This window comes from Ahaetulla prasina, chromosome 6 (genome assembly GCF_028640845.1).
Source record: "Ahaetulla prasina isolate Xishuangbanna chromosome 6, ASM2864084v1, whole genome shotgun sequence".
Taxonomy (NCBI): Eukaryota; Metazoa; Chordata; class Lepidosauria; order Squamata; family Colubridae; genus Ahaetulla; species Ahaetulla prasina.
Window position 1 is genome coordinate 63990208 of NC_080544.1, and position 284014 is coordinate 64274221.

The following is a 284014-nucleotide window of genomic DNA, read 5'->3' on the forward strand; positions in this document are numbered from 1 at the left end:
GAGCGACTCTGATATGCCTTGAAGCTGTTGTGCTGTGATCCAGTTTCTTCTTTCCCTGAGTTTTCCATCCACACAAGTTCTCTTTGGCCTAATGGAACAATGATATTTTCAACATGACCCAGAATTGAGGTTGCCTTTCAAGTCCAGCAGCAGCTACTAGAGAGAGAACATACCCAACTGAATTCAAAGAGCTCACAAGACTTTGGACTGTCACAAACTATGTTCCTTCTATTTGGCTGTCCAAGGATCCAAACTTATTGGGACTTTTCCTATTGTGGTCCAGAACAAGTCTATGATTTGCAACTTCCTACCCCCTAAAAAAATCCATCCCATATTTCATTTTTCTATACTGCTCTTGGAGTGACCAGCTAGACAGTTCCTTACTCCTTTCTCTCCCACCATTCCCCCTAGTCTCTATGGCGGGGGGGAAGGAAAGTTTGAGATGGAGCACTTCTTGGCTCTTGACATTGCTGGGGCAGACAAGAACATTTCATCTATTGGAAAGGCTCTTTTGACACTGATTGCTCCTAGGAACTGATGACTAATGTGATACATCCTGTACAATCACTTCCAGGCATGATTCTTCAAATTCCCAGGTCCCCCAAACACACGAGGTGGCTATCCATAATATCCGACTTCCAAAGAGAAAAATCTGAAGCACCTGAGTGATATTGTGCTAATTCTATAGCACAGACTTAGGGAATGGTTTTGTTTGTTTGTTCCTTTGTTTGCTTACCATATTTGTAACGGCCCTATTTCAAAAGAACTTATGATGATATATACTTAAAATGACAAGCACAGTAACGATTAACAACAGACCAATATACAACTAAATCTATAGATCTATACATTCAATGTCAAACAGTAAGCTAAATTAATATGAATTCACAGACAACACACACACACATATATACATACATACATACATACATACATACATACATACATACATATAAATACACCTAAATAGAGCACTAATGAACATATGCCAAACCTTAAATGTCTTTTTTCAAGCTCTTTCCAAAGGTCAGGAGCAAAGGACCAACAATGAAAAGCTGTTCCATGATGAATGTTGTCGCCCTTGCCCCCAAAAGACATTTCTCTCTTGCTTTCACTCATATCACTCATGGAAAAGGGAACATGCAGCATCTCCCCTTGAACTGAATTTACAATTTGGTACTGATCAAGTTCCACCCCTTTTGAAATAAGTTGTTGTACAATCCAGATATCAACCTGTTCAATACCAGCATTTTAATTGTACACAGAAACCTACTGGAGAGCAATACAACACCCTCAACACAGGTATTATATGCAAATAGTGGTTCTGATCCAATACAACACAGGATCTGCAGCTCCCACTTGGGAGAAGTTGCCCGGCTTAGACACCCAGGTGAACAGGAAACCATCAAGGTATCTCTTGGATATTTTTCTGCCCTTACTCCAGAGACATTAGTTTATGTGGCAAAGGAATTGGGATTGGTCTTGTAAATACAGAGTTAGTTACAAGAGACCAGAGGGGAAACCTGACTAGTTGATGAGGTGCCGATAGACCGTAGAGAGTGATGGTGTTAGGTCCGTGGGAAAGGAGAAACTGAAGACAATGCGTTTTCTACTATTGTGGGAAAGAATGCAGAAACACTGTAGCCTTCTAAGAGGAGGATGGAAGTTGAGAACAGGAAAAGCAGATTTGAATTGGCTAGAGAGTTGTGCAAGAAAAGGGTTAGAGTAGTTTGAATCAATATATATATATATATATATATATATATATATATATATATATATATATATATATATATATTAAGAGTGCTTCTCTGTCAATCAGTGCTGTTCAGTTGTCTTACTTAGCCATTAATCTGCTTGCAATAAAGATTAGCCATGACTTGATTCCTTGAGAAAGCAGCCACAACTGAATTCCTGAACCAGAAGGTCTGACAGCAAAGAACCTGGCTTCTTCCAGGTTAAGAACAAAACAGTGACTATAGTAGCTGAGAGAGGAGATTACCACATCAGCCTAGGGGATGGCCATGATGTTCAGGTAATGCAGAAGTACAGGATGATAAGTCTTTGGAACAGTATTAGACATGTACATAAATCTCTAGAGCCCCCACACACAAATGCACAATTCTAGACACAGAATTGGCACAACTGGTAGGAACATCTAGCCACTAATCATGTTCAGACCTGATTGATTGCTGAATAGGAGAAATCTTCCAGAAAATTCCAGAGCCATGTATTAAGTTCAGAAGTTGGCAAATATTCAAAATAAAGCAATGACAAAATACTTCTATATTGTTACCAGGAAAATAGCATGCATTGCATGTGTCCAAATGCTGTAGTCATCAGGAGCTTATTGTCACTTAAATTTGGTCTTCCTGTTTATATACCAAATATTTCTTCCAGCATTTCAGCAGACATTTCATTCCAGCCATTGAACTGGAAATCATAAGGTTTCTAGTGGTGAGTTGTATTAATTGCCTCATTTTGTACAACACTATCCCCACTTTCTAGCTTTTGAGTCTCATAGCTTACACCAACTTGGTGCCATCTAGAGGTGTTGGATTATATCACAGGTCACCCCCCAAACAAAGAGCAAATAAAACAGATATAGTCTAAATCTCTTCCTATTGGCAATTTCTTTCTCCACGCCCTGCTTACTGAAGTAGATTAGAGCAACCCCAATAATTCTTTTAATTTAATTAAACATTGGTTAGGAGCTATTTGAATATTGTAAATAAGATGGTTTTGTTGTTGTTCCTGTTTCATGTTTTTTAATACTCAAGATCTGATTTCATGCTTTATAAAAGGGTGTCTTTAAATCCTCGACACAATCACATCTACAGAATGAGTGTGGAAAATCCCATAATTTTATAACATCAGCTGGTTTATAAACATATCAAAATTATTGCTGACAGTGCTGCCCTCATGCTCTGCAAGCCAGCACTACACAGACTTTGGAATTCCAGGAGTAAGACTCAGGTTGATCTCTTGTTTCTCAGAAACGAAGCTCTGCCTAATGAAAGGGAGGGAGGATTTTCTTCAGGTCAACCTACCAAGCAAACCCCCACCCACAAAGTAGATTTCCCTTCTGCAACTTTTTTCATGCAGATTTTCTATTTAATTCCTAAATTAAAGCAATTGATGGTCAGTCAAATGCTAAGATACTTTACACTGCTTAGTTGTTGAAAGAAAAATTACAACAATACAGCTAAAAAGCCCTGTAACAGGCCATTACAATGGCCAAATACTACAAATGCAATTCAGCACACACACACAAACACACACACAAATACACACACACAAACTGCAAACATAAAATCTCTGAGGATCTTGGTAACTTAATGCCTGCCTTTGCAAGACAGTGAATTCACCTGATTTGAAGCTATTTGTTATTAGTAATATAATTAATTCTGTGTTTGTTCAGAAATATATGCAACAAGAGACGACTTCCGGTGTCCAGTGGCAACGGACGTCTGGAAGGCTTCTCCTGCCTCCAGCGCCCGAATCCGGCCGCCGCCGAGGCCCTCAGGGGCCAGGTGTTCCGAAAAGGACACCTGCCGCACGGACGGCTCGCCAGGGGTCTCCCAGCCGACATACAGGACTGTGGGGACCGATGCTGGCGCGTCCTAGGCTTGGCGGGGTTCGGAGGCCACAGGCCGCGGCCATTATTTTGGTCGTCGCCTGGGCCGCTGTGCCCGGTGACACCGGGGCATTGGATTTATAACTGCAGCAGCCTGGTGGTGAGCAGGGAACGGAGAAGAATTGAGGAGGAGAAGGGAAGGGAATATCGGTAAACGTGAGTGGAGTGCTCCGGAGTGCGGGGGGGTTTTTTCTCCCCTGCGGTTGGAAGGAGCACGAGTTATTCTGGAGAGGAGAACTTAAAATAAGAAGATTACGGTTTTGTGGAGCTCTGGAGAAGAGGTGATGGAGAAATTTAGGAGGGAAGGTTTGAGGCCCCTCCTTCTGGGGAACAGTGGTGGCGTCCAGCTTCCGCCTTCACTATGAGAATTTTGATGACATCACTTCCCTTGACTTCCTGGTTGACTAACTGTACTCTGGACTCGTTGCTCCTGTGAGTGCCCCTGGTGGATCCGGAGGAAATTACAAGGATACTGTGCCTGCCTGAGGATTTTGTATTTTTTTTCCTTAATGGCAAAGGTCAGAGACCAACTGCTGGAGAGATGGAGAATTTTGGAAAAGTTATCTAATATGGACAAGAAATTGGATGAAATAAGAGCAGAAATTGTGACTATCCAAAAGGATTTAAAGGATACTCAACAAGTTTCAGCAGAAAACAAGCAGAAAGTGGAAGGTTTGGAGGGTGAGATGTGGGCAGTGCAGAAAAGAGAGGAGACGACAGGCAATGCTGTGCTTGGACTACAGATGGATAAAATGTCTTATTTCCTTAGGTTTCAAAATTTGGAAGAAGTGGACCAAGAAGACTTGAGAGATGTTGTGACTAAATTGTTGGGAGAATTTCTTGGGAGGTGTTGATTTCATGAATTGGGATGTGGATCGAGTTTATAGAGTTAATTCAATATGCACGCACGCATGCAGTTCCCAGAGAGGTTCATGTCAAATTTGTGAGAAGAGGCGAGATGAAATTCTTAGAAAACATAGGAGTGGGGCACTGATTTACAGGGGCAGGAGATAGCCATTCTGAGGCAGATTCCCAGACAGGTACGTGAAAAAGAAAGAAATATTATTTTTGTCAAGCAAATTGTACCAGAAGGAGTGGGCTTCAGATGGCTGATGCCAGAGGGATTGATGATTTTCCGGGAGGGCATTACGAAAAAATCAGTACAATTATGGAGGCTACGGCCTATGTGGAGGAACACAAAGCCCTCCTGGAATCAGATGATCCAGGAATTGAAGAAGGGGAGGTTATAGATCATGGGGCGGAAGCGGCTGCCGCTGTTGCGGCCCTGGAGTTGGCTCAGGCTGAACCCAGAGTTCTGAGATCCAAAACTAGGAAGTGATAAAGATATTTGGGATTGTGTTGGTTTTCCTTATTCTCTTTTGTACGATATTCTGTTTATTCTTGACTCTTCTTTATTACGTTTTTAAAATTTGTAAATTTAGCTACTTCGTGTCACCTGCTTGCCATATGGCTGTTGTATGTGTTAAAAAATTTGAGTAAAATTCTTATTTTAGATAAGAAAACTGAAAATTTACCATACCTGATATGTATTTGTATAAACCTTTTTTGACTAATAAAAACTTTTTGAATAAAAAAAAAAGAAATATATGCAACTGATACTTTTCACACATAAGAAACTTATATATTAATCTAATACATTACTTATGCAATCGCTCTCTACTCTGTAACTATTTTCTATTGTTCCTTTTAATTTCTTTTTTTAATCGATCTATATTAAAATAAACTCATTTGAGAACTTCTACATATTTAATGACGTTTGCCATACTCTTTATGTAAGAGAGACTATAGTATGCCAGGGTAAACCACTGTTTTCCCCTAAGAGCTGTTCTGGTTGTTGCTCAAGAGCTGAACATTGTGTGTATACGCATTACAGTACTACATATCCATTTACAGTACTCTCTGTTCCTTTTATCCTCTCTCATTCATTTCCTTCACTTTCAGCACTATTAGCAAAAAGAAAAGAATTGCTGGGAAACACTCGGCAACTGCACCATTCCAAGGCCACCAAGTGCTGTGCAAAGTGGTTATTAATTTATGGGAAGAATGGGAAGAAAAGGCTACAGATTGGACCACCATGGCTATGAAGAGGCACTTGCACTTTTACACAGGCAGCAGGCAATCAACAGTTTTGTGTTATTTCTACTTGTCTGCAGTAAAGACCCTGCTGAACAGTGTCTGTGAGACTTTTGTTGAGTCCTAACCTAGAAACTCAGCTCTGCGTTTATTGCTGGTTCCTGGTCAGGATCACTGGTTCCTGCTAAAATTACCTGCAAGAAAGCAATGACCTGTGGGGGCAATGCTGTGGCTTTCCCTTTTCTCCAACTCAGAACATTTTAAACTTTGGCCTCTGTTTCTTTTTAAATTGTAACACTTGTTTTAGGGGCCATTATGCTCTGAGGAAAATTTCCCTTTAACGTTTTTTGCTTTTGCTTCTGCTTTTAACGTTTTTGCTTTTGCTTACAATCCCGTTCATAATATCTATGTACCTTTTGGGCCTTGGAAAAGCATGCTGGGGAACCAAACATTGTTAGTAATAGCCCCCAAAAAATGATATCTCTTTTTTATTTCATTTATATTTGATTACAATTAAATGGAACTAATCATTGGAGGTTGAAGATTGAAGAGAGTTAAACTATCTTCCCAAAATTATGTTCTCTAACTTGAAGATGTTCCATTAACTGATTCTAAGTTCCAAGAAAATATTTTGGTATGCAAAAAAACCTTATCGTGAATGAAAAGGAAGTTTTAGCACATCGTGCCTCAGATTTCACATTGAAGCAACCAAATGAAAAAGAACCATTGCTAAAAGTCGTTTTCAATAAAGTTTACAGAGAATATGAGTTTTAGGTGAAAAAGCATCAAAACTCCTATCTTTTCCTTCAGCATATCTTAAAATAGTGGAACCAATACCAAATATAAAAATAGGCTCAATTTAACCAATTTTATACTTCAGAGATGGATTAAATATGATAACAAGTACAAACTCATCTATCTTATTAAGATTTATAATAAGTGTGCAATGTAAATGGATTGTCCTTACCACAGCCAAAAGACTGATATTGCACTATTGGAACAATGAATGTATGGCCCAATTTATTCTGTGGATTCATTTGCCACTTGAGAGCAGGTTGCCGACAGATGTAGACTTTGTATGAACAAATAAGATAAAACATGGGACTCACTTATACAAAATACAGTAGGTTAAAATATGTTGTATAAATGTATTAGAAATATAAATGTGCTTGGATAATAATTGCATTAAATAACTATAATAGACTTGTAACTATTTACAGCTAAAATGATACATTATATCTTTTTATTTTTTGTTGCATTTTTTCCACTCTTAAAAGCACATATTCGTGTTTTTTAATTTTCTTTGACAATGCATACATTTATATCTTTGTGGTTTTTTTCCCATTTCTGTCATTTCTTTAAAAGCAATAAAACATTAAATAAAAATATAATGCAGTAAGTGTATAAAATGTAAGGACAAAGAAAGAATACTACATGTTTTCAATGTTTCTTTTATAAAATGAACTGTCACACCGTGTACCACATTTATATATAGCTTGGTGCCAGAGTTTTGAAAAATGTAACAAATCCTACTTTAAGAACGATATTTGCAACTTTCAGGACTCTCCTATTGTACAGCTTTGTTCTAGAAGGATAAATATACTGTGAGGCTTCTCTGAGACTTTTTCCTCATATCCATATAGTCTATCCTTACAGCTGTTCCAAGCCTAAATAAAATAACATCTCCAGAAGATTTATTGCCTTTTCTATGCACTGGCCATAACTTTTCTTTGCTGATTATTGTCAACAGAACACCATGTATTTTGACAACAACTTTCCAAATCAAACCAAAAGCTCTGAGCATTTAATATACTGATGCCTTCTATAGCTTCAGATGAATCAAATCAATGTGTAAAGTGAATCAGAAGCAGAGGTGGATTTCAGCAGGTTCTGACTAGTTCTGGAGAACTGGTAGTAAAAATTCTGACTGGCCCCGCCCCCATCTATTCTCTGCCTCTCAATTCCCAGCTGATTGGGAGGAAATGGGGATTTTGCAGTAACCTTCCCCTGGAGTGGGGTGGGAATGGAGATTTTACAGTATCCTTCCCCTGCCATGCCCACCAAGCCACACCCACCAAGCCATGACACACCCACCAAGCCATGCCCACAGAACCGGTAGTAAAAAAAATTGGGACCAATCACTGATCAGAAGGTAAATCGGCTCTGCGCATGCGCGAGAATGGTAGCGACCTAGAGGAGCCCGAATCGGCGATGGCGGCTTTTCCTTGAAATGGAGGCTTTGGGCTGACTTACCAGGCTGCTCCGGTCCCTCGGCGTGTGGTTCGATCGGTTTGGCTGCCGCTGGAGAGGTTTGTGGCCTCTCGGTCATGCGACAGCCGAGAACGGGCCGAGGGACGGAGTGGCGGTCCGGAAGGGGGCGGCCATTTTGGAGGAAGCGGAGATGCGAGGGAGGCGAGGGAGGCCTGCTGTTTGTTGCAGGCTCCGGCCTCGGCCTCGGTTCTGGCCCTGCCTTGCCCAGCGGAGCGGCCCTGCCTCGTTTTACGGAGCCCTGCCCAGCGGAGCGGAGCCCTGCCCAGCGGCGAGCCCTGCTTAGCGGAGATCTGCCCAGCGGCCCAGTGGCGAGCCCTGCTCAGCGGAGCCCTGTCCAGCGGCCCAGCGGCGAGTCCTGCCCAGCGGAGCCCTGCCCAGCGGTCCAGCGGTCCAGCGGCGAGCCCGGCCTAGCGGAGCCCTTTCCAGCGGCGACCCCGGCGATCTTGGCCGAATTTCAGCGGCGTGAGATCGTCGGTGATTCCGGCCTGGCTCCGACGGCTTCGGGGTGTGGATTCGGCCTGGTTTCGGCTGGCGCGAATCCCGGCCCGTTTTTGCCTGTCGGTGGGCTTGCCGGCTCCTTCGGCGCCAGTTCCATCGGCGCCAGTTCCATCGGTGCTGGTTGGGCCCGGCGGGGCTGTGTGGACCGCGGGGTGCCTGTCCAACGGCGCCCTGTATTAGGCAGCCCCACCGAGGATGGGTGTGGTAATGCCTCGGTGGGAGAGGAGGCCGGAACCATGGCTGAGGTTTGTCCCCTCTTGTGGCCTGTTTGGTCGCAGCTTTCCATCATGTGTCATCGAATGGCCCTTGGTGGCCTGCTTGCTCCATCGTATTTTCCTTTGTGGCCTTATGGCCTGGCTTGCTCCATTTTATTTCCGCTCCCCTCTATCCCTATCCCGGACCATGGGTCATCTAAACTGGGCGGTCATGCATTTCCATCAGCGGGATGGAGTGGATTGGACTGGATTGGACTAGCTTGGACTGGTCTCGGGACTTGGGCTGACCGCTAGCCACGTCTACCTGATTAAGATCTGTAGAACTGCTTCCCATAGGCATGCTATGGAGACTGTCGGCCTGTCTGTTCCTGTTCTGTTATCGCTATCCGGTTCCTGCTCCATCTGTCCTTTGACCAACTGGACTCCGCTAGAAGACTCACCATTTCTATTACTTTGGGATTTTACCACCTTAGCATCCCTCGCCGATTCGCACTTTCCTATGCGCTACACTGCACGTGAACTCTTGCGCCTGCAGGTGCCCCGCCTCGCAGGAATGGCCCGTATCGCTACCAAGGGCCGGCCTCAATGACGGGTCTTGGGACCCACAGAGGTGGCATGCTAGAAGAAAGAGCCTTTGGGGGTTTTTAGACAGGGCATTTTTAAGGGGTGGGAGGGGTAGGGCGGGTGATGGGGGTAGCCCGTCGGGAGGAAACCAGTTCCAGCGCATGCTCGTGGCGATTATCAAATGGGTTCGGAGGTTATGGGGGAGGTGTTCCTTTGTGTGAGGGTGAGTCTATTGGCACGGTAAGTGGGAGGGGCAGATATGGCGGAAGGGGATCGATCGATATAGGGGTCACGCGTTCGATGTATGCAGGCGATCGCGTGCCCGATCTAACTTTACCCGTTCCCCGGATGGTCAGGACCCTCAGGACCTGGGCCTCCGTCTGATGTTATGCAACGCACGGTCCGTGGCCAATAAGGCCCCCCTAATACATGACCTGGTTGGGCAATGAAGGGGGTGTACCCCTGGTTGAGATGTGCCCACCGGGTTTCCGTGCATTCCATCAGCCGAGGGCCCAGGGTAGGGGTGGAGGGGTGGCGGTTGTGATTAAAGAGAGTTTAGAGCCGAGGGAGACCACTGTACCTCAGATATCCGGGTGTGAATCCCTCTTTGTGAGGTGGGGTCATAGATGTCAGATGGGCTTGCTGGTCGCGTACCTGGCTCCTTGCTGCGTGACAGCGGCCCTGCCCGAGCTCCTAGAGGTGCTTGCCGGGGTGGCGGTGGAGACCCCCAGACTTTTAGTCATGGGGGACTTTAACCTGCCATCTGCCGGCTCGTCATCGACGGTAGCTCGGGAGTTCTTGGCCTCCATGACGGCCTTGGACCTGACTCAAGTAGTGGATGGCCCCACTCACATCGGGGGTGGCACACTGGACCTGATTTTTGTCTCTGGTCAGTGGTCGAGATCTGGACTTAAAGGAAATAGTCATTGAACCTTTGTCATGGTCAGATCACTCTCTCCTTCGCCTGGACTTTCTGACCGCTACCCAACACCGCAGGGAGACGGAACCATTACGTTGGTACCGTCCCAGGCGCCTGATGGACCCAGAGAGGTTCGGACGGAGCTTGGGCCACTTCCTGAGGATCTGGCTCACGGCACGGCAGAGGAACTGGCTGCAGCCTGGGAACGGGCTGCGGCCGGGCTTTAGACCGTGTCGTGCCTTTGCGACCTCTGACCCGGCGTAGGTCCCAACCGGCTCCTTGGTTCTCCGAGGAGCTGAGGGGGATGAAACGCCGGAGAAGACGCCTAGAGAGTTCCTGGAGGTCCAGCCGTTCAGAGGCTGATCGGACACTAGTTAGATCCTATACTAGGACCTACCTAGTGGCACTGGGGGGATGCGAGGCGTTGCTCGCCTCCTCCCTCATTGCGCCGGCAGATAACCGCCCAGCTGCCCTGTTCGGTGACCCGCTCCCTCCTTCACCAGGGGGCGGGATGACCCGATACAGGGGCGTGCTGAGAGTTTAACGGTTATCTATACGATAAAATCGTTCAGCTGAAGGACGGTCTGGACCGAGATTGCAGCGATTCGGCCGAGACGTCTGAGGGCGGTCTTGGTGATGTTGTTTGGGATGAGTTTGACCCTGTGACTCCCGAGGACATGGACAGGTTGCTGGGTAGATTGAATGCCACCACATGTTTACTGGACCCGTGCCCCTCCTGGCTGGTGCTGGCCACTCAGGAGGTGACACGAGGCTGGCTCAGGGATTACGAGTGCTTCCTTGTTGGAGGAGTCTTTCCGGCCGCCTTGAAAGAGGCGGTGGTGAGGCCCTCCTCAAGAAGCCTTCCTGGACCCGGCTGTTTTAGGTAATTATCGTCCAGTCTCCAACCTTCGCTTCGCGAAGGTTGTAGAGAGTATGGTGGCATATCAGTTCCCCCTTCACCTGGAGGAAACTGTCTATCTGGACCCGTTCCAGTCCGGCTTCCGGCCCGGTTACAGCACTGAGACGGCTTTGGTCGCGTTGGTGGATGATCTCTGGAGGGCCAGGGATAGGGGTTACTCCTCTGCCCTGGTCCTATTAGACCTCTCAGCGGCTTTTGATACCATCGACCATGGTATCCTGCTGCGCCGGTTGGGGGGAGTGGGAGTGGGAGGCACCGTTTATCGGTGGTTCTCCTCCTATCTCTCCGACCGGTCGCAGACGGTGTTGACGGGGGGGCAGAGGTCGACCCCGCGGCGCCTCACTTGTGGGGTGCCGCAGGGGTCGATTCTCTCGCCCCTTCTGTTCAACATCTATATGAAGCCGCTGGGTGAGATCATCAGTGGCTTCGGTGTGAGGTACCAGCTGTACGCTGATGACACCCAGCTGTACTTTTCCACACCGGGCCACCCCAATGAAGCCGTCGAAGTGCTGTCCCGGTGTCTGGAGGCCGTACGGGTCTGGATGGGGAGGAACAGGCTCAAGCTCAATCCCTCCAAGACGGAGTGGCTGTGGATGCCGGCATCCCGGTACAGCCAGCTGAGTCCGCGGCTGACTGTCGGGAGCGAGTCATTGGCCCCCATGGAGAGGGTGCGCAATTTGGGCGTCCTCCTGGATGAACGGCTGTCTTTTGAAGACCATTTGACGGCCGCCTCCAGGAGAGCTTTCCACCAGGTTCGCCTGGTGCGCCAATTGCGCCCCTTTCTAGACCGGGATGCCTTGTGCACAGTCACTCACGCCCTTGTGACGTCTCGTCTGGACTACTGCAATGCTCTCTACATGGGGCTCCCCTTGAGGGGCATCCGGAGGCTACAGTTAGTCCAGAATGCAGCGGCGCGGGTGATTGAGGGAGCCCCTCGTGGCTCCCGAGTGACACCTATCCTGCGCCGGCTGCACTGGCTACCTGTGGCCTTCCGGGTGCGCTTCAAGGTGTTGGTGAATGTCTTTAAAGCGCTCCATGGCATAGGGCCGGGATACTTACGGGACCGCCTGCTGCTACCGAATACCTCTCACCGACCCGTGCGCTCTCACAGAGAGGGGCTCCTCAGGGTGCCATCGGCGCGACAGTGTCGTCTGGCGACACCCAGGGGAAGGGCCTTCTCTGTGGGGCTCCGCCTCTGGAACGAACTCCCCAGGACTTCGTCAACTTCCGGACCTCCGAACCTTTCGCATGAGCTTAAAACCTATTTATTCATCTGCGCTGGACTGGGGTAGTGTTTTAATGTGTTTTAATGTGTTTTAATGGGTTTTTAGTTCCAAATTTTAATTCTGGCCAATTTTAATAAGTTTTTTAATTGTATTTTTTAATCTGTATTTATAGTATTGTATTTTTATTTGGCTGTGAACTGCCCTGAGTCCTTCGGGAGAAGGGCGGTATACAAATGTAAATAATAAATAAATAAATAAATAAATAAATAAATAAATAAATGTATTAAACAGTATTTGTCAACAAATTTAGTAATAATCATGCAGATGATTGGTTAGGAATGTGAGAGACTAAGAAGGAGATTCAAATATAATTCATTTATTCCAGCCACCTACTTAAATCCTCCAGCTACGGGTTTCATCCAGATTAAGTTTAAGTTCACAGGTGGCTCAGCTTCTTGCTAATAACTACAAAGCTTTCGTCTTGAATGATTTGCAGCACTTATATGTTTCCTAGTAATTTATCCTTATTTTATTGGGTAGCTTAAATGAATGGCTCCAAGGATGAACTGTGTGAAGCCTCATGCCCCAGAGTCCAAGTTCAACACAATTACCATGTTCAACTGTTCATCTCCTATGTTCCAGACACACAATATCTTTCCACTTTATCCTTATAATACCAATACTACCATTACCTAAGTCCAAATGTGTTTGTTGTCTGCTGTAATGGAAGAAATAGTAGCCGAACATCTTCCTGTAATGGAAGAAATAGTAGTCTAACATTTACACCTTACTACATTGAGAAACTGTTGAGAAGAGATAACTGGCTGATACATAAATAATAACAGATACATCTCAAACCAGCTAATGGAAACAAACCAGAAGACAAAGCAGCATATATAGTATAGAATATCTTATAAAGATAGAATTAGACGGAGAGTTGGACCAGAAGAATTCAGGTAGATAGCCAGACAGCAGCCATTCTTAGCCCTTAAAGAGCCATTGCATTTAGTTTCATGAATGGGCCTGATTTTTGGGATTGGTGAGAGCTCATGAGGCTATTATGAACGGCTGCTATGCTATTTATCCAAAAGATCCTTTGCAATACTCAATGGACTGGCACCCCTTTGGGTCATATTAAATTCTCATAAAAATGAAGCAGAAGAATGTAGGAATGCTGAAGGCCCAAGAAGAAATTCTTATTTATTTCTCCCAATTTTATTTTTCTCCCACCACAAGAAATTTTGTCAAAAAAGCTTTTTATACTTTTGGGGTCTCACCAAGAAAAAATCCATCTCATCTAAACATTAGCCATCTATTCTAATCTTTGCCTATTCCTACAGTTTATAGGACTCTTATAACAATGTTCAAGTCTTCCAGCATTATTTTTTTTTTGAACTTTAGGACAACATTAAATACCTCATTAAAGAACAAACTCTGTTTCAAATGAGGGTTAAAACAATGAAAAGTGTATCTTTTTAATGCATAGTCCTAGACCTTAAATTGCCCTCAATATAATGATCAGATCCTAACAATTAATATAATCCTGTTTAACAGCAAATTGGTATCAAAGCATTGCTTCAGACTAGTTACCCGTATTTTTCAGAGTATAAGATGCACCTTTTTTCCCCAAAAGAGGGTGAAAATCTGGGTGCGTCTTATATTCCGAATGTAGCTCTGGAACGGAGGTTTCAGAGGCTGAAAAAAGCATCAGAAATGGAATTTAGGAAAAAAGCCCCAAACAGAGCTTCAGGGAGCTTAGGAAAAAAGCCCCAAACAGAGGCTTTTTTTCTGAAGTTCTGTTTTGGAGGCTTTCAGCGGCAGAAAAAAGTTTTTTCTGAAACAGAGTTTCAGAGGCAGGGAAAAAAAGCCAAAAAAAGCAAGGCACAAAGCTCACAACCAAGGAACCTGTTGCTAAAATTCACCTCTGGGAACAGCTGATTGGGGATATTCTGGGAGGCCAATCCACCTGCCAATCAGCTTTTTTCTTATTTTCCTCCCCAAAAACTAAGGTGCGTCTTATACTCCAGTGCATCTTATACTCCGAAAAACATGGTACTCAAGTAATCTTGCTGAGATAACAAAGAGTTATCTAGTTTTAACACTGGACCATATCAAGGATGATATTCTTGTAATGAATTCAAAGAAGATTATGATTTTTAATATTTATTACAAGGCAAATATTATCACCAATGTTAGTAGATGAAAGGCCTTAGGATAGAATAACATGTAATACAGATTGAAATCCTAGATCAAAAAGCTGGTCTAAGAAATGTGAAGAGATCAAAAAAATGAGCAAAAACTACTGATATCAAATGATCCCTGACTACTGTTGGAAAAGACTTTGGGGTGCCATTTAACTTTTGAAGAGGACAAGCTAAACTTCTGTTTAAGTAGATAGACTGGGCCAATTTAGATGGAACATTTGTAGAATTGTCTTTATGTGCATGTGATCCTTATACTGAATACTAAAGACCTTGATAGTGTATAACTATTATAAGATCCAGAAAAAAAATGAAAGTAGATGTTCATAATATGACAAATGTGGAAATTCTCCCAGAGAAGTTTCTAGCATTCTGTATTTTCCAGGTGGGCCTTCTCTCTCTCTTTTTTCAGTGCAACATTATTCTGCATTTGATGTCATTGGATTACTGATGCAATTTTGTTCATTCATTTTGGGAATATGGTATCTTTACTTTATCACTGATCTAATACTAGATGTCACAGATCCTTTTACAGCGGACTGCAATAGACTTCAATTGTGCTAGTTGTGAGGAAGCAAACGTCATTATGTAGAATCAAGAATTTGAGATGGGGAACAATATAAAACTGATTATGAATATATAATCAATTAATAAATAAGCCATTAATTAGCTATTGTAATGCATTTTTCCTTGCACTGCAAAAATCCTTAATGCAGTAATACAAGACTTACAACAAATTGTATTGATACATTTTTATTCCACATAACCAACCAGTTCTTTTTGGTTCCTTCATCCTTTTGATTAGTCATGAATATATTGCAAATAAACCACTTTCATATTGGTTTCATGCTTCTTATTTGTTGCTAACTCATTCTATAGTAAATACCCTTTCTTACAATTAACACTCAGTGGGTTATTCTACCAGTTATGTACTTTTACAACCAAAGGCAAAACATCAATACCACAAGCTCCTTTGTGGCTCTTTATAGTCTCACATTTATTTCAACCGCTTACATAAAATAGTGCATAAATGCCAGCACTTCCCAAATAAAGATATTAACTTCCAAACTTAAATAAAGCTTCACATCTCCACTGTTTCTTCTTTCATTATGAAGATAGAATTGCTCTCAAATATGGTACACAAAATGGGGATAAAACCCACTGTGTTTGTTTAAGAAAATGACATTAAATATGACGTTGTGTGATTCTTTGGGTGAAAGATTTTTGTTTGCTGATTTGAGAAGAGATGAGTTGCATAATTCACCATGCCTCTACACAAGCACCTTTCCTGGGCCAAGAGTGTCACTTGGCCTTTGAAGAAATATGTGGACTTACAACAAATCAATGTCAGTTTCATTAGCTTCAGTCAATATGATTCTATCTCATTTTACTAGCATTTGTTCTGCCATCATATTAAACACTACAATCTAGCAACAGGTTACAGAGGTTTGGGAACGTGTACCCAAGTCTTGGAGTGGGATGGGAGAGACATGTAGCCCTGGAGTTTCAGCTCATTCAATCCTGCTTTATATTTAATGATTAGGAAATCTGAATAGGAAGCCTACCAGTTGCCTATGTACTAACAGAAAGGATTTATTTTTGACATTGTTATTGTATTTTCCTTCAAGCCATTATATAAACAGAAAGCAATTTTTAGCCAGGGGAGGGGAGGAAAGAGAGAGGGAGACCAAGCTTTGGCAGATAGATAAGTACTGTAGGTAAATTTTTATTACAGTTTTTGACCGACATGTAAACTCTGACTCTCTTTTCTGCCCGATTGTTACATTGAGCTTTTATCCCTATTTTTGTCAAGGAGACTCTAATATAAGCGACTGTGGGAAGTTCATACATGAGGGGGAGGAGTGCAGGCATGACATTTTCCGCCTCCCCTGCCTGTATCCGATATACACTTGCCAAAATGTGTTGAAACCAAGTATTTTTATATGATAGAATGCTACAGATGATGCCATCTATAAAACCACGATAGGAAAATAATATTAAAAACATTTGGCTGTTTCCAGTGTTGGTAATAGGCATAAAAATGGTTTGGCCTCCATGGATCTTTTCATCTTAGAATGTTCCTAAACCTGCTGCATGAGAATTCCCAGCATTCCTAGCCAAGATGGCTTTCTCTGGGAAGGATGACAAATGCCATTCATTCTGTATGACAGTTTGGAGGGCTTCCCAGTGGCATTACAGGATACAAAACTATTGGGGGGAATCTCATCCATTTTCCAGGACTGCACACCAATTCCAAACTTCGCAGCAACCATCTTGTAGAAGGAAGCTTGTTAAAAAAATAGAGAACTTGCTGAAATCTCCAAACAGGCCTTTCTTCTCCAGCCTTTAACAGCAATAATACAAAAAACTATTTTTATACAAAGTAGTCTACAAACCCGTGCACTGAGGGGCCACATGCACTGACATTCACATGCATGTTAACATCCCCTTCCCCCCCTTCCCCCCCCTTCAATGATGTGTAGCATATTAAGAGAAGTATCATATATTCCACTCAACAGTTCCTGGTGAAAATATGGCAATTTCCTTATTTATATTCTGAGGTAGTCTTTTGATCAGGAGCTTCATGCTTCTTGGGGGGTGGGGGATTAGAATAACTACATTTAGAGTTCTGCTTTCTTACATTTTCCACCATAGCTATCAATTGTGAAAATTGATAATAGATTTTGAGTTCATCTCTCAAAATTGGTAATATGTTTTGAATTCATCTCTCTTTCTTTCTTTCGCTCTTTCTCTCTAATGTACTCATATTTTTCATTGCCAAGTTCATCACATTAAACTTTCGAAAAATCTTGCACCAATATAATTTCCTGTAGGAATTTAGCACCCACCCCCCTCCTAGAAGAATGAAATATTTTAGAAAATATTTAAAAAGGCAGAATATATTTCCCTGGATGAGAAATGGAGAAACATGTTTTAAAGACAAAGCAGCTCCCTGCAACTTCCTGCCACTCCCCACCTTTGTCAATGGGCCATCATCTGCATCATAATAGAACCCATCTAGCAATTGAAACTCACCACATGGCACCTGGGAAGATTACATCAGCCAGCAAGGCTAGCTAAGACCCCCACCCCCTGGGAGTCTGACAGCCAATCAGGGTACTCTTCTTGTGCCCCAGAAAGTTCAAAGCTCAGAAAAAGCATAAAGCCAGGAAGCACACAGGAACTCAGCCCTTTTTCTGTTCAGGAACTCAAGCCATGTGATCCTGGCCACCATTAAACCATCTTTCCAAGCAGCCTCCATGTTTCCAGTGTCTTTGTCCCCACTTGGAACTGAACCCAGATGGATATTTCTTCCAACATTCCCTTTGATGAAGCTGGATGATTAGGTTTCCCTGCTAGCAATTTTAGTTTTCTTCATACTTTATTTTGCTATGAGATTCTAGTTTTTCCACATTTTTATTATTTATTTATTTATTTATTTATTTAAGTTATACGGCCGCTCATCTTGCAAAACATAGCTCTGGGCACATTCCCTGTTTATTTTTCATTCTCATAATCCTGCCTTTGTGACATCAGAAGAGCAACTCTTTGTGACATCACAATGAAGAGATTACTGTGATTGATGGGATGAGGCAGAGACTTGGGAGACAAAGGGAGAGGAAAATTGTTTCTCCTAACATTCTTTTTCTGCTTTTACTTTCCTTAAAGACATTCCTACAGCAATTAAAATATTCATCCTTTAACTAAGCTGAAGGCAGTATTACAAGATTTTTTTAATGATAAATGCCAAAAGTGGCCCTACTATTAATTGGAATGAGGAAGTTGACTAAGTGATAATGGCTGAAAAGGCAGCAAGCCACTGAAGAAGAAAAATGGATACCCCAGTAGCCCTCTAAGGAAAAGTCTGCTGCTCTAAAAGCAAATCCTGAATACTCCTCAGGGTAATTTACAGCTTTTGCATGCAGTTTGAAAAAGGTTTCATCTCACATAAAATAATTTTGGACTAAACATTCTAGTTTGAATCTTCAAAACAATTCAATATGGATCTGATTAAGCAATCAACTGCATCTCTATTGCAAAGTAAACTCAATGAATGTGATAGGATTCTGCCCAAAGGGTAATTGAGCTCTGAATTTTCTCATTTGATCATTCATTTTGATGAGATCTGCAAAAGACCATTTGTTAAGTATGTGAAAGATCTCTGGATCGAATCATGCCATTCATAAGCACAGAAATAAAAATGCTGATTATAATTATTAGGGGAAAGTGCCTTTGTGGAGCATTCCCAAACAGCCTTCAAGAGAAACTTTTTCAGAATCCCTAACGGTACTAAAACATCATTGGTTAGTTGTCTTGTTCAAGATAATATTCTTAATTTTAAAGTAAAACTGAATATCTAAATGTTGCATTTAAAAAAAAAATTAGGAACTAAAGGTTTTGTATTGCGTTATTGTAGTTCGGATTGTCAACCAATTCCCAAAGAATGGCATATAAATTTTTGAATAAAGATGACTGCGGTAATTGACTTTCAGGTCAGTTTTGATTCATCGCTCAATTTAATGCCAGGGCAGGGCATGCCGGGCATACCAAGGTAGCACCTGTTGAAGAATCGCGCAATTGTTCAAAAGCTCTTGAGGAGGAGGACAACCCGAGAAGATAATACTGTACAACCTGGACCCCGGGGTGCGTCTTCCTTTAATTAGAAAAAAGAGCAAAATAGATTTCGCGACTGTAGAACAGGCGGTCCTTCCTTTCTCCTCGATCGGGAGCGGAGGGGGCGAAGAGAGCTCTGAAATCAAGGGATATCATTGCTCTTGAACGTGAAGATGCGCTTCCCCATTGGTAGGCTTTGGTTATGTAAAAGAGGAAGTGGAGAAGTCCCCAAAACATCGCAGCAGCAGCAGCAGCAGCAGCGCGCGCACACTCAAAATTTCTACGGGCGGGCGCTTGCAACTTCGGAGCCTCCAGAATTGCTGTCTTTGCGGCGTGCCTGTGTTTGCTGCTGCCGCCGCCGCCGCCGCGACTGCTCTCCCTTCTCCAGTGCGCGCTTGGAGCAGCTAGAGAAGTGAGTGGAGGCGGCGCTGTGCATGCTGGGCTCAGATCATGGTGGGGCTTGGCAATAGGAAGCCAGGCAGGAAGGACTCGAACTAGCGTGCGGCGGCGAGCGAGCTAGCGCTTAGACAGAAGACTTGCGGATCGTGCGAGCCGATCGCCTGGCTAGATCGGAGCTGGAGTGAAAGGGGAAGCAAAGTCCCGTAGGCAGAGGCGGGACGGGGCTGCGAGGGAGGCGGAACCGGGGGAGGGGGTCATTTGGAACCGCGCTGTACGCCCCCCTCTCCCCCGTTTTCGCCTCCCCCTTTTGCCGATCTGACTGAAGGAGAAGAGAGAGGGGGGGGAAAGGAGAGGGGCAGGGAATCCCCGCTTCTTGCAAAGGGAGGCGCCGGTTTGGTTGTCGGTACTGGTGCGTGAAGCAAAGCCGAGACAAGAGGAGCGTATTTCGGCGCCGCCAACCCCTCTAGGAACAGCCGCCGCCGCCGCCGCCTCCCCATTGCCGGGAGATGGTGGCATATGAAGCGCGCTGGAAGGACCATGGTTGAAAGGAACAGCAAGTTCCTGCTGATCGTGGCGGGATCGGTGTGTTTCATGCTCATCCTGTACCAATATGTAGGGCCGGGGCTGAGTCTGGGCTCGCCGAGCGGCCGCTCGTACCAGGATGAGCTGGACCTCTTCCCCACTCCGGACCCGCACTACGTCAAGAAGTACTACTTCCCCGTGCGGGAGTTGGAGCGCCAGCTGGCCTTCGACATGAAGGGGGACGACGTGATCGTCTTCCTGCACATCCAGAAGACTGGCGGCACCACCTTCGGCCGCCACCTGGTGCAAAATGTGCGTCTCGAGGTCCCCTGCGACTGCCGACCCGGGCAGAAGAAATGCACCTGCTACCGGCCCAACCGCCGAGAGACCTGGCTCTTCTCGCGCTTCTCCACGGGCTGGAGCTGCGGGCTGCACGCCGACTGGACCGAACTCACCAACTGCGTGCCCGGCGTCTTGGACAAGCGAGAGAGCGCCGCGGTCAAACCTCCCAGGTGAGACGGGAGGGAGAGGCTCCTTCGCGCAGTGATCTCTTTTTTTCTCTCTCCACCTTCCTCTTCCGATATTTTATTTATAGTTCTCCTCACCGTCGGACCTCTATGTTTCCTCGTTGCAACCTTGTTAGGTAGGCTGGAGGGAACGGTAAAGCCCAAGGTCAGCCAATGAGCTTCAGGCTTCTCTAAACCTGGCTGTTGTGTTTGTATACCTGGAGTTCTCTTTGCTAATCTGACACTCTGACCACTACCTGTACTTCACAAGTCACCCAATGCCAGGAGCTTATTGTTGAATCTCTCCAAGCTTGGCAGTTTCCATAGCTGACTTATGCCAACTACTTTGCTCAGCAGGCTGATGGCTGAGGGAAAGAGACAGTTCTCCATGGCCCAGCTGGCCCCTGACTCTTCAGCCAAAGCCTTAGCCTTGCAATTTGATTCACATTTACTGCACTGTTGTGACTCACTCTCACTGCTGGCTGCTTTTGTCATCAAGCTCAGAATCAATTGTTGAACTGTTTTGCTACTTACCTAGCTCCCCATTCCATTCCATTCCATTCCATTCCATTCATTCATTCATACTCATTCATTCTCATTCTCTCTCCCTCTCTCTCTCTCTCTCTCTCTCTCCTTCCCTCCCTCCCTCTCTCTCTCTCCCCCTCCCTTTCTCTCCCCCTGTTCTCAGTATGCAACTTAGTCCTGAGACTTGGTGTTCAATGCAGTTGGCGCCTGTTTCCTCTCTTCTTGCCCATTTGTGTGTGTGTGACACAATTTAGACAGGCCCCCCCATTCCACTTCATGTGCTTGTGGAAGAAAAGAAAGAGAGGGAGGGAGAGAGAAAAGGAGACAGAGAGAGAGAGAGAGAGAGGTTGCACCTATGGAATTTTCTGTGTCTCATGCAGCTGCTAAGCCTTTGAAAGGAATGAAGGCAGAAAGAATGGTATCAATCCCATATCCGTGGCCTGCCTGTCTATATTGTGCTCATTGACCCCATAGCCGACTTTCTTTTCCACTGCCTTCTGCTGGAACTCTTTTTTCCTGTTTTATATATGTGGAACTTGCTTTCCTCTTATACTTTGTAGGATTTCCCTGAGATTTTAACTCTATTTTCATTCAGAGCTGTAGTGTGTACCTCATCAATCTTACTATAGCAGCAGCGAGGGCTCCTGAGAATGTGTGGAATGTATGTCCATTACAGTCAGTCTCCAATCACCGAGAATGAGGGGCAGAAGTTCAGGGTCCCATTTAAAAGCTTTCAGAGAAATGGGTGTCTGGAGGTTTTTTTTTACTTTAGATGTCTATCTCATTTCACACATTTTAACAAATTCCCTTCATTTGATTTGGGGTTTCAGGCATATGTATATGCCTTCTCTAAACCTGGGTCTTTGTCAACAATAAATCTTTCCATTGTTAACCATTGGCAGTGTTAACACTTCTCATTCTGAGCTATCCTTATTTTTCTGCATTATAGCGCATATGAAGAAACACTAAGAATGGTCTCTTGCGAGATTCCTTTATATCTTTTATAGACTTTCGTTTTACTTTTTTTTTTTTGGTAATATTTACTGCTGTCTTTGTACATGTTTGCTGATTGTAATAACCCTTTTCTATTATTATCTACTCCTGTCGAGTTAATGAATGCCATGCCTAATTCATAGAAATGCACAGAATTCTTGTTTGTACATAGTTATTTTATACGTGTGCTTTTTAGCCAAGTAACTTTTCTCTTAGGTTGTCCTGTTGATTGTTCATGCATTTACCCTACATGCCTGCTGGATTTTCCCCATGTCTCTATCCCCCACCCCATTTTCCTTTTAATCTTCTTAAGCATCCTTTATTCCTAGAGACATATATCTTTTTCTCATGCCCACATTAATTCCTAAATCACCTTTCATCTTCTCATTATGGTTTCCTTTTACCTGGTTTGCCAAGGTTTTTGAGTATAGATTTAAAAAAGCCAGCTAAAATCAATCTTTTGAAAGCATTCCACCCTGATATATTCTAGTCATCCACAATTCATGCACAAATTGCTTCCATCTACAGTCACCTAACTTAAATGATGTATCTATATATGTATGTATCTATGTATGTAGTATCTTTTGGCCTGCCTTGTGAGATAGTTCAATTTTTCTCTTCCATGCTGGGTTTTATTTTTTAAATCATCTGAAGTGCTTCTATTTCCTTACTTTCCTTACTATCTTAGAGTCGTGTTTAAAGATTGATTGTTTTCTTGCCATCCTACTGTAAGTCATTAATTCCTGGTACTTTTTAGAGCCTGGGTCTCAAACATAGCTCCTCTAGTGCCATACAGTTTTTATGTTCATGTGTGCTGTTCATATATATTGGTCATACCCACTGTAATCCTTCCAATGAGTAGGCAGTCTTGGGAGGCCAGAACAAAGCATATTTGTCTTATCTCTGCTGCACAGCTCATTTATCCCCCCCACCCTTTCTCCATTTGTTAGACTTGTTCAGCATGGGATGCTGCCTGGAGTTATTAATTATATGTATTGATTCTTCAGTTGTTGCTATCTTTTCAATGCACCTTGGTCAAATTTTGATTAATTGTTCTAATTGCCCTATAATCTGCTTTTATGTAAGCTGACTCAGGAATATCATATCAAGAAACTTATCCAAAAGGGTTCCCTTTCTGCAAAGACAAATATATGTGAATACTGGCATACAATGGTCCTCTCCCAATTCTCTGTATACATTGCTACTTGATGAAGCATTGTAAATGAATAATTGTTTCATGTTCTTAGAACTTTTATGTTAACCTTCTCCCCCCCCACCCCCGCCTCAAAAAAACCCTAAACAAACAATTTTAGTTTGGAAATCAACAGTAAAGAAAGTAGATTTATGGGCAGATATTGTTGGCATGCTTCCCTTATTTAAATCCTGTTCTTACGTGGCTTTCCTTTCTTGGAACAATGCAATGCTTGGATAGCAAAAAGCCAAGTTGCAGGTTTTGCTTTGGGTTTGGTGATAATAGTGCTCACAAATTGTTTGCTTTGCCTGTGTAGACTTAAGGACTTTGGAGGCATCTTGTATCTACAATGAAGTTTACAATATAACTAATTAAATATCTTGTTTTTATAATGACTCAGTTTTTCTTTTCTCTGGGATCTAATGCTATTTACTAAGATCATTTTCTAGGGGTTTAATAATAAGTAAGTAAGTATGCATAAGATTGTAGTCCTAATTTAAAGTATTGCCAGATTTATGATTTCCCATGTACACGTTCAGATACTGAGTTTGGCTTATCCTTTTAACCTTTCTCATGATGTCCTACTTTGATTGAAAAAAGTACTGTATTGAAGCATCAATGGCATTATGGAGGAGTAATCTTATTGCTCCAAGCCATCCTCAATGAATAAGCATTCTCCTTGCCATTCATTAACTCTGAACTGGATAGTGTTTTGTATATTAAGAATAAACAAAAATTGTTGACTGACTTTGTAATATTGCTGCGTCACATAGGCCTATTGTACAGTAGTTCATTTTAGCTTGTCCACAAAAAGATAACATTTCTACTGCATGTAATGAAACCTGGCTTCATAAGCAAGAGCTGTTTATGTAAAACCACTGATGAAATAGATTTCCTTTGTAGGGGATTCATTCTTGCATTATTTCCACTACAGTGGTGGCTGTATCACTTCATTTTGCCGCTTTGAATAATGTATCTAGTCTAGGGTAATGGAACAACCTATGTTTTCATGTCTGGCACACATTATAGAGCCTGCTGGGAGCAGGAAAATTCATTGGGTGATAATCTTTTATTGAAACAGCTTCTGCCATTGAAGTATGTGCAGTATTTTGGGATTCCTGGAGCTTTCATCTGGTCAACAGAATTCTGTTGCTGTTGACAATTTTATTTCAAAGAACAGCAGAAATATTGGTCTGGATGCATTTCACTTAAATAACTCTTTGCTTGCAGTCCTTAACAAATGTATTGGAAAGAAAGGATAGGATGTGGATGGCTTAGTAGGACAAGATCCCATATATGACTGCTTAAAGGGACATCAATACTTGGGTCTCCTCAAATACAGCTGCTGGTGCTACTTTTTTGAATTGAGATATCAGTCTCTTTTGTTTCTTAATTTGTTATTCAGTAATGTGGAAAAGCTGTATTTCTGAAAAGAAAGGACTTGTGTTTTTTTAATGCATCTTCTCAGTGTCTTACAGGTATTCTTGAATGTCATTCACTAGTGCTCATAAATGCATACAAACCATCAGCTAAAAGATTATTAAACCTGGAAGTAGTAGCATTTTAGCATTGCTAAGTGCATCCTTATTCTACATTCTGTGAGTTTCTGTGCACTTTCTGCATCCAGAATGCAACGGCTTTTATAGTTTTCCTTCTCCAGGTTGGTCTTGATAATAGCAGTACCTTTTTCATAGAGACACTTGAATTGATTCTCCTCTTTGTTGGTGCCTGCTATAGTGGTATCACACTAACCTAATGGTTTATTTTTAAGTATTGTTTTGTTTTGGAGAGGAGGAATATTGTTAGACAATTGCAGTTGTTACAGTATGCTAAGAATTATCATTTCTTTACTCTGCAGATTTTTTTTAAAGAATAACACTGACTTGCTGGAGTGAGATTATTTAAAGCACATTTGGTGGTGTTGTACTCTCACAAAGTAGCTGCAGTAATGAGCATGACAAGTCACAGAATGCTCATTTATTAGAAATGCAAACTAACCCCCGCCTCCCATATTGCCTATCATTGCAGATTGGTATGTGTGTGGGAAGGATTACTTGCCTTTTTTTCTGGCTGCAGAGCGTAGAGCATGCTGGGCTGGAACCATCCATCATGTTGAATTTCTATGGGCACAATATGGGGTCCAGAGACATTCTTCTAAATAACGAAGATGCTGAAATCTGGTACTCTGCTTTAAGAATGCTGGTATCCTACCTTTGTTTTGCATTAAAATGATCTTTAGCATCGAGGTGCATTCCATTGGCACATTAATCTCTATTTGATATGGAATATAGGTATGGAAGTTACATAGGACACTAGATTTTCCCAGAAATGTCATGCCAACAACCAACATCCATCTAGCATTAGGCTTGAAAAGTTCAAAGCAATATGTCCTTTAAGCCGTGAAAAAGGTGGTGGGAAAAGTGAGTATGAGAAGGGATTGCATTCTTATATTGAGAGAAAGGAAACAACTCCTTCAAAGTGACTTCCTCCTTGTATGCATTGAAGATTCTCACCTTGCCATACCATATTTCAATAGTTTCTGCTAATAATAGAGCCAGAGCCAGAAAGTACCTTATGCCTGCATGAGAACATGCTTCTAGGGGTTCTTCAAGGTCATCTCCTTTCTGCTGTGCTCTGCCCTAAGCAGACAAGAATTCCAAATTCCAGCTTTCTGTTTTACCATACTTCAGGCACAATTGAAAATGGGGCTCAGGCACATTTGGTAGCCTTGCTTCCTCCTTTCGGGCAGTGGAGAAATTCAGCTGGTTCTATCTGGCTCGGGCGAACCAGTAGTGCCGGCGGCAAGAGGCTCCGCCCACCACCCAGATGTCATCACATCCTGTTTTTGACCCTCTGTGCATGCGTGGAAGAGGCGCACGTGCTCACATTTGCAAACTGGTAGTGAAGGTAAGTAGATTTGACCCCTGCTTTCAAAGGTTATAATTTTCCTTCTCAGAAGAAAAGGCAGGGAAGTATGAACCTTTTAAGACCCATGCCATCCTTAAAGAACTTAAATAAGCCTCCTAGACCTCAAATATAGCTCACTTTTTTTCAGACAGGTGTGTAGCTGATGCCCCAATAACTGTAGCTAAAGGTAAAGGTAAAGGTTCCCCTCGCACATATGTGCTAGTCGTTGCCGACTCTAGGGGGCAGTGCTCATCTCCGTTTCAAAGCCGAAGAGCCAGCGCTGTCCGAAGATGTCTCCGTGATCATGTGGCTTGTATAACTAAACACCAAAGGCGCACGGAACGCTGTTACCTTCCCACCAAGGTGGTCCCTATTTTTTCTACTTGCATTTTTAGGTGCTTTCAAAACTGCTAGGTTGGCAGAAGCTGAGACAAGTAATGGGAGCTCACCCCATTACACGGCAGCACTAGGGATTCAAACCGCTGAGCTGCCGACCTTTCGATCGACAAGCTCAACGTCCTAGCCCCTGAGCCACCGTGTCCCCTGTAGCTAGAAGGTATCTAACATAACTGTAGCTAGAAGGTATAAAGCATAAAGATAAATGGGGTATGTAGCATAAAGATAAATGGGGAGAGGAGATATGGATTTTCTAGCTCTTTGGGTACCATTTGGGTACCATTTGCAAGTGGGTTATTGTGTCAGAATTCACTGAAGCTCATATACACTAAATTACCTAGTTCTAGATTTGATTTGGTCCTTTTTTTCACATAAGAGAGTAAGTTATTGAGGTCCAAACCAGACATTGTGTACAATATTCACAATTAGGTTTTCTCTTTGTATTGCTGATTTGCAGCATAGTGTGTTTATTGTAGTGATTATGGTAGTAGTACTCTTGGGAAACATGATATTAAAATCCTCCCCCCCTCCCTGTAGCTATTTTTCTGCATGGAGGGAGACATGAAGAGCATCCATTTTGGTTGGAAAAGATTGACTGAGCATGCACCTTCTTAAACTCCTTGGAGCAGCCAGTTGATAGGGATTGCCACATTTTGCTGCTGAAAACAGAATATCTCAGTTTCTCCTTCTGTGCTTCCCCTCCCACTTCCTCAGTTTCTTAGCTTCCGTCTCCCTACATTTACCTTTTTTAATTCATGAGTTTCTGCCACCGCTTTACTTAATCTTGGTTTTGTGCTCTCATTAACAAGAATCTGTCACAGAAATCTACATGCTGAGACTTTCACGCAAGTTCTTATTGCTGGCAAAACCAGTGGGAACATCTCTCCTATGTGCACAATAATATCAAATAATAACATTAATACTACTAATAAAAATAAATCTGTCAAATGACTGAGTTGTCTGAGAGAATTGCCCCCAAGGATCTAAGTAGAAATAATTTCCTCTGGCTAAAAGCTTAAATATTGGTAAATGAATGTTATCAAGTTTTTCTGGCAAACAGTGAAGGAACAAAAGAGTTCTAGATTGTGGCACATTTTGTTTGAATGTTGTATGTGTATTTTCACAGCTTGTTATCATTTTCTCCTTCCTTGCTGCAAATTTATTTTCTGTCCATTTAGAAGCTCCAGATGGATCACGTCAAGAACTAGGCTTTTTTGGAAAAATCTTACATATACAGCTCATATATACAAATCTAGGCTCATCCTCTGCTTAGATATAAAGCATTCTGAGCAACAAATATTTATACTATATGGAGAAACAGCAAGTTGCAACTCCAAACTCCTTTTCTTGCAGTAATCTTCAAAGTAATCTTCACAAATCTTGGATATAGAATGAAAATTGCATGTTTACTATGCACCAGTTGTTATTAATGTTGTAATCAGGACAGGCCACAAGCTTTAATATTAAGTAGGGGTAGTGGCCTTTGGACCACATGTAACCCTAGCATTCCATTTGCCTCTGCAACACCCTAAGATTACATTTCTGAAAGTCTATGGCAAACTGACCAAATTTCGGTCAAAGTTTAGACCCATTTGGGGTTGGTGTAAGGATGGGAATGATCTGACATTTTTAATCCCACTTCTAGTAACGTTACAGTGTTAACAGGTGATTTCTGTGGACTTTAAGAAGGTTTGGAGGCTGATTTTTAGCCCTTAATTACTCAAACTTTTTCTTTCTGGATTTACAGGCACTGTGATTCATTTACATGCCTCAGACCATTTTAAGTATTGTTCTTATTTTTGAATATGAAGCCTCAAAGCTAGAATAATCTTTCAAAACAAATTGGTTTCATCAATGAATAAAATCCAGTCTTTCAATTCACATTTTTAATTATTTTTAAAAAATTATGACTTCCCTTAGTTAGACTGAATTTCAAGTTATGTGTTGAAAAAGCACTCCATAAATGACCTCAAGTTCCTAGGATTGCACAGAACAGAAGCAGAAATAAACATTCCTGTATTCTATTACCATCTGTACACATCAATCTCCAAGTAACACTCAGTGAAACTTATAGGGGCTTAAAAACCATTAAAACCTTTGCTTCTTCCAGTTCTAGGTTTTTTTTAGCATTGTGTAAGTATGCATTCATAAAGTATGCATTGAAAAATAATTTTGTTTCCTCTGTAGGCTTCCTTAATCTTGGGCTTTGTATGCATACGTACACAATTCTGTCACATAATTCAGCTGCTGACCTTTCTTTGGAATTTCTCACTTTCTGTAAGAGTGAAAGAAACATTTGATTCTCTTAAAAATAAGAAGACTACTACAACTACTATTACTGCTACTAATATAACTATATATAACTATTAGTATTAATACAGCTGTCAAGTGTATTTAGAGTCTTCAGAAAGAATATTTTTCATAAAGTAAAAGCAGGTAATCTGCAGGCTGTGCGAAATTCTCAGCCCCTTTTTGAAGCCTTCTAACTCTTTTTCCTAATGGTATTACACCTGCTGAGATATTACACCATCCTTTAAGGAGACAAATTGGCAGAAAATGTATGTACCAACAACACTGAAGAATACTGTACCAGTTGAATGCCAGTTTTTTGGGTTTTGCGTTGGACAGTTGAAAGAAGTGCTGTCAGGGTTGATACTTTTGAGGACTACTGAGGGGCAGAATTAAAACAATTGCTGGAGGTTTATGGAAGTATATGTGGTGGTAGTATGGTAGGCTGAGAGTCAAACAGAGAGCAAGTAATTATCGAAGATTGTGGAAAACTTTAAGGCTAAGTGGGGTTTAAACTTAAAAGTATCTCTAAGCAGATGCTAATTCCACTGAATAGAAAATTGTGAATTTTCCAGTTGATATTTGATGTCAACATTAACGTGACCATTGGTTAAGGTCATGGGAACTGTGGTCAACCTAAATGCGCTCTTTTCTGTTGAGCTACACTCAGTCTCCCATTTCCTTTCCTTTAAAAAAAAATCTGTAACTGTAATGTACTTGCTACTTGGTCTTTTTGAACCTCCCTTGATTTCTTACTACTTTATATATTTAATTCATTAAGAAGTGTTTCTTGATTGGTCATAAAATCCAGTGTAAATTTATGATAAACCAATTTTTCTCAATCTTGTATTCTCCAGATGCACAAATTTCAGTTCCCATAAATTCTTAGCCATGATTGATTGTCAGAAAAGTTGCAGAAATTGACATCCAATACATCTTGAAGGGTATCAGAATTAAGGAACTGTGGGCCTCTGGTGGCTCAGACTGCTAAGATAGTCTGTTATTAACACAGCTGCTTGCAATTACTGCAGGTTCTAGTCCCACCAGGCCCAAGGTTGACTCAGCCTTCCATCCTTTATAAGGTAGGTAAAATGAGGACCCAGATTGTTGGGGGCAATAAGTTGACTTTGTATATAATATACAAATGGATGAAGACTATTATTAACATAGTGTAAGCCGCCCTGAGTCTTTGGAGAAGGGCGGGATATAAATGCAAATTAAAAAAAATATCTTGATATTTCTTAGGTCAAGTGGGCAAAGTTGGGGTGTACCTCTTTGTTTAACAGAGACAATGAAGTCTTTATATCAAAAATTTGGATTTGGAAAACCCTCCTTTTTTAATGTAATATTTATGTTATTGTAATTGTTCAATAGTTAGATTTGTATCTGCTTTTTTCAGATATGTAAATTTGAAGCTGAAGTTGCAGTAGTATATAAGATGTGATAACAATCTTTTAAAGTTGTGAATAACAAAGGAGTGCTTGGATTGGATTATGGATTCTCCTCCTGTTTTCCAATGACTATTGAGTGTGGGAGTCATTGTTTTGATGGAATCAAATCAACTGTTTTCAGTCCTGATAATATTTTTGAATATGATGATACTCAAGCTGGCAAGGAGATAACATTTCCACTGGATACTTCCAAAACCCTCTAAAAGAAAAGAGCAACAGTGACCTTATAAAAGATTGGAAAGAAGATTGCTTGTTACCACAAATTAATTTGGTTCTGAAACTAAATATATTTATTCATGAACTTGGCATAGTTGTTCCAAAACATCCCCCCTTCTTCAGTGGGAATAATTTTAATATGCTTCTCTTACTGAAATCAGTGAGATATTTAAAGTATTTAACTGGCTGAATAATGCTATTTTCCCCCACTGTCCCTGTGGGAACTATAATAATTGATTTGTCAATGCAATATCTGGTTATTTTAATTCTCCAGGAACAGCTTTTTTTCCTTGTTTAATTTTCAGTGAAGAAATTGGAGCATGAGAAAGAAATAGATTATTTTTTTAGACAATCCTTTTGTGGAGCATTGCCATGTGGCCACAATACAAATGATGCAAGAGCATATATTTTGGAATATGTCAGATGTGAGATGTTTTCAATGCTATACAGCTGGGCAAAGAATGAGTCTAAAAGAGTATTGCTTAATCTCTGGTTTCATGTGGCTCTCACCATTATCTAGGCAAAGATCTTCATGTGTATGTGAAGGAGAGTCCTTCTTCTGCACAGTCCTATACGCTCTGGCAACTTTCAGCCCTGATTTGCCTCCATTGGATGTACACAGCCGCTGGAATTTTTCCATAAATTGGAAAAGAAATGATCCAAACTTGTTATACACAAAAATGTCATTTGTATATTCCATTATTTGTTTTCATTAATTAAACCTTTTAAAAATAAGATTTCTTATTTAAGTGTTACCTATGAAACCACCGTTTCTCAACTTATGGGACAGCTCTTCATGTTTGTGGGCAAATAGGTATATAATCTTTTATATGCCATAAACCATTTTCAACTGACACTTAGCTTGTACCTTACTTCCTTTTTATTCGTCAAGTCTGATTTTCGAACATCGCCAGTGTGACTTTTCTTTGCCTGTGCGGCATTGGAGAATTTAGAAAAATCTTGAAAAGAGCAGGAGTCCACTAGATTGTACTGCTGCCTTACTACAAGTGGGGAGGTTGTGGTAGGTAAATAAGTATGAATGTGCTTCCCAGCAGCACTTGATCCATGGCATATAGAAAATCTTGTTCTGTGAAATGCTGAATGAGACAAATTCTTGGAGGTAGATGGTATGCAGTAGCCATATCTTTGATACAGCATCATATACAGAATACAAAATATAGAATTAGAGTTGGAAGGGACATTGGAGGTCTTCTAGTTCAGTTATCTTCTTTGTGACAGCCCTGCAAATATTGGAAGAGTGCTGTCATGTCATCCCTAGTCCTTCTCTTCATTAGACTAGACATGTATGCAGTTCCAGCAATTGTTTGTCATATGTTTTAGCCTCCAAACCCTAATCATCTTTTTTTTTATTTTTATTCAAAAAGTTTTACAAAATTTTTCCCCTTTCCCCCTCCTCCCCTCCCTTCGCAACCCCTCCCCGACTTCCCGGAACGAGCACAAGGTATAGTTAAAATAAAACAAACATATGCTAAAAATTTTCGTCCCAACTTAATTATACCCTACAATCATCAATTCCTAACTTCCCCAAAAGCAATCAAAATAATACATCATAATCATTCAAAACAGTCTGATAACTCTTAGTCTGATATCTACGTTGAATATAGTCAATCCATTTTTCCATTCCTTTAAGTATCTTTCTTGCGTATTGTCTTTCAAAAGGCTGATATCTTCGCCATCTCAGCCAAATTGGCAACTTTCAATATCCATTCTTCTATTGTTGGTACTTCTTTTTCTTCCAATATTGTCCTATTAGTAATCTTGCTGCAGTTATTAGATTTAAAATCAATTTAGTCTCAATTACTGTACAATCCGTAATAATTCCCAACAAGAAAAATTGCAGGAACTTTATCTTCTTTTCAGAACATTTTGTAAAATCCACCAAATTTTTATCCAAAAGGCCTTTATGTCCTTACAAGTCCACCAAATGTGAAAATATGTAGCGTCATCACAATTACATCTCCAACATTTTGCTTGCATTTCTGGATACATACACGATAATTTTTAGGATCTAGATGCCATCTATAAAACATTTTATAAAAATTTTCCTCAGATTCTGTGCCTCGTGAATTTAACATTTCTAACCCAAATTTTTCCCACGTTTCCAATAATATTGGCTCCTGAAAATTTTGTGCCCACTTTATCATACAGTCCTTTACCAAGTCCCTTTCAGAATCTATTTCAAGTAACACATTATACAATCTCTTTATATGCTCCTGAGACTGATTTCTAATTTGCTTTACCAAATTTCCCTCGTTCTGCTCTATACCAATTTTCTGATCTCCCTTCCATCTAGCACGTAGTTGCTCATATTGAAACCAAGTATAATTTTTCCCTTCCTCTCTTAATACTTGCAGAGATTTTAACTGCAAATTACCTCTTTCAGTATACAAAAGATCTTTATATGTAATCATTTCCTGATTCTGTTCTATGTTTATATTTTCTACTGTATGTCTAGGACTTGCCCATATAGGAACCTTATAATTTAGTTTATAAGAGTATTTTTTCCAAACACGCAGAAGGGCATTTCTTAACACATGATTTTTAAAGGCCTTATCCACTTTTTTGTCCTAAATTAAATATGCATGCCATCCATATAGCAAATCATAACCTTCTATATTCAAAATTCTGTCCTCTGTTAAATTAAACCAATCACTTATTGCAGAGAGAGCAGCTGCTTCATAATATAATTTAAAATTAGGCATTTTAAACCTCCCTTTCCGAGAATCTTGAATTATTTTCATTTTAACCCTAGCTTTTTTACCTTCCCATATAAATTTGTTAATTCCCTTCTGCCATTCCTCAAGATTCTTATCTTTCTTAATTATTGGTATCATCTGAAAGAGGAATAAAAATCTAGGTAAAACATTCATTTTAATAGCAGCAATTCTCCCCAGCAAAGATAATTGCAATTTTTTCCAAACAATCAACTCCTTCTGAACTTTTTGCCATAAAACCTCATAGTTATTCTTATACAATTTCACATTTGATGACGTAATATAAACCCCTAAGTACTTAACCTTCTTTACAATTTCAAATCCTGTTACTTCCTCTAGTTTTTCTTTCTGTTGTCTGGCCATATTTTTATTATCACTTTTGTCTTTTCTGATTTACCTTAAACCCTGAGACATTCCCATATTGATCAATTATTTCCAACAAAGATTTACTAGAATTTATAGGGTTTGTTAAAGTAATCACCAAATCATCTGCAAAAGCTCTTAACTTATATTCATACTGTCTAACTCTAATTCCTCTATCTCCTTTACTTCGTATTTTATCCAATAATGGTTCTAGAGTTAAAACAAACAATAATGGTGATAAAGGACATCCCTGTCTTGTTCCTTTCGCAATCTTAAAAGGTTCTGTTAAGCTACCATTGATTATAATCTGTGCTGTTTGCTCTCCATAAATTGCCCTAATTATTCTTAAAAAACCATCTCCAAATTGCATCTTTTCTATTAATTTAAATAAAAAATCCCAATGCAATCGATCAAAAGCTTTCTCTGCATCGAGAAAATATATGCTGCTGGAATAAAATTTTTCTTTTCTAAGTACTCCAGTAAATTAACAATCTGCCTAACATTATTCCTCATCTGTCTCCCTTTTATAAATCCAGATTGATCATTATGAATTCTTCGCTGCAGAATCAACATTAATCTATTAGCTATTATTTTAACAAAATCTTATAATCATTATTTAAAAGTGAGATTGGCCTATAATTCCCAGGTTTAGAACAATCCTGTTCCTCTTTGGTATCAATGAAATAAAAGAGGTTCTCCATGAGGGGAATTCCCCTCCTAGTTGTATCTGATTAAATAATTCCTTAAGTGGACCTAACATCTCATCCTGTAAATTCCTATAATAACTAACTGTGAGCCCATCCATTACCAGGAGTTTTCCCCATTTTAATTGTTTAATTACCAAAATAATTTCTTCCGAGGTTATAGGCCGATTCAGTTCATCCGTTTGTTCTAAAGTTAAATTTTTAACCTTATATTCCTTCAAATAATTATCAATATCCCTATTCAATATATTATCTTTAAGATATAAATTTGTATAATATTCTAAAAAAGCTTTTTTAATTTTATCCTGTTGATATCTCTCTTTACCTTTATATTCTATTTTTTCTATAGTACGTTGTTTTTGTCTTTTCCTTAAAGTGTATGCTAACCACCTACCAGGTCTATTTGCGTTACAAAAAGTATTATGTTTGGCATATTGTATATTTGTTGCCACCTGATCAGCCATTATCATATTAAATTGATTCTGTAGTAACTTTATTGCATCTTTAAGTTTTTGATCATGTGGATTATGTATTAATAATTGTTGTTTCTTATAAATTTCCTCTTCTAAATACCTATGCTGTCTTTGTTGCTTATTTCTCTGTCTATTATTAAGATATATTAATACACCTCTCATAAAAGCTTTACTGGAGTCCCAAACCATTTCTATCGATGTTTCATTATTCAAATTATAATCAAAAAATTCTTTCATCTGCTTTTTACATTGATTTACATTATCCTGATATCTAAACAAATTTTCATTTAATCTCCAAGTTCTTCTACCCTCTTTTCCATATTGCAATTCCATCCAAACAGGACTATGATCAGACAAACATCTTGGAAATATCTTAGTTTTCTTCACCCTAAAAAGCAAATCATTAGAAATTAAAATAAAATCAATACGTGAGAAGGATTGATGCCTATCAGAGAAAAAAGTATAGTCTCTTTCCTCCAAATTCCGCAGTCTCCATACATCTCTTAACTCAAAATCTTCTATCATATCAAAAAGGATTTAGGCAGCTTTGCATGTGCAGGTATCTTCTTGGAAGAAATTCTCTTGTCCTTTCGTATCTATTACTCCATTCCAATCTCCCAATATAATGCACGATTTATAATCCCATAGATTCAACTTATCATATAACATTCTATAAAATTTTTCTTGTTGCTGATTGGGTGCATATATACCAAGCAAGAGAGTCCTTTTTGTTTCTATTGTAAGTTCAATAGCAATATATCTTCCGTGAATATCTGCCTCTATTAACTTGGCTGGTATATCTTTTCTCAAATAAACCACTATGCCATGTTTTTTCTCCAAAGCTGAAGCAACAAAATGTTTACCTAACTTTGAGTTTATTAGGTACTTTTGATCTGATAATTTAATATGCGTTTCTTGTAAGCAAATAACATCATTTTAAATTGTTTCAAATAATGAAATATTTTTCTTCTCTTCTGAGCTGAGTTCAAACCATTGACATTCCAAGTCAAGATTTTATTTGCCATTACTGGGCTGCTGAAGCCTTTGAGCAATCAACTGAAGATCGTCCTCCCGTATCTTCGGCCGTGCTCCTGCCACCGCTTCTGTAGCAGAATCCTGAACTTTACTTTGAGTTTGTTGCTCCTTTTCTTTACGCTTAAGGGCTCCCCTCGTCAGTCTTTGTTCTTGTGGTTGTTCCTCAGATGGTAACATCACTGGAATCACCTCAGCTTCCACACCCATTTGAGTCTCTTGAATTCTTTTTCTATTATTTCTATTTCAAATTTCAGCACTGTAGAAAGAAAATCTTTGGCCTTAAGCACTGTGTCAATACGATATCTCCTTCCTTGATAATACACTGTTAAACCAACTGGAACCTCCCATCTAAATTGAATCTGGTATTTCTTAAGTTCTTGTGTAAAAAATGTAAAGTCCTTTCTATCCCTTAACATCTTGGGAGGAATCTCTTTCAAAACCTTCAACTCCTGTTCCCTATTTTCAAGTTTTTCTGAAAAGCAACTTGCAAAATTTGATTCCTCACTGTTCTTTTCAAAAAATAAACCACAATGTCTCTAGGAAGTTTCTTTTGCCTAGCAATCCAAGAATTAACTCTATAAATTTTGTCAATTTGATAAGCAACCTCTTGTGGATCAAGTTCAATAAATTCAGCCAGAGCTTCTGATAAAATTTTTTAAATCTTCCCTTTCTCCTCATTCAAACCCCTAATTCTCAGAGCTCCTTCCATCATTCTATACTGCATCACCACCACTTGATCTTCATTTTATCCAATTTGATTTGCATTCCCCCATTCTATTTTCTATTTGTTGATTTGACTGAACAATTTCTTGCACCTCCTCCTCCACCACCTCCAGTCTTTTTGCCAAACCTTGAAAAGCCATCAAGATATCTTCTCTTATTTTTTTATTATTCTCTTTTATTTCTTCTCTTATTTTCTCATTATTATCCATAATCTCCTTAAACCTTTCTTCAGACACTTTCCTTTGTTCTTTAATCAGATCTTCTAAAACTGGTTCAGAACCCTTCTGCCCCAGTCTTAGGTGGTTTAGTAGCCATTTCAGTTTTAAAATTCACAAAATATAAGTCTAGAAACTTCTCTTTCCCCTTTAAGTATAGGAGAGCTCAGTTCACTTCATTAAAATCCACACATAACATTTCTTATCTTCTTAGCTGCACAGACTGTTTAAAATTCCATTCGTCACTTTCACTCCCGTTCAGGCGCCATCTTTAAGAGTCAATTAAAACAAAGGAAAAAAAGTTTCTCTTTTTTAAAAGGTAGAAGTCAGGAAATCAAAAATACTTGCAATCCAATAATTGTCCGCTGGCATTCATTCCGTCTGCTTAAAGAGATCCATAAAGATAAGACAATTAGCAGAGATGGACACTTTCTTCTTTTCCTGCTTTTGCAGGCACGCACTGAAGTCGGAGGGCTGGAATATTTATGGGACCCGTCGACCCTTCGAGGCTCTGCTTAATTAAAACAAAGCCTCTGGGGAGGTCTACCAACATTTCCTGCTGCTCTTATCTTTCCCCTTTCATCCAGGGAAAAAGATTAAAGCCGGCTTTTCCTGGCTTTTACGATGTTCAGTGCGGAGCCCCTTTAATTAGGGGCTCAGCGAAGAGGTGGAGCCACCCGGAAGTCCAAACCCTAATCATCTTTATTGCTCTTCTTTGCACTCTTTCTAGAGCTTCAACATTTTTTTTTTGTATATAGTAGTACTAATGCTTCACGCGTTCTTGATACTCTTCTTCTGTTAATGCAGCCTAGGACTACATTGGCATTTATGGCAGGTGCAGCACACTGTTAATTCATACTTGTCCTACTTGTCCATTAGGACTTCTAGATCCCTCTCACAGTTGCTACTATTGTACCAAGTAACCCTTATTGTACACCTGCACATTTGTTTTTTCTTACTATATGTGGTATCTTACTTTTCTCATCACTGAATTGCATTTTGTTGGCTCAGTTCTCAAGTCTGTCAAGGTCTTTCTGTATCTTGAGTCATTCTTCTAATCTTCTTCCTCCCGGTTTGGTGTCATTTGCAAATATGATGAGTTGCACTTTTATCCCTTCATTTATGAAATTATTGAAAAGTACTGGGCCTAAGACAGAACCTTGCAGTATCCCACTGCATGCTTTCCTGCATGTAGAAATAGTTTCCTTGAAGACAACACATTGAATTAGCCAGTTACAAATCCATCTGATGGTGATGCTGTCTAACACACATTGTTCTATCTTACTAAAAAATAGGTTGTAGTGTCCATAGCATTTCGCTGGTCCACTGTTTTGTCACTTTGTCAAAGACTGCAGTAAAATTTGTTTGGCATGATCTGTTTTTGATGTTGGCTTCTTGTAATAGCTTTGCTTGCTACTAGGTGTTCACAGATCCATTTCTTAATTATCTTTTCCAGGATCTTCCCAAGTATTGATGTCAGGCTGATTGGTCTGTAGTTTCCTGGATCCATTTTTTTCCTTTTTGGGATGGGAACCACATCACATCTTTTTCAGTCCTCAGGTAGTATCTTGATGCTCCAAGATCTTTGACAGATAAGATTCAGTGGTTCTGAGACCACATCTGCCAACTCCTTCAGAACCTTGGGGTGTAATCTATCTGATTCTGATGATTTGAACTTGTCTAGAATGAACAGATGTCCTCTTACCATTTCCTTGGGTATTTTGACTTGAATTCCTAATCTGTCTTTAATGGTTCTATTGTCAGCTGGTTAGTAAATCAATAGTTTCCTTGACTTTTTTTTGTTTTTTGTAAAGTTTGAATGTTGAAGTTTACATATTGAAGAGAGTTCTTTAAGCAACTATGTTGATTTCTTCTTGGATCTCTTATTTTTCTTTTCAGTTGTATAATGCTGGACTGGGTTTTTGTAATCTCATTCCCAGGTTCTCTAAATTTGTTGAAATCAGCAGTCTTAAAATCTAAGATGCTAGTTTGATTTTGTTTTTTTGCTTGTGTCTGCATTATATTGAATTCCAATATGACTTGGTCACTCTTCCCCAAAGTTCCCACAATTTGAACCCATTCTATTTTTTTATCTCTATTACTAAGAATTAAGTCCAGTATAGCTAACCCACTAGTTCCCTTTTCTACCTTTTGGGAGACAAAGTTGTCTGCTAGATTTGTCAGGACTCTGTTTAATCTATCACTAGGTGCAGAGGTTGTCTCCTAGTTGATACCAAGATAAATAAAGTTCCCCATTACTATTGCAGTGTGATTCCTGCATACCTTAGCTAACTGATAAAGTTAGAAAAGTTAATATATTCCTTCTGTTTGGTTTGATTGATCTATATTGTAATATTATTGTTCATTTTATCTGGCTGTGAACCGCCCTGAGTCCTTCGGGAGAAGGGCGGTATAAAAATTTAAATAATAAATAAATAAATAAATAAAATAGTATACACCTAAAACAATATCATCGAGTTTTCATTGTTGTTGCTTTGCATTTCTATAGTAGTGTAGCTGTTTCTTATATATAAATCAACTCTACCTCCTATTTTATTATCCCTGTTCTTTTGAACAATTCAAATCCCTTAAGCTATATGTTGCACTCATGGGTTTCATCCCACCAAGTTTCGGTAATGACAACAGCCTTTATATCTGCCCTATTGTGCTTCAAGTTCACCTTGTTTGTTCTTAATACTTTGAGTGTTAATGTATAGGTGTCTGACTCCTTTTGGATTGACCTTGTGTTTACTTCCTACATCTCCTGTTTTGTATTGGAGTTCCCCTTCTTTCCTGCCATTTGGTTGTTTGTTCTGAGATTTATGCTTAGCACATTAGTTTCTAAAAGTTTATCTCACTCCCCCTCCAGTTGTACCTTAAAGCCTTTCAGATAAGTCAAGACAGTTGATTTTCAAAGATATTCTTCCTAGTTATTGTGAGGTGTTGGGTAGGAGTAGCCCATCCCCTGCCAGAAGCCACTCATAAGGGTTTTTGTAGATCATGGTCTAAGAATGTCACCATCTCCAAATAATTTCAAAAGTTCTGTGTTTCCTGATCAGATGTCTACCTTGACATCTGATCAGGAAACACAAAAACACAAAAAAAAACATCACCTATGCACCCATCTCTTTGGCTTTTATTTCTAGCTGCTCATAGTCTCTTGATCCAGGAACACGTTCTATATTTTCCTTTGTGTGATAGATTTTACTGTTAGTATATCTTGTGCATGCATTACTTGGAGATGTATTAAGCAACATCTGATATCTCAATAAAATTAGATTACAAAGGTTAATTACTACTGAAAGTAAACAACATTTTGAGAAAAATGCTAAAAGGGAAATACAGTTTTGCTCATAAAGTAAAATTTGCCTGTTGTCGGAATCAAGATTTCTTACAGGTACTTGTCTGGCATATCTATAATATAAAATAAATTATATCTTGTTGTTATAATTGGCTGTCAGTTAGCAATTATTACATGTATGAAATGCTAGAAATATTTGAAAGCATTATTTATTACAAGCATGAGTAATAATTCCATGGACACAGAACTGTAGTTTGGAATATGTCTGATGTATGCTTAAGTGCCTCCTTGTTGTGCTTCAAAAACAATTGTAGCTAAGATGGTGTGTGAAAAAATTCCATAGTTGAGTTAGGACCAACTCCAGTGTTCCCAAGAATTCTTCATCAAGCAATGAGAATGAGGAAAGAAGAAAAGTTAAACCAGATGTGTCAAGCATGCAGTGTACTGTTCAAAGATAGTTGCAGGAATGGATTAATCAGGGATGGATGCAATTTCCCTGATAAATGGTGTTGGGGGAAGGGCCAAAAAGCTTATAAAACTCTTTTGTGCTTTGTTGAGTGGGCTAATAAAGCATTATCCAATTACAAATTTGAGGTGCTTTGATAATGGTATGTTGGTTTATTTTTAAAATATTTCCTATTGCTTGAAAAACCCTGCTTCGTTATATCACAGTCTCTAGAAATGTTCAAACCTCTTTTCCCCAGATGCTTTCTGATTAAGCTAAGCTGTGTGAATGTTTCTTTTCCCTAGGAAGGATTGTGTGGCTCTTGTCTCGATCTTAATTGAAAAGTGATTTGCTTTCTAGCCATGCATCTTAAAGCATTCTATACTGCCAATGCTTAGTAAGTATTACCTTTGGGACTGTTGATCTGTACCAAGTGTTAACCAATAAACTTAAAGAATTTTGATCAGAGTAGCAATACAAGAAGACCTCAACAATTGAACAGAGCGGAAAAGCACTTTCTTAGTAAGCTCCTTGGAGGTGAGTAGATGAGACAGTTATCTTTAACCATATATTCTAAACAGTTACGTCTCCATATGTTCTGTTTAATCACGGCTATTGAATTTCTGTCTGAATAGTTGTTGATTTTATATAGATGATATCTGAAATGTCTCTAAATTTACTCCACTCTGTCCTCTTTTGTGTTCATGCTAAGCTCAACTTAACAGCTGAAAACCCCATTTGGAGAAGCAATCCTTGGCAAATGCCTTTCATCTTTAAGAAGAAAATGGTGATTTACAATTAGCAATTTCATGTTAACATCGCATCTTATTGCATAACTCCAGCTAATGCAGAATCACAGTAGTGATTCTTAGATTATGCCTTAGTATAATTTACAATAGTACATTTAATTCATTGCGTTTTGGTATTTGTAAAAAAAATCCTGTTTGCAAAGTCTTTGTTTTCGTAGCTATATAAAAAACAATAAAGAAATATAAATATATAATTTTAAATGAAATAATAGACTTTTTGCAGTGACAGATGTTTTCAACATTTTTTTTTATATTAAAGATAGATAAAATTTACAATGTTCACTAAAACATTAATCTGGTTTTTTTAATAAAGTTAAGCAATTTCCAGCAATTTTAATATAATTAAGTCCAACAGTTTGAAACATTTTAGTATTGTATTCAGCACCAGAAAGACTTGGACATTCTCTCTACACAAAGCATTCAGACAAACGAAAGAGTTTGGTCTAGTGGTTAAGGCACCAACTGGAGTGTGGAAGACTTGAGTTCAAATCCCACCTTAGCTATGAAAGCCAGCTGAATGACTTTGGGCCAGTCACTCTCTCTCAGCCACCTCACAGGGTTGTTGTTTCGGAGAAAATGGGAGGAAGAAGATGTATGGAATGTTCGCCATCTTGAATTATTTGTAAAAATAACAAAGGCAGAAAATAAATAAAACTAAACAGTAGATGCTCTGAGCACATGTTAAAAAATGAAACTGATATAACTTCAAACTGCATCCTGAAAATCTATATGCAACTTATAAATGTTTTAAGCCTGATCACTCTTGCTCTAAAATATTATATAGATAGGATTATTGTGGGTGTTTTTCAGAATCTGCTCTGATGCTTTGATTGGTTAAATAGCCTCATAAGGCCATAGAAGCAGCACCCAAATGACGTTTGGTCACATTTTGTTTTGCTTCAAAGTCCTTTTGTTGCCTACCATCTACCTCTGGCAATTTCCCTTACGCTGTTAAATCTTGTCAATACAGAATCTATCTGTGTGCATGGTGTGTGTGTGTGTGTGTGTGCATTATAAATGTGTGGCCCTTTCCTCCCTTTAGTAATGATTACTGCTAGGAGATTAGTGACAGCATTGCAAACCTTGGGGTGGGGAGAAAGAGATCAATGTTGCATTGCTGAGACAAGCTAGGGGAGATTGCTGGCTCATCAGTTCCTGGCCTCTCTCGCTTTTCCTAATGGAAGCAATGGATGGTCTTCAGCAAAAACATTAAACTGTAATCATAATCGGTCAGCTATTCCTTCTGTTCACATACTTTAAATCAGAAAAGACAGGATTAATCTTACCCTTCGTCCTTCCTCTCCCCTGGCTTTTAAAGCTCCTTTTAAGTGGGTTTCTCCAGAGGAAAGTGGCAGATACAAATTGGGTTGCTGCATAGGAAGCAAGAATGAATAGTTTTATCCTGTCTAATGCTGTGCCTGTCTGCTGAAATGAATCGCTGTCTCAGAACAAACATGTTTAGTGCCCCTTGTCAGGGCAACTGCAAGCCAAATTCTAGAATCCTCTGGTTTCTGGGGAAGGCCTGTGAATACTCTTGCTTTCCTAATTCAACTAACTAAATGGTTAGTTATTCTGTCATTGTGACTCAGACTGACAGAAAATGTAAGGGTGAGTTTTATTTTGAATTTTGGGATATGAATGAGTGCAGTGGTTCTGCTCTGGCTAGCTTGGATTTTGTTTTTCCTCTTATGTCATTATGTGGATGAAGCCTAATACACAGGTGACAAGCCTACAGCCTACCGATCTCTTACCCAGGTTTTTTCCATCAGTTAGACCAGATATGCAGATCTGAGCCCCAAAACTTCATTGGCTCTTGCTCACGTACAGTCTTGAGACTTCTCAGACTTTACTCAACTCTACATTTCAATATGATAAAAAATAAAATAATTAAATATGTAGGAAGCTCTCAGGTGAGCTGTATTTTAATTATTGAACTGTATTTTCATTACATTTTCATCAGTCCAAATTTAATGTTTATTCTGGCTCTGCCCACCTAGCTCTTCAATTTTACTCTGGTATACCACTCAAAAACCAAATGAAATTTCGGGTGAAAATTTTTAATGTGGGAAAATTTCAAACTTTTGTATATGTTGAGACATAAAGTTAAAAAATGTTTCCCTCCAACAAAATATAGGATAGCCTCACAATCATATCTTTTCCTGGTGGATTAATATCAAGCCACAAAACTAAATTAGCTTTGAGCAGCATTTAGTTAGTATCTAGACCATGGGTATCAAACTCAAGGCCCAGGGCTGGATCTGGCCCATTGGGTGCTTAGATCTGGCCTGTGGGGCCACTCTGGAAACAGTGAAGGACTGGCTTGTGGGGCCTCTACCAGCGAAAACGGAGCACAGGAGGGCTGCACGGAGTTCTGCTTTCGCTGGCAGAGGCTGCAGGAGGCCGTCATGGCCAAAAATAGGACCCAGGGGGACATGCAAAGCCCACCCGAGCTCTGTTTTCACAGGCAGACAGCTGCAGAAGGCTGTTGCAGCCAGAAACAGAGATTGGAAGCCTGTTTTTGCTGGTAGAGAGCTTGGGCCACAACAGGTGGCCCTGACATGAGTGACGTCAAGTTGGCCACGCCCACCCTGACCACACCTACCCAGCCCCCCAGGTCAAACACAAGCCTGATCAATGAAATCGAGTTTGATCTAGACTGATTAAATACACAATGTAGCTCACTTTGTTCATTAGATTGTTTCATTCAGTGTTTTGTGTTCTACTTTTTCTTCCCACTTAAAGGAGAAGTAAGTAAATTAAATCAAATTTTACTTACAATAGTATCCCAACATCTCCCTCCACCTCTACAAAGAACAATAATCTTAGAGTAAAAAACTACAGTAGTCAACTGATCAAGTTGCTCTTCAGGATACGTAGGAAAATCCAACTTTTCTCTTAATAGACAATATATTCTAAATACTAAGGATTAATTTTAAACTGCTTTTCAATTCCGATAAGTGGTGGAGAATGTTTTCTAATAACTCCCTCTCTATTTGCAGTCCTCTGCAAATTCCACATCATTCTCAAACCATTCTCGGCTCCTAAGAGCATATTTTTGGGGGGCTGCCAAAACTGCAGAGGAAAGGGGAAAGGCATGAGCCCTGAATCTGTTTTATTCCTGTAAAGAAAATAAAGATTAAGCCACATCCTTATGTTTCTCTAAGAAAGAACCAAATCTTTAAGAAAAATATTCAGAGTATTATTGACTAGTAGGTCAAATACATTTAAAAGTAATTATTTATCTCTTCATTGATCTTGGTTTGTTCCTAAAAATAAAAAAAATCATTCAATGAAATGAAAGATTACTAAATACTGTAAATTATGCAAAATGTACCTAAAATCTACTTATTTGGTTGTCTTTAAATGTTTTAAAGTACAGGTAGTCTCGAGTTACGACCACAATTGAGCCCAAAATTTCTGTTGCTACATGAGACATTTGTTAAGTGAATTTTGCCCAATTTTATGACTTTTCTTGCCATAGTTTTTAAGTGAATCATTGCAGTTGTTAAGTTGGTAACATGGTTGTTAAAATGAATCTGGCTTCCCCAGATTGACTTTACTTGTCAGAAGGTCATGAAAGGGGATCATAGGACCCCGGACACTGGAACCGTCATAAATATGACTCAGCTGCCAAGTACCTGAATTTTGATCATGTGCCCATGGGGATGCTGCAATGGTCATAAGTGTGAAAAACAGTCGTAAGTCACTTTTTTCAGTGCCGTTGTAACTTTGAATGGTCACTAAATGAATTGTTGTAAATTGAGAAATATCTATATTTGAAAAGTGAAGTGTGGATTTATTTACCTTTTTATTATAAATTCAGCTAGATCATGCATTCATTTCTTCACCAGTGACCCAGTTTGGAGTAGTGGTCAAGGCACAGGTTAGAAAGCAATAGAGTTTTCAGTTTTAGCCCTGCCTTAAGTGTGAAGGCAGCTGGGTAACCTTGGGCCAGATACTCTTTTTCTGCAGGAAGAAAACAAGCCACTTCAAAAATGTTGCCAAGAAAATGGCAATGTAGTTGCCAGGAGTTAAAACTGATGTGAAAGCACAAATTTTCTTTATATTCATTAGCATAAGCAGTAATTTGATTTGATCTGATACTTTTCACCCAAAAAAGTAAGGCAACCAAGCAAGGATAGCTGCTTTTTCCCATTTTATTTTATTTTGTTTTTTTCATTGTATAACATAGAGTATTAAGAAGCAAAAGAATATTTCCAGTCTGAAGGTCAAAAGATAAATCCTGCAATAAATTTGTTTGAAGATGGCATGCTCATTTTTCATTATGTCCAAATCAAGATGTACTCTTGTAATTTAAATTAAATAATTTACGCAATAGCTGGTTTTGAAGTAATTTTGATAAATCTTTTGTTATATTAAACAACATGGAATGAGTTTCAAAAAGCTGCTAGACTTCCTATCAGTAGTGTAGAATTGTCTTTGCTTCTTTCTTAATGTACCACATGAATACATAATAAAATAAAGTCTATTCAACAAATCATGTAATGTGTGGATGATGCAAAGAAAGTGTGAATTTAGTCCCCAGTCACTAATCATTACATTTCTATAGATAAGCAGTTATGTGTCTCATCTGCAAACGTATTTATTATGGTCATTGATCAGAACCGTATATACTGTATTTTTCAGAGTATAAGATGCTCCAGACTATAAGACATACCTACCTTTTTGGGGGAGGAAAACAAGAACAAAAATCTGTCTCTGCCTCCCAGCAATTTGCATCCTTGCAGCAAACAGCAAACAGCCCATTTCAGTTTCAGCTTCAACACAACCTGATTAGCACAAGCAGCTGATAGTCAGTTGGATCGGCCTCCCAACAATCAGCTGTTTCAGGCTGCAGGGATTGCCATTGCCTATTGCCGCCTCCATGCGCCCCATTTTCAGCCTCTGCATCCCATTTTCAGTCTCTGCGTGCCCTGTTTTCGGCCTCCCATTTTCCGCCCATTCCGATCCTTGCCACTTGGAACGGAGAGAAAATGGGGCGCCTGGAGGCCAAAAACAGGGTGGGAAAATGGGGTGTGTGGAGGCGGCAATAGGCTATGGAAATCCCTGCAGCCTGAAACAGTTGATGGTTGGGAGGCCGATCCGACTGACAATTAGCTGCTTGTGCTAATCAGGCTGTGCTGAAGCTGAAACTGAAATGGACTTGTTGTGTCTTGTCCGCTCTCACCGCAGCCAGGGTCTGCTTATCTGCTCCCGAACACGGAGGAATGTATGCCTCCCGGCCCCAGTTCTGGCTCCATGCCCAGACAAGCTGCAGAGGAGGGGGCACCTCCCGGTCCCAGCCCTGGCTCCATGCCCAAGCAGGCTGCAGAGGAGGGAGCATCCCCCGGCCCCAGCCCTGGCTCCATGCCCAGGCAAACGGAGTAGCTAGACCCCTCCCCCTCCTCCACAGCATGTGAGCCTGAGGAAAGTTTACTTCCAACAACAGCTGATTGGAGTGACCCTCGCATCAGAAGATTGGATAGGCGGAGGCAACAGAAGGAAGGGAGGGGCAGGCCTTAATGAGTGCTGAGTCATGGAGCCACACCCCATGGCCTATATAAAGGATCTGCTTTCTGGCAGTCTCTGAGTCAGGCAAAGTCGAACTTATCTTGCTGAAGTCACTTACTGGTCTCCTGCCTGCTCTGAGGACTTTGCTAGGACTTTGGGCAGAGCTGCAGAGGCAAGCCTGATTCGGATTTCCCTGACCCGGCCGTCAGCGGAGGAGTGGGACACGACAGGACTGTTTGCTGCAAGGAGGCAAATTGCTGGGAGGCACAGGCCAAAGGGTGGGGGCCAGTGGGTGGGCGGGGCTACATTCGGTGTATAAAATGCACTCCAATTTTTTTGGGGGGGAAAGTGTGTTTTATAGTCCGAAAAATACGGTAGTTTTGTGAGCATTTATGTAGCCACATTTATGTGGGCTCATTTTTGTGAGCTCAAATGGAAATACATAAACAATTAAATTAGGACAAACTAAACTGTTCTATCTGAGAGTCTGTCTTAGTCAGAAACGGTTCTGAAAACTAAGGCAGCGGCTGGAAACCTCTGGCATCTGTATTCATCCGCAAAAGCTTAGATGAAATTTGCTCTGACCCACCCACCACAGACACTCAGTTCCACCACTTCGGATACAATTCATTTATTTAAATTTTCCTCCCTTCTATTTTCTTTTTATCCAGCTCCATGCTAAGGAATGACCTTGCTTAGTGTTTTCCTATGAAGGGTTGGAGGTATGAGTTTAAACATATAATAGAAGAGAATGGACTTTTATGAAGTCCACAAGAAAATTTAATAACTAGGCTGTTGTTTCAATTCACATTCTGGACTGGGTTGTAAAATGTTCTGTTTCCTGATTCCATTGGTCATATTTAAATGGATTATAAACAGAAAGAGGAAAAATACTTAATAATGCAACATTTATAGCAATCGCTATTTTCTATTTGTAACTGAAAGTTGGCTAATTTTGTGCACATCTAATAGGAATTAATTATGCTTTTATGAACATTTGAAAAATGGCCTAAATACTAAATATTTTTTTGCTGTCATGGCTCACTTTGAAAGCAACCGCCCCAAAACTTGCTCGTTTGGTTGCAAAGCCTTTCACAAAGAGGCAAGGATAGACTCTGAGACTATATAGTATAAGTTTGTGTAGAAAACCTTGATGAAAACTGATCACTAATCAATGCTATAGCTGCCCTCTTTCTCTTTAGAGGCTACAGGTAAGGAACTTGAAGCCCTTAACAAATCATGCAATGTCTAAATTTAATGAAATAAATAACTACACTCTATTCAGTTTTGGGTTTTTTTATAAGTTGTATGAACAAAAATATTTTGATTGTAAATTATGACCAATGACAACAATTTGTAATCTTCTTCTATTCATAGGCCAGTATTTCTGTAACAAACTACAAAAGTAGGTGGCACCAGTAAAAAATCAAATGTATTTAATTTTAATTTAAAGTACAATTAAATTAGCTAAGTACGGTTTATATTATTATCCTCCATATACCTTCCTTATTCTACTGTCAGGCTAAAATCACAGTTCAGCAGAAACATTTGAACTTCTCAGATCATAGGGTGTAGGGTTTCCTGCCTGGGCAGAGGGTTGGACTAGAAGGCCTCCAAGGTCCCTTCCAACTCTGTTGTTATATTGTATTATATTATATCCAATGCTCTTGGGGACTGCATGGCTATCTAGACGTTTCTCCTTTATGATTCAGCTGGTGAGCTGCATGACCCTGATCTCTTAGTTGCTCAAAGACAAAAGCTGATACTCTTCCGTCTCTTATTTTTGCCAGAATCAGGTTGTGGCACTTGAGTTCCATGGAATTTGTCTTTTGGAACTTGGAAGGGGAATCAAGACAACAGAACAGCTGTTGTTTTTTTTCAGTACTTTCAGTGCAGTGGGCATATGTCAGAACAAGCAAAAAGATTCTTTTCAATGGATCAATTTTTTCTATCCACATCTTCCCTCCTGAATTTCAGAGGATAAGAAAGAATAACAGTATGAACTGTGGCTATTACAGTATCTAGGTGAAACAAAGCAAGAAAATGCTTCTCGTATTCCCACAACCTTAGGGTATTCATTCATCTGACAGAAATAGATAGAATATAACAGTTAAAGATTTCTCACACCTCCAGTGGAGAGTGACAAGCATTTTTTCCCTTCTTTCCTGTCCTTTTGAAAGACCTGCATCATATTGTACTTTTAGAAAGTGTGTGTGGAGTGCAAAAACACTGCAAGCTAAGCAGATTATTTGGTTCACGAACAGCAGTTGCCTCTTGATAAGCCCAGGGCATGTGTGCAATTTATTTTTGCCAGTTTTCTGATTTGAGAAAGCATCCATTGGATAAGTATATCTCAAACCAAAATGGGCCATGTCCTCAAACAGCACAGTCTTAAAAGGTACTGTAGAGTTGGATGGATCTGTAAAGTTGATTGAAAGTTATTCCTCAATTATATTGCAGTCTTTTTTTAATGCTATATGTTTTTAAATTAAAAATGTTCACTTAGGTTCCAAACACATAGTGCAGGAAAAAGAGAACCAAGTTGCTTGATCAGGATTGTAACTCTAAATTTCTCATTATTTTCATTAGAATTGAATTGAATTGAATAGAATAGAATAGAATAGAATAGAATAGAATAGAATAGAATAGAATAGAATAGAATAGAATAGAATAGAATAGAATTTTTATTGGCCAAGTGTGATTGGACACACAAGGAATTTGTCTTGGTGCATATGTTCTCAGTAATAAGAAGTGGGTTGAAACCAGATTGAGTATGAATTTTATTCAGTATTCAAAAATCACCAGTCCCTTAGCAGGAATATTGCCTTTCTCCTCATACTCCTCTGGTTGTGCTTATGAAACAGAACTGCAGGCACAGATGCAGGTCTTATAAATTCAGTCTGACGGGCAGAGTGGATGGAATTGTTTGCTTGGCCTCCAGCTAGAAAAGCCACAGATCTCTACTGTAGGCTCTGCAGCACTGAAAAATAAATAAAATAAGCAATTGGGTTTGTTTAGTATCTTTGCATTTCTCATGCATAAAGATCTTTTAATCTTGGTCATGGTAATTGAGCTGTCAGTGGAAAACCCAAACAGTAAACTTTTTGACTGTAGATTTTTCTGTTCCAGTAGGTGAATAGATAATTTAACTGAATTATATATTAAATGAAAATGATATTTTAATAAAAATGTATTTTTACTTTAAAACTGTTGTATTTTTTCCCTTTATTTCCCCCAACATGTCACTGTAATATAAATTCCTTTCCAAAACAGTAATGCTTGGATTATAGAGCACATTCCTGCCATAATATATAGCAGTGATGGCTAACCTTTTTTATGTTGTATGCCAAAAGCGGGGCGCACGCACGAGCCCACACTCATAATTCAATGGGGCCCGTGCCCACCCATGCTCCCCCCTGCTCTTGGCACATGATGGCAAAAAGATTACCGGTGACCCAGGTAGACCCGTTTTTTGTGCCCTCCCTAGGCTCCAGAGGCTTTCTTGGAGCAGGGTGGGGTGGGGCGAAAACGGCCTTCCACACACCCTCGGTGTTAAGTTCGGGAAGTAACGAGGCTGGAGACCAGGGTAGTGACAACAGCTCTTTAATATAGGGTGAACCCAGCAACAGGCTGGGGGAAAAACCTCTCCTTTTATACAGTTCTACTGGAGGCTTCGTCCAATCAGCAACGTGCTGATTTCCCGCTCAAATATTTAAAGGTACAAACATGAATACATAACACTCCTCCCCTCCCAGAAAACACTTTGCCTCTATTTACATATTTATTTACATGTTATTTTTCGACGTAGTCACGCAAATAACCTGGGCGTCTCCTAGTTCTTTCTGACCTGCGCGGTTCAGTTCTGGGTGGTGTTTTGAGCTGGTCGGAGGGGCTGTTTTCTCCTCCCAGCTCTTTCTCTGAGCCAACGGGCTCCGGATTATTGGCCGACTCTTTTTCTTGGCCATCCGGCCTTGGATTACTTTTGAAACTGTCCCTGCTGTTTCCCTCGGGAACCTGATGGCGTCGCTGGAACTCTGGGACCTCAGCTAAGTCTTGCGCCTCCCCCGGGTCATTGTCAGCTGTGAATTCAAATTGGTATTGGTCATGATCTGTTTCATTTGGTTCGGTTTGATCAGTTATTCGTTTCCTTATCTGATCTATGTGGCGCCTCCACACTCGGTTGTCTGGTAGCTCTACCACGTACGATTTTGGGCCGGTTATCTTTATTATTTGTCCTGCGAACCAACTAGGGCCGTCCCCATAGTTTCGGGCCCACACCCGGTCGCCTATGCTCATTTCCCTTGTCTTTTCTAGTTCCCCCTTGTAACCCTCTGGTGTGTAATGGGGATTCAAACGGTCAAGTGGGCATCGGAGTTTCCGTCCCATTAGTAATTCGGCTGGGCTTTTCCCGGTGGCCGTGCTTGGGGTTCTGTGCTGAACGGCTAGGAAAAAGTCTATCTTTGTTTGCCAGTCACCTGGCTTGAGCCTGGACAATGCCTCCTTAGCGCTCCGGACGGAACGCTCTGCAAGGCCATTCGACGCAGGGTGGAAAGGCGCAGAGAGGGCATGTCGGATGCCCTCCTCTGCCAGGTATTCTTCAAACTGGGCTGCCGTGAATTGAGGCCCATTGTCGGACACCAGAGTGTCCGGCAACCCGTGAGTTGCAAATAGGTGGCGCAGGGCTGCGATTACTGCTTCGGCCGTAGTGGATTTCATGAGTATGATCTCCAACCATTTAGAGAATGCATCAACAACCACTAGGAACGTTTGGCCGTGGAAGGGGCCAGCAAAATCAATGTGGATTCTTGACCAGGGCCCTTGGGACTTTTCCCATTCCCTGACTGGGGCCGTTGGGGGTAGAGGTCTGGACTCTTGGCAAGCCTGGCATTTCCCTACCCTCTCAGCAATCTCTGTGTCCATGAGTGGCCACCACACATAGCTTCTAGCTAACCCCTTCATCCTTACGATCCCTGGGTGACCCTCGTGGAGGAGGTCCAATACCTTTCCCCTTAATTTATCAGGAATTATTACACGATCACCCCATAACAGGCACCCCCCTTGAGCCGAGAGCTCATCTCGTTTTTTAACAAATTCTTTGAACCGTTCGCCCGGCGCAGCGGGCCACCCTCTCTGTACCCAACCGGGTACAGTCCTTAACACAATGTCGATATGATGCCCGAGCCACTTCCTTAGATGTGACTGGGCCAGAGTCCAAAGAGTCAATAAGTAGAATGGGCGTCCCCGGAGTGGGGTCGTCGGTTGCCCCTGGTAGTGGGCATCGGCTTAACGCGTCTGCATGCCCCACTTCTTTTCCTGGTCGATGCTGCAGCTTGTACGAATAAGCGGCTAGGAATATAGTCCATCGGGTCAGTCGTGGCGAAAGTGCCACAGGCGTTGGGCGGTCGCCAGCCAGTATCCCTAGTAGCGGTCTGTGGTCAGTCACGATTTCAAAATTCCGCCCAAAGACATATTCGTGGAATTTTTTAACCCCTGACACAATGGCTAGTGCTTCTTTATCTAGCTGGCTGTAGTTTCTCTCTGGGGAGGACATCGTTCTAGAGTAAAAAGCTATAGGGGCTTCTGTGCCGTTTGGAAGTCTATGGCTGAGTACAGCCCCCACCCCATAAGGGGAGGCATCGCAAACCAGCACTAGGGGTAATGAGTTGTGATATTGGATGAGCAGGCTATCACTTGAGAGCAGGTTCTTTACTGCTTCAAAAGCCCTATTTTCCGACTTTCCCCAAGACCAAACAGTATTTTTTCCTAAGAGCCTATGCAGCGGTTCCGCAACGGTTGCTTTGTTCTTTAAAAAGACCGCGTAAAATTCACCAATCCAGGAATGCCTGCAGCTCTGCTTTGTTTTTGGGCGCTGGAGCCTTCCTAATTGCCTTAACCTTGCTCTCAGTAGGGTGAATTCCTTTCTTGTCTATCCGGTAGCCCAAGAAATCGACAGATTCGACCCCTATCTGGCATTTGTTTGCCTTGACTTTTAATCCGGCTGTCCGGAAAATGCCCAAAACCTTTCTTAACTGCTCCCCCAATTCCTCCATGTTTTCCCCTGAAATTAGGACATCATCGAAGTAGGGAACTACCCCTGGGAGCCCCTGCAGTAGTCGTTCCATTAGGTTTTGGAACAGCCCTGGTGCCACACTAACCCCAAATTGCAATCGGGTGCACTTGAAGGCCCCCCTGTGCGTTACAATCGTTTGGGCTTCGGCTGTGCGGGCGTCTACGGGCAGTTGTTGGTAGGCTTGGGCCAAGTCTAACTTTGCAAAGACTTGCCCTTGCCCCAAAGAGTGCAATAAGTGTTGCACCACGGGAACCGGGTAAGCGCTTTTCTGTAAGGCTTTGTTAAGCGTCGCCTTGTAGTCAGCGCAAATTCTAATTGACCCGTCCGGCTTTATTGGGGTGACGATTGGCGTCTCCCACTTTGCGTGATCGACTGGCACCAAAATCCCCTGATTTATGAGCTTGTCCAGCTCCTTATCGATTTTGGTTTTAGGGCAAAGGACTCTCCTCGCCTTAAGCCTAATGGGGCTACCTGGGGTCTAAGTTGAAGGAAATAGGGGTCCCCTTGTACTTGCCCAGGCAGTCCTTGAAGACATCTTCGAACTCGTTAAAGAGAATGTCTTTCAGGTTACAGTCACTCCTGTAGATGCCAGTCACTCCCATGCCCAGGGCACGAAACCAGTCTAGTCCCAACAGACTGGGCAGAGTTCCTTCGACGATCGTGATGGGCAGGGTCTTCTTGTGTGGACCGTACTCGACTCGGACGGAGGTGGTCCCTCGAACAGGGATGCGATTCCCCTGGTAGTCGTGGACTCGTAGCCGTTGTGCTTGCAGGTGGCGCTTCGCGACAGACGGCAGTGACTTCGCCAAAGTGTCCCAGGACATGATGGTGATCGCTGATCCCGTGTCTACTTCAAGCCGGCACCGTACTCCCTCTATTTTTGGCTTGGTGAAGATCTTCTTCTCCACTCGGGTCGAGGCGCGGCCTATGACCACAGTTGTTTGGTTGGAATCCGCGCCTTTTTTGTTTGAGCCAATCGCGGGTCGCCTTGCCGATTCCGCGCTCTGATTGGCCGATTTGAATTTTCGGCGGGAAGGTTGGGCCGCTCGACAAACTTGAGCTAGGTGCCCTTTCTTCCCACACCGCCGGCAGGTCGCGTCCTTAAACTTGCAGCGTTGCCGCTGGTGTTGACCACCGCAGCTCCCGCATTCATCTCTGTCCCCTTTGTCGCGTTTCTCGGTTCGGCAGACCCCTTCCTCATCTTCACCGTCGGATTCGGTCTGAACCTCCTCCTGGTGCACCGGGGTTGCCTTCGCGCTCGCCTTTGGTGGGACAGGCTTCTGCAGTGTCTCCGCCGCTTGGGTGGACATTTCATGTGCTCTGGCTTCGTCCAGAGCGGTGGCCAGCGTTAGGTTGCTCTTTGCTAGCAGCCGTCGCCGCAAACGGATGTCTTTGACGCCTCGGATGAGTTGCTCGAGGAGCACCTCGTCTAGGTCGCGGTATCCGCAGTCCTTGGACGCTTTTCTTAGGGCGGCCATGTAGTCACCGATGGTTTCGCCCTCCATCTGCCTTCGCTCTCCGAATTCAAACCGCCGCACGTATTTGGACGGCGTTGGTGCGAAGTGGTTTTTTAGTAAAGTCTGTAGAGTTGGCCATGACACCGACTGCAACGGCGTTGGCTCTGCCAGGGCTTCCGCGATATCAATGACCTCCGGACCACAGTGGCTTAAGAAATAAGCCCTTTTTCGGTTATCTGGAACTCCTTGCAGTTCGTTGGCTTCTAGAAAGCTTTCGAAACGGGTCATATACGTTCCCCATTTCTCCTTAGCCAAACGGTGCGGGCGGAGTGTAACTGGCCATCTCCGCTTTTCTGCCCTGAGTTTGCTGGGTTCGGGTCTATCGTGCTTCAGCTCGGTTCTGGTTCTCCTTAGCCTCGAGATCCCATCCTCGTCGCCAATGTTAAGTTCGGGAAGTAACGAGGCTGGAGACCAGGGTAGTGACAACAGCTCTTTAATATAGGGTGAACCCAGCAACAGGCTGGGGGAAAAACCTCTCCTTTTATACAGTTCTACTGGAGGCTTCGTCCAATCAGCAACGTGCTGATTTCCCGCTCAAATATTTAAAGGTACAAACATGAATACATAACACTCGGAGGCCCTCTGGAGGCCGGAAACAGCCCATTTCCTGACTTCTGGTTAGCTCGGAAGGCCTGAAAATCAGCTAGCTGGCGTGCGCATCCATGCTGGAGCTGAGCTAGGGCAACGCTCGCGGGCCCACAGATATGGCTCCGTGTGCCACAGGTTCACTATCACGGATATATAGTGTCCCTTATTGGTAAAATAATTTACCTATGTTAAATGTATATCCCACTTTTTTCTAAATAAATTCAAGTCAATTTACAACATACAACAGTTGGATACCGCTCAATAGAATTTTACAGGTTGTAGTTTCCAAGCAAGTTTCATAAGCAGCATACCGCAGTTATCTAATCTGGAGGTAGCTAGACTGATCATGAAAGTCCAAATGGGAAAAGGTTCATCACCACTCATGTTCATTCAGGAGGCACCTCACCCTGATAGATAGCACCCAAAACCCAGTCACACTGCCGAGCTGGCTATTTCTGTTCTATTTTGATTTTGTTGTAGCTTATCATGTCCTTTCTAATTCTTCATACCTAACCTTAGTATCAGATTAGAAAGAAGGGAGATTAACTGTATATTGATGCCCACATTTTTGGATGACTTCATGTATCAGATTCCTATAGATCAATGATGGCAAACCTTTTAGGCACCAAGTGCCCAAACTGCGCACGCGTGCACGCCCAACCTGAAAGGTGTGCGGCACGCAAACGTGTGCATGCATAAACATGTGCATGCACATGGACAGGCATGCATGCTCAGCAGAGACCTGAAAACCAGCTGGCCGGCAGGAGGCGGGGCATCCCAACACCGACAGCATGATAAGAAGTAAGATCTTTTTCTTTCGTGAGCTTCTGTTTCATCATTTGCAGGGAAACAGAAACTCACAAAAGAAGCACCATGGAGATCTGACCTGGGGTGATGGCGCGTGTGCCAGCAGAGTGGGCTCTGCATGCCACCTCTGGCACATGTGCCATAGGTTCGCCATCACGGCTATAGATGTTGATGAGCCAAGGAGACAAGATGGAATCATTCAGCAACCCATAGGCTACCAGCCAAAAGCAAAAACAATAAATCTCACTGGTTTTCTTGTCCAGCTGTGTCTTGATCTGTACACAATATTCTTTGAAAACTAAAACCAGAAGCTCTGAGTTACAGGCTCCTTTCCTCTTAGCATTGAACTGCAGCCATATATTTGTATGAATTGAATACTAACTTGAACTTCATGAATCTGTGTGTGTGTGGGCACGTGTATAAATTCTGTCTTTTCTAAGAATCTAAGAAAACTTAAAAGCAAAGAGATTCCAAACACAGCATCCTTAAATAGGGTAAACCTTAGTGTTGCTGTACATAGGCTGAAAAACTTGTTACTGCTCCATTAGAATTTACTCTGATTATGGAAATCTGAGATGGTCACTTGAGCATGGATGTTTAGTATCTCCAGAGTAGATCAAAATTAATTATAAGTCTGTTCTCTCTCAATGCTTGTGCAAATTGAACAGAACTGTCCTAAATCACAGACAATAAAAGTCTGTAATGTGTCAGAAAGTGAAGTCAAATGATAGCAACCAATATAAACATCAATGGAAATATTTCTTTTGCTTGGTAGCATTATAAAGGGTTGACCTGCAGAGCCTGCCTCCTTTCCCTAGCTCTGTTTGTGCATCTGCTACATCCATTGCAATGCAGGTATCGAGCCATTCTTTATCCAATGTGCCCTGTGTTGCCCATGCTCCTGTTTTCATTTTTCAGTCCTTTAAATTTTATGGCGTTCAGCCTTCTATAATAATCCTTTTCTAAGAGGCAATAAGGACTTTCACTGTCTTATGCCAAACCGAGCTGCACAGCTGCCATCCACTTGTTTTATTGTCTGTAGAAGCTGTACCTAGCTAGTGTTTTATGCCATTTAATGATTAGGACAAGAATGCTGCAAATGTGCAGGAAATATCTTTGTATATCTTCATCATAAAATTAAAAAACAACTGCATTGTCTCCTTGATTTAAAGCAGTCCAGCAAAGTCTTGAGTTCTAAATGTATTTTACTTGTTCTCCATTTTCCTTTGTGCCATGCCCACGTTCTCTTCCTTTGTGCCATGCCCACATCTCTTCTTCCTCCTCCTGATAAATATCGCCAGCTTGTTTTTGTTTAAGTGATTACTGGGAAGCAAATTTCCTCAGCCTGGCCTCCTCCAATAGTTTGGGTTTACAATCACATTATGAAAAGGTAGGAAAGGTAGACAAGTTTGTGGCCTGCAGGCACAGATGCTTTCCTGGGGCCTTCTTATTGCCCACTTCATAGCTATAAAAATCTTGATGACTTCTAGATGACCACAATAAATTAGAGTTCTTTTATCTCTTTTCTGGCATAACTCGTGGCTATCCAGATGTTGCAATCCAGGTTTGGTAGCCCAAGAAAGGTACCTCAAGAGAAACTGTGGCAGAAGAGCCGCATGAAAGAAAGAAGAGAAGAATGAGGGAAGTGCTACCAGTGCTGCTTCCTTCTTTGTCTCTTATTGCTTCTAAATCTACCTTAGCAGTAGACTCCTACACCAAAAGCAAGTCCTTGCAAGCTCTGGCAACTCACTTAGCAATTGCTACTTGCTTCTCTGTCTTCCTCAGGGTTCTCTTTCTCTTCCTTTCTTACAAAGGAGTTAGGGCTAGAGCAGGGGTGTCCAAACTACGGCCCGCGGGCCAACTGAGGCCCGCGGGCCAGTTTTTATTGGCCCTCAGCAAATTCTGAAAGTATAATTTAATATGGCCCTTTTCGCACTGCGAGGCTCCCGGCTCCTCCCCATGGGCGGGGAATAATGAAGGGAGGGGGCGGAGGAGGCGGTGAGCGGGAAAGAGGCTGCTGGCCGTGCCTGACCCCAGCAGTTCTACCCTCGCCTTCCTCGGGCCGCCTGGCGAGGCTCCTCGCGCCTCCCCATGTCGGACACGCGTGGCGGCAGTGACAGCCATCGAGAAACAGGTGAGGCGGCGGCAAGCAGGAAAGTGGCTGCTGGCTGTGCCCGACCCCAGCAATTCTATCCTCGCCTTCCTCGGGCCGCCTGGTGAGGCTCCTCGCGCCTCCACCCCTTGGGCATGGAATAACGAAGGGAGGGGGCGGAGGAGGCGGCAGCAAGCGGGAAAGAGGCTGCTGGCCGTGCCCGACCCCAGCAGTTCTATCCTCGCCTTCCTCGGGCCGCCTGGTGAGGCTCCTCGCGCCTCCACCCCTTGGGCATGGAATAACGAAGGGAGGGGGCGGAGGAGGCGGCGGCAAGTGGGAAAGAGGCTGCTGGCCGTGCCCGACCCCAGCAGTTCTATCCTCGCCTTCCTCGGGCCGCCTGGTGAGGCTCCTCGCGCCTCCACCCCTTGGGCATGGAATAACGAAGGGAGGGGGCGGAGGAGGCGGCGGCAAGCGGGAAAGAGGCTGCTGGCCATGCCCGACCCCAGCAGTTCTATCCTCGCCTTCCTCGGGCCGCCTGGTGAGGCTCCTCGCGCCTCCACCCCTTGGGCAGGGAATAACGAAGGGAGTTTCAAGTTCATGCCAAATACAAAACAAAGTTAAGATCAGGTGTCCAAACTTGGTCTCTTTAAATTGTGGACTTCAATTCCCAGAGTTCCTCAGCCAGCTTTGCTGGCTGAGGGACTCTGGGAGTTGAAGTCCACAAGTCTTAAGGGACCAAGTTTGGACACCCCTGTTCTATGCCCATAGCCACATCCACTCAGTCACATGAGCAGTTAGCCACGCCCACCAGTCACATGACCAAGCCACACCCCAAAATAAGCCACGCCCAAAGAACTGGTATAAAAAAATTTCAGCCCCCCCCCCTCGGTGGCCCGGGCCTTTGCTTATTTTTCTGTATTTGGCCCTCACTCAAAAAACTTTGGACACCCCTGGGCTAGAGTAAGCATACCTGCAAAATCTAAACCACCAATAGATGGCAGCAAAGAGGTACAAAACCAGTTTTTCTAGCTGCTATCTCCTGATGATTGATCAGTTTGTATCTGTATATATACAATATATGTTGAGCCTTGTCTCCTCTTTGTCTAGCTCATTTTCCTTCAGCTGCTGCAACCTGTTTGGACTGCCTAGCTCTCCATTGTAGCAACCTGAGGGGTTTGGCACCTGAATTTTCACAGTTAGAGAGCTGCATCTGAGACACTTGCTTTGAGCCCAGAGAGTTCTACTTTTGGCCCTGACCTCCATAATTCCCAGTCAACAAAGCTATGCCAGATTATAAGATCTGTAGTCCAAAACACACTTTTAGTGAAGTAAGAGGGTGACAAAAGTTGGCTGTTGGTTTAAGCTCCCAGCTTGGCAATTTGGTTGCAAACATTTTGTCACCATTCAAGGAGACACAATGAGACATTGTGACAAAAGTTCTGGCTTGAAAAAACACATATTGTTTGGAGTTCGTAGGTCTGTTTTACACTAAATTAAATTTGCTTGCTCATTTCCCTTTGAGCAAAATTACCATAATTATCTGCCACTAATACTATAAATGTTTGCTTTTACTATCCAGAAAATTTGATCACTGTGAAGTAAACAGTGCATTGAAAAGCACACGTACTTAACTATTTTGGTGATAAAAACCTGATAGGTAACACCTATGGTGGCTTGTTCACTTGAATCCATTGGAACTTTCTAAAAATTTATTTGGAATAAAATATTTTTTCAGGATCCCTTAGTGTGTCACTCTTCTAATTACTAAGCAACAGCAAAGTGTTCTTTGCATAAACCTAATAGTAGTTTCAGATTGCTGTGTTTAAATTTATACTATTCTTATCTTCAAATTGCAAGGAAAATAGAAATGCTATTTAATAATTTATATGCAGTATCTTACATGTTGTCACTGCACTGTATGTTTAATTAACTTTCTATACCTGTTATCTTACCTTTTATCACTGAAAGGCAGTTAGAAGGATCTGTAAAATGTCACAGTTGCTACATTTATGGTGACAAGAAAAATCAGTCGATATTGGCTTATCATAAAGGAGAAGAATCCTATCCAAAAATGTTTTAAAGCGCTTATGGAATAAATTTGACAAGAGGAGCTTGTCCAAATTTGACAAGAGGAACTTGTCCACGCTCGTAAAACACCTACTAAGATGTTGGTCCATATTACTTCTTCGATTGGTCATATTACAGAGCAGTTTTTCCCCCAGCTTGGTGCATTACAGATTATTAGGTTTCATCCCCCAAATTTTTTAGCTAACAGAGTTAACAACTGGCTGGCAATCCTGAAAATTGAAAACTAGTATTCTACAGTACATCCAGTGAGCGCCAGTAGTGGAAGAAACCAATACAGGGAGCTTGATTGCTTTAGAAACTGCAATAAGCTATAATAATAAGGGAGACTCTGTTAGCTACAGTGAGCCTAGGCCATTTAGAATTTTTCATAGCTCAAAAAGAAGGTTCTGCTTGAAAGATGGAAAGGATGAAAGGGTGATATAGCAGACTCTGCTGCTCAGCTCCATTGTTGTTCCAGAGCCTGTTAGGAACTGATGTGCTCTGCTACATAATAGCTATGGTTTCTGACCATTTTGTCGAAGACAGTCATAAAGTAGTGAATTCTGATTGGGTGTTAAAGCCATGAATAACAGAAGATGTGAAGCTGTGATGTTTTCTAGAGTGAAAGTTTCTTTCTAGGATTCTAGTGAAAAATACTTTTGATAGTCAAATTACTATAGTTTCTGATTCAGTGCTAAACAGGCTGTGGATCAGGACTTTGGAAACCACAAAAAGGAACCCATGCAGATGGTGAATAGTTGTTTTTTTTTAGGAACAAACTAATGACTGGATTTCTAGATTATCCTCATCTATGGAACAGTTTGGATGGTTTTGAATTAATATTTTATGTGGACTCAACTAATTATTATTAAATCAACCAATCATGGTTAAACCAATTAGTGATGTATTTTAATTGGGTTTTAATATTTTTTAACTTTTTAACTTAAATTTTAATAATCAGCCTTTAAAATTTGCTCTTTTTAAATGTTGTTTTAAATTGTATATATCTTTGTTTTTATTCTGGCTGTACACCACCCTGAGTCCTTTGGGAGAAGGGCGGTATAAAAATTTAATAAATAAAATAATGTTAAAACAATGTTGTTAAATCAGATAATATTTCATTATAGCAAAGAATGGATTTGTGATGTTTTCTCAAGATAGTGCTCCCAAGTAATTTACCTCTATTATTGAATACTCATGCTTGCTACTATGGGTATATATTGTACCCATTGTAAATGATAATTTGTAAATATGAGGTTAAGGTCACCATGTTAGTTTGCTGCTGAGCAGAGATGTCCATTAGATATCAAAGATGCAGTCTTTGATTATTATTAAATTCAACAATTAAAAAGTCTATTTAAATAAAAAGACTTTGGATTTTAAAAATCTATTTAAATAATCAAAGTATAAATAATCATTCAAAGCCGCAAGGACAATTAATATTGTACCCACCATTCCTAGGGTACAACTACATTGCACTAGGAAGCTAAGGTATTAAGAAAAAGAAATTTGCCAGTTTAGCAGCCTTGCTATCTCACCCTTACCCATACCTAGCTTACCTTATTTAAGATGAAGATTAACTAGCTGAACTATCACCATGAAGAACCATTGTTGTCAACAAAAGACCTTTATTTTGATTATTTTTAATGCAAAAATAGCAGCATTTATTTGTATTGATAGGCTGTTAGATATATTGTAATAATATGGAAAAATATTATGGAATAATAATATTTGGAATAATAATAATATTCCAAAAATATGGAAAAAGCACATAATATTTAAGCATAAGTATTTCCAATCAGATAACAATCAATCAACCAATACAAGCCTACAGAATATAACTTTCTTTGAGCTTTTAAAGTCTTGGTTGCAATCTTACATCAATTGTCTAGATTTTGGGTTTTTACATTGATAATAGCTTACAATATTGCATTGTCTTCAACAAACTATATGAGGAATAATCACGAAACTGGTCAAAAAATGAGCAGCCGGAGTGGGAATTATTTGTTTTACTCCTATTTTGGTCTATTTCTGGAAAACATTTAAATAGCAAGGAAATGTACAGCAAGGAAGAATTTTTGAAATACAGGTAGTCCTCAACTTATGACCACAATTGAGCCCAAAATTTATGAGACATTTGTTAAGTGAGTTTTGGCCCATTTTACGACCTTCCTTGCCACCATTGTTGAGTGAATCACTGCACTTGTTAAATGAGTAACACCACTGTTAAGTGAATCTGGCTTTCCCATTGACTTTGCTTGTCAGAAGATCACAAAAGTTCATCACATGATCCAGGGACACTGCAACTGTTCTAAATATGAACCAGTTGTCAAGCATCCAAATGTAAATCACGTGACCATGGGGATGCTGCAACAGTCATAAGTGTGAAAAATGGTCATAAGTCACTTTTTTATGTACTGTTGTAACTTTGAACAGTCACTAAACAAACTGTTGTAAATTGAGGACTATCTGTAATTGTTTCACCAAGTCCTCCAGAACAATTTTATTTCTTTGCTAATTCACAATCTTCACAGAATACACAGTAGAGGCAAAAATATATAAAAAAAATAAAAGCAAAAATCCATATATTATATTGTAGCAAGGTTTTAATAACTTTAATAACTGCTTGACAAATTTAGTAGTATCCTTCTATATTGGTAGTATTCTGATAAAGCTGTTCCATCTACTGGTCTTCAGCAGCCTAGCATATGAAATGATAAAGGAGATTCAACAACAGTGCTGAAGTTTTCTATCCCTGCATTAGAAAGTAAACATTCAAAGCTTCAGGATACTAAGATGGACTGCATAATCTGTCTGGGTATTGTCTACTTTCAGGGATGCAAGATTGTAGTCTAGAGATTATGAATATTAAATCTTGGAACTTGCAGAGTGTTGGAAGCCATGGTCCTCCCCTCCCCTATTAAATCAAAATATATTTAAAGTGATTATGTTTGATTTTGTGTGAAAAGAGAATACCAGTTTTATTTTTCTTCTCTGTTTTCTAATATATTGTTTCTGGTGGTTTGGGTTTTTGTCCCTCAGCTTCTAAGCAGTAAAATAATTGGTTGTTCATGTACAGATGGTGTGTAGTTACAATGAAATTGATCATATTTTGTTAATTTCATTTGGTTGTTGTCTAGAAAACTGATGTGCAATTTGATCAGGGTGATGGTCAGTGTAATTGCAGGTGTTTGGATAGGAATCACTGCCATAAAATTCATTATGACATAAATTAAAAGGTTTTTAGGCAATGGAAGCAATTGTAGCATCAGAATTCAACAATGATGTAGGGCAGCTATGATGTTACCCAAATCTTAAATTGAATTCGGCACGTTATTTTGAACCATTTTAAACTGGTACTGATTTTTTCTAAATACCATGCAATCAAGGCAGCACAAAATAAAATAAAATAACATTTGGGTTTAAATAGCAGTTGTCTAAAACAATAGCTTCTTTTTAAAACATTCATTAGCATAAAAAGTATGGTAAGGCTTGAGGCTATTTTGTAATCAAATTGCTTAATAGAACAGAGTCCAACAATTGTGTCATTGAATTTCCTTCTGTACATTTGCATAGTTTTTGCTAACATTTTATTGTATTATGTCTTGATCTCTATGTAGCTTTACTTTCCCTCTCTTCTATTTAAAACTCATTGCAAATTACTATGGAAAGGTCATAATTCTAATCATTGGCGCAGTGCAGTAAGTTGGAATGTATATAAGAAAGCCTGCATCATGGTGGTGATATCTGCATCTAACTCCTTGATGTGTCTCTACAGACCTACCAACTTCAAGCCTTGAGCAAGATTTGTAATATGTTTTTATTATTTCTTCTTACCCTCCTCCTTCTCATTAAAATCCCAAGATCTACCATCTGGACTCTGTTTCAAAAAAGGAGGCACTTAAAATTAAAGAATTCGGAGATCAGAACTTTGTTTTAAATGCCAAAACTGAAAGAAGTTCCCAATCTTTCTGTATGAAAGGCAGTTTCCAGTTACTCCAAGTGTCATTTAAGTTGGGGAAGAAAAGTAATTTTATTACAACTTTTGTTCAGTGATTGGGAATCAGAAATTCCGGTTGATTTAAATAAATCTATTAATAGATCCAGATCTGTCCATAAACAGAAATCTGTCCATAACAGAAACTGTTATGCATTATTGCTGCTGAAATGATTAATGGAAAGTAAACAAGGGGAGGAGGGAAAGGTTGGTAGCAATAAAAGTCCAGCAATCCAAACAAAGACATTTATTGCGACATAAAAGCATTTATGAGACCAGCCCTAATCGATTACAATATGCATACCACAACATATGAATTAGGTCTTTAAAATGTTTTAGGGCTCTTAAAAAATTAGAAATGGATAAAAGCCATAAAAAATGGAGAATGTTTGTTCATGGATTTTGCTATCAGTAGAATAGTGTCTGGGCTTTTTTAGCTGTGGTTAAGATTACAGTTATGCATTTTTGTATTCTTCAGCATTTCCACTTCCACCTTTGAGTGGGTGTTTTCTAGCTCTGCTTAAAAGATTTATTAATAACAGTTGCTAAATATCTCAACAAGTTATTTAAGGCACATGCGTAGGAAACATTTAGAATGTCTCAAGTTATTCTTCCATAAAATAAAAAGGAGTACATGTACAGTTAGAAATCTGTGTTTTTGTTTTGTTTTGCTTTGTTTTGAAGATGGGAAGGAAACTTATTCAAGTTTAAGGGAAGTAGGAGAATGGGAAGAAGGCCCTTGATAATGTGGGCATTTTGTTACATCCTTTGTGCCAGATGTTCCCTGACCTTGCACGCTCTGGAGGCAATTAATACATTTTGAGTTATTTTTCTTAGCAGCTGTTACCAGGATTGTCTGAACAATTAATGAGGAATTTCAAGAATTTTAAATCACAACATTTAAGGCAAATTATATAAGCACAGTCAAAATATCACTGGTTATTAAAGCTAGAAAGAGAAAAAAAACCATATGGACTCTAGTTGTTTGCATCTGCGCTATTTAATTGCTTCAGACAAATTCCAAGAGCAGGCTCTAAGATAATATTCCTTAGAGCAAATCATGGGTGACTCATCTTTGCTGTGATTAGAATCATAACAAGGAGTTGATTCTGTTTTCGCAAATATTGCTGCAAACTTCGCACTCCCAAATTTTTGAAAAGCGTCTTACTGCCAAAAAACAAGTTTCTTCATTCATTTTTTTTATTTTTAAAAATGTAAAATAATTAAAAAGTTAGTTTAGTAAAATGGACATTTTTCACATTATTTTGAAAACAACTACTTTCAAAACTATGTTTGTGATTGAAGTATTTTCATAAATCTCAGAATTGGAAAAGGCTATTTAGGCCCTCAAGTCCAACCTCCTGCTTTGTGAAGGAAGTCCAGATTAAAACATCCATGACAGATGGCTGTCTAGCTTCTGCTTAAACACACTCAGTCCACCACCATTCCATGTAATTGGTTTTACTGCCAAATTGGAATCTACCTTCTTATAACTTTAAAACATTAATCCATGTCCTGCCCTCTAGGATGAGGTCTTGGCCTTCTGTGTGATTTATTTTTAGGGGTTTGATTTATAAATTTCTGTCCCTGATCAGAACTGGTTTATGGCAATTCCTCTGCCCCTTCATTAGCATTTCCCCTGCCAGCCCATCCTTTACTATTTTGGAACCTCTGTTAAGGGTTGAAGAAGCTTAAAGTATGAATATATGATAAATATGTTTATCACATAGGATAAACATGCGATAAATGTCTGTATCACATAGGAAACCTGTGGCCTTTAAAATTTCAAGAACCAGCATCTCATTCTATGGACAACGCTGATTTCAGTAGCTGAGAAAAGCACTATAAGGTTTTCTATTTGTCTACATAGTCTGTTCATCTAATATTGAAACTGAAGCCAGCTTTTATAACATTCGTGAATCACCTCTCATTGTCACTTAGCACTATGTCTAATATTCCTGTGAATATTATATTGTTGTATTTCTTCAGTTTTGGTGCCTCTGGTCTTTGGAGAGCAGTCTGTTTCTAGAGAAGATCTAAGGCCTATGCTATTTACTTAGAGGTATTTTATAACATGCATGAGCCTCAGTATATTTTGAATACAGCAAGAACGTGGCTTGCTGTGTGTGTGTGTGTGTGTGTGTGTGTGTGTGTGTGTGTGTGTATATGTATATATTTAAAATCATGCAGTTTCAAAAACAAAAGGGTGCTTTCAGGGTGCTGTGGTTGCAATTTTGCCTGCAGCTCCTTAAAGCAGATCAGTCCCAAGAGAAGGTGTGTCTGGTTTAATCATTTGCCTTCTGCACTTCTATTTTGCTTTTGAATCCAAAGAGCTGCACGATCCTGTTGTAAATAATACTTGCTCTGAACAGTAGCTGGCTAAAACCAAGCTTTACCATTAACCAATGTATACACATCTTGTAGTTTTCCTCTGGGCTTAATAGAAGACCCACACAGGTCAAGAAAGGTTAAAAGGGCTTCGTATTATGCTTTTGGCATTTCAGAAAGGAAGGCTTATATATCAAAGGTAATGCATGAGATTGATTTGGGGGCGAAGAAAGATCTATGGCTCATTTCCCCCATTGTGAAGGCATTGGGTTAAAAGGATTTCTTAAGTCCAGTTTAGCTTCTAGGGCACCTGTAACCAACCACTGAATGCAGCATAGGGTGTTTTGGTGAGTTTAATAGCTCATTTCCTCTGTTGAACAGAAGGGGGAAAAATAATCAGTTGCAAGGAGAAAGAAAAACAAACTGTTATTGCTTTAATCAAAGCAATAGCAAGGTCATAAATCTGAGAGGCAGGTAAACAGTTGTAGGAAATACTTAGGAAATACATGGATGAAGAAAGTTAAGTTTTTGTGCTCAGCAACCATTGGGAAACTAAATTGAATAGATTATATACTGAAAAGATGGTGCAAGAAACAGATAAAACTGTACAATAAGATTGTGCATTGAGATCATACACATAAATAATCTTATCTTTCTGCTTTTTACTTGTTTTCCATCCTGGTTAAGAATACAGTAACTTAACATAGAATGCCTGAAGCTAAATTAGGAAAAAATTTTAAGTGATGTTAAAGAATCCTTTACGTTTGGAAGTAGATAAGGTAGAAACTTGATTAGGAAGAAGGCGTTTTATTTTTAAAAGTAAAATCTTATTGTTACATTTCAAACATACATATTTTGTGTTATTTTTGGAATCAAATGAAAATGAAAAAACAGGTTCGGTATTCAAAAGATAACATGATCATTAATGACTACATTGAACCAAGCAACAGAAATATCTAAACTTTAAGAGCTTCTCTGAAAGGGATCTTTCCCGGTTTGTACTTGAAAAGTAATAAATGTGGCCAGAGATTTAAAGTATTTGGCTCATGCTGAGACCATCTGGGCTGATAGAGCTTTATTCTGTTTCTCTCTGATCTAAACATCTGACAGGTTTTTCAGGAGGTATCCTCACTTTTACATTGCACCTTAGAATAGAATAGAATAGAATAGAATTTTTTATTGGCCAAGTGTGATTGGACACAAGGAATTTGTCTTGGTGCATATGCTCTCAGTGTACATAATACAAACACACACACACACACACACAAATTTACTTTAGAATAGCAGAGTCTGTCTTGGCTCCTCTTATGCTGCCATGAAACGTTCTGTAAAAGTCCATCAATTCTAGAGTAGAGGACCTCTTGCTATTTCCAGTCTGAATAGGTGAAACCAATAGACTGAATTTGGACCGCATATGGTTGGCTGTAAATATTAGTGAAAACATAACATGGCAAAGTGACCCAATGAGTATAAACAGATTGATTTGACCATGTCTTAATTGAAATGCTTGGCACTCCCCATAAATCCATGTATTATTTAGCATGGAGGTGAGGGAGTATTTTCTTGAGCCAAATACCTCAACATAAATTGAATCTTTTAACACTCATTCATTCATTCATTCATTCATTCATTCATTTTGTACTATTTGTGTGACTGCCCTTCTCACAGAAACATGACTGTGTGGCATATTGTTGTGTTCTATGTTTCCTGATACTATTTTCAGATATATTTCTCTAGATTTTGTAGAAATTGACATGTCCTTTATGAGTCAGGAAATTAATATGAATGTGGATGTATCTAAGGAAGATTTGTTTTGTGTAGAGGTAATCATCATATATAATCATAGAATTAATTTCTGTGCAGGGAAAAATAATGCACATAAACATACAGAAGTCATGCTGGGGTCTATTTTTCCATTGATAGGCCTACTTCAAAGAGCTTTCATCTTCTACAAAACTGTAATTGTAAAAAATATGTTCTATTTTTATGCACAATAATGTGTTCAAGTGCTGACTTTCTGTTCTCACAAAGGCATGTTTGTGGAGCTATAGACTTCTGAATATTTTATTTGAAAAATAAGTTATCTAAATTGCAATTAGGTTCACATACTTGATTTGGTGATCACCTATGAACATTTTTAATTTAGATAAAGCCATTTTAAAAAGGATGTTTTTTAAAAAGGACATTTGCCAGTTTTGTGGCCTTCCAACTTTGGCCACTGGCGAAAAGTTTAGTCTTTGGATTATGTATTTGTGTCTTAATCTAGCAATTTATGAATCCAATGTCCTATTTATCTAAAACGAGGTTGCTCTTTCTGACTTTAGCATTGAAATATGCTGGTAATGGGAAATGAAATTAGTAAATAACTTAATATCTTTCCTCTAGGAAATTGAACAAGACAAATCTGAAATCGAATACTGTTATTCTTCTTTATTAGAGAAATTCTCCTTCTAAGTTAATTGTCCCAGGTTAACAAAACAAAATATTTCAAGAAAACTATGGGCCTCAGCTGCTTTGGCAATCTTCCTACTACTTACAGAATGTAAGTATAGTTTTCTTTTAGTGCTTTTGATTCTCTTGAGATCCTGAACAATTCTCTAGAACTGAAAGGTGCCATTTAGTCCACTTAGTCCTTCTGAGATCAGGAATCCATTCCTAATATATGGCTTTCCAATCTCTCTTTAATTCAACCAGGAAATGGTGAGCATTACTTCTTTGGGCATTCATTTTCACAGTCAAATTTGCTTTTTGTGTTAGAATTGCTTTTCTGACATTTGGTCTGAAACTGCCTTCCTATAACTTGAATTCATTATTTTGTGTCCTTCATTTTGGAACAATGAAGAACAAGCCTTGACCTCTTTCTGTGTAACATCCTTTCAGGTGTTTTAGGAATGCTATGTTCTATCTTCTCAAGGGAAACACTCCCAGCTTTTTAAATCTCTCTTCTATGATATAAATTCTGATTAGTTTTCTCTGAATCTTTTCTACTTGTGTGAATTGTTCTTGAAAATTTGTGCTGAACTGGACAGAATATCCAAAGCAAAGTCTGATTACAGCAAAATAAAATGAGTTACAGCCCATGATTTTACTTTGGATGTTATATGAGTTATATAAGCACATACAAAGAAGTTGTTCTGAGACTTATTATTATTGCAGGCAATGGGCTTTGGGTTTGAAAAATCTGTTTGGCACACAACTTTTTAATTTTTTAACTATCATTGCTCAAGAAGCCAGTTTCAATCTCATATTTCCCAAGATGTTGTTTTTTGAAAAATAGGTCTATCCATTACACAATCAGTTTAGAATGTTAGCCTCACTTCCCAGAAGTGGGTAGTGGAAATCAACATTGCTTGCAAAATTCAAGTGAATAAATTATTGCATCATCTCTGTACCTTCTTTTGGCAAGTGACTTACCTTGCTAATTCCAAATGTGCCTGAATATAGGAAAACAACATAAATTCTGGATTTTTGGGAATGTGAATATGATGCTAAAAGAAATAAGATTCAAATTCTGAGTTCATATTCATAAGTAGCTTACAGCAAGTAATTAACAGCATTTATTCACCATCTGTGATTGGGTATATTAATTGATTATTAATCTAATTACTGTTTAATTACATTAAATCTCTTTGAACACTAAAGCATGAACCATAGCTGTCAAAACTACTATGACTGTCTCACCTAAGCAGATAAAATTATTTTCTATCCCTTAGATCCAAACATTCAAAAACAATAAATTTTAAGCTCTTTATTATTGTCATTGACAGTTGATGACATTTTTTAGCTACTTAGAACATAATACCTTCTTTCTTGATGACTGTTGATGTAGTTGTCAAAATGTGTTCCTTTTATTGCTCAATCTGGAAGATTTTACATCATCATAAAGCAATTATTTTAAAGCCAGGGAGTTATGAAGATTAGCCAAGCTTGTAAATTCTTTGCTTTGACCCAGTATTTGACCCAATATATTGACTACTGTTACTAACTCTTATTCTTAAAACTTGTTTGTGTCATCTCCTTTTGTAAATGGCAAGGGGCTTCAGCCAGTTTGACTCCTCCAAAAATGATTGGCTTTCCAGTCCCAGAATGTCAAGACAACATAGGATTTGCAGTTGAATATAATTGGAAGGCTCCAGTTTCTGGAGAAAAATTCTTTTCCAAGAATTGGAAAATTCTTCTATATACTGTAGATAATATATGGATAGAACTTATGAAAATTCTTAATAGTCAGTAGGTGAAAATCTGAACACAAAAAACTGAACGGTATTGTGACTTATTCAGGAGGTAATTTTCCAGCATTCACAGCCAGCTTTTGGGATGTGCATACCTTGTAGTGCCAATAATAGCTTTGATTACTACCTTGTTGTATATGCATGATTATTTCCAGTGGATGGTGATGTGCAGTTTGGGGTTTTTTGCGTTTTATTTAAAACTGTTTGATTTGCAGTCTTAATTTTGAGGTCTCTGCCTTGTTGCTGGCAAGTGTCTTGATAATATTCTAGACTGTCTCTTTTAAACGATTGACTCTCTCAGCTAGAAAAAGGAAATTCTTTCACATTATTCCATTTGAACAGCAAGGCAATTTTCCACATGGTAGCTTTATGGAAATGTGCTGCAGCTCCCTCCAACCATGACCAGGACATTATAGGAAATGTATTTTCATGGAAGATTTGCTTCAATTGCCAAGTGCAGGGTGTGGTGGTGATGGCAATGTGGAGAATGGTGTTTGTTCTGTTAATGGACAACAGTGTGCCATGATGTGAATCCCTTCTGTTAAATTAAATTGGCTGCACTTCCCACCATGACCAGCTTGTCATTATTGATGCATTGTTCTTTGGCACAAAGAGCTGTTGTGTGATGTGGCAAGACAAGTTCTGGAGAGAAGGGACAAGAGAGAATGAACCATGAAAGAGATATATGCATACGTATGCATATACATACACACATACAAATTCTTGTTAGGAATTGTCTCATACAATCAGAAAAATCTCCCTGACTTACATGACAGCAACTGAGCTTGTCGATCAAAAGGTCGACAGCTCAGCGGTTCAAATCCCTAGTGCTGCTGTGTAACAGGGTGAGCTCCCGTTACTTGTCCCAGCTTCTGCCAACCTAGCAGTTTCAAAAGCACGTAAAAATGCAAGTAGAAAAAATAGGGACCACCTTTGGTGGGAAGGTAACAGCGTTCCGTGCGCCTTTGGCACTGAGTCATGCTGGCCCACATGACCACGGAGACGTCTTCTGACAGCGCTGGCTCTTCGGCTTTTAAACAGAGATGAGCACCGCCCCCTAGAGTCGGCAATGACTAACACGTATGTGCAAGGGGAACCTTTACCTTTATATAACAATCTGTTGCTATTCCTTTGGAAAACATAAAACTATCTAACTACCTGTGACAAACTACTTGTCAAGCAAAATTAAAGAGGAATTATCTGCTTAGATCTGCCGCACTTGGAAACAAGATCCTATTTGAATGATGTTACTGTAATTTATATAGTTGTGCCTGATCTGCAAAAAAAGTTGTAGTTAGTTCTTTAGAAAATGAGACTAATGGTGAAAATAGTAATTATTAGAGGTGCAGTTGTTAGGAACAACTATGTATCCAGTTGTAGTTCTGTTTAAATTTAAAAAGTCCGAGTTAAGATCTGTTTTAGAAAATTATTTGAGGCAGTAGCTTAGACCAGACATGACCCCAACATTGCAACATTTGCTGCATGTGTACATTACAATTATTTTGTTTATGTGAATTTGTCCAAATATGTGTTCCTGATTAAAAATAACAAATTATATATATACAAGGTATTTTCACAAAATTATACAAATGGAAGGTACTTCATAGGTCATACATTCCAATTCCCTGTTTGGTACACAAGTCACCAAAGTTTCTTGGGTCTTCTTTCTATTTTTAATGATAAATTTGGCTGCTTTGTAGCAGTGCTCTCAGATTTGATGAGTTTGTCCTTGGAATCCTATGCAGATTTATTTTAACATCAAAACAAGATCCAAAAATATGTGCTTCAGATTGCAAATGAGCGGAACAATAGACAACAATGGTAAAATTCCATAGTAGAATGGTGGAACAATATCTGATATTCAAAGTCATTGCCAGCATTCTGTAAACAATAAGCAATAGCTACATGTGTATTCCCCATTAATCATAGTGATTAAGTCCAAGAATATTGTCCAAGAGTAGGGGAACTTTAGAAAGACAATTTGGTGTTGGTGTATAAACTGAGAAAACATGATTTATAGTCTCATCTTATGTCAGCTTTGGAAACTATATTAACACCGGAAGCTTCCACGCTGCCACCTTCTTGCACTTGGAAAAGTAGGAGAAGGGATTTAGTAGAGTGATTGTAGTTAGACATAATAGCATTCTTCTTTTCGGTCAAGGTCAGGGTATTCCTGCATCTGGAGGAGGAGTGGTTGAAGTGGTGGCTCAAGTTGGAACAGATGGTGATTCGGCCATGTGGTGGACAAATGGTGCAGGGACAGAAGTTGGGGTTTTGATTTACTGAGGAAAAACCCAGAACTCTCAGATTCGGGTTTCCCCAGATGTGCCAGTATATCTACTCTAATAAATTGGAGCTTTGAGAAAATGCCTGTCTCAAGAGTTTTTAATTGGAGTTGGGTTCTTCTAGAATGCTGACACCTTAAGCACTAAGTCAGCTAGGTGACCTTAGGCCAGTCAATTTCTTTTAGCCCTACAAAAGAGGCAATGGCAAACCACTTCCAAAAAATCTTGCCAAGAAAATTGCAAGGACTAGTCCAGACAGTCACCAGAAATAAAAACTGACTCAAAACTGTCTGCACCTACACATACACACACAAGGGGGTTAGATTTACAAATGCATAGCCTTTCCTGAAATGCTTTAGGTATACTATATGACTATCTGTCAAAAAAACTGAACCAAAATCTATTATTATTATCTATTATGCACATGCAAGGCCACTCACACAGCGACATATAGTTCAGCAGTTAACACTAGGATGCCAACTACAAGATCCTTGTGTTCTGAAAACACACACTATTGACTTGCATGTGCCTGTATCAGTGGGCAGGATCTCTCTATCTGTATCAAAAAGTTGCAATTTACTTGCCATTTCAATAACCTACAGTGCTATAGAGCACTATTGGGGCATAACAGTGTTCATAACAGTGTCAGATGGCTTGCATTTCCCTGGCACTAATCTCCATGCCAATTTTACCTAACACCATTTCAGATAAACTCATTGGTTGAAGGAGAAAGAACTTTAGAGGCGAAAAGCAAAAGAAAAGAAAAGAAGTGCAGTTGTAGGTGAAAAGAATAACAGCAATAAGCTTACCATGCAAGAGAGGAGAAGGTGAAATGGAGGGAAGTCCATATCAATCTGGAGCTGGTCTTGGTGCTAGGAGAACAAAAGATCTGCATTTTTCACCCTTTGAAGTTTAGATGCAGTTGAACTCTTCACTGACCATTTGTCTTTATCATTTTCATCTTCCCAATAATTGAGCATGCTAGAATATTTGCAAATACAAGATGTGAACTGAATTGTCAAACTGTTGTCTTTCCACTTTTCTGCAGGAGAATGAATGAAATGCTATTTACGTTTTCAAAGATGCTTTGAATGATTTGTACAATTGAGAAGTCAGTTGCAATATGGGAGGATTATGAAAACCTTATCCTTATCCTTTCCTCCTCCCCATCCCCTATGGCTTGTCCTTACATTAAATATCTCTATGGATTGCATCCAGGGTATATAATCAAAACAAAGTTAAGACTCATTGAATCAATGGATTTAAGTGTTTAATTGTGCATTCAAAATCATTGATTTTGATGGGGTTTAAATAATCTCAACTCTCCCTGGGTTGTGCCCAAGAGAATTTGCAAATCTTACCCAGCTTGCATATTTTTATTGCATTTCTTTAAAAAATGCTTATTGAAACAAGGATCATCTCAATCTTAATATCACTGGGGTGATTTTAAGAATTAGTTGACAGAGTAGATTTCAGTGGCTAATTATTTCTGACCAGTTTTAGCATGCCTTTAACTGCTCATCTTAAGAAAGTAGAGAACAGTTTCAAGAAACAATCTCATTATTGGCCAATTCATTCCTTCTCCAGAGCATGCCATAATCAAGCTAGATGAGAGAAGAGGCATAGGTTTGTTTACATATTATGGAGAAAAGCGGAAATGTGCGATTAAAACTATGCACATACTGTATGGACAGATGGTTGCATTAATTTTAATTAAGTATATAAATGGGACTTAATAGATACGATGTGTCAGATGTCATATAAGTCTTATTCCTGAAATGTTAATATATGCTAAAAAGTATTCCAGGGAGGGCAGTCATACTTGTTCCTTAACCAATAGTGTGGTATTTTAAAGTACAGAATTTTGTTGTGTGACAGTGCAAAAGAAAAGGTCAAAGAGAGCAAGCCTTGCATGTTGACAAAGAGTTGTGTAGTCTCCACTGAAGTCCTGAAAGGTAGGTTCTCATTCTGATCTTAATCCTATATCTCAGGAATCTGTACTAGGTATACTTTAAATTGGAATCCTGTAAAAATGAAAGGATTGACTTTGAAGCCAGCTGTGTCCTTCATAGCTTTTCATTCTATCAGGTATAAGGTGACGAAACTAGTGCCTTTCTTTGCGCAATGACACCTCAAATATTTAGGGTTAGATTATTGTAATTATGTGGTCAATAACAGACCCTGATTTAATCCTTAAAAACTAGGTGTGAAACATGCACTTTGTATTATTAAAAGAGACAGAAAGTGTAATACAGTAATTTTCTTGAAATGATGGATTGACTCTATGTAAAGATAAATCGGGATCCCCGTGAGGAAGAACAAAGAAATATGGTGGAAGTAAGAAAGATCTAAAAGTCTTTCTAAACCCATTCTCTGAAAAAATGTAAATCAAACTTCCTAAGCTTTGCCACATGAAATATAATAAGTTTTTAGCAAAAGCTTCATAAATTCAGACCAAAGGCAGAGGGAAGGCCCCTTTCCCCTTACCCTGCTATTTGTTTGATGTGACAATTAAAATTTCTGGGTTAAAAACAGAGAACAAGAATTCTGGTCCTGCCTTAGGCACAAAACCAGTCGCTGTCTCAATCCAGGGAGGACAGTCCTGGCAAGCCACTTCTGAAAAACGTTGCCAAGAAAGCTGCATGGACTTGTTTGTGCAGTTGTCAGGAGTCAAGACTGACTTCAAGGCATGCATACACCTGTTGTGCCTCGCCCGCCCCCCTCTCCACAGCCGGGCCCCTCTCATCTCCTGTTATCTCAGCCAGCGACTGATAGTGCAGACGAATGGCCTGGCATGCCTCCAGCCCCCAGTCCTGGCACCATGCCCGGACAGACGGAGCAAGACGAATGGCCTGGCATGCTTCCAGCCTCCAGTCCTGGCACCATGCCTGGACAAACCGAGCAAATAAACCCCTCCCCCACAGCATGTGAACATGAGGAACATGAAGCCAGTCACGAGCTGGAATTGCCGGCAGCTGGAGGGTGGATGGATCCACACTTCTGGAGAATGGAGAGGCGACATCAGCAAAAGGAAGGGAGGGGCAAGCCTGGATAAGTGCTGAGTCATGGAGCCAGACCCCTTGGCCTATATAAAGGATCTGCTTTCTGGCATTCTTTGAGTCAGGCAAAGTCTAATTTGGATTGCTGAAGTCACATCTTGGACTCCTGCCTGCCCTGAGAACTATGACAGAACTTTGGCAAAGCTGCAGAGGCTCTGTGGCCACGCTTGATACAGACTTCCCCAACCCGGCCATCAGAGGAGGAGTGGGACATGACAACACCATTTTTATCTAGAGAAATATTCTCACAGTTGATTTTTTAATTAAAGTCATAAAATGAAAGGATTTTATACAAGGCCGGGAAGCTTTAATCCATTTATATCCACAATTACATATTTAAAATGCAAATGTAAAACTCCCATCCTCCTAAAGGGTATACTGTATTTAGAAGATTTAGAAGGCCTCTTGGTGGAAGCTTATGTCACAGACAGCTGTTTTCACAACTCTCCCCTCTGTGAGAAGAATATAAGTTGGGATGACAGGGACATGGCAAGTAAATATACCAGAACACTGTTTCAACCACATCGGAAATACAGAGAGAACAAAAACTGGTTCTCTGTGAACCAACCCTTTTTGATGTTTGAAGTGTGCCTGTACTGACATGCTGTCATCACTGTGCAAGCGCCAAGTGTGCTTTCTGCAGCAGATATAGGGTATAATCCCCATGTGGTACAACTCAGCACTTGATAAAGCTTTTCTGGCTACTGGGTCATGTAGGATTTCTAAGCTAAAGGATTTATGGGAAAACCTGAAGTTTCTTGCCAAGCATTAGTGTCCATTTGTTATTAGCATTAACATGCCTAGTTTTCCTATAAATTTGTTTGCTTTGATGATTTTTTTTCTTTAACATAAAAAGATTACACTGTCCCTGTTATTTAAATCATTTATATATTGTTTTATCTATAGGCAGCCATTCAAAATGGGTTACCAAGAATTGACCAATATGATCTAAAAAGGATTAAAATAGAATATTGTTCTTAAAATAGAATAACAATAATGTAAATATTATGTATCTAATGTGGATATTTCACCATATAAAAATAAGAAAAGAAAAAGGTTGCTCGGTCCCTAGGTTTCTGACTCTCAGTAATAGTCCAGGGTTTCAAAAGTTGAATTTGAAGTTTGGAAATGCTGTAGAAGAGGCTTATCTTCCAGAATGATTTTTTTTCTTTTCTTTTTTTTAATTGAAAAAGTTTTTACAAAAAATTTTCACCCCCCTTTTCCCCCCCTCCCCCCCAACTCCAACCCCTCCCCTCCTCCAAAACCACCTCCTCCCTCCCCGGACTTCCCAGAACAAACACAAGGTATAGTTCAAAAGAAAAAACAATCAACAATTTTCCCTAACACAAATTATAATCCTCCCCTTCTTCTCAAATCCTAACTTCCCCCATACAAATCAAAGATAAATACATCCTAATCATTCAAAAGCAATCTGATATTTCTTAATCTGATATCTATTTTGTGTATATTCAATCCATTTTTTCCATTCAGTTAGATATTTTTCTTGTGTAGTGTCTTTCAAAAAGGCTGAGATTTTAGCCATCTCAGCCAAATTAGCAACTTTCAATATCCATTCTTCTATTGTAGGCAATTCTTTTTTCTTCCAGTATTGTCCTATCAGTAGTCTTGCCGCTGTTATTAAATTTAAAATCAACTTAGTCTCAATTACTGTACAGTCCGTAATAATTTCCAATAAGAAAAATTGCGGTACGAACTTTATCTTCTTTTTCAAAACATTTTGTATAATCCACCAGATCCAAAAAACCTTAATCTTCTTACAAGTCCACCAAATATGAAAATACATCTCCAACATTTCGCTTGCATATCTGGATACATACATGATAATTTCTTAGGGTCTTAGTGCCACCTATAAAACATTTTATAAAAATTTTCCCTCAAATTCTGTGCTTGCATAAATTTGACAAGTTTCCAAAAATATTGGTTCTTGAATATTTTGTGCCCATTTTATCATACAATCCTTTATTAAATCCCTTTCAGAGTCTATTTCTATCAACACCTTCTGACGTGAGCTGAAGACATTTTTGTTCCATCACGCAGGACTGGCCTAATAGTTTTTAATGGGGGTTTTTATTAGCGTTTTAATGTTCTTAGCCAAATTGGAATTAGTTTTTTAAATTTGTTTTTAATTTTTCTATCTGTTGTTTTACCTGGCTGTAAACCGCCCTGAGTCCTTTGGGAGAAGGGCAGTATAGAAATTAAAATAATAAATAAATAAATAAATAAATAAATACATTATACAATCTCTTTATATGCGCCTGAGTTTGATTTATAATTTGTTTTACCAAGTTTTCTTCATTCTGCATGATAGCAATTTTCTGATCTTCTTTCCACCTAGCTCGTAATTGCCCATATTGGAACCAAGTATAATTTCTCCCTTCTTCTTTTAATTTTTGCAGGGATTTTAATTGTAATTTTTTTTTAATTTACATTTATATCCCGCCCTTCTCCGAAGACTCAGGGCGGCTTACAGTGTGTAAGGCAATTACCTCTCTCAAAATATAAAAGTTCTTTATAAGTAATCATTTCCTGTTTCCTTTCTATATTTATATTCTCAATTGCATGCCTGGGGTTTGCCCAAATAGGGATTTTATAATTCAACTTGTAATAGTATTTCTTCCAGACACGCAGAAGAGCAATTCTTAACACATGGTTCTTAAAGGCTCTATCCACTTTTTTATCATACAATAAATATGCATGCCATCCATATAATAAATCATAACCTTCTATATTCAAAATCCTTTCCTCTGTTAAATTAAACCAATCACTTATTACCGAAAGAGCAGCTGCTTCATAATATAATTTAAAATTGGGCATTTTTAAACCTCCTCTTTCCCGTATGTCTTAAATTATTTTCATTTTAACTCTCGCTTTTTTACCTTCCCATATAAATTTATTAATTCCAATCTGCCATTCTTCCAATTTTTATCTTAATTATTGACAAAATAATCACCAAATCATTAGCAAACGCTCTCACTTTATACTCATGTTGTCTAATTTTAATTCCCTCTATCTCCTTTACCTCTCTTATTTTATCCAATAATGGCTCCAGAGTTAAAATAAACAATAATGGTGATAAGGGGCACCCCTGTCTTATATAATATAATATAATATAACAACAGAGTTGGAAGGGACCTTGGAGGCCTTCTAGTCCAACCCCCTGCCCAGGCAGGAAACCCTACACCATCTCAGTCAGGCTTTCTCTGCATCCAAAAAAATAAATGCTGCAGAAATCTGATTGTTCTTTTCTAAATATTCCAATAAATTTACAATCTGTCTAACATTATTCCTCATCTGCCTCCCCTTTATAAATCCAGATTGATCAGTATGAATTCTTCGTTGCAGAACTAACATTAATTTATTCGCTATTATTTTAGCAAAAATCTTATAATCTTTATTAGTCTTTCACTTTCAACACAGTTTCAATACGATATCTCCTTCCTTGAAAGACCAGCTGGAACCTCCCGTCTAAATTGAATCTGACGATTCTTAATCTCTTGTGTAAAAAATATAAACTCTTTCCTGTCTTTTAACATCTTAGGGGGAATCTCTTTCAGAACCATCACCTCTTGTTCTCCTATTTGCAACTTTTTCTGATACATGGCTTGCAGAATTTGATTTCTCATTGTTCTTGTCAAGAAATAAACCACAATGTCTCTTGGCAATTTTTTTTGTCTGGCAATCCATGAATTAACCCTATATACTTTGTCAATTTGAAAAGCAACCTCTTGTGGATCAAATCCTAACCTTTCAGCCAAAGCTTCTGATAGAATTTTCTTAAGGTCCTCATCCTTTACTTCCTGCAAGTCCCTGATTCTCAAAGCCCTCTCCATCGCCCTGTATTGTAACAACACCACCTGATCTTCATTTTTATCCACTTTTATTTGCAATTGTCCCATTTTATTTTCCAAATGCTGATTAGATTGATTAATTTCTTCCACTTTCTCTTCCAAAACCTCCAAATTCTTTTCCAAACCTTGAAAACCCATCAAAATATCATCTCTTATTTTTTTATTATTTTCTTTTATTTCCTCTCAGTTCAATATGATTCATTCTTTAAACCTTTCTTCAAATATTTTTGTCTGTTCTTTAAACATATCTTCCATACCCACTTCAGATCCCCTTCTTGTTGTAGGCTTGGGTGATTTAGAAGCCATTTCAAATCCAAGTTAAAGTTCAGTTATAAAATCAGAATCAAAGATGTAAAATTAAAAAAAAAACTTTTTCTATCTTCTATCTTCCTTTCAATATAGGAGAGCCTCCACTTTATTACAATCCATAAATACACTCTCCACTTGATTATGCAAACAACTTCCAACTTTCACTTCCTCTCAGACGCCATTTTCAGCAATCCTAATTGAAACGATAGAAAGTTTCTTTTCTTAAAGGGTAGAAGTCAGGTTCAATACTTGCAATCCCAATGATTGATCACTTGTGTTTGTTCCATCTGCATCCAGAAATCCAAAGAAAAACCACTTGAGCAGAGATGGTCGCTTTCTTCTTTTCCTGTTACGACAGGAAAAGAAGCGTGCTGGATTCGTGCTGGATTCGTAGCTCAGCGGAGTTATGCAGGACTCGACCCTCTGAAGCTTCACTTTCACAAACCAAAGCCTCTGGGGAGTTCTACCGCTTTTCCGCTGCTCTTTCCCTTCCCTTTCTCCCAGGGAGGGTACTTCAAGCAGGCGAGCAGCAGATTTTAGCTGTTTTCGCCGGCTTTTACGATACCTCAGCATGGGGTGCCTTTTCAGGCATCCAGCGAAGAAAGTGGCGCCATCGGAAGTTAAAATGTCAGAATGATTTTTTTTTTCAAGACAGCTTCTGTTATTAAAATGAAAGTATTTAGCTCAGCTTTATGAATGTCAGTGCTCTCTTATTGTTGATGACTTTGCACAGTTTCAGTGGCTAGCAGTGGCAAATGAATTTGATTTTACAAATAAGAAATTGAGACTGAATCATCTGAATTGAAATTGACATGGCACAATGAACATATAATACAATTTAAGTATACTAGCCTAGATGGGTCTAGCCTTTCTTGCTCATATTACACACAAACATATACATATACACACAGGTACTTATATACATACATACCTTTTTCAGTAGAGGGATTTTGCATTTGCCCTTGAGAACACAAGCATTGTTGAGAGATGTGCAATATATTGTACGCCTGCATTGACTCAAAAGGCTTGTATCCACATGATTATTATTTGGTTAGGAAAAGGGTCTTCAGGCAAAAGTGAAAACAAACTAGTTGTTGTGTCTTGTCCGCTCTCACCGCAGCCGGGGTCTGCTTATCTGCTCCCGAACACAGAGGAATGTATGCCTCCCGGCCCCAGTCCTGGCTCCATGCCCAGACAAGCTGCAGAGGAGGGAGCACCTCCCGGTCCCAGCCCTGGCTCCATGCCCAAGTAGGCTGCAGAGGAGGGAGCATCCCCCGGCCCCAGCCCTGGCTCCATGCCCAGGCAAACGGAGCAGCTAGACCCCTCCCCCTCCTCCACAGCATGTGAGCCTGAGGAAAGTTTACTTCCAACAACAGCTGATTGGAGTGACCCTCGCATCAGAAGATTGGATAGGCGGAGGCAACAGAAGGAAGGGAGGGGCAGGCCTTAATGAGTGCTGAGTCATGGAGCCACACCCCATGGCCTATATAAAGGATCTGCTTTCTGGCAGTCTCTGAGTCAGGCAAAGTCAAACTTATCTTGCTGAAGTCACTTACTGGTCTCCTGCCTGCTCTGAGGACTTTGCTAGGACTTTGGGCAGAGCTGCAGAGGCAAGCCTGATTCGGATTTCCCTGACCCGGCCGTCAGCAGAGGAGTGGGACATGACATCAGTCAGTGTCTAAAGTAGTAAAAGTAAATGGAAAAGTATGGTAAAAACAATCCTAAGGAAACAATGGTGTGCTCAGTTTAGGATGGTGGAAAAGATACCGAGAGTACAACATGGGTATGGAAACTCAAGACACATTTAAATTATATTAATTGGAAACAAGAGTTAATTCAAAAAATAGCCATCTCAAACACGTAGCTTTTTGTAAAAACTTTGAAAAATGGAACACTGTATGAAGTACTGTAACTACATCCTACAACATCTTGAGTCTCCAAAGACCTATGCAAGGGTCCTTTTTGTAGACTTTAGTTCAGCATTCAATACCATCATTCCAGACATTCTTCTAACTAAGCTAAACCAGCTACAGGTACCGGAACAGACTTGTAAGTGGATCACAAGCTTCCTAACAAACAGGAAGCAGCAGGTGAAGCTAAGCAAGATCACATCAAATACCTGTACAATTAGCACAGGGGCCCCCCAAGGCTGTGTGCTCTCCCCACTTCTCTTCTCTCTGTATACCAATGACTGCATCTCCAATGATCCATTTGTTAAGCTACTGAAGTTCGCAGATGACACAACAGTGATTGGTCTCATTCGAGACAATGACGAATCCGCATATAGACGAGAGGTCGAACGACTAGCCTTGTGGTGCAACCAAAACAATCTGGAACTGAACACACACAAAACCGTAGAAATGGTGGTAGACTTTAGGAGAAACCCTTCCATACTTCCACCTCTCACAATACTTGACAACACAGTATCAACAGTAGAAACCTTCAAATTTCTAGGTTCTATCATATCGCAAGATCTCAAATGGACAGCTAACATCAAAAACATCATTAAAAAAGGACACCAAAGAATGTTCTTTCTGCGCCAACTCAGTAAGCTCAAACTGCCCAAGGAGCTGCTGATCCAATTCTACAGAGGAATTATTGAGTCTGTCATTTGCACCTCTATAACTGTCTGGTTCGGTTCTGCAACCCAACAAGAAAAGCACAGACTTCAGAGGATAATTAGAACTGCAGAAAAATAATTGCTACCAACTTGCCTTCCATTGAGGACCTGTATATTGCACGAATCAAGAAGAGGGCCGTGAAAATATTTGCAGATCCCTCGCATCCTGGACATAAACTGTTTCAACTCCTACCCTCAAACGACGCTATAGAGCACTGCACACCAGAACAACTAGACACAAGAACAGTTTTTTCCCGAAGGCCATCACTCTGCTAAACAAATAATTCCCTCAACACTGTCAGACTATTTACTGAATCTGCACTACTATTAATCGTTTCATAGTTCCCATCACCAATCTCTTTCCACTTATGACTGTATGACTATAACTTGTTGCTGGCAATCCTTATGATTTATATTGATATATTGATCATCAATTGTGTTGTAAATGTTGTACCTTGATGAACGTATCTTTTCTTTTATGTACACTGAGAGCATATGCACCAAGACAAATTCCTTGTGTGTCCAATCACACTTGGCCAATAAAAATTCTATTCTATTCTATTCTATTCATGTAATTAATAGTTTCCAATGAGGATTTTAATAGCATCAAATTGTTATTGTTTGTATGTTTTATAAATCACTTTAACACTCTTTATTCCTGACCATATGTAAAAGTCTGAAATTTAATTTCAGGTACAAAAAGGCTAAAATACAACGCCGGCTTAGTGCATAAGATATGGCAACATTGTAGATGTGAGCCGATTCCTCTCTAAAATTCTTTTAGAATTCTATTTTCCAGGTCAGATTGTATTTCAATACAGTCCTTTGTTTGAGGCTTCAAGGGCTCTGAAAACATGTAGCTTTCTCAAGGGCTGGGGCAGTATTCTAAGGAGCTATACTTTACTGGGGTTTCAGCCAGGTCTTCCCCCAGCACTACTAGTTAAATAGACAGTGAATTGAGTGGGATTCATGATGAGAGACATCTGGGCTCTGTTTCATATTCAGTGACTTCATCATTGAAAATTCAGCAGGGTTCAACTTTTGACTGGGTTCAGTAAAACCCGAGCTAGTTGCTCATTTAGCAGAAGAGGCACAGGTTTCTTTCTCTCTCTCACACACACACACACACATACATACCCAATACTTAAGCACAGTATGTCATGATGCTTCTGCTGAATTAGATGCTTCATGGGTCTAATTTTTTTATTACAGAAAAGCCACTTTCAAGGAGGTCAAGAGTTTTGGAGGCTCTGTGTTTGTGAAGGGAGAGGGAGAAATTTTACTTGGCATTTTTCTAAGTCGTCCATCCTAATAGACTACCAGCACGTATATTATGAAAGTCCTGTTCTTGTTGGGCTGTGAGGGCATCTGCTACCTTAAAGCCTAAGGTGGGCTTGGTGATATCGGCTTGGTGATACAATTCTGAGGTGGGTTCACTAATCATTTAAGATCCTGAGCCAAAACCAAATAAGGTAACAAAACAGAGCTGAAAGAGTCATCCAGGGAGTATTTATTTATGCCTGAGGCATTGAGCAAGAAAATCTCCTCAAGGGCTTAAGACAAGGATAGATGTTTTAGTATCTGAGCACCACATTTAATCATAGCGTGGATTTGAAAACTGGAGCAAGTGAGGGGAATATCTAATAAATGTGGTCGAGTAATATGCAGGGGCCAAGCCAAGGTTTCCTGTTTCTGAAGTATTATAAGCTTGTTTTTTTAGAGCAGGGGGTCTCAAACTCGTGGGCCGTTGGCCGGATGTGCCACATGCTGGCTCCGTCCCCGCCCAGTTTAGCAGAGGAGGGAAAAGTTATGATATGTCACGTGACACTGCCGTGATGCATTCATTTGACACTCCTGTTTTAGAGTGTACACCTATGTTATCGTGAATTTTATGCCTTAAAAATGATAAACAAAACCCTGCATGATCAGAGAAAGCTGTATGCTGTCCCCAAACCTAAAGTTTTGAACCTCAGCATTATCATTCCTGACTTATAGGGAAATGAAGTTCACACATACAATGTTTCCTACTGTCATCAAAGAGTAAGCACTTACAGAAGTTGTAAATAGATTATTTATTTATCTTGTTGAGATTTCTTACCTCCACACTAAAATCTGGCATCTGCTAGTTTTTCAGTGCCAACTTGCCCAGGTAGTCACAATTGAATAGAAGGTTACACACACACACACACACACACACACATATATATATATAAACTTTGACCAAAGTTCTTGGTCTAAATATCTATCACAGGAAAGAGTGAATTATTTCTTTCCAATTTTAATATTTTATTCTTAATTTTGACACCATTCTAAAAGGGTACCTTTCTTATCTCAAGCATTCTGATTTGACAAGAGAGTCTTTTGCAAATGCCATGAGCTCAGAACATCAGTGGCATTCCCTCCCAAAAAATTAGACATTCCCCACTTACTTTAAATTGAATTTCCATTATGTTATGTATTAACTTGTAACAATTTACTGAGAAAAAGATTTCAGAATCTGACTTGCATCGAACAGGCTGATCAGTCAATTGCTAATAAACTTTGGATGCTCTAGAACAGAGTCTCCAACCTTGGTCCCTTTAAGACTTGTGGACTTTAACTTCCAGCTTTGCTGGCTGAGGGACTCTGAGAGTTGAAGTCCACAAGTCTTAAAGGGACCAAGGTTAGAGACTCCTGCTCTAGAACAGTGTTTCACAACCCCAGCAATTTGAAGATGTGTGAAATCCAGATCAGCTGGGGAATTCTAGGTATTGATAGCCATACAGTAAATCTTCAAATTGCTGAAATTAAGAAACAGTGCTCTAGAACTACAAGTTAATGGATTTTCTATTGTTGCTTTGTCCCTATTATTTCTGGTGGTTAAGCTAAAGTTCAGGACAAATACACACCTGTCAAAAAAAAGGGCTTTGTCTTATATAAAAGGAGACAGAAAAATTTCCAATTAATTTGTATTTTACTCTGTTTTAATAGCTAAATATCATGCTATTACCATGATAGATGCTTAGTTAATAGCCTGCAATATAAAATGTTCTCCTTTTAGCCCATGGATTCTGGTATAGAAAAAATAATTTTACAGAGGTGATAGAGACCTAGATAGGTACAAATGCTTAGTGTGAGATTCTTGAACCCATTGTAGTTAGATTGATGCAAATCCGTTATGATTCTGTAGCATTCAATATGAAGATGCCAGATTCGATGTCTTAGAGCCTGGGTGGTGTAATGGTTTATGGCATTGGGTTTAAGAATTGGGAAGATCCAAGTTCAGGTTCACTCTCACAAAGAAATTCAATGAGTCAGTCACACTCTGACCAAGACCAAGATATTTGCAGTGGGAATAAAATGAAAGAAGATTTCCCCATGGATTCCTAAGAAAAAGTAGAGGTATAATAAAAATAAATTATATGGCGTGCATAACAACATGGAAAGAGGGCCCATTGTAATGTTCTATATGGAAATGGGAACACGTCTCTTCTGATGCTGGCATTAGAATAAATTAAGCTAAATAATTGAGCTCAGTGCAATTTGCATAATTTATTTATAAAGCTTTCCTTAGCAGAACTATGATTTTTTTTTTGCTGCGCTGATCTATGCTAGGACAAGTCTTTTAACCTTCAGTCTTGATCACTAAACTAGAAATAATAATGCCTTACTTCAAAAGCACTTGGCCCCTTTTAAAAGTACCATAGAAGTCATTAGCAATAAGAATCTTATTATAGACCCACCTCAGTGGGAGCTGATCATTTAGTCTATTGGTGTCACATGGCAACAAGGTTAGCTGAGTGCAGAAGGCTGATCCAGTCAAAGTCAACTGCCATTAATTACTTACAACAGAGTAAGAAATGTGTTTAACTTGTGCTTAAGTGCTTTATTGGATTGCAGGAGAAAAAAAGCTTCTGTTTGAACAATCAGGGATTAATATGGTCAGATTATGGTGAAGAGAAAAAGGGCTGGTAAGGGCAGGCTGCAAAAAAATGAGGTAAATACCTCAATCAATGCAAAGGTTAGAACTATGGTTCTCTATTGCTAGTACAGAATCAAAGTGTATATGTACTCTGAAATTATATACCGTAGTATTTTATTGTTCTGGAGATGTTTCAGAAGATAGATTGCTTTCCTCTGCATTCCAAATTGCAGCCTTCAGTTTTCTCTTTGATGAGTGGAACCTTTTAAAGGGAGTGTAGCATAGTCTTTGATCTTTTACTGTTGTTTGCATGCGTGCAGCCTTTGCATTAAGGTTTTGCATGCAAAATTGATGCTAACATAACACACTTCATCTACTGCAGTGTTTTTGAAATGGGAATTTTGGGAGTTAAGAAGTCCATCTTTAAGCCAAGCATCATAGAATGGATCTCTGTCTTTCCTATCTCTGTATTATGATATTTTTGACTAGAATATCCAGTTAAAATATTTTCAGCTCAGAGATCACAAGGGTACAAATAGTCCTGTTTTCTTAGTAGCTATGAAATGCACCACCTCCACAGAAGGAAATCTTCACTGAACCCTGATACAGCTTTCCCCACCTTAGAGATCTAGAACAGGGTGTCAAACTCACAGCGTCATGGCGTTGTCATGTGATGTATAGGAACTTTCCCCCCCTTCACTAAACCGGGTGTGCCAGCATGTGACACATCTGGCCTATGGGCCGGGAGTGTGACAGCCCTGATCTAGACCATGGTTGTGAAACTTGCACCATCACATTGTCATCACATAACGTTTTGCGTCATTTTTCCCATTCACAGAGCTAGGGTGGGCCTGACCTGCACATGATGCATCTGGCCCGCTGGCTGCCAGTTCGACACTCTAGATCAGCGGTTCTCAACCTGTGGGTCGTGTCCCTGTTGGGGGTCGAATGACGATTTGCCAGGGGTCGTCTAAGACCATCGAAAATATGGGAAGTATACTTGTGAGTCAAAGAATCGTGCTCCAATGGTTGACTCCACAAGCCAGCTGCAGGCTCTTCAAATCACTAGCCGAATTCAGCTTCAGGCGCGATGAATTAAAAAAGAGAGAAATCTTTGCTCTGATGTCTCCCTCTCAAGCCAGCTGCAATCACTCCCAATCGCTAGCCTAATCTGGCTTCAGGCGCAATAAACTTAATAGGGGAGGAGTCTCCGCTTTAATGCCTCCGTCCTCAAGGCAATTGCAAGCAGTTCAGATCGCTAGCCAATACGGCTTCAGGCGCAATAAATTCAAAACAAAAATAATTTTACGGTTGGGGTCGCCACATCGTGGGGAATTGTATTAAAGGGGTTGTCACATCTTGGGGAATTGTATTAAAGGGGTCACCACATTGTGGAGAATTGTATTAAAGGGGTCGCAGCACTATAAAGGTTGAGAACCACTGCTCTAGATCTAGTCCTCCCATCAATTGCAAATAATTCTTCTATTGGAAAGACTTCCAGGGTTTGAGAGGATCTGTTTACTGGCAATCCATTGATTTTGAAGTCTTTATTGTAACTCTTAAATGACACAATTTCCTGACATCATTACACACTTAGACTTTGCTTCTAGTCATCACAGCCACCTGATTGAAACAGTCTTGTAAATTACTACTACTGCAGGTGTATTTATATATAACTCTTTAACATTGTCAGAGTAACATTCTCTCTTTTAAAAGCAAATAACAAATTTCTTAGAATTTCTGCCTTCCTTTGGAAACATTTATCCAAACAGCAGGGAAAGGAAAGTGCTTCTACTTTTGCAATTTGCTTTTACGGGATGGAGGGGAAATGTTAGAATTTAGACAAGTGTTTGCGAAGTCAATGCTACATTATAAACATTCTCATGCAGAAACATGATCAAACATGACACTGCACTGGACTTTTCTTTTTCTTTTGTCATATTTCATAAATGCTAAGATATGATATAGTAAGCTGCAGATTAAATCATCTGCTTGCCTTTAAGATAATTCTGTTGAAAGCATAGTAAATGCTGTCCTACATCTGCTTTAACTATTTCTCAATTAATTAACTAATGACCATCATATTAACAGTTAATCTACATTATGAGCACTGTACAATGTAGGGAATCATACTGTCTTGCAATCTGTGGAAAATTGATTCCTACAATGATATTAAACTCCTAGCCCAAAATATTTTTTTCTTTCTTCCCTTTACTCTTTTCAAACAATATCTAAAGAATATCCATTCTCCAAATCAATTGAGGAAGTGTTCATTTGTGAATTTAACTCATTCTTCCCTTTAAAATTGTAAAGTTTAATCCCACTCATGGCTAAGAAAGAAGGATTTTACTGCTGCCACTAGCAAATGTGCCAGAAATACCATTAACTGTAACAAAGTTCTGTTGGAGAGGATTTATGAGAGGTGAAGCTGCGAGTCATAAAATTAGAAGTGTCTAATCCCAATAATATCTATTCATTAGGAGCCCTATTTATGCTGATAGGGACTCCCATCTAATTAAGTATGTACAGGAGTTCTCTTTCAGACACCAGAATATACTTTAGCGATCTTCTGTCCTTATCCCTGCTTCATTAAACTTTTTCTTTCAAAAGAACCAAATTGCATACTGTATTATAGACATGGCTAGAAGGAGCTGTTCTTTCTTTCTTCTCCTTTCTTTTATAATGTAAGCCCAGGAGACACTTCAGCACTTGGGGCTTTGTCTGGCAATAAAGGAATTTAATTTTTTGTCCTCTGCTGTGCCCTCAGTCAGGTTTGGGTGCCTCTTATTTGCCAATTGTATTGCAAAAGGTGATCCATTTGCTCCATCCCCCACTCCCTATTGATCTTTGCACATGGCTATATGAAGCCTGAAGTCCTGAGCTTAGGGTTTCAGCTGTGGAAAGTGTTAATGAAGCTCCCTGGGTATTCATTTTTTTTCTCCTTTTGGGATTTGTGCGTGTAAGAGAAGGCGGCATGTGAGAGACAAAGACATACACAGTATTGCCTTGAAAGATATTCAAATATTGCATACTGAGCTGTATTTCAAACATTATCCTTACCATTGCCATCATTCCTAAAAAAGAATGTGCACAATCTTTCGGAAATTTCTCACTTAGAACTAATGAAAAGATTAGGTTGCTCTCAACTGTCATTTTTGGAAGTTCCAATCTTATGAAATAGGGTGAAATATCAATATTTAAACATGTGTGATAAAGTCTTAAAGTCTTTATCAACATGTGTGATAAAGACCCTCGCATCCTGGACATAAACTGTTTCAACTCCTACCCTCAAAACGACGCTATAGAGCACTGCACACCAGAACAACTAGACACAAGAACAGTTTTTTCCCGAAGGCCATCACTCTGCTAAACAAATAATTCCCTCAACACTGTCAGACTATTTACTGAATCTGCACTACTGTTAATCGTTTCATAGTTCCCATCACCAATCTCTTTCCACTTATGACTGTATGACTATAACTTGTTGCTGGCAATCCTTATGATTTATATTGATATATTGATCATCAATTGTGTTGTAAATGTTGTACCTTGATGAACGTATCTTTTCTTTTATGTACACTGAGAGCATATGCACCAAGACAAATTCCTTGTGTGTCCAATCACACTTGGCCAATAAAATTCTATTCTATTCTATTCTATTCTATTCTAAAGATTGTAACAACTACTTTATAATATTATTTTTTCCTTCATTTCCTCTGTTTTTATAAAATAAGCACAGGAAATCCTTAAGACAACACCCAACTTGATTTTCATCCCTCTGCCCTTTTAGAAATAGTCCAGTTTTTACAATACCTGGAAATAGTTGCATGGAAATCTCTTTATACAAACATCTTATCTGGGAACTTGTAGCCATATAATTTGGTGATAGTGGAAGGTTAGATTGGAGCTTTTCTAACCTAAAGGACTAGTTGTCAGAACAGAAGTGTTTTCAGAAAGAAAGCAAGAAAGAAAAGAATACACACAGTGGTTACAGTTTTCATGTTAAACAGCACTTCCTTATTAAATAATTAACCAGCTTCAGCCTCAAAACTACTGACCTGAAACATGACATGCCACCAGGGGCACAAGTCTCTGTCAAGTCAGGGGCAAATCTGAGAAGCTCTGTAAAAGTCAGCAGTGTGTTTCCCAATGCATTTTAGTTCTTCATTGGACTGCTGCATTGAAGCTTTGCCTTGAAAATGTTTCTAAATGTGCTTTGTAATAGAGAAATTTTGGTGCAGTGGCTCTCTGTAGACAAGTAATTGTATTTTTATATGTGCATCAGCATTACTCTGAATCTTCTGCTGAAGAATCCATTTTGTTCTAGAGAAGTTGAGGATGGGAGCTTTGCATAAATAAAAACAATGTTCCAGGTGGTAGCCGGGTGTGTGTATGTCTCTGTGTGTGAGTGTGTATGTGTGTTTCATTCTGATTTTGATCATTGATTAATAAACTAAAGAGAATTACTATCATTAAAATTAACATATGTAAAATGCCCATTTGGCTGCCATATCATCACCTAACTAGTTTGCCTACAAAGAATAGATACCAAAAGTATAGCGGTGTGGGAAAAATTTCTTCCTGAAATATTTCCAAAATAGTCCAAAAGAAGTCTTGTGTGCTAGCAGTTCCTTGCCTTTCAAATTGTGCTAATTGTCCCACATAACTGGAATCTCTCTAGGGCTTCTTTTGATCTATAGGCTAGCATTAAGGATTTGTTTACCTGTCCCATTAAAGTTTGTGTACAGAGCCATTAAGGGCTTTTTGCTCCTTGTTTTCATTCTTACAGTCATCCTTTTTGATAACTTCCATGATTTAGGGAAAGTAGAAGTCTCTCCACTCCTGTCCAACACTGTACCCCACAACTATATACCATCTCTTATGTACAGACTGCACTTCTGTTTCCTTGAAGGTAGAGAAGGTAGAATTCATGATCTGCATGTTTAGTCTTGAGAAAGACAATAGGATAGCAGTTTGTAATTATACTACATAGAAGAAGATCAAGAGCTATTTATCATTTCAGAGAACGGGATACCAAAAGCTCCCCCACCCATGTTGCCCACCAGACAGACAGATGTAAGACCCATTTGTGAGTTTGGCTTTCAGGAACAGATGGGACTGCTATTTCTGTACCAGCTTTCCTGCTGTGTAATGGCATACTGTCAGCCCTCCCAAGTAAACCAGATAGGTAACACAACTAAAGTAACTAATTCAACTTCATTGTAAAGCTGTATTAACAAATATTGCAAATCTGAAAGTACAAATATCCTGCCACCCATTTTAACAAACTGAACAATTAAGGAGGGAACTTCCTTTATTCTTTCTCTAACCATTAAGACACTGAAGGTTCTTGCCTTTCTTGTCTGATTGTTTCCTTGGCAGCATCTCTTTCCCTTGTTTTCCAAGATCATCCACAAGCTCCATTACACATACGTATCTGTACAACTTGATTCAGTTCTTAGCCTGGCAGTTTTCTTCAGGTTGCCATCTGGAGTGACAATTATAGTCCTATTCCAAATTATCAAGAGTTTAACACACAGTGTGGAGCACATGTTAGATCCGCTTTATTTAATTTCAGGACAGTGGTGACATGATCTGGAATAGGAAGATGTTTTTGTTTGTCTTTTGTCATGGAAAGTTACTCTTTGATTGATTAGAAGTTCTTCTTGCCCTCTCCCTACTACAGAAAGGTAGATCTTATTCATCCAGTCTATCCCAAGTCTGGGTTCAAAGGGCACTGGGGGGGGGGTGAATTTCCAAGAATTTGGTGCACAGTTTGTCTGAGGGCTTAGTAATGTATGGAATGAGAGGGTGGCAATGACTTTAGACTGGATTGTGCCTGCATAGCCTTTTTCTATCAGTTCTGGAAGCTTCTGAGTTTGTTTGTTTATTTGTTCGTATGTTTGTTTTCTGGGAGATGAAATAGCAGAAGAAAAATGCTGGAGAAAAATGAAGAGCAAATACAATTTGACATTGGTAAGTGCCTTTGTTACACTGTGGCAATAAGAGTTGCAAAACAGAAGTATTTTGTTACTCTTTTTGCTTCTACAGACTGCTTGCAGCAGCCTTTTTAAGGTGATTTGCTCCTTATTAAGGGACTGGGTCAAATAATCACCCCCAGGCCCATAATGAGAATTTTTCATGGATTTCTCAGATAACATTACGGGATTTACAGTAATTGGACTGTAGAATTGGACTCTGGTTGTTCAGCTCTTACGGTTGGATGAACTCTAGTCTGACATGATTGGGCTGGAAACTGGATAGGGTCCTTAGAGTTGTGAATGTATCCATCTGCATTTTAAATACATTTTACTACTGGTAGGATAAGGCCTCTTGGAAGGTAGCAAGTGACTGGATCCAAGCAGTGAAGTCATCTTTAAGAAGACAATAGTCCTAGATCCGTGATTCGAACCTATGGCACGTGTGCCAGACACAGCACACAGAGCCCTGTCTTATGAGCACATGCACAGTCACCCCAGCCCAGCTCCAATTGCGTTTCTCCATTGCATTTCAATCAATTCCAACTTCTCGTGAAAGAAAAAGATCTCGTGAAGTTGGAATTGATTGACTGAACTTTTATACTCACATGCTTCACAATGGGGGAGACGGGGTCCCATCCTCCTCCTGAAGCCCATTATGATGTGGAGCCACAATGCGACCCTGCGTCATTTTGGCTCTGCAAAAAAAAGCAGTTTCTTTTCCTGCAGAGCTGCCAGTGTTGGGATGCCCGCCTCCCTGTCAGCCAGCTGGGCTTCTTCAGGCACTTAGCTTGGACACCTATTAGCTCCACCCCACCCTCCGCCTCAGCGAGTGGCACACAAAAGTTTAGCTGGGCTCCTCAAGAGATAGAGTTTTCAGGGGGCCAATCTAGTACCCGGGCTGGCTACAACACAAATGTTCATTCTCGGCTTTGAGATTCCTAGTTGCATGGGCAGCAAAGATAGGTTTTCCCCCCTGCGCATATCCAGAAGACAAAACAGGAAAAAGGGGCGGAGAAAAACAGTCCTGTTGCCAAGGTATGCGCAGGTTGGAGGGGGATAGAAATTCCAACTTCAGCCTCCTGGTGCAGCACAGGACTTTAGGCAAAGGCTGGAGGGAAGCACTGCTGGCTCGCTCATGCTCTCTCCCTCCCCAGCCTAGCTTGATGCAGGCAGCAGTGCAGTTCACATTGCCCTTTGCAAGCACACTGTCGGTAAAGCTGGATGCCAGTGAGGATTGACTTTTTGCCTAGCTTTGTCCAGCTGTTGGGGGAGAAATAGATAGGGGCCTGGGGAGGAAGCCTAGACTGGGAAAGCTGGCTGCGAGAGGAAGAGAAGCTGAGTGAGCCGGACTCAGATGCTTCCTGGGTCCCCTCGTCCCACAAGCAGCAACTTCTCACTCAGCCCCCTTCTTCACACGGGATCGCCCAGCAGCGGGAACAGAGTGCAAGAGGGAGAAGGGGGTAGCAGTGGCTGCTAGCATTGAGGGGAGAGTGCCACACAGAAACGGGAGCATACAGGAACGCCACCCCCTTCTCCCTCTCCGTTCCCGCTGCTAGGCGATCCCATGTGAAGAAGGGTGCTGCCTCCCTCCTTGAACTCTTGGCATCCATCAGTACTATCGACATAGTATCCTTCTGGATCACTTCAGGATTTGAAAGTGGGGGACATAGTGTTGCAGTAGTTCTTTTCATCTCCTGCTGGAGAAGGTTCTAGTTAGCATTCATGGGGAGAAATCCGCTCGCAAAGCCTTTGTTCTGGGGAGTGCCTCAGGATCAAACATTACTTTCAAATTTTTTAGACTAACCTACCATTGGTTGACAAGAACAACACATTCAAGTTCATTGTTCCAAGTATAATCTGAATTGACGTCACTTTAATCTTCATTATTCAGCTCTTTATCAAGATAAGTTATTAGTTTTGAAATCACAATTAATTTGTCCAGCTGCAACCGCATTCCCCCCACCCAATCCAACCAATAAATGCTTAAGTTGTGTAAATTGCCAAGAAACGTTCTCAAATTAATCAAATCTAGTGGTAAGCTTGAAAAACATTTTTAAAATTGCTTTATCCAAATTAAGCTGCTCCAAAATAATCATATTATGATAAACCTGGGTTACTTTCCCAAAATGCTGTGTTTTATTGGTTGGGTTCACACAACAAGTTAAGCTATAATAGACAAGGCCATGTCAGGGCAAGGCTTCATTTGATACAAAGATCCAGGTCCCTTATCATTTTTGTTTGTTTTAATGCTGAAATTGAATTTGGATTGGATTCTTGCTCTTATAGCACATGTGTGTACCTTATTTTATTTGTAAAAGCTGCCATTCAGCTTTGATATGATGAAATTACAGAAGCTGCAAGTAGGCAGTAAGAGCTCACATGAATGCTGTGGAAGGAATGGGCTTTCATTCTCACATAGGGTTCTGCCACTTTAATATATATATGCAATACTGTTTGCCTGAAAGTATTCCCAGCCAGCCACCCCCAGTCTTCCTTCCCATAAGTTGAAAATACATCAGGACAAAGCATTTCAACCCATTACATTTGTTGGGATGTTCAAAGAGACAGGGACCAAAAGGTCTCCCGAGACAAAAGCATCTGTGGGTTGTTTCTTCCACACCATCACCTGGACAGTGTTAGGTCAGTCATTGCTAATGGGAATTATTTCTGCTGCTGAACTACAACATGATGAGGAGAAGGATTTCCCCCCCCCTTTTCCTTCATTTGAAAGAAATGAAAATGAAACATGGATGCTTCAGACAACACTTAGAACTTCCCCCTTGCTGCCAGAATTTGCTTCAAAATACTGTTGATCTTTCTTATCTTTCTGTGGAATTAATTCAGCTAGGATTTTACATGTGTCTTTTATCCTGCCAGACTGCTGTATCATCTCTTTTTAATTACAGATATAAATTCTGTTTACAGCTAAGGGATTTAAGAACAACTCTATTTTTAAATAACTAGGGATGTGGTATTCAGGGATATGGTATTCATAACTGGCTTCTTTACGATATGGTAGAAGACTTTCTATCTACCGTCTCCTATGCTTGTTATACTGAGAGAGAGACCTATTGGAACAAGAAAGACAACTTTGCCTTTGCATTAATATACAAGTAATGCTGTATATTATGCCTTCTGTCTTGTATTAGTTAGGTTCATACATTTCTCTAAGATGTATTGTGATTTATTTCTGGTTTTATATAATGTGCTATGATAGTAACATTAAAGTTTATAAACCACATTTTAAAGTTTAGTGTGAATAATAAATGTTCATGCAGCATAAAACAGGAGGATGTTTTTTTAAAAAAACTGAATCTATACATTTCATCTGAGAATTTGGAACTCTGGTATGTTTGCTTAATCCTATTGTATAAATTTGGCTTTTTTAAAATTTGTATGTTGCCAAATGCTTGCTTATTAGAAAAAGTAACTGTTTTCCATAATTTTTGGTGAAATGGCTAAGGCATTTTGGTGAGTTACACTGACAATAAGATAACACCTCATTGTTCCATGTATAAATATGAGTAGCTTCTTTTCAACATTGGTCATAACCTTTCTCCCTGTCGGGGAAAACGGCCGTCAGGACTGGGTAAATCTCCTCGATGCTGATTGGACCGAGTCTTAAAATTAGTTGTTTGAGATCCCCGCCTACTCCTCTTTCTTTCCAGCTTTTTCGACTCGGTTAGCTTTGGACCAGTCGTGTTTTTTATTACTTCAGGCTTTAAAATAATTATTATTATTATTATTCTTATTTTTTTTTTTTTTCTTCTCTTTGTTGTGGATTTTTAATTGTTTCAGCGAAGAAGGGACTGGCTCCCGAGCCCGCTGAAGGCGGCCTCGGCGTTTTCTTATTTTTATTTTTATTTTTATTTTTATTTTTATTTTTTATTTTTTCGCCGGCCAGCCAAACAGCTGAGAGGCGCCCACGGGCGTGTTCCCCGTAGCGCGGAGAGCCGCGGCGGTGGTTAGAAGGAGAGAGAAACCACCGGCAGGCTCACGGGCAAGGCCCCGAAGCATTTTCGACGGCCGGCTCTCTATCTCTGGCTCTCAGTGCCTCAAGCCTTTCCGCCTCGCTCCCGTGCTTATTTTTCACTTCAGGGAGCTTTTTAAGCGGCGTTCGAAGCCAAGAGGCGAGCGGCCCCCCCCCACCCTCCATTTGGATCCTGCGGTTTGGAGGCTTTGGGAGCTGCACAGAGGCTATTGCAGGGCTGCAGTGAAGCCATCGGGCTGGCAAACAAGCGGCGGCCGGCGGAGCGAACGGCCTAAAAAAAAAAAGAGAGAGACATTTTATTGTGCCGCTTTAAGCCCAGCAGCCGGTTATCCAGCAGCCGGCTAGACGTGGAAGGCCTGAATCGCCTGCAGCCCCTTCAGAACAAAACTGTAAGTAGGCCACAGCGGCCCGGAATTGGCGGGAAGAAATTTCAAAATGGCGGACGCCATTTGCAACCAGCCGGAATTGCCAGCCCCAGCCCTAGAAGTCTCTAATCAAGACAACCCTGAGGAGGGCTCCTCTTCAGACCCTCGGGATTCACCTACCAGGGGCAGGAAAATGGCCAAGGGCAAGAAAGGGGCGCGGGCGGAGGAGAGGCGCCATAAGGCGCTCGAGAGGGCTTTCTCTAAGGCATCCAAGAGGGTTCGCAGATCCCCTTCACCTAAACAAAGGGGGAACAAGAGCACCTCCGACCCTCAGGCCCCTCCAAACCCAGATCTCAGTTCAATACCAATCCAGGGGTCTGGGTCTTGGTCCCCAGACAGATCATCTCCATGGCCCATGGCCCAAGCTGGGGTTGCCCCCTTGTTCCGTACGCTCTCGGAAATAGAACTTCAAAATATTGCTGACCCAATCCCAAGCCAATCAGACAATGTGATCCAGGAGCCAGGAGGGCCTAGGCAACATTCGGAGGCCACATTAACCCAGCTACCAGTTTGTCAGCTTCCTGATTCTTTGGGATTGATGATTCAACAGGCTATACGCCAGGAATTAGCTTCTCTCTTCCAAAAGGAATCTGCTCCCTCCGCAGCCCCCAAACCTCATAGCGTGGATAGAGTACGAGAGGCCTCTACTTTAAGTTCAGTCAGGCTCAGACCTCAGGTGGAACAAGCCAATGAGGGGGACAGCCAAGCATCTTTATCTGAAGAGGAGGATACCGGGGAGGCCTTGTCGGAAGACGAGGGGTTGGGGCCTGATCAACCTTCATTTGTGGGGCTCTTTAAACCTCATCTCTTTCGTTCTCTGCTGTTTAAGGCTTTAACAACCACGGGTCTTGGGGCGATTCAGGCCCCTCCGGCTGAGGCTCAGTCTCTGCCTAGCACCTCAACTAGTCTATTTGTGGAACCCACGGTGGTTGCAGAAACCATCCCTGCTCCAAAGATGTTTGTGGACGTGGTCCAGCGGCAGTGGTCTCATCCGGGTTCGGGCTCTAATCCCAACGCCACAGACAAAAAGTTTTATAATTGTGCTCCGGAGCTGGAGAATATTTTGCAGGTACCTACGGTGGATGCCCCGGTAGTGGCCCTGACAACGACATCTCATGTTACGGGTCCGGAGAATGAAGCTCTTCGTCCGGAAGATAAAAGAGCGGACCAATCCCTCGTCAAATCCCATCAGTCCGCGGCCTGGTCCATCAGGTCCTCCATAGCGTCTTCCTTTTTTAATAGAGCATCAATCATGTGGCTAAAACAGCTTCAGAGCCGCCTTGCAGCTTCAGACGTAAGAGCCCATCAGGATCTTAATAAGGTAATTGCAGCATTAGAATTCTCTGCCGATTCGACACTGAACGCAGCCAGGTTTTCAGCAAAATCTATCGGGTCCACCATCACTTCCCGCCGGCTTTTATGGCTCCGACACTGGCGGGCTGACACCAGGAATAAGTGGCGTCTGGCATCCTCTCCTTATGCCGGCTCACACTTGTTCGGGGCCTCTCTGGACCCGATCCTAGTAGAAACCAAGGACAAGAAGAAGGTGTTGCCATCCTTATCCCGCCGGGGAGAATTTCGTCAACAGCCGTACTTTCGCCCAGGGGCTTCTTCTTCTTCTTCTTCTTCCTTTCGTGGCCAGGAACTCGGAGGATCGGGGTTTCGTCGACAAAGGTTTTCTCCGTATAGAGGAAACTCTCAGAGGACCGATCAGGTTAGACCAGGGTCCAAATTCACCGCCCGTAAATCATTCCGAGGTGGGCGGGGTAAGCCTTTCAACCGTTTCAAATAATGCTGGGGAGGTTCTCCCCATTGGAGGCCGGCTGGCTTATTTTTCTGCCCAATGGGAGTCCTCCACTTCAGACAAGTGGGTCCTAGACACCATCCGTCTAGGTCTGGCCCTAGAGTTCCTGTCCACCCCCCCAACGGTTTTCTTGCCTTGCCCAACTTCCAACCGCAGTTCCAGCACTGCCCTCGTGGAGTCAGCGGTCAACCATCTTCTGTCTATTCGGGCCATCCAACCGGTCCCCATGGATCAACGAAAGCAGGGCTTCTATTCCAGGCTCTTCGTAGTTAGCAAACCGTCGGGGGGCTGGAGGGCTATTCTAGACCTTAAAGCTCTCAATAGGTACATTGTGTACCGTCGTTTTAAAATGCACTCCTTACGTTCCATCTTAGAGTGCATAAGGCTAGGGGATTACATGGCATCCATTGATTTAACGGAAGCCTACCTACACATTCCCATTAGACGAGACCACCGTAAGTTCCTCAGATTTTGCTTCAAGGGCGCTCACTATCAGTATAGGGCATTACCCTTTGGGTTGTCGTCGGCCCCCAGGGTTTTCACTAAAATCATGGCGGCTCTCCTGGCCCATATTCGAGGGACCCCGGTTAGGCTTCAGGCCTACTTAGATGATATTCTCATTCTCTCTTCTTCGAAGGAAAAAGCAGATAGGGATATTTCTTTGACCATTGAGGTGTTACAATCGCACGGGTTCTCGATTAATTGGGAGAAGAGCCACCTTATACCTTCGACTTCCATTGTTCACTTAGGGGCTCAGATTGATTCACAGAAGTCGATGGTCTATCTGTCGGCTGAACGCCAAAGTAGTTTAGCGGAGTTAGCCAGTATATCTAGAAGGTCTCAGTCAGTTCCCATAGAGCAACTTGCCCAGCTCCTAGGGAAGATGGTTTCGGCATACGATATAGTTCCATGGTCTCGTCTCCACAGTCGGCCCCTTCAGTGGTTCCTCTTGCCACACCAGAGGAGCCGATGCGGTCTTTCCAGACGACGGGTGCTCCTGCCACGGAGGTAGCCGACTCTTTGGCATGGTGGAATCCGGAGAGGGTGGCCAGAGGATCAGTCTTCAGGGAACCAGTGAGGACCGTTATCACCACCGGCGCCAGCCTGTCGGGATGGGGAGCTCATCTAGACCAACACCTGGCCCAGGGCAAGTGGAACCCATCGGAAATCTGCCACGGCATCAATTTTTGGAGCTGAGGCCATCCGTCTCGCTCTCTTAGCCTTCAAGACTCTCATCCAGGACGGAACGCCCTTATCCTCACGGACAATGTGACAGCGGCGCATATAAACAGATGGGAGGTACTCACTCGCCGTTGATGACGGAAACGCTCACCCTCGGGCATTGGGCGAATCACACCTGCGGTCAATAAGAGCGGAACATATTGCGGGGAGAAAATTGCACGGCGGACTCCCTCAGCCGTCAGACTATCGACCAGTCGGAATGGTCCTTATCCCCAGAGAATTTCCAAGAGTTGATATCCAGGTTTGGGCTCGGTGGTGGACTTGTTCTCCTCCGAGACCAACAATCAAGTGCCTCGATTCTTTTCGAGGTTCCTTCTCGGGAGCGGAATCAGTGGACGCCCACGCAGCAGCTGGCCTCGGGCCTCCTGTACGCCTTTCCACCGATTCCACTGATCCCCAGAGTGATCCGAAGCTCCTATCCGAGAAGTCAGAATTAATATTGGTCGCCCCCTTCTGGCCCAGGAGACCCTGGTTTGCGGACCTGATCACTCTGTCAATTCGAGAACCGTGGAAGATTCCGGACAACCAGGTGTCCCTCTGCCAGGGACCAGTTCGACATCCCGATCCGCAATGGCTACGCCTAGCCGTATGGAGGTTGAGCGGTGCGTCTTAGCTACAGCAAGGGTTCCGCATCAGGTCATTCCTACCATGCTAGCTTCTCGCCGAGACTCTACCAAACGAATTTACGAGGCCACGTGGCGCACATTCGAAAAGTGGTGCACATCTCATAGTATAAGGGCCACCTCGGCTTCCGTCTTGGACATTCTGGCTTTTCTGCAGCGAGGTCTCGATTCAGGACTGGCGACGAACACACTCAAGAGACAGGTGGCGGCTATCTCGTCAGTCCTGAGGTGCGGTTCACTCATTTCCCTTTCGAAGGAGCCTCTCATTCAACAATTCTTCCGAGGGGCCAGCAATGTCAACCCGCCGGTCGTACATCGTTTTCCATCTTGGCGATTGAACGCGGTGCTCAATGCTCTGACCAAGACACCGTTTGAACCACTTAGAGACTCCTCTCTCCGGTTCCTGTCGCTGAAGGTTTCCTTTCTGATAGCCATCACATCGGCCCGCAGAATTTCGGAATTATCAGCTTTGTCAGTTCGTCAAGACCTCTGCACTTTCTTTAATGATAGGGTGGTGCTACGTCTAGACCCTACCTTCGTTCCGAAGGTTAACAGTCAATTCCATAGAGCACAAGACATCGTACTGCCCAATTTCTGCCCAAATCCGAGACACCATTTGGAAAAGGTGTGGCACACTCTAGACGTTCGGAGAGCATTGAAGATTTACATTGATCGGACATCGACCTTCCGTAAAACAGAAGCTCTCTTTGTGTCATTCCAACCACTTACTCTGGGTCAGAAGGTGACCAAATCGGTTCTGGCTAGGTGGATCAGAGCAACAATAGCCACAGCATATGAGAGTCAGTCTCTTCCGGTGCCGCGTAATATTACAGCACACTCTACCAGGAGTGCAGCTTCGTCTGCCGCTTGGGGGGCCCAGGCTTCGATCGATGAGATCTGCAGAGCAGCAACGTGGTCCACTCCTTCATCGTTCATTCGACATTACCGGGTAGACTCCTACGCGTCGGCGGACGCAGCGTTTGGCAGGCGAGTTCTACAGACGGTTTTTTCGCAACAACAATGACTAGCCGCCATCGACCCTCCCGGTAAGACTTTGGGCTTTGGTATGTCCCAGTCCTGACGGCCGTTTTCCCCGACAGGGAGAAGGGAACGTTGTCTTACCTGAACGTCCCTTCTTAGAGAGGGGAAAACGGCCGTCAGCCCCACCCAAGGCGTCTGTTCAAACTGGGTGCAGGGGCGGGAGGGCGCTAATTCTCTCTCATTTCAGTTCACCACGACGACCTGCAGTTGGATCCTCGCCGAAAAAGCTGGAAAGAAAGAGGAGTAGGCGGGGATCTCAAACAACTAATTTTAAGACTCGGTCCAATCAGCATCGAGGAGATTTACCCAGTCCTGACGGCCGTTTTCCCCTCTCTAAGAAGGGACGTTCAGGTAAGACAACGTTCCCTTTACCTTTCCCTTATCTGAGGGCAGTAGGCTAACCTCAGGTGCATAGGACAGCCCCTTTGGTAATCAAATCCCAAAAATTTGCTTCTAATTTGACAAAAATAAGCAATTCTCAAAGAAATGATATTACTATGTCTGTAGACCAATTCTAATCCACTCATCCATATTTTTAGTACAGTACTAGTTCCATACATACTATTTTAGTTTTATTGCATAAAATTCATCTTAGCCAACATAATGATGCCAACAATTGGAACAATAATAAATAAAAGTATATAAATAAAGGAGAAGAACAGGTCTTTAAAAACAGTGACATGCCACATTCCTGGATATTTTGCTGTGTGGATTGTCCATTTCCAGTTGATTTTTTCAATGAAGGTAAGTTTTACTTTTAAAAAAATAATATTCCAATAGGCTTGAATTATGAATTGGTCTTAATTATGAAATTTTTTTCATGTAATGAGTAGTTGAAGATTGGCTGCTGAATGTGCTAAGAACTTCAGATGATGGAAGAAAAACATCTGTGAGAATAAATAGAATTATTTATTTATTTATTTGGCCAAACACAACAATATATATTAGTATAAGCATGAAATAACCACACAAATTGAATACAACCAAAGGGAATATTAGGACAGGAACGGTAGGCACGTTGGTGCTCTTATGCACGCCCCTTACAGATCTCTTAGGAATGGGTGAGGTCAACAGTAAACAGACTTTGGTTAAAGTTTTGGAGATTTTGGGATGAGACCACGGAGTCAGGTAGTGCATTCCAGGCATTAACAACTCGGTTACTGAAGTCATATTTTCTACAATCAAGATTGGAGTGGTTCACTTTAAGGTTGAATCTATTGTGTGTTTGTGTATTGTTGTGGTTGAAGCTGAAGTAGTCTTCGACAGGAAGGACATTATAGCAGATGATTTTATGAGTTATGCTCAGGTCATGCCGAAAGCGGTATAGTTCTAAATTTTCTAAATCCAGAATTTCAAGTCTGGTGGCATAAGGTTGTGATCAGAGGAGTGGAGGACTCTTCTTGTAAAATATTTCTGACATGCTCAATTGTATTAATGTCCGAAATGAAGTGTGGATTCCAGACAGGCGAGCTGTAATCGAGAATTGGTCTAGCAAATGTTTTGTATGCTCTGATTAGTAGTGTAATCTTTCCAGAGAAGAAGCTACGCAAGATTAGGTTTACTTAGCAAATGTTTCAGCAGAACAAGAGTATGTGGTATCTCCTTGATCAACATATTAATAGGTAAATGGATAAAGAAAGTTTGTGACAGTAATAGAGGTGTGTTAGTTGGGATTGGGGTTAGGGTTAGTGTGAATGCATAAGTAGTGTTGTAACCAGATGATGCCATGTTGCTGGTTGAGAAGCAGAATGACTTTTCAAAAAAAAAAGCTAATAGATTGAAGTAATGAGGAGTACAGATCTGAAAATTTATATATCAAAACCATTAGTGATAGTGGTATATGAAAGAGAAAATGGAATGAACGGTAGCCCTTTATAAATAAAGTGTGAAAAACTACAGTAAATGGATGAATTTGTGAAATGTTGATGGAGTGTTTACTAAGTTAGCAAATCGATCGAAAAATTCTAAGAAGTACAAATGTGACTAGAAAGGTATTGGGTGGTAAATAGTTTGCTTCAAGTGAATGTTTCTCTGAAGTAACTAGTTGTTATACTCTTCTGTTAATAACAACATGCTTCTACTTATTTTGCTGTATGGAATTGTGAATTGGGCAAGTCAGGAGAAATGGTCAAATACATTGCATTCTCATGTGCAGACATGTCAATGATGGCATCAGATGGCCTCAGAGGGAAGAAAGACATTCTTAACAGTCCAGGTAAAGGTAGCAATAGATTAAATCAGACTTTCAATAAGGAGTATCAGGTATTTAAAGTCAGCTAAATTAGAATAGATTAGACTGCTCCTGAATTACTGTGGAAAAATGTAAAATGAGACTATCAGCCTAGGGGCCAGGAAAGACAGAAATGGTATGCATTTGTTTCCTTTGGCTAGGAAAACATTTGTTTTTTCCTTCACTCTTAATCCTTTAAAATAGTTCTGAGCCTGAAAGGATGTTGAGGAGCAGAGTTTTATCTTGTTTCTCAGATTAAGCTGACATGATGGCCATAGTGTCTTCACTGTCTGTCACTTCCTCCTTTGATGACTGGAAACTAAATAAATAAATGCCCCCTGTAGTGACAGGTTCTCTCATTAGCTTTAGTACTTCCATGCCCTCCAGTAAAGGGATGATGAACTCAGCATCTGTTTGTAAGCCAATCATTTTAAAGAGGTATGGGGATGGGCATAATCCTGTACAGAAATCTGAAGGGATAGGCAGAAATCAGACAGGACTAAGTCAATCAGAATGTGTTAATCACAAATTACATATCCTAAGGCTTTAAAATGAAATCATTTTAATAGAAAAGTAATTGTGGGTGTTCCAATTAATTAATTTAGTGTTTTTTTTTCAAATCCTGCATGAAGAAACAATGGAACAGTCTTATGTGAAGGAATAGAAGGAAAAGGAGAGAATGGTAGAGCTTTGACCCTTTGTTATGGAGACACTTCTCAATGGAAGATGCTTCTGCATTGTCATGATACCATTGCATTCATCATTTCCATTCTTCTGCAGGAAATAACTAATAAAATAAGAGTGTGGCATAAAAATACATGGCATCATAACATGCTGCCATATGTTTTATATTACTAGATGTTGCTACTTATATGCCTGTGGCTATCTAGCTGCATAATGCAGGATTATAGTATGCAAAAACTGAAGTTATCTTTTGAAGACAAACTAGCAATTGAAATAGCTCATATATCATATAATTATATTTCATATAATTGAAATAGCTATAATGACTCTATAGTCTCTACTCAAAACCCCAAAATCTTCAACCAAAAATTGTCTACTATTGACCTCACCCCATTCCTAAGAGGACTATAAGGGGCGTGATAAGAGCACAAAAGTGCCCACCTTTCCTGTCCTATTGTTCTCTTCATTATAGTATTATATGCATACTTTTACTTATACTTTTACTTATATATACTTTTTCTCTCATGATGAATTATTGTTTATGTTGATGATTGTACATACTGTTGTGACAAAATAAAAAAAAAATGCATCTGTGTTTTGAATGCCTTCAGGATTGCCATGAAAGCTTTGGTGAGTCCAATAAGGGAGAATAATTTTTGCTGATATTATCTGTCCAAAATTTTCATAAGGTTAGGAATTACCTTTTACAAATGTAGAAAAAAGGGATAATTTGTAGAAATCAACTCTGCTCATAAAACCACTGACTGGAGTGAAGAGCCTTCTATTAAGCAGAGAACACAATTTGATACATTACATGTATTAGATTAACATGACCATTTTCCCCTATGTTGTTTCACAGAGGCTGCCATCAAGCAAAATATATTTCTATTTCCACTAAATTATCTCTCAAAAGCTGCCGGCATGGTACAGAATTTTTCATTATGTCATAAGTGTAGTATGTTTGTGTTTGTCTTGGATTCTCTGGTAAAGATTGAGCCTTCTGTCCTGTCCTTTTACCTCTTTTCTGCAGACAGGAATCCTTGTCCAGCCTACTCCTTTTTACAATCCACAGACTATATATATATATTAGTATCATTTCTACATTAGAAATAGCATTAGACATTACCATAACTCTGAAATAGACAACAGGGCTGTATTTCTGTACCAATAAAACATTATTTTTTTCAAACTCCCTTTTGAAAAGAGAGACCTTGAAATTGGCTAGGTTTTTCCAGATTAAGAATTAATCCTATTATTTCCTAAACGCAGTACCACTGTAGTTAATCATGACTAACAATGTATTGCTTTCCATTCATATTTAAATTTAGTTAGATCAAAAGTTTTCTGTTTTTATTGTGTACCGATATATATTGAATAGAAAGCATCTCCCTCACTAACATCTTTAAATTTAGCAATAGCCTAATGTTAATCTTTTAAAAAATCATTTAATTGTATCTTGAGACTTCCATCAACTTTGAGACTTCTACCTTTTGTCTCTAACTTTTAAAGTAGTCTCAGAAAATAGTTCTGTTCTCTGTTTTGTTCTTTTCCTGCTCCTTTTTTCTGTACCTCTCACTTCTGAGGAAAATTTATGCTAACTGTTAAATCCACTCACTAACCTTCATGCTACCCAGACATTAAAAACACCCCTACATAAACTTTGGCCAATGATGTTAATCATTGTCCCATTGTTTCTTTAGTTAGCTCATCTAGTGAGCCTGTTAGATAATGTTCTTGTGGATTTCATGTTAAATTATTGGGATTTTATAAATGGTAAATAACTTGAATAGTTCAAATTAAATTTCTGATTAATCTACTGTTAAAGTATTTCACTCATTACATATAATGCAATTTTCAAATAATGAGCTAAGGACTGTTTGATTCAAAAGAAAGCTTCATGTTCAAAGATATTTTACCTACAAAAAGTGTGCTATTTCAGTCTGGTAGATTTTGCAGAAGAATAATGAAATAGAGAGAAGACATTGGCTCCTCAATGATAAGAACATAATAACATTTGCTTGATTTTGTATTAGATGAATTGGGCAATAGAAAACTGTTATTTCACTAAGGCCTACCCTATAACTTTTATAGGGAATTGTGGACATATTAATATCTCAGCAAAGGCCTGTGGTTGAATTCTCTTGTTGTAGCCTCACAGTATTTCTCTGTATTTATGCCAACTCCCCCCTGCTCCCAGGGTTCTGGGGCTCTACAATTTCCCTAAATATTCTGTAAAAGGAGGAGACTTCATGCTGATCTCTTGCACATTGGCAGAAAACATTTTGAAGTCTGTCTGCCATATACTGTAACAAAGGGATTGTGTTGATTTGAGATAGATCACAGCTGAAATTGTGGGGAACAGTGTTCCTGATTTGTGGTGTTTTGGTTGGTTTTTGTGTTGGACTTCTATTGTAACTTGTCCAAGTTGAGCAGAGTAGAATGTGTCTGTTCAATGAGTGACCTTGTGATTTTCTTTGACAGGGAGACCATTGAGAAGGTTGGGAAGGAAAGTTTCTTGATGGTTTGTATTGTATTCTATTTGTATTCCAAAGCATAGGGCTGCCAGTTTCATTTGGCCCTTATATTGCTTGGACACATTTTTCAGTTTATTATGTTCAAGCAACTCAGTTGTTTTATTACAGCCTTTGCTGTTCACGTCTGTTCCTATTGCCAGAGCAGCACCTGCTGGTTAAAGGGAATATAATTGCTTTCTGGGTTGAGAACTGAGTTTTCTGAAAGCTCATATTTTTACCATCCCATGTTTGCCTGACCACATACTTCGTTATTTACTTTTTCCACTTATTGGCTGAATTTGTATAATCTGGCAAACTGCTAGACTCTTCCTCTTTACATACACAATTACTTACAAAATATGTTTAGAAAAGGGACAGGGTGGAGGAAATACACAAAACTGAATATTCAGAATGATTAAAGGTTTATTGATATCATTGCATCTTTTTATTTTGTAGCTAGATTTGAGTCAGTTTTTAAATGTCATTATGTGTCAGGTGGAAAAGACCAGGACCACACATGAAGTTCCAATTAAACTGATTTATTAGTACTCACGCCTATGTACAAGAATCTATTCAACAATTAGCACTATTTTGGTTTAGATGAGAGTCAGTGGAATTCAAGAGGAGTTAGAGTTATTTTGTTATTTTGTGGCTATGTAGTGACTCTAAGCTGATTTGTCTTTTGACTTTATCCCCAGGCTCTGCTACTCCTTCTCCTACAGCAGCAACCTAGCAAGGCATAGATCACCTGTTGCACGGCTGTTAAAAATGGAAGTTCAGAGCTATGGTAATGTCTTCCCAGTCTAGACACTCTGGGAATTACAAATCCAAAAATAGCTGGAAGATATCATATTAGAGAAGGCTTTTTTAGATAATCAGCAGTAGATGCTTTAATACTTATCAAAAGAAGAAGTTAATTGAAGCTAGACAAATAACTATCTCATAAAAACTGGCCAGCTTACATAATTTGAACAAGAGAGCCAGTGTATTCCTTTGAGACTCCATCCAATAGATTACTATGTGTGCCTTGTTTCATTCATCTATCACTTTTGACCTTCTACCCAACTAATCTTTGCAACTAACATAAATGTGCGCCTTAGTATTTCTAGCTGCTTTGGGTCTGTCAGTACATAATAATCAAATTGAATAAATATTTCAAATTCCTAGGCATCACCATAATCTTTGATGTGTATGTACTAGAAACTAAACACTTGCATCTTCCTATTTAGTTTAGGCCATTAACTGTTCAAAAACGTATAATGTTGAACAGCAGATATCCCAAGAAAACAAAGTTTGGAGGAATTAAATTTTAAAAAGAGTAAGAAGAGTGAATAAGAATTTTAAAAAGCCGAGTAAGAATGATTTGTTAAAGACTTAATGTTCAGGCTCATTACATTCTTTTTCTTAAGAAACACATATTATGCAGCAAGTATATTTTGCTTTTTTCAATATTTTATAAGTTGTTAAATTCTTTTATTTTCAAGTGTTTTCACTAGAGTCGTAACAGCAAATATATCCAATTGTTATTCCTAGTAGCAAGCTCTAGGTCAAGGCTGGTTTATTCTTTAAAGTAGAATATTCTAAATAGTGTTTGCCATCCAATGTACTTGTACCCTGAAGTATGTACTTACTTGTATGAAAGCTCTAGAATGTTTCAACCCCTTTCAAATACACATTTTAAATATTATGTCTGTGGAAAATGTGGAAAAATACAAGGCTTAAAAAAAAGTTTACTGTCGAGCAAAGGAATCTAGTTGTATTTCGTGTCATAGAAGGACCAAGTTACTTGAGGAACCTAAAAGTCTATATAATGTCCAGGCTTTGTAAAAGATGAGCTTTCCCCAAAATGTGCTCTGAGATTCTGCATAACTAAACATACTTCTTTGTTGGAATTCAGCACATCTGGATGGCAACAGTTTGGGAAGGTTGACATCAGGTTACTTAGACTGGAGAGAATGTGTATTGGAGTCTAAAGGAGATTGCAGACTAACCACAAGCTTTCTCTACTTCCCTAATTTGAAAAGCAGCCCAAATATTGAAGGAGAAGGTGAGTGTTCAGGAAATCAAGTTGCTGAAAATGAAGTTTCAAAAACTAAAATTCTTTCTCTTGAGCATTGCCTTTAGTGTGCCTGTATTCTGGCTGATTGTGCAGAATAAGACAAAGACTCATTACAGGCAACTACAGTAATTAACTTCAAATAATGTTAAAATCAAAGATGTTAGCTGTTGCTGAATTCCAAGACAGTAGGTCAACAGCTGAAAAATGCCGTGATGAAACATCTCCTAGCATTTGTCTGAGTTGGGCCAGCCAATTGTGCTGGAATCGTCTGTGTTTTTGAGGCTATGAGGGAGTTGTATGAGGCTTGCCAAATTCCTTTATGCTTGTGACTGAAGCCAGAACTAATACTTCTAAAACATAGCAGCCTTGTCCTTGTTATGGAAAAGTGTTGCCTTTGCAGACCATTCTTCCTTTTTGCTTTCCTTGTCCCAGCATCAATCCTTGGCTGCCCAGAGACCCACAGGGCTTTTGTGCTCTGCATTTTACAGCAAAATAAACAAAGAACAGAAATGTAAAACTTTCCCTCTCTTCCTTTTTAATGGGTGGAAAATCTTCCATATTCTGCAAGTTTTAAAAATGCTTGCCACCCCTCTTGGGATATTGGTATGAAGAAAATCTGCAATTAAGACTGCTTAATTATTTTGTCATTTTCAAGCTGTCCTTTTAAGCATATGGCAGAAAATTGGTTCCTGTTCTGAATCAGTTTCCTCCTTCATTTACTTCTTTGTTTATTTTTCTTCATTACACAGATCTGCCTCCTTTCCTCCCTACCCTAAATTCCTCCTTAAAATCCTACAGAGCAGTGTTTGTCAACCTCAGCAAGTTTTAGATGTTTAGACAGCACTCATCATTATCCACTGCTGAGACTGAGAAACACTGCTACAGATTGACTCATAACGTTTACTTCTATGTCAGTGACTGAGACCTTGCACCCCAAATGTGTGTAACACTAAATCCACTGAGTTACGGGAAAGTATTGTGTTTCCACTGCAGATTAAAACAAAGCTTACGCATCGTTTGGGGTGTTGAGAATGGAGGGTAGCATTCCAGTCCATTCAGAAACAGGTTAGTTGAGTAGGGCTTTCCTTTGTCAAGGTTCAGTGTGTTGATTAGGTCACACATTGATGCTTGTTCTGAATAATATTGAAACCCTTGAGAAATTCCTTTGCTAAATGAGGGGAATGAAAGGAAGAGAAGAATTGTTTTGTGGTGTGTGAAAGGAAGGACCAAAGTCTTGTTGAGACTGGCAGTAGAAGGTCAACTGTCTCCTCTGACCTTGAACTGGCTAATTGATCTTTTAAGACAGTTGTCTGCATTGCCAAAACTGACTGAGGCTAATTGAGTACTGGCCTCTTAGGAGTGCTAAGCACCAGTGTGCTTTCTGCTTCTAAATCACTGTGTTCTGTACACTGACACCTGTCTTACAACTGACACAAACTATGCCATTCTGTTCTGGTTACTTTTTCTTTGACTCCCAATTCTGTTCAAATGAGTTTACATGCTGAGATTCCACCTGTAATTTTAATAGTAAAATAATCTCCTGATGAGGCTCCTTTATAGTGCACACTCTGATGGCAGTGCCTTATCTCTTCATCCAGGCATCCAGCCCTAGTTATATACCTTTCTACAAAATATATATTTCTCCAAATGCATAAAGAGTAGACGAGCTTTTTGTAGCTTAGTATTTCTTTCATTAATGTTATCTTTTTCATCATCATTGATTTCTAGGTTTGTTTCTCTTTTTCTCCTGAACAGAAAAAAGACGCTTCCTTATGTTGGCTTTTAACAAACAAATGGATCTTTCTTAAGATCATGGGTTTTTCTGTTCATAGATGGTTGATCTGCAACTCCCCGCATCTTTCATTATTGATCATACTGGTTGGAATTTTTCAACGTTCAGGGGCTGCAGATCTCCATCCATACTTTCTAAATCATCACAGTCAGGCTATCTTTCTGATTTATTTTGATAGAATTCATATATATAAATAAACCTTATTGGTTTGTGTTTTGTCTGGGCAAATTCAAATCCAAATCAAATATTTGGATTCTAAATATTTATTGTGACTCAGGTATATGGGTTATTTAAGGAACCTTAGTTCCTTAAACCACAAATGTGGTTTAGGGCAAAGAGTAAACTATTAATACTATGTGGCATTAATTCTGCTATAGGGGAATATTCTGCTTGATAACATATCAAGAAAAGTATATTTACCTAAGCTTTCCTAGCTGAGTGAAAGCAAGCAAGCAAACAAAAAATTTATACTTAATGAATGTAATTAACACAATATTTTTTTTAAAAAATACACCACCATTCCTTTTTCTTAGAATTGCAGTTATAGTAGAAATTTTTGGTTTTATATGTTGATCTTCGGCTTTGTAAAGAGTTCTCTATAATTTAAATATCTGAACAATAAAAGCAAAACATTAAGGCAAACTGTCAATACTTTTCCTAGATATTCCGTGTTGTTGTCACCTTAGATAAAGATTAATAGATTTGATAAATTAAACATCTCTTAATATTTGACATATAATTCCTTCCAAGATTGCAAAGAAAAGGTCTAGCACAGAGGACTACAACCTTAAACACTCAAATAGCCATTTGGACCCATTTCCCACAGAAAAGAAAACACTGGGAGCCACAAAATCTGGGTGGGTGTGGCCAACTCGATGTCACTCACTTCCACTAATCACATGATCCCTCCTAGCTAGGCCTACCCAGCCGGTCATTAGGGTAGTTGTTAAAAAACTCCAGGAACCACAAAACCCTTTTGACATCTCTCTCTCCCTCCCTCCCTCCTCCCTCTCTCTCCTCCTCCCTCCCCCCTCTCTCTGTATCTCTCTGTCTCTGTCCTGACCGCTTCTCTATTCCCCCCCTACCTCCCTTACCTTCTCAGGCCAGCGAGGAGTGACTGGGAGGTGAGGGCGAGGGGCAGGGAGAGCCAGTGGTGGGATCACCGAACAGAGAGCCACAGCAGAGGGCCCAAAGAGCTCCAGAGCCGCAGGTTGCTGACACCCGGTCTAGCATTACCATGCTTGTTAGGTTAAATCTATAATTACACATTATTCGTTTAAGCATTGCCATGTTATTCTTCCCTAAAGCAACTAATAATTACTTGAAATCTTTTCTATGTTGTGAACTTGAAATGTCCCCAAGAACAATTATATGAAAATATGTACAATTGGACTAATACAATCATAGTTTCCTGGTGGCAATTTGATGCATCTCAACTACTTATTTTTCAGTTCTTACAATTAGAGGAACTGACTCTTTCTCTCTTTTATAATCCAGATTACATTATTTGTTTTCTATACAGATGTGTTCCTAGAGAATACCAGGAAGCATTGCATTGCGTAGAATAAAAATCAGAATTAACCAAATTAAAATGCTTCTCAGAAAATGTGATATGAATATTATTGGAGCTTTCAAAATCATTTTCTTTTGCCACACACTACCGACACACTGAAAGTTGGTTCATTCTTCCCCTTTACAAGGAAGTAAAATGATTGCTATTGGTGACCTGAGAGCATCAAATTCACAAAGTAGGCATTAACTAGGGTGGCAAATCACACTGTGTACATATAATGATTGAGCGATGGAACTACCAATCAAAGGATGGCCATGGAAGGCATCTCATTGCAGCTGGATTTTTTCCTGGAAGTTGTCTTCCTCTAATTGGCAATTTGGCCACTTAGTCATCAAAGTGCATGATTATCAGCTCTTTGAGGTATGCTGGGTCATGAAACCAACAGAGCAAGGATTACGGAAATGCTACTTTACTGCTGTAAGGTATAATTACAGATTCTTGAAAGCCTATTAAAGTTTTCTTCTGCCCCCTCTTATACTGAACAACTCAAAGCAGAATTATTTTGAATTTCTTTTCTCACACTTTCTCATTTCCAAGACTGAATTGTCTGTCATTTTGCCCTAACTATTCCTGCATTCTTCTTTGCATTCCTACGCACTCTTCAACAAGGATGGCATTATCACACAAATTACACGCCTAATGTATTTACATCAGACATCATGAGGTCATTACATAATTGCAGCAGTTGGGTAATGATATAATAACACATATGTTGTTTTAAAGTCATTGGGACCTTGTTACAGATGCCACTGAATGGGGGGCCCTGTATCAAATACAGGCTTTAGCATTCTAGAATCAGACTCAGAAAACTGGATGAAATTAACAGAGATATTTCTGCATATCGGAAGACTGGTAGTATTTTCCCATTACTGGTTTAAAGCAATGCCGCCTCTCCTTGGGTGGGCAAGACAGTGTTGTGTTGTGCTTAAGGTGTTTAACAGGTATCAGGGAAACCCATGTTTAGATATTTCTTTAGCCATAAAAGTTGCCTGGGTTGTTTTGACACACATATCCCTCTCTCTCTCTCATTTTACTTCAAAGGGCTCCTGTTGTCAAATAAAATGGAAATGAGTGCTTTGCATAACATCTTTAGTAATTCAGTGAAAGGCAGGACATAAAGCTAATAAAAGAATTAAAATGTGATTATTTGTAATAACATATATTATTTCTGTCATATCCATTCATGTCATCTAACAAAATATGTTTGTCCCCTTGAATCTCATTCAGAATGTTGCACAAATCTTCCAAAAAATAATTTCTGGTGCTCCCATTACCATCATGTACTTTTGAGCATAACTCATGGATCCCCAATAATCATCTGTGGAGTAACCTTTATGTGCGTTGGATGGCCATATAAATTTGTTTGCTAAATAAATAAATAATTGATGAGATCTATACATCTGCAAGTCCCTTGGCCTGGAAGGCGAACAAACAAGTTAGTCCTAGAGGAGATCAACCCTGACTGCTCTTTAGAAGGCCAGATCCTGAAGAAGAAACTCAAATACTTTGGCCACCTAATGAGAAAGAAGGACTCACTGGAGAAGAGCCTAATGCTGGTAACGATTGAAGGCAAAAGAAGAATGGGACGGCAGAGAATGAGGTTGCTGGATGGAGTCACTGAAGCAGTCAGCGGGGACTCCAGGGGATAGTAGAGAATAGGAAGGCCTGGAGGAACATTGTCCATGGGCTCGCAATGCGTTGGACATGACTTCGTGACTAACAACAGCAACATACATCTGCATCTTAGGTGATACTAGTTAGGTGACACTAGTTCATACAACTTAGGTGACACTAGTTCCTATGTTCTAATATACCTTTTAATTATTTTATAATTAAACTTAAATATTCATTTCTATTAATCCCATGCTACTTTTCAGTATTCCTTGCTAACAGTAAGTCCACTTGCCAATATTGTCATTACTATTTTTAGTTTGTCATCAGAATGACTATTGGTTATTAAATTTTCATTTTTATTTTTATCTCTCTCTTTTTATATATGTTCTTCAACTTTTCCCAACTTGTCTCTTGATGGATGAATTTAGGTAAGTCTGTCTTGCTATTTTACAGTTGAGTAATATATACTGTTATATATTATATAGTATTATCTACTATCGAAGAATTATCAACACCTTTAGAATGCTCTTACTATGTATAAAAATTTGTATCAGAGTTATTCTGTATATGAAATTTGTTTAGACATCTACAAAAGTATTCTTACATGCATACAAGACAGTAAGCACATTATTTGGCATATTTTATGCAAGGGTCAAAGAGTCTGTGCACAAAAAAATTGTAAATATGTATTCTTGACTAAATAAGGCTAATTTATGCAATTAACGAAGAATGATAGACACTATAACTAAAAGCCAGGTACAACTTTGATGTTAACTCCCTTTCATTAATAAGTGTGCATATTGAAGTGCCTATATGACTTAGATCATGGATGTCAAACTCACGGCGTCATGTTGCCGTCACATGATGTTTCATGATGTTTTTCTCCTTCACGGAGCTGGGGTGGGCGTGGCTTCATGTGACACATCCGGCCCGCAGACTGCCAGTTTGACACCCCTGATTTAGATCCTAGAAATGCTCTCTGGAAAGAGACCTCACAGGTACAGCCATAAAAAGAAAATAATGATATAAGACTGGATATGTGTATCAATGCACAAAATAGGAAGCCCGATTAATCTGATATTGCTCCTTTTTCCATGAACAACAATAATAATGATGTATTAATGTTCCAGTTCAGATTTCCATATGTTGTATACGTCTTTTTAAAACTCTTTTATTATGCTACAATGATTTAGCAAATATTATGGTTTTTATACTTCTGTTCACTGAATTGTTTGAGGTATACATTGCTTGGTAGCCTGTACATTAAAACAACTATGTAATAATACAATTTCTTAGTCACTTTTGTGATAGTCATGTATTGTGGGCAAACCTAAACGTTAGAAGGGTTCATATATGAGTAGAAAGTTCCAGGAATTCTTTCCTGAATTATCAATTATCCTATCGTGGTCAAACTAACTTGCCAAAATTTCTAATGTATTCTCAGTCATCAACAATATCACATCTCTTAGCCCATTGTTGTGATGACACAACGATTAGCAGAAGTCTATAGAAATATAATATGAACCATTCATCCAAATATGTACAAGCTTTTTTCATTATTTCTGAACACAAATATTTTTATTGATGCTGTTTATTATTCCTGCATTCAAGGTATTCCAGGGCTATTTAGAATAGAATTTATAGAATTTGTTTGAATCTATTGCTGCCTATCAGCTACTTTACAACTGTTACTTACAATGTTTTTGTATTATGTTATGAGGAGTTAAATAACACCAGAGATGTAGAAAACATCTGGTGAATGAGATTATTTTTTTGAAATACAAGGAAAAACAGGGAGGAAAGACAAGAAAAGAGATTTCAGTAAAATCTGTCCTTAAAATATTTCTTACAAAATTGAAGTCTTAGAAACAGTAGCATCCTAGAGGATATGGATACATTCAGGCAAGGTTTTTATTTCCATTAAATCAGACAAATGGGCAAAACTTTAATGCTGCTGGATGCACATTCAGTGATCATCATTCTGCTTTCTTCAGAGCTGTTCTATCTCTTCAACTGAATTAAATCAACAAATTCCTTTCCTGTAGATCTGTCAGTTTTTCAGCTGTTGCATTACTACTACTTCTGGTTGATATCTGTATTTCAGTAGTCACCAACCGTGGTCCGCAGCCCACTGGTGTTCTGCGAGAAAATTTTGGTGGTCTGCAGAGAAATTGTTGCATTGCTCTTGAGGAGCCCAGCCAAGGTTTCCTGCACTGCCCACATCCCAGAGACAGGATGGGGTCCTTCAGGCAGTTAGCTTGGCCGCCTGTTAGCAGAGAGAAGCAGTCGGAGTCAACCCTGGCTTTGCTGTCCATTGCAGACGCTCTACCGGCCCCCTGCAAACTCTCATCTTTCAAGGAGCACTCGCTGAAGCGGTACGGGAAACTTTGGCCGGCTCCTCGAGAGATGAGAGTTTGCAGGAGGCCGATCTAGCATCTCCAATGGACAGCAATGCTGTAGTGCGTCCTGGACGTGGTTTACCGCTCTGAGCCCCAAGCACTCCAAGCCCCATGCGCCCCCTCATCAGTCTCCTCCAGCAGCTCCCCTCCAGCCGGCAGGTCGATCCCAGTGCCGGCTCTCATATGCCAAGCCAAGCCCTTCGTCTACTTCAAGCCATCCCCCATCAGAGGGACCCCACAAAGCCCTTGCCACCCCTTCCATCCTTCTGCCCCCAGCCAGCCTTTTGGATGAGGTGGAAATACTGGATCTTCAAAGGTTGGGTGGCTACAGCCGGGAAGAAAAGGAAGAAGAGCAACAGCAGTTCCAGGAGGAGGAGGAGGAAACCTCCTCTTCTTCCTCCTCCTCCTGGAGTTATCTTTGAGGTATCTGCCCAACTTTTCTGCACAAAGCCGACTGGGTTTTTCCTCTTCTTTCCCTGCGGCTCTTTCTGGAAAAAAAGGGGGGGAACTGAGATTTGTTCACTTTGCTTACTTTGCTGCATTGCATTGATTATGTTGTGCAAAAAATAATAATGGTGCACCAGTTAAGATTCTGTGTTGATGCTGATTAAAGTTAAAATAGGACATTATAAACAGTGTACTGTAATGTAGGGAAGAAATGGTAACATGGAAAAAAGCTGTAGTGCTTCCTGGATGTGGTTTATCACTCTGAGCCCTAAGAGGCAGGAGACAAGGGCTGCCTTGGTGCCACTAGCTGGTGCAAATATACCACGGCGAAGGCGGAATGCTGATGTCATGCAAATGCAAGTAGCACTTCGCTCCAGCACCTTCCACCTATCGCCACCGCCACTTCGGCTGCCCACCCCACTCCATAACAGCACCATTATCTTGTTCCGGACAGCAAGGGCTGTGCTCCTTTTTGCATGTTGCACCACCTGCAAAGTTGCACATTGCACATGCCACCTCCTATGGCAGAGATTTCCAGCCCCACCACGGCCCGGTCTCATTTCCAGAGCTAGTGCACCCAGGTGGAGGAGCTGCTCCAGGATGACCAAAGGGCCAGTCCTGTGACTACCACAGCTCTGGAATATAGGACCGACTTTCCCACCAACGTCAGCAAGCCACCGTCAATCTGCCTGTCTTTGTTTTCCTTCACTCAGATTGACCAAGCTTCTTGAGAGAAGGAACACAAAAGAGGTTTCCAGGCTGTGTGCCTGGACCAGGCACTTTCTCTCGGGCCTTCCAGCTGAAGGCCTCACAGAAGCAGACAGGTAGGCCCGAAAGGCAGCTGAACCTCCCCTCCCGCCCCCAGTGGTCCACGGGATTTAAATTATGAGTTTGGTGATCCCTGAGGTCCAAAAGGTTGGAGACCCCTGCTGTATTTGATTAGGGTTTAACTTATTGCGCTACAGCTGAAGTTCCTAGAATGTGTCTTAATTCTTCTAAACTTTCAGTTAATGTTTTCCAGTACTTTGACGACTTCTTGTTGCTCAGCATCTGATCTGTTAACCTAATAAAACAACTATACTACCTTTTTTAAAATTTAAAATTCCCATTTTGTGGTACCTTATGGCTTTATTTTTCCATATAACATTTATCCTGAACCATAATATTGAATATCGTATCCTGCTTCCTCCAAAATAAGACATCCCCTGATAATAAGCTCAATCAGGCTTTTGAGTGCATGGCAATAAGGCCAAGCACTTATTTCAGGGTTCAAAAAAATATAAGACAGGGTTTTATTTTGGGGAAAACATGGTAGATGAAAGAATACACAAGAAAATTAGTACAAAATTAAGTCAGTGTACCCACTGATTTTTTTAAAATAACATATGGAGGCTAAATAAAAAACTAATGTACACACTTCCGTAACTTTATCTAAATAGGGTTACTTTATTAAATGAAAACGGAAATAATCACATAATAGCAACAGCACTGAGACTTATAAACTGCTTCACAGTGCTTTCCAAACTTCTCTAAGCAGTTTAGAGTCAGCATATTGCTCCCAACAATCTGGGTCCTCATTTTACCAACCCCAGAACCATTTGCTACAAAATGCATAATTCTACATTTTATCACACTGTAAACTGCTCTGAGAAACCTCAAACCATGAGATGGACAGAAAATAAATTTAATAATGAAAAATAAAATAAAAAATAATTCCAATAAAATAAAAAAATTCTGCTAGTAATAGACAAGTTAATTAAAGCCATCACAAAAGAAATCTACCCTTTGTCTTTTCATCAAATCTTGACATTTTCATTTGAGATAAACTACTGCCTAGAAAGGTATTTAATTTTAGAGTCCAATCCAAGTTGTAGCTTCAGGGCAGCCCCAAGTATTCCCCAATGCAATAGTCCAATCATGAGATGATCAGGGCATAGATTATTTTCTGAAGGGTTTCCTAAATGGAATTTATTATGCAGGAATCAGTTCCAAACATGAATATATGGTTGCAAAGGCAAGATCTATTCTATTCATTTTCTTTTTACTTTGAACAACATTGTCTGTTGTTTGATAATAATTTAATTCAAACCAAATTAGCCACTCATCCTGTAAGTGTTCTTAAAGCCATTGTGTCATTTGTTACTAAGTCATCTGCAAAAATATAAGCCTAAGTCTAGTAATACTAGGTAATACTAGGAAAAAAACATTGATGATTTGCAGAAGGGGAATAAAAAGGATTGAAGGGAGCATGTTTTGGCAGACCATCTGCTACTATGATTTGGACTGTCTATATTTAAACCATGGCTCCAGCTCTTACTATAGGTTAACAAAAGCTTTTAAGTAGGGTAGCTAATGGGTCACATGTATCGTTCTTGTAAGGTTAAGACCCACAAGTCATCATTTGTAAGGCAGTGGGGGATGAATTGTCACTGGAGTGGAAAAACATTAAATCAAAATGCAATGCCACAAGGGACTCTATTGTTTCTCAGCATTATGTGTCTTAATGAAATGCAACATTGCTGTTGCTTTTCCCTTTAGAATTTGAACTCTATTTAAGGCTATCAAGAACCTACTAATTTTAAAATCACCTGATATTCTATCAGAATTTAAAAGCTGAATTTTCAGACTGGAAATAATTATTGATTTCTAAATAAAACTATAGGAGGTTCCCTTTTGTTTAATTTAGAATTTATATAATCAACAGTAGAGTGAGATATTGAATAATATGTCCCATATGGTCTAGACCAGGTCACCAACTTTTCGGACCTCAGGGACCACTAAATTCATAATTTTAAATCCCGTGGACTACTAATATGATCTAGACCGGTTGAACGTCATTTTGTTCGTGATGAAATTGTTTTGGACATTGAAGCTAGACAACTTGAAGATTTGGTTCTGTTCCTTAGACCATGTTTTGTTGTATATCTGGATTCCTGAAGAATACTTTTTGAACTTACCTGTGTCTTGACCCTGTGTACAGTTTCTGGATTGTGTCTATGCTTGACTCCTGTTGACTAGATAAATCAGATTGCTTATTTGATTCTGTGCGATTTGTACTAATTCCTGTCTCTCTCTTGCTTTGCATTTCATTGTATTGCTATAAAGTAGAATATGGGCCAACAATGTTAACAATGTTCTTATTCTCAGAGGGATCGCATTTCAGAACCCAAAAGCAATTACTGAGAAAAGCAACTCCTAATATTTGCTAGATAATTCAGCAACAATTGGAGACAAATCTGTTAGTGTTTTCTGAGTGAACTCTAGTGGAATATTTTTTAATATTAGTATATTATATAGTCCATTCATATTACATTATAGGTCAACCTATTTTCTGCAGACCAAACTTTAGCTGTTCGTAAAGTATTTCAGTAGTCCATTATAGACATTATCAACAATTTTGGGAAATCTTAGAAAAAGTTGATTATAAGGTATGCCTGGCTGTTGTCACAATCTGTGATATCAGACAGATATTCATATCCAGAAGAACTCTTAATATATCTGCCTCTTATAATAGATAAATTTAGGATTCCTTGCAGTGAGCTGGTTTGGATTCAGCTTAGCTGTTTAGCTTTCTGATACATATATAATATGATAAAAGGCAGAGATACAGAGCTCTTGGGGCCATTAAGATCCTTTCCTAAGTCAGTTTTATGCTATAAACAGAATCTCCCTTCTGTGACGCAAAATCATTTAGCATAATGATGTACTTCTTCAATAGCGGGATAAATTTTTTGAGTGATTCACTTAGTGAAATCTTTTCATGAAATGGACTGACCTTTTGTCCATTTATTGATCTGCTAAATATCAGCATGTCATGAAATATTGGTCAAACGTATCAGAGCCTGCAGCATATATAGTGAATATATGAAATGCAAAAATGTATTTCATGAAATCCTATAGGTGCCATTTTCTGAAATCTCATTTAAAACTGACTTATACTTGCAGATGTAGGAAATTTTTCCTTCTACAGGGATTTTAAGTGCTTCTACCCAATCCATGTTATATTCTCCCAAACATTCCAAAATTCTTGGAATACCAGCAGAAAGTAAATGTTTATATTTTATCAGCTCTTTTACTTACTTAATACAATACTTAATAAGGTATCATTGAGTCAAGCTAAATTCTGGCTAGTTGCATGAAGAAATTGCTTACCACTTTACCTTATTTTAGGGTAAGCAAAAGCAATTTTATAATCTCTTTCAATCCACCAATCCTCCTTCCTCTACTTCCTCAATTTTGTCAAGAATAATCATTTTTGTTCAACATCCACTTACAACGGATGCCCAAAATGTGTAAGTTTCTACTTCCTTATTGTTGACCCAAGAATGTTGTACAGGATCAACCCGTTGATTCTTCTCATAAACCATGGTACTCTTAGTAATCTTCTTTTGGTTAGTCTTTGTAATTCAATGGTATATATCATCCTCCTGTAACTGTTTCTTATTGTTCAAATTCACAACTGTATATTATCACTGAAAAGAACATTCTTTTAACAGTTCTATAGAAATATTTTGATCTATCATTAGCTTCCTCCTTAAGATTAATCTGTTTACTTCTTGAGCATATTATCCATCTTTATCTATGACTGATCCCAAAGAAAGAAAAAGCAGTTTTCACTTCTTCACTATGAACTTTCATTAAGAAAACAGTATTACATTACCTTTGTCTTCTTAACATTTAACATTAATCTGTACTTTCACTTTCCATTTTTATTCTGCACCTGAATTCTTTTAGCTCATTGTTACTTTCAGCTAAGACACTGGTATCAATTACATATCTCAACTATTAGTAGTCCAGCCCCTTATTTTGATTACAGCTGTCATCTTTTCTAATCTTGTTATTTTTATAATATATTTACTGTATACATTAAGGAGATATGAGAACAATATGCATCTTTGTCTCAGTCCCTTTCTATTCTGAATAGCTGTTTTCAATATTCATGCGGGGTTTTATTCCTTCTGTGGCCATTTATAAAAAGTGAATTTCTCTATGAAATGGTGAGGGTTCTCCTTAGTTCCATATTTTAATCTGAAATTGGAAAAATGTTTTAAGTAGTGCTACAACAGAATTCCCCAATGTTTTCAGTTTTGCAGACAGGAGGGGAAAGGAGATGGTGCCATGCAAGAGGCCAGCAAGTGTGCACATGTGTGCGCAGCTCCATTTGTGTGAGTGGTGTGCACACATGCCTGCAGCTCAGCAAATGGAGTGCATGTGCCCCCTGCTGCTTGTGCAAGTGAGAATGCACCTGCGTGTAGCCTTGCTGGCCATTTCCACGGCCCAGTTACATACCACTCACAGCCCACTTGGGAACCCCTGCGCCAGTGGTGGAATTCAAATTTTTTTATTACCGGTTCTGTGGGCATGGCTTGGCGGGTGTGGTGTGGCTTGGTGGGCGTGGCAGGGGAATGATACTGCAAAATCCCCATTCCCTCCCCACTCCTGGGGAAAGAATATTACAAAATCTCCATTCCCACCCCACTCCTGGGAAAAGAATATTGCAAAATTTCCATTCCCACCCCACTCTGGGGCCAGCCAGAGGTGGTATTTGCTGGTTCTCCAAACTACTCAAAATTTCCGCTACCAGTTCTCCAGAACCTGTCAGAACCTGCTGAATTTCAACCCTATCCTGTGCTATAGTATACAGCATAATAGTATAAATGTAGTATAAATGTAGTATACAGTAAAATACAGCTGATTCAAACTATCTCTGACAATAATTTCAGTAAGCTTTTCTAGTTGCCTTTGCAGTTCAGTCATAATATAGAACAAATGAATAGAATAATCATATATTAAGTACCTTTAACAATATATAATTTAGAAAAAAATAAATTATAAATTGATATAAATCGAATGCTCTGTTAAATTTCTTTCGTTGGGGGTGTTACTTGAAACCCTGACAACAACAGTCTTTATCAAAACCATGTTGAAACTAAAATGGTTTTTAAATTTTTGTTATTTGTTTTGAAGGATGTGTATTACTACTGCATATTCTCTTGGAAACAATTACATCTCAGTATGGGTTGGATTTGTACTGTGTGATGGCTAACAATGGCGTGTTATGAAAATAGATTTTAGCTTACAAATTTCTTCCTAACATACGAAGATTGAGAATCCTCATTTCCAAGAACGTAGCAAGAATAACTTGCTATTTATTTTGAATCCAGACAACTAGACTTTTCTCACAACACAGGCAAGGATCAAACCATGTTTCTAGATTCTGATTTACAGGCAAATTATACCTTGCACAGAAACCATCATTTTCCTAAAATATAGTTTAAGTTCCAGTGAAATATAAAAACACCATCTTGCTGCAGCCTAAAATTAAAATAAATAGAATAAATAAAAATAAAAATGTTACTCTCATCTGCAGACAAAACAAAAGTACTCTTTTCCTTCCTATAATTGAACAACCTCATGGGATTTTGTTTCCATTCTAGATGGGTGCATAGAAATGAACTGCTTCTAAAGTTTAAGTGAAAAGTTTCACAAAGTGGTCTAAAATTGTTCTCTTTCCCAAACTGATTTCTTCTTCTTTAATCTGGGGAGCTTCTGGCAAAAAAATTTTTTCCTCATGTATAGCCAAAGAATGGGAACTAAACCCGTAAAAGCTTTCTAACAGCTCTGACATTTTGCCCATCAATTCAGACTAGGATTCGTTATTAGATTTGGAACTTTCTGCCCTGTGATAAATAAATGAAGATTTGAGAAGACACATGTCTCCTTGCCAGGATCAGCAAGCTATTTCTACCATATTTCCTAGGGTTATATCCAAATGAATTGATATAATTCAACTAAGATAGTTTTATGTCTCTAAAGTATTTTAATTATTTCTATACATGGCCCATTACATAAATTCTTCATTGTGATCCCAGTGATTCACTATGTATTTCCAGTGGGCACCATTCGGAATTTTTTTAGAGCATAAAGAATAAGTCCAGATACAATCAAAATTTAAATTGCTGGGATGAATATCAACAACATCAAATATGCTGCTGCTGATACTATTTTGATCGCTTGAATGAGGAAAACTTGGGACTTGTTTCTTGAAGGTGAAAGAAATATAATAAAAACCTGTTTAATGCCCAATATTAAGATATACACATACATATATTTATTTATTTATTTTATATTTCATATTTCTTAACCAGCTATCTCCCATAGAGAGGGACTTTGGGCAGTGTACAATACATAATGTACATAAGTGATTATTATATCTCAGTAGGCAGCACCAGCACAAAGTGGAGAAGAAGTTGAAATACTAACAGAGTTAAATTCGTAGGTCAGAAATTCACAGGGATGGAGCTGTGAAATAAAAAGATACCTGTTACGTTGAAAGTGCAGAGACATCATACTGCCAACAAAGTTACACTTTGGGAAGGTTATGGTTTTCCCAGCCATAACATACAAATGCGTATTTGAGTAAAGAAATATTAGAAAGGCTGAAGAAAGATAAAGATGCATTTGAATCGTGGTGCTGGAAAATATCTGAGAAAAATCATTCACTACTAGATGAAGTAAGACCAAACAGTTCACTGGAAGCATTCACAACAAAGCTAAAGAATAAATATTTGACACATTTAATGTAAAAGGAAGAGTCCTGAAAATACACTAACGCTTGAAAAAACTGAAGCTAGGTGAAAAAGAGGCTGACAGAAGAGAAGGTGGCTACATTATTTTCAATCATGAAATAAGGATGAGTTTACAAGGACTCAAGAAAGCAGTTTCTGATTGACAATTCTAGTGAAATGTTATCTACTGGGTCACAATGAATCAGAAGCAACTGAACAAACAGTGAAATGGTCACATTTTGATGTCAAAAAATAAATTGCTGCAAAAATGTGGGGAGACAGTTGTTTTAGTCTTCACTGGTGACATCTGAAGGCAAACATGATTTTTAAGTAATCACATTTTGCTGTAAGAATTGTTAATTAAGACATTAAATACGGAAATGCAATATGTTTCCCACAGAAATACTATGCTAAAGATGCACTATCATTCATTGTAGAAATCACAATAATCGTTTAGAAGAAATTGTAAGATGCAAGTCTTGATTTTAACTCTGAACTTTGATCAGAAATGTGTTAACAAACATTAATTTGCACATTGTGTTCATTTTCAGTGCCATTTGTCACCCTTTTATAAAAAGGCTGATTTGAACAGCCGCATCATTCATTACAATTGTGAGTATTTTTTAAAAAAGCTATCAAGAATGAAGATAATTACAGTGATGATACTGAGATATTAATTTTCAGTTATTTTCTAATTATTTTGATGGTTTAAATTTGAATAGTTGGCTGCCAATATGTATGAAACACAATAATCTTTACAGGGTTACTTGGCAGCAATGAAAATCTTACTAGAACAGGACTTTGCATAACAGCAAAAAGATATTTTGTTCACAGTGTATGCAAAATTCATGTTCAGTTCATGCTGCAAGATTCCAGCTACCCAGATAGATAAATTACCAGTTAACATTGAAGAGAAGGTGCCATTTTGGTTGGCATTCAGAACTTTCATGATTTTGAGTTTCTGGAAGAATGTATATTTAAAATTTGATTGGAAGATTTTGTTGAAATTTCCCAGGATTAAGATAGTAATGTGACCTATAGCATGTCAACCCATCCAATGGGTTTCTCAGACATCTAGAAGAATCACTCTTGACTGGAATACCAAATGGGATGAGTCTGCTAGATTTTTGCTGCAATTCTCAAGCAATAGACATAAGGCTGTGCCCATTTTCCTTTTCTGGTGTGCCATTATCTGTATCCATGCACAAACACATTTTTCTTGCATTCATATTTTAATCTTCGATCAGAGATCTTCTCATTGCCTCCACTGTCTATACATTACTCTCCACAATACCTTGCAGCACCACTTGTCCTTTCTCTTTCCTCTCCAACTTATTTCATAGCTATGGTGATGTGGCACAGCTTTCAGAAGGGACTTTTAAAGAGGGGGATTGTGTAAGAAAAGACCCACCATCACCACTGATTTCTTGTGGCATAGATTTCACATGGCCAGTTGCATCAGATAGTAAATTCTAAACAGCAAGCAGGATTGCTTTAATTCTTGTACAGTACTTAATGGGAAAAGATACCCGAAGACATATTATAACTGTTAAAAACCAAGAAAGATTGAGTTATTTCCTCCTGCTACCTGTGAATTTTTAATAGGTTATATTCTCCCTTCTAAATTGATTTGTGAACATGATAAATGGTATAATTTTCAAATAATCAATCCATTTATTCATAACTGATGTTGCCCTCATTAGTCTGTATCGGTTCAGCAGATAGGTTTCTCATAAGTATCCTACATCCTTCATTTTCACCGAAGTGACTCATGATTCCTCACATGATCATTCAACCTTCTGGTTATAAATGTGCATCCTTTTTGTCCTTGTGATCATTTCCCATAGAATGAAGAAACTATCCATTGCATTTTTCCATTCACAATTTCTTGTAACACATTTTGTCACCCTTAGAGATTATATCTTCCCTTCCCTAATACTGATTGCCAGATGCTAATAACCCAAGCAAATTTGCTAATTTGATCAACTTAGTGTTTACTATATTAAGAAGAAGTACTTTCAAGGAGGCTCATAGCAGCATGAACAAGCAATATAGACATTAAAGATATGAGTGAGAAAGGAACCTGCTTGTTATGGTTTACTGCATAATTACATATTTTAATAAAGGAGAATGAGTGATTTTCCTTTCTTTACTACCCATACTGCTGCTGTTAGTAAATCTGGATTCATGAGCAAAGAATTTTAATAGAATGTTTGGGCTGTTTTTTTCAATATGCCAAATAGATTTTTTCTCTTAGCTAATCCTTTTAAATAGCACACTAATGGAAATCTTCTGAGTTGTTAGAAATCAAGCAACTACCATTGCCCTAGATTCTGCACTGCTGCAAAATCCTTATATGTTCAGCATCATAATCATTTTCAAATCATAACACAACCCGAATGTTATGCCATATATTGTGAATATCATAAGATTTATTACCTCTTCTACTGAATGGAACTAAATTGCTAATCATCTATAATTTTCTTATATAGTCTAAGGAGAACTTCACAGTGGAGCCAAAACAATTACCAAAGCCAAACGAATAGGTTTGATGGAAAATGATGGCTGAGATTGTAAAACCATTTCTGTAGAGGCACTAGAAAGAGTCTGATTGGAAGAAAATATTTTAAAGATATAGGTTTGTAAAAGTTTTGGGAATCTACTGGGTACCTTTAGTCTTTAGTCCATAGCAGCAGTCACGAACCGGTGTTCCATGGACCACCAGTGGTCTGCGAGAAAATTTTGATGGTCCGTGGAGAAATCTTCACATTTTTGCCTGGTGGAGGAACTGCAGTGCAAGCGGGCCAAGCAGCAATTGCGATAGCTGGAAGCTGTGGCAGCTAAGCACTACTTGCACTTGCGCAGCATCAGCATTCCACCTCGGTATATTTGCCCAACCGGTGGTTCAAAGCAGCCCTCGTCTCTTGCCACTTGGAACTTGGAGCGGTAAATGGCGACTGGTCTGGGGAACAGCCATTCAAGTTCTGTGTATTTCTTTCTTTTTGAGAGGTGACTGCACCCCTGTGTTTACTGTGGGGATTAATTTGGCAGCTATCCAAATGTGGTTTGGAAAAAGTCAATGTTGGATCTTGCTTTAGCTAAGGTTGTGGGAAAGGATAGATTTTTAGCAGTCAATAGTATTAAATCCCATTCAGATAAGAATTTATCAGTGTCTGTATGGGGAGAAGCAGAATTCTTATTATTAATAATACCTCTTATATTACCTGTTGGGTTTCATACATCTAGTTATAAATAAGGTTCTATCACTATGATCTCAGTAGTTGGCATGGAGACTCATATTGCGTCATTTATGATTTAATCCTACATACTTTATAACTACCCAAATGTTGCCTCACTATTTTCAGCAAAATTTACATAGGCTCATCATGTTAGGAATTTAAAAAAAAAACCAAGAAAACTATTTTTGCCAGGTGAAGTGTTTTTTTAAAATTCTCTGTCTGTAGTAGAGGACTAGGTGCATCATAATCCCAATCCAAACCAGCCTTTCATTGTCCTATGGTTTAAAATAAACTAAACTGAAAATGCAGAATGAGACAATTTTAATAAATCATTCAATTTTTATCAGTACTGAAAATAGCCAAATATTCAGTGTGCTTCAGACAAATATTTCATAAGAGCAATGACATCTGTAATGGGGAGAGAGTCAAGAAGGCACTTGTCATGGTTTTCATGTTTTTAAAAGGTGGTGGACTATCAGCTATGTAACTGTGGCTGCCATCTTGAATTTTGTGGATGCTCCTGAATGATAATGGCCTTTGAAAAAGCTCCGGTATCTGGACTGGGATGCAAGCAAAGCATACATGAGGGGAGTCTTAATAAATATGAATAATAGATATAGAATTAGACAGCAGAAGAAACGAATGGAATTAGAAGAGGAAATTAAAAAAAAGAGCAATTACTTGTCTCCAATCCAGGAGATAAGAAAGCAAAAGAAACTATAAATATGTTACGAGGGCAGTTTAATATGTTGATGGCTGACCAGGTGGCAACTAACTTACAATAAGCTAAGCATAATACATTTTTTAATGCTAATAAACCGAGTAGGTGGCTAGCATATGTATTAAGGAAAAAACAGAAATCACGAACTATTGTAAAGATAAAATATAAAGGTAAAGAGGTATTTCAACAGAATATGATTAAAAAGGCTTTTTTAGAATTTTATACAAAGTTATATGCTAGTTATATTCAAGGTATAGATATAGATAGATACTTACAGGAAGAAAATATTTGTGAACTTACAACAACAACAACAACAACAACAACAACAACAACAACAACAATAATAATAATAATAATAATAATAATAATAATAATAATAATAATAATAATAATTTAATTTGTATACCGCCCTTCTCCCGAAGGACTCAGGGTGGTGAACAGCTATATAAAAACAACAATCACATACACATAATATAGATAAAACAATAGCTAAAAAACTTATTTAAATTTGGCCCAAATTTAAAATACATTTAAAATCCCAAAAAACTAATTAAAATTAAAACCCATAAAACATCTAAAAATTCTATGTCAGTCCTGCGCGGAAAAATAAGTAGGTCTTAAGCTCGCGGCGAAAGGTCCGAAGGTTAGGAAGTTGTCGAAGTCCAATGGAGCAAAGGGAAGGATTGAATCAACCTATAATTTCTGAAGAAATTATACTAGCAATTAAACAGTTAAAAACGGGTAAAGCCCCAGGAACAGATGGATTAACAGCTGTTTACTTTAAAAATTTACAGTCTGAAATGGTAGAACTGCTCAAGGATTTATTTAACAAAATCCAATTTGGAGGAGATGTGCCTCCATCTTGGAGATCTGCGTTTATCTCATTGATACCAAAAGAAGATCAAGATTGTAGCAAACCAAAAAACTATAGACCAATAACGCTTTTGAATACTAATTATAAGATCTTTGCTAAAATATTAGCAAATAGACTTATGGTAGTTATGAGACAAATGATTCATAATGATCAATCAGGATTAAGCCAATCACGTATTAAAAGGCTATATAATGCATTGATAGAAATAGATTCAGAAGCAGAATTAGTTAAGGACTGTATGATAAAATGGGCACAAAATATCCAACAACCTATAATGATGGAAACATGGAAAACAATATGGGTTAGAAATGTTAAATTAATGCAAGCTCAAAACTTGAGAGAAAATTTTTATAAAATGTTTTATAGATGGCATCTAGATCCAAAAAAATTGGCGTGTATGTATCCGAATTTGCAAGCTAAATGTTGGAGATGTGATTGTGATGATGCTACTTATTATCATATATGGTGGACTTGTAAAAATATCAAAGCATTTTGGATAAAAATTTGGTGGATTATGACTAAGGATTATACATCAATAGAGACTAAATTAATTTTAAACTTAATATCAGCAGCCAGACTACTGGTGGCGCAATAGTGGAAGAAGGAACATCTGCCTACTATTGAAGAGTGGACACTAAAAGTAACGAACTTAGAAGAAATGGCAAAAATTTCAGCATACCTGAAAGACTATTCACAAGAAAGATATATAATGGAATGGAAAAGATGGATAGAATATATTCAAAACAAATATCAGACTAAAAAGTATCAAATAGCATATGAATGAGCAGAAAGTAATAATTGTATTTGTATACAGTATTTTTCTTTTTTTTCTTTTATATGAAATAAGGGAGTTATGGTTCTAGGGGAGGGATGGGAGTTTATGAATAATTAGCATATTTTAGCTTATGATTGGTAAATGCTATACCTGTATTTGCTCTGGGAAGTCGGGGGGGGAGAGAAGGTGGGTGGAGGGGGGGGAGGGGGGAGGGGGAGGGAGGAGGAGGGTAAATATTTGTTAAAATTGTGGTAAAACTTTTTAATAAAAAGAAAAGGTTCCGGTATCCTTTGGAAAGTAGTTGATATGAGCTGCATGCCACCCCGACCCCCTTTTCCCCAAAGAAACCCAAATTGCTGTGAAATACCACATTTGGTTTTTGCGTAACAAAAAATAGTACCGTGGAACTTGGCTCCATTGCTGATGATAGAAATCCAATTTTGAATTACTAAAAACTATTGTATGCCTCTGCCTAGAGTATGACTTCATTTTGTTAATAGAACAAAAACGTTCTTTTGTATCTTTGCACGTTGGTTTCTCTTGCAGATTTGGATTGCAAAAGAAATAATGGAGTACAAATAAAATGTATTTTCTGTTCTTCATTTAAATACATGCATTACCCACTTTATTGTTGTGCATGGCATTTCACACAAAAAACTAGAAGCACTGATAGCATATCTGCTGTACCCAGAGCCATATTCTTCCTCCAAATAACAGATAACAAATGATGCAGTGATTCCAAGACTAGTATTTTTCTATAATATCTGTGCTTATCACCTGTAGCCTTATTGTTTAAATTTTTATTCAGTTGTTGGCTTCCTTCATGACAGATGTATTTTTCCATTGCTTGCAGGTAGCTCCTGTGAATGACATAGGCAAGCCAGTGCATAATGAGTTTATTTTTGTTTTTATAACATAAATAATCAATCTTGGTATCTATAAATGAGTTCAAAAACCATTTCATGTGTTTTTTTATTAAAGTAAAGGGAGTAAATTTAGACCATGTCCATCAAACTTAAATGCCTTTGAAATTAATGCAAAAGAAGTAAATGGATAATTTATTTCATTGGATACTATGACAAACAAATTTAGCCTAAATCCAATCCAGGGTATTTCCCTAAGTTATAGTACTATGATACTGTTTTCCAAAATGGTTAATATTTTTCTGGGTGAATTGCTTTTTAAGTTCTGGTGTACCCAAAGTATCCTGCTAATTTGTTTGGGAAAATGAAGACATCTTTAGAAAGGTCGAGAGTGTATCAGTTTAGCAAGAGATCAAATCAAAAGCAATGATCACAATGAAGCATGATGTGATTATCCCAAAGGTGCTTTTTTAAGAGGCAGCTAGACTTTCTGGTTAAGGTATAGCTTCTTGCATGAGAAACAAAACATCTTTAAAGAAAAACCAGAAAGTCCAGTTGCCTCTTGAAAAAGCACCTTTGGGACAACCATGACCTGGATGACTGAGAATCTCCATAGACACGATGTGGTCATTAATTTCTTCCAGTTTGCTATCTATTAATGTGATGATTGAGGGCAAAAGAAGGAGGGGACAACAGAGAATGAGGTGGCTGGATGGAGTCACTGAAGCAGTAGGCATGAGTTTAAACGGACTCCAGAGGATGGTAGAGAACAGGAAAGCCTGAAGGAACGTCATCACGATCGGTTGGACACGACTTCGCAATTAACAACAATGTGATGTATACGTAAATAGCAAATTAGATCAGAAATCTAACCAAGTCATAAGTCTTATCCACATTGGCTGATTTCTCCATCACCCAAATTGGCCTGTAGTTATTTTTGAAAGACAGGAGTGGTTAATGAGCTTTATATTCATTTCCCTTCCACTAACATATGTACTCATTTTTCTGCTGTGATGTTAAGCTATTCTTCGAAATCTCTTGGTCGATTTTGTTTGGTACACATTATTTCAATATAGGGTAATGCCAACAGTTGATTGCAAAGCAAGGAAGACCCGCTTAACTGCTTACCATGTGTCCAGTGTTTTATAATAATTATAAAAAATAATGTTATAATGGTGTAATCATTAAACCATTTGCTTTGATAAGTGGTTTATTTGAAACTCAGTTGAAACATTTTATTTATTATTTTTCTTTCCCCAAACTACCTATTTTCCTTGACTTTTTTTTAAAAAAAACAAGTTGAGTAATATATTTTATCGTTTTTCTATAGTCACGTGAGGTAGAAGAATTTTAAAAGGGAAATCAATCGAACAGTAAGAACAGAATTTTAAAGGTTGATTGATATACCTGCACACGTGTGCATTTGGATGTTTTAACTTTGTATATATACAATCAGTTAAACCTTGTGTAGGAGTGTTCAATACCTCTAGAAAGAAAGAAATATAGAGGGATAATGTGGATTTATAAAGCTGCAAACACTGACTCTTGGTGCATAGGAATATCTAACAAGCAAACATTCCTCCCTATCCACAGTTTGAAGGAAAAAACAGGTTTTCAGAGCTTACAGAGTAGAACACAGCCCAAATCACCAGAAGACAGTATATCAAAGGTGCAAATATCATATCTGATGGCATTGCTTCATGGATGGGGCACAAAATGCATGCACTCTGTCACATTTTATGGTGTGATGTAGAGAATAAAAACAATGGCTTGGATGGAGATAAACCAGATCTTTTTGCCAAAATGACAAGGTGAGAAGTGTGAGTCAAGGCCAAAATAATCTGAGACTCACATAATTCTGTACTATAACCAACACAATAACCTAAGTATCTTTTTTAGTCTGGTAGCTGACAAGGGTAGCTGACAAGCAGGCAAAAAGGATGAGACAGGTGATTTCTCAGATAGGTGAACCCTATGCCATGAAGTGAGATCTGTGCTTTAGTCAGGTACCCTGGATTACACTGGTAAGCAGTTGACCACAGTCCTTGATCATAGTTGGGACAGGGATTTCTGTTATAAGTTGAGTTGGACCCAATTTTACAACAATTTTTGTGGAAATCGTTAAGTGAGCCATACAATCATTAAGTGAATCGCAGGACCATTAAGTGAATCCTGTGGTCCTTAAGTGAATCCACCTCCTTCGATGAGCATTTTTTGCTGGAAATCATTAAAAAAAGGTCAGAAACCATGAACACAAGACTGCAAGATACTGCAAGCAAGTCTTAAATGTGAGCTGGTGGCCAGGTATCCAAATTGTGACCCTGTGACTGCAGGAGTAATACGATGGTCATAAATTTGAATACAGGTAAGTCATTTTTCCCAAGACCATTGTAGGTTTGAACCATCATTAAACAAACAGTTGTAGGTCAGAGATTACCATATTTTTCAGAGTATAAGATGCACCGGAGTATAAGACACACCTTAGTTTTGGGGGAGGAAAATAGGAAAAAAAAAATCTGCCTACCATTTATTCATCTGGCTAGCGTCCTTAGCCTGATCAACTTCAGCATATTAGTTCGCTCGCTGGTTTTGAAGTTGGGGCTAAAAAACAGTTTCTAAAGCACAGCTGATCATCAGAGGGAGCAGCAATTAGAAAAACAGGCAAAGCACAGGTTTATTTATTTATTTATTTATTTATTTGATTTTTATACCGCCCTTCTTCCGAAGGACTCAGGGCGGTGTACAGGCAAAAATAAAACAGATAATACAATATACAATTTAAAAAGCAGATTAAAAAACTTATTTTAAAATTAGCCTGATAGGTTAAAATATACTAGACTAAAAAACCCCATTTAAAATTAATTAATAAAAATTTAAAATTAATAAAATTCAATTCAAGCCAGCCCCGCGCGAATAAAAAGATGTGTCTTCAGTTCGCGACGGAAAGTCCGAAGGTCAGGTATTTGGCGTAAACCCGGGGGAAGCTCGTTCCAGAGTGTGGGAGCCCCCACAGAGAAGGCCCTTCCCCTGGGGGCCGCCAGCCGACATTGTTTGGCGGACGGCACCCTGAGAAGTCCCTCTCTGTGAGAGCGTACGGGTCGGTGGGAGGCATGTGGTAACAGCAGGCGGTCCCGTAAGTACCCAGGCCCTAAGCCATGAATAGATTATTATTTAGCTCGCGTTGGGACTGAAAAACAGCTTCAAAAGCACAATTGATTGTCAGAGGGAGCTCCAGTGACTAAAGCAGGTGAAGCGCAGAAGGGTAAGAGAAGGCAGCTGCTGTTCCGGGTAGTCATTTTGGGCATTGCATGTCATGTTTTCATCCTCCAAATGCATCACGTTTTTGGGCGGCAATTGGTGACAATGTGCTTTGGCGATCCCCGCAGCCTTGAACGTCTCTCAAACAGAGCATTTGGAGGCTGAAAACATGACATGCGGAGCCCAAAAACACAAGCCAATGTCTGTGGCAATCTCTGCAACCAGGAAGAGGATGTTCGTAGGCCGAAGGTTTGGGGCCGGCGGGTGGGTGGAGTTATATTTGGAGTATAAGACACCCAAATTTTCAGCCACTTTTAGGAGGGGAAAAAATGTTGTCTTATACTCCGAAAAATATGGTACTTGATCACAAGTAGTCCCTGACTTACAACTGTTTCTTGCAATTCACATAGCAGAGAGGTTTTATGTGGGCATACCAAGAGTGTAGCACACTCTAGCTGTATCTAGCTAGAGGTATAGCTAGACACAGCTCTCTCCAAAAAAGGGGACAGCAGAAGTAGAGTGTGTGATTCGCAAGCACCGTTTGGGAGCTTCCATGGATAACAAAGTCTTCAACATGCAACTTCAATAAAATGCTGTGCTGTTTTTAGAGTTTTCATGGAGGGAAAATAGCATAAGTAATAGGTGGCAGTTGTTTTTTTAAAAAAATATGTGATTGAGACTTTAGCCAGCTAACCAAACCATGAGCTTGTAAAAAGATAAAGGTAAAGATTTCCCCTGACCAAGCATGTCTGACTCTAAGGCACAGTGCTCATCTCCATTTCTTGGCCAAGGGAGCCAGCATTGTCCGAAGACACTTCTGTGATCATGTGACCAGCATGACTATATACCAAAGGCAAATGAAATTCTGTTACCTTTCCACCCAAGTAGTACTGATTTATCTACTTACATTTGTGTGCTTTCAAACTGCTAGGTGGGCAGGAACTGGGGCAGGAGCCGGAGCTCACCCCATTGCATGGTGCTCAGGTCTTGAACCTGGGCTGTAAGCTTTCCAGCTGCCTAGCTCAGCATCTTTAGCTGCTGAGCCATCACTCTCACCAGCTTGTATCACAATGTTTTTTCATGTTGATTGCTGTTGCATTTTTTTTCTTGCTCTCCTGAAAAGCATCCTATTTAAAATTCCAGTAGTTTGCATTGGAAAAATCCAATTTAATCTACATCATAAATTGTTGCAATAATCAAGACAAGAGACAAAGATGTATTAATTTATATTGTGACCCTAATTATAGGTAATGTCACCTTTCTGATGATTCCTGTATCACATTTTTTATGCTGTATAAAAAAAAGCAGGCAAAGAAATAGCATTATTATTATTATTTATATGAAAGACTGACTGTCAGAAATACATTGTGTCCACAATTGGCTTTCCTGTTCCTTAGAGTGATTGTTTTGGCACTTTAAAAATGCTAAAGAATACTATGTTTCTCCTTCCGGCTTCAGAAATGGGATAAATTAGCCTTGGTGGTGATCTCCAATGTCAGAATAATTCATGTCCTAAGACTGTACCAAAAACGTACCTTAGAAAACAATAACAAATCAAACATTGACAATGCTGGCATGTCTTATGGTCCCAGCCTCTATTTTCATTGTGTTTTCAGGTGGGTTTCTAAGCAATATTCTGAGCCAAAGTAAATTAACTTGTTATAATGAATAATTCCTGAACAGGATGTTTTTATGTCACCCAACATTTTCTTTAATAATTCTTCATAGGGTTTAACCCATTCTTCAAAGGGTTTTAATCTCTTGCTCTTTAAACATGTAATGTGTAGATTTTTAAAAATCAATATTTAAATGTTTATTTTAGAATCCTTAACAATAAAGTATTATTAAGAACCAGCTAAGAAGTTTAACAAGTATGGTCACATTGTTTCAAAATAGTTTAGCTGGTATTTCAAAAGTGTTTTTTAATTGACCAGAAATGGCAGACTGCACAGAAACTATGTTTTATAGAAGAAATAAGTCAGATTCTAGTTATGAAAGAGTCTGTGTTCATGTTTCACTCTAGACCAGGGGTGTCAAACTGGATTTCTTCAAGGGCCTGATCAGTTCTCCTCTGCAAACTGGGGGGGCAGGTAGTGGGGAGGGAGACGGGACGGACGCCGTCTGCATCACCCTGCCCACCAAAGCAGGGCATGGGGACCATATGCGGCTCCCGTGTCTCATTTTTGCCATCCATGGCCTCTGCCAGAGTGCTGCAGGAGGTCAGGGAGGCTGAAAATGGGCCGTGGGGAGCCATACACGGTCCGTTTTGGCCAGCAGATGTACATTTCCAGGCCGGCCCCATGGGCCAGATTTAAGCACCCTGCAGGCCTTGAGTTTGACACCCTTGCTCTAGATCTTGTAGTCATTGTTTTAAATAGATGTGGTTCAGAAAAACCACATTAGCATTCCTCCCCTTACAATATTCTCAATATTAGGTCAAATAGTTTGGATGGCTGTCAACCAAACCATCAATTCTCAATCATTTCTTTGGGAAAATTGAAAATACTAAACAAATGGTCATTGCAGTATCAGCTTCCCTCATCCTTCATTTGGAACACATTAAATTGTGCAAAATTGCACTACACTATGTGATCCCTAAATTGATAATTTGATAAAGGAAGTTGTACAAAACAGACCACAGATAGTCCTCGACTCACAGCGGTTCATTTAGTGACCATTCAGATTTACAGCAACACTGAAAAAAGTGACTTATGACCATTTTTCACACTTAACAACAGTTGTGACATCCCTATGGTCATGTGATCAAAATTCAGGTGCATGGTAACTGTCTCATATTTATGACGGTTGCAGCAGTAGTGATGTTTCATGCGATGGAATTAGTGCTCTAATTCTGGGCAGTTACTGACAATCCCAGGCCTCAAGCTATGGAATCGTTCTATTAATAGTGAAAGAAATTACAGGGAGGTCTGATTATCTGTAGCAAGCATCTGCACTACTATTAATTGTTTCATAGTTCCCATCACCAATCTCTTTCCACTTATGACTGTATGACTATAACTTGTTGCTGGCAATCCTTATGATTTATATTGATATATTGATCATCAATTGTGTTGTAAATGTTGTACCTTGATGAACGTATCTTTTCTTTTATGTACACTGAGAGCATATGCACCAAGACAAATTCCTTGTGTGTCCAATCACACTTGGCCAATAAAATTCTATTCTATTCTATTCTATTCTAATAGTTCAAATTTTCTGTTAACAGCGTAGTTTGTTGATATATGAAAGATATATAGAGAAGCTGATATTAGTTAAATCGTTAGATTTCTCACCCATTTTGCAGTTTTAGTAGTAATTCATTTGTGGGGTTAACAAATCATGATGAAAACTGTTACCCACATTGCGCCTCATCTTTCTCAGCAACTAGAAACTGTCTTGGATTTTGCATTTATATTTCAGATGTACATGAAGCTACCACTCCTTTTAGTTTGTCTTGCTGTAAAAGAATAAGCTTATTTTGTACTAGTAAAAATCATTAGAATTTAATGAGTTAAGCCTGTTAAATGGAATTCAAATGTGTATTTATCACAGCAACAGGAACAATCCATGAAGAATGACCATGAAAATAAAGGCATTTTTAAAATTCTAATTTAATTAAATTAAACTGCAATTAAGAAAAATAGGAAATATTTTAAGGATGAGATAAAAAGAAAACAAAATATAAGCAGTGATAGGAGGTAGGTTTATTTTGAGTAATTGCTCTGTTAGACACAGATAAGATGTATCTACATCAAATTTTGTTATTTGTCTCTATTTTTTTCATCTTTTTTAAGTTCAAAGCAACTTACATTTCAGTTTAAAATTAGCCTGATTTTTCAAGGCAGATGTCAAAAATAAGACATATTTCATACTGAATTTTTAAAGTTCTAGAATTGGGTATAGGCATTGGTGGGATTCAAGTAGTTTAACAACCGGTTCTCTGCCCTAATGATTTCTTCCAATAACCAGTTTGCTAAAGTGCTCAGAAAGTTAACAACTGGTTCTCCCAAAGTGGTGCGAACTGGCTGAATCCCACCACTGGGTATAGGGTCTCATGTGACAATACAACATAGAATCATATTGTCTTTTTAAACACCAGGGTCTTACATTAATTTACTCTATTTAGGAAGTCACTGTCTGTTCAATTAGACTTTTGATTTTCCTGCAGTGTTAATCATGGATGGAGATATTCAGAAGTAGGATGGATAAATCAGTTGATTTCAGTCTCAAATGTGTTCATTCATAAATATTTTCTGAGCTAAAGCATTTCTTCATTCACCCATATAATATATATTTTTTAATATTTAAATTCATTTTTTTACAAAACAAATGTTTTGTATTTTTTTTATTTTACAGCAAACGTATGTATACATTTTCTTTAGCATATAAATTTTGCTTATTTTTTGGAATGGAGATCTGGGATGCAAATTTTAAAGACATTGAATAATTAAGGGATAATTACAGTCTCTGGATGAATCTAGAACTGTGAGTCAAAACAATTCTCTTAAAAATAAGAATAAGCACAATCCTTGAATGTCCCTCTTTGCAAGAAGGATAACAGTGTTCTTACATAGCTAAATGTCTAGGGAGATTCTCAATTATCCAGGTCATGGTTGTCCCAAAGTTGCTTTTTCAAGAGGCAATTGGACTTTCTTGTTTTCCTATGAAGACATTTCACTTCTTATCGAAGAAGCTTCTTCAGCTCTGACTGGATGGTGGAGAATATAAGGATTTATATTCCTTGCAGACAGCTGGTCATTTGCATTCTTTTAGAGAGTCATTGAGGCAGTCCTTTCAGCAGTTCCAAGAAGGCTCCATACCCATTTGCACTACTCATTTGTACCTGAGGACACAGACAAACCTCTAAGTGGCCTCAATAACTCTCTAAAAGAATGCAAATGACTAGCTACAGTATCTGCAAGGAATATAAATCCTTCCATTCCCCCACCCCTCATACAGTCAGAGCTGAAGAAGCTTCTTGGGATGAGAAGTGAACCAGACAAGAAGTGAACCGTCTTCAAAGAAAAAACAATTCCAGTTTTGAAGTCTCTTGAAAAAAGCACCTTTGGGACAGTGTTCTCACAAGTTACAGATTATTGTGGGGATATCTTTAAGCTAATATTCAGAAACACGAAGGACAGAAATATTTCTTAAGTCCTGGGAAAGGAAGTAGTATTTAGAAAAGATTCAGGTTAGTTCTGATATACCTGATTCACTAGTATAAGAGGAAGGGGAGAAAAAAACATATCTGCAAGATTACTGTAGCTCATTTCAATGAAGTATAGTTCTAGTCTTCTTATGTAATCAGTTTTGTGATCTGGTCTAGGACTGGTACATATGAAGCAGGATGGCTGAGTAGCTTCTGCAGTAGGATCCCAAATTGCTATTCTGTTTGATCATTGTGTAAAGTTAATTTACTGTATTAAAATTACTGTATGCACTTCTAAACTGATCAGAACTCCGTTAACATGTACTTCTGATCCTCAGCCTTAAAATAAAAAATAATCTCTAGCAATTTGAGTATTCTGGGGGTTGGGTAGAGACACATTATGAGACCCGTATTTGTGTGCAGCGTGAGGCAGAAGTACAAAATTTTTTACCATGATTCATGACAGACATTTAATCATTTTCACATCTTTGCAGTTTGTCCTGGATGTTACATCTGACAGTAGTAATTTTTAAGTGGCAGACTTAACTGAGTGTGGATGTACAGTCATACTACAAAAATTAATAACTAAATAGGATATGTATGTGCTTTGTTTTAACCAAGATTTTATTGAAACAGTAACCAGAGCAATGTCAGTTAAAGTTGCCAAGTTTGAAAAACACTGTTTTATACATTTTTCTAATATTTTTGTAATAAATACCATTCCTGAGGTCTTTAGTGGGTCCTTGTTTGGAATATTCTAGAAATTAATATTTTCTCAGGGCATCCATCCATTATAAAAGTCAAAATGACAGCTGCAATTCCCCACCCACCCCACACAGAGATACTCCTGGGTTTTCTTGTTTTTAGAGAATTCCATACTCACTTATTCATATAAAAATTATATGAATTAGAAGTTATTCCAAGTAAAAAGCTAACTTGATTTATAAGTTACATGTCTAATATGGTTACTGTCATAGTCTGGCACAAATTTAAAAATGTAGTAGAGATGGTAAATGTAAGATGTATGTTGGAAATAATTCTCCTTTCGTATGCTGTAACTGAGCAGAAGGACAGACTACATTAAAATCTCATAATATAAATGTTAGTAGCTACTGTAGGACAGAAGTACAATATAATTCTAGGGTTTTGTTCCTAATGGATTAGGGTTTCTGCTTCTGCGATTTAAACAGGAACAGCGATGATGACTATGCTTGAATGATCCATTAATCATCAACTAGCTACCCAGATTTTAGTTTAGCATGTTGGATTAGCTCAATCAATATAGTTGTTTATGATTGTTTGTTGTGTGAATCCATAAAATTGGAATAATTTGAGTATAGGACCTGTTTAGTCTAGTGGTTAAGGCAACAAACTAGAAACTGGGAGACCATGAGTCCTAATCTCCCTCAACAATCAGGTGTTTAACAATTGTTTGAAGTTGCAGTGGAATCACAAAGAGTGCTTTGTGACTTATAAAGCATATCCAATCATCATAAAATGTCACGCACCCCTCCTCCACATTTTGGGCACTTGGCAACTGCCTCACATTTATGACCTAGATCTGCAATGCTTTTTGCCATTTTACAGCAGAAAATGGCAAAAATGCTCATTGGATATGCTGGATTTACTTAACCGCATGATTTGCTTAACAACCATAGTGATTCACTTTATGACCATTGTAAAATCAAGTCAGGTCATGTGGTGACCCATTTAATAACTATTCTAACTTTTGGCTAAAATTCCAGTCCCAATTGTGGCCATAAATTGAAACTACCTGTAAAACAGGATTAATAATAATAATATTATAATAATAATAACAATAACAATAATAACAACAACAACAACAACAGAGTTGGAAGGGACCTTGGAGGGCTTCTAGTCCAACCCTCTGCCCAGGCAGGAAACACTACACCATCTCAGACAGATGGTTATCCAACATTTTATTACAATATTAATGGTGTATTAATGGATTAATAATGTAATATTAATCCATTAATGTTACAATATTAATGGATTACAATATTAATGGTGTATTGCTTATTTCTAGTTCTAATTCTGTTTAGTTCTGCAAGATACTATAAATCAGCAGTTGGTTATACTTATCTAGAGATCATAAATCTAACATACATTCTTTCCCACCATTTCCCAATCAAAGCATCTGAAGATTGATGTGAGACCACAATATATGATGTATCTTATTTGAATTCTTAATGATGCACAGCATATATATTTTAATCATCACTTGTCTTGGTAAAATAAATGGAAAAGGGTAGTTGGCAAAGGATTGAATAAGTCTAGAGCCTATTCCATGTAATTTTCATATTTACAATTCGCACAAAAGGTAGCCTCAGATTGAAATGTTTTTTAGTTATAGACATAGTTAACTTTCCCCTTGGATTCTCCATACATATTTCTAAAGAAGTGTAATCTGATCAAATTCAAGATTTGACTAGTTCCAGCTGTTGAAGGAAAAGCCAGCTAATTTTTGTTAGAATGTTAGCTAATTCTAGAAATCTAGAAATAATAATATAGGAATTCCTTAAGTGATAGGGTCCAAGATAGATAAAAATCTTGCTAGACATGTTGGCCCCGTAGAACAAGAAACACGTGTTCATGTAACAACTAGCACAGACATGTCTGTGATCATTGCCCTTACTCATGAAGCTCCACATGTGTTTTTTATATTCCTACCTGGAAATAATTTTCATCCACAGCATTGGAAAAGCCCAAATTATAAAGCTGTGTATTACATTTTAAACACTAGTTGGTCCAAATAAAAAGGCACAGTTTGCCTCGTTTTGTGTTTCAAAACCTAAGTGGCAGTGCTAATGAGAGGAAAGATTCCTGTTCTGCTTACACTTGGCAGTGGAATCATGTAAAATCTAGGAGGCTGCTAGGCTGACAAGCCAGGAGATGAAAGAATAAGTAACAACTGCTTTGAATTATTCAGTCCTGGGCCATCAGGTACTTTTGACCCTTCAATTGTAGCACATTCTGAATAATTGGAGGTGGGGGAATGCCTCAGGGATATTTAAAAAAATACTGGTATCAATCTTTCACAAACGTTTTTTTCAGAGGAACATATTTTGGCTGAACATTGGAAGAAACATGCTAATAATTAGAACACTTTGGATGGATAGTCCTGGTTAATTAGGAGCTCTTTGCTAAAAATATTGAAGCAAAGTTTGGACAGTCTAGCTGAATAATATCCTACAATACGCATCCTGCATTAAGCAACAAATTAGACCTCAAATATTTTTTCCACCTCTAGAGTGACAACTGTCTATAGCTCTGCTGAATTGCCTCCGAGAGATTCTATGTTTTACCTCTTTTTGTGCAAGAGAAGAAACAACGAAAGCTTTCTTTACCTGTATATCATGAATCTCTAGATTGCAGTCTGACAGTCTGTCAACACCCACCTTCATTCTTCCATTTACAATAAAAAGGAGGAACTATGCTGCTTTAATATCTCATGCGTTTATATTCATGACTCCTAAATTATGAACACTATCCTTCAAACCCTTCTCTTCTAGATTAACATACTTTACTTCTTATTTTTCCCTCTGTGCTCTTTCTCTCCCCCCCCCCTGCTCCCTCCCCCCCCCCCTCATATCAGCAATTGCCTTTTCTGTAGGCAGCTTATTTCCTTAATATACTCTTAGTGAAGGGTTAAATCATGCATGAGTTGCTTCAACTGGCTTACAGCAGCAAATATCATGGGTGCCCTTTGTAGTGACTGGTTCTCAGATTATTACTAAGGATATGAAACCATGAAAGAGTGATAAATGACATTTCTTTTTTTGTTGCTATCACTAAGGGTTAAATTGCAACCTATGACCATCATTTGTGTTGTAAATGTTGTACCTTTGATGAAGGTATTTTTTTTTCTTTCTTTTTCTTTTTCTTTTCTTTTATGTACACTGAGAGCATGTGCACCAAAACAAATTCCTTGTGTGTCCAATCACACTTGGCCAATAAAATTCTATTCTATTCTTTTTCTTTTCATGGGCTATGGGCCATTGCCTTGCTTTTGGTTTCAGAAGTTTTGGTCTTAGAATTAGGCCTAAAAATTCCTTGCTTGACTACCGCTTTCATGTGAGGAAGACTTTCTACATCTTTGGCAAATAATACCAGAAACCTATGCACAGAGTCTGTGGGATGCATATTGCTTTAACACAACCATATCAAGGAAAAATGCTATTTTGTGAAAAGTATAGTAGCTGATAAGGAGAAAGAACAATGGAAAGAAAATAAGCCTTAGCCAAGTTGGTTGAAGGAATGTGGAAGGCTTTAAGTGCTAATCGCAGGGGGAGTATGAAGAGGTACTCTAATGTCTGAAGTCTTTGGGAAGAAGGGCCGGTTTAGCTCTGCCTGTAAGGCCTGTTATTAAGAACACAAAGCCTGCAATTACTGCAGGTTCGAGCCCGGCCCAAGGTTGACTCAGCCTTCCATCCTTTATAAGGTAGGTAAAATGAGGACCCAGATTGTTGGGGGGGCAATAAGTTGACTTTGTAAATATATACAAATAGAATGAGACTATTGCCCTATACATTGTAAGCCGCCCTGAGTCTTCGGAGAAGGGCGGGGTATAAATGTAAACAAAAAAAAAAAAAGAAGAAAGGCAAGTGCTAAAAACCACATGACTAGAAATCCCAAACTCCCAGCAGAACAGACTTGTAAAATAAAACAAGGTTTCCCAGGCATCAGTTTAATAGGCTATCAGATTGAATGGTCCAATTGGGATAATCCATACGTCTCTCCAATTCATTGGGAATAGTGGAATGTGAAGTTGGCTTTCACTCACTTTTAGAGACTCAGAATGCCAAAAGAGTGCAACTAAATTGATTACAAGTTCCTTTATTTCACTTATTTGCAAATAATCTTTTTGTCTAGTTTCCACAAACACAGATCAAAATCTTAGTGCAAGAACCATTAAAATTCAAATTTCTTAGAATTTCATCTCTGAGCCTCTTAGGTGAACATTTCGAAACCAAAGGCATATTCTCTCTCTTCTTTTCTTTTAAAGACAACAAATTACTCATTTTTTTTTCTGTTTTGTGTATCTTGTGTGCTCATGCTTCTCTTGCTACTCATCAAGCTATATCTAATTTAAAGTTATCCTGGCTTGTGCTTGGTTTTTTTTTTTACTTTCTTCTGTTATACAGTTTGACTTTATTATAAAGAAACTGGTTTTCAGTGTTCTTTTGCACTAATATGCAAGCTCTGGGGGGGGGGTCTGTTTTTTGGTATTCATGCAGCCCTTGGAAAGAACCCACTTTGCAAAATCACTGCCAAAATCTTTGTGAAGATAGCAAAGGGTATTTACAAGGAGCAGGAAGAGGAAAATTGGAAAACTGGCCTCCAGAGCTTATTAGGCCCATTCAATAAAAAGAAACCACCGCTACTGCCAGACTGAACAGCCTCTCCTAATTAAGCACAGGAAAGCAATGGGCAGGTTTAATTGACCACAAGGTCCCTGCTAGTGATGGTGGAGATGATGATACATGCACACTTCTATTCAGATTCAAAAGAATAAAGTTCATAGAGGTTAATGGCTGAGATTAGTTCTGTGGGCTGCAGAGTAAAAAAAAACTGCTTTCAAACATGTTTAGAAGCAATGTAGATAGTTTCAGTTTCATGAATTCAAGACTAGATTATCATAGATTCATAGGGCTGGAAGGAACCTTGGAGGCTTCTAATCCAACGCTCTGCCCAAGACATTAAGGAGAGCGTTCTGGCTTCTGGTTTGGCTCCGCTTCATTGATGGCAGTCTTTTTTAGACTGCTAACCCCGTAGTCTGTAGAGCTGCCAGGACAGCGTCAATCAGCTGTCCGGCAGCTTGTAAATCTCCCCCTCAGGCAAAGAGGGAGAGATGAGCATTCAGCTGAAGTTGAGCCACTCAAAGAAGCCCCAGAAAAGTTTCTGGAGGCTTGAGGGGAGTGCTCCTTCCAAAGCCTGAAAAAAGCTCCAGACTCGGAGGGCATCTGCCTTTTGGCAGGAAAATACGTAGCATCCAATCTCCGTGGCAGAAATTGATTTGTGATGGATTGTAATTCAGACAGAGCAGAAACTGGAGTTCTAGCATTTGTTTGTAAGAAGACTGCAAGCCCCTAATAGAGGATACATTTGATGCAAAGATAGGAGAGAAGAATGCAAATGGTGTTTTGTGGAATGCAAGCAAATGGCGATTTGTGTATTGGAAACAAAAGTTAAGGAAATGCTTATTAACAGCTAGTGTGGAACTAGGAGATATACAAGAAGATACTGACTAAATGGAAGAAATGATAATTTTATGATTTATATTTTTTCTTCTTCTTTGGGATTATAGTGATTTAGAAGAAAAGTTTTTTGAATCTTTCTTTTTTAACCCCTTTTTGTCCTCTATTACTGGGTAGGTTATATATTTTTTAAAAATGGCTTTTAAGCAAATAGTACCAAAAGCCACTAAAAACTTTGAAATTTCTTCAGTTCAGATACGAAAGTTAAAAGAAGAAATTAAAGAAGAATTAAGAAATTTTTTACAGGAGTTTCTGGAGACTCGTTTTTCAGAAATAGATCAAAAATTTGATGAAATAGAGAAAGAGATGTTGGATTTTAAGGAAGTGGTGGAAGAGCAGAAGAGGGAAATGAAAATGGTAAAGGATGCAATTGCGCAAATATTAAGCTCTTGTATTCAGATGGAAGATGATCTTGAAGAAATTAATAAAGCTAATTTAGAGTTGCAAAGGAAAATAGAGGGAATTCAAAAGAATCAAAACAATTGGAACTTAGATAATAGGATGAAAGATATACAGGCAAAGGTAGATAGGGCAGATGAAGAAAGAGTAATATTACAATATAGATTAATGGAATATGCTATAAGGGTGAGAGGGTTGAGGGAAAGTAGGAAGGAAAATTTAAAAGAGATTTTTACGCAAGCTTTTGCTCAGATGTGGAGCCAGAAGACTTTGAGATTAATATTGAAAGAATTTATCGTGTTAATTCTTGATGGGCAAGACAAAATAGATTACCGAGGAATGTGGTTATTTATTTTACAACTAAAAAGGTTAGGTATGAAATCTTGCAAGCCTTTTATAAAAATAAATTTCAAATATTGGGACAAGATATAAAAATGATGAAGGAAATTCCTCCTAAAATGTTAAGAAAGAGAAGAGAATTTGCTTTTTTAGTGGATGAGTTTAAGAAACATCAGATATATTTTAGATGGGAAGTTCCAATGGGTTTGTCAGTGAATTTTAGAGGTAGAAAGTATTTTCCTAGTACAGTTATGAAAGTAAGACATTTCTATATTAATGTTTTAAAGAGTGGGAATCCTTTGTTGTTAGATGCTAAGTTAACTGGTTTGGAGATGATGGAAAATAGAATAGGAGGGGGGGGATGATTAAGATGTGAATATGATGATTATGGTTAATTTCTAGAATTGATTTGTTTAGGATATAAATTATAGGATTTTTGTTATTTGTTATTTGTAAGGTATAAACCTATGGGATGATATTATTTAATTGTGAAGGATAGAAAGTAAAATTTATGAATTTAGATAATGTTGTAGATGTAATGATGTTAATTGTTTACTGTTATATTGTGGATGTAACTTAAATGATTATTCGTTTTAATTGATACATTTATAGATAGTAAAAGTTATGAAGTTAAGTTGGAAATATTGTATCTGAGAGACTTTATTCATAATAATATTTGACTGATGGAGTAATATTGGAAGATCGGACAATAAATGTTATGACAATGGAAGAAATATATAAGTGATGAAAATTTGAGCTTGAAAAGATGGACTGTAATTTAAGAAATGGACTTATGAAATTTGAAGGAATATACAAGTGGAGAAAATTTGAATTTGAGAAGATGGACTAATTTTAAAAATGGACTGTAAGAAGAAGTAATATGTGAAGGGATGATTGTATTGGTATTGTTCTTTTTCTTTTTTCTTTTTTATTATTCTTTCTTATCTTTTTATTTTTATTGTGAGGGGATTTAAAGTTTTAGAGAGGGGTGGAAGTTTATGTATATTTTGTATACTTTAGCTTGTGATTGTTGGTCATAATACCCGGTATTTGCTCTGGGACGTCCAGGTGGGGGAAGGGGGGAGGAGGGAGGAGGGTGGGGGAAAGGGGGAAAAATGATACATGGATTGGTTATTAATGTACAGTAATGATTGAAGATATGAAATTAAAATTTGAAATGCTATTGGGGCTGCCCGACTGCCATTTCAGAAAGAAAGGGAGAGAGGAGTAGAAGGAGGGAAGAAAGTAGGTAGGAAAGAGTTGAGAAGGAGGAGGGGAATAAGAAGGTTAGAAAGGGTAGAAGAAGGGAGGAGTGGAGAAAGAGGAGAGGAAGTAGTAAAGTGAAGGAGATGAAGGAGGAGAAAGTAGTAGAGGGTAGAGGGAGGTGGTGAAGAAAGGAAGTGGCAGTCGGGCAGGCCCGAATCAGCAATAAATAAAAATTAATGATTAATGATGGATAACAGACTGTACATAAATAAGATGTTGGAAAATGGAAATTAAAAAAAATTTATATAAGAAAAGGAGAGTGTTCTGAAGAAGTAAAGATGGGGGATGTTCTGGAGAAGAAGGTGTTTATCAGCTTAGACAAATTCTTGAAGACTAAGGATATTTCTACAATAAGAGAAATCAGAATAGTTATAGCAATAGAACACTGCAGTGACAATACAAACAAGTTGTGAAAGTTGGACATTGAGAAAGAACAGGAGACAAATGATATATGGATTTGGAAATAGTTGCTAAAAGTAGCAACAGCAATAGCAATAGTATTTAGATTTATATACTGCTTCAGAGTGCTTTACTATTTTACTCTGGAAATACTATTAATATTTCAAGATATCAAGGAAGGCTGAATCAAATCTTGAGCCAGTAAGAATTGAACTGCTGACAGTTGGCAGAATTACCCTGCAATACTGCATTCTAACCACTGCACCACCACAGCTCTTAGTACCACAAAATGTTAAGAATTTATCAGTCAGTTCCAGATAAAATAAAGACTAATTTAGTCTTTTGAGGTGATGAATCTCAAAGCAGAAAACCAGGTACTTTGGACACTTGATAAGGACACATAATGTGCTAGAACAAATGTGTTATGCAAGGTTGTGGAGAATAAAATAAAGAAAAGACAATGGATAAGATAAAAATATGGGATCAAAGATATGACTTGTATGTCCATTGAAAAGTTATGCATTATTGCTAAGGAAAGGTGAGAATGATAAGCATTTGTCTACACTGTCACCGGAGCTGGGATTGATTGGATGGTACCTAACAAATTATGACAAACTTTATCATAAAATGCTAGATATCTGACCTAGATTAAGAGCCAAAACAGGAAGGGAGCATTTTGTGATGATTTTAAAATAGAAAATAGGGTTCCAACTAATATGACTTTGAAAACCCTCCTCACCAGATCATACAGATCCAGTTCTGGCATATGCATTTCATTTCAGTCTTCTGTCTATTAATATCTCTACTTAGCCATTATGCTTTGAAGCATATTCTGCATTCTGTAACCTTCCTGTATGATTACAGTGCACCTTCTTAAAGCATATTCTGTCCATTTTTTGAAAACAAGCACTTAATCAAGATGTATATTAATTAGGTTTGTCACCTGCTTTGCCTTCTGTTTTTAAAGCTGCTAATGAGTTACGGCATACTGATTTCAATATGCCACCTTTTCATATCACAGACACACTGTAAACATACAAGTCCTTTAAGATGCTCCGATGCTAAGAGTTTAAGAATATCACAGGTCTGCCAGTTGTCCTACAACTTCCAGTTTATACACCATTTGAAGAAATGAATAAAAAATCCAAACTGCCTTAAATTGTATTGTCTGGCCTCTGCATAAATCTGCAACTTTGAAAAAGGCTGCCTTTTCCTTTCCAAAAAGAAAGTATCATTTGTGGAAGGCAAACAGTTCCTAACAAACAGGCATCTTTACTTTTTCAGAAGGCATCTTTTGACTTGGACATGTGACATTGCAGTAAATGTGAATATTTTAGTTGCTGATTGTTAATGTCATTTATTTCACCATGGTGAGAATAATAATATGCAACCAGGAAATTTGTAACCCTGTATATCTAAATCTAGGCTAAGCAAACATGTATTTTCCTTGGAAATTATATATAAGAAGTAAGTATCTAAATATTCTTGCTTTACAAAGAATACATCTAAAAAGTGTATTGAATATGTAACTCTGTATTAAAAATAATGGTCTGTTGACTCCTTACTATTTCTGCTTCCTTTGCTTTGGCCAGGTTCATAAATCAAATTGGTTGGCTTGGCTTGCTTGATAGGTTTTGATTTAGTTCCCTAAGATTTCCCTACAGTTTAGCTAGCAAATCATACTTTAGTAGGATCCCCAAATAAAGTCTTGAGATTTGACGCCTTTTCTATCACTTTAACAAAGTATTGCTGCTTTTCCAAATCAAGACTTGTTACCATATTTCAGTTGCATATAGCAAGGATGGGCGAGTCCTGATGACTCCCTGGGCTATTCTGGGGCTTTGGGGAGTTGAAATGCAATATCATTTGAATGGCTATAACTTCCTTATCCACCCTTATGAAGTGTTTTTCATAAGACAACAACATAAAGCATCATATGTTTTAACTCATTGACAAGTAGCAACAAGAATATATTTTTATTAATTTCATTGTTGTCTTTTCCTCAAATAACTCTTCTTAAATTCTTTCGTTTGCCTTTGCAGCTAATCTGAGCTGTTTTTCAGATATCAGATGTGTGAGGTGTCACTACTGTTAGCAGGTTGATCAGTTCCAGTCTGATCGGTGTTCTGAAACAGTGTTTTCAGAAAGCCAATTTATTTTGCTCATAACTTAGTAAGAAAGCAATATTTTAGATTCTTCTCAAGGGGACAAGCCTGTCAATCAAAGTGACACAGACAATAATGACTGTTTCCTTCCTCTGATGCTGGCAAAACCAGTCTCTCTCTTTGTCTGCAAAACAATCAGTTAGTGCTACCAATATAGACAGTCTAACATCATCATGTTGGTTTGCAGCCTAATTAAACAGATTCTCTTATACCTCTTCAGGTGTATCTATCACTTCTACCTGCCAGTGGTACTATTTGTTGCAGAATATATGTGTGTATGTATGTATCAGAGGTGGGTTGCAGCAGGTTCTGACCAGTTCTGGAGAACTGGTAGGGGAAATTTTGAGTAGTTCGGAGAACCGGTAGTAAAAATTCTGACTGGCCCCGCCCCCATCTATTCTCTGCCTCCTGAGTCCCAGTTGATCGGGAGGAAATGGGGATTTGCAGTAACCTTCCCCTGGAGTAGGGTGGGAATGGAGATTTCACAGTATCCTTCTCCTGCCATGCCCACCAAGCCACGTCCACCAAGCCATGCCACGCCTACCAAGCCACACCCACAGAACCGTAAAAAAATTTGAAACCCACCACTGGTATGTATGGATGTATGGATGTATGGATGTATGGATGTATATGTGTATGTATGTATACTGAATGTGTGGATAGATAGATAGATAGATACAGAAATAGATACAGAGATAGATACAGAGAGATAAAAAAGCAGTCAACAGTTTGAGCTAAATATTACACTAATCTTCAAATCCCACTGTTAACCATTATTATATTTAGCACATAGAAAGTCCACAAATGGTTTCCAGTCTCTTATAAAGCTGTCTAGTTCATTATCTCTAATCAAAGCTGTTAATTTCACCATCTCTGCTAATTCAAAATCCATTCTTCAACAATCAGAATGTCTTTTTCTTTCCAGTGTTTGGTAAGTACAATCGTCACAGCCATCACCATGTCTTCAAAATAGCACCCAAAATTGTTTTTCAACTGACTTTCAATTGAAAATCTGATTCCTGATATTTATGACTCTTCCTGGACCACACATCTGTCGTCCAGAAAACACTCTAAGCTCCTACAGCATAATGGCAAAAAAAGGAATCCCACATCTGGCTTGCTTTAAATTATTCCTTATGTCTCTGGAATTTTTTTCTGTAAATCTTCCTGCCTGAATGACACCAAACCCTTTTTTTTTCTATTCAGGTTCAAAACTCTTCCTATTAATCATCTTCAAAAACTAATAAATGATAAAGTTAGAATGATTTGGTTCCACAATAGTAAAGATATCCTTAAAACCTGTATGCCGGATTCCCAGTGGCTAGCCTCACTGGAAATGAACATTTCTTCCTCTCTGCCCAATACATTACACTTCACACATAAAATAAAAAGAAAATTCAATTCACTAAATTTGGAAGAAAGAAATATGATTATTCAAAAGAATGTAAATGTTATACGATAGTAGAACTGAAAAAATCAGTAGCAATACATAGGTGCCAAAACTGCTGACCTACCAAACTAAAGAATTGCAATCAAAAGAAACATTCACAAACCTGAAAAGATTAAGTACCCTGGAACATATAAAGTCATGTTTCTGAAGTCAGTAAGTTTTAACACAAGTCTTTGGAATGTGGGATACATACACAACTCAATCACAAGAGCTTCATTGAGTGGAAAACTTTTGATTGATTGTTTCAAATTGCTTCAACTCCTTTGACATTTTTCAATAAGCCTTGAAATTGATAATTGTGGAAACAGAACTTGATAACTTAATGGGAAGCCATGAGTGTTCAGCATTTTTAGCATGGGATATCCTCTTAATTAGGGAACGCAGTGGCTCCCCTTGCACATACGTGCTAATCGTTCCTGACTCTAGGGGACAGTGCTCATCTCTGTTTCAAAGCCAAAGAGCCAGCGCTGTCTGTGGTCTGGATCGGCATGACTAAATGCCAAAGGCGCATGGAACATTGTTACCTTCCCACCAAAGGTGGTCCCTATTCTTCTACTTTCATTTTTTACGTGCTTTCAAACTGCGAGGTTGGTAGAAACTGAGACAAGTAACGGGATCTCACCCGGTTACGTGCACTAGGGATTTGAACCCTAGTGCCACGTAAGGTCTAAGTGGCTAAGACGCTGAGCTTGTCAATCGAAAGATTGGCAGTTCAGCGGTTCGAATCCCTAGTGCTGCATAACGGGGTGAGCTCCCATTACTTATCCCAGCTTCTACCAACCTAGCAGTTCGAAAGCAGGTAAAAAATGCAAGTAGAAAAATAGGGACCACCTTTGGTGGGAAGATAACAGCATTCCATGAGCCTTTGATATTTAGTCATGCCAACCACATGACCACAAAGATGTTTTTGGACAGTACTGGCTCATTGGCTTTGAAACAGAGATGAGCACTGCCCCCTGGAGTCAGGAAGGAGTAGCACATATGTGTGACGGGAACCTTTACCTTTTTATCCTCTTAATTAGTCTAATACCATAGGATTAGCAACTAGGAAAGTAACAGTTTTCTAAAGCAACCTCTAAACAGAACTGAATAACAAATCCCAATACCGGTCCACCATACTTTGCGCTGCTAGAAATTGTAATTCAACAACTGAAGAACTACAGTTGCTATTTTAGAGCATTAGATAGTGGTCTTTTGTTTTCCATAACAAAGATGCTATAGGATCAGTAATTCCCACCCTTTTATAACAAAATAGGTAATGTGATTAATGTGATTCAAGTCATTTTAATGAAATGATCTTGCCTCAAACCCACCCCTTGTTTTGAGAAGCCTCTCATGCCTGATTTTGCTTCCTCAATAGAAACACTTAGATTTAATTATTAATTTGTAGTTGCTTCTACAACAGCAATCCCCACAAACTGTCATTTCAAGCTACTTTCCTAGAGTTTCCTTTCTCTTCCCTGCATCCATCTTCTAATTTCTTACAAGAAGCAGTATCTATTTCAGTTTATTTTTTACTACAGATAGATTTTGCTGCTGGGCAAAATCGGAGGCTGGAAATGGACAAACAGACCACAAGGGCTAACATTATCTTGGCAGTAGCAGATTTTGTTTGAGTGTAGATAATCCCATAGATTTCCTTAGGGTAGCTATGTGAGGGCGGTTAGGAAAATATGATTTACCGGTAAATCCAGCACAGGAAGAGGATGCTAGTAAAAAAAAAATTAAACTGATTCCCACGAATGAAGGCAAGTTGATTCTACCTGAATTTTATTTGGTATCAGACAGAGGGAAGAAAAATGTTGTCAGGCTTTTAAGATGCTGTTACTATAATCTATATCGATAGAGTAGAGTTCCATTAAATTCTGTGGATTTACTAACTCTGTTTCCTAACCTGCCCTGGCCTCAAAGTGTTGATATTGGGGGTTGCAGATTTTGTCATTATAATCTTCCTCCTCCAGTTTATGTCTGGAAAGATAAAGCCAGTTATCCGTTTCCCTATACCAAATACTGATTTGGTATTGCCTTAATCTCAGGGTGTTTTTTAAAAAAAATATTGAACCATTTGTTTGAAAAAAGGTTCCTTAAACCTTCCTTGTTTCCAGCAATCAAAAAGATAGCAGCAGGGAGGAGGGGGGAGGGGGGAAAAATTCATTTGTTTTTGTAAAACTTTTTCAATTAAAAAAAAAAAAAGATAGCAGCATAGGTATTTGATATTTACCTAGAAAATTTTAATTCTAATTTTTCTTTTTATTCTCCTTTCTTCTAATCACAATATATTCTGCATATATGCATATATGTACTGCTTTTCCAGTTTTGAACCATTTAATTCATATTTCATTCTAAATTCTTTGTTAGTCAGATGAGATAAAGACAATTTGTTGTGGTCAACCTAGGCTAAAGCCTTGAATAACCGATGTAAGAAATGATATTTTTTAGAATTCCTTTACCTTTTCCACTATCCATCAGTTGATAATCTTGGTTTGTCCCCAATTTCTCCTTTTTTTAAAATCTTGTACGAGACAGCTCTTGTTCAAGTGATAGTTGAAGACCACAATGCCTTGGATATTACTAGAACATAATATGTGCAATTGTTCAGTTGTTTAAGCATTCTTTAAGCATTCTTTTTTAGTACTAGAATATAAATTGATATTTTCCAGTTCCTTAGCCACTGTTGTGTTTTTCATTCTAGCATATACACCATAAAGAACATTCTAACCACACTGTTTTGTAATGTATTGAATAGCTCTGTTGTAGTTCAAAAACTACATATCCTACAGTCCTTCATACTCTCCCTTTCTTTCTCTCTTAACTTTCTCTTATAAAAGGATGTTCATTACATAGTCTCAAAATTCCTTATCTGCCCAGCTGGCAGTTGAAAGAATAATGAGTAGAGATCAATAGTAAACAGGACAAACAGTAACTTGGGCCTTCTAGTTATAAAGCTGATTTAAAGTCGAAACATTATTCTCTTTATTATAACTTAACAGGCACACTCAGTGCCAATGGCACTCCTGCAGCAGTTCTCTATCCTAGTCTTTCCAGTTCTTGCAGCTTCCAGATGTATTGGAACTACAACTTCCAGAATTCATTGCCAACATGTATTATTGTTCCAACATATCTTGAGGATGCCAAGTTAGAGAATTAAAGTTCTTCCCAAAGTGCATGTTTGTATCATTAAAGAGTTAGTAGGAAAAGCTTTGGTAGGCTTTGTTACACTGATAATAGAAATGTTAAATCTTCAAAAAGAAAGTCTGTTGGCAATACCCCAAAATTCAAATAAATGGCAATGAAAGGAAATGCCTGGCTGACAAAACAATGACAACCAGGTATGTCTTACATAGATTTGGACCATAAGCAAAAAAACCCAAACCTTTCAGATTTAAGTAAAAATGGAGGCCCATTATTTACTTGATTGAATTTTACTGCACATGTTGCATTCCCTTGAAACTGGCAAGTCTTCCAGAGCTATATGGCTAGGGATATGAAAAAGCATTTAGAATTTGTTAAAATCTCTCCCATGCCAAGAGAAATGTATGAAGTAGTGGAAAATTACTTCAGTAGTAATATGTATTATATTTTACATATATTAACATCTGTAGTCATGAAAACCTTTGAAAGGCTGCTTTCCTACTTGAAAACCATCACGGATCCACTGTTAGACCCCTTGCAATTTGCATACTGAGCAAACAGATCAACAGATGATGCTGTTAATATGGCTCTGCACTACATCCTACAGCATCTTAAGTCTCCAAAGACCTATGCAAGGGTCCTTTTTGTAGACTTTAGTTCAGCATTCAATACCATCATTCCAGACATTCTTCTAACTAAGCTAAACCAGCTACAGGTACCGGAACAGACTTGTAAGTGGATCACAAGCTTCCTAACAAACAGGAAGCAGCAGGTGAAGCTAAGCAGAATCACATCAAATACCTGTACAATTAGCACAGAGGCCCCCCAGGGCTGTGTGCTCTCCCCACTTCTCTTCTCTCTGTATACCACTGACTGCATCTCCAATGATCCATCTCTTAAGCTACTGAAGTTCGCAGATGACACAACAGTGATTAGTCTCATTCGAGACAATGACGAATCCACATATAGACGAGAGGTCGAACGACTAGCCTTGTGGTGCAACCAAAACAATCTGGAACTGAACACACTCAAAACCGTAGAAATGGTGGTAGACTTTAGGAGAAACCCTTCCATACTTCCACCTCTCACAATACTAGACAACACAGTATCAACAGTAGAAACCTTCAAATTTCTAGGTTCTATCATATCGCAAGATCTAAAATGGACAGCTAACATCAAAAACATCATTAAAAAAGGACAGCAAAGAATGTTCTTTCTGCGCCAACTCAGTAAGCTCAAACTGCCCAAGGAGCTGCTGATTCAGTTCTACAGAGGAATTATTGAGTCTGTCATTTGCACCTCTATAACTGTCTGGTTCGGTTCTGCAACCCAACAAGAAAAACACAGACTTCAGAGGATAATTAGAACTGCAGAAAAAATAATTGCTACCAACCTGCCTTCCATTGAGGACCTGTATACTGCACGAATCAAGAAGAGGGCCGTGAAAATATTTACAGACTCCTCGCATGTTGGACATAAACTGTTTCAACTCCTACCCTCAAAAGGACGCTATAGAGCACTGCACACCAGAACAACTAGACACAAGAACAGTTTTTCCCCGAAGGCCATCACTCTGCTAAACAAATAATTCCATCAACACTGTCAAACTATTTACTGAATCTGCACTACTATTAATCTTCTCATAGTTCCCATCACCAATCTCTTTCCATTTATGACTGTATGACTATAACTTGTTGCTGGCAATCCTTATGATTTATATTGATATATTGACCATCAATTGTGTTGTAAATGTTGTACCTTGATGAACGAATCTTTTCTTTTATGTACACTGAGAGCATATGCACCAAGACAAATTCCTTGTGTGTCCAATCACACTTGGCCAATAAAAAATTCTATTCTATTCTATTCTATTTTTTATATATTATATATTTATATTATCATATATTTATATATAATAAATCTATAATCTATAATATATTTCATATACCATTGCAAAGGTTAAAATAAATAGTTAGGTTCAAAATAAAAAGCCATAGTCTGTTTTAGGAAAAAAGAAAGCTTAAAAAAAACGCTTACAGAATCCTTGGTGCGCTCTGAGCTTGGCTGTTTTCTTGCAGACATTTCACTAGCAACCTACCAGTAGTGTATTCCTAGCAGATCTTTTTTGAAAATTAGCTTTTTACTAATATAGTTGAGAAGACACTCACCTGAACATGTATGGATCAACATTCTGTGCCTGGAGTAATTCAGTCAAAATCTTTGATTTTGATTTATTTATTTTTTGCACTGTTGAATTGCCAAAAATATAGCTTAGCATATGAAGAAACTCAATTTTTCATCTCCGAGCAGGTCTAGACACAAAAAATACGATTCACCCACTAAAACTGAGGAGAATTTTTTTTTTATAGAAAAAAACCAAGTCTTTTGGTAGTTCACAATCTGTGTGGAGTATTGGCAGACAAACAGCCTTGACTCAAAGCCCAAAACATGATAAACAATGACTTAGTCTGTTACTACTAAGTTGGAAGTAGCTTTAATGAAATCTAGTGATCAATAAATAAACATCTTAATTACAATCTGGCAAAATTGGTCAATGATGCTCTCTTATCCTTACTAAAAATTGCAGTAAGACTTGGTGTGGAAAGATAAATATTGAGTAACATAATAAAGGCAGTAAATTGAAACAAACATACAAAATGCTTTGGGTTTGTACATTACTTTAAGTTATAAAGTGGTTGGCATAGCATCTTCTCTGAGCAGAGACATTCATCATTTATAGCTTAGACATATGTATCCAGCCAGTCATGGCTTGTTCAAGAGAGAAACCAATGATATCAAAATCCAAACAATGCAAGGTGAAATTTGTAGTCCTATCTTTAGAGGGTTTCCTTGTGTGCACTTCCCAAAGACCTGCAGTTCTTGACATACATGGATGCAACTTGCTCACCAATGCATGCAGAAACTGTGTCTCATTTAAGATTATTTTCCAGTAGTGCATTAGAATAATCTTAGAGCTTTTTGTAACTCTGGTGTCATCTGATCATTGTCCTGACTTCTACAACCACTTTTGGGAGCACACATATTAAAGGGTTGGGTTAACAGAAATCTAGAAAAGTCTTCCAGTTGAATTAATTTGTTAGAGGATCTGAAGCTAGGATTTCTCCCCCCCCCCCCCATTCCTCATCCCCCCCATTTGTGGAAGTGGGGAGGAGGGACTACAGTCTATCAGTTCTAGTGCTTTTATTTTTTGATTGTCAGGTAGTAAATTCACTGTGAAGATGGTCTGAGGGTTGCACAATGCATTCCTCTTCCTATACTTAGTGACTTTTGATTATGGAAGGGGAGGGAGCTGGAACCAGTTGGCTTTTCTTTTCTCTGTCTCTTAATTCCAGGCAACTGTCACTCACTCCTTTACTTCCATTGTACGTGCCTAGTAGCGGAACGGATGGTAATTATGTGCATTTAAACTGTAGCACTTTTCTCATGCTGAAGTTACTTTTGCTTCTGCCACACTTAAACTAACTTTCAGTTTCCTTCAAAACACCTGACAAAATGCTCAGTGCTTTTTTTCTCTCTCTCTCTTAATTAAAACATCTAAAGAATCTGCTCCGTTCTCCTTCAGGTTTATGTCTGACTCAAACTCTGTTAGATAAACATATTTTATCTGCATAACTTCTTTCATCCTTTAGAAATAAATATGTTCTTAACAGCTTCTAACAGCTTCCCAATCTGACACCTTCTAAATACTTTGGGATTGCAGAGCCCAGAATTCTCAGCCAGTGTGGGTCTGTAATTGCTTTATGTGCGTACTAGTTCCTTCCTAGGCTATGATAATATCATTATGACACTTTTTCCTACTGAGATCTGAGTTCAAAGGGATCCATTTTCCTTTCTCTGCTCAGTATTTCATAAATTCTACTATTATTTTTAATAAGTTTCATTGATCTTAATTAAGGGCCCATATAGAACTCTTAAGGGATGTGTGGTGATGTCATATCTAGTAATTGGCTTAAATTGAGAAGAAATTTAAGCATATTGATTTTGGTTAGAGCTAGGAGTTTTGTTTGTGTTATTTTTTTTCTTGTGGATTTGTCAAGTTTGTCAGAATCATGGTTTAGTTTTCATATTATGCTAAGCCGTAGTGAAAGTATGTCTACTTTGAGCTTAGCACAATGTATAAACCAGGTAATTGTCACTTGTTCAACAAACCATGCTGGTTTAGCTATGCCATTGAAGTCTACAAAGTTTTGTTTTAAAATAATGATTAAATATTTTCTACAAAGCAAGACAATATGAATAAAATCTGAGGAAAAGTTATATAAATTCCAAGAACTTATTTTCATTATTATTATTCTCTTTATCCCTTATTCTTAAAAGATGCTGACTTTTCCAGGGGACCAAACTTTGTTTACAGGCTTTGACAAAAGGAAACTGAATGCAGACCATTTGCTTCCCCTATGTTTAGCCTAAACCTTCAAGGATGTATTTACAGCTGTCTCAGCTGAGGGCCATTTTTACTGCAGAGTGCTGTATCCAGCTCTTTCAGAAAGACAGGGAGATGATTCTTCCAGCACTTCTAGAAAATGTACTGTCATAAAATATTACAGCATAAAGCCCAGTTATATACCCCAAATGATATGGGGCTCATATTCACAACTGAATCCTGTATACAGGTGATGTCAGCCCTTCGATGAATGTTAGAATGTTGAGGTAATATAAAGCATTAAAGCAAAAGCTAAAGAATCATCAGTTGTGAGCTATGATGTAGCTCAGAATGAAACAACGAGAAGGAAATGCAAGGAAAGAGCTGATATAATGATGCTGCTCAAGATGCTGTAATCACTTAGCTTCGAAGGGAGGCTTACAGAGTCTCTATAACTGAGTCCAAGTCTGTTCAGCATTCAAATATGGGCCTATTATCTTTTTGAGATCACCAAGGAACAGTTGAAGGTTATTCATTTTCCTCGCCAGCCACATTTGCATTGAGTGAACCTTGCTGTTCTTTTCTGTTGTCACAGAGAGAGGAGGCAGGGTAAAAAATAAGAGCAGCCCTCTTCCTATTTCTGGTAGCGCTGGGCCTCAGTCAGACAGCCCTAGATTCTTCTTCCCCCGCTTCTGCTAGGCAGGGTGTAAATGTGGCGTGAAAGCAGTTTAAAGGGCCGGGCCTCTCTCAAAGCCAGCAGGATATCTGAAACAGTCCCACATACCCAGTGGGTGGCTGTCACTGGCAGTGTGCTTCCTTAGGCAGAAATAGATTAGCATTCCCCTTTTTTCTGTTAAATCAGCAAAGAGAGTCTAAGTGACAGCTGTATTAAAAACAACAGTGCATCCGAATGGGATCAGAAGCCATCTGCACCAAGGTTCATGATGAAGAGTCTTTTCAAAGTACTTAGCTGTTTCTTGAGAAATCAAAAAGAGGGGGCGAGAGAAAGAAAATGAAAGGGTGCAAGATTTTCAGCCTTCGCTTTTTTTTAAAAAAAAATCTGTTTTGCACAAGTGTTCTTTTTCTACCTTTTCATCACAGCAGGATATTTTTTAGTCCTGATATCCAGTTCTCCCTTCTTCCTGGTATAGTTTGCTATCTGCCCAGTACTCTTTTCCTCAATGTTTCATGGTATCAGCTGGAAGCAGGGTGAGATGAAGGAGACATATATTCCAGACTCCCACTCTTTGCCAGTGGCCTTTGCTGCCACTGCTGCTATTAGGCTGGTAGAAATATTTTAAGAAGCCAAAATGCCTTTGTTCTTTTTAATCTCTCCTGCTCCTTGCTGTCCTTCAAGCTTTCCAGGATTTTCAGCTGCATGGCTTGGTTGAACAAAAAAATAATGCTAGAGCTTTTATCATTAACCTGCTCAGCTGCAAATCTTCCCACCCTCTTTCAGCAAATTCACACATATATTTGCATGTATAATAAGCTGTATTCTTCTGTCTAGAGAGGTACTCCTGAAAACATTGTACTGTATAGGAAAGAAGGCCTACAGAAAATATGCATATGCAATTACATTTTTCATATTACATAAGATATAGAAGTGGACCTGTCATGTGGCTTTTTTGGGGGGTTCTCTCTGTAATTGACAGGTTTTATTTTATTATTTGAAGGGGGAGGGGTATATTTAAAAATACCTCACCATGGTTTCTTCCAGTACTTTTAGAAATATACTGTTAGGCTTAACAACCTTTTCTTCATATTAATTTTCATTACGTTAGATATATGTTTCCCATATTTTTTAGCAGTTTACAGTTTCTGCATGACCTTATTATTTAATTGTTGGTAATATTTTTCCATTTTAATTTTATTGCTTCTTTATTGTTTGCTTTAAGTAGGAGTGATGTTTACAAAATTGTTGGCTATAGCTATGTTTTAGCATAAAATGCAGAATAGTATAAGTTGGGGTAACCTTTAAACAATGTTTGTTTAACAAGGATTATTCTTTGTTAATACTACAACGAAAAAAGATAATGAGGTGGCTTCAGTTATTTTCTCTTGTAAAAAAATCTGAATGTGTATTTATCTGTATATTTTTAAAAATAATCTGAAGACCAAGTAAACTATTATGTCTTTCTTATTTCTAAATTAGATTTAGTTGTCTACATCTACCTATGACATATAATACATATATAATATATAATACCCTAGTCTAGAAGACTTAAAGTACAGTGGACCAGAATTTTATCTTGGATATTATCCTCAAATAAGTATCTCAAATAGTTTCTACAACTGACTTTTTTTTTTTGCTTCAAGTTACATTTTAATTATGTTTGGTATTGAAATAAAATAAATGGAGGTACATGACATAATTCACACCATTTGTGGATTTTACAGATATTCAGGTTTCATAGATCCCTCTTTCTCTTAATGGTCTGTTAAATTGTGTGTTTCATTAGTGCTTAAAGCAGTATCAGAATGTGAAGGTGAGGTGTGAGATGAATATAGCACTCTGTGGAACTTCCAGATTAGTATAAATCATTGTTTACCATTCTGATTTGCTGTTAGCCTCTAAGATTGGAAGTATGGTCAAACTATGGTCTGTAGACCCATTTCAGAGAGTAAAGCACTTGGTGCCACTTTAGAAATACTAACAAGCAATAGTTTGTTCTAAACTGGAAGAAAGAAAGTCTACTATAGGCATTCTTGGGCAACACAGACAACAGCTTTATGTTGTTAGGTGCTGAGAAATTGGGGGGGAAAAACCCTGACCTTGTAGATGGGAGAAACCTAAAGGCCAACAACCCGGATTGTTCGCATCCCTGCAAATGTCTAATGAGGAGGTTAAAAAGCTGAGTGTCTTTCCCCTTTGTTTTTGTTCTATATGTATGATGAGAAGGAAAAGCCTGGCGGGAGATGTAATACTCATTCATGTTCAGACCAAAGCAAAAAGGGGATGAAAAGACTACAACTCCTATGGGGCCATAGAGCAGTGGTTGCTAGATTTCTAACAATTTGTCATCTTTAGTTAGTTTAGTATATGCATCTGTCCTCAGGGATGGATGTCCTGAATAGAAATAAAGTACTAGGCACAGAAAACCAATTGGCAGCCTCTTTACTTACTTCCATTCTGCATGTCATCAAAGCACTTCAGTATTTAAGACCTAAGTCTACACTTTCTTATGCTGCTGTTTGAATTCAAAACAATTTCTGAGTGAATGTTTGCTTCTGTTTTGCTTCCTCTCTAGAATGTCTTGCTTCCTAGATGGAGTTGCTCAAAGAATTTATTGTAAAAAAAGGCATGGGGAAGGAGAATGCTGCCATTTCTTAATGGCTAAGCTCATTATTTTACTGCCTTATTTTAGGCATGTTAACATATTACTTCTCACTATTATCCAGCTTGAGCTGCACATCCTTATAACAAAACTTGTGTAGCTAATTGCTGTGACTGAAAGAATCAGAAGGAATAGGTAATAATGCTAAGTCACTTCAGCATCTTTTGTTGAAACCAGGATTATTTCCAGGACGGTTTGCCTGAGTGGTCTTATTGCTACTATTTAGTCTTCTCCTTTTGAAACTAAAAGGAGATTGAGATTCCTCTTTTTGCAGGGTTGGAGGTATTGGGTTTTCTTCCTTTGGAAGAAAACAGCCTTCCCCTACCTGATGCCTTCTGGATACTGTATATTAATACTGCAACTCCTAGCATTCTTACCATAGAAACTGAGTTTGGGGAGCTGTAGTTGTAACATCTGAAGATTGCCAGATTGGCAAAGGCTGCAATAAAGTCTTCTGATATAAGCCTTTGAAGAAAGAAACAAAGAGAAAAAGAAGTGGCTGCTATCATATTGCAAATAAAATATTATTCACTTTTAACCTTAATTTTGTTCCAACAATGAAATGATTTATTTGGATTTTACTTCTGTATATTTTATTATGTGCAAATGTGTCCCCAAAAGATCTATGGCCATTCTAGTCTTTTAGTTTTGCTATGACAGGGATAAAGATCTCTTTGCTCAAAGCTTTGTGTTCATTAGTAAACATATGACCAACTCATAATTGTTGGTTCTCCATTGTAACTCTATTAATGGAAAGCTTTTCTTTCCAATGCAAAAGCTTTTTCTCACTAATGACCAGTTTTGCAGAAAGCCCATAAAGCCATTAAGTTATTCCATCTTTAGTAATATGGAAATATGGTACAGTATTAATAGCCATCTGCATATTAATGTAGGGCAGGCTGGTTTGCTTCCATTTCATTGTTTGCAGCATTCTGTATAATTATGCAAATAACCAAAAGTTTTTCTGAACATTCAGTAGAAATCGCAACAAGGAAGAAGGTTTGGCAATCTCCCCTGAATTCCTAAGATTCCCTGTCTCAAACTAGTTAGTAGCACAACAGGAAGTTCTCATAGAATAGAATAGTGTACAGTGTACATAAAAGAAAAGATACCTTCATCAAGGTACAACACTTACAACACTTAATGATGGTCATAGGGTACAAATTTAACACTTAATGATACAACACTTAATGATAATCTTGTAATCTTCTATGTAATAATCATGTAATCTTCTATGTAATAATCATGTAATCTTCTATGGCCATTTTCTTGCTAGCAATTTAAAGCACTAATCATTGCCAGCGAAAAGAATGAACTCCATTCTGGCATTATGCCAACTTGTGTTAATTTTATTGTAGTTCCTCCCCACTTCTTGCCTACTCCTTCCTCAGTGATGTTGTATCCTTTTTGGTCAACATCTTTGGCTAATGGGAATCACGCATAAATCAGGATGCTATAACAAAGAAGGGTGAAGATTTCTGAGTCTACCCTGACACTGTTAATGATGTTTGCACTATTTAATATTTGCTGGAATTAATAGTGAGGGCTTGCCCAGAGAGTTCTAGCCACCTCTTCCTCATTTTATTTGAGTGGCCTGGGGTCCTTCAAAAGATTTGTAAATTTGATTGAAAAGCCAGGCTGGTAGGATCTTGCAAATCAAACCTACAGAAATTGACAAAAAGTCTCTAGGCACCTGGAACAATTTAAGTCAAATTTGATTTTGAAATGTGGGGGAGCAGGAAAATGATATTGGGATCTGCTTATAACTGCAAAGGCAAAGTGGGAAGAGAAGTGATGGACTAAAGAGGAGGAGCAATAACCATATCACTTGATGTGGCATTGCTTGTGGTTATATACAGAAGCAGCTCACCTGGCCTAGATGCCCTGAAGAGATGCTGCAAAATAGTATAGATTATATACATATTGTTATTAAAATAAAATCTTGTCAGTTTGAGTAAGAAAAATGCATTTAAAATCTGAAATGTAAAATTATGACAGAAGACTGATTTTGAACCGAAAATGAGAGAAAACCAGCATGGGGATAAAAAGCTTCAGGGAGCCAATTTAATTTGGCAAAGGATTGAAGTTTCGCTTTCCTTATTCCTAGCACTTAGAATATTAGAGTGGGAGCATCTCAAAAGAAGAAATCCTGCAAAATGTTGATGCTATTGCAGCATTTTAGATGCCAGAAAGAGGTGAAGTGAGATAGACATCTGGCTTTCTTCAGCACTGTTTTTTCCTCAGATGTGTTTGAGATGAGTTCTTGGGAAAGGAGGAAGAACTATTGATGGCTGGCAGCAATGCTATGGGTGCTACCCATGGTCGGACATGCCCATATACAAGTACATGCATACCAAGAAGCTTAGTGCTCAGTTGGAAGGAATTTGGGCTTGTCTCAAATTGGGATGCAGTGTTTCACCCCAGAGAAGTTTATAATCTAAATTAACCATTTCAGATTTTGCTTCCATCATTAGTCAATATGTTATACTTCTTCCAGAACCTTAATAGCTCCTTTTAGGGAAAGTGAGACCTGATTTATATAGCGAAACTGTCTTTGATCAGAATCTTGTAAATCAGAAGAATTAGTCAGGATATACATCAGAACTTTCTGAAGACAAATAGGAATAGAGACATGATAAAGGAAGGGAATAAATAACTCTTATTTTCATCACTGGAGGTAGGGAAATGTTGGAACAGAATTAACAGGGGCCGGAATAGCTCAGGCTGGTAAGGCCTGTTATTAAGAACACAAAGCCTGCAATTACTGCAGGTTCAAGCCCGGCCCAAGGTTGACTCAGCCTTCCATCCTTTATAAGGTAGGTAAAATGAGGACCCAGATTGTTGGGGGGGCAATAAGTTGACTTTGTAAAAATATACAAATAGAATGAAACTATTGCCTTATACACTGTAAGCCGCCCTGAGTCTTCGGAGAAGGGCGGGGTATAAATGTAAAAAAAAAAAAAAAGATACCAGAAATAGCTAGTACAAAACCAGTAACAAATAACTGAATAACAAAGACAGGATTTCCATATTCAAAATCAGATAAGACTATTGTGTTATTTATTTAAAAAATCAGAATGGGAAACAACTCCTTACTCAAAATAGAATTGGAAAGTATTATATGAAATTTAGTGCCTAAAGGTGTAGACTTCTTACTCTCTTACAGCAAGAGCAACAAAGAGCCTTGTGGCACCTTAAAGATTCATTCAGAACAAAGTGTACAAGTAGACAGATTAACAAGTTGCTTCGTATAAATCATTTTCTGGCTTCTCTCTCAGTTTGGTCTCTGTCTGAACTCGTTAGACTCCTTTTAGAACTGAATTAGAAAGGAGCTGGAATAGATGAATGAATGTTTACCTGCCCTCACATGAGTAGAACTACAAATCTAGAAGTCAATCTTTAAAAATCCAAAATCTTATTCTAAATAACATACAATATTAGCTTGATTCCTTCAATTTTCAGTCTTCAGAATCCATTGTAAATAGATCAATCAACCTACCAGTATGTCTTTAGCAAAAAACATTCTAAAGATACTGCTAGATACAAAATACCAAAACATGTAGCTGCTTATGATTACAGCAAATGTGTCAGAGGAAATGGTGTTACTTTTTATGTGCCAAACAAATTAATGTCAATGCAGCCTATAATCACAGTATATTGAAAATACAATCACATCGTAAAATTACCATGGAAAGCAACAATCCAAATATATTGTGACCTTCTCAGAATTATATCCAGTAGCTATAAATCTGACAAATGCAAGATCCTTTAGATAGAGAAAGGTTGACTGGACTTTAGAAAGCACATGTAAAGATCTTATGGCTCTAAAATGAAGCCATTGTTCTCCCTTCCGCAAATATGATATATCATAATCTCTGGAAGGCAGGTGGGTCTGGGTGAACAGTGAGAGGCTGTTTTTAGAGTAACTCAAGAATATCTTCTGATTTTGGAGTCACATTGAGGGTAATAGCTGCACCAGTTTTACTGAAGCCTCATCTATTTTTCAAAGTATCATGTCTCGTTTTCAATCCCACAAAAGGCTTCGCTGGCTTGAGTCACTATGGTACATAATAACTTGATTTTTGCTTTCATTAATGCATATAATTGCTGTTCAGGATACTAAAAAAGAGCAAAATAATATTTGGGTCTCTACTTCTCTATGGTGACATACAGAAGCCAGACGTATTTAATTAGTTCATGCCCTTTTTATTTTAAGTGAGGTTCCAGTTTTAGGGTACATTTAATTTGTCTAGATGAGCCTATTTATCCTTAATGTGACAGAGAACGAATCACGAAACCATGAGTTCAATCTTCCTAGGATTTTCCTTCTGTTCTTAACTTTTTTTTCTCCTGCCAAACTGGCTGAGTTCACTCATGACATTCATCATAAATTGCACTTAATAATAAGCAGCTTGCATCTTAAGTAGGATGTATTAACTGGCTACAAATCTTGGTTTATAGGAGCTCTGCATGTATTAAGTGATATGAATATTAAAGCAAATCTATTGTTTAATTATATATATGCAAAGGAAAGTCAAGGAAACTTCATGCCAAAAAGAGTACTTTTTTCCATCTACTAACTGTTAAGAAACCCCAATTTGTGAATCTTCTTTGGAGAAATGGAAATTAATGGGTAATCAAAACCCTGTTTTAAATATTATTTTATTCTCATTGCTTTGCACCAATTTGTTTATATAAAACCTTTGGGTAAATCAAGTTTTGGTTTATTAGAGTCTTTTCATTGGAAAATGCTAAAGGGGTTACTCTTTTAAGTCATTTAAATTATGTGACTAAACTTGTTCTTTTCGCTATGTCACACTTCTTTCACTTTTTTGTGCCTGTAGCATTCTAAAATATAAACTTTGCAGATTATTCATTGGACACGAGGGGATACAAAACAAAATACTCCCCTAAAGTGCAAGTGCCAATTACTACAATTATATTCCTTTTGCCTCCTTTATGGGAGATAGAAAAAGTGCCATCTGTTTTGTCCTGAGCACATCTTGTTAATTAATATATGTCTTACTTAGACTACTTCATTAGTGTCTTATTATTCTCCTAACACAGTAGTTGCCATCTACTTTTCACACATCTTCCTCTCTGCTGACTTCTTCTAGATCAGATGGCAGATGGCAAATAAAAATTGGTGCCAGTTTCACCAGGATTTTTCAACAGATGCAGACCAACCTTTAGAATAGAATAGAATAGAATAGAATTTATTGGCCAAGTGTGATTGGACACACAAGGAATTTGTTTTGGTGCATATGCTCTCAGTGTACATAAAAGAAAAGATACCTTCATCAAGGTACAACATTTACAACACAATTGATGGTCAATATATCAATATAAATCATAATGATAGCAACAAAAAGTTACAGTCATACAGTCATAAGTGGAAAGAGATTGGTGATGGAAACGATGAGAAGATTAATAATAGCGTAGATTTAGTAAATAGTTTGACAATGTTGAGGGAATTATTTGTTTAGCAGAGTGATGGCCTTCGGGGAAAAACTATTCTTGTGTTTAGTTGTTCTGGTGTGTGGTGCTCTATAGCGTCGTTTTGAGGGTAGGAGTTGAAACAGTTTATGTCCAGGATGTGAGGGATCTGTAAATATTTTCACAGCCCTCTTCTTGATTCGTGCAGTATACAGGTCCTTAAGAAAGGCAGGTTGGTAGCAATTATTTTTTCTGCAGTTCTAATTATCCTCTGAAGTCTGTGTTTTTCTTGTTGGGTTGCAGAACCGAACCAGACAGTTATAGAGGTGCAAATGACAGACTCAATAATTCCTCTGTAGAATTGGATCAGCAGCTCCTTGGGCAGTTTGAGCTTACTGAGTTGGCGCAGAAAGAACATTCTTTGTTGTCCTTTTTTAATGATGTTTTTGATGTTAGCTGTCCATTTGAGATCTTGCGATATGATAGAACCCAGAAATTTGAAGGTTTCTACTGTTGATACTGTGTTGTCAAGTATTGTGAGAGGTGGAAGTATGGAAGGGTTTCTCCTAAAGTCTACCACCATTTCTACGGTTTTGAGTGTGTTCAGTTCCAGATTGTTTCGGTCGCACCACAAGGCTAGTCGTTCGACCTCACGTCTATATGCGGATTCGTCATTGTCTCGAATGAGACCGATCACTGTTGTGTCATCTGCGAATTTCAGTAGTTTAACAGGTGGATCGTTGGAGATGCAGTCATTGGTGTACAGAGAGAAGAGAAGTGGGGAGAGCACACAGCCTTGGGGAGCCCCTGTGCTAATTGTACAGGTATTTGATGTGATCCAGCTTAGCTTCACCTGCTGCTTCCCTGTTTGTAGGAAGCTTGTGATCCACTTGTGATCTGAAGATGAAGGGTTGTTACCTGAACAGCCAGCATTTACTGGACTTTTTCCTCCTAATCTATTTAAGTCCTTGCTATTTAAGGCAAAGAATGTGGCTCAATAGAGTTCTTCATCTGATCAACCAGTGGCATCTTCCTCCAAGGGCGCATCTGACTTACTCTTTTCTGAACCTGATCGAGTTCTTGATTCTATTCTAGCACCTCCACTGTTCATGGACGTGGTTAAACGCCAGTGGGCAGCCCCTGGTTCTTCAATGGTTCCATCCTCAGCGGACAAACGTTTCTTCAATGTTGATTCTAAACTGTCTTTAGTTCTACAAACTCCTACTGTAGACGCCCTGGTAGCAGCTCTGGCATCTTCCTCATCCATTCCAGGTCAGCCAGAAGAGGGCCTACGCCCTGAGGATAGAAGAGCACGGCAAGTCCTTCAGAGAGCACATCAAGGTTCAGCTTGGGCGATCCGGTCAGCTTCTTCAGCGTCTTTCTTTAATAGATCCACCTTGTTGTGCTTAGGCAATTACAGGATAGACTTCCTGCAGAGGATACTTGTATCCATCAAGATTTGAACAAGATAATTGCAGCTGTTCAATTTTCGGCGGATGCCACCTTATATGCCATATGCTTTGCATCCAAGTCTATGGCTTCAGCTCTGACGGCTCGACGCTTACTCTGGCTTAGACATTGGCAGGCGGATGCCCGCCACAAATGGAGACTGGCGTCTGCTCCCTTCGCAGAGGAGCTCCTTTTTGGTGCTGCATTGGATCCTTTATTGGTCGAGACTAAAGACAAAAGAAAAATTTTACCTACGGTTCATCGCAGAGGGGAAGCCCGTTTCAATCCTTTCTCCCGTCAATCTTCCTTTCGAGGTTCTGAATGGGGGGGCTGGTTCTTCCAGGTTCCAGGGGTCCTGGCACCCTAGACAGAGGAGAGGTCATGATAGAGTTTCACGGGGTAGGCCCTTTTCTTCCAAACGGCCCTTTCGAGGAGGAGGAAGTCGTCCATTCCGGCGTCATCAATAAGTGCATTGCTAGTCCTCCCATAGGAGGCAGATTAGCCAATTTTGCAGATCAATGGGAGAACATTACTTCTGATATTTGGGTTAAGAATACGATTCGATACGGTTTGTCTCTGGAATTTGTTTCTTTTCCAAAAAAATTTTTCATCCGCTGTCCGGTATCTAGGGACAGGGATAAGCAGGCCCTCATGTCGGCAGCAGTTAAGCATTTATTGGACATTAGAGCAATTCAACAAGTTCCATTGAGGCAACGGGGACAAGGGTTTTATTCTCTTTTATTTTTAGTTTCCAAATCTTCTGGGGGATGGAGGCCCATTTTGGACCTCAAGAGACTAAATCGCTTCATTGTTTATCATAAATTTAAAATGCACTCTCTTCGTTCGATTCTAGATGGCATTTGGAAGGGCGACTTCCTCACTTCCATTGACCTCACTGAGGCTTATCTTCATATCCCTATTCTCCCGGATCACAGGAAATTCTTCCGTTTTTGTTATAAAGGGGTCCACTATCAATATAGGGCCTTGCCCTTTGGGTTGTCTTCTGCCCCGAGGGTTTTCACCAAAGTGTTGGCTGCTCTGGCAGCTCATCTTAGGGCCATCCCTATCCGATTCTATTGTTACTTGGATAATATTTTAATTTTATCATCTTCAGAGTCAATGGCCAGAAAGGACCTACAAATCGTAGTTCAGGCTCTTTCATTACATGGTTTCTCTATTAACATAGAGAAAAGTCATTTGACTCCTTCAACCTGTTTACTCCACTTAGGAGCTAATATTGATTCAGTAGCAGGTAGAGTCTCTTTATCACAGGAGAGAAACAGGATAGTCTCAGATCTTTAGCTGGTTGTTTACTAAAGGAAAGGAAAGTTTCCTTGCTGTCATTATCCCAACTCCTGGGTAAGATGATATCAGCTATCTCCATCACTCCATGGGCGAGATTTCATTCTAGAGACCTCCAATGGTTCCTGTTGCCGTTCCAAAAGGCAGGCACAGGCAACTCCACTTCCAAGGTTCTGCTGCCCAAGGCGGTTCACAGGTCCCTCATCTGGTGGTTGTCGCTGGCGATCTCCAAGGGATCTCCTCTACACGAGCCTCATCGTTTGGTGGTGACGACAGATGCCAGTCTTTTCGGTTGGGGAGCACACTTCCAATCGCTGGTGGCTCAAGGGAGCTGGTCCATCCGTGAACGGCGTTTCCCTATCAACCGGCTAGAATTACGAGCTATTTATCTAGCTCTTTGTTTTTTCCAGAACCATCTATCAGGCAAGCATGTACTAGTGCTCATGGACAATATCACAGCCAAGGCACATGAAAACCGACAAGGGGGCACCAGGTCCAAGTCTTTGATGAAGGAAGCAAGGGAGCTATTCCTGTGGGCAGAACGGAACCTTCAGTCTTTAACAGCAGAGCACATCTCCAGTGTGTCCAATGTTCAGGCAGATTGGCTCAGTCATCAAGTCATCGACCAGGCGGAGTGGCGTCTGCATCCAGATCTGTTCAATGACCTCTCACGTCGATTTGGCACTCCAGTGGTGGACATGTTCGCAACACGGCAGAACACGCAGCTTCCTCGCTTCTTTTCCAGGTTTCCAGATCCTCTAGCAGTCGATGCTCTTCGCAGTCCATGGCCAGAGGGGTTACTCTACGCGTTCCCCCCTCTCTCAATCATCCCGAGAGTGGTGCGACGGATTCTGGAGGAACAGGCGGAGGTCATCTTAATTGATCCGCACTGGCCTCGGAGGTCTTGGTTCGCAGACCTCAAGTCGCTGTCAGTGGCTCCCCTCTGGAGGATTCCTCCCAGCAGAGTGTTGCTCTCTCAAGGGGCTCTGGTTCATCCAGACCCTCTATGGCTCCAGTTGACCGCCTGGCGCTTGAGCGGGGCGCCATGAGAAGAGACAATATGTCTGCCAGGCTTATCCGGACCATGTTAGCGTCACGGAGACCTTCTACTGAACGCATTTACTCAGCCTCCTGGCGGGCTTTTTGCTCCTGGTGTAAGCGGGTGGGGGCTTCCCCACTCCCTGTCTCTATTTTGCAGATTTTGGAATTTTTGCAGGAGGGGTTAGACAAGGGGTTAGCTCCCAACACCCTTCGTAGACAGGTAGCAGCTATCTCCACTGTCCTATCCTGTGAACCATTGACTTCCTTGTCTCAACATCCTTCTATCAGGAGATTTTTCACAGGGGCCAAAAACTTGTGTCCTCCCGTGGTCCATAGATATCCCACTTGGGATCTCTCACTGGTCCTAAATTCCCTTACAGGGCCTCCCTATGAACCATTGAGGACTACTACTCTTAGGCTATTAACTTGTAAAGTTGCCTTTTTGGTAGCTATCACCTCTGCCAGGAGGATTTCAGAATTAGCTGCCCTCTCTGTACGCAGTGATCTTTGTGTTTTCCATCCGGACCGGGTGGTGCTCTGTTTGGACCCTTCGTTCATTCCTAAAGTTAATTCAGTTTTCCATCGCATGCAGGAATTTAATTTGCCTAATTTTTGTCCTCACCCAGTTCACGGGTTGGAACGCTGTTGGCATACACTAGATGTTAGAAGGGCTTTAAGAATATACATTAAGAGAACGGCAGAGATAAGAAGGACTGAGTCCTTGTTTGTGTCATTCCTTCCTGTTTCCTTAGGGCGCAAGGTGACTTTGTCAACCATCAGCAGATGGATTAGATATACGATAGCTAAAGCTTACGAGATGAGATCCCTGCCAAGGCCCGTGCGTTTGACAGCACAGCACTAGCAGTGCAGCTACCTCGGCTGCCTGGTCCACTCAGGCATCCTTACTAGAGATATGCAGGGCAGCTACCTGGACGTCGCCCTCTCCGTTTATTAGACACTATAGAGTGGACAAATATGCTTCGGCTGAAGCAGCCTTTGGCCATAGAGTGCTGCAGCAGGTGCTTGTATCTGAGGTTGAATCAGTCCAGACCGATCTCTCCCGTAGTTAGGGACACTAGGCTTTGGTATGTCCCAAACTGACTGCTGTCTCCACCAAAACGGAGAAGGGGCGTTGGTACTTACCTGAGACGCACCTTCTAGTTCAGTGGAGACAGCAGTCAGCCCCTCCCTATGTTCGGTCTGGCCTTTTGTTTGGTTTTCATAATAAAGTTGGTTTCTCTCCTTTCCACAACGCATCGAGTCTGGTTTTTCTCGCCTTCGTCAAATGCTGGGCTTCCTGGCAGCAAGGGGCGGGACTTTACAGCTTCAACAGACTCAGTTGTCCAATCTGAACAGAGGAGTTCTACCCACACTGACTGCTGTCTCCACTGAACTAGAAGGTGCGTCTCAGGTAAGTACCAACGCCCCTTCTCTGTATGTGCCAAAATGTTCCTTATCTTTTTTATATTTTGTTGTGATCTGTAAGTATGGCCACCAATCTATTTTTATTCCTTGGTTTCTTAGATCCTGTTCTGCCTTTACATTTCCAATTTCATCTATTAGATCCGAGTATCTTACTATTTTATTTAAGTCCAATACTTTGGGATAGATTATAACCTCCATCGTTGATATTCAAACTGGAACTTTCATATAGTGATTTTTCTTTATATCATCCCAAATATTGATCAAAGCATTTCACACTAGATGTCTCTGGAAGTATGTATGCATCTTACTTGCATTTCCTTGACACCCTTGAAGACTTTTAGCATAAAATTTATCCTGTAGGTTGTTGGTTTAAGACGTGTCTCCAGATAGTTGCTTGGGCCCCATTCTCTTTTACATGTCATGCGAATACAAGATGCCTGTCTCCAACTTTATTGTCTGCAGCTTTGTCACCATGTATCAGTCCTTTCTTCATCCTAGCAACAACAGCTTATCTCAGCCTAGCACTCTGCACATCCCAGCCTCAGCCAGGCTTTTGCTAAGCAAACAGACAAGCACCAACAAAACTAATTATTTAATGCCAAATATATTATCCACACAGCAAGCTTCAGGTTACAATAAGCAATTAGTGACTGTAACTCCAAACTCACTTGTGAAAGCTTTGTTCCATTGTGATAGTCCAATCCTTAGTCTTTCATTCATAGATGCATATGTATATGGATGTCTCTGGCAAGAAGAGGTGAAAACTATAAATGGCAATTACTTTTTATTTATTGGGAGTTTTGTTTAAAGCATTCAGATTGAGAAGGAGCCCATGCCTTAGATAAGGCAATTCCTATGAGATAGATGATGGTTCAGCTAACTAATGGAAGAAAAAAAGTTCAGACCCAGTAATTAGAATGAAAACCCCCTCCAAACAGTATCAGGAAGAAATGGAAATCATAAAGTTTTCTGAAATATTGATAAGGAAAATAATTAATGGGAGAAAATTATTAAGATGAGGACCTTCCCCTCCTTTGGTTTTTTGGTCAGCTTTATACATTTCAGGAGACTTAATAATATATTATTGTGAAAGCATGATTATGACCGCCTCCCCTTGAGATGGATGGCAGAGGGATGAAGCCTATTGGAGAAAATGTCGTGCTTATTGCTTATGGCTTATTGTATCAATTTTTCAGTAAGAAATATCTTGGCTAAACTTGCCAGTTCCCTAAATGTGTCCCAGCCTGATTTAGCTGTCAAGCAATTCAAAGTGATCCACAACAGTGTCCGTTTGTCTATGTTTTCCACTCTAAAGACTTTGCAATATTGTAACAGGTAAGAAAGAGGTCCCTACTTCAGCTAAGGAACATGGAGAAGGGAGTGACTCTGGTTGAATATAACTGGGTTGTAATAATTTTGTCCTTCAGGATGGAATTGAAAGGGTTATATTTTCAATTATGAAATTAGTAATATTCTTCCTTCTTATTCTATTCTTGTGAAGTCCATGAGCTAAGGATATCATATTATTATATAGGCATGGTTGCAGAGCCTTAATACTCTGGAGTGCAGCAAATCTGTCTTCCCCTTTAGGCTAACCCATTGCCTTTGCTTAATCAGTCACCACTGACAGTCCTTTCTTTGTTATAGTGGAAAATATCTGTAGCTGAGAGTTGAGTTGTAGGTTCTTGGTGTTCTATAAGCTTGCTTTTCTTCCTGCAGACATTTTATTACCACTGTAGATAACTTCATTCCCCCATATACGGCTGATGCTACCTAGCCTGACAATGAAACAACCTTAAACAAAAAAAAAGCACACTCAGAGATCACTCAAAGAAGAACCTCACATTTTCTTTTTGACTACTTTAGTTTTTTAATTCAGTAAATGAAGAAAAAATAACATTGCTGTCCTTGTGACAATAGCTTGATGGTTGTCATTCACTCTATCACTTGACTTATTTAATGGGTTTGTATACTGCTCCAATTGCAGCCAAGTGATTTGCGTACTTTATTCTATAAAATAAGATTTTAAACATACATTGAAATCAAGCAAAGAACAAACTGCTCACAATTCTGTGCCAAGGACAACAAGCAACTCAGTTCAAAGAGAATGCTACATTGCAAAAGGGGGACATTTCATAACATTTCTATACCAAAGGCCTCTATAGACACCTTTGGCCAGCTTTTAATCATCTTTCTAAAGCCCAGTCAGGTTAAGTAATATGGCTCTTAAGGGGACTGCTGATGCAATATATGTGATAGTCTGCTCTGCTAGGGAACTTTAATTCTCTTTGTAATTCAGCTTGGTGTCTGACTGAACCTAGCAAAACCTCAGCATATTGGAAATATGGTTCCAAAACAAGTTAAAGTATGTGTGAGCATGCACATCAGGGTAAGTAATACCCTAAAAATAAGATGGACAGTTTTTGTAATGCTGAGATCTGTGAAAGAAAGTACCGCAGCATCTTCAATTTCCCAATATATTTTTCTCCTTGTGAAAGAGGCTTTTGTTTGCCTGTTACATGAGAGGAGTATTCTCTCTTGAAATCTTCTCTTGGAATTTAGTTAAAGAATGGGGAACCAGGGAAGCTGAAATTCTTAGATTATTTATACTCGGTAAATGAAAATACTCTTTAACCAATGCCAGAACTAAGGTAAGGGCATAATACCACTCATTCCATCCATGGGAATTTCACCAAATGTTCAACATTTGGGGAGCAGGAATAAAGCTACTTTGCTATCAGACTGAAAACAGTAATAAAGCAATGCAAGGGAAATATGCAGTACTGTGCTTAGCACTATTCAGGGCCAAATTGTAAACAAATAGTAGCCGAATAACCTTTTGTAAACAGCAAAGCTGTTGTAGAAGACTGAAACGCCATACTCAATTTCCATTCCACCTAACTGTACCTTCTGGCATGGAGTTGCAAAAATGTGAAGTGCAGTTTGCTCAAACCTTTTGCAGGATTAAAAGTGCCCTTATCCTCCTTTCTAATCCTAGCTATTTTATTTTTGACGTGTCTGTCCCAATTCAGTCATAAACATACTTTCTTCTAACACCATTTTCCGTTCTTCTATTGCCCTTTTGTATAAGCCAATATTGAAAGAATGGTTAGCATAACTCCTGCTTCTAGTTTCACTAAAGTGCCCCAATTTGACCAAGCCAACACATAGCATTCCTGGTTATTTTAGTTTTGCAAAATATGATTGGAGAAGCCATACAACAAAGAACATGCTCTTCTCTCATTTCTAAGAACGGAGAGGCTTAGTGGATTAATATGTGTTCTGGGACCATGAATCAAATTACAGGACAGGATTATTATTAAGACTGAGGCTGCTTATCAATTCTCTGATGGGAAATTGGCCCCTTTTGATCAGAGCAATAGCAGGAAGTGTCTATAGCAAATCTATTTCAAAGCAAAGACGTAGGAGAGGAGATATGGCTCTAGTGACACAGAAGATTATCTTTTTAATGTGAGCTTTTACTTGAGGTAAATTTTGCTGTGTCAGACCTACTGAAGAAGATTTCAATGTCAATTTTGTATGGTTATTTCATGCAATGCTTGCATTTCTGTTGGAATCCTTTTGTGTATATGCATGTTTTCTCAGATAAATATAAAAGAATAAAGGAACCCATTTCATGTCAATTCAAACTATTGGTCCAACTGCCTTGTTATTTTAATCTCCAACTAGTCTTAATTCTCCTTGATAGAGGATCAGATTTTTCCAATTCTCAGATAGCTCTCAGTATTTACTGAGGAAGTTCCCTTAGCTATGGGATCATCATCCTATGATTTGGCACTTTTACTGAAGAGGAGACTTGATCCTGGGTCTCCCTGGTTGCAATTCAATCCTTTAAACATTGCACCCCATGGGATCATCAAAGTAGAACATTAGGTTGGGTTCTATTTTTGCTGCCTTTTTTTTTTTTTTGTTTCTTAGCGTTAGATTTGAAGATTATAGGTGACTGAAGATTTTCCCATCATGTTTATATCAGAGAGAAGAAAAGTCTTCTCTGCTTGATATTTTTATTAAATGCCTATATCTCTGGTATGAAATACAATATTAAAGATGTGTTTAAGGCATCATTCTTGTCTACAATAATCTGAGTTTGCCTAAGAATCTTCTGTCAGGTCAATCCAAGTGAAAAATGAAGGGTTGAGTGTCTAAGGATTTAATACTAGCTGGAAGCCTGACATGGTGTATTTAATATTGCACCTCATCCGGCATATGAAAAGTTCCAAATTTCAGGAATATTGCTCTTTCAAAAGCACAGTAGTAATTTTGGTACCAGAAAAAGCATAACCATTCCTCTTTACTGTCACCAAAAACAATTTGGATGTGAATACACAGTTTACAACCTAAAGCATTCATTTGTGTCTCTTTTCAAGCAGATTTATCATATAAATGATAATCACTTCCATTTGAAATAAACCTGAATGAAAATAAGAAACAAGTTTAAAATAAATGATGAATATCTCTTTGGTGATAACAACCTATGGTGGAAACCACCTTAAAACCCCTAGTGTTTTACATAAAGTTATACAATTAGAAGAGGCTATTTAAACTATCATATTCAATCAACTGCTCCGTGCTGGAATCTAACAAGCTCTCCAGCTTTGCTTGAACTTGTCCCATGAAAACAACTCCACCTCTTTTTAGTTAAACAGTTCCATTTTCCATCTATTTTAATTGTGAAGACCATTTTATCAACACTTTAGTGGATGACATTCCTATGTTCATTATTCCAAGTCCTGCACACTGAGAATAATAGGTAGAAGATCCTGATCTTTTTCTGTATGTAATCCCTTCGGTATTTAAAAATGTGGTGTCATATGGATTCTTTTTTTTAACCCATCCCTGAGGCTATATTGTTGCTGTTATTAATATCCATTCAATGTTATTTATGGAAAGAATGGCTCAGATACCATTCAGTCTGATTTTACTGGCAAATTGATAGGGGTTTTTTTCAACGTACAATTTCAGATGCAAACATTCAGATGCAAACATTGATATTACTTGTTAATATCAATCACCATTAGTAATAGATGCCTAGTTTGAAAATGTGGGGGTGGGGGTGGCTTACCTCAAAATTTCTTCCCACCAGGAGAGTTTTATGGACATTTTGCAGACCATATCAAAATATTTTATTATGTAAAATAATACAGTAACAGAAAGAATAGTCATGTATTAGAGAATACTTGATATAATTTACATAACACTATTAATGTAAGCTGAATCTTCCTATCATGTTCTATGTGTAGTAAAGACAGGAGAACAGATAACTTATCCTTACTAATTCTTGCATAGAGATTGTCATAGAAAGCAGTATATAAAATCACAAATGCTCTGATAGAGTCTTTAGTTTGGCTTGTTTCCGTAAGCACCCATTAAAAATTTAGAGCCATTCTTGTAGCTATAGTTAAATGAACTCCATTTTCCTGGCTTTTTGAACCATTTAGGTTTTTTCTCTTCTGCTCAGCACCCCTCACCTCTACACCTTCCCTTCTCAATGCAAACATTATGAAAGTATAAAAGTTGCTAAATATCTACTTCTATGATATTTAAATGGGATGCCATGCAGAGAATCCCTCTAGGTAGCTACTTTGGTTCAAAGCCAAGCCTGCATTTGTTATACAGAGAATTCATTATAATACATTAATATGTAACATGTGGCATTATATCTCTATCTGTATTGCCATTATTTAGTGATACAGTGATTTATTATGTTTTGCATTTGCATCATGTTCACCATAGTTTCACAAAGAACCATAAATGATTAATTAATCTGAAAAATAGTCTTATAAAAAATTATGGCCCTTTTTTAAATACTGTAAAATGATCCACTTTAGGATTGCTTATCCAAAACAACGAAAATTGTCTTTTGTAGCATGCTTTTAATATTAGAAAAAGTTTCATTCCCTCTTTTCTTTATTATCTGATTATAATTCACTTATAAAGCTTCATTTTTTTTCATTGTGCTTCATACCCATGGGATTTCAGCAGATTAAGTTCATTTAGGATACTGGCTAATATTAAAAAACCAAAATCTCTATTTATCCAGCACATTTTCTCTTTTTAAAAACTAAACATTGCTGGAAGTGTTAGCCAGGCTAATAGATATGCTGAGATTTGTAGTCATTAAAAATGATGTCAAAAGTTTGGTCAGGAATACCTGTCCAAAACAGAGAGATTGTCTTCCATTTGCAAAGCATCTTCTCCCAAGCTGGCATCCCAACAAATGTGCTGAGCTTTCATTTGCCCAAACATAACCAGAAGAATCAGGCATTTGCTATTACCAATTGTAGCAAAAAATGATAAAATATTCATTGCAACATCTGGATTTAATCTCCACTTGGGCTTGGGTTTTGACATCCTGAGATCATAATTTCTTCATTTAACACTGATTACCACAGGTGCCTAGATCCCTGGATCGTTTAAGTCTTCATTCAACCCATTTAAAAAATTTAAGATTAAGGAGGTGTTTTCTAAAGTTTCTTGTAAGGATTGTTTATCCAGAAGTTCCTTATCTGATATAGCGGTTAAGCTGCTGCACTAGAAACATGGAGACTGGTATTCTGTCCTTCCTTAGGCATGAAAGGGAGGGACCTTCTTTTCAGCCCAACTCAAGCGGTGGTTGTTGTGGGGAACACCGCATTAAAAAGCCAAGAAAGATGGAGCCATTTCCTCTGCAAACTCACAACGCATAAATGAAAATTAAATTCTCTATTCTTCTGCAAGACAATGGGGGAAGAAGGAGGATTCTTGGACCTTTCCCATCTCATTGGTTGGAGGATTTGACACAGAACTCTCAAAATCAACCTGCAGATATAAAGTATGTGCCTCCCTCATCCAAACAAGTGAAGAGATCACTTATGGGTGCATTCTTGTAAGGCCACACAGGCACATGTAACCTTGAACTTTTGACTTAGTTTTTTTTTTAAAAATGAAATCATTTTATCCTCCTCAGTTCTGTAGCTTTGAGGCAGCTAGTGAAACATGACAAGGTAGCCTGGTGGGAAGGAAGGGAGCTTGCAAATTATCTTCATTAGAAAATCATATATATTTAATATTTTATTAGGACAAAAGATGTAAAGAATGGGAAAAAGGAAAATAAAATGCATTGTATCTTTTCATTGCTTGATTTTGGAACATCTTGCAGCTGATTAGGAATAAGTCACATTTGGACAGCGGACTGGGTACTTCCTTTAGCACAGCGTTGCCAAACTCAATTTCATCAGGATTATGTTTGAACGCGGGGGGCAGGGTGGGCGTGGCCAGCTCGACGTCACTCCTATTGGGGGCGCTTGTGGCAGCCCGAGTGCTCTGCCAGTGAAAACAGGCTCCCGAGCTCCATTTTTGGCTGCCACAGTCACCTGCAATCCTCTGCCAGTGAAAACAGAGCTTGGGAGGGGCCCTCCTGAGGGACAGGTTTAAAGAGAGCAGTTGTTTTCTTTCCTGTTTTGTTTCACAGCTGGCAATGGAACCGCAATTCCATTGTCATTCCATCCCTTGCCATCTGCTAGAGCAATGTTTCTCAAACTTGACAACTTTTAAGACAACTCCCCAGTCAACCTGCTGGTTGGAATCCAGGCTGAGAAACACTGCACTAGAGAAATGATTTTTCTCTTGAATTAGTGTGTTAACCACCAATTAGAACTTCAGGAAACCAACTATCTTATACATTGGCGGGTGTCCCTATTTGCAACCTCAGACAAGACATCCAGTTTGATATAGTGGTTAAGGCACCAACCTAGAAACCAGGAAACCATGAGTTCTAGTCCCACCTTAGTCATTTGGGACCAGTCACTCTCTCTCAGATCAAGCTTATAGTTGTGGGGAAAATAGGAGAAGGATGAATTACTAGGTAGATTTGGCACCCTGAGTTATTTATAAAAATGAGGAAGGGGAAAGGAAAGGGCAGACTACCACCATAAAGATATGCAACCAGTCAACCATATCCCAGTATTTTCCTACATGTAACCCATCTCTGATTGTTCTTCCAGTTACTATTCCTCATACCCATCTCTCTAATTCAGTTGTTCTCTACCTTTATAGTGCTGCGACCCTTTTAATACAATTCCCCACGATGTGGCTACCCCAACCATAAAATTATTTTTGTTTTGAATTTATCGCGCCTGAAGCCGTATTGGCTAGCGATCTGAACTGCTTGCGATTGCCTTGAAGACGGAGGCATTAAAGTGGAGACTCCTCCCTTATTAAGTTTATCGCGCCTGAAGCCAGATTAGGCTAGCGATTGGGAGTGATTGCAGCTGGCTTGAGAGGGAGACATCAGAGCAAAGATTTCTCTCTTTTTTAATTCATCGCGCCTGAAGCCGAATTTGGCTAGCGATTTGAAGAGCCTGCAGCTGGCTTGTGGAGTCAACCATTGGAGCACGATTCTTCGACTCGCAAGTATACTTCCCATATTTCCGATGGTCTTAGGCGACCCCTGGCAAATCGTCATTCGACCCCCAACAGGGTCCCGACCCACAGGTTGAGAACCGCTGCTCTAATTGATGGAAGATGCCACGGTGATTGAACTTAGAGCTTGTTCTCAAGTGAAATTACTACTCTTGTAAATGCCATCCTGCAGGCAGGATTGAATCATTAGAAAAGTCAGGGCACAAGCAGGCCTTGCAATATGCATGAAATAAACTGACTCCCAAATCAGTTTGTACATCTTTACCTCTTTTCACATTTCCAAAAAGAATGGAAAAAGGCCTTTATTATTTTTTTCATATTAGTTCTTTATGTTATCACAGAATCAAGCAGTACCTCATCATAAACTATTTTCCTCTGTTATGCTGTCACTCACAGAAATAACTGCAGATTTACAGAACTATACTTTATTGAAAGCAATTGGGTTTGATTGTTTCTTGATAGTCCTGGCCCAAGAAACCTGTTTCTCAAAGAAATGTTTCTGAAAACCTTAACTTACAATTTTTTCTTTTATGGTTTTGATCTGTTTGCAATCCAATATTTTTGACCAGAAGTTTTCCTTTATCATTTTTATATACTTAGGTCCAGATCAATAGTTTTTTTTTGAGACAGTTTTTCCCAAGTGGCCAAATGCCAGAAGAGAATATTTGCCTAGTTTAATCATCAAATGCAAATATGGACAGATAGATAAATTTGATTGAGGTATGACAGAATCTGATGCAAGAGGGTGCATTTCTCTTATATAGATATATTTCTTAAGGATCATTTCTAAATTGAATGCATTAACCATAGCTTCAACAAGAACCAGAAGAATGATATAAAATCTCAAAGAAAGGTAAAGTTAGTAGCATCCATATTTCTAAGAGAAAAGCTTATAGCAAGATAATGCAAGGCAATATAAACCACTGTACTTGCATTTCATCTAAAAGCCAGTTTATGGGAATGGATGGAAAACTATGAGCCACTGTAGGAAAAATAAGGGGTTCAGAACTTCAGCATGTTTGGAAAAGCAGCCACTGAGGACTTGTATATTGAGGAAATTTGTAAAAATTTTCCCTTTATCGGAGCAGGCTTTCCTCTCTGTCCTTTCCCCTAAGCATGGCTGGATTACAGTCTTAATTCTTTGTTTTCTGCCATTTTTACTTTTTCTTTTTTCCAGCTTTGACTTAATCCCCTCTTTAGGCAGTGGACTAGAACTGTGGACAAATATTCCAAATATGTCTCATTGGAACATAGCTTTGAAGAATATAGAAGTTAACAGACTTCTTTTAAAAAGTACTGCTTTTCACATACCATAACTTCAAGAGAAGTCACTGACACCAAGAGGTCAAATAGCAAACGATGACCCAATGGCCTCCAGACTGAAGGGCTTCAAGAAATAAAGATGATCTTTTAATGGAATGATTTTTGTTCAAATCCTCTTACATCTTTATCCACTTTGAAAATTCACTTGATGAGTCCATTTTTTAAAATTTGTCTTCTTTTTCCACTCAAGTGATTTAGCATTTCTGTGTGCTACAATACCAACTTTATTCAAAACAAATTAAATTTATTTGCGTTTAAATCAATGGCAGCTTGTGCCTCAGGAGCACTAATTATGGTCTCTTAGCTTTCCCAAGAAAGGGCAGAACTATTCAATTTTTTAATTTTTTTAACAATCATATCTCACTGTTCAATTAGAAACTCTAGTAATAGGTTAGCATAACTTTGCAGGGTGCAGTGTGTAGTGCCAAATATATAGTGTCAAAGTTTCTTGTAGAATTTTATGCATTGTTGGTATCCCAATTCCCAGAGAATTAATGGTATTGTAGGTTGTTTTGATGCAAAGTTTTTACATCATAAAATATAACTTTCCAGGGGTTGACTGGATATATTTTTAAAAAGTAATAGTAGTGATCAGCAAGTTATATATTACAGCCAAGACACACACACAGATTTGTCTATGAAATCATGAGGAAACAAGCTTGATTTGAAGGAGATTTACTATTGATGTTGCAGTTGTTATTCCAAGTATACATTTCTTATAGATTGATATGTGCAAAATATTGGGTTTTTTAAAAGGACATGCCTCTCTATGAGTCTCTGGAGGCTGGGGACAGCAAAAAAACATCACTTCCTCTACAACCGGAAGTTGGGAAACAGGCCATTTTGGGCCTCCAGAGGGGCTGGGGAAGGCTGTTTTCGCCCTCTCTAGATGCATAAGGAGGATCTGGAGCCAGGTGAGAAAGAAAAATGGGCCTTCCCCACCCACCTCCCAGGCCCTCCAGAGGCAGGAAACAGCCTGTTTTCCTATTTCTGGTGGCCCCAGAAGCCCCGAAAATCAGTCGGCTGGCATGCGCATGAGTGCCGGAGCTGAGGTGGCGTGCCCACTGATATGGCTAAGTGTGCCACAGGTTCGCCATCACGGCTTTATAGAGTCCTTTAAAACATGCAAATAATATAGTCTGCTAGATGCATAAAGAAATAATCTTATGGGAATGGCTCCCTTTGAAAGATAAGCAGAGGTTCTGTTTATGGCTAAAGAATGCAGGTGCAAATGTCTAAAATATCAAGCTTTGACACTGAACTCATGCTTTATATGGACAGGATACTTAGGAGGCTGAATGCAACCACATGTTTATTGGACCCGTGTCCCTCCTGGTTGGTACTGGCTACACAGGAGGTTACACGAGGCTGGCTCCAGGGAATTGTTAACGTTTCTCTGAGGGAGGGTGTCTTCCCTACTGCCTTGAAAGAGGCTGTGGTGAGACCACTCTTCAAGAAGCCCTCCCTGGATCCAGCAGTTTTATCTAATTATCATCCGGTCTCCAACCTTTGTTTTGTGGCGAAGGTTGTTGAGAATGTGGTAGTGCATCACTCCCTCAGTATCTGGTTGAAACTGTCTATCTGGACCCATTCCAGTCCGGTTTCCGGCCTGGGTACAGCACAGAGACGGCGTTGGTCGCGCTGGTGGATGATCTCTGGAGGACCCGGGACAGGGGTTGTTCGTCTGCCCTGGTCCTATTAGATCTCTCAGCGGCTTTTGATACCATCGACCATGGTATTCTGCTGTGACGGCTGAAGGGGTTAGGAGTGGGGGGCACCGTTCTTCGGTGGTTCTCCTCCTTCCTCTCTGACCGGTCGCAGACGGTGTTGGCAGGGGGGGCAGAGATCGACCACGAGGTGCCTCTTGTGTGGGGTGCCTCAGGGGTGGGTTCTCTCACCTTTCCTGTTCAACATCTATATGAAGCCGCTGGGTGAGATCATCCGTGGTTTTGGGGTGCAGTGTCAGCTGTACGCTGATGATACTCAGCTGTACATTTCCACCCCTAACCACCCCAGCGAAGCTGTTGAAGTGATGTCCCAGTGTCTGGAGGCCATGCGAGTCTGGATGGGGAAAAACAGGCTCCGACTCAACCCTGCCAAGACCGAGTGGCTGTGGATGCCGGCATCCCGGTATAATCAGCTGAGGCCATTGCTGACTGTGGGGGACGAGTTATTGGCCCCCACATAGAGGGTCCGCAATCTGGGCGTCCTTCTGGATGCACGGCTGTCGTTGGAAAAGCATATGACGGCCGTTGCCAGAGGAGCTTTTTATCAGGTTCGCCTGATTCGCCAGTTGCGTCCCTTCCTAGACCGGGATTCCTTATGCACAGTCACTCATTCCCTCGCCACTTCCCGTCTGGACTACTGCAATGCTCTCTACATGGGGCTCCCCTTGAAGAGCACCCGAAGACTCCAACTGGTTCAGAATGCGGCCGCGCGGGTGATAGAGGGAGCGACTTGTTGCTCCCATATAACACCCGTCCTGCACAGGCTGCACTGGCTTCCGGTGGTCTTTCGGGTGCAATTCAAGGTGTTGGTTACCACCTTTAAAGCGCTCCATGGCATAGGACCGCCTGCTGCTACCGGCGGCCTCCCATCGACCAGTGCGCTCCCATAGGGAGGGTCTCCTCAGGGTGCCATCGGCCAGACAATGTCAGCTGGCGATCCCCAGGGGGAGGGCCTTCTCTGTGGGGGCACCAACCCTCTGGAATGAGCTACCACCGAGTATTCACCAACTCCCTGATCTCCGGACCTTTCGACGCGAGCTGAAAACATTTCTGTTTCATCGCGCAGGACTGGCCTAATGGTTTTAAATGGGGTTTTATTAGTTTTTATTGATTTTAAATGGTCCAGCCAATCCTGAATTTTTGTTTTTAAACTGGTTTTAACTTTTATATTGATTGTTTTATTTTGGCTGTAAACCGCCCTGAGTCCTTCAGGAGAAGGGCGGTATAGAAATTTAAATAATAAATAAATAAATAATATAAGACAACCACTTTTATTCCAATTACAGTAATTTTAATGTCTCATACCCTCTTGATTTCAAATAGACACTACTAAACTGGGAGCTAGATTAAATTTCCTCTTTTCCATAATAGTAAACAAATTTCAGTTGGTATTTTAGTTAGCCTACATCAGAGGTCAGTAACCTGCTGCTCTGGAGCCACATGTGGCTCTTTCACCCCTCTGCTGCAGGTCCCTGTCACTCAAAATATGTGTCACAACCGCCAATGTGCAACACCTGCCGGCACGCAATTTATTGAGCTTTTCAACCCCCAGGAGACCAACCATGGATAAATCCAATAAAAGAAAAGTTTCAGAAGAAAACAGAATGTTTAATTCAACTACCATGTTTCCCTGAAAATAAGACCCTGTCTTATATTTTTTTGAACCCCGAAATGACTGCTTGGCCTTATTTTCAGGGAGGTCTTATTATTTTGGGGCACGTGGAGCAAGACGGGGCTGCTCTTGCCATCTTACCTGATTTCCAGCTCTGTGTTTAAATATTTTCAGAAAGGGCTTATTTTCGGGGGGAGGGAGGCTTATTTTAGTGCATGCACTCAAAAGCCCAATTGGGCTTATTATCAGGGGATATCTTATTTTCAGGGAAACAGGGTATATATGCTAGTTTTGTGACTGCTTAAGAAATAGTCAGGCACGGGAAGGGCTTTGTGGCTCCTGGTGCTTTTTCTGTGGGAAATGGGTCCAAATGGCTCTTTGAGTATTTAAGGTTGCAGACCCCTGGCCTACATAAATCCAAAGCCGAATCTTTTGGATGAAAGTATCTTTGTGCTGTTGCCTATCCTCTGAATCATGGTGTGGTATAATCCTCAAACTCCCATATCTTCCATATAAAAGTTTCCAGCAACCTTTGAAGTCACTTCACTAGTATCTAATGTCTGATTCATTGTTATAGCAGAAGTATTAAATGTCCTCATTAATCAAGAGTCCATGTCACCCAACTGTATCCTATAACTCTGCTAACTAACTCATTCTCTGAATGACAGAACTTGACTATCCACATACTTGCAAAGGTTGTTTAAACAGGCTTGGGGGGAAAGCCCAAGTATAAAATATTTTGCATTGTGTGCAAGGTTCTTCATATTAGCTTCCCAATCATTGCCTATAAAAAAGATTCCTATAAAAGAATCTTTAAAAATTAAAATGAAGTAAAGCATGAGCTAGCATGTGTCAAAAGAGATCCTGCTGGTGAGTTAAAGAGACCAAGGTATTCATTTGATCCTTTGATTGTACTTTCCTGCAACTTTTCTGGATCCATTGTACAGATTTATCTGAATTTACATAGAATTAGAAATGCAACAAATGCACTCTTATCGTTACAGAAAGGGTGTATGGGTGTCTTATATGCAACAAATTATAGCAAAGTATTTCTCTCCTTCCTTCCCTCCCTCCCCTCTCTCTTGTCCTAGCACTGAAGGCAGTGGTGGGATTCAAGTAATTTAACAACCGGTTCTCTGCCCTAATGATTTTTTCTCACAACCAGTTTGCCAAACTGCTCAGAAAGTTAATAACCGGTTCTCCGTTCGAAGTGGTGCGAACTGGCTGAATCCCACCACTGACTGAAGGTGTTGATATTTTCATTAGGTATCCAGTGCAACCTCTGTTTCTCTGTTCTAGATACTACTAACCAATGAGAGCTATACTGCAACATATCCAGTGAATGTTCCAACAATGTAATGGGGTTTTCTGATCTTGAAGTAGCCTGTTTTAAAGTCACATCATTTTTAGTGCTTCCATAATAAATGGAATGGCCAATTTCAAGGTTCGATCACTTCTAGAACATCAGAAGTGATCGAACCCACAGAATATCCTGTGATGAAATTTTTGCATACTTTCCAAGGCAGAATAAAGTTAAATAAGTTATACTGGTAATTTACAGAAAGGGATATATAATGTAAATAGGCTTCTTTTAAACATCAGGAGCCAATTATTTTATTTTTCTCTAAGTAATGTAATACTTTTCCTTTTGTCAGTTAAGGGGGGCAACTATGATTGCATCTGATCTTAGTCTATGAATTGCCATTAAAAAGATTTCTAAACCTTAGTTGCCTAAAATAATTTTGCCTTATTTTGAAGATTTCACAGAACTTTGTCTGGCTGCTTTCATCCAGGTGGTTTCTATTGGATGGTATACTAATGTAAAGCAATATCGCTTATCTACAATCATTTTCTTTAGGTATGGTTGATTTGTCAGTGGAGTAATCATCTTATTATCACCAAAATGGATTTCCTTCTTCTATATTTGCCATTGTTCATTACACAAATCTCAAGAGCTGACTTTCTGCAGTCATAGCTTTTTTGCATCTCTTCAAAAGCTATGACTGCAGAAAGTCAGCTCTTGAGATTTGTGTAATAAACAATGGCAAATATAAATTTTGCAATGTTACAAATAAACTGAAAAAAGCTATGGTTTGTTGGTTGGGAGAAAAATTCAGGGCAAACATAGTGATATCTCCTCAAAGTTTCAACTAGTATTTATGACACAAACACATACGTTCCATAGTTTTCTGGGAAAAAAGAATAATATGATGATGGGGCAGGGAATGTTACCTATTTTTTGCACTTTGAAGAACTACTGAATAAACTGTTTCTGTGAATTGGAATTGACAGCCAGTTTGGTCATCCCAAAAGATCTGACTGGGCCTACCTTAGCTTTCTCAATTTGGAGCTTTTCAAATATATTGAAGCTGCAACTTGAGTTAATTCGCAATTTTCTTTCTTTCTTCTTTTAACTAAGAACCTGGTTATTACTATAACTAAGTACATTAGTAATAGCAGTAGTTGTAATTGTAAGAATAGATCTTTTCTTCCTCTGAATAGGTTTCAACAATTTAGTGCAGGAACATCCAGATGCCATACAATCAGTCATCAAGGTTCATTAATTCCATATTCTTTGTACTGTAGTTTAGTGCTAAATCAGTATCTGCCTACAGTTAGGGATGCTCCTTTTAAAATGTTTATCACTTTATTTGTGAAGCATCCCAATTATTTATAATATGTGAAAGTTATTGTATAGAATAAGGGCATTGATAGGTTAAATGGGCAGTGGATGATAGCTGCTGCTATTCAAAAACATTGCCTGCCACTAGAATGACCTCTGTAGCATTTAGTTGCAGTACATTTTTCTTTATAAAATCCATATTATAGCAAGACAAACTCAAAATCAGAAAAGAGCATGAGCTTTTGAATATTCCAGAATCCTACAATAATCAAGAAGATAAACCAAAACTATTTTTGTAAATGGAATGGAGGTGGAGAGAGAAAGAGAAGTGTCAGATATTCAAGTCATATATAGGCATTCATTGAATTGCAGCCACAATTGAGCCCAAAATTTCTGTTGGTCAGTGAAACATTTGTTAAGTGAGTTTTGCCCTGTTTTACAGTCTTTCTTGCCACAGTTGTTAGGTGAATCTGGCTTCCCCATTGAGTTTGCTTGTCAGAAGGTCGTAAAAGATGATCACATGGCCCTGGGACACTGCAACTGTCATAAATATGAGTCAGTTGCCATGCTTCTGAATTTTGATCACGTGACCTTGGGGATGCTGCAGCGGTCATAAGTGTGAAAAATGGTTATAAGTCACTTTTTTCAGTCCGTTGTAACTTTGAATGGTTCCTAAATAAACTATTGTACCTCAAGGACTACCTGGGTTTGTTGTTCAGTGTTTCCAAAAAACAGCCTTTCTGAGTACCAATCCTTTGGGTTTCAATATAAAAACCCTCTGAAATGGAGCCTGGCAGTTTATTTCTGCAAATGTAATTCTTTGTTTTCCCTCGGCAACTTTTCTGGCCTGTATATTGTCCCAGACAAAGGTAACCTCAGTTGAATATTGAGATTAATGGAGGGTGGTCATATAAGTGAATAGATGCGATTACTGTTTATTGGATTAGGCCTAGTAGGGATTTAGAGTTGAAATTGACCAGAGTTATTTATCAGTAGACAAATTTATGTCAACTCATTAGGTAGGACAAATTTGTGGAAGCTTATCAATTTCAAAAGAGTAAATTCTTAACAGTGGAAGTTCCTGGGCATTCACAGGAGCAGTAGAGACATACAGAAATATTTTAGGCTGAGGTTAAGATCTTGATTAATCAGCAATTGGTTCATAGACCATCTACAATCAGAAATAGACCTTTATCTCGTAATTCTATTAGTTACTTTAGTATCCCAAGTAATACTCAAATTAAAGTAGGCAGCAGATTTTCAAATCTAGGATGGTCAAGTACTGGACATGCTTCATGATGCTGGGATATAGAAAAAGAATTTCATTTCTCAGTTTTGAAAATATCAAAAAGAATTTCTGCTTCCCTAATCAATGTGGATACCACTCTTCCTATTTTCCAGGCTAATCCCTAAAAAGATGGTGGTGCATTTTAATTGTAGACCCTTTTAATAATAAATAAAGACCCTTTTAAGGTCTTTTAAATTTTAATTGTAACTTTATTTCTTCTTTCTCTACTTCTGCCTACATTAAAAAATTAAAACCAGAACTTTTGGATTAAGTCAATTCTGTTTATAAATTAAGGAAAAGAAGAGAGTTAAAAGGATATCAGACTTAATTTTGAAGCTCCAATTCAGAGATTGGGAAAAGTGGATTGTTGTTATTTTGACAAATTCCATAATGGTTTACTGCTCTCCATTTCATTTCCCCAACTCAGCAACATTCATTATTTTCCCCTTGTAGATTGTAGAACAGCTGAATCCAATTTCTTGGGAGATTACCATGAAGCAATTAAATGAATAATCTAAAGAACAACTGCTGCTCATGTTGGGCAGGGTCTTTTATATGCAAGATATTGTTGGTTCTTTGCAGTTGAAGGATAGTTGGAGCGATCCCAAAAGGGCAAGAGGGTGTCCTTTAACTAGTGGAGTCAGTAAGGGTAAATAAAATGGTTGCAGTTTCCCTTCCCCACCCTTCTTTATTGATTTAGATGTTTTATTTGTGGAAGAGACATATATGCATATTTGGTAAAGGGAGTTGCTGCCACTTAGATGTAACATGTGGAGCACTTATGACAGGAAGGGGAAAAAGCAGGCAAGGATTTTTTAAAATATTTTTTGGTTGGTTGGTTGGTTGGTTGGTTGGTTGGTTGGTTGGTTGGTTGGTTGGTTTGCGTATGTTTTTGTTTTTGAGGCAAAGAAAAAGGAAACAGGCAAACCAGTCCCGTTTCTTTTAATGCAACTTTCCAGGTGCACAAAACTGCTGATATTTTGAAAAACCTTCCTATTTATCTAGAAAATAGGATAGATCTCTGGGGGAAAAAAATCTAGCTTTGGTTGAAAAGTACCTAAAGATAGGTGGACATCAGCCAGTGAAAGGCTGACAGAAGTGCCCTCTGCTTCTTCTCCCAGGCTTTTTATTCCACTGCTTCACTCAGTCATCCTTGGCAACCCACCATATCATACATCAAGGAAGAGGGCTGTGAAACACCAAAAATATATTGTTAGTCTCTTGGGATTCCTTTCTGTCTCAAAAGCTATAGAACATTTAGCCATGTAAATAAATCAGAACTTTTTCTTGGATTCAGCAGAGCTGGGTTTCAGCTGCTAGGAAGCTTGTTGAACAGTCTTCCCCAATGTGTTATCCTCCAGATGTCTTGGATTGCATCTCTATTAATTCTTAGCCTACTAGGAATGCTGTGAATTGTAGTTCAACTTAGAAGCTGCAAAAGAGCCTCACAGAAACACTAGACAAATTAAATTAAAATAGGTTTCTTTTCTTGTGGCTTTTTCAAAGCAAAACAATTGATAGAAATTCTGTGCTTCCTGCTAGACATATATTTGCATTTCTTCAAGAGCTGTTCAATAACAGAAAAAAATAAGCAAGAATTTGAAAGAACGTACATTATCCTCAAAAGTACAGTGTGTACCAACATGGTTGATATTTGAAAGTATCAGATGTATTAATATATTACATTTAAGCAGGAGTGAAATGCTCCCGGTTCGGACCAGATCATACGATCTGGTAGCGATGGTAGCGGGTGGTTCTGAGAACCGGTAGCAAAAATCCCTGCCCCACCCATCACCAGAGATTGTTGTTTTTTTTACTTTTAAAAGCATTTTTTCTTTGGCCGAAAAAATGCTTTTAAAAGTTTTTTTAAAAGCCTCTGATGATTGCACGGCTCAGCTGGGATCATCAGAGCCTTTTAAAAGCATTTGTTCTACAACTTCTACAGCTGAAGAGGTTGTAAAAAAATGCTTTTAAAAGGCTCTGGTGATCCCAGCTGAGTTGCCTGAGTTGCTTTTAAAGGCCAAAAAAAAAATTCTTTTAAAAGAAAAGTCAAGTCTCTGATGATCAGGCAACTCAGCTAGGATTGTCAGAGCAGCCTTTTAAAAACATTTTTTCTACAACCTTTTCTACTTTTAAAAAATGCCTTTAAAAGTAAAAAATTAAAAAAATTTGGCCATGCCCACCCAGTCACGTTACCCACCATCACCACCAAGTCACGCCCACAGAACTGGTGGTAACAAATTTTACATTTCACCACTGCATTTAAAAAAATAAAACATACAGTCCCAATAATTAACTTCATATTAAACAAATTAACTCTTTGGATATATTTTCATTAACTGGATCATTTGAGTCAATGGACAATATTTTTAAAAAATGAGAAAAAGATTACATTGATTTATGATACCGGGGGGTGGGGAAGGGAAGTGAATACTCTAATAAGCATCCTGCCCCAGCGAGTATATCCCATATAATTATTCTTCCTAGTTCTTAAAAATAAATGGATACATTTCTTTTGGATGACAACCAACATTCCTTCAGTGTACTGATGCTATCTAGGACATTTGAATGGCATTGGTAGGTGGCTGTAAAAAGATCAAGACTCTATATTGGTACTACGAGCTAAAGAAAGACTAGCACTGTTAGTATTAGTTGGTATGAAAAGCATGGGTTATAAAAAAATATCACCCAAACAAAAAATAATATATTTTTATCATATAAAATAGGTCCTAAAATATAATTAACAATATTATCAGTTTTAATAGTCATGTTGTAAAGAGTTTATCTTCATGTTAATATGTTCAATTTTGACATTGTTATAATGCATTGTTGTGAGCACATGAGAACAGTAAATGTTACAGCGTAAAGTTACTATTTTAATTAAGGTTTTAATGATTTATACTTTTTTTGCAGCTTGAAGACACAAATAGCCATACAGATTTCGCTAAAAGACCTAGTCGTAGTAAAGCATGATATGCAAATCTACTTCTTTGCAAGAAATTTTCAGTACTGATTTATTTTATCTGGTCATGATGTTGGATACATTATTGAGGAATATGCCCCTGATGTTTTTATATTAACATATAGAAAAAGAACTAGAAGTTAATATGGAAAAAATAGCTTAAGACTGACTTGTTTTCCATCCTTCTTAAACTCCAATTGCACTTTCTTCACATAAGCCATATATTTTTTGATTCCACACAAAGCATGGAATTTGGTTTTCGAAAAATCAATACCATATATTTTGCCCAAGGAAATCAATACAATACATTTGCCTCTTTGTTCATCTGTGTTATAACTAGGCATATTTCCCACAGGCATATTTTTCTTCCGCTCTGCCCCTGTGATTGACAGCTTCATATGCTATCTTTGAGAGAACAAAATGTATACTTTTTCCATGATGCCATGTTATACAGGGTCAGAGTGCCCTTTGAGGGTTAGCAGAGCAGATCTGAACAAACAAGAATTGCTCTGTGCTGTATACTAAATGTTGCCTGTGAAATTAGAGACATGCAAGAAGCATGATGATTAATAAAATTTAGGAACTTTGAAGCTGGACAGCTTGTAGATTTATCACAGCATAGATACTATTGGCAGTGTGCTAACTCTTGACTGCAGCTGCCTTGAATTATTCATTATTCTACTGTTGGAAAAAAGCAAACCTGTATGATCCATTTGAAAGCCGAAACAAAAAATAATATATTGAAAAATTATTGTTAAACTTCATTATTCAGACGTTGTAAACATTTTGGCTCATATCATTCTTTTAGCAATTGTCTTTATTATTTTCTTCCCCACATCCTTCCATAATGAGAAAAAAATGCATTGCTTACATTTGGCAAGCCATCTTATTTCACTTTGACAGTTTAGAGCGTTTTCATCTTGATGTCCTGCAAGGCAGTTCAGTATTGTGAATTATGACGTGGCTCAATGAAGCTGACTCCAAATAGCATATGCTCAAGCAGAAACTGATCTTTTTCTGAAAGTTTGCCTTTTAGATGAACCTTTAAATGTTACTCAAGATTCAGTTTTGTAAAGATAGAATTTTGGCTCTCAGAGTAGAGCTTGGCCACTGCCAAGAAATAAAGCAAAAATTCAATTTAACTATTGATGTGCAAAATCTTTTTGACTCATTCCAGTACTAATACTCATTTTTCATCAGATTGCATTGTAGAAGAATTCTTATTTCCTCTCGAGCCTCTCTTAAGAGTAAAGGGGAATAAAACATCAGATTATTGTATGCAATCTGTGTGCATCTATCTACATTACATGTTACAAGCACCATGGTAGAGTGAAATAGAGATAAAACAAAAGCAGAAGAATAGTCTTCATTATGTGATTGGGGAGAGAACAGCCCAACCTGCAAATCAGGGTTCCTGGAGGTAGGAGGAAAAGTGGGTTTTATGAAGATGCTTGAGGATACTCAGGAAATTTATATAAAGGAAATTTATTTTCGCCTATTTCTGCTAATGTTGGTCAGATCTTAAAATATTTGGTGGACTTAATAAAAAATGTTGAGGCAGAAGAAACAAGAAACAGTTGCCGGCTATTAGACTCATAATGATAGTGTTAACTGGAATACTTAGGCCATCAGGGCAAACTCTTGGTATATTAATCCAAATGAATGGGCATTTTCTAGACAGTGAGCTTCTACAAGAGCATTTTCAGTGGAAAGAAAAAACCCAGAAGGTAATATGGAAAAAGCCGTTTTCTTGCCATGTGATCCTCATTTACAGGGTTTATAAGGGAGTATCTTATCTTCAGTATGTAACGGTGTTTCATTTCTTTACTGTGTTGATCTTTTGTGTAATGATGGGAAGGGAGGGAAGGAGGGAAGAAAAGAGAGAGAGAGAGAGAGAGAAAGAAAGAAAGAAAGAAAGAAAGAAAGAAAGAAAGAAAGAAAGAAAGAAAGAAAGAAAGAAAGAAAGAAATCAATCTTTCAGAAGTTTGCTGAGTCTAAACGTTTGAAGTCAGCTCAGAGGGAAAAAAAGTCCATAAAAAACCTCTAAGTTTTATGCCCCCAGGACTCCCCCCAGGACTTCGTCAACTTCCGGACCTCCGAACCTTCCGTCGCGAGCTTAAAACACATCTATTCATCTGTGCAGGACTGGATTAGATTTTAAATTTTTTATTGGTTTTAATGGGTTTTATTATTTATATTGTTTTTAAAAAATTGGGCCATGTAGAATAAGCTTTTTAACTGTTATTTTACTTTGTATTTATATGTACCTTTTTATTTGCCTGTGAACCACCCTGAGTCCCTAGGGAGATAGGGCGGTATACAAATACGATAAATAAATAAATAAATAAATGCCAGTATGGTAATTCTCCATCTCTGAAAACATTGCCATTTTCAATTTAGAGACATATCTGCATGCTACCAATGTTTAGCTCTGATTCTAATCTAGAAATTCGTTCAATATTGTCAAAATAGATTTGGTGATGTGAGAGTGTTGTTTAAAAAAACCCACCAATTGTTCATTATTTTGTGAAAATGTCACTGTACTAATTAATTAGCAGTAGGCATATAATTAACTTTATAAGGCATGATCACCAAGAAATTACAGTGCTGTGGTAAGGAGAGAGAATATTAGGGTTTTTTTTCTAGATCAGTAGGGAAGTTGAAGTTGGTATCTGTTTTGCACATAAATAGACTGATATTTTAAAAATGCAGCAGTATGCACACACCAGCCCTAATTCTTTCAAACAACTTCCAGTTAGTTATAGCAACAATCTCTTCCAGTTAGTTATAGCAACAATCTCCCAAATCAGCTTCCTCTATCAATTGTAATAAATTTTGATTGTTAGTTAGTTGATTCCACCATTTGCGAGGCATGCTAGATTCTCCACAGTGAATTCCAGAGCACAAAGATCATCACAATATTAATTTCTGCTCAATATTTGCAGAAATAGCTTATTCTTCATTACAACTCAAAAAACATTTCTTATCTATTTAATGTTATTCATGAATTTTAATTGTTGAAATAAGACTTTTTTAAAAAAATAGCTTTGCATATTCTTTTTTAGTTTTGCATAATACAATCCAATTTTACCTTTTGATTACAGGAAAAATGGGAGTGGGCCAATTAAATTAGCATTATCCAGCTGAAATGAACATTTTCAGACTAATTAAATGATTCATTCACTTCTTCTGTGGGGTCTTACAGGATTATTTGCAACACATTTCTTTTGAGCGTGGATGTGTACTATTTCAAGGGATAATTCATCAGGACTATTTGTCTTTTGTCTATTTTTAATTCACCTGCTCAAAACTCATCTTTTAGCTTGGTGGGTGGGGCACTGGAAAGAGGGATGTTGGTGAGATTTTTTTTTTCAAAGAGGAAAAATTAACCAGGCTTGGGATGGGAGGGCTGTAGATTTTTAAGACATGAAAGTGTCATCTTAAACTTTTACTAAGTATAGTATGTTTATTTTGCCCTAATCCTTTCCTGGCTCCTTAAAAGATACCTAAAAATGTTGTCTCTTCTCCTCCAATAATATGCCCTAGGGAAATGCCAGTAGTTATACAACCTTTCTTTAAAATGTGAGATAATAAACTGAACTGGTTTATTCCCATAATACACGAAGATGTATAGTGTCATACTCTGTGAGAATCAGGAAAACTTCCCCTGTACAGAAGTTAATTTCCAAATGTGGGCTATTGTTTCTTAGATTGTTTTATAGGGTGTCTTAAGGGTGAGTTTGATTCCCTTTTTTCATTCTGCAACTAGGACAAACTTCAGTAGAAGAGACATAGAAATGGCAGTCCTATTGAAGCACAGGCTGCCTGTTTAACTTTCATCTTTATTCAGCTAGAGGGCGCTTTAAGCAGAGATTCCACAGCCTAAAGCTCTTTAACTTTGGCATCAGTGCCTTTGTGTCTTGCTGTAACTTTCAGGTCTCGTGTATCTTTGAAAATAAACCAATAAGCCAATATGTGCTTACAGATAGCAATATAGACTCATCCTGACAAGTTACACATCTCCATTACACATGTCACATTACAGGCTCAATTATGTTAGTTTTAAGATATGGCTATTTTTCTGCCACTACAAAGGCCATTTTCTTGGATAGGGTCCACCATGGTATTATTTCAAATACTGGGCCAACTTCTTTCTAACAATTTAAGTAGAATTTCCAGAATAAAGTGTGACTCAAAGAAAATGTGTGTTTGTTCATGTACATGTGCACGAGCAGAGTGCACATATGCTATATGCAGCAAGCTGTCATCATTTCCACACTCTTTATCTTCAGCCTTTCCTTACAGGGTCTGAGGGTGATGTTACTTTTTCTTACACTTTCATATTTTTTTTCCCGTTTCCCACTATCTATCTATCTATCTATTTATTTACTTTATTTGTCACAACATTATATATAAGCATAAGCATGAAATAACTATATATAAGCATATATATAATCCTAAGCATGAAATAACTATATGAAATTGTATACAATCAAAGGGAACATTAGGACAGGAATGGTAGGCACGTTGGTGCTCTTATGCACGCACCTTACAGACCTCTTAGGAATGGGGTGAGGTCAATAGTAGATAGTTTTGGGGATTTTGGGAAGAGACCACAGAGTCTGGTAGTGCATTCCAGGCATTAACAACTCTGTTTCTGAAGTCATATTTTCTGCAATCAAGATTGGAGCGGTTCACATTAAGCTTAAATCTATTGTGTGCTCATGTATTGTTGTGATTGAAGCTGAAGTAGTCTTCAACAGGAAGGACGTTGTAACAGATAATTCTATGAGTTAAGCTCAGGTCATGTCGAACGTGGCAGAGTTCTAAATTTTCTAAAGCCAGGATTTCTAGTCTGGTGGGATAAGGTATTTTGTTGTAATCAGAGGAGTGGAGAACTCTTCTTGTAAAATATTTCTGGACACGCTCAATCGTATTAATGTCCGAAATGAGGTATGGGTTCCAGACAGGCGAGCTGTATTCAAGAATTGGTCTAGCAAATGTTTTATATGCTCTGGTTAGTAGTGTAGTGTTTCTGGAGAAGAAGCTACACAAGATTAAGTTTACAACTCTTAAAGCCTTTTTTGCGATGTAGTTGCAGTGGGCTTTGGCACTTAGATCATTTGATATGAAAACTCCAAGGATTTTAACGGGGTGGGGGTCATCTATAAGGGAGTGTCCATCGAGCTTGTATTTAGTGTTCAGATTCTTTTTTCCAATGTGTAAGACAGAGCATTTGTTGGTTGAGATTTGGAGTTGCCAAATTTTTGACCATTCCAACACAAAGTCAAGGTCTTTTTGAAGGGTAGCTGTATTGTTGGTAGTGTTAAATAGTTTAACATCGTCAGCGAAGAGAACACAATTGCTTATAATATGGTCACAGAGATCATTAATGTATAATATGAACAATGTTGGTCCAAGAATGCTGCCTTGGGGAACATCGCTATTGACAGGAACAGGATTTGATAGGGCACTGCCTATTTTGATCACTTGTTGTCTGTTTGACAGGAACACTGTTATCCAATTGTGGAGGGGTCCGGAGATGCCGTAGGATTTTAGTTTTAGGAGATGTTTGTCATGTACCACAGTCAAAAGCTTTACAAAAGTCTATGTAAATTGCATCTATTGCCTTGCCCTGATCAAGATTTGTAGTCCATATGTTTTTGCAGTGTAGAAGTTGTAAATTCTTCTATAAATTTTTTTTCTGAAACCAAATTGTTTATTAGAGAGTAGGTTGTTTGTTTCTAGGTGGAGGGTAATGGATTGGTTGATGATTGATTCCATTACTTTGCAGGTGATGCAGCATAAAGAGATTGGTCTGTAATTTTCAACTAGGCTGGGGTCTTCTTTTTTGAAGTCAAGGATGACCATGGGTAGTGACCATAGTTTGGGAAGGGAGTTGGTCGTGAAAGCGTTTTCAAAGATTGTGCTTAGGGGTTCTGCTAAATTAGTGGAAAGCTTTTTTAAGAAGTATGCACGTAGACCATCAGGTCCAATAGATAGAGATGGTTTCAGTTTGCGAAGGGCCTTTTCAGCATTATCTTCTGTGAAATCTATTTGTGTTAGGTCATTGTACTCATTTTTGGTACAACTGGGGAATGATGGGTATGAGCCATTACTGTTAACAAAGACTGAGCCGAAGAATGTGTTAAAGAGGCTTGCTTTAACTGTTTCATCATTATATTCTTTCACAGATTTTTTTTATTGTGCAAATGGAAACCTAGAAACTTGCAGACTGTTTTGCTTTATTTATTTTGTTTACATACAAATGGATGGCACCCGGTGGAAAAACAGTAAATATTAAAATGAATCTTTTAAGGAGCTAAAAACATAACACTATTGTAAGATATTTAGAGTTAGGTTATAATTAACAACACTGAGACTCATCTTAGAGAATATTCCAAAATATTAATTAAAGGATTAGGTATGTGCCCTCTCTTTCTTCAAACATATACATTTTTTCTGGAGTTCCTTAATAATATCAAATCAAGCAAACTATGAATTGTTCCCACCTAAAATTTAAAACTATAGTTTGAGATAGATTTGTAATTTGTGATTTGGAAATTAGCACTATTTTTTCTGTGTAATTTGGACAACCTAGCAGATTATGCTTAGGATAATTTAGAAATGAGAAACGAATCTTTATCTTAGACCATGATCTTATAGCACATACCGATTTCTTAATGCAAAATAAATGACAAATATCACTCAGTCTTCCTCAGGTATTGTTGTATATCAGCACATCTATAATCCCTTCACCATTTGTAATAGTATTGCCCAACCCACTGTCTTACAAATGTCAGAAGGAGCCTGGTTGCACTTTAAATACCAATAAAGTGGATTAAAAGGCATAAGCTTTCTTGAGTTACAGCTCATTTTATCAGCAAAATTAAGAGTGGCTAAACTGATGTAAGATTTAAATTGAGATGAGGTTGGAAATGAGAACATGATAAGACAGTTGTGCAGTTGCAGGTTATATGTGAGTCAGGTTAGAAGAGCAATAGCAATATTTCTTAGACTTATCACTCCATAGTGCTCTACAGCATTCTCTGAGCAGTTTATAATGTCAGCATATTGCTCCAACAATTTGGCTCCTCATTTTATGGAAGGAGGGAAAGCTCAGTCAACCTTGAGGCCATCAGGATCGAACTCCTGGCTGGGGTGACTGAATGGAGTTGAAAGTTTACTGGCTGGATGCCTTTCCTGACCCCAATGTGGAGTTCACAGCAGATATTTTCTCTTTATGTCCTGAGAGAGAAACATTTGCCGCTACCTAGGATTGCCTTCTGAACCTTCTGAGTAGGAGGCGAACGTCTTCACCACTAGGCCACCATGCACTCAATTTCTCAATCAATCATGTTATCACAATTTCTTTTCTCTAAGATGGCTTCTTTGAGATCTTTAAAATAATGACATAGAAGATTGAAATGCTCTAACAGTGCTTATTTTGAATTCTGATATAAAACTTGTCTGTTTGGCCTACCTAAAGTTCATTGCTGACAGATGATGATATATATTATAGGAGAAGATAGAAGAGTTTGTGAAAATCTCTCTAATCTTGTGTGTGTAATTGTTGGGGCCTGCATCGGTTTTGTTGACATAAATGGGGATAAACATCTGGGTTTGTTGCAGAGTTTGATTCTCACGTAAGCATTCTGTTGACTTTTATTCCTTTTAAATAACATTTGGTAGTCTGAAAAAGTGCTACTAAATTTCTTCCACCTTCCTTAGATTACCATGTGTGTTAACATTCCTATAATTACTCCAAATATTGTTGGACCACTTAGTTCTGTTTCATCTTCATTTACAGGAAGATTAGATGTATGAGAATCAAAAGATTTCATAGCAAATGTTTCCAACCTGAAAGAAATTTAGTCCTCTTATTATTAATGATACCTATGGATCATCCATAAAGGGTTTTCAAGTCTCTTCCAAATTGTTTCTGAGCATCATTGTCAGTGATGGCTTTGAATTTACAACCATCATATATAAATTGATGCTACTTTCCCCTTTAGGTTTCAGTAGATAGTATAGCTTTTTAATGGAAATCAGTATAAATGTAATACAATAGATAAGGAGCTTTTAAGAAGGGCTAGTAGAGGCTTCAGATTTAATTAAGAGATGTAGTACTACATGTGCCTGATTTATATCTCTGTACTGTTATGCATGGATAAATACTGTTGCCAAATTCTTATTTGTGAGGCCTATTAGCATCCAATACGTTATGAAGGTCAGGCAGCCCTGAATATACTGAGGAAGGACTGCCCAAAGGATTAGTAAACTGAAGCCGACCATTGAAAAGATGAGCCATATCCTCCTGGTAACAAAAGTAATCAAATGGGATCCACTGTGTTAACTAAAATGCATTCCCATTTCCTATTTAGTTTTTCAGTTCATTCAACTGATTCCGGATTTGGAAGCTATTTATTCTACTGATCTCTCCAAAGAAAAGGCTGCTATAGGATCTTTTCTTTCATGTTTAGGGCATGAGGAGCCTGAGGGAACATAAATAGATGGATTGATCTTAGGTCAAACCAGACTCGAAATTGGGGGATGAGATAGGATGGAGTAAGAGTTGATCATTAACAGAGTCAAAGAAGCATGAAAGGGGATTTTAACACAAGCCATTACAGTCAGAAATAAAACTCCCTTTTTGAGGCAGTCCTTATTTCAAACCTTTGTTAAGTGAATGATCATAAGTCAAGGACTACCTGTAATGCCTTCAGATGATAGCTTTAATACATCCAACAATATCTGCCTATCTACATCAGGTCCTTGGTAAGGACTCAATAGGTGGATAAAAATGACAAATCCAGTCTATATATCTGGCTCGCTGTGTTACTAACCATATTAATAATGCATAACTCCATTCTAGCAGATTCATTGGTATGTACATTTTCCCTGGCATATGTTTTATATATATCAAGATGTAATTCATTCAAGTCAGTAAAAATACAATGGAGAAATTGTTGGAGCCATGCAGTAAGTACTTGCAAAAGCATCATTTGGACTTCTCATTATCTTGCTCCTTTCCTAATTGTAGTTTGCTGGGGAAATATAAATTATTAACAGGCTGTGAGTGAAGTCTTGGAGTGACTTTGCTTAAGGCTGTAAATTAAACTGTAGGCTGAATGGATTCACCATGCACCATATCGCCTCCCTTCCTACAACTCAGCTAAACAGCATAAGTCAGAAATGGGAGAGATGTACACATTCTTCTTTCTCTGCACAATTGCTGCTTCCCTGTTCTGTATTCTTGCTTTATGTTTGAGAGCCTGAGGCAGTTCTGTGTCACTGGTGTTTAGCAGATCAGAGTTCAAGATCCTTTTAGTTCCAGGTCATCATGTCAAGTGCTATGGCTTGCAATGATATTTTGAAGGATTTAACTTCTTAAAACTTATCTAGAGAATAAGCATAGCAATATAGAGAAGTCACCACCACTTCGATCAGCTTATTATTATAATGTATATTTCCTGCTGGGATAGTTTTGAATGAACCAATTCATTATTATTATGGTTAGTTGCATAGTAATTCAGTTGTTTAAACTGGATTTATATGTTTTTAGATATTATCATGGCAATAATGAGGTAATTTTAATATGGGTTGGGACACTGGCTATGCCCCTATAACATTGGCTTATCAGAATTTTAGGCAAAAGCATTTTTTATTGCTTGAGCTTTTTAGCTAGAAATGCCTGCAACATTTGGTGATGGTAATCTGTGATACTAAGGTGTGTTTTACACAGAGCTGCCTTGAAAGAGTTCTTAGAAATTATACTTGGTACAGAATACTAGTAAGTAAGACCCACTACAGTCATATAACATTTATGTTGTAACTTGTAGAGTGCTTGCCAGTAGTTTTCCAGGACAGGTTCAGAGTGTCATTTTGACTTGTCTTGACTCCCGGGTTTCTTCAGGATCATTTTGTCCAAGTGGAATTTTCCTGCTGTGTACACATGTCACGTTTCCCTACATTTGTGAAATAAGCAGGATAAAGGCCAATATGTAGCATAAAAGGGTCATGGAAATGATAACATTCATACCAATCAATTATATGTTTTTTATCAGTCAGTAAACTGCTTAGTAAACTATTTTTTAAGTGAAGACACAAACTGGCTGATTAGGTGAAATTAATATATGAAAAATAGTTTTGTCTCATTCCATTTCTTTTGACTCTCATTCCCCAGTTATGAATTTGAATGAAAAGTAATGATTCCAGCGTTACATATTGTCAACAGATGGTACTGTGACATCAGAAATTCTTACAGTACATGTTCCTTAAATATGTTCTTTCACTTTATTTTCACTTGATGAGAAATTGCTGTGAGAGAAAGTTTTGTTATTATCCTTCATGAAAGGGAAACCTGTAGTGAATGCTTGTCAGTGGGCTTTAAGCAATGCGCTGTGATCTAAACTTTTTATTGATGAAGTATTCCCAAAAAAATAAAGATAGGTAACTAGGAAGAATTGACTTATGTGATCAAGAACAAAGTAGATTACTGGTGACAGCAACAGAGAACATTTGATGAATAAGGGCAAACAGTAGATCATTCAAAAGAAATTGCTATCAAGCTTGATATTGATGTTCCTCAGTATTGGAAGATTTGTGAAAGATGGGCTCCGCACATGCTGGAAGCAGAGAGTTGAAATCTTCAAGAACAAAAGCTTCAAGAATTTGTCAGCAACTGTTGTCACACTATGAGAATGAAGGTGTGGGATCAACAGCTGATGAAACATGAGCTCATTGATATGACCAAAGAACCAGTGCACAGGATGAACAAAGCTTCATCTGTTAAAAAAAAAATTAACCCTGGTTTCAGGATTACACTTACAGATTTTTCAGATGCATATGGTATTGATTATCTTGAACATTGCATCAGTACCAATTCAGAGCACTACTTTACAATGCACAGAATTTGAAACAATGATTTAATAGAGTTCAGTAGAAAAAGAAGGAAAATTTGCTGCAATTTGAGAACATTCATGAGCTACCCAAGAACCAATTACAAAGTTGGAACTCACTGTTTTACTCCATCTGCCATATAATCTCGACTTGGCACCATACACCTTCCATCATTTCCCACTGAAGGAATGTTTTTCTGGGCATCTTGACTCAAAGTATTGGAAAAGACTCTCAAGACCTGTTTGAAGGTTCAACATGTGAAGTTACTTTGTGGTAGTTTTAGTAGTTTGTCCTTCATTAGCAGAAGTGTGTAGTAAATGGTGCTGGTTATGTGGAGAAGTAAATACAAGTAACAAAAGAACTAATTTCAAGGATTATTTTCCTATTTTGTTTATTAAAATATCTCTGTTTTAACTAAAGAGAGTCAGATTGCTATAGGTTAAGGGACTTGATTAGAAATCAGGAAGTTGTGAATTCTAATCCTGCCTTAAGCACAAAGCCAGCCAGGTCACCTTGGACCAATCACTCCCACTCACCCCCAGGAAGCAGGAATTAGCAAACCACTTCTAAAATCATGTCACGAAAATTGCAGGAATTAGTCCAGGCACTTACCAGGAGTTAACAATGATTCAGGTTACAGAATTTAACTTAGTCATTTGAAACTGCATCTTCTTTATTTATTTATTTTATTTATTTATTAAATTTTTATACCGCCCTTCTCCCGAAGGACTCAGGGCGGTGTACAGCCAGAATAAAAACAAAATATATACAATTTAAAACAACATTTAAAAAGAGCAAATTTTAAAGGCTGATTATTAAAATTTAGATTTAAAAATTTAAAAATAATCAAGAATATTCAATTAAAATTCAACACTAATTATGCCAGTCCCACTTTAATAAATAAATATGTTTTGAGCTCACGACAGAAGGTCCGAAGATCAGGCACTTGTCGCAGGCCAGGGGGAAGTTCGTTCCAGAGCGTAACTGCCCCCACAGAGAAGGCCCTACTCCTGGGGGCCGCCAGCCGACACTGTTTGGCGGATGGCACCCTGAGGAGACCCTCTCTGTGGGAGCGTACGGGTCGGTGGGAGGCAAAGGGTAACAGCAGGCGGTCTCGTAAGTACCCGGGTCCTAAGCCATGGAGCGCTTTAAAGATAGTTACCAAAATCTTGAAGCGCACCCGAAAGACCACAGGAAGCCAGTGCAAGCTACGGAGCAGCGATGTCACGTGGGAGCCACGAGCGGCTCCCGTTACTACTCCCGTTCTGAGACTTCTGATCAGTTTAAGCAACTCATCTAATGCTTCTTCCATAGGGATGGTATGAGGTTTCTATCCTAAATAAATAGGCAGGTGTCCTTCCCTGCACAGAAGTTGGACTGTGAGTATTTTGTTGCTAACAGTTTTGTTAAGTGAGTTGTTAGAAAGACATGCTGGCTCAGCTAATCAACCTCAGAGATTTCAGTACGGTATATTGGCAACTTGCTTGTCCATCAGTTCATCAGACCATCATAGAAAGCAGCAATAGCAATATTAATAGCCAAAAAGAATCACATTTTTTTTATCTGAACCAGTCGACTGCCCTGTACTTATTTTTACCTCTGCCAATTCATTCAGGCAGAGTGTATTTCCGATTATGTAGTGACACTTCTGTGAACAAGCCATTTCGTTTTCAAACAGGATTTCAGAAGTCCTGTGGCTGAAAATTTATTTTCTGACTGGAAATGTGTGGCACAAAAATAAAATTGGATAAACTTGATTTCTTTTGCTAACCTAAGTCTAAACCTGACTTGTGCTTGTAAACCTATCATTCTCTTCTTTTGGTAGTCTCATAATTCCTACCAGCTTTCCAGAAATGCTGATTTGATTTGTCAGTCTCTGAATAAAATACAGGCTTGCCAGTTGTGTACACGTTTCTTTAGTATGCTTATAGTTCTATAGTTCTATTCCGTTAGTGTAGAGTTTTGGATTTGGGTGGGTTTTTTTTTTTACTTTTTGCTGTTGAACAGTGCAATTAACAATTAATACTTACTTTTAGTCAATGCCAATCTGACTCTAATATAAACAAGTGCTCCAGAAGAACATTATCCTGCATTCACAACAGTTTTCTCAGACATGCTGTAAGTTGTGAATGCGACTTGGTACTTTCACTGTTGTGAATTAAGATCTTTCTTGTTATTTTACAGCAAGAAAATTGTGTCTCAATATCTACCAAGATTTAATGTGCTAAAAGCTGTAGGAAGCATATCATTTTCACTTCATCTACTCAACTTCTAGAGGTGAACCCTACATACTTTATTACTGATACTATACAATCTTCTGCTCCATTACCGATAATAATTTATCATAGTCATAAAGCCACCTCTTCATCCCACAATGCCCTTGTTAGTTTTATATTCTTAAGGGATTCCAGCTGAATAAGAGATGTCCACACAACTCTTCGAAGCTTAGATATACAAAGAAAGCAATGTGTGCCTCACTGAGGAGTGATGAATTATTCAGTGATATAAAAGTAGCAGTCCTCATTTTAAAGAATTTAGGTTCTACTCCCAGGATTCAGGCAAGATTCCAGGAAATTCTATGATGATAGATGACAGTTCAGACAAAGAGTACTGAGCAATATTCAGCTTCTCTTGCTAAATAAGGACAGGAACAACTGTATGCCTTTTTCATATTTTGAGTTTGAAAAGCCCATTTCCTTTCTTGTATCCATTGCTAGTGCTATTTCCAGAGTAGAATGTCATTCACTATGGTGTTCCCTGAAGGAGATTGTAGGAGGGATAGAGGTGAAAAGCAACAAAATGGAGCAGTGACATCATGTGATTTAGAATAATTTACTTTAGACACATCTGCAAGTACCCACTCAACTCAGAAGCCCTGGAGCCTCAGTTTTAAATACCTCTTTTCCAATAGGATAGACTTTATACATCACAAGAACAAGCAACCCAAGGTCTGCCCATCTCAAATGACGTAGTTCATTTGAGTAGTAAACTGCCTGAATTTCCTAGCCAATCCTGTTACTATAAAAAATCTAGACAGTTTGATTTCAGTACCTCAGTCAAGAGGTTAATGTTCTAGATTAGCTACTCACTCAAAATTGTTATTATAATAACAGAGGCAATAAAGAAGAATTCAAAGTTAATGGTCTTAGAGGTCTGTGCTCCATACACTATCAGGGAGAGTTATCAACTGTGCTGCCAATATCAGGAGAATGTGGTCATTATTAAAATACAAGACGGCAGAGAATAAGGAATTCCTCTGAATATCAGTGTGAGTGTACAGTATACATGTATCATATGTATATGTGTTGCACTAAAAAAATCTCCCACATTCACGTTCAGAAAATAATGCATTTTGGAAGGGACAGTGATGGGGAAAATCTTTTTTAATTAATATAGGTATGTTGCTGTAGAAAAAGTGAAAAAGTTAATGAAACAAGGAAGCATGGCTTTTGGATGGAATAAGAAACAATGAATTATTCTCACTAGTATTTGTCATCTAATGGTGCTCAAAAGAGGCTGAGCAAAGCTTTTGGAAGGCTAGCTTGGGAAGCCTTCTGACATAAGCCAATTCACCTTCCTCTAGGCATTAAAGAAGCTCTTTAGCAGATTCATATTGCATGAGTTCACATGCATTGCTCCTTCACTGTCAGTAGAATAGAATAGAATAGAATAGAATAGAATAGAATAGAATAGAATAGAATAGAATAGAATAGAATAGAATAGAATTTTATTGGCCAAGTGTGATTGGACACACAAGGAATTTGTCTTGGTGCATATGCTCTCAGTGTACATAAAAGAAAAGATACGTTCATCAAGGTACAACATTTACAACACAATTGATGGTCAATATATCAATATAAATCATAGGGATTGCCAGCAACAAAGTTACAGTCAGAAGAGTAGTCTGTCCATGTACACAGTAGGAGAAGTCTTGGAAGCAGCTGTGCTAACTTTTCTGGAGGACACAATTGCTGAAACACACTGAAGTACAGTAGTTCAACTTGGGACAATGTGCTCATAAAGTGCCTTTTAAAAGAAAAATGAAGTGATAAGTAAAGAAATCATGCCAAGCATGATGAGAAGGGAGCCATTTGTCATCACTCCTTCTGTTACCCAACATCACAACTGCAATGAATTGACAACCTTAGGAAAGTTTAGCATTTAAAAGATTGTTTTGGAAGACAAAGAGAAAAACATCATAAATTTTATCCCTGAGCAGATTTTTCTACAAGTAGTATTTATACTAAATAAACAAGAAAAATGTGGGGGGGGGTTGTAAAAAAAAAAATCAGGTGCAAGGTACTGCAGTGATAAATCTTAACACAGAGACATACCTATTACATCACTGTTCCCATATGCATGGCTAAATACTAGCTGTAATGAGATTCTGTGAGATTAAAATGAGAAAATAATACGATTTTGCCAAATATAGCATACATGGAAAAGAAAAAGAACAGTCCCTGATCTGTGCAACTCCCCATTTATGTGTGCTTTTTTTTAAAAGTGGAAATATTTTTTTAAAGTATATTGATGCTGAATAATTCAACTTCTTGAATATTTTGTGAATATTCCAAGCACTGTCCGGTCGTTACAGTTCAACAGATATGCTACTATGACTGTAAGTTCAAAAATATTTCTATAGTGACAAACAGTACATGGTTAATTATTGTTTTCAAGTGAGAACTGGTCAACTAAACTTTCACCCTGTGAAGGCCAAATTCTGAAAAAAAAATCTCTTTCTAGGTGTTGGGTTCTTACGTTCTAACGTATCAGTTTGACTAGAAGATAGGAAATTGATCTGTATGATATGAAAGTCACTGTAATATACTAGACATAATACCAGATCTTGACTCATCTCTCCTTTTATCTAAAGAGCTGGTTTTTATGGCATCTTGTCCCTAAATTTGAGAGGTTTAACATTTTGTAGATTAATTTAGATTCAAATTAAATTATAGTGAGAGGAACATACATTCCACGTTGAGAATTTCCTGACAGACTGTAATTGGGGTGCTGGGAAGAGGTCGAAGATTGCTCACCCCTCCTTACGTAAACGGTAATGTAGCTGAATTTACATAGTTGTCTGTTTAACCATGAACTTTCCAGGTTGTGCATTTCTCAGAGTTTGAAAAATTCTACCTGGAAAATTAGATGTGTTTGTCCTTGTCAGCTACAGGGTAAAATAGAATCACACAGTAAAAAAGAAAAGACGTTTTCAAATTAGTTTCTTTTTAATTTAAACCTTTTCCCCGGCTTAGAGTTCTTGGATATCTTGTTCGCAAACAAAATAAATAATACCATTCCAGGGGTTCATTTCAAGAAGATATTCTCTTCTGGAGCCATCTGTTATGCAGTTGAGAATGAATTTCTTGTTGATTTCATTTGGATGGAAACAAAAGTTTTGATCATGTTTTTACAATAAACATTAAAAATTCTCCTTCTGACAGCATGTTAGTCCATTAATAAAAACAGACATTGTATTGTATGCTTGTCTTGGAGTGAATAGCCACCATCCCAGTAAACGTGTTTCGACTTTGGGGCAACTGTCTTTTGATTATTGCTGAAGTTCAGAAATTCAATTTGTCATCTTTACCTACTCTAAAACAGCTAATAGTTCCATAATGAAGCTTTGTCTGTTTCTTCCAGAATATGGATGAGAGGGAAATTACCTGTTCTTGCTAAATGACAATCCTTTGAGGTATCTAACAGAGACAGAAGTTGTAATTACAATAGACATCAAACTTTTATCTGAATAATTTCAGTTGGATGAATATGGCAGAGACATTTTGAGCAAGGGAGTATAGATGAGTATTTCTATGCAAAAAACTATAAGGCCAACCAGAACATGTTATGAGCAGCAGGAATGTCAAGAACTATCTATTTCACAATCAAGTCACAGGCCGATATCAAATCTAGAAAGATTAAGAGAATAGGAGATTACGTTAACAAAAGTACAACATTTTCTAAATTAGATAAATTTCCTTGACTAAAGAATTAAAATATGGTACAATTAAAATATATTTTCAATAAACAATATTGATCCATAAACACATTTAGAAGCAAATAATAATTTATTGCAAAGGCTGCAGCAGTGACTACCAGTAGCCCAAATTTCCAAGTTTTGCTACATACCAATCATTGGAACAACACAAAAATAATTGAAGTTTCAAAGACCGAAATAGACTAAGGTGGGGGGAGGGGAGGGGGGAAGTGTTTCCGTGATTGATTTCTTAAATTTTGTTTTTATCTAAAGCTGCCTTTGGGGGCTCCCAAATTTGATTGGAATAGCGAAAAAGCAATTTTTAATCTCTTCTCTCAAAACCTTTCTCTATTTAAATTGCCTCCAAGTTACCATTTCTCATATTGTGGAGAACATTGGTGTCAGTATCTGTACACTTTCTGTTACTGGACTGTTAGCAACAATTTAGATCCAAGCAAAATCCACTCAAGGGAAATTAAAACCAAAAACCTTCATCTCTCAGCCTAAGCTACCTTACCAGGTTGTGGGTTGTAGGGCAGGATGGACAGGTTTGTGTAGGCTATTCTACTTCTTCAGAGAAAGAGCAAGATAAAAGTTCAAACGATCAATAAAACACTATGTTCATATTACACTATAGCAGAATGATAAATTGTAACAGAACCCGTTAAACACAAAGACTTTCCTTTTTGCAGAAGATATTTTTGACTCTATTTGTCAGCTTTCTCTGTCATTCAGAGAAAATGTATGTCAAAATGAACAAATGGCATCCTTATGAATAGCCATGCAAAACAAGCTAGGACATTACTATGCAATGTAAGCACATCAATTTATTAACCAATTTTACACATAAATCTTCCACATTCCTTCCCTTTTAATATTTTTTTGAAAGGGGTTGTCCCTGGGCTTCGGTGTTTCTGTTTTTCTTACTTGAAAAGATAATAACTCGATTATGTTTTTCATTCTTCCCACCTGCCCAGTGCCTGATTTTATTTCTTAAAAATTTCCTGGTGGGTAAGGATGAGATGAATAAAATTAATCATTCAAGAGCTGATATATGCAACACTATATTCTGTGAGTATTTCTGATTTGTTAATTGTCATGAAACATAAGAGAAAAGAAATCAAATTTTCATGTTTACAAAAAAAAACCCTCACAGGGCAATCAGTATGAAAAAGGCAAAAGGGGATTTAAAAAACCTCACATCATTCTTCAGAGTCACCAAAGGCAAATGTGTGGGAGAAAATACTCTACATGAGACCTTCTTAAATTCAACTGTGTTTGCATCAGACCATGTTTGACATGATCACAAGTGTCATCATTAGTCACTAGTGTGATATAAAAATGGATTTTTGCAATCTCCAACAAAATTATTTTACTAACATATTGGGGTACCAAGTATTTACTGTAATTGGAAATACCTTTATGCAATGCAAGGAAGACATTATTTCTATGAATTATGAAATATGAGACCCAGCAATAATTAGATATTTGCTGAATATCAGTGAGATAGAGGGAGAAGATGCAACTAGACTTTGTCTAAAGAAAATTAATAGAGAAGTGGTATAATGTGGAAGGGGTGCCTGTTTAAGAATACCAGTACATGCATTAGAAGAAACTTTATTTAATAAATGTTTATTGTTCCACAGAGATTATTGACATTCATTGGGTGTCAAGTTTAGCTCAGATATTTCATTGAATCAGAATAAATTTTGTATAAATTGTAGCAAACAAATAAGTTTTGTATGAATTGGAGCAAACAAACATTTATTTATTTAAAAAATAGACACATACCTGGTTCTTGGCCAGCTCTAGGTTTGACTCAAGACAGGATTATGCTTTTCAAGAAATAGGTTTTCATTTTGAAAGTTCTCTTGACCCAAAAACTATGGCTAGATTTGTAAATGACAAGATGATAGAGGAACCTCCTTCAACTTTAGCTGCTGTGCTAGTTTCTGCTCTGGAGTAGGAAGCCTTGGAGATCGTTAAAGCTAGACTACTACTATAATTTCCATAGATCTCCCTTTGAAAACTATTGGTGCAAAATATGATGCTGCACCTACCTACAGGTAAGAATTATATAACCAGTTTTGTCAGAATTGCATTGACTTCAAGACAATTTCCAGGAATAATTCAAAATGATGGTTTTAACCTCTGAAATCCTTTATGGCTTGGCTTAGGACTATCTTCTACAAATATCAGAGAGGCTGGAAGTGATACTTTGCAACCCCTTCCCTTCTTCTCCCTACAGATTCACTTGCTTCCAAGCTGTTACCTTTTAAGAAAACTGTAGAATCTACCTTACTCCACAGAGTATTTAATATTTAATATGCTGCCATTAGGATTGGATACCAGTGGGTATTATTACTGTTTTATTCATCCTTATGTTTTTGTTGAAATTTTGTTTGCTTTTGTGGTGCTTGTTACACTTTTTAGGTATAATACATTTTACACACACACACACACACACACACACACACGTCTCAGTAGAATGCAAGCATTTAAATCAAAACTAATTGTAAAAATGCCTGGGAAAAAGGAATGTTTAAACTGGCAATGAACAGCATCATTGAGGGCTGCCGGCACTTCCTCTTGGTCAGGACTGTGGTAAATGAGTAGAGGCTAAAATCTCAAGTTTCTACATGCTGTAATGCTGATAAAAGCTGGAATTTGGAAGGAATTCATATAGAAATAATTAAATATGAGACCTTAAAGCAGTCAGCAGTGCATTTGACATAACATGTGTCTAAGCCCTTAAAATTCAATTAAAGCCTTCCTTTGCCCTCTGAAATTAATGAATGTATCTTTGAATTATTTCAGCTCTGTCATTTTGTTTGTCAGAGCCTAAAGCGAATTGCAGATTACTGAGCAGAAGCATAACTAGTCATTTGATCTAGAGCTGATCAAGCAAGAAATGCAGGTTTTGTATAACTTAAATGGTTTACATCAGCCTTCTTTAACTTGGTGTCCTTGAGTCAGTTGGCTGGGAACAATGGAAGTTGAAATCCACAGTATCTGGAGGAATGCTGCTTCTAACTGCCAAACCAGTTCTGCAAAAATGGACTCATGTTTGGAATAATTTCTGTTGTACCATTGGCACACTTTTCCATAATATAGATAGAGTAAACTCTTCCCCACATTACTTCAATTGATTTTTTATTATTATTATTTGCTTTCCTAAGCAATGTTTGGTGCCCCTGGAGTTTAATTGTTACCTAAGAGATGTTAATAATGAAGTCATTGAAATTTTTAAAAGTTTCAGATCAAAGAGGTAACAAAAATCTGTATGTTGCTGTTCCGTATTTGGAAAAAGCTGGCCTCCCAAGATCCCACATATGGGCTGATTTAATAATTTCACAAATATTTCTGGTAATTTTTTTAATTAACCTATAATTGCAGTTTCTAGTTGTTTTATTTTTAAATATATATTTTAATTTTTTTTAAGCTGTGCTATTGCAACATTTTACTCATGAGGTTCATATTATCACATTCCTTCAGTGTACCTGGCCTGTTCGTTTCAGTTCTGCTTCTTATTTATTCATCTGAGACCCTAGTTGCCTTGACTGCTTGTGCTTATCCTGGCACTAATGGGGAGATTCTTGGTGCTTTTCAGTTCTGCCTCTTGTCTATTTTTATGTTGGCCTCTGCGCTTGTCTGCAACTGAATAATATGAGGGATGTTGCCTCTTCTCGGAGCTTAGTTTCTCAGGGTCAAAACAAGAAAACAAAATAAGTATTAGCATAGAGAGCTCCAATCCCAATGCCTAATCACTACTAATCACCTTACATGGCATCTTTGCTGCCAAAAGAATTGAGCATTAATAAATATGATTTAATCCAAATGATCCATTATTCAAGACTTATTTTGAATATAAAAATATTTGTATGACATAACATAACATAACATAACAACAGAATTGGAAGGGACCTTGGAGGCCTTCTAGTCCAACTCCCTGCCCAGGCAGGAAACCCTACACCATCTCAGTCAGATGGTTATCCAACATTTTCTTAAAAATTTCCAGTGTTGGAGCATTCACAACTTCTGCAGGCAAGTTGTTCCACTGATTAATTGTTCTAACTGTCAGGAAATTTCTCCTTAGTTCTAAGTTGCTTCTTTCTTTGTTCAGTTTCCACCCATTGCTTCTTGTTCTACCCTCAGGTGCTTTGGAGAACAGCCCGACTCCCTCTTCTTTGTGGCAACCCCTGAGATATTGGAACACAGCTATCATGTCTCCCCTAGTCCTTCTTTTTATTAAACTAGACATACCCAGTTCCTGCAACCGTTCTTCATATGTTTTAACCTCCAGTCCCCTAATGATCTTTGTTGCTCTTCTCTGCACTCTTTCTAGAGTCTCAACATCTTTTTTACATTGTGGTGACCAAAACTGGATGCAATATTCCAAGTGTGGCCTTACCAAGGCATTATAAAGTGGTACTAACACTTCACGTGATCTTGATTCTATCCCTCTGTTTATGCAGCCCAGAACTGTGTTGGCTTTTTTAGCAGCTGCTGCACACTGCTGGCTCATATCTAAATGGTTATCCACTAGGACTCCAAGATCCCTCTCACAGGTACTACTATTGAGCAAGGAACCACATATACGGTACCGGTGCATTTTGTTTTTTTGGCCTAAATGTAGAACTTTTTTCACTGTTGAATTTCATTTTGTTAGATAGCGCCCAATGTTCAAGTCTGTCAAGATCTTTCTCTAACTTGAGCCTATCTTCTGGAGTGTTGGCTATTCCTGCCAGCTTGGTGTCATCTGCAAATTCAATGAGTTTCCCATCTATCCCCTCATCCAAGTCATTGATGAAGATGTTGAAGAGTACTGGGCCTAAAACAGAGCCTTGGGGTACTCCACTGCATACTTCCCTCCATGTGGATGTAGTTCCGTTGAGGACTACACATTGAATGCGGTTGGTCAGCCAGTTACGAATCCATCTGGTGGTGGTGCTGTCTAACCCACATTTTTTTACTTTATCTAATAGTAGGTTATGGTCTACTTTATCAAATGCTTTACTGAAGTCCAAGTAAATTATATCTACAGCATTCCTCTGGTCTACTAATTTTGTCATTTTGTCAAAGAATGCGATAAGATTAGTCTGGCATGATCCGTTTTTGACAAACCCATGTTGGCTTTTGGTTATTACTTTGTTTGCTTCTAGGTGTTCGGTGATTCATTGCTTGATTATCTTTTCCAGAATCTTCCCCGGTATTGAGGTCCGGCTGATAGGTCTGTAGTTTCCTGGATCTGTTTTTTTTCCTTTTTTGAAGATGGGAACTACATCAGCTCTTTTCCAGTCCTCTGGCAGCTCCCCTGTGCTCCAGGATCTTTGAAAGATATAGTTCAGTGGTTCTGAGATCACGTCTGCCAGTTCCTTCAGAACCTTGGGGTGTAATCCATCCGGTCCTGGTGATTTGAACTCGTCTAGGGTAGAAGGTGTTCACTTACCATTTTCTTCCCTATTTTAACTTGTGTTTCTAATCTGTTTTTTGTAGTGCTGTTTTTGATAGGTTGGATTGTTTTTTCCTTTTGTGTAAAGACAGATGCAAAAAATGAGTTAAGTAGATCTGCTTTCTCCCTGTTGCTTGTCATCTTCTTGCCACTTTCTCCCAGCAATGGCCCAATTGTTTCCTTGACTTTTTTCTTGTTTTTAACATGTTGGAAGAAGCTTTTTTTGTTATTTTTTACTTTTGTCGCTAGACTTTGTTCATTGTGAGTCTTAGCTTTCCTCACTTCATCTTTACAGGCTCGGGCTATTTGCTGATATTCTGCCTTTATTCTACAATTATTCAATTATACAATTATTCTACAATTCTACAATTATTCTACAATTGCATTGTAGCTGTTTCTTTTGAAGCTTTCATGGGACCAATTTAGAAGATGAATTGAGATGAGATATAAAGATATATATGTTTGAATGAATGAATGAATGAATGAATGAATGAATGAATGAATGAATGAATGAATGAATGAATGAATTGCATTGTAACAATTCAAAAAAGACCAAACAGAGCAAATACTATTTTCTAGAGGGATAAAAGGAATCCAGGGGGACATTCTGAATTAATTGATCAAATTATGGATAATTTACAGAATAATACAAAACCATGTTAGAAAAGGCAAGAGGATAGCAGTAGAGAAAACACAAAGGACCACAAATGATGGCTGGCTTGTCGCTTGAGGAATAGTTAGGTGCATTTTTTTCCACTCCAGTTCTAAATTGGCAGATGTGAAGATACATTCATGGGTTAGCTGGCTAGGCAATGTTCTGGCAGTCAGGGAGGCATTGTGTATATCTGCCGTTCCATGTGAGCAACTAATTTAATCAGTGGAGAAACCACATATCCTTTAATTTAATCAAATCGAGGAAACACATTAGACTTTGACCTCTATACAATTTTCCAAGCCATTATTCTCCTGCCTAGCAATCTCCTAAGCCTCTAGTTTGGCTGCTTTTTCTGGAACAAATTGATTATTTTGCCCAGGTGCCGTAGTAATGTCAATAAAAAATACATAGCAAAATTAAATAAGCATAGAGAACCAACAACTCCAAGGTCCCAGTGACAAAGGGAAGGAAGAGAATGTCCCAATGTCATTCAAAGATTTCCTGCCCATCTGAGGCCCAGGGTTAGCTGTAGTGCAGTTGTTCCTTCCTCCTCCAAAACTGGAGGATTTTGTTTTTCCCTTCAGTCTAAACTCTTTCAGTCGAAAAAAAGTTGTAATCAACTAGCTGTCTTTCAACAAATTCTGTTGCACACGCTATTAATATTTAGACCTCAGGTAGAATTGTAGGAATCAATAAAGGGAATATATGAACACTTCCATTCTTAATTTTCTGGGCATTTTGACTTCAAAGGAAACAAATTCTGTTACAAAATAATAACAAATAGTAAGGCAAAAAAGTAAGACCTCTTTTCTGAAGAACAACTCATGGTTGTGGTATATCACCAGGACCAGAAAAATATTTCTATAATTTGAAACCTTAACAATGAGTTATTTTTACTCCGAAATATTTGGGTCCATGTGAATGGCTTTTAAATTTTCTCATAGAGAAAGACATGTGTTATATGTTAAATCAAAATTGATCATTCATATGAAGCTCTTCTCCGAAAGGTTTGAGAAGAGGCATTAACAGCAAATTTTATTTTCATGGCTATTTCTTGGGAGAGTAAATGGTATGAATGATCAGTTAGACTTAGAATAACTTTATTGTCACTTTGAATATATACTAATCAGCATATATTAAAATGAAATTTCGTTGCATACAGTTACAATCTTATGTCAAAAAAAATTGATAGATTTATTGCAACTTTGCTGGCATCTGATTCAAGACCTCCTTCTCTATTCCATTGGCTAGCATAGATGAAGAAAGTCATAATACCCCCCTAATATTCTGGTAGACACAAGGCTGCAGAAGACAATCATAGAGAGACAGCTGCCATATGGGTGAGTTGACTGAAGCCCCAGGCAATATGGCAACCAACAATGGTAAGCAGTGGCCTCAGTGACAACAAATCTCTCACTGTTATATCAGATGTTTTTCAGATCGTATCATTGGTCTTTATATCAAGTTTGAAAGTACAACAATTCATGTGTTAATAAGTTTTTCAAACTTATTTGAAAATCCTGCATATTTACAGTACTGCTACACTCTGGGAAGTTAATTGAGTTGACCAAAATATATTTTAAAAGGCAGGCTATAAAACAACAACCTATAAGGAAAAACACCATATGAAATAGAATTTCCTCAATCATGTGAGCTTTTTTTTTTTTTAAGTGGGAAAACTTCCTTTAAAGTACATTGTAAGAGAAAGAAAACAAAGGTGGGAGCAACAGTGATATTGGTGCAATTCCAAAACATCTGGAGCATCACTTGAACACCTTTGGCATTGATAAGATCACCATCGGTCAGTTGCAAAAGGCAGCTTTACTTGGAACAGTTTATATCCTGCAATTATACCTTCAACACAGTTGAACAACCACATCTGTCCAACCCTTAGCAAGAATTCGCTAAAAATGGCAAGTCCAGTCAAAATATCTGGCTGTGTGACCAGCCATAATAATGTCATGTCATGATGTAATGTCATGTGCTATACTTGCTACGCATCCAACTGGAATGGGATATTTTTTACTCATATATATTTTTTTATATATTTATATATATTATATATATTATATATAATATAATATATATATTATAATATAATATATATTATAATATAATATATAATATTTTATATATATATATATATATATATATATATATATATATATATATATATATATATATATATATATATATATATATAATATTTATATATATTATATATATATATATATTGGAAGTGTCTTGGCGGCGTTTGACGAAGTCTCATTCGTCATCTTCAGGTTTCAGCTTTGTGCTTCTGGGAAGCACGAAGCTGAAGCCTGAAGATGACGAATGAGATTTTGTCGAAACGTCACCAAGACACTTCCAATTTTACGCAGGAGAAAACCCGAATAAAACAAAGACATATATATATATTAAAAGGAAGAAACAGCAGCGATCATACATTTCTCCTACAAATAGGAAGCTGTAAGCACCTAGCCTGATGATGACGAATGGGATTTCGTCAAAACGTCGCCAAGACACTTCAATTTTTACGCGGGAGAAAACCCGAATAACCAAAGACCTACATACAAACACCCGCGAAAACCTCAGAAAACAAACCTCAGAAAATATATATATATATATATATATATAATATATATATATAGGTCTTTGATTGGCCTCAGAATGTGAGTGTCGAAACCATTCGTCATCTTCAGGCTTCAGCTTTGTGCTTCTGGGAAGCACAAAGCTGAAGCCTGAAGATGACGAATGAGACTTCGTCGAAACGTCGCCAAGACACTTCCAATTTTACGTGGGAGAAAACCTGAATAACCAAAGACATATATATATATTAAAAGGAAGAAACAGCAGCGATCATACATTTCTCCTACAAATAGGAAGCTGTAAGCACCTAGCCTGATGATGACGAATGGGATTTCGTCGAAACGTCGCCAAGACACTTCAAATTTTACGCGGGAGAAAACCCGAATAACCAAAGACCTACATACAAACACCCGCGAAAACCTCAGAAAACAAACCTCAGAAAATATATATATATATATATATATTCTTCAAGACATGTTGTTTTATCTATGACAATTGTTTGTGTATACTGTTGTGACAAAAAGAAATAAAAAAAAATTCACTATAGCCAATTCACCACAGCCAATTCACTGGGGGACAACTCTACATGGCCAAGTCTACATGGTCAACTTGCTGCAGGATAATTCAACAATTCAATTTAATTATTTAAAATAATTTTGAAAAATATTTTAATTTTTGTCATTTACATTTCATTTTGTCCCTTCTTTGGCATCCTTTCTTTAATTATTCTATTTCACGATTTCTTCAATATTAGTGTAACTCATATTCCATGGTCTTGTCCCGTGGCAAGTTGGCTGTGGCAAATTGTCATAGACCCACCTCCAAAAAATAAGCTGGAAATGAAAGACACTGAATTCTTTGTAAATGTATCTCGATTATTCCTGATTGTTAAAGGCCTACTGGAATCCTAGGAAGAAAGGGATTATTTTTCTGTCATATCAAGGAACAATGTTTTCTGTTTGCCTGAAATATAAATTGTCATGAATGAACTGCACAATTGTATCGGCATTGTAAAGAAAGCTACCATCAGGAATGGGGCACTACCTAGATTTAGCAGCTGCAAGGAATTGACTTAGAGAAAATGGGAAGGTATTTTTAAAGCTAACACTCACACCAGCCTAAGGTATATAAGCCTCCAAATGCCTGAGGTCCTTGCCCCTGCTGCTGCTGCTGCTTCTCTCCATTTCAGGTTCTTCAGCCAAAACTCTACCATTTATAATCCTGCTATCATATGCTTTCTTTCAACATTTTTAAATGCTATTGTTTCACTCATTCCAGTGAAACTCTGCATAGCCTGCGATAGCAAGCAATAGCAATGTATCACAAAACTGTAAATGTTAACATAATGTGAATACCAATGGCAGGTCTTATGATAGTGTAAGATGCCAAGAAATCCCCCTGGGGAAAATTTACTCATTTGGCTTCATGAGTGCCCAGGGTTGCTGGCATAGCACACAGTTGATATCCAGACGTGCCTTGACACCAGTTGGTTCTGCTCATCAGTACTTGTCACAAGCTCCCTGGCATTTACTCTCCTACAGCTGAAACGTGTTCAGGAAATAGAAACAGATTATACCTTCTCTCCTGTCCCACACCCAAGCCAATTATATTCACTTCGGCTTGTGACCTTACCATGTAAGACACAAAGCAGCCCCATGAGAACTGAAGGAAATGCATTGTGCTACTATGAAATGCTGCAATCTTTTGACTCTTGGAAAAGCACTGGAGCATGTTCCCACAATGCAATTTCACATCTGATTATCAGAGTAACGAAAGTGCCATCTAGTGGATGTTTGCTTGAGTGACCGTATTTTCTGTTATCTTTTGAGGTATCCTGTAGCTAACACTGACTCAAAAACATTTTAGTGGCTTATGTATGATGCCTTTCTGGTTTCATAATATTTGATTCTATGTCAAAATATTTGATTCTATGTGAGAGAGATAGAGAATGATAGAGAATATCATCATTCAAATCTCAATTTTGACCTTTTTGCCCCCTGATGAATCAACATTAACACATTTCATGCTACAGTGAGATAAATCTATGACAAATGACTTGGAGGGTTCTTTCATATACACATAGCTGTAGTATTAAAACTCAGTCACTAACTCAGTTCTGTTGGTATTAAGTTGCTGCAAAATTATTTATCTTTTCAGTTTTCACATAGTTCTTATTTCTCTTTAATTGTTATATGATCAATTCATAATGCAGTCTCATTCTACAGATCTGTAATTCTCTAAGCTGAATGGAAAATTCCAGCAGTAATTACATAAAAACGTACTGTAAACAATCGATTCTTAATAAGATGAAATCATTGATTCTATGATAACTTCTACAATTTCATTCATTATTAGTAGCAATTGGGTTTTAAGTAGTGAAACAAAAAGTAAGATTTTTCTGTTCTATTTGAAGTAATCTATTTTCCTCTCTTCCTGTAAAACAAAACTCGAGAATATTACTTGGGAAACCTTGGAATTTTAGTTCCCACATCTTTATTAGTAATTCTATTCTTAAATACATTGACTTTGTGAAATTGCATGGAAATACAAGCCTCAGAAATACTTAGACAATGCAATTATAAAGCCAATTCTAGAGTGTACCATATTATATTTAGTGAATAAAAGGCAAAGGAAATCATCTTCTGGAAATTTCTGATGTTCTGGAACAGGGATGTCAAACTCACGTCGTCATGGCGGCATCAGGTGACGTATCGGAACTTTTCCCCCCTTTATTAAACTCGGTATGGGTATGCCAGCATGTAGTGCATTTGGCCCACGGGCCGGGAGTTTGACAGCCCCATTCTAGAACTTGTGAGATTAGGGAAGTAATATAGTTATTGATGGGAATATCAGTGTCTGGATTCAAATAACATGTTTACAATTCATTACACATTGTCAACCTTCCCTTTTCCAGCAAGTTTGTACCAGTATCAGCGAGCTGGTCTGCATCTGTTCAATAATTGTATAAGTGCATGAATTGCACATAAGGCAAGGAAACAAACCTAATGAAATATTTTTTTGCAACTGAACAAAAAGCATCATTCTCTTTTCTGTTTTGAACAATAACTGTTAAGGAATTGCATGTATCACTTTAAAATGTCTACAGAAGAAAGAATTGGCATCTGAGTAAATTTTATTGCTCTGGTTCTTGTTAAATATCATGCAGATATTTTATTTCATACAGGTGATCTGAAAGCTATGTAAAATTAAAAGGGCAAATATGTGAATGAATATATTTCAACCTTCATTGTGCTTAAAATTGTTTAGCTACTCAATGTTGCCACTATGTTTCAGAAGATGTGATGATGATGTGATGATTTGATGTGATGATTCTTACATTGGACAATATATATTATCTAATTTATATATCTGACCACTGATTAATTTAGATGCCTTGATTTCAAAGTACCATTTGGCATAAAGTAACTCGATATTCCATATTCTGTTCAAAACTGGAAGTAAGCTTTAATTTCCAGACAAAATATATATTGGTATTTTCAAACAAATGAAGTTTAAGTATTCTGTGGAAGAGGAGGAAAAGGAACAGGAGGAAGGAGGAGGAGGAGGAAACTATAGTATACTTTATGTACTGAGTATACATTCAGAAAGCAATGGCCTTTGTTATTCTACTAATCAGTATCTTTGCTAGGATCAGTTTGCAGTTTGTTTATATCTATTTGCCTTCTGAAAGAGTCCCATTTTTTTCCATGACATTTTTAAGGCATGGTTCCAGACATTGTTTTAAATATTTGGTAGATGCTGTATGTCCCTTTATTTTGACTGGCTGACTGAAAAAACACATCTGTGCTTTTTGCTTAGATTACATGACTATTGGTTGCTCCTATTGTTATCATTCATAGTGACAGGTTTCTAGAGTGCAAAGTGTATCTCAATGTACTATAGTCTGTCTGCATCTTGCTTCTACCAAAAAATAAATACCACTTCTCGAAAGTTACAATACTGTTTCCACCAAGTCTTTGTGTGTTCATCTCTTTTATATTAACCACTTTAAAAAAGGTCATGTGGCTCTTAATTCACTAAACTCTACAGTTTAGCTTTTATCCATTTTAGTTACTCTGTCTTCATCTTACTTTTACCAAAAGATAAGTATCACTTCTCAAGAGTTACAATACCTTGTAACTGCCAAGCCTTGGTGTGTTCATCAACCACTTAAAGAACGTTCATGTGGATCTTAATTCACTAAACTATGAGTTTAGTTTTTATCCATTTTAGTTAGTCTGTTTGCAGATTCGTAGGCGATGTTATTTAGAAAAATTGTCCACTTGTGGTGATCAGTCGTCCCTTCTTAAACCACTGCAACAGCTGTCTTAACTGTTGTGCATTACTGTGTATTTCAGATTATTGTTGCTTTATAATAAATCATTCAGGAACATTTCCTAGCCTTAGAGGAAAGATCTGATTTACAGCACCATCTGGCAAATTTATCCACACCCCTCCCTCTTTGTTTTATTACAGAATGGAATATTTTAATTTGACAGAAACTGATACTATGACAACTAGGATTTCTGCAGTGGAATCTAATAAGTAAATAATAAGTGCTCTGTAATATCTACATCTGGCTTATATTTATATTTGTCCTAGAAGAGGAGTCATTCATTAATACTCGGTTTAAAAGATGGGAAAATAAAACTTTGAGATAGTTACCTAGGATCCTTAAAAAAGTCATGCAAAACAAGAGTCTCTATAGTCCATATATACTGTCCTTATTACTGATTTGTTTCTCAGGTGTTTTTTTCTTTGATACTTTGAATTTTGGGCAACTTGCATGGCACCTTCATAGATTTTTCTCCATATTGTTCTCTCAGTACCCTGAAAGGTAAGATTAAAATAAAATGGCCTGACTCTCATATTAAATCATGCTAAGCCATGGTTTGTTTATTCATAGCTAATCCGTTTGGATTATTGCAATGCTCTCTACATGGGGCTGCCCTTGAAGTGCACCCGGAGGCTGCAGCTAGTCCAGAATGCAGCTGCGCAGGTAATAGTTGCTCCCATGTAACACCAATCCTGCGCAATTTGCACTGGCTTCCTGTGGTCTTTCGGGTGCGCTTTAAGATTTTGGTTACCACCTTTAAAGCGCTCCATGGCTTAGGGCCCGGGTAGTTACGGGACCGCCTGCTGTTACCCTATGCCTCCCACCGACCCGTACGCTCTCACAGAGAGGGCCTTCTCAGGGTGCCGTCCACCAGACAATGTTGGCTGGCGGCCCCCAGGGGCAGGGCCTTCTCTGTGGGAGCTCCTACGCTTTGGAACGAACTTCCCCCTGGTTTACGTCAAATGCCTGATCTTCGGACCTTTCGCAGTGAGCTGAAAACGCATCTATTTATTCAAGCGGGACTGGCCTAATTAAATTTTAATCCGGGGTTATTTATATTTTAGGGTTTTTAAACTATTTTAAATGTTTTAAATTTTTTAAATTTTTGGCCATTTTGTAATATGTTTGTTTTAGTCTTGTTTTAATGTATATATTGCGGTTTTTTATTTGGCTGTACACCGCCCTGAGTCCTTCGGGAGAAGGGCGGTATAAAAATCGAATAAATAAATTAAATAAATAAATAAAAAACCAAATTGAATATATCACAACTGTTGTAGATCTCACAATATGCCATTGTTATGCCAAGTCCCAAAAGTTAGTTTATAAACAGTACATTATCTGGATAAACATAATAAAACAAAAGCAAACAAACCACATTATGGTTGAATGTATGAATATAATCAGTATTTCACCCAAGGTCACATATGATGGCTTTAACTGAGTAGTGTCTTACACTTTCTGAAAATCCAGATTCTGTATTTTAGACAGTAGCTTCTATTAGATTCAGCCAGTGGTCAGGGTAATAAGAACTATGTATCTTTGGAAAGCTTCAGATCGAAGAAGGCTATTATATTTACTACCTCATGTCTCTTTCATAAGCCACTCTTTTCTCATTACTGAATAGTTCAAGGAGGAGACCCAATCTATGGCATTGGCTAATTCAGTATTTACGTGTGTTGGAACCAAATTATTAAATGTGGAAGCAGTATAATCTGATAGGAGTTTAGAATTCCATAGGAGTAGTTATAGTCATCTATAGCAGAATATTTACTAGATATATTATATATTAATTATTGTGGCAAAAGGTTTGTTGTGTTTCTGCTCCTGATTTGTTCATTAATCTAAAATGTAAAGAATTGATTTTGATGTAACAGAAAATTGGATTGTTTAAAATTGGAGGAATTTTAACAGTTGTAAGGAACTGGGAAACCTGTTTATTTCTATAGTAAGAAAATTATCATTTAAATGGACCAGGTGTTATTGAAACAAGTTTGTCTCCTGATAACATATATACAAACAGTTCAACATCTTGTCCAGACTTTGGTAATAAGCAGTAGGATATTCAACTTCTTTGATCCCATCCATCCATCCATTTTCTGCTCCTACTACTTCCCTTAGTCTAGTGAGCATAATTATTGTTTTTTCTGGAACATCATTTGCTTGCATCAGATAAGCAAAGTATTGCCGATCATTTTGGCATATTACTGATATTTCTACATTTTAGAATGATCTACGTTGTGAAAGGTTTTCTTGTATCAATATTTGTTCTCTATTGCTCTCTCCATCATTTTAGCTATCTAATCTCACATCCTGCCTTTTCTGTTCATTTGGCATTTCTTTCTCCATATATGACTCTCCTTCTTCATAAGATTTTAAGCAAAACTTTGTTTGCATGAGAAATTAGAACTGCATTAGCATACTAATGAACACTTAGTAGTGCATGTTCACTTGTAACTCTCTTCTATGGGATAGACATATGTACCAATCTCAAGGCCACAGTTTTGCTTTACATTTGTGAATACTTAGCACTAGCTGTTTTTTTCTTGCAACTTTAAGTGGTTGAGTATTTGACAGTTGATCTATTGCCTGTCGTATCTCACTTTCTAATGGAGTCAGTTCCCAAATTCTTTCAACAAATGTTCCTGTCATTCTGTAATCCCTTTTTTACAGAGTTTCAGTATAGCCTTTCCAGTTTCCTTTAACCTCATTTGCTTCTGTCAGATCTTGTCCGTGATTATGTTTGAGTAATCCTACCTTAGCTGTAAATTTTCCTGCAATTTCTTTAATCTTCTTTTAAACCATCTCTCATTTTTTTACTTATTATTTTCTCTATTTTTTGACATTATTGATTGAGCTATCTTTCCTTGTCCTTTCATACTTAACACTGAAAGTCAGTATTCAGTCGCATTCGTCTATATTTTTGCCCGAAGCTTTCATCCTTCATCTTTCCCTAGCTATCATGATGGGTTGTTTTGAAAGCTACTTGGATCTTTCTTCTTTGAAATTTTAGGAATATTTTTCTGTTTCAGTTTTCATGAATTCTTATATCTTTCAATTGCTTCTTTGTACTCCATTGCATAATCTAAGCCAGGAGTGTCCAAACTTGCCAACTTTAAGACTTGTGGACTTCAACTCCCAGAATTCCTCAGCCAGCAAATTCTGGAAGTTGAAGTCCACAAGTCTTAAAGTTGTCAAGTTTGGACACCCCTGATGTAAGCATATTGAGTCTATTTTTTACATTGATCTTATATTCTATGTTCTCTAAATCATCCTTTTACTGACACAACTCTTCTTTATAATTATTTAAATTTATCTTCTATATTTGGTACCACTAATGTGTGGTCTGTTCTGTAGTCTGTAATAGAATTTCTTATATCCATGTTGTGGTCGCTATTTGATTCCAATGTTTTCCACATTGATTTCAATGTGAAAAGTCTACAGTGATCTTGCTTAAAAGAAGTGTTGGAAATAAAGAAATCTGTTTGCAAACCTCTGTTAATCTAGCTCTTTCTATACTGTCTTTATCGAGCTAAAATCTTCCTGTGATTCCAAATTCTATTTTTTCAACTTTTGCATTCTGATCAACCATTGTTAATACATCTTTCTTGAATTTACAGCAAAACACCTCTTGCAGTTTGCTACTTAATTTTCACAGTATCTATGTTTTTGAACTAGACGTTGGAGAATGTTGTTAAGAATGCCATCAATAATCAAAGAAATCAAACAATCTGGATTTATCACTAGAGGTGTAAATAATCATGCTCAAATCATAATTTGGGCATGTGAAGACTCAGCTCCTTGAGAAATTAATAATGCTGGGAAAAGGGGAAGCAAAGCGAAGACACCAGCAGCAAGATGGATGGGATTGGATTGAGTAGCGAAGCGCGCATAGATGGGACATATAAAAGACCAGGTTGGAAACAAATCATCCTGGAGAAAGTCTGGATATGTGTCTCATAGAGTCCACATATGCCATCAGATCTCTATATACTGATTTCGTAACCAACAATCAAACAGTATATTTATTGGAAGACAATTTATCACATATTTTTCTTTTTAATATATTAGCTTTAAGTGTTTTATTTGTATACAGAAATCTGGCCTATGACTATAAATAAAAATTGACTGATACTTTAATTATGGTCAGAAATCTTGAATGCCTATAGAACAATTAGATCTTGTCTTTATTGAATTAATTTGTGTCTTTATTAAACAAATTTACATAGCTATCCAACTCACATATGGGTGACTGAGTGGTTTACACATTAAAAATCGCAACATAAAACCCTTAAAGCATCTCCCTATAACAGCACTAACCCATTCAAATTAACCACATGGTTGATTTCATCTCCATTCAGAATGGAGTAACAAAAACACATTTTTAGGGCTTTTTTAAAAAAGTTTTTTTATTCTTAAACAAACATACATAAAAACATAGCATCAAACAGTGTGTCGGTTGGTTACAAATCCTTTGTGCATTTTCATAAATTGTAGATTAGCTAATTTCACATTTTATCATTCTAGTATATATCCAGTTATTTTTTTACCTTATTGCTCATTTACTTAACTATGGCTATTTATTTTTAGGGCTTTTTTTAAAAAGCAATAGGATGGGGATCAACCATACCTGAGGGAGGGGAGTGATGTTCCATAGAGTGGGGATAACCATCAAAAGGCACATTTTTGTGGTCTATTTGTGGATTATAGTCAAACAAATAGTTATGTGGATTTTAAGTGTCATTACCACTGTATTCCTTTATAAGTTCTCATTCTCTGAATCATACACTTATTTAATTTAAAATCATCTCTTCTTGGTCTACTTAAATTCACTGATACCTCCCTTTGCTATTGTTTAAGTCCTTGATTCACACTTGTCACATGAAAAAAAATGTATCATATTCCTTGGTTCATTTTTCTTACATTTTCCAATTCTATATTTAAAATAAGGAAATATTTCAGTGCTGACATTGTCAGGGATCTGTCATGCAGCATTGGTCTGGTTACATCATTATCTGTAGAACACCTTATCAAAAATTGAGCATTGTTTCTCAGTAACAATGCTTTCCAAACTTGGAGCAGGGAGTTCATATCTGTCACCCAAAGTCATGTTTTAGTCCCAAAAGAAGTAATATTTTTCCTTCTCAGCTTTTTGTAGATTGGCTTATTTACACTTGGTCTTAGCCACAAGACCAAGAAAGCAACTTATTTTCACCCCTGTGGTTTATTTATTCTTTGGATCACAGCTAAAATTCAATTAAATTCTTTATCCTCATAAATATTAATTAATATAAATGTATATACAGCCAAGAAGATTGGAAACCACTTGTTTATAATTGTAGAAGAGCAGGCAGAGCTGGGGACAGAGTTAAGTGTATCATTCTTAGAGTCATTGCATTTTCACAAGCAGTTCAAATCCAATCTCTCTTAAGCTCCGTTGACCTTTATCTTGGTGCCATTTTAGTGTTAAACTTTAGTTAACCAGATTCTGTATACAGTTGTTCTCTTTTATGGTTTTTATTTTGCTAAAACAAATTTTAATAAAAACTATTTTAAAAAAAATAAAAATACTGTCCTTATTGTCCATTTTAACCCTTTGACCTGTGCTATAGGGACAACTGGACCAATGTTATCTGCTGAATCAGAATGTGGCCTATGACAGTTTCAGCCAGTATTCAGTAGGATATGATCTGTGTTAGAAGAGTCCATTCATGAAACTACTCAGCATTTTATATAATAAAAAATAATTTTTAATGTTGCCAGGTGTGCACCTTCCCAGAGAAAGCACATTTATTTATTACCAATTGTTTATTTATGTATGTGGGTAAATGTGTAATATTGAAATAGAAAAGGTGATTGATGAGAGAGTGGAGAAAAAAATGGAAATTGAATGTTGTAATTTCAAATGATAAAAGAGACTTCTAGAATCCCTTTTCTAGAGAAGTGTATTTTTGTATGTGTAGAGTATTTATTACCTCCTTTGTTTATTTAGAGTATTTATAACATAATGTGAGACCATAATGAACTGAGAATTCTTCTCATTTACGAAATACTGTCAAAAGATGGAACAGTGGCAAACAGTTCCAAATATAACTTTTTCTCAAGAAATATATCCTTGGCAGGGTATTCTGTCAAAATAACCTTTACTTATCATCATTGTTTTATGGAATGTACCTAAAATATCTCCTTGATGTAGTAATACCTATTAATATCTAATGTGTGTCAGGTCAGACTTCTTTCTTGGCATACAGTTATAATGCAATTAAGGGTATCAGCTGGCATTTTAGTTATTTTCTTCATAGTAATTTGTCTTCTCAACATCTTCCATCTACTGGGAATTGATTATTTCTTGTTTCTTCCTAGCCATTATGTATGATTTCATATGGCATATGGCTCTCTGGTCTTGGAATACATAAGCATACAAAAAATATTAATTAGATCAAAGATTTTTTTAAAACACATGGACATATTTTAGCAGACTGCTATATTTATATACCAGGTGTGAGATGCCATTTAATTTGGTAAGCTGTCTGATTTTTTTTGATAGATTAGTAACTTCCTGTTACATTCTTTATTAAATGATACTATGCCTAAAGTAGGATAAACTTGAAGAAATAATCAATCACAATGCACAATAATAAGGTGACCAACTTTTTTACAATGAGAAGGAGGACACAAATAAATTGAAGAAAAAAAAATCGTAAATAAAAGAAACATTTTATTCATTGCAACAATAATACGGAAAACACTGTAATATGTAAATTCCTTATTCAATTTATCATTGAAATGGCATTTCCTCTTTCTTGATTTTTCCATCCCTAAATGAAATTTAAAATTAAAAATAAAATATAGAGCTACACAAACGATGAAAGCACATTCATTATGAATAAATAAAATTAATTATTAAAACTGAAACAATAACATAAGCAAATAAGCTTGTAAATAAAATACATATTTGGAAATTATTAAATAGATAATGAATTAATAAAATGTGAATTATTGTGCTCACCTGTGTATGATTGAATATTCACTGAGAAAGAAGTGAGTATAATGTGTACGTTTGTGCCGTGTCGTATTTTGGTAAGAAGTAAACAAAGCCACTTGTGCATGGCGCACACTCTTGAGCGCGGCGCACTTTCTTGAGCGCGGCGCACCCTCTCAAAACAATTCTCCTATGCAGAGCGCATGTGTCTCATAATCACGTCTCGCTGCACTGTACCGAGCCTTAACGAATCATCATGTCAAATACAAATATGTCACATCACACGCAACAGATCAGCTCAGCATTGATCGAATACAGAGATTTACAGATTAGTCTTCTGTAAGAAGGGCATGTAGGAGGACACTTTTCGAGAGAGGACAGAACTTACAAAAGAAGGACTGTTCCTCCCTAAAGGAGGACGACTGATCACCTTAACAATAATTTCCTTGATTGCTTACAAAAAGCAATCCCCTTCCATGTTTCTTATTCAGGACAAAAATCAACCCAGGGAAGCTTGCTCTAAAGTATATTAAGAATTTTGCAAAAAGTCTAGGCCAGGAAAAGTGCTTCTGCTTATATTACTAATCAGACACCATGAATTCAGAAAATAAATATCTACAATTGCTTTGTAGATTGTGATATAGACAGAATTTATTTAGTTATCTATAAATATATTTATTTAATTTATATCCCACCTTTATTATTTTGACTTCCATCCAGGCATATATTATAATATTCTACCTATACAGATAGACTTTGATTTACAGCCATTTGTTCAGTGACTGTTCAAAGTTACGACAAGGCTGAGCGAATGTTGTTGCAACTGGTCCCCAGAGTTTCAACTATCTCAATATCCCTGGAACATGTGATCATGATCTGGTCACTTGGTGATGCTCACACAACCAGTTGCAGCACTCTGTGATCACATGATCACCATTTGTGATCTTCCTTGCTGGCTTCCCCAGTAAATTATTGGGAAGCCAGCAGGAAAGGTTGCAAATTGCTGAGGTAAGACTGCCCCACCCCTTCTGTGCTTGCACTGCACTGGCCACTCATACTCCTGTACTTTACACAACTTCCTGGACTCCCATACACCCTCTCAGACCGTCACCGCAACTCTCTCAAACCCTCTTACACTCCCATGTACCTTTGCATCTATTCCATGCCTTCCCCATGCACCCTCAGATACCCCCTCCAACTCCCTTACATCCTGTCACACCGCTTCATGCTCTTCTCATCCAGTAGCAGTAGTTACCTGCCTGCTAGGTTGCATGCAAGCTGCCTGGAACTTCTAACTTCCTACTAATTTTCTCATTGTCCTGTTTCATAATCACACATGCCTAAAATGTGTATAATTAGGGAAATGGGAACATTAGACCAGGTGTTTCTTTCAGTTTCGTGCATTGTACTAGGACATAATGTGATTTGTTCACTTTTGGCTTACTGTAATATATGAACTGAGACATTATTGGTTGCATATCATGGCTTATGGCTACGTATTTCTGAACTTAGCCAATTTCATCAAATCCTGATTAAGCCAAACAATGTTTTAATACACATTCAACTCATCTTGCAGATGCTTCGTCACAATGCCAAAAAAGTTAAATCAGAAAGAATTGAGCATATTGCAACACAAAGGCTGCCTATGATTTATAGCTTAGCATTACATGTAAAGCTAGCCAATTAGTTGTGCTATAAGATAAACCATAATGTATTGAAATATGGGGACCAAGCCAGTGTAATGATTCTTATTAGGCAGAAAGCAGGTTTCTAGCTTCTCAAATTGTAGCATAGAAACCCTGCTGCATTTACATTGGGGTGAGTTGGTTGTGACACAAGTCATGAAATGGAAGAAATTCAAATTTCTCTGAAACTCCAAATGCCAGAGGCTTCCTGGTCTATGTAAATTCCAGGAAGTCTCCTGCTGCCACCTCCCCTCAGCCTACTGGGATTTAAAAACTCAGGTTAATACAAATTTAACTTTATTGAGAGAGACCAGATAATTTAGGTGATACCTAATACATAATAGGAATGTGGTTGCCAAACAGCCTCTTCGTGCTATCCCTTGGATGGTTTCCAAATCTTTCTGGAAAATGCCTTGTCTGTTTCCTGGCTTGTCAATAACATATTTTCCTGCCATTGCTTAAAAAAACATTACATTGATTGATGCCTTCTTTATCAGAGGATAAAGTGAACAACTGAATGTCTAGTTCCAAGTTCCTACATTTGGAAAGATTTCCACTGCTGAGCAAGATCCAGTGACTTGCCATGATTTTTAACTGATTGAAATGCCATTCTTCTGCTAAGCTGTGGTAAAATCAATTCCAGCCAAGTGTTCTGAATCCAACATTTAGTAAAAGCTTCTCTCTTGCAGACTCTTTCCTCATCCATGTCTTTGATGACTGTTGGAAATCCAGCAAAAGCTGCACTATTAAGATATTTTCAAGTTTTCTGTTTTCATTCTTTTTAAAAAATCTGAATGCATACTTAAATAAAATGTGCCTTTGTAACTCTTATAATGATAGCTTATTGTAGTTAATCCAAATGGACCAGTACAGTACCTGAAAAGACCTAGGACTTTGTTCCCCAAATAATTTATCTTTAAAATGAGAGGTCACATTTTTCCTTCTGTTGAATTATCTTAAATTCACTGCCATTATTTCAGATAAATGTAGTTATTGGGAAAATATCATTCCTTATAAATTCACTGTTACAAAACATGCACAGAGAATGTTGGAGTACAGTTCCCATCATCCTCACATAGCACACTCAGTTGTGAAGATGGAGGTTGTAATTGAAAAGAATCTGGCCTCTGGCAAGAGTCTTCTCTTTAATGACTATGGTGACATGTACTAAAGTGGATGGGAAGAAATCCTATCCCAAGACAAAGAGATATGAAAGAATTAAAAGAAAGCATCAATTTAATCTGTCAATCAAACCTAAACTGTCAATCTAGATAGAGGGAAGAGGTCATCAAAATCAGAACTGAAAGATTTTCCCCTTTTTCTCAGGTAGGCAACTCCATTTTTCCTTTCCTGTTCCTTTTTTCTCATAGGGAAGAGTAGAGAATCTCTTTCCTGATTGGCACAAAACCAGATAAGCAACTCCAATTACAAATTTCCTGGAATTTCAATAAAAGAACAAATGCAGAAATCTAGAAAACAACAGAGCCAGTGGGATTTTAGTTTTAATGTCTTTGTTTTGTTTTATTCTGTATTTGATTTTATTCTGGTCTTGCGTATATATATATCCCTAGCTGAGAGAAAATGTTTTGAATTATTTCATTAATTCTTCTCTTTGTTTTTCTTCCTTTCTTTATCCCACTTCCATAATTTCCTACCTTCAATTTACATCTCAATATACTTTAATTTCATTAATGAACCAGCCCATTAATTCTAAAGGACTTTAATTTCAAACTCTACCCTTTGATTAAGCTACTGAGAAAGGTGGGTTAGTCACATTACTCTTTATGAATAACCCCGTAGAGAGGGGCATTTTTCTGGCATGAAGTAGATAGTGATATGGAAATTAACAATGGAAATTTAGCCATTGGAGGCTGTGCCTATAGGAGCCAGGGGCCTTGTCAATCCCATTTTTGTGTAAGTATATCCATGCAGGCTATATCAATTAGGAAACCTGCCTGACCTTGCCTCAGAATTGTACTGTTGTGACCCAGGCCCAAGTAGGTAGTAGGAAACTCAGTCCGTGAAAAAAAAAACCCTTTATTCGAACAGCTGAGAATTACTTCATTCCCAGCATAGTTCAATTAAATTAAAACAAATTCCTCCCAACACAAATTCCTCAATCCTATTGCAAACCTTGGTCCAATTAGGCAAACTGCCAAAGGCCTTTCTTGGCAAATGTTCACAAAAGTCACAAAAATAAATGCAAGACGTACGTGAAGCAGAAAATGAAGCTTCCAACGTTGTTTTCCGGCAAAGTCCAAACGCCATTGCTGATCTGTTTTAAGCCTTATGGGAGGGGCCAGTCATCTCTTGGCCCTACTCCTGAGTCGTCCTTTTTGCTTGAGCTGCTCTTTCCTTCTGGCAGCTCTTCTCATGCGTGCATTAGGAACAGGCTCCTCCTGTTCCTCTGCCTCACTACTATCAGTCTCTGGAGGCTCTGGAGTCCACACCTCACTCCCCAATGGTCTCACTCCCCTGGCCTCACCTCAACCTCATCGCTGTCCAACTCCGTTGCCAGCTCTGCAGGCTGCTGGCGGACCACAACGTATACATGCAAATGCTTTCTTTTGAAAGTCAGTCAGAGCTGAAGAAGCTTGTTGGATGAGAAGCGAAAAGTCTTCAAAGAGAAATGGGAAGGTCCAGTTGCCTCTTGAGGGAGCACCTTTGGGACAGCCATGACCTGGATGACTGAGAATCTCCATAAACACTTTCTTTTGAAAGAATGTATTACTGTGCTCAATCTGCTCGCTAGTTAGTAAAAGTAGACATGACATTAATTACCGTAAGAGAGTTGTACTTACAGGTAGTCCCTGGGTTGCCTCACCAGTTGGGACCAGGAATTCCATTGCTAAGCAACATGGTCATAAACATCATATGAGCCCACCATTTAGCAATGGCAATTCCAGCAGTCCCAGTTGCCATAACTAAACAAGACCTCTGCTGGTTTTTAAGCAAGGACTTCACATGCTCCAGCTGCTGACTTCCTGCTAGCTTCTCTGTTGACTTCAATTGTTGGGAGTTGGCAGGGAACATCAGAAATTGCAATCAGGTGACCACAGCTCACTGAAACATAACTGCAAGCACCAAATCACAATTACATGGCCGCAGGGAAGTTAGGACAGCCAGAACTCTAGGACCCATTATAAGTCCCACTCATTCAGTGTCATTGTAACTTTGAATGATCGTGATCATCACTCAAGCTTCCCCTATATTTTGATAGTTTCTTGTTAGGTTTCTCAGCACCTTCAGGATTATGGAAGATGAGGAGAGGAGTTTAATTTTTTCTACTATCAGTCCACATAAAAAAGTAGTTTTCTGAAACAGCTGCTTGCACTTCAAGGAATTCTCCTATTGATTCCTTCAATGGAGGTGTCTCCAATAAATAAAAAAGTGCCATAATTTTTTGCTGAAAATGGCTCTCAGTGGCTTTGTGGTATTTTAAAACATTTTTCTCTTCTGTACATTTTTAGCACAATGTGCTAAATATTTAATGTTAAATACACCAAGTTTCTGTACAAAGAAAACTGGTAGGCAGACATTACGTCCATCAAAACCAGAGATGGCGCAGAATCCTTGCCAATCAGAATCCCATGGTTGGAAATAAATTGATGATGGATTTAATAAACAAGACTTAACACAAATATAGAAAACAGAAACAAAGTAATTAAATTAAATTAAATTATAATATATAGAATTTCAGTATTTGTATCATAAATGTCAATAACAATGGCAGAATATTTGGATTCTGGATTATTATTGTGCATTCCAGACTTGGCACACTTCAGGATATACTAAATCTAGTATAGCACAGAATATTTTAATATTTAAGTAATTTTTTTTTTACATTGCCTTCTGGGAAGAGAGATTGAAAAACAAGTTTGAGATTGAGAATTCCTCTGGTTTGAAAAATAATATCCACTTGTCAGAACTTTTAATGTTACAGTGATCAGAATCAATGTCTGTCTCTCTTTCTCAATGAAACATTTCACATCACTTATAATCTTTATATATTCCATTAATATTTTAATCGCTGCCTGTATCAATGCTTCATAGCATTGATAATTTAAATCATAACAGTATTCTGCTTGGGAAAAATGAATCATTGTTATTTTTTATTTCATATATTTATTAGTCAAATTTATATGACTGCTATAGATTAATTAAATCATATAAGTTTTTTTTAAAAAACTGGTTATCCAGGATGTAAACATAATTTGATTTCATATGACAAAGTGGAGTATGAAATCTCCGTAATGAAAAGTTTGTGATAATACAATACAACTTGACAGTTTTATATATTATTAATTTATGCTGAAGTTTAAAAATGTCATTATCATACACTAACGGAAGGAAATTATATACACTGTATGTATTCGTAAAATGGTATGAAATTCAAGTTTAAGAATCACAACTATAAAAAAAGCAAGGGGAAGAAAAAATATGATAAGCAGATCTGTACCATTCTATTAACTTTAATTCCTGATAATTGTAAAAAATCGGAGAGAAATAGAAGGGGGGAAAACTACCTAGAAAAGTAGGGAGAAAACAACATAATGTCACTTTTTTTTAATCTTTGGATTGGGCAGATTCTCTCTAATTTTTTCCTCCTACTCCATGCCATTTATCTGTAAAAATGCAAGGAAAGAATATAAATTAATAAAACTTTTCAGAAGTCCTAAATGTTTGACAATTCTGTCTCAGAACAAAGTGTTTACTTTTCAAAGCTGTGTAGATCTAGCCCTGAAGTGTTATTGTTTGCATAACAACATTGGTATTTGTTAATATCTACACAAATAGAATGATAATATTTCTGTCCAATTACATGGTTCCCTTATTTTATTTTATTTTATTTTGTTTTGTTTCCTTCAAAGTAATTATGCACGGAGTAGTAATTGTGACTTATATAGGAGTTTGTGGTTTGTTTGATTTTCTTGGATAGAGATTTATAAAGGTAGGCTTTTTAAACAAAATCCTGGTTGTTATTCTCCTTAAGTATAAATAAGAAATCAAGTTTATGTGTGTATTTATAGTTGATCCATTGGAGCATGAATATGGAATACCCTTGGGTAAGCAGCTGTGAGAGCTCTCATTATGAGCTCCTGAACATAATCATTTAAAGTTACATCACCATTATTGTATGCCACAGAAAGGAAACCCATTAGAGCAGGGCCAGAGCAAAGAAAGTTGGAAAATTTCAGTCAATGATACAAGACAAATAATACAGCGATCTATAATGATACCAGACATAAAACATTGGATTCAGGACATTAGCTCAAAATGCAGCAGCCAGGTTACTGGCACAGCAATCCTGGCATTACAGAATAACACAGACTTTGAGTTCACTGCAGTAATTACCAAGAGGCTTCTGAGCCCAATTCAAATAGGATGGGATTAAAAAGCTGTAAAGTGAAACATTCCACCCGAGTATCCAGGCCCCGCCTTGCCAAATTGAGTCTACCCATCCAGTTCAAATATCTTGAGGGAACCTGCAATTCGAATTCCATGGAACATCAATTAGATGGAAGGCCTTCTCTGCAGGATTCCCATTCTCTGGAACAGACTTCCCCCGCGGAAATGTGTAGTACTAAATAAATGTACCAAATATCACATTTTTCTTTGTTTGTTGGCCTTTATGAGGTTTCTCTAGGATTTCAACATTCTCCTTAAAAGCCACATTACAAAGTCTGTTCTCACCCTTCCAGGATACTATCCATGTTTCATGTCATAAAAGAGAATTAACTAAACATAGCATTTGGTCATTCTTAATTTAAATTCATTCCCCTTGAGGTCACAATATTATTTAGTTCTTTAAATGTTTTCCTGCAATTTATGTTGATAATTCATCAGTTTTTCCATTTGCCCTGATTAAGTATTCAAGATAGACAAAGTTTTGGTCTTGCTGGAAGAACAATACTGATATTTTTTATTTGGGGAGGATCTTTCTTCCCCAAGATTATTATTACCTTGGGGGTTTTTATACTAGCATTGAGATCTCCCATCACCATTGGAATATTCATAGCCTTTACTAAAGAAATGGCTTCTTGTATTGTGTCATAAAAGTCTTCTAGTTCTCAATCTGAGTGGTCTCCTAAGGTACATAAATCTGTAGTTTTATTATACTGAAGGATTTGGCTGCAATTTTGATCATGATTATTCTGTCATTTATTGGCCCAAAGCCCACTGTTGCTTATCCTGTGTTCCTTTTCATGACAAGTGATTTTTGATGAGAAGTACCACCACAATAGAGTATTGTATTTTTCTCCCTCTGTATCTTTTTATTTCCTGTCCTTCTTTCTTATTGCCATGTACATTTAATGTGTATAATAATATGAAATCTCAGTTGATTCTTAATGCCAAAAGAACTGTTGAATGATCACAGATCACTTGAGTTCTACTGAATATGCTGACACTGCTTGAAACTAGTACTGTGGAGCCCAGTGGAAAAGAAATGTGTATGATTCAAATGTAAACCTTAAAAATTAATAAGAAAGAAATAATAGTATTAATTGTCACTGGATAAGTTACCCTGTGATGAGATGGGTTGCCAATAAATTTAATAAATGAATAATAAAGTAAAAATAGTTATGTGTACAATCTGTAATTCTTACATGCATTTTTTTCTCTCTTACAGGAAGTTTTATTACATCACTCTGCTAAGGGATCCTGTGTCCCGTTATCTCAGTGAATGGAGGCATGTCCAACGAGGAGCTACCTGGAAAACATCCTTGCATATGTGTGATGGCCGGACACCAACCCCTGAAGAGCTGCCATCATGCTATGAAGGCACAGACTGGTCAGGCTGTACTCTTCAGGAGTTCATGGATTGCCCATATAACTTAGCTAACAATCGCCAAGTGAGGATGTTGGCTGATCTAAGCTTGGTAGGCTGCTATAATATGTCCTTCATACCAGAAAACAAGCGAGCACAGATACTGCTGGAAAGTGCCAAGAAAAATCTCAGAGACATGGCCTTTTTTGGCTTGACAGAATTCCAGAGAAAAACACAGTATTTGTTTGAGAGAACTTTCAATCTAAAATTTATCAGGCCATTCATGCAGTATAATAGCACAAGAGCAGGTGGAGTGGAGGTGGACACCAAGACCATACGGAGAATTGAAGAACTTAATGACTTGGACATGCAGCTGTACGACTATGCAAAAGATCTCTTCCAACAGCGCTATCAGTACAAGAGGCAGCTGGAGAGGATGGAGCAGAGGATAAAGAATCGGGAAGAAAGGCTTCTTCACCGATCGAATGAAGCACTTCCCAGGGAAGAGACCGAAGAACAAGGACGGTTGCCTACCGAGGACTACATGAGCCATATTATAGAGAAGTGGTAGCATTGAAAGAATTTTATACAAAAAAATCCAAGATATTAGTGTTTCCATTACAAAAGAACATGGAATTTAAAAAAAAACTTATTTAAAACAATCTGTAAAACAGAAAGTAGAATGCTTCTTTAAACAAAGGGTCTTTTTACTGTTTCTTACAAGACCAATGGGGTTCTTAATAAAACAAAATAAAAATAATAAAAAAGTGAGCTCAGAGTTTAAAATGCACAAGTGTAGTCCCCTAGGTCTGAGGCCAAATATCACCTCATATTTCATCTCCTAGATGCAGATCTAGACATCATAGAGCGCAGTTTTGTACCACTCTTCTCCATCGGCAATGGCAAATGAGCTTCAAAGAATCAGTGTTTTCCTCCCTTGTCTATATGAGATGTTCAGTGGTGAACATCATCATAATGGCAGTGAACCTGCCACACAGTGACTTGATCCCAGATCCAGCTGCTTGACTTCAGATTGAAATTGTGGCTAAAACAAAGGCAGAATACATAACCAACAGCAGTCAAACTAAAAAAAGATTTAAAAATAGAGAATAAGAAACATTCAGCAAACAAATTACAGCCTGGACTACGAATTGGGGACTGAAGTTTGGATTACATGGCACTGGTGTTTTGCATGCATACATTCACACTCACACACTCTACATTATCAAAACAACTGGTGAATCTGTGCATACATTTTCTCAGCCTTTGTTAAAGAGAATTAAATCCTTTGTAAAACTAACTGTAATGATCTTGTCACAAAGAGGTAAAAATGGTTTCCTAAAGAAAGACTGGCTGTGTATCACTCCAATAAATTTAAAGAATATGATCAACTGAGGCCAACATATCCCATGCAAATTCTAAATTATCATTTGGGGGTTGTTCTGCTCATGATGGCAAGTATTCTTCCCCTCTGTTTGGATGTTGATTTAATAAGACACAGTTATTATTCAAAATAATCTTTTGTTATTTGACATTACATATTGTCCATTGCTGTATAGTGACTGCTATACAATAAACATTAGATCATTATAAGTCCTAGGTCAAATGAGGCTAACTTAAAATTTAATGAAGTAATTCATCTCTACCGATTGATGTCAGAGAGATTTAGATGCAACTAATTTTCACTGGATAATATCTACTATTTATGGGAGTGCTGATGTTGAATTTAAGACACTGCATTGCATCAACACATGGCAGCATTTGGCTGATCATGTCTGACCTGAAAACCTAAGCAGGCTCAGGACTTAGGAGTGATAATATTAGAGGATACTAAGGCTTTAGATTAGATGAGAAAATTTGAAAAAAAATAATCCCATAAAGGTGGCACTTCCACAGTATTACCAAAAACAAATCTTGCATGGATGTGTCCATGAAGTCATTTACTTACTTGAAGGAGACTTTACTTGTCTGGCTTGCTTTCTTATTTTTAAGCAAACAAGAGAACATGTAAGGCTAAAAGTGCTCAGTTGTTCTGACTTCAAGCTCTGATTTTATAAGCCTTATACTTATTAAGCATTAAAAAAATCACAATACCATACATTTTTTTCTTTTTGAAAGCATCCAATTATCATTTACTGTCTCTCCAAAAACCTATGTCTCTTTATTTTCTAAACACTTTTATAAGTTTTTAAACAGTTTTATAAAATGAGAGTCTGAAGGAAACCAAATTGTGTTTGTCATTATGACTTATTGTTTCTGTTCTCTTGGATACTGAGTTAAATTGTAGATAGTATTTGAATATGAAGGTTGACAGCTGATTCTCAAAGATCAGGCTCATTCTGCATCACAGAGAGAAGCTAATACATTTGTTCCACATGGTTTTCAGCACAAGAAAGTATGGAACTTGCTTGTGGTTCCATATCTCAATATAGGTAGTACTTGACAAACAGCTATTCATTTAGCAGCCATTCAAAGTTACAAAACAGGGACTTAACAACTGGCCCTTGTATTTGCAACCTTTGCGGCATTCTCCATGGTCACATGATCAAAATTCAGGCACTTAGCAATTGGCTTGTATTTACGAAAGTTGCAATGTTCCAGAATCATGTGATCACCATTTGCAACCTTCCAAGCTGACTTCCAACAAGCAAAGTCAATGTGAAAAATTAGATTCATTTAAAGAATGAATAATTCTTTAATAACGCAATGGTTCACTTAACAACCATAGCAAATTGGGTGTGACTTACTTAAGAACTGTCTTGCGAAGCAACAGAAATTCTGTTCCCAATTGTGGTCACGAGTCAAGGACTTCCTGTATTCTTTCCCACAGTTTTCACTGTATACTTCATGTCTTAAGATTTGGTCTTCTTTCTAATGAGGTACACTAATTAGACAACCTATTATATATGCTCAGCTTGCAGCTTCTGTGTTTCATCCACGGGACAGTAAGAATTATTTAGAGAAGAACAGAAGAAAAACTTGATTTAAACATAACTTTATCCATCTACTTCAGTGTTTAACACAAATACCAAGGGACCTGTAATGAGCTACATCCTGAAAGACACGCTAGTTCTTAAATACAAATATTTGCCAGCTCAGTCAATCCAAAGGTTTTCTGCTGTATTTGAAAAAGCCCTTCATAATCACAGCTCATCAAAACTAAGCATTTGAATATAATGGTGGGGGGGAGACTTACAGTCTGCTAATTCTCTGAAAAACTCTGGACTTTCGTAACAAATAAAAAAAAAACTTTTCAAAATTATCTGCCTGCAAAACCATCTGCAGCTTTTGACATGCAGAAAATGGAGCTTTACCCAGAGTGTTATACTGTGTTCATCACTATGGTCACACAAAAATGCGCTGCAGCAACTAATCAATATGCATAGTGTGAACAGCAGAGAGCCTGTTCTATTAGGCTTTGTATGACAAATAGCAAGTTTCTAGGGCTTCTTCATCCTGTGGATAAAGATAAAAGGAAACTAATTTTTGTGTGTGTTTAAATTTAATTTCCACAACAACCTGGATAAAAAAACCTTAATGGATCTGCCTGTGATAATAGGCTTCCTCCAATATTTTTGTTTGACGTTTTTATAAGTAAAAGCTAAGAAAATAAAAACTACTGAATATTATTGTCAGCTTCAGCGCCAAAGTGAGTGAGTGTGTGGTCATTTTATCACAATATAGTTTCTTGCAGCAGAGGGAAATATCAATTTCATGGCCTGTCACAATAGTTCAGTAAGTTGTCTTTCCAAATTTTGCTAAGATATAATATTTATACCATCACAAAGACATTTAAGTTATTCAAAATAATTTTGATTAAAGCATCTAAGTTGGACAAAAAGAGCAAACTACAAAGGCAAAGAAGCTATGATTGGGTATGAGAAATAAAGGAAATCAGTCCAGGATTTTAAAATCATTATAAGGATATGGTGTGGGGAAGGTAGATGGAATTCTAACACTAAATGTGACTGTTCAGAAGAATTCATTAATATCATTGGAAGAAAGTTTATATTGAGTATTATCTGATGTGTGACCAGATAGTTCAAGAGCAGATCAATGATACTGTAAAGAAAAAACATGGTTAAAATCCTTTATCTACAATATAGCAGGATACTTTTTGGGTAGCTCCTGTTGAGTCTTTTCAACCTCCATATCATCTTCTGAACTTTCCTTAACTCTGACAGGAGCAGTTTATAATGTCAGCAGTGCTGGTGCTGGGAGTCGAGAAAACATCTCTAGCTATTTAAAATCAGCATGCTTATTTAGTCAGAGCAATCCCTACAGAAGAAATGCTATAAACATTTCCAACAGCACACATCCTTCCCCCAGCACTCCCTAGTGTTCCAGGACATTGGCTCCGGACTTTTAGCAAAAGAGAATTTTGCAGTACCAGCCAGCACATTAGCTCAATCTTCACTGAAATTACCGTATATACTCGAATATAAGCCGATCCGAGTATAAGCCGAGGTCCCCAATTTTACCCCAAAAACTGGGGTAAACTGGGGACTCGAGTATAAGCCGAGGGGAAACCCTCCCTCCCTCAGCTGAGAAGGCTGGCGGCTCCCCCGCCCCGCCCTCTCACTGCACCGGCAGGGCTTCCCCGCGCCGTCCGGTAAAATGTGAAAAAACAAACAAAAAAAAAACTCGAGTATAAGCCGTATATACTCGAGTATAAGCCGAGGGGCTTAAAAAAAAACAAAACTCGAGTATAAGCCGTATAGACCCGAGTATAAGCCGAGGGGACGTTTTTCAGCACAAAAAACGTGCTGAAAAACTCGGCTTATACTCGAGTATATACGGTACTTAAGAAATTGTTTTCTGCAGAAGCCTTCTGAAATGAGAACTAAATGGGGATTTGTGGAATAGTTCTGAGGCCATAAGCCAGCTAAGTATTTTTCATGTAACAATGTATTAGATTTCTTGTCAGTTTATTATGACTGGAAGATCCTTTCCAGAAACAGCTATAATTGACAAAGTTTTCCAACTTGGAGTACACTGGGATTAGACTGATGGCAGCTTTCCCTAGTGAAATTTCTTAACAGAGAAGAGTAATTACAAAAGATGAATTAACCAGTTGAATGATTAGTGCTCTCTCTGTTGTTTTGGGAATCTATTGTGGTATCTGCACTCAGTCTTGTGTTCTTATAGGAAATCAGCTCCTAGCCCTGACAATGAAAACAAGCAATTTCAGAAGTATATACCTCTATGTATACCAGTTGCTGGGTAACAGTAGGAGTTGACTTTTCTAGAATTATCTTGGGTTGGCATACGATTTGCAGAATAATTATTAGGAAAATTAAAAAAAAAAAAATCTAGTGGCCCTCCTCCATTTTTGACATGGAAAATTATTAGCTCATTGTACTTGTGCAAGATTTCTCTTACCATCTTATTAAATACACTGAAATGCTGCATTCTAAGAATTTGGATATGTCTGGTCTTGTAACCATTTTTTTTTAATCTACAGAGAATTGTCTTGGAAATTATAGTGGGGAAAGAATAGCTTTAACCAACCCAACCCTCACTTGGTATATCTTGAATATGTTCTGGCTAAAACTCCTTTTCCTTTGCTGGCTGGAAATTCTGTAGCTGCAGTATAATTGCATCTAGAGAATGGGGTTGAGGATGACTGACAAGAATAAAGCATGTACATAAAGATTTTAAAAGATTATGCAGAAAGATACTGCATCTTTTTTTAAAAGATTTTGTTACAATATTTGAATGGGGATGTGGAATTGCAGAGACGTGGCAGAGCAAATATACGTTGCTTATATGTGCTCTAACTAGCAGAGTATATGGAAGAGAAAGACTAACATTAACGAGGATCAATATGGCTAGGCAAGGGAAGCCATAGTTCACTGGTAGAGTATATGCCAATGCCAAGTTTATCCCCAAGTGTTTCTACTTTAATAATAAAAAAGACCAAATAGTAATTTTAAAAACTTTTGCTTAAAAACTGAAGAAGATTGCCAGCCTGGTAAATTCCTACATTTCCCATCTAGTGAACACACACATACCATCATGTTCTCAAAACAAATTCATTTTCTGAATGCAATAGTATTTGACTTTTCTTTAAATGCAATAGCAATTTCTTGCAATGAAACCCCATTAGGCTTCCAGTTGTGGAAGCACGAAGAAAGTTGCTTGGAACTATTACACTAAATGCAAAGGACTGCCAAACATCCATGCTATTACATGAGGGTGAATTTACATTGCTTTTTTTCCAATTAGAAATATAAGATTTTTAAGATGAAAAAAGGGTCTCAGGGAACCACTGCAAAGTTTTCTTTATGAGTTTAGGCTCTCTTCCAGTTCATGTTTGACACATGCAATTCGCATTCACACAGATTTCTCCAATCCACTCTGATCCTTCACCTGAAACACCATAGATATGACTAGCAGTATATTGTGCTAGTCTAGCTTTGAATGGAAAGAGTAGGTTTGAATGTCCATTTTAGTTCTAAAGCATCTAAATTAGAAGGGAATAATTTTCCATTTATAGATGATTCACAAATTAAAGATAGTTTTGACAGGCATACATTGCTAATTGAATACTACAGCCCTCTACTGTCTTCAAATCCATTTGAGCCATGCAGTTCTTTATATACTCGGAAGGTAACAGAAGATGCAACGTGATTAGGCATAGAATATCACTAGAACCATTGTTCTTTTTGTTGTTGCTCTGTCTCCAAGAATGGGCTGCATGCATTCATAGCTGATCGATTGAGATTTTCTTCTCATTGAGGTTTTATGTTAATATCTTTGATTTCTAATAAATCCTGAAGCGCATCATGGGGAAATGCTCCATTGTGTGATTTCCTACCCCATTCTGTCCTATAGTTCCTGCTTTTTCTCCTCTGCCTTTTTCTCAGGTGCTCCGTCCTACATGCTGAATTTGAGTGCTGAGCTATGAAAAATAATTGTTGAACTTATTTTCAAATGATGATTTGTTTTGTACATGTTGGAATATGTTTTAATTTATTTGTGCTACTGGTTTGAACTGATTTTCAATTGTGTGTTACAAACTCATTTTACTTCCAACATCTGCACCAATGCCTCTGCAAATTCTGGTGAGTGCTAGTGCTTCTATCGGCACAACTGCAGTTGAGTGAGATATCATGTTAATGTTACTTGCTTTGTGCAAACTGCTTTTAATTTCACAAAGATGTCTAAGTTGCATTATGAAGCCGATGAACAAGCTGTTCCTAAGGATCTATTTCCTCTCCTTTCTTTGGGTGACTTTGTCCAATAAACTGGTACTTCGATCTTTCTAGGCTCCATTTTTCTCTCCCATTTAAGATCTCTAATAGGGTCTTCTTATTGACACTGAGAGCATCTACCTTCAGACCATTATTTTCCAATGGACCGACTCTCTGTAAGGTCTGCATGTTTGCTGCAGAAACTAAAAGCAATGTTTAAACTGAATCAAATAACTTAAGCTTTAAATATTTATTTATAGCTTCTTTTTAAAAAATGTTACAAAGAGAAAGGTTTGTGTTCCTTTTCTTCATCTCAGTAATTACTACAAAAACAGACAAAATAAATAAAAGAATAGTCACCTAATTGTTTCTGTCTAGTTCAAGACTGGACCGTAGCAAGTTAAATAAAGCGTACAGAAAGATTTTTGGCCTGTTGTTATATTTTGGGATATGTGCATTCTCCATTGCTGTGTCTATGTCTATGTGCCATGTCATTGAAATTCTAATTCCCTTTGATCTGTTCCATGGGAAGAAAAATGTTCTGAGGTTGGGGGGGGGAGGGAAATAAACCTATTCTAAAACTTCCTTGCAAGGGGGAAATCAGAAGTAAACCGTGTCTACTTTAATTTGCAGATTATAAATCATTATTAATCATTAGATTCTACTATTAGTAGAATAGTAGAATCTACTATAAAGGAACTGAAATTTGGATTTGACTATTTACAAGCCTATTTGTATGTTAAATTATTACAATTTAAAATCAGTTTTTAGAAAAATCTCAGCCTAACCAAATCATGGAGCCTGCTTAGCATATCATGACTTAAATTTTCAAGCTTCCCCATGAAATGATGCAACTATTTATTTTATGAAAAAAAATACTATGCATGACAACTCCTGAAAGATGGCTCAATATCCAAGGAAGCTATAACACACCTATGCTTTCTGTTGGTCAATTTAAAAAGGGGAAAAAAAGAAGATAGATCCCAACAAGATAGCATATAACATGGACATGTTAGCATCTCAAAAACAAGAAATTAATCTCCCTCCTGCTGTTCTGGCTTACAAAGCTTCTAAAGAAAAAAAATGCCTGTGGAAGCAGAGGCTGCTTCTACCTCTCTACAACCCAAAGTCTCATTAGTATGAAACCACCATCTGGTTTGCACTAATGGTTACCATAAGCTTGTTGCACAGGAACAAGAGTCAATTAATAGCTGCTACTAGATATTTGCAGAGGAGGGTGCCTATACCCTCCCTTACTAAAAGCTCCCACTGGGACCAAGCACTGGTTTCTGGTGAAAAAGTAACATATACTTGCTGTGCAGCATCTAGTCATATTTCATAAGAGCACAGCCTAAAACAGACTGAAAGTGAAAACAATTTGCTTCAGAAGGAGATGGTATTTCTAATAATGCTAGACTTTGCAATTTCCCAAATCTTTTCTTCCTGCATGACTTATCTTTTCTACAAAATTCCCAGGATGCTTAAGAATTTCTTCCTTGATTTTCCAGGTGGAGCATGATAGCAAAGAGATGACAGAAAGTCCTACTGCTGGCTTTGTTGTTGTCGTTGCTTTTGTTATGCATTTTTTTCTTTCACCATATGGCTACCCGTACTTTCAATCTGAAAAGGCACCATGGGAAGAGTCCCCTCAGGACATCTTTTAAAATTTAATGAAAGCATGGAAAGACAAGGCAGATCACTGGAGATAAAATTCTATAAGAAAAAACTGAACAATTCTGCCAAACCTCTGGCCAACTCATGACTAAATAAATAGAACACCCCACTCTCCATGAGAATGTAATGGAAGTCCTCTTCTCCTTCTTCTTCTTAAAAATAGGTTCTCTTTCATCAAACTGGTAAAAGGAAATTCAGGAGAGTTTTTATGTGTAGTACTCATTTGCAATAAAGACAGAACAAAAATAGAAGTGGCTGTTTTTAAATAAAAGATACACATTTCAGGAAGGGAAATGTGAAAAGGCAATTTAATTTACACATAAGATGCAGCAATAAAAGAAAAAGAAGTACTATACAAGTCATTCAGACACAGCCTATGTTCCCAGAGGAGGCAAGTCACCTCTGTTCTGTGCAACAGATGCTAGTTGTTCAACATTCGGAATGGCTTCATGCATCCTAAGCCTTACAGTGAAACTGTAATTCCATTGTTGCATGTATGTGTACATTTAACTCGAGATGTGAATTCAAGCAGACTCTGGTTAAATAAACTTGTGAGATCATGACTACTCTATCTGCAGTTGCCAGTACATTTAAAACTTCTTCATGCTCCCATAATCCAAGTTAGAATAGCAGGACATGCATTTTCATCATACTACACTATTTTCAGAGTGGTGATAATCAAATATAAGGCGTGGCATTTGAAATAGCAGGATAGATTTACCATGAAGATGGGAAGATTGCTGGAAAAACAATGACTTCAAAGCCTATTCTTTTGAAGACTTGCCTGATGAAGCAGGACTAAACTTCACAGCTAGAATTATGAAAGTAAAGAAAGTTTTCAATTATTTGAGTGTTAAGAAATTCTATAATGCTACAATTCTGTAGTGAATTATTATCTGGGAAAAATTGCTCAATGAAAACAGTTGAATTTCCAAAAGAAGTTTACACATTTGTTAGCTTGCCTTTCAAGGTTATAAGCCTTGCCTTGTAGGCAGGCTTATAACATTCAGTCCATTCTGCTTTCCTATCACACCTTATAACCAATTATGTTAGAGTCCCTCAAAGTCGTAATTTCATTACAGTGATTTCTTGATAGAAAAGTACAAAGAGATTGGCACCGTTAGATTATAAACCAATACATCTAACTTTATTTATAAGATATATATGGAATCAAGTCTGAACTGAAGACAAATAAGTAGAGACGTGAGACAGGCTGGGGTTACATCAATAAATTAAATACAAAAAGGATGAAAAAAACCCAAAGTTGATAAAAACAACAGTTAAAGGAGCATCTAGAAGATGAAATGGTGCTGGAAAAATAGAACAAAGGCATTGTTGCTAATCCTATTCTCATTTTCTCATCATGCCATCGGTTAACAAGCAATAGAAACATGAGGTTGTCCCTTCTTCCATCTTGCTCACCTATCAATGTCCCACACTTGATCATTACATTGAAATATCATAATTCCAATCCTCATGTTTTATTCACTTTTCAATAATTTTTATATCAATTTATATTTTTTACTGTCATTTGGAATTTAAATAAACATTCTGCATTCCCCTTAGTTGCCTATTTGCATGTTGTCCTTGTTATTTTAAATGATTGCAAAGAAGAAGATAGTAGGAAAGGCATGAAAACATTCCCACCCTATTATTACCAAACCAGTAGTTGTTTCTATTGTAGCCTGTCTAAAATGCAATTTATATATACTTCGAATAGTTAGGACAGCTGAGGTATTCAAAGCTGAACACTGGTCAGCTGGTTTGGACTATTCCAACTATCATGCTTGACATTTCCTTTATTGGTGGAATAAGAGGAGGCTGTAGAAGATTTCCATACTGGGGGAGGCAGCACAAGCAAGATTTATCTGACATTGACCAATCATAGTTAGTTAACCTGAGATTCAATCATAGTTGATAGTTAACCTGAGATTCAGAAATTGAACAGTGAAATGGGGAGAAGATAAATAAAGATAAAGGTATCACATCATTGCAACACAAGCTCTGCCCTTTCTCTGTATACATAATGACATCACAAGGACATTCAAAAAGACAAAGATCGCTTGTGACAGCCATACACTATTCTGGCATTTTGTTAAAGTTTCTTTATTAAGACCTTATACCAAGAAGGTGTATTATACTCCAGTACCTATTTCAAATATATACACTGCCAAATTCTACAGCTATAGTGGAGGTAAACATAAAATGGAAGAAAACAACTTTGTGTGTCTGTATATATTTAAAATAGCAGTAGGTACTGGAGTATACTGCACCTTCTAGCTGTAAGGTCATAATAGCAAAGTTTGAGAGATAATAATAACGATCACAAATATTAATACAATTCTTCAATTACAGCTAAGAGGAACAGAACAAATCGAAGCAGAAAATCAAGCAACCTGGCAGTATATATCAAAGACCTGACCACACAGAAGAAATGACAAATATGCTTTATACTCTCTTCCAGGATATTTTTCAAAATGGCATAAATGTCATCTGTCATTCCCCATAAAAGGAATGAAAAGAGGAGTGCATGGCTTAAGGACTCTGTTCAATGATGCCCATAAGGGGCCATGCACTGATGTAGGGGGATATTTTTATAATGCTCCAATAAAGCTACAGATGATAATGTGAATAATAGGGCCAAGATGAAGGCCCAACAAATTGTAAAACTATAATGAAAGAAAGATAGGGTGATCATACATGACCCTTTGGGGGGGAAAGTCCATGGACTGTGAGATTATATTTTAGGTGTAGGCTGATTTGAAAATCAGTGTCTCTACCTGGCAGGGGAAATGCTTGACAAAATTGTCCAGCCTGTCTACGCCTCTGCTAAAATCCAAATAAATCCTGAAGTGTAACTGCCTCCACTAGTTCTGTTAACTTTTTAAGTCTGACTGAAAATGGGTTAAGCCACCTACAAGACTGAAACAGCAGACATCTGCTTCTTTTTGAATAATCAATATGTGCAAAAAAGTATTTCTAGATGTCAAAAACATCCCTGATTATACAATGCTTCATTGCATTATGATCTCCATAATGAGTTCGACTGCAGCTTTGAGACCTCCACTCCATATATCGAGTACTTCCTCCTAACAATAAGAGCGGTGAAAAGAAGACAAGAAACCAAAACCAGTGGTTTTCTTCCCACAGTCTGAGGGCATCCACAGTCCTCTCATATTGGAGGATTCACTGGTGAACCAAAAATAAAGAAACCATCACACTTTCACCAATTATGCATTTCTACCATTTGGCCTGGAAGAGGAAGCTGACAGAATTATTGTCATTTTCAACTGCCTGTATGAAAAGAGGTTAAATTTCTCCCATAGAAACTGTTAGCCAGTCACTTGTTTGCATTATTTTTCTTTCCCTCTCCAATCCCCTTTCACAGATGGATGAGAACACCATGGGAGCAGCCTAGTTCTTGAGCTTCCTTTCAAGTTGTTCAGAATCCACGGTTATATGTTCTAGCTACTGTATTCTTTGCAGTATTATTTATCACCAAATGTAATAGCAACAATGGTTAATTGCCAATAGATTGATAAGTGTTGAAAGTTGTTTTGTCACATCCTTGATTTATGCTCCTGACACATATTTGTTTTGACTTTAGTTCTTCTCATTTCCTATCAGATTAGCCAACTATACTGTTCAGTTAAGAGAAAACAAAATATGCAATTTTTATCATTAACCAGCTAAATGGAAAATATACAATAATCTGCTCTTGTTTCAGATAACTGATTAAATAAAACAATTAAATGTTGACATAGAATTTGGTAGAAAAGCAATACCTTATTTTACAACAGGGTTTAGCATTACTTGTAAGAAATATTTAGGAACTTGCTTGAGAAAATCATATCTGCTTTACAGGCAGAAATTCCCAGGTAAAATCTCTAGCACTTACAAGTACATTTGGACATGTTTTAGACTGAAATGATGCTTTTTGTAAGAAGAGCTCTTTTGTTAGTTTATCATACTCTCTTGAAGGTTCCAAACAATGTTTATCTAACACAAATCTATTCCACAGACTCAGGACTGTTTTTCAAAGAAACAAAAAAATTCAAGTATAATCCCCATAAATATTATCTAGAATCAATTAAATCAGTCAGTCAGTCAACCTTTATTTCACTCAAAGCCCAATACAGATAAAATAATTAACAAACTATTTAAGACTAAAAGAATAATACAGATAGTCCGCAACTTACAACAGTTCATTTAACGACCATTTGAAGTTACAATAGCACTGAAAAAAGTGACTTATGACCACACTTATGACCATTGTAGCATCCCCATGGTCATGTGATTTGCATTCAGATGCTTGATAACTGACTTACATTTATGATGGTTGCAGTGTCCCACAGTCATGTGATTCCCTTTTGCAATCTTCTGACAAGCAAATCAATGAGGAAGCTACGTTCACTTAACAACTGTGTTACTAATTTAAGAACTGCAGTAATTCACTTAAGAACTGTGGAAAGAAAGGTCATAAAACAGAGCAAAATTCACTTATTTGCTTTGTTTAGCAACAGAAATGTTGTGGTCAATTGTGGTTGTAAGTTGAGGACTATCAGTATAGAATATGTGTTGTCATTATTGTCACCACTGTAAGCTATGTTTCTAAGACCAAAAAATTCCCAGAATAATATTAGTCTAAAACTAAGGTATAAAGCTAAAAATCTAAGACAGAAGTTAGAATAAAGTGATATCTACCTTATATATATATTTGGTATTGTTCAAATATTAGCCATGTTTATACTAGGTTTGGTCATCTTAAATCAGTTAAGTCTTATATATAGTAAATGTCCCCCAATATTCCCCTGTAATACTCAAAGTTCCTTTAGAAAATATGGTTTTGAGTGCCTTGAAGAACATCAGAAATATAGCCTCTCCTGGGACTTCTGCAAACTCGTTCTAAGAGTTCATATTCCACCGACAAATCCCTAATGTGATTCATGTGCTTTATAGTGGAAAACCAGTACTCTGAACATAGCTCCAAACTTACTAGCAGTCAGTGCAGTAACCACAAAATAGACATTAAAGTACAGTTTCCCAGTGTAATTTCCCAAGCATGCATCAAGTGCTTTTATTCCATAAATATATTACAGAAAGACTTCATAAATTATAGGTCCTTTTGTCAGACGTCTTAAATAATCCATTAATTTGATAAAAGCATATTTACAAATTTACAGATTAGGAGGGTGGAGTTTGATAAAGTAGTGCTGAAATGCCAGGAAAACTCAAGAGACACGATTAGCATTTTACAAAATGATCCAGAACTGCAATATAAAATTAAATTATACACCTAGTAACTTAAAAGGGCATTTCTTACATATCACAAGGTAGGTTCTGGTCTCTAAAAGCTGATGCCTGGCGTTTGTGTGTTTTGGCCTATCACAATTATTTGTAGCTGGAACTGTCATTTATTTTTTTGCATTGCCAAAAATCACAGATAGAATAGAATAGAATAGAATAGAATAGAATAGAATAGAATAGAATAGAATAGAAATTTTTTATTGGCCAAGTGTGATTGCACACACAAGGAATTTGTCTTGGTACACTATGCTCTCAGTGTACATAAAAGAAAAGATACCTTCATCAAGGTACAACACTTACAACACTTAATGATAGTCATAGAGTATACATTTAACACGTAATGATACAACACTAATGATAGTCATAGGCTACAAATAAGCAATCAGGAAACAATCAATATCAGTATAAACTGTAAGGATACAAGCAACAAAGTTACAGTCATAAGTGGAAGGAGGTGGGTGATGGGAACAATGAGAAGATTAATAGTAGTGCAGTTTTAGTAAATAGTTTGACAGTGTTGAGGGAATTTGTTACGATAGACAATAAAGAGCATCTAAGATTTTTGCATCTCTACCTACTTCTATGTGTGTGTCTTTGTGCCCTTATAATGTCATATTTTTTTTAAAAAAAAAACCTTTCCTAAACAATAGTCAAGATGCAAAGGGATACAGCAAGGCTTCAGTACTTTTTAAACAAACCTATGGAAACACAAGCCCAGAATTTAAACTTTGCTTTAAACTTCAGCCAAAGGACTCCGTTACCACTTTGGGGAAACAGACTGTTAGAATTTGTCCTTTCCAGCTAGGTTCTTAATCCTGGCATGATTCAAGTAAAAGAAATGAGTAGTAAAAGCAAGGAGTTGAAGAACCAGGTGTGAATCACTGAGAATGTACATTGTGATGCAATCCTTCTCTATGATCCCATTCAGCAGAATGAATAGGAAAATTTCCTGGACCTAACAGAATATACTAACCACAATTTTCATGTAAGCTAATCCAACCTTTTTCTTCCTAATGTTTTCATGGAAGTGCGGGGTCTGTTGTTGTTTTTTTAAGATCAACTGATATGCGTATTACCAACTATAGTATATACCAATATATAGTATATACCAATAGGCAGTGCCCTATCAAATCCTGCAGCTGTTAATAATGGTGTCCCCCAAGGCAGAGTTCTAGGACCAACATTCTTTATATTATATATAAATGACCTCTGTGATCATATTATAAGTAACTGTGTTCTCTTCGCCGATGATGTTAAACTATTTAACACTACCAACAATGCTGCTACCCTTCAAAAAGACCTTGACTTTGTGTCAGAATGGTCAAAAATTTGGCAACTCCAAATCTCAACCAACAAATGCTCTGTTTTACACATTGTTAGAAAGAATCAGAACACAAAATACAAGCTAGGTGGACATGACCTTGTAGATGTCCCTCTCTCTTGGAGAGAACCTTGGAGTTCTCATATCAAATGATCTAAGTGCCAAAGCCCACTGCAACTACATCGCCAAAAAGGCTTTAAGAGTTGTAAACCTAATCTTGCACAGCTTCTTCTCCGGTAAGATTACACTACTAACCAGAGCATACAAAATATTTGCTAGACCAATTCTTGATTACAGCTCATCTGTCTGGAACCCACATTTCATTTTGGACATTAATACAATTGAGCGTGTCCAGAAATATTTCACAAGAAGAGTCTTCCACTTCTCTGATCGCAACAAAATACCTTATGCCACCAGATTTGAAATTCTGGGTTTAGAAAATTTAGAACTACGCCGCCTTCAGTATGACCTGAACTTTGCTCATAAAATCATCTGCTACAATGTCCTTCCTGTCAATGACTACTTCAGCTTCAATTACACGAGCACACAATAGATTCAGACTTAAAGTGAACCACTCCAATCTCTATTGTAGAAAATATGACTTCAGTAAGAGAGTTGTTAATGCCTGGAATGCACTACCAGACTCCGTGGTCTCATCCCCAAATCCCCAAAACTTTAACTTAAAACTGTCTACTGTTGACCTCACCCCATTCCTAAGAGGTCTGTAAGGGGCGTGCATAAGAGCACCAGCGTGCCTACCATTCCTGTCCTAATGTTCCCTTTAGTTGTATTCATTTTATGTTTTCAATTTGCTTGTATATATTATTTAATATGTATTTGACAAAATAAATAAATAAATAAATAAACTAAATATGACCTCTCCTGATAGGGTTATTAAACCCAGTTCAAAATTATCTGATTTGCACCTCTGCCAGATGATCTTACTTTTTCTTCAGACATTGTTTAGTAAGGGCCAAATCCTTGCTAACAAACAAACAAGGGCTAGACAGGGTTCCTTGAAGCAGGGAAATGCACTTCTCCTTTGGGGGTATGCTTTCACTGGAAAATTCCCATGTTTCTATTTTCTTTACAATGTAAAACAGAAGTTTGTCTATTCCATGTACATCTCTATTAAACTCACACAGACAAAGAAATCTATAGAGAACTATCACTTATATTATTGTTGGGATAGAAATAGTAATCCTGGCATGACGCTCATAGGAATATTGTGATAAAGTATTTGTTCCTTTTTTACATTTCTTCTCCATGTTTATTCTCAACATGGATATTTTGATTTGACATAGAAAGGACATAAATATTTTAACTACGTAGGCAGAATGCAAAATGTTGATAGCATTTGTGGTAAGTATAAAATTAGAAGCTATGTTTTTGCATTGTCTTCTTTCTTGAAATATTTCCTAGTTCTATTTGGGTACTTCATTAGGTGTGAGTGTCTTTTTACAGAAATTTTGAAAGATTAATTGGTTGTGTTCCCTTCCATTCTTACTTTGAATGGTGAATCAGTAAATCATGTCTTGCTAAAAGCCTCTGAAATTGGTCAGAGCAAACTGTGTTCCAGAATGGTTTTAAAAGTTTAATTATCAGGACAAATATTTGTGCTTCTCTCTCATGTTTATCATACTTATTTTTCTGTATAAATACTGCAGACCTTCCTAGAGGTATGAAAATAAAAGTAATCATGAAAGGGTTGAAGGACAACAAATGCTTCTGTTTTCAAAATTTTGTTCAGTATGAATTTAGACTCAATGAAGATTATTCTTCTGAATTAAATTGTATATTTCAACAGGGTTTTTCTTAAATACTGCTGATGTTAGATAGGTGTTGAAATTATTACTAGAGTTATCTGTATCCTATTTAAATACTTAATTAAACTATCAAGCTCTTCACTAATAGTAGAAGTGATCATTTACAAGGGACAATGATTTTATGACACTGATGAAGAAGTCTGAACTCTCCGACTATATTAGGGTGAATGAATCACAAAGTTTCCTCATGAGTTAATTAGAAAGTCATTTTCCTAATACAATGAAGTTGTACTTGATTACATAGGATTGCTGTGGCTGTCAGATTTACTACATCTCCAGATGGTCTGCTGAGCATCTATTCCACCCACTCTCCACAAAATTTTTTCATTATATTATGAGGTGAGACTATAAAGTTATAATACCAGTCAGCTTCTGTTGGATTAATACTTCTTTGAGAATTGCTTCTAACTTGGAAGGAGGGAGGAACCTCAAGAAGATACAATTTACCTTTTGGGACAACAATCAGTTCCACATGACAGATGATTAATTGTCTGACAAATGACAATTAATTAACTTAGATGGAGGCTGTTAGAGCCAATTCTAACAAAACATTATGATTATTAAAGACAATTTGTCCCTTAGATCAATGAGAACTGTTCAGTTCTTAAACTGGCTGCATATCATAAAAACCATAAATTGCTTAGGAAGAATGAAAACTGAGGGGTGGAAAAAAGTTTAGATTTTCATAACAAGAAAAAAATGTTCCTTAGGAAAATAACGGGATGTTTCATTATGATCTTGGCACAATTGTTACAATATTTTCTGATATTTTCCCCAAGGACTAATAATTACAAAACAATTGTCCCAAATGCTTTCCCTAAGATGTTAACCACTGTGCCTTCTCTCTCCCATCGGGATCTAATTATGTCATTGCGCAATCATTATTATAAAGTGAATATCTTCTTAGAGTTATTGTGTTCCTGTCCTCTGGAACACTTTACCCACTGATGTGAAGTTGACCCCAACCACAGATGGGTTTCAGCAGGTTCTGACCAGTTCTGGAGAACCGGTAGAGGAAATTTTGAGTAGTTCAGAGAACCAGTAAATACGACCTCTGACTGGCCCCGCCCCATCTATTATCTGCCTCCCGAGTCCCAGCTGATTGGGAGGAAATGGGGATTTTGCAGTAACCTTCCCCTGGAGTGGGGAGGGAATGGAGATTTTATAGTATGCTTCCCCTGCCACGCCCACTAAGCCACCCCCACCAAGCCATGTCATGCCCACCAACCCACAGAACCAGTAGTAAAAAAATTTGAAACCCACCATTGGCCCCAACCCATCCTATCTTTCCATAAGGGCCTAAAGTCTGCTTGGGGCTCCAGTAGATGAACAGTGCAATGGAGGTGGTGTCAGCGTTCCGGAAAACCCCCTCTTCAAGTAAAGACTCCGAAGCGAGCATCTTTCAAAGTTGGCACAACTGGGGAAATCCGAATCTGGGAGATCCGGGTCTTCCCTCAGTGAAACACACTTCAAAACCAATCCCCCTGACCCTCTGCCGATCACATGCTTCAATCGCCAACTGTCCCATCTCAAGACATTAAAAACCGTCATGTAAAAAGAAAACACAGACTATGTGTTTAGGTTATGTACGTTTGTGTTATGTTGTGTCATTGTAATAAAACCAATAAAAACTTAATAATAATAATAATAATAATAATAATAATAATAATAATAATAATAATATACATACAAGTGGCATATAATTATTATTCAGTATTTATGAAAATCCAATACATTCTTGGAATTCTATGTTGAGGAATAGTGTCTTTCTCTTTCTCTTTCTCTAGTGTCTTTATTCAAAGCACAATATTTTCTGTTAGCTAAATATCCCGCCTAGGAAATTGCCCTTATTCTTTCAGTCACGTATTTGATCTGGCAAGGAAAGACAGATACCCATGAGAATTGCTTTTAACTAATTGGTCTAGAAACCAAACACTCTCTCACCTTTATCATATCTGAATCACCTCTAATACAGAAATGCTCAATTGCATTGTACAGAAGATACCATTGCTAATTAGGCTCCCACCTCTCAATTTCCCAACCTGTCAATTTTCCATCCTGTCAATTTCCAGAATTACAGGTGTATCCTCCCAAACTGGAATGCTCAGAAATTCTCAGAATCGTAATTTGTATCTGGAATTGTATTTGTATCTGCCAGCCTGCAGACTACTATTCCATAGCAATGCTCTACTATTCCATTCGCCTTTTTCTTCATTGCTTCATTAAAATAATTGGCACATATTTATCCTTAGCAAGAAAAATAGAAATGCAGCTACTCCACCATTCATATTGTGTTCACTTGGTATTTCAGTATTAAATTTAAATTACAGTCAATTGGCTATCACTAATCATCTGGAAAATATCTTAAAAGTATCAGTACAGAGACCTCATTAGATTTTTTTTTATCAAGAAAAATGTCCCTCCATACTTGTAATGAATAAGCTATTATAAATATCACCAGTTTACATTAGAGCTTTAGTATGGATTGGCAAATAATATATATCCCTGCATTCTAAGAGAATTGTCTCTTACTCTAGGAGAAATAATACCAAGGTGTGCTAACAAACTTTCATATATATTCAAAAGAATGAGCACTATTAATTCATAATATATTTTACAATCAATATGCAGAAAACATACATTTTAAATTTAAAGAACAAGATTATTTTCTTGGTTTTTCCTGGTGCGTGTATATCTTTAAAAATCATTTTAAGGCATTGTTTAATTTCACAATCAAAATTCAGTTCATCTAAATGTCTTTGCTGTATAAGGTTTAGCATAATGTATGTTCCCAATCTATCATTGATCCATGTTTATTTATTCAGTGATCAGTAAGGAAAATTTAAAGTGTTCCTAATCTTTCCTAATAGACTTTGAGGTCAGTAGAGTATATTTTTGTTTTTTCAAATAGTGATTGTTTTAAATGTGGATCACTTTTCATAATTTATCCAATCACCGGTTAATTCACTCAGGTTATATTGTATTCTCTGTTTCTGTACAAAATATGCCCAAATCAGCAACTGATCCATAATTAGAAGGAAAACCATGAAGTTTGACATAATTATGAGCATATTTGAATCTGTAATTGCAAACAAATAAACAGAAAAGTCAATACTAAGTGGGGACCAGAACTTTACTATCCTTTAGCATAATTCCTTCATGAATTTAAGATTTACCGATAGAAACCACACCATGCTTAATTGTTATCATTTGCTTTGTTCATCATTAAATTAATATTATGGATATTCAAAGCATTTATAGATCATGGACTTCTAGCTCTTACAAAAAATGTAAATAGAACATTATTGCTTCTGAGTAGTCTTGATCATTTATGTCCTGTGGATAGATTTCTCATAGATCTCAAGTTATTCACTGAGAATAAAATGCTGGGCCTTGGTCTGATTCACAAGTTTTTGAGAGCCATTGTTTTCAGTTTAAGCGGTATCATTAGAACATCCACTGTTATTTTCTATTTGGAGACTTACAGCTTTCCATAGGAGCGATTTCTTAAAGCAGTGTTTTTCAAACTTGGAAGCTTTAAGATATGTGGACTTCAAGTCCCAGAATTCCCCCACCAGTGATCTGGAAGCTGAAGTCCACACATTTTAAAGTTGGCAAGGTTGAGAAACATTGTTTTAAAGAAATCATGTAATGCATATTATTCAAACTTACCATTTGCAAAATCTCTATCATAAATGAGTAGGTGCGTCCCCATACAGAATAGACAGCTGTAAAATTCTGTTGACGCATCTATAAATACATTATTCATTCATTCCTATGAGTTATTAATGACCACATGATTCTCCAGTGACATCAAAAATCCTGTCCACAAGCAAATGATGACAGATAATAAATAATACAAATAAATAATGTATCACTAGCAGACAATGTGTGTTTGGATTAAAGAACAATAATCTTACTTTTGTTGTATTTATTTTTTCCAAAAGCATAGCCTCCGTTCCACAGACATCTCTTATTTAGTCATTCAGTGTTTCTTGATCAAGTGTATCTTATCTCTGTCAGCAAAGCATTGAACCACGAAGGTCATCATTATTGGAAAGAATCATCTTATTAAGAGCTTTTTTTTAAAGGGCCCTGAAACATAAAAGTCAAGACTATCTTTGCTTCAAGGATAATTCAAGGGGATAATTCTGTTCCAATATACTATGGAAGATATTAGCTTTGAATGGGGCAACTTGACAAAGCTTTTAGCAACTTATAAATATTGTGCACATGGAAAGTCTACATCTCTACATCTATGTAATAAGTAAGGTGTGTATATCAGTGTAAATCTCTGTGGTTATATCTCTCTGTGTTACTAAAACGGGAAGAAAATCATTTAAGATTTGTTTAAAAGTGCATTTGATTAGAAAAATCTGCTTTCATTAAGAATTTTCTCTGACAAAGCTGCTATTCCCCACACTATCCCAATATATATCGCCCTTAACACCATTTAGCCTTCTCTGCTGCAGTACCTGCCCTTTGTAACATCCTACCCTTTAGGGTAAGAGCTTCCCCACCCTCCTGTCCTTCCACAGTGCCTCTTGGCCTGGATATCAGCTTGGAGAGGGGGGGATTTCACAATGAAGGGGGCTGCTGGATTGATAGCAGACCCCATCCCAGAGCTCGGTCTCTGAGCTCCGCCAGTCCATTTTTTTGTTATCATATTAATGCATTCTCATTGTTTTCTTTTTCATTTCTTTGTTCTATTATTTTACTTCTGTTTTGTTTAGGCTCTTTTCATTTCTTCCTTTTTATTGTTGAAAGCCTCCTAGGGCAGCGGTCTCCAACTGGTGGTCTGTGGACCACTGTGGACCGTGAGAAAATGTTGGTGGTCCACAGAAAAATTATTTGCACTTTTAATATTGCACTAAATCAGGGGTCCTCAAACTACAGCCCCTACATTTGTGTTGCTGCAGACAGTCATCCCCTTTGGGGTCTTTTTGTGTAGGTTGGAGGGGGGGCAGAAATTCCATGGGGCTTTGGCTGAAGGCTGGAGGGTAGTGCTGCTGATGGTGAAGAGCCAGAGCACCTCATTCCAGTGGGACTGCCTAATGGCCTGTGTTGTGACTCGTCCTCCCTCCTCTCCTCAGCCGGGCCCCTCCCATCTCCAACCAGGCCTTTTATCAGACTTCGAGTCTGATAATGAAGATGAACGGCCTGTCATGACTCCAGCCCCCGGCTCTGGCCCCATGCCCGGAGAGGATTCAAGGAGTGAAAAGAGAAGTCCGATAAACCTCACTCATACAGCATGTGTTCCTTTGGCTCAGCCTTCAGAGCAGGAAGCCAGCCAGATGGTAGAATTACTCGGGCCTACTCCCTCTGACCCCTCCCTTTCCCAGATGCTGACAACAGATCCAGCTGAAGACAATTCAGAGTGGTGGACCCTCGCTTCTGGAGATCTGAGAGGCGATGCCAGCAGAAGGAGGGGTGGGGCAGGCCTGGATAAATGCTGAGTCATGGAGCCACACCCCACAGCCTATATAAAGGACCTGCTTTTGGCATTCCAACCTTGAGTCAAGCAAAGTCTTATCTAGTTTGCTGATATCAGACTCTATCGCTGAAGTCACAACTTGGACTCCTGCCTGCCCTGATAAACTTCGAAGGAACTTGGCAAGCTGCAAAGGCTTTGTTGCCAAGTTTGTTACGGACTTCCTTGACTCGTTCGTCGGAGTGGGAGTGGGACACGACAGCCTGGAATTGGCTGACCATCTCAGCCTGCTGAGCCTCCAGGCGCCTGGCCTTGCACTCCTGCAAGTCTTCCCTCTGCTTGGAAAGCCTATGATCGTAGTCCTCAGTAAGGTGCTTCTGCTGAGCCTCCTTTTCAGTCAGATCCAATTTGAACTGAGTTGTTTTGCCAACTCTTTCTCATGGTAACTCCAACAACTGCTTTCTGTTGGGACCCTAAAGAGACCAGGCAGCCAGGCGAGAAGTGGCTGGGAGGGGAGTGGTGAGTAGAGGCCAGCAAGGGGCCCCTCAACATGACTGACATTGAGTTGGCCATGTCCACCAAGTCACATGCCCACCTAGCCACGCCCACCCAGCTGGTCATTAGGCAGATCATATTAGTGGCCCGTGGGATTTAAAATTAGGAATTTAGTGGTCCCTGAAGTCTGAAAGGTTGGAGATCCTTGTCCTAGAGTAACCTCACAGCAAGACGGGCAGCAAATACATTTAATAAATAAATAAATAATGCAAATGTTTATGATGCATGCTCTTTAGACATAGTCTTTTATTAATAATAGTCATTTTAAAATATAATTAGCCTTTTAAAATTTCATTTCAACTATTATTTGGTAAACACAAGTTTCACAAATAAGTATTTGAATGTAATGGGGTTGCTGCCTGATATACAAAAGAGATTCTCAGTAGATTTGGTTCAGTGTTGTTGCACCCTTTTTATGTCTCTTACTCTGACAGGTTTCTGTCACATCTAAATTCCTAATACAGAGACACCCCTGCTTTCAAACTGTAATCGCCATACGCTTCCCATGGTAAGGTACAGCCCCATATGCAGTTCATTATCCAGTACATGCTCTATCTTTCAACGATATTCTTACCCACAGGAAAATATATATACAATATCATTAAAAAGAGGCTTATTCCTCAAGGTTGTAGCCAGAGAAATAGTGTCAAGCTGCTGGTTTTCTGTCCAGATATAGAACTAACCCAGAGATGGTTATCTGAAAAACATTTATGAACATGTCTAAAGTAAGGCTTGGGGAAGCTACCCAAACCTTCATTTTAAGGGAAAAGTGATTTGACAGAATATAGAAGTTAAGCACTACCTGCCATCCTCTCTGTGCTCCCCCAGACAAACAAACTGTACTTGGAGTGATCAGTTTGAGTTAAGCACATAGTGGGAGTAAACTAGATAAGCTGCTTCTCACATATTCACAAAATATCTTCTCACAGCAGAGGAGAAAATAAGTGAAAATGAGCTGATGAGTTGGCAGGAAAGGAGAAAGTTGCAATTTTGGAGGGGAAGAAGGTGGTTAGTGAACCAAAATAGATCTAGACAATGCGGTTCTTGAAGATCTTCTGGTCCTGGGATGAATAAAGGCCACAGAAAGGTTCCAATGGGAATAGAAAATAACTGAGGATGGGGAAGGACCAGAACATGAAAGATCATTAACATGCCAGGGAGAGAAGAACATTCAAAGAAGGAAAATCAGCATCCCATTAATCATCAATCACCCACTAAGCATAATCAATGCTCTTGATTAACTATAAGGAAGGAGTTTAGAACACATACTTCCCAGGTTATGATGGCAATTGGGACCGGAATTTCCCTTGCTAAGTGATGTGGCTGTAAAGGGTGAGATCCAGGGGTGGGTTCTACTTATGTTTACTACCGGTTCGCAACGGGAGCATGCACACGCTTCTGTGCATGCTCAGATTGCCAAATACGACATCAGAGTGGGTGGGCGGAGCCTCCCACCACTTTTACTACCGGTTCACAAGAACTGGAGAGAACCAGGAGCAACCCGCCACTGGTGAGATCGTATGATTGCATCACTTAGCAATGGGAATCCTGGTTCTTCCCATTACCATTGCTAAGCAAGAACTACAAACCATTAAGCAAGGATCTCCCTTCAACTTCCTGCTGACTTCCAACAGGCAATGGCAAAACTGACAGGAAGTTGCACATCTCAGGCAGCTGACAATCAGTCTGGTAGGGAGGTAAATTGTGTGCCCATACAAGGTCGCTTGCGACCATTTGTCTGGTTTTGTCACTTGTGGCTTGGTACCCATCAGGGGAGTATGTCGGATTGAGTCTGTCTAAGGGGCACCGGAGCCTTCTACCCATTAATAGCTCTGCTGGGGTGCACCTCTCCTCACTTGTGGGGTGCGGCCGGTGGCTACACAAGGTGTCCCATGTTGCGCTGCCAGGAAGGTGTCAATTTTGGTTTGCCAATCCCCCGGGCTAATTCTTGATAGTGCCTCCTTGGCACTGTGTACGAAACGCTCTGCAAGGCCATTTGTAGCCGGGTGGAAAGGCGCTGAGAGGGCATGGCGGATGCCCACTTCGGCCAGGTACCCCTCGAATTGAGTGGCTGTGAATTGCGGCCCTTTATCTGACAGCCCGTGTGTCACAAAGAGTCGCCGTAATACTCTAATTACGGCTTCTGCTGTCATGGTTTTCATTAAAATTATCTCCAACCACTTTGAGTAGGCATCTACAACCATCAAGAATGTTTGTCCGTGAAACGGTCCTGCAAAATCTATGTGGATTCTTGATCACGGTCCCTGGGGCTTTTCCCACTCCCTTACTGGGGCTGTAGGGGGTAACGGTCTTGATTCTTGGCAGGCTTGGCATTTCCCTACCCGGTCGCTAATGTCTTTGTCCATCTGTGGCCACCAGACATAGCTCCTTGCTAGACATTTCATTCTGACAATTCCGGGATGTCCCACATGTAACAATTCTAAAACATGCCCGCATAACTGCAACGGAATAACCACTCTATCCCCCCATAACAAACAACCCCCTTGTACGGACAGTTCCAAACGCTTTTTTGTAAAGTCTTTAAACTTTTCTCCTGGTGCACCGGGCCATCCCCTCTGCACCCAGCCAATTACTGTACGGACAATAATATCTCTATAAGATGCCTTTGCTACTTCAGCAGAAGTTACAGGCCCAGAGTCCAGAGAGTCAATTAATAAAATTGGTATTCCCGGGGTTGGGTCTTCAAGTGTCTCTGGCAAAGGACATCTATTTAAAGCGTCCGCATGTCCCAAGTCTTTGCCCGGTCGGTGAGACAGCTGGTACGAGTACACTGCCAGGAAGATAGTCCAACGGGTCAGTCTGGAGACAATGCAACTGGTGTCGGACGGTCCCCCGCCAAGAGTCCCAACAGAGGTCTATGGTCCATGATGATTTCAAACCGCCTCCCAAACAAATATTCATGAAATTTTTTCACGCCCGATACTATGGCTAGTGCTTCCCTATCTAATTGACTATAATTTCTTTCTGTTGTTGATAACGTGCGGGAAAAATAAGCAATTGGGGCTTCAGTTCTGTTCGGTAATTTGTGGCTGAGGACTGCCCCCACTCCATAGGGTGACGCGTCGCATACCAATACTAAGGGCAAGGTTCCATTATACTGAATTAAAATGCTGTTGCTAGACAATAGCTTCTTAACCGCTTCAAATGCTTTTGCCTCTTTCCTGCCCCAAGTCCACACAGAGTTTTTTGCTAGTAGCTTGTGAAGTGGTACAGCCACAGTTGCCTTATTTTTTAAGAAAACCGCATAGAAGTTTAACAGTCCCAAAAATGCTTGCAACTCTGCTTTGTTTTTTGGGGGTGGAGCCTTCCTTATTGCCCGCACCTTGCTTTCTGTAGGATGGATGCCTTCCTTATCTATTCTATACCCCAAAAACTCTACAGATTCTACTCCAATTTGGCATTTGTTAAGTTTCACCTTAAGTCCCGCAGTTTTAAAAATTTCCAGAACCCTTCGCAATTTGTCTCTTAGTTCCCCTAAGTCTTTGGCTGATACCAACACATCATCAAAATAGGGGACTACACCCGGTAGACCCTGCAAGAGCCGCTCCATTAGATTTTGGAATAAGCCAGGTGCTACGCTGACTCCGAATTGTAGTCGGGTACATTTAAAAGCGCCCCTATGTGTGACAATTGTTTGTGCTTCGGCTGTTTTGCTGTCAACAGGTAGCTGTTGATAAGCTTGTGCTAAGTCAAGTTTGGCAAAAACTTGTCCCGGTCCTAGCGAGTGCAGCAGATGTTGCACGATGGGGACTCTTTTGTAGTGCTTTGTTAAGCGTAGCCTTATAATCAGCACAGATACGGACAGATCCGTCTGGCTTGACTGGGGTCACTATAGGTGTTTCCCACTTTGCGTGGTCAACGGGAACCAATATGCCCTGGTTTACTAGCTTGTCTAGCTCTTTATCAATTTTGGGTTTAAGGGCAAACGGGACCCTCCTCACCTTCAGTCTAATCGGGGCTACCTGGGGGTTTAAATTAAATGAGATGGGAGTCCCCACATACTTGCCCAGGCTGTCCTGGAAAACGTCCTCAAACTCTTGCAACAGCTCCTCCTTTAGGTCACCGCCGACGCTGTGAACTCCGGTGATGCCCATTCCCAGGGCCCAGAACCAATCGAGACCCAGTAAGCTGGGCAGGTTGCCATCGACTATGGTGATTGGTAGGGATTTGTTAAACCATCCATATCTCACTCGAACCGGTGTGGTGCCTCGAACAGGGATCTGGTTTCCCTGGTAGTCCTGTACTCTCAGCTTCTGTGGCTGCAGTTGGCGCTTTGCGACTTTTGGTAGATTTTTGGTAATCGTGTCCCAGGACATGATCGTGATTGACGATCCGGTGTCCACCTCCATTTTACACGATACTCCTTCTATGTAGGTCTTGGTGAATATCTTCTTCTCCAGTCGTGTTGATGCGTGGCCCACTCGAACAGTTGTATGGTTTGACTTCGCGCCTTTTTCGAATTGCCCAATTGCTGGCCATCTCGCGGAACTGGAGCCTTGCTGATTGGCCGGTTTGAATTCAGTCCTGAATTTCTGGTGGCATGGTTGGGTGGCCCAGCAGACTTGAGCTAGGTGTCCTTTCTTTTCACACCTTCAGAAAATGGCATCTTTGAAACGGCAGTTCTGTCGTCGGTGTTGGCCCCCGTAATTCACGCATTCGTCACGGTCGCTTCTCTCTGGTTTCCCAGTTTGAAATACTTCTTACTCGTCTTCACCTTCCCATTCTGCCTGGATCTCCTCGCTATGGATTGGTGCTGCTTTCGCTGTGGAATTTGGCGTGTTCAGTTTTGCAAAGTCTCCGCCGCTTTGGTGGACATCTCGTGTGCCCTGGCCTCATCGAGGGCTATCGTGAGGGTCAGGTTGCTCTTTGAGAGAAGCCGCCTCTGCAGTCGTATGTCCCTGACCCCACAAATGAGTTGTTCGAGAAGGGTGTCCTCCAAGTCCCTGTACTCACAATGGGTCGCCGCTTTCCTTAAGGTGGCCATATACACGCTGATCGATTTGCCCTCGCGTTGAACTCTCTGCCTCAGTTCAAATCTTTGCACGAACTTCGATGGCACCGGGGCGTAGTGCACTCGGAGCATTGTCTGGAGCACGGGCCACGGTACCGACTGAACCGGCATTGGTTCCAACAGCGATTCGGCGGTATCGAAGACTTCTGGTCCGCAGTGGCTCAGGAAATATGCACGCTTCCGATTATCCGACACTCCTTGCAGTTCATTTGCCTCGAGAAAACATTCGAAGCGAGCCATGTATGACCCCCATTTCTCTTTGGCTGGGTCGAATGGTGCTGGCGGGGTATAGCTAGACATTGCTACATGGCCGCCCTCAACAACTGGCTGGGTTTGAAACTAAGTTTTGTTCCTTCAGCTCTTTCCAGGTCTCACTGTCCTCAAAATCCCATCCTCGTCGCCAAAATGTTATGTCTGGGCAATGATGAGACAGGAGACCACATGAATGACAACAGCTCTTTGGTTTATTGTGAGAACCCAGCAAAGCACCAGGCAAACCTCTCTCTTTATATAGTGTTTTGGCTGAGGCACCAGCCAATCAGGAACGTGTATTTTCCCGCCCAAATTTCCCTCCAAATATTCAGATACATTATAATTACTGTGGACAAAGGAAAAGAAAGACATGGCTTAAATATGCTTCCTTTCCAGCCAAATTATATACGGGAGTCCAGCATCTTAAGATTGCAGTAGGAAAAGCCATTGTTTAGAGGTGGAGAGCAGAATACATTCTAAGCACATTCTCCCCTTCTCAGCAATATGGAAAACTGCTGCACCACAGGCCCAAAGGCCAAGCTTCTAGTTACCCATCAAGAATTTTTTTTAAAAAAAAGCAAACAGAAAAACAAAATAAATCTATTTTCAAATACTATAGCAGCTGAGACTTGCTACTGCAAACTGAAGGGGGTTGGAGGAATAAACAATTAAGTCTGGTTTCTTTTTTGTTCTTCATCCCCTGCCCTCATCATATTCATGAGGCACCAGCATTGTAAGGTCCTCTGGAGCTGCTTACTTTTCCAATGCTTCAGCAGCACCTAAAATCTGAACTGTATTTCACACATTGCCCAGTTAGCCTACTGGAGGACACTGTCTGGAATCAGTGAGCTCTAGTTTTGGGGACAAAAGGTACAGTATTTCACTTGAAAGGCATAATAAGCAAGCAAGCCAAGCAGCCATTAAAAAGAATTCACCAAACTGTCTTTTGGCAGCTAGAAAGTCAGGCCATTCCACAGTGAGCTTTTGAAGAAACAAAGTGACAGTTCCTTTTGTGGGCTTTTCCTCTGTTCAAAAGAACTCTTTCAAAGAACGACCGAAAGAACTTGAATGAAAATGCACCTTTGCAAAATATTACCGCTATTTGCCATACCATTTTCAAACAGATTTGTATTTATGAAACACAACTCTTCTTTGATTAATTCCATAAATGAGAAATAAACTTTTTTTTTAATTCCATTGTGACGGGAATGACTGCAAGAAAGCCTTTTGTGTAGCAGATCAGATAAGGGTTGCAAATAAAGTGGCAATGTAGGCATCACTAAGAAAGGGAAATAGCAGCAGACAAAAGTACAAAACAAAAATTGCAAAAACATGGGTAAATTAATTTATAAAAGGTAGGTGCAAATTTTAAAATAATTACAATCATTATATAAAATGTAAGTACACTTTAAGTGATTTCATGTTCATTAGCTTGCTGCCTTGGTGCTATCAATTCCATGTTCCCTGCTCCTTCTGTTTATGATTTATTATCTTTAAACCGGACATGGGAGCCTTACAAAACTATAACTACATTGAACAACCATCCTACTATAATTTAATCCCTATTTACTAGGGAGAAAAGAGAGAACATTGTGGAGTTTATATATGATTAGCCATGCTACTGGATAAATGTTCAGGAGTAGAGAGCAACAGTGACCTGTAAATGAAGTTGCATATTAATGTATTCATAGTTGCATATTAATGTATTCCCATCACACCTTTTTGTGTCCGTCCCACAGATCAGCTAACCAATATTTATGGTTTATTGCATTACCCATTTTGAATGTCCAGACACCAGATTTTGTAACCTCAACAAACCTTAGGGACAAATCATAATTTCCAGAAATTCAAAATGGCACGAACAACCCAGCAACACCTGTTGTAACCGAGGCCCAAGTAGTGATTACCAAACACAATCCAAGCCTGAACAAACTTATTTTATTAAAACAGCTGAGAATTAATCCATTCTCAGTTTAGTCCAAAACAAATTCTTATCACCAACCTTTGTTGTCTTTGGCAACCTGCCAAAAGCTTTTCTTGGCAAAAACCCTAAGTTCAAGAGACACTGACAAGAAGCAATAGAATTCAACATTGCTTTTCCACAAAAAACCCAACGGCTCGTTGCTGCTCTTTTAAGCCTTATGGGAGGGGTCATAATTCTGGCCTTACTTCCAAGTCATCTTTTTTGCTTCAGCTGCTCTTGCCTTCTGACAGCTCTTCTCATGTGTGCACTAGGAACAGGCTCCTCCTGTTCTTCTGCCTCTCTGCTAGCTGCCTCTGGAGACTCCGGAGTCCACGCATCGCTCCCAGATGGCCCTGGCCCCATCTCTGCCTCCGATGCAGAGCCCTCGTCCGAGCCTTCCCCTGACTCCAGGACTGGACCATCGTCCTCCCCAGCCTCCTCATTGTCCGACTCCGCTGCCAGGTCCGCAGGCAGCTGGCAGACCACAACAACACCCTCTTCAATCAGATACCGTATCTTCAAGCTATTGGATGTCCACAAGGTGGCAAGGTCATCAAAGTTATCAGCGTGGCAACTGCCCCATTTTATATGTGCAGTGCACAGGCAGTGTACACATTAAAAAAAACAGCAGAGTTTCAATTGCACCATTGCATCAATTCACATCTTCACTTTTTAAGTTACACCTTGCAGACTCCATTTGTGCATCTGTAGTGCACAACACACAATAGCTGAGTCTTTTATGAGCTAACTATGTTTACAATACTTTAAGTTAGTAAGAAATCATTTTGTCATTTCCTAATTTAACATTATTTTAAGCAGAGGAAAGTTAAAGAAAAACCTTGTGGTATAATCAGTGCCAATCTGGCCAATTTGGAGGGATTACCTACCTGGTCCCATGTCTTTTCATTTTTCCTGACATATATCCTATTTAAAATTCAGTTTGCACTATTTACAAGGGGAGGAAGGGGAGTGTGTGTGGAATGGTTTAAATGTAGGTGTGTTTTTTTAATCACATCTTTATTTTCTGCCATTTAAGGAGGCATACCTGAGACCCTCTCTCCTGTTTTCTCCACAACAATTCTATAAAAGAGTGACTGGACCAAAGTCAATCAGCTGATTTTCATGCCTCAGGGAAGACTAGAACTCACAGTGTCCAGTTTTTAGTCCTGCACCTTTACACCAAACTAGTTGTGCTATGTTATACTGCATGAACACAGCTTTGTTTTCTTTGTTTTCACTCAGTTTTTGCTAATTTTCATAATCTTGCGTAGCTTCTTCTCCGGTAATATTGAACTGCAAACTAGGACAAACCAAACTTTTGCTGTATTCTTGAGTACAGCTCATCTGTCTGGAACCCACACTGGATATCGGACATTAATACAATCGAACGAGTCCAGAGATATTTCACATGAAGAGTCCTCCACTCCTCTGCTCACAACAAAATACCTTATGCCACCAGACTTGAAATTTTGGGCTTAGACAGTTTAGAACTTTGCCGTCTTTGGTCTAATCTAAGCATAGTACATAAAATCATCTGCTACAATGTCCTACCAGCCAATGAATACTTCAGGTTCAACCAAAATAACACAAGAGCACACAATAGATACAAACTCATGGTAAACGGATCCAAACTTGACTGCAGAAAATACGACTTCAGTAGCAGAGTTTTCAATGCCTGGAATGCACTACCTGACTCTGTGGTTTCTTCCCCAAACCCCCAAAACTTAACCTTAGACTATCTACTGTAGACCTCACCCCATTCCTAAGAGGTCTGTAAGGGGCTTGCATAAGCGCACCAGCATGCCTACTGTCCCTGTCCTAATGTTTTCTTATTTGTATCCTTTTCAGGTATTTATAATTATGTTTATACCTGTATCTGTCAAAAAATACATGCTTGATGAAATAAAAAAAATAAAAACTTTGAAAAAAGACCTTGTGGGGATAATACGAGAACAGAAAGAAAATTCAGATTTCTTACTTCAAAGAAATATTTCATTCACTGAGGAATAACAAGGGTAGGTGACATGTAAGAAAATGAAGTGTGTGAGTAGCAATTTGAAATTTATCTTATTTTCAAAAGAAGGAAAAAATAGAATTTCATCCATGCTTCCTGACTGAAAAGGAAGAATTATATTGCTAGCATTTAAATGTTCCCCAGATTGGGTATGGCTCATCAGAACATGTTTTTTTGTCAAGAAATTATTTCTGGATGTATGGTACCATATGTTGAAATACCACCTTAGTCTTTAAGAACATAAATGAAAAATTCAGTGATTGGAACATGTTTTTTTTAACTGTGAAATTTGTCCTTTTTGGTGTTGTAAGGCTTGGTTGATTCCTTTTCCTACTTCAGGATGACAGAATTTGATTTCTGAATTTTTCTACAAAGGAAAAGCCATTTCCTTTAATTTGTATACTGCCCATCTCAACAAGTGACTCTTGATGAAAAACAGTATTAAAGCTGAGAATTATTTCATTCGATAATTCTGCATTATGAAAATGTACTCAAATTCTTATATATATGGGAATTAGAACTTTTAATGAAAAATATTTCCTCCCTTGTAAAAGTAACCCCATAAAAATAAGGGTTGGGACTATTCCATATGGTTTCCCTAAGAACATTACTCCTTTATTTCTTTTGGAAACATTACTTTCCATATTTGGAGGAAGGTGACAACGCCAAACAAAGGGAGGAACCAGCTTTGAAACCACATCATTCTAGCCTATATTTCTGTAGTTCTTACCTGGACCATTAATTATTTTTCTCTTCCCTTATATTCTTCCTGCAGGTGTGTGGATGGATGAAAAAGAAGCATGAAAGTGGTAAATGACTCCAGAATGGCAGGAAAGCATTGGGCCTCAGAAAAGTTACGGGTAATCTTTGACTTATGATCATTCATTTAGCAATTGAAATCATGATGGTACTGAAAAAAGTAACTGATGATTGATCCTTGTACTTATGACCATCATGGAGTTCCTGTGGTCACATGATCAGAATTTGGGCACTTGGCAAGCGGCATGTGTTTACAATGGTTGCAGATTCCTGGAGTTACATGATTACCATTTGCATCTTTTGCAGCCAGCTTTTGCAGCCCAGCCAAGTAAATTCAATGGGGGAAACTGAATTTGTTTAACAAGCACACCAAAAAAAAAAGGTTGTAAAATTAACATGATACAATACTTAAACATATAACTTAGCAGTGGATGTTCCCAGTCCCAGTTGTGGTGTAAGTTGAGGACTATCTAGATTGCCTTTGCCCCAGGCCCATCTATGAGGGAATTCATAGATAGCATCCATATTACAAAGCCTCTTCCCTCCAAATATCTGAGGTATCATCTGTTAAGCCTGGTTGGATGAGGTTTTATATTGATATTGGATGCTTTCTTAATTATTTCTACTGTATTGTATTTTTTTCTTTGTTTTCTATTTGACACTGTGAACGGATTTGAAATTGGGCAGTGTCTAAATCTAAATAAATAAATAGGTCCTCACAGATGTGTTAATGCCCATTCCTCACATTCTTGAATTGGCAAAAAATAATGTCAACACAATTTGTATTCTCTCGATAGCCAAGTTTTACTGTGCCTCAGCAAAAGGACTGGGAGTGATTCCCTCCATGAATATTTAACATGGGTTGGTTTTAGGGCAGTACCTATAGAGTTGCAATTTTTGTTACTGATAAACATGTTGCAAACAATTTTTCTAATACTCATTTTTCTTCATATTTACATAATTATGAAGTACACATCAATAAATTTTATGTTCTGTATCAGTATGTATCAAAAGTTTTGTGTTGTTTAAAAGTGGTTCCAAAAATAAAAATTAGGTAGATTCTTTTGCAAATAAGACACAATTCTCTCTCCCTCCAATGTTATTTCCTGCTGTTGCATAGAATTTGCTACTAAACTGTTCATTCAACTTAATAGCAAACAATTACCATACAAACTTGAATTCATCTCTAATTTCTTGAATTCTGGATTTCTAATGTAAATTTCACATTATATGCCACATTATATCACATAGCACTTTAATAGTACAAGTATTCCATCTATAAGTTTTTCACTGTTCCTTCCTTGTCCTAAAAACAATGAATGCATATTATTCCTATTTCATTAGCTGAGCCTAAAATAGGAAAAGCTTGAGGCAATTCATTTGGATAGTATTATTACTGGCAAAATATAGAAATGGCTCCTGGATAGTTAACACCTCCTCTTTGCCTAATCTATTTTTATTCTGTTTTTGTGCCTTTTATAATTTTAAAGCTTTTAATTTTAACAATATTAATTTGTATATTTTCTTTTTAACTTTGTGTATGCCACCCAGAATCACTTGATTATGAGATATGCAGCCATGTAAATATGATGAATGAATGAATGAATGAATGAATGATCCTAGTAATCTATTTCATGACATGGAACTCCCTCCCCCCAAAATTGGTAAATTTCCCAGTAGCATCTGCTGCACCTTTTGCTATTTTTTCCCTAGAAATGTTGCAATGATGCCTGTTTTAGGTTAAGTTTTAATTAAATTGGCTGGGATAAAATTCCAATTTATTCTCTGCCAACACGAACATCCAGGCTTCTGGCTAGAGGCAGCTAAAGTGTCAAGGTTCCAGAAATACCTCTTCTGCGAAAAAAAAAACTCGGAGGCATCCGTTCCTTTTCTCAAAGTCCTTTACTAGCATGAGGAGACTGGCACACGATGAGTGCAATTCCCAAAACTGAAGTTCCGGATTCGTTTCCCCAGTTATACAAACCCCAGTAGTCCCACCCCCCTGACCCCTCTGATGATCACACGGTCCCACGTCCTTCCAGTTCATTCGAGTAACTCCTTGCCACTCCTCGTGCAGACGTGAACGCCATCCGACCTTGACCACCGGAAGAATGTTACCCTGCCCCTCAACCCCCCCCTTCTCCCCTTAAGATAAAAATGTGGCAGCGTCTGGAAACCGAAAGTTCAATATGGTTTCCAGGCCTGACAGGCGTCCCCCCTTGGAAAAGAAGCTATATCCTAGGAAAGAAAACAAAAAGTCGATAAAGAAGAGGGGCAGGGGTTCACACTTCCTTCTACCCCCTCCCCTCCAAGAGGTTTCCTAGGTTTGTCAGGAAAGTGTCGTGAAAATGTTTAATCAAAGTGTCCATGTACTTTCCAACTTTTGACCCAAGTAGATTCAGATAATGGATATCCCTTCCAGTGGACTAAATATTGTAACTGACCTCTATATAGTCTAGAGTCAAGGATTTTGTTGATTTCATAGTGGGTTTCACCTTGGATTATCAAGGGTGGTGGGGGAGCAGCAGGTTGAGGTCTCAGACCAGACTGTCTAGCAGGTTTTAATAAGCTGGTATGGAATACCGGGTGTATTTTTCCCAATATTCGAGGGAGCTTAAGTTGGACGGTAACGGGATTAATAATTTTTACAATGGGGAAAGGACCCAAAAATTTTGGACCGAATTTCCTGCTGGGTATTCTTAATCTTAGATATTTAGTAGACAAAAGACTTTATCTCCAATGCGAAAAGGGGTTGAAGGAGCGGTGTTTGTCAGCTTGGGCTTTGTAATTCGAGCTGTGACAGCTAAGGCCTTTTTGTGTTTTCCCAACCTTTCTTCAAGGAATTCATCCAGTCCATTAGGGAAACCGAAGTGGGGGTTGCAGGGAGTTCAGGCATTGGAACAAGTCCATGCCGCTGGTTATTTGAAAAGGGTTAATCCGTGCTGCTGTGTACGGCATTATTATATGCAACCTCTGCAAATGGTAACAAGTCGGACCAGTTTTCTTGTTGGTAATTTACGTAACACCGTATGTATTGTTCCACCATGAAATTTAATTTTTCAGCCGCTCCGTTAGTCTCCGGATGGAAACCAGAACTAAGTCCTTGAGACGACCCAATGGACCGTAGGAACTCTCTCCAGAACTTGGCTGTGAATTGAACACCCCTGTCGGATATTATCCTTTTAGGGACTCCATGCAGTCTGTAGATGTGTTTGAGGAAGAGTTTTGCTAATTTTCTAGCCGATGGTAATCCGCTGCACGCAGTGAAGTGGGCCTGTTTAGAGAACAAGTCCACTACGGTCCATATCACTGTATTTCCTCCACTAGGTGGGAGTTCAACAATAAAATCCATGGCAATCTCTTCCCAGGGTCTGGTCGGTTCGGCTACGGGTTGCAGGAGTCCAGGGGGTTTCCCTGGTCTGGACTTCATGGTGGCACAGGTGGCACAGCTCCTGACATAGTCTTCGACATCTGATTTCATTTTTGGCCACCAGAATTGTCTTCTAGCCAAGTGGAGAGTTTTTAAAAATCCAAAGTGGCCTCCTAAGCGAGAGTCGTGGCTTCTCTGTAGTATTGGCAACCGCATAGCGACGGGTACATAAATTTTGGTCCCCTTCCAGGGTATCCCATCCCTTAAGGTGAGGTCTTGCGAGTTTTCTTTAAACCAAGCATCATTAGTGAGTGCTGATTTTAAGTCCGCTAGTAGTTTATTTGGTGGGATGTTGGTACTGCGGTGTGATCGCGGTCGAGTAAGTGCTTGGTTGATCGGTTCGCTATCGGGGATCATTGCATGTATCACCTCTTCGCGTTTGCTGTCAAATTGTGGTTGCAGAGGGATTTGCGGGGGTGGGGCTGCTGCTGTTGCCGCTGGTTGTTGGGCTGCAAAGGGGGGTGGAATTCTTCTTTGTTGTTGAGAAGAAAGTCCTTGAATCGCTGCAGCAGATGAATCAACCCTTGGTGTGAGGCCCACTGGAAAAGGAGGGGCTGAACTAGCTGGTTGCCATTGATACTGAATCCACCCTTGTCCCGGATAGAACGCCCATCCAGGCGGGATAGACGCTGCTGGAGGCAGCGTAAGCCTCTGCTGGCGGGAAAGGTCATTTGGGTGGGGGAGTTGCGATCCCCCCCACGCTTCTGGTGTTATTTGAGGTCCTTGCCATTTGAAAGAGGGAGGGGGCTTCTTGCGTTCTTCAGAACGGTTTCGAGTTTCAGTAGTCTCTCTCTCTGGTGAGAGGGAAAGTGAATCTAGGCTGAGCTAAAGGCTCTCGAGGTCTCACCTCCAGCCGCTCAAAAGTTTCAGGAGGTCTAATAGAGACTGGGATTTCAGAGGGTCTCTCCGGTCCCAATCCAGGGACTCTCCTGATTCTCCAGGTTTTATTGCTCTCCAATGAGGTTGAGAAGAGGAGGGGCTCTCCACTTCGTCCGGGAAAAGTTTCCTCGGACTGGCAGCTTACCCATGAATCAGAGTCCCTGGGCGTGCTCCAAGCGGACAAGCAAGCTCTTCCTTTTCGGGCTTGGTCCGGTTGTTAGATGGGTAATAGGTGACTTCAATTAAGTCGTTAAGATCCTGCTTCGCGGCTCCTTCTACGCTCTCAAGTTGTTGCTCTTCCATCTTCACTGGGTCTTTGCACCGCAGTGGAGGTTGCGGAGACTGGGGCCCAGCACCCCTCTAACAGGCCCCCTCTGAGAGGAGGAGAGGGTACTGTTAGCAAAAGAAAGTCTGTGTGAGTTTTGGGAATAATGTCAAGGTTCCAGAAATACCTCTTCTGCGAAAAAAAAAAACTCGGAGGCATCCGTTCCTTTTCTCAAAGTCCTTTACTAGCATGAGGAGACTGGCACACGATGAGTGCAATTCCCAAAACTGAAGTTCCGGATTCGTTTCCCCAGTTATACAAACCCCAGTAGTCCCACCCCCCTGACCCCTCTGATGATCACACGGTCCCACGTCCTTCCAGTTCATTCGAGTAACTCCTTGCCACTCCTCGTGCAGACGTGAACGCCATCCGACCTTGACCACCGGAAGAATGTTACCCTGCCCCTCAACCCCCCCCTTCTCCCCTTAAGATAAAAATGTGGCAGCGTCTGGAAACCGAAAGGGGGGTAGAAGGGAAGTGTGGACCACTGACACTCTTCTTTATCGACTTTTTGTTTTCTTTCCTAGGATATAGCTTCTTTTCCAAGGGGGGACGCCTGTCAGGCCTGGAAACCATATTGAACTTTCGGTTTCCAGACGCTGCCACATTTTTATCTTAAGGGGAGAAGGGGTTGAGGGCAGGTAACATTCTTCCGGTGGTCAAGGTCGGATAGCGTTCACGTCTGCACGAGGAGTGGCAAGAAGTTACTCGAATGAACTGGAAGGACGTGGGACCGTGTGATCATCAGAGGGGTCAGGGGGGTGGGACTACTGGGGTTTGTATAACTGGGGAAACGAATCCGGAACTTCAGTTTTGGGAATTGCACTCATCGTGTGCCAGTCTCCTCATGCTAGTAAAGGACTTTGAGAAAAGGAACGGATGCCTCCGAGTCTTTTTTTACGCAGAAGAGGTATTTCTGGAACCTTGGCTTATTTTCAGTGCCATCATCATATTTACCAGAGTAGTTTCTCCTCAAGTTTATTTAGTTTGAAAATGGCAGAATCTATTTACAGATTCAGACCCAGAATTAATTAAAATTGCTGCATGATATAAATTCCATTGGGATGTAATCATTGATTATGGATTGAGAAATATTTATCTGTTCTAGATGGACTGGATCAGGCCTACAAAATGCAGGTTCTCTATCTCTGCCTTACATATTTTGTTTATGTTAAGCTTAGATTCTTAACATTGTGGCCATGGCCACAAAATGCACCACCAATTAATAAAATAATGGATTATAATGCACTGTAAATTTAGTACTTTATGAAATATGTGGTTATGAAGAGAAAAAGAGATAAATGGAGGAAATGTCTTATAGAGGTTGACAATGAATGACCCAATATTTTTGAGTAAAAAAAAATACTATTTTGTAATTGATTACATCCATCTCAACAGTTACATCACAACATGAGGCAATGCTCTCCAAGTGCCAAGCCTGCCTCCTAGCTCATAACACTTGGTGGACCTTGAACTAAGTGTTACCCTTTATTTAGAGAGCTATCTTTTAAGTCATGTTTTCAGTCTTAATTTGACATTCAAACTAAAAACGAAGTTTTTATTGAATGATTTGTCTACTTGGATCTGAAACATCAAGGATCTGATTACTCAAAATTTCCCAAGTTCTTTGTTTTATTTGATGTTGTTATATTTTTAATCTGATTTATGTGAGATATCATCTTTGACTCTTCCCAGGTTGCATACCCTCACTGGGGTCCTCCTGAATTCACAGTACCTGTTCAAGGAGTGGGTGGCAGCCACAGCTGGGGAAACATTTATAAAGATTCATCTTGTGTGTCAATTGCACCATTTGCTGCACTGAGAGGCCTTGCTCACAGGCCTTCACATCCTGATGACACCATGTGGAATAATTGCAGGGCTGGCCTTGAAGACCATCTAGAAATTACAACTGTCTGGTGTGCAGCAGCACATGCAGTTTTGGGCACCATGGTTTACCCATGTTACACATTGCTGCAAGAGCTGCATTGACTTTGTTTCTTTTTAGGTGTGGGTCAAAGTGCTGGTTATCAACTTTAAAACCCTTTTTTGGTAGCAGAGCAGGCTGTTTGCAGGGCTACCTCTCCCTGGGGACATCTGCCAATTCCACTAGGACTGATAGATTGGGCACACTCTAGCTCCTTTCTCTTAAAAGTTGCCATCCAGTGGGAGCACATCTCTTGGTAGCTGCCCCTGTCCTTTGGAATACCTTCCCCTATGAGTTCCATAGCCTCCTACATGCCTGGCTTTCCTGAAGCTGTAAAGATCTGGCTTTTCTCACAAATCTTGGAAAATTTCTTCTGGATGTGTGAGAAAGGGTTTGAATGTGTTTGGGATCCTGGAGTGTTATTTTGTTGGCTTTCGTGCTTTTTATTGTTTTTTTTTTTACTATTTTATTAGTTATTTGTGAGTTGTTACATAATACAGACAGCTATAAGAATCCATTAAGTAAATAAAACCTTGTCCCAAAGGTGCTTTTTTAAAAGGATTTTGTTGATTTTGGACTTCGTTTTTCCTTGAAGATGTTTCGTTTCTCATCTAAGAAGCTTTTTCAGTCCAAACTAAAATGCAATGAAGATATTTCTGTGGCTTGCCTTAACTGATTTAATGACTAAGTGACTAACAGTGTTGGTTAGTTTTTATTCTATTACTCATAGCTGTATGTTTACAACATAATGTATTTGATCTTGTGGTTTTATTCACATATTTAAATTTTAATGCATTATATTGTACTGAAACATTCTACAAAGGGAGACAAATATATTCAATAAAATTGATTATTTTGAATTGCTAACAGAAAACGCCAGATTGATAGTGATAATTTTCTAAGTAAACAATAAAAAAACACTATTATTTAACTGATTTAACAGATTTTAATTTCAAGAGATAAACACCTATTAAAATGTGCATGAAGAGGAAACATGAAACCTCCCTTAGCACTAATGTGGTAGGAAATATAAACAAAAATTAAAAGGCACTGAATGAAATTTTGAAAGGGATGAGACATTGTTTACATTTTAAAATATTCAAAAGCATGGGATGGATAAGGATCTGTTTTTCTACAATCTTCAAAAGGTGAGGTACCATGCAAATGTAGCAGCTGTCTGCAACATTTTAAAAAAGCCATATACATTCCTTGGGAGAAATGTAACTGCTTAAGATGTTGCAGACAGATACTATGTTGATACTCTAACGCAGTGTTTCTCAACCTCAGCAACTTTAAGATCTGTGGGCCAACACTCTGCATGCTGCCTGGAGAATTATGGGAGCTGAAGTCCACACATTGGCTGAGATTGACGAATACTGTTCTAAAGCATCTTTTCTAGACTAAATTCAAAGCACTGCACAAGCCAAATATGAACGATCACACAATATAATAATGGTTCTGGAAGCCAACCTCTATTTTTATCCAACTAGGTTTCATAATTAATCATTTTTCCAGTATCAGTTCACAGAAGTGAACGTGCACAAGCTTGGAAATAAGCAAATCTAAATATAAAACTGAACTAATATAAGTAGAGAAGTCAAGATCAGCTGTAGCCCATCCTTCATAAAAACCACAACTGATTTAACAAGGCTTTTATATTTCCATTCATTTTCAGGTCCTTGTTAATCCTTGATCCCTCTTCCTAAACATGTAACTCACAAGCCATTATTTGCCTGCTACTATCTAAATACCAATTTTCACTAGAACCTTTACTAAAGCCTTTAGTTCAGGGGTGTCAAATTCAAGGCCCATGGGCCGCATCCGTCAAATTCAAGGCCCATGGGCCCATGGCCTGTGGGGCTGCCCTGGAAACAGCAAAGGACCAGCCCACTATGCCTCTGCCAGTCAAAATGGAGCTTGGGAACCGGTTTTCACTGGCAGAGCACTCGGGCCACCACAGGCACCCTAACACAAGTGACGTCAAGCTAGCCATACCCACCCTGGCCATGCCCACCTCAGCCCTGAGGTCAAACATAATCCTGATGCAGCCCTCAATGAAATAGAGTTTGACACCCCTGCTCTAGTTTCTCCCTTGAAGATAAGAGCCAATAAACGGTAGGAAGGACAGGAAGTATCCAAAATTGGCATTTTTATCTTCCACTTGTCTTGGAGCTGCTAAAGTTAGGAAACAATAATTCAAACCATTATGACCTGTATATCATTTGACTTGACTATATCAATTGTAATGTAAGGGTAAGGGGAAAATTGGCTTCAATTTTATTACTTCTATTTTTTATTTTTCTAAAACTGACACCAGATATCCACAACCAGGATATATGCCATGTTAAAAGAAAACTTGTTTATAGGTAGATAAAGGTTTCAGAGTAGCTTAAACAAATTTATTAAAGCTTTCCAAGTATCATCTTTTAAAAATGTATAGCAGTATTATACTTTATGATTCATTGGCGGTATATACATAAAAATCATAAGTCCAATTTTGGAAGGTATAAATTGTGAAGCTCTTAGCTCATTCAAGAATTTTAAATCTTTAAATTAAATCTTTATTTATACTTAAGATGTTCATCATATCATCCTGATTAGGATAGGCACAAATCTTCATGTCGAATCATACATTTGAGATGACAAATTCATTTTCCTCAGTTATCTTCAGTGCTTCTTATTTTACCATATGCTGTACGTTACAAATAATAGTACAAAGATGACAGAACTAATCTAGAGCTAAATGCTTGCTTACCTATATGCACAACAAAAAACAATCTGCAAGGTACTTTGTAAGTCTTTTCTTTAGAGAGTATGGTAAGCCACAATTTATTCCACCTTTACAAAATGAAGATAAAACTCTCTGTCCTGAATATGAGATGCTATAGTGCGCCATCTTCCATTCTACATTACTTACACTGTATTTATTTTCAGTGTGGAGAATTTAAAGACACCCATTTCCTATTTTGCAAGCCATAACAGATAGCATGTATTATATACGTCTCAGACTCCTAAGCAGCATTTTAAAAAACCCATAAAATTTGGATCATTAGTATAAAAAGTGACACTCTTTAAATATTTTATATCCATATACTGACCAGCATACTGACATAGTTTTGTTATCTAAAATATTAAATATTAAGTTCAATCAAATTTTAAAGCAAAATATTAATGCTAGAAAATATTGTCTCTGTAAGTTTACTAAAGATTGAGAAGGGCTAGAAGTGGCTGATAACTGGTTACCCATTTCAAACTAAGGATCTTCAACTGGTCACTTAAGAATTCGTACACTTGAGCTTTGCATATACTCAGTGCCCTGATTTAAAACATTCCAGAGTTAAGATTATTTTATGTACCTGTATATTCATCTAGATGTGCACTACAAATATTGATGGCTGTGTCCATGTAGCTACTCTACATAATTCATTCAATGGAATGTGTGTCCATTATTGCAGATGTCACTATAGCATTAATAGACGGGATTCTGATGGTGTTGGGGGAAGTTTGGACTCTGAAATGATGGCAGAAGTTTACTTTTATCAGAATGAATTGGATAAAGCAGCTACAAATATCACCTGACTGTTCAAATTACACAGCCCTCAGAGACAAAAAGCAAAATATCTGGTTTCTTCTCCGTACAAAATTTTATGAACCGAGATCATATGAGAATTAACCAAAGTGCACACCACTCACCAACACTCTCACTCTGACTCACACTGCCCATTAACACTTATTTCATGTAACAAGGAGGACAAATCAGTAGTTCAAAATAACTTTCCCATTAATATTAAAAGGAGAATGGAATGACTTTAGAAATTATTTAACTGTAGGATGAAGGGATAAATGCCACAACTGACTTTTCTGATGTTAGTATTAAGATCAATAGAACAGTTTCAAAGATCAGAGATGCATCATTTTAATCACTGTCTTGAGTGCTTGCACCTTAGCCAAGATGTTACTGAGTAAATAAGCTCTTATTCCTAAAGAAAAGTCCATCATCCCAGACTGGATGTTTTGATTCAGGGCTGAGGATTGAGTCAGTGTCAAAACCCACAGCTTTTACTCCACCTTCACATATTTATTGGCACTTGGAGAGCATAGAAACATCTCCTCCCTTATCATTAGACAAATGGCCTAAGGATGGGGCCAGTTTCTTTTTCCCTATCTCCCAGTAGTGCATTTTTCCTCAAAATCTAGTTTGGACATCTCAGTAATTGTAGAATTCGGAGTACTGTCAGAAACAACTGTTATCAGAATTAGAAATGGTAAAGCTACACAATCCTAAGGGCATTAACTTGTAACAATTGTTCCAGATGATGGAAATCAGTGGTCAAAGAATGGGCTATTCATGAAATCTGCTGTGAATAGCAACTAAGTTAAAATAGCAACTAAGATGAAGCCCACACATAGGATGCTATTAAAATGCAAGTATGAAAACTGCTGTAATATCATATGATGCTTAAATAAAAGTAAAGGCAAATAAATGGAGCAACTAAGTGATAAAAAAGAAAATGCTAAGAGAAAAAGTAACAAAATTGGACAGACAATATTGCTCTAAAAGCTCTAAAGATATTTTCATTATGGCAATCAAAAATTAATACCCTTAATACCCAAAGAGGGTAAAAGAGGAAATAGAAGAAGAAGAAAAAGGATCTGAGGAAAACAGTGGAAGCCATATTAACTTTATAAGCAACAGTCTTCCCTCATCAAAGAGCATTGTACTGGCATTGAACCCTTGAATAATTCATAAAACAAAATAATAATTAGTGACATTAAGCACAAAAGTTGTTGCTGCTAAGCTATACGTCAACACTGGGTTACTAAAGGAAACAGCACAAGAAAACACTATGTAATTTTCATCTAAGATTGTATTGCAGTGCATGAGAGCAGTCTGTGACAAGTGAGTTTCACCCAACATCAAACTGCAAAAATCTGGCAGTAAAATTCTGAAGAACAGTTATGTAAAATACTTGATTTAAAGCTAGGACATGTTGATTATACAACCCTTAGTAAAATTAAAAATATAATAAATACAAGAAAGCTGAATACTTGGTTCAACCTTCTCCTGTGATGTTACTCTTCTACTTTTTATCAGATTCGCCTGATCCGCCAGTTGCGTCCCTTCCTGGACCGGGATGCCCTATGCACGGTCACTCATGCTCTCGTTACCTCTCGTCTGGACTACTGCAATGCTCTCTACATGGGGCTCCCCTTGAAGAGCACCCGGAGACTTCAGTTAGTCCAGAATGCGGCTGCGCGGGTTATTGAGGGAGCAGTTCGGAGCTCTCACGTAACACCTATCCTGCGCAGACTGCACTGGCTACCTGTTGTTTTCCGGGTGCGCTTCAAGGTATTGATTACCACCTTTAAAGCGCTCCATGGCTTAGGACCGAGCTACTTACGGGACCGTCTACTGCCGGCCTCTATCTCCCAGCGTCCGGTGCGTTCCCACAGAGAGGGACTCCTCAGGGTGCCGTCAGCCAAACAATGTCGACTGGCGGCCCCCAGGGGGAGGGCCTTCTCTGTGGGGGCTCCTACCCTGTGGAACG

At 38.5% G+C, this 284014-nt stretch overlaps 2 protein-coding genes across 4 annotated transcripts; both read left to right on the forward strand.

Annotated features, from left to right (window-relative positions):
- The first annotated feature begins 19296 nt into the window (after window positions 1–19296).
- HS6ST1 (heparan sulfate 6-O-sulfotransferase 1) lies at window positions 19297–239348 on the forward strand. Of its 3 annotated transcripts, XM_058189194.1 has the most exons (3): window positions 19432–19570; window positions 20174–20591; window positions 238440–239348. In XM_058189194.1, exons 2-3 carry the CDS (start codon window positions 20311–20313, stop codon window positions 239146–239148), a joined length of 990 nt encoding a protein of 329 aa, XP_058045177.1. In that variant the 5' UTR covers window positions 19432–19570; window positions 20174–20310; the 3' UTR covers window positions 239149–239348. The 3 variants fall into 3 exon arrangements, with proteins under 3 accessions (XP_058045178.1, XP_058045177.1, XP_058045176.1); XM_058189195.1 differs by lacking the exon at window positions 20174–20591 and having other exon boundaries at window positions 19297–19570; XM_058189193.1 differs by lacking the exon at window positions 19432–19570 and having other exon boundaries at window positions 19577–20591.
- Window positions 100505–105533, forward strand: LOC131201368 (uncharacterized). Its single transcript, XM_058189196.1, has 3 exons — window positions 100505–101721; window positions 101904–102067; window positions 105490–105533. The coding sequence occupies exon 1, from the start codon at window positions 100623–100625 to the stop codon at window positions 101697–101699; it is 1077 nt and encodes a 358-aa protein (XP_058045179.1). The 5' UTR covers window positions 100505–100622; the 3' UTR covers window positions 101700–101721; window positions 101904–102067; window positions 105490–105533.
- Window positions 239349–284014: the final 44666 nt, after the last annotated feature.

Bases quoted from the DNA above. Each gene is read 5' to 3' on its own strand.
- HS6ST1 (XM_058189193.1), top strand. From the start codon at position 20,074: ATGAAGCGCGCTGGAAGGACCATGGTTGAAAGGAACAGCAAGTTCCTG. The intron at 20,592-238,439 runs GTGAGACGGGAG...TCTCTCTTACAG, and splicing joins GCCGCGGTCAAACCTCCCAG to GAAGTTTTATTACATCACTC.
- LOC131201368 (XM_058189196.1), top strand. From the start codon at position 100,623: ATGGCTACGCCTAGCCGTATGGAGGTTGAGCGGTGCGTCTTAGCTACA.